Genomic DNA, 288,358 nt, shown 5'->3' with positions numbered 1-288,358 from the left:
TGGGAGTGGAAGGACAAGGCCAGGTAGAGTGCTAGCTCTTGCTGGGCCTCCTTTCTATTAGGAAAGAAACCAACTAGTCAATACATAATGTAATGACATGGAGCAATATGTGCTATGAAGAAATAGTAAACAGAGTTGGGGAGAGGAATCTTTTTTTAGATGAGATAGTTCTGGAATACTCACATGATGAGAAAGCATATGAATGCAGACCTGAAAGAAGCGGGGAGGTGAGTCCTGAGAGAATATCTAAGATGAGAATGACATTCTAGGGGCGCCCAGGTGGCTCAGTGGTTGGGCATCTGCCTTTGACTCCGGTCATGACCCCAGGGTCCTGGGATCGAGTTCCACATCGGCCTCCCTACAGAGTCTGCTTCTCCCTCTGTCTGTGTCTCTTATAAATAAATAAATGAAATCTTAAAAAAAAAAAGATAACATTCTTGCAGAAGAAATACCAAGTTCAAAGGCTGGAATGAGCATAATTTATTCAAGGAAGAGCAAGGAACCCAGTGTAGCTTGACTACTAGGAGAGGGCAAGTGGTAGGAAATAAGTTCAGAGATGTAGGCAGAGGCCAGGTCACAGAGGGATTTTTTTTTTAAGATTTATTTATTTATATTAGAGAGAGAGCACATGTGGAGGTGGGGGAAGGAGTAGAGTGTGAGAGAGAATTTCAAGCAGACTCCCCACTGAGCACAGAGCCAAACTCAGGGCTTGATCTCACAACCCTGAGATCATAACCTGAGCCAAAATCAAGAGTCACTCAACTGACTGAGCCACCCAAGCACCCCAGAGGGATTTTTAGGGCTACGGCATGGTCATAGCTTTGGGTTTCATTTTTAGTGAAATATAAACCCATCAGGATATAACTCTACATTTTAAAAGGATCACTCAGGCTGCTGAGTGGAAGAGAAATTGTGGGAGGTCAGAGGTGGAAGCGGAGACCCTACTAACAGTATTAAATAATGTTGGTAAAATTTATAAAGATGGTATTTAGGTTCTCAAAATAGATGGAAATCAGAATGTGATCTGATTTTCCTATTCTATTATGAACACTTACACCAACTGCTCTTAACAATCTCTCCCCAAAAAAATTGTTTTAAAGAAGTTAGATACCAATATTACCACTGGTATAACTTTTATTACCACATTTCAAAATCTTCCCTTTGCATGTAATAAGCGTTAAGTAAATGTTATTGGCAATCTAATAAATACAGAATGTTTATTCAGTAAATAATTCAGAAAAAGTATTGAGTAAAAGAAATCTTTTCTAAAACCAAAATGTAAGTCTTTTTTTCCTTAGCTCAACTAAAAAATATTTGAAGCATTTTCTGAGCTCAACTCATTTCTAAAAAGACACATTAATTTTCCTGGATTTCAATTTTTATTCTCCAGATTTCTGAGCCATCAGGCTACTTTCAGTGATGATCTACCCAATCACATAATATCTGGAAGAATTCTGATAAAACCAAATGTGAGAGAGTTCACGGAGACATCTGCCATCTTTGAAGATGGCACAGAAGAGGACCTCGATGTTATCATTTTTGCCACAGGATATGCTGCTTTCTCTTTCCCCTTTTTGGAAAATAATTCAACAGTTCTGGACAGCCACCGCTCCATGTTTAAATTTGTCTTTCCTCCTCAACTAGAGAAACCATCCCTAGCTTTCATCGGCATCCTCCAGCCAGTGGGAGCCACCATGCCCACATCAGAGCTCCAGAGTCGATGGGCTGTCCGCGTATTCAAGGGTATGAGCTGACCTTCTGTGTAGTTAGAGAAGGCCATCCAGATAGTGTGACTTCACAGACATTGTGAAGCTCTTCTGCTGCAAAATATGTCTGAAGTTAACCTTTACAGTATCCAAAATTGTGCTACTTGAGTATTTGTTACTTTAGGGTTTGATAGCTATTTAACCTGTAGGGTTCTGATATGAAAATGAAGATTAAATATCTAAATATCTAAGATGAGAATGACATTCTAGGGGCACCCAGGTGGCTCAGTGGTTGGGCATCTGCCTTTGACTCAGGTCATGATCCCAGAGTCCTGGAATCGAGTCCCACATCGGCCTCCCTACAGAGTCTGCTGCTCCCTCTGTCTGTGTCTCTCATGAATAAATAAGTGAAATCTTAAAAAGTAATAATAACATTCTTGCAGAAGAAACACCAAGTTCAAAGGCTGGAATGAGCACGATTTATTCAAGGAAGAGCAAGGAACCCAGAATAGCTAGACTACTAGGAGAGGGCAAGTGGTAGGAAATAAGTTTGGGGATGTAGGCAGGGGCCAGGTCACAGAGGGATTTCTTTTTTTAAGATTTATTTATTTATATTAGAGAGAGAGCACAAGTGGGGGTGGGGGAGCTATCATCAAGTGACAAGTTATTGGCAAAGAATTCTTTAGAGCACTTCAGGGCAGGATAGAGTATAGGAAGTAAGGGTAGTAAGAAGAAAGGTCTCAACCTGAAGCATAGATGGGAAATAATAACTATTCTACTTCCCAGTGTTGCTAGAATCATTCTAATGAGCCCAAATTAAAGGGAGCATTTTGCCTGTCTCTCATGTTCAAAATAAAAAGAAGACAGAGTCACAGAATTATGAATTGTAAATTATGTGAATTATGAGAACTATGACAGAATCACAGAGTAACCAGAGGAGCACGACAGCACAATTAAAAGAGCAGGAGCTTTGATAAACCCGGGATTAAAACCGAGCTCCTCCATGTACTGGCTGCATGATCTTGTCACATTCCCTGACCACCATAATTTTCTCACTTATAAAAATGAGAATATTTGGGGCACCTGGGTGGCTCAGTTGATGAGCTTCTGCCTTTGGCTCAGGGCATGATCCTGGAGTCCCGAGATCAAGTCCTACACTGGGCTCCCCGCAGGGAGCCTGCTTCTCCCTCTGCCTGTGTCTCTGCCTCTCTCTTTCTATCTCTCATGAATAAATAAGTAAAACCTTAAAAAATATATGAATATTTACATAAAATTTGCAGGGTGGTAAAAATGAAGTACCCTGACCTGTCTACCAATAAATTTGGATTGAATGAATGAAAATTAGTCATTGCCATTATAATTCTTTATTATTATTCTTTTATTATTATTATTATTCTTTATTATATCATTAATTCTAAGGTTGAGAATTAATTGATGAAAACAGATTTAAAACCTACCTTGGGATCCCTGGGTGGCGCAGCGGTTTGGCGCTTGCCTTTGGCCCAGGGCGCGATCCTGGAGACCCGGGATCGAATCCCACGTCGGGCTCCCGGTGCATGGAGCCTGCTTCTCCCTCTGCCTGTGTCTCTGCCTCTCTCTCTATCTCTCTGTGACTATCATAAATAAATAAAAATTAAAAAAAATATTAATTTAAAAAAAATAAAAATAAAAAAAAAATAAAATAAAACCTACCTTTATGGGAGTGCCTGGCTGGCTCCATCACTGGAGCAAACAACTCTTGGTCTCAGGGTTGTGAGTTCGAGGTTGGATAGAGTTTGCTTAAAAACGAAATCTTAAAAAAAAAAACCCTACCTTTATGAAATTATGTTAATCACATTATAATGATTCTGCTCATTTATTTGTTTCTCCTTTAAAAAGTTCCTGGAACATCAAGTCCCTCATCAGGCTCCCTGCGGGGAGCCTGCTTCTCCCTCTGCCTATGTCTCTGCCTCTCTCTCTGTGTCTCTCATGAATAAATAAATAAAATCTTTAAAGGTCAGCCAGAATGAATGGGTAATGGGACTACACACACACTATTTTGTATCTTGTCAGTTGAGTGTGACTCCTTTCAGTCCATCCTTTTTTGTGAGCTTTGAGGTCTGCTAGTCAAGATGCAAACTCATTAGAGGACATGCTTTTGCATCTGTAAGGCATGTGCACCTGATAAAACAATGAGTGGAGGGCATTCCAGAATAACTCCTGGATCTCTCCCCCACACTTGTGGGGGAACACTCATGGTGTTCTCTACCAAACTGACTCTACTCAGGGTATTCATTTCTTTTGGAACCTCATCATCTTTCTTTCCTAGGATTGAACAAATTACCTTCGGTGAGTGGCATGATGGATGACATAAGAAAGAAGAGAGAAAAAATTGAAAAAGAGTAAGAAACTTGCTTCTTAGTGAAAGTCAATTGAAAGTGTTTAGGTGGGTGGGATGCCAGGGCAGTTGAGCCTCTGCCTCAGGCTCAGGGCATGATCCTGGAGTCCACGGATGGAGTCCCGCATCGGGCTCTTGCAGGGAGCCTGCTTCTCCCTCTGCCTGTGTCTCTGCCTCTCTCTTTCTGTGTCTCTCATGAATAAATAAATAAAATCTGAAAGAAAAAAAGAAAGAAAAAAGAAAGAAGAAAGAAAGAAAGAAAGAAAGAAAGAAAGAAAGAAAGAAAGAAAGAAAGAAAGAAAGAGAAAAAAAGAAAAAGAAAGAAAGAAAGAAAAAGTGTTAGGTGGAATTGCTTGCCTATCAAGCATTCTTTATATTTTTCTTTTTTTTAATCTTTTTTTCTTTATATTTTTCTCATCATAGAACCTGAGTCTCTTTGCCTAGATGAGATCTCAAATTATCAACTTCTTCATTTCTTCTTAAGCATAATATAAATGTATGGAATATTTGTGGGAAGAATGGATACAGAATAATCCAACATAGAAACTTTAGAACTGTGTTTAAAATTCATGTAATGCTGGATAAGCATACAATTATAAATTTATGTCATAGCATAGCCTTAGAGGTGCAAAGTGTATAAAAATGTAAGATGAAATGAAGGGTTGTTCACTCTTCTAAGGAGCTGGAAAGATAAATCAATGTGAGAAATGAGTTGGCAAATCATTACAGAATCCAATTAAAATTCTGACATGAAGTCAGAGGCTCGGAGGTTGTACCAAATCTTCTTAATAGAAAATTATTCTCAACCTTTGGGGTTGGAAATGAATTTCTAAAAAACAAATACCTGTTGAGAATCCATCGTGTGAGAGTCACAGCTTGTTCTCTTTGATCAAGGGTTCATCCTAAAAGTACTCACTTATGCAGTAGCTGGTTTAAGAAGCTCAGCCAGGGATTGCATTTCAGCAATACCAAAAATCAAATTAATTAGGTCACACATACCTAAATAACTGGCCTGTACAATTCATATTTCCCACCAATTTACCAAAAGGAGATTATATTCCTGAATGATAATCAAATGCATGGCCAAAGTACAGAAGATTTCAGGAAAGAATATCATTAATATGACAAAAATCTCCTGAAACCCACCTATCACTATCCAAGACCTTTGGAAGGATTTGAGAGTGAAACACACAGTGTGTGACTGACTATTTTGTTAGAAACCACCAAGAAATTATCAATAGCCATTAATTCTTTTCCCCATGGATTATCCCTCATACAAGATCCACTGATGTTTAGAGGAAATTGTGCTTGGAGGCATGGGAGTTGTCATCGGACTTGAGGTTTTTAATTTTTTTTTTCCCTTCTGATTTCAGATTCCTGAATAATCCTCGTGACACACGCAGAGTGCAGTACGTGGATTACATGGATGAAATTGCCTCTGAGATAGGAGTGAAACCCAACCTGCTCTCGCTCTTCCTGTGGGATCCTAAACTGGCTAAGGAAATTTTCTTTGGACCATGCACACCTTACCAGTACCGCCTGCAGGGGCCAGGGAAGTGGGCTGGGGCCCGGAGAGCCATCCTGACCCAGAAAGAGCGGATCATCAAGCCACTGAGGACTCGTACCCTCAGCCGTGACCAGCCCCCATACTCTGTGCCATTTTGGCTTAAAAGTATCTGTGCTGTTCTTCTCTTTGTTCTCACTTTAATCATTATTAAAGGATAATCCTATGATCGTTAGTCCATTAGAGTCGAAGAGTGACACACACTAATTAAGAGACAGGCATGTGCAAGTGTTTATCCCTCAGTTCAGACTAGACCAGTACAATAAATTATCTGATAATTCCAAAAATTCTCATGCGTGAGTATCTTGGCCAAACTGGAGATTTTTCTTCAACAGAGATTTCAAATGAAGTGGCTTGTATGAAACTTTGCTTTGGAAGTGTAAAGTTAATTTCCATAATGTGACAGATGTTCTCCGTTATGCCAAGTTCTCCTAGGCCCTCCCTTTATAGTAAACACATGGTTTGTCAGCTGTTTGCAATTGGCAAATTCTTGATTTTGCATGGAAAGCACAGCCTAGGAAAAAGTATCTCTTCAAACAATCTTGAATAGCTAAGAAGGGACAAAGTCTTCATCAGAAACCTTCTCTTCTAGGGTCACCTATAGAACCATGGATGTGGAGGTAACAGAGTACTTGTGCATGGGTTATATCAGGTATTATGGAGGCTATTTTAGGATATGGAGAATGCCACGGAGGAAAAAAGAAAGAATAATAGAAGTCAGGAAATGTACATAATTTTGTGTTCTATTAAAACTATCGAAACATGAATTCTACAGTAAACATACAAAATTCTATAAAAACATGTAGGGGAATGTGAGAGGAAAAAGTAATATATATATATATATATATATATATATATATATATGGTGAAATGATTACCATAACCATGGTAATTAACATATCCATCATCACACATCAACACATTTATTTTTGAACTGAGAACACTAAAGATCTATCCTTTTAGCAAATTTCAATAGTATGAAATTCAATAAAATATTTAATAATTCAGTAATACAGTATTATTAACTAGAGTCACCATACTGTATATTAGATCTCCAGAACTTATTCATCTTATAACTGAATCTTTGTTCCTTTGACCAACAGCTCCCCATTTCCCCCCAACCATCAGCCCCTGGTAACCACTTTTCTATTCTGTTCTGATTCTGAGAGTTCAATGTTTCATAATTCCACATACAAGTGAGATAATGCAGTATTTGTCTTTCTGTGTCTGGTTTATTTCATTTAGCACAATATCCTCCAGTTTCACCCATTAGGTCACAAATGGCAGGATCTCCTTTTCTAAGGCTGAATAATATTCAATTATATGTATATACACACACCATATTTTCTTTATCCCTTCATCTTTATCCCTTCATGAGCACTTAGGGTGCTTCCCTATCCTGGCTTTGTGATGGGCACTGTGATAAACTTGGGAGTGCAGATACCTCTTCAAGATTCTGTTTTCATTTCCTTTGGATATGTAGCCACAAGTGGGATTGCTGGATCCTCTATATGGGAGCTCTATTTTTAATTTGGGGGGGGGAAACTCCATCCTGTTTCCTACAAAGGCCATACTGATTTATACTCCCACCAAGCGTGTAAATGGGCTTCCTTTTTTGATTCTTCTCTTTCGTATCCCATATCTAGTGGAACAGCAAATCTTATTACCTTCAAAGTAAATCCAGAATCACCACTTCTCATCACCACCACCACTGCCACCGTAATTCCTGCCACCATCTTTTGTTTGTATCATTATAACAGTCTCCTCACCATACTCCTTGCTTCACCCCTACTCTTTGTGGTTTATTCTCATTAGAGCAGCCAAATGATGTGTTTAAAACATAAAACAGATTACGACATAGCCAAAATTGCCAGTGACTTCCCTGTCACTCAGAGTAATGGCTAAATCCTAACAATCCTACCAGTCCTTTCATGACGTACTTCCCCACTGATCTCCCCACCACTGCTCTCTTTCCATGTTCATTCCTTAAACAGACCAATCCTACTCTCCCTCCATGGTCATTGCACTTGCTGTTTCTTTTCCTGGAACTCTTCTCCTCCTACATATCCAAAAAGCTCACTCCTTCACCTCCTTCAGGTCTTTGCTCAAATGTCATCTTTGTAAGTGAGACCTTTCTCTTTTTTTTGTGTATATCATATTCCATTAGGCAAAACTGTGAGCTTTTTTGTTTGCAGGTTTGCAAGGTTTGGTTCTTTTTTCTTTTTAATTTTTTAAAAATTTATTTATTTATTTTTAGAGAGAGGGAGAGCAGGGGGAGGGGCAGAGAGAGGAGAGAGAGAACCCCAAGCAGACTCTCTGCTGATAGAGCCCGATGCGGGGCTTGATCCCATGACCCTGAGATCATGACCTGAGCTGAAACCAAGAGTCAGATGCCCAACCAATAGTGCCACCAGACACCTCCTTTTCTTTTAAGATTGATTTATTTATTTTGGGGGGTGGGGAGGGTAGACAGAGGGAGAGAGTGAGAGAGAATCCCAAACAGACTCTCCATTAAAGGCAGCTAGGCAATTGATCCCAGGACCCTGAGATCATGACCAAAGCCAAACTCAAGAGCCAGCCACTTAACCACTGAGCCGTCCAGGTGCCTCGTGCCTCTGGTTCTTTTTTTTTTTTTTTTGAAGTGAGATCTTTCTTGACTACATAAAATAGCAATTCCCATCCTCCTTATCTTGCTTTAGTTTTCTCCCCATCATAATACATTTTAAGTGTTACTCTGTTACCTATTTCTCTATCTCCCTCTTCCACATAGCAGACTTTCCCTATTCTGTCAAACAGTTGCTGGCACAAACTAGGAGCTTAAAAAAGATTTGTTTAATACATAAACAAATGGATATTGTCCCTATTCTCAAAGAGCTCAAAATTTATTTTTTTTTTAAATTTTATTTATTTATTTATTTATGATAGTCACAGAGAGAGAGAGAGAGAGAGAGAGAGAGAGGCAGAGACACAGGCAGAAGGAGAAACAGGCTCCATGCACCGGGAGCCCGATGTGGGATTCGATCCCGGGTCTCCAGGATCGCGCCCTGGGCCAAAGGCAGGCGCCAAACCGCTGCGCCACCCAGGGATCCCCAAGAGCTCAAAATTTAATAGAAAAAGTAACCACCTGAACAGATGAATAACATTTGGACATTGATGCATCTTTCTGTAGCAAATATATGAACCAGTGCTGTGGGAATACAGAAGACAGAGCAAAGAACTCAGAGAAGGGAAAGAAGTGAGGAAGGAACCACAAAGACAGGGAAAATAGACTTGGATCTCGAAGGATGCCTAAGAGTTTATTTCTGGGAAAAGAGAAGGACATCAATTATGCAATGGAGGAGTGAGCCGCCTAGAATGCTAGCACAGGGTATGCAAGAGTGCATGACAGAAATGAGCCTAAAGAGGTGTTTTAGAGACAGAAATGGAGGAACTTCTGCCCCCCACACCTATCCCCACTCCCTTGGTTCATCTGGACCGGAACCAGAATTTCTCATGTCCCTACCCTGCATCCAGCTTCCACCACGCATCATGCTATCTCCTAAAGAGTTAGCGGAGTTAAACTTCTCAAAGGCAGGTCTAGACATCATTCCCAATTAAAACTAATTGTCACTCATCATTGGTTCTTTGAACCAAACTCAACTCTTTAGCTGACATATAAAGGTTATAAGTGAAGTGAAATTTTCCATTTTTTGTGTGTTTTATTTGTTTAGTTTGTTTTGTTTTTCTACCTCCTAAAATTTTCCATTTTGGGGTGTTTTGTTTGTTTGCTTTTCAACCTCCTCAAATATTCCATTTTTATTAAAGTTTTTTTTCATTTTATTAACCCAGAAATGCCATACTGGGATCCAAACTAACATCTGATACAAACGCTGTTTTAGTAGTTCTGGTCTGGCCTCCTTCTGATAAATGATCTCCTTCAACAGTGGTTCTCAAATTTCAGTGTGCACCAGATTCTTCTAGAGAGCTTGTGAGAATACAGATTACTGCATTCTGTCCCCAGAGATTATAATTTGGTAGTTCTAGCGTGAGGCCCAAGAACTGGCATCTCTAACGAATCCCAAGACAATGTTGCTGCTGCTATCTGGGGGCCACCATTTGAGAGCCATTGCCCTGTAACAGCTATAACCATGTGATTAACTCTGAAACCATTTAATATGTTCATGGGAAGTGAATTCTGCCAAGAATGTCAAAGTATGGTTTTTAGAAAAAATGACAGCTTCTGTTCATTCATCCTGAAGCAGTTGCATAGACAGATATAGAACGGCAGATACCAGACCCACGGGGACCCTTGGGAGAACCAGCCCAGTACCCTCTTTAAGTGACCCACAGACATGTTCTCTGTTTTAACCTCATCTGAAAGACCTAGGGAGAGATTCTTCTTGGTCACGGACAATCCTTTCTGAGGCCTGGTGCCAGTGGGCCCATGAGTGGCTACAAAACACCCTATTCTATCAGCCTCTACATATGGTAACACCTACCTCAGAGCTCACATCAATCAAGGCTCACAGCAAATACTTATACCTGAACGATCAAGTTCCACTAAACCCAAATACGCTGGAGGGGTTCAGTGCAAATGGAAATAACTTTTGAAATGTGTTTCTTGCACTATGCTTATCCTGGATCTTTGATGGTGTCAATTTCAAAGAAACAGTAATTGCATGTATACTATAATTTTTGACATCAGATAATACTTTGTACAAAATCCTTCAGAGGTCAGAAAGTTTTTAATATCCTTTCATTTCCAAGAAATGAAGCAGATATGTTAAGCTGTCTGGCCTGAGGCTGTACACTGAGTCACTGCCAGGTGTAGAGATTAAAAACCCTAGAACTCTAAGAGTTCCATATTGTGCCTGAATCAATACAGTTGCCCAGTCACTGTTCCCTCACTTTTCTTGAAGAAATTACTAAAAGAATTGAAGAGAATCAAGAGCTCAGAAATAAAGAAATCACGACATTAGACTGAAATTATTCTCTGAAACCATCTAAACATAGAAATGTTTCATAATGACTTCAGTTCAGAGTACAATACTGAACACAAATGTCAACACTGTTCTCTGGAAAAACAAGTTACATAATGACCATGGTTTTAAAAAAATAACACTGTTGGGGCTCCTGGCTGACTCAGATCAGGTGCCCCAGAGCACGCAACTCTTTTTCTCAGGGTCCTGAATACCTCAATACCTGAGCCCCACCTGAGGTATTGAGATTTCTTAAGTAAATAAATAAACTTAAGGGGCACCTGGGTGCTCAGTGGGTCGAGCATCTGACTCTTGGTTTCAGGGTCTTGGTCTCATGGTCCTGAGATAAGGGCCCTGAGCCCCCATGCTGGGCTCTGTGCTCAGTGTGAGGTCTGCTTGTCCTTCTCCCTCCTCCTCTGCTCCCCCTATCTTGCACACACACTTGAACTCTCCCTCTCCCTCAAATATATAATAAAAATCTAAATAAATAAATAAACTAAAAAATAATATAAAATAGGAATGGAAACCTGATCTAAAATCTCACATTTTGTTAAGACAAGTTGGGATGGAGATGAAGAGAGAGAGAGACTAAGCTTGTGCTAAGTTACCAGTCTTACTAAGGACTGCTCAAAATCTTTCCTTGTAACCACACTGCGGTGACTCTGAGATACCACTGGAGGTGGGGAATGTTTCTTCTTTAGCTTTCATGTCACCTTCTGGTAGTTTGCTGTTCTCTGTACCCCCTGGTAGTTTGCTTGTTCGGGTCTTCTCCTTGGCCATACCTGACACGGGCTTTAGGGACTCTGTCTTCCTTCCTGACTAAGCAGCTTTTCTTGTCCATTGTCTACACCCATAGATGGCTGGGAGTCCAACAGTCATTTTATCTCAAACTGTCCCAGTCTGTTTTCATTTAGGCAGATGGTTCTTTTGACAGCACAACTCTCTCAAACCTTTGCTTATCTCTTCAGTTCTTGCCAGCTGCAAGTACCAAGAGCCAGCTTGCTGTATTTCTTTGCCTCCCCGCACCCACACATACCCCTGCGTCCTCTGTCTCTCTTTTCTCTTTCCCCACCCCATCTTGAGTGGATTGCAAGCTCGTCTGCTCAATTGAAAGGATTTACTGAGCACCACTGCCAAGGCTGGATCTTGACACTTTAATCCACTCAGAGGTTTTAACAATGAGTGGGATGGCTCTCCCCTTAATTTGATGCCTCCCAAGACTGAGTTTTAATCAGCCTTTGTCACTCAAAGGTCTTCCCAGTTTTATAATTTATTTATTGGATTAAGCAGCAGTTGCCTTTTCCAATCCCCAACTTTTAATTTTTTTTTATTCCTCTTATTCTTGCTTGCTAACTGGCCAGTTCTTTTCTGTGCTTGTTTCTTTCTTATGGTACTGAACCAACTAAGAGCAATCAACACACATTCCTTTTTCTGCACTCCCCAATTCCAAGGTGGGGATTCTCCCCCACAACAATTCTCTGACACAATAAGCAATTCTCTGACACCAGGGGGCTGTCCTACAATTCAATGCAATTCTGACCCTATCTTATTAAGAGACAACATGAGATCCTCATGGGTGCAGTCACACAACCTTGCCCCTACTTCAGATGCCAATCACAAGTCCAGTTTGTCTGTGCTTCTGACTCTATAAATCAAAGATTCCAAGACCCTCTCCCTGGCTTTGACTAATTTGCTAGAGTGACTCACAGAACTCGGAAAACAGCTCCAACAGCCAGATGAAGAGATACTTAGGGAGAGTTCCTGAACAACAGAGCATCTGTCCTTGTGGAGTTTGGGGCCTGTTGCGCTGGCAAGTGGAGGGGTTCCGGTTTACAACCTGGAAGCTCTAGGAACATCATCCTTTGGATTTTTACAGAGGCTTTGTTACAAAGGCATGATTGATTAAATCATTGGCCATTGGTGGCTGATCCAACCTCCAGAACCTCTCTGGAAATTAGGGGGTGGAAATGAGAGTCCCAACCTTCTATGCACGGTTGGTTGCCTTAGCAACCAGCCCCATCCTTAAGAGCAGGCTAAGTCATTCCATTAACATAACAAAAGATACTTTATCACTCTCCTGTCTTGGAAAATGCCAAGGATTTGAGGAACTCTGTGCAGGGGATGGAAACCAAATATATATTTCTCATAAATCACAATATCACCATTCCTAACATTGTTTTCTAACCGTTTTCTCTAGGTTCTAAAGCAAGAGACAGCAAACTTTCCATAAAGGTTGGGATGGGCAATATTGTACCTCTGCAGGCCACACAGTCCTACAGCAAGTACTAAGCTCGGCTGCTCTAGCTCTAAGACAGCCAGACAGTAATGACATGGATGAGTATGGCTGTGTTCCAGGAAAACTTTATTTATGGGCACTGAAATTTGAATTGCATATAATTTGCACATATTGTGAAATGGTATTTTTCTTTTGACTTTTTTTCAATCGTATGAAAATGTAAAAACCATTCTTGGCTTGCGGGTTGTATGAAAACAGGGAACAGGCCAAATTTCAGCCTGTAGGCCACAGTTTGCTGACCCCTCTTTAGAATTCGAAGTTGCTTCATCACATGCATTCCAAGTCATCACAGGTGACCATTTAACCGAAAGTCTCGGCTCTAATTTGGATCATTAATGTTCTCCTTGAGTTTTGGCATGGCAGCATCATATTTCGAGGTATCAGTTTATCACTCAGGATGACAGATTTTGCTGTCATTCAAACAGTCCCCAAGTCTCATCAGCTCAGAATCACAAATGTTTATTTCAATGTATATTGTGGCAAGGTCAGCAGGAGGGTTCCACACATCATAGTCAATCAGGGGCCCAGGCTGGTAGAAGAAGGTCCATCTCTGCTCATCCCTGCTTCTAAAATTGTTGACACATGAAAGAGCGAACATGGTAAATTGGGCACTCATTATTCAATTACTTCCTAAAAGTGGCATGTGTCACCACCACTGGCATATTACTGGCCAAAGTCAGTCATGTGGGCACACCTGACTTTCAAGAAGAAAAGCACAATCCTATCACCATTAGGTAGAAGAGTTTCCCAGGAACTCTGAGAACTAGAACATGTTTGAACAGTCCTGATGACCTGGACACAGGAATAGGTTACAGAATACTTCCAAAAAAAAAAAGAATACTTCCAAAAACTTTCACCTGTAAAACCGAAAACAATAAATACAACTTTCTAAATACCAGAGGAGGAACAAGCAAAGAGAGCATCTATATAGTAAGGAAAAACATGGATACTTTAAAAAATGGAAGCCAAAAAACACAATGATGGAAATAAAGTCCAACTTCTCACTTTTGAAAATAAATGTAAATGGGTTAAACTCTCAAACTGGGATGCCCGGGTGGCTCAGCGGTTAAGCACCTGCCTTCAGCCCAGAGCATGGTCCTGGAGACCTGAGATTGAGTCCCACATCAGGCTTCCTGCATGGAGCCTGCGTCTCCCTCTGCCTGTGTCTCTGCCTCTCTCTCTCTCTCTCTCTCTCTCTCTGTGTCTCGCATGAATAAATAAATAAAATCTTTTTTAAAAAATAAATAAATAAATAAACTCTCAAACTGATTGAATAAGACAAAGTCTAACTACAGATGATAAAACAAATGACACAAAAGGTTAGACCAAGGAACAGAAAACTATGTCTCATAGGCCAAATCCAGCCCAGTCCACTTTCTATTTTTATAAATAAAGTTTTATTGGAACACAACCATGCCATCTGTTTATGTACTGTCCATGGTGGTTTTCTGTGGAATATTAACAACAGAAACCGTATGGCCCACAAAGCCTAAAATATTTACCTGCCTCTGCCTCTTTACAAAATAAAAAGTTGACTGACCTCTACATTAGGCAATGAAGGATAGACTAAGATATAGAATACAAATAGAAATAAATCAATTATTATAATATTAATAAAGTGGGATGAAATGTCAGCCTTCACTAAGTATATAGAAAATTCCTGAGTGTTAATGAAAAGGAAAATGAGCTCAGAGTAGAACAATTCACATTTTTTTCAATTTCTTTTTAAACTACATAATACTCTGCTTAAGGTAGAGGCTTATTTAATTTCCCAAATCATAATTCTTTCTTTATAATCATGAAGGTTAGATAATAGTTGTTCTTCCTATCTAAACCAATTATTCAATATCTAATTTGCCTCCTTTCAAAGACTGGTGTTTGAGTAAACCCCACAACACAATACTGTGGAAACAGTGTTTGATAATGCTGGAATGAATTTTGGTTGAACATATGAAAAATTTTAGGGAATTATGAATAGCATGCATTTACAACATACATAAGACCTTAACAACTTCATTAAACCAAAATGCTTTATATAAAATATTTCTTTAAATTATGTAAATGCAATTTTTCTCCATCTTTACACTATTCTTATATTGGATTAAACTTTTTAAACTACAATCTGAAAACATCATAGCTCACCTATCTGCAATATATGCTCCTCTCTTTTAATGGGTTGGAGGGCTCTATCCTAGTTTGAAGGGAATTCTCCACTAAAGTTAAAGTGAGCTTACATGCTCTGGAAGAAATCAGTTCCTCTAATACTTCTGGGTCATCGAAACAAAGAGCCCATGTATCCATTACACATATTTCAATCCACTGCTAAGTTTTTGAACATCTATGAAAGACGGTGTATACATCCATGAGTTCCCCCAGGTAATTAGTATCATGAAATGGTGTCTTAATGTTGACTATCCTTCCCCAACACTCTTGGACAATTTGTTTATTGGAAAAAAGCAAGACTGTGACACATCCCCACCCCCCTCCTATTTATTCCTCTCACAAAAATTTATTGAATGCCCACTGTATATATTAGCCAAGGTTCTCTGTTCAGAGAAACAGAACCAGTAGGACATAAGTAGAGAGACAAACAGATCTAAATAGATATCTATATATAAAGAAATACAGACAGAGAGAAATCTATTATAAAGGAATAGCTCATGTGATTGTGGAGGCTGGCAAGTCTGAAATTTTCAGGCAGAATGGAGACCCAAGAAAGAGAGAATGTGATAGTCTTGAGTCTAAAGACAGTCTAAAGGCAAAATTCCTTCCTTCCTGGGGGACTTTAGTCTGTCCTCTTAAGGTCTTCAACTGGTTAGATGAGGCCCACGGATAAAATAAAGAGCAATCTCCTACTCAAAGTCTACTGACTTAAATTCTAATCATATCTAAAAAAATACCTTCACAGAAACATCTGGACTGGTACTTGACCATGGGCACCACAGCCTAGACAAACTGATGCATAAAACTAACCATCATGCTTACTGCATGCCAGGCACTGAAGACAGAAGTGGGCAAGGCTGACAGACCTACGACCTTGAGTAGCACAAGAATACAGATTCACAGAGCAAAGCTGAATTAATACAAGATAGAGAGCAAACATATATGCAGACATGGAATGTGAAGAGAGCAGGACTTAGGAGATGCAGTAAGGAAAACTTGGCCTCAAGGTCACTGATGTGGGATGGGTGTGTTGCTGTTCGCTTGGGTTATTAAGAGTTGGCTTTCACACAGTGCATACACATATGGTAAAGTACATGCACGGAAAATGCTCAAAGAGTAGCCATTGTGTTCTTTCCACCTCTCCTGACTACATCTCCATTTTCTTCCATTTCCATCTTTTTGTAAGACTCACTGAGAAAATAGACCAAAATGCATACCTTTGTGGAAGTGCCATTCAACTTAGTTACCAAGACTTGGCCACCTGGCCAGCTTTTTTCTGGTGACAGGCCCAGCGAATTCCAACCATTGCCCTGAATTGCATGCTGTGCATTTTGCTTCACTAGAATCACATATGTGACTTTGCATGACTGTCAGTCCCTTTTACAGAGCATGTTAGCCTCATATGACTTGAAAGTGATCTTTGTAATTACATAATCACCTCAAACCTTCCCTGGATATATCATAATCCACTTATGATCCAGAAGGAAATACAAGTGTTATGTTAAACAATTGTTGAGCAACAGAGAATTACTCAAGAGTCAAGAGAGTTCTGAGAGGAACAAGAGTTTGTCTGAGTAATCTGATCATGTCAACACCCTGCAAGTCCCAGAGCTGAGAGGAGGTGATTCCACTGGCTGGGCTTAGCTATGTAAAGTCCCAGGCACTCCAACCTTTATGTCTTGTGTTGTCCCTCTGTGATCCTGTATTTTCTCTTTCCTCCAACTGTTAAGCTGAGTTCTCAGATTTATTTCATAAGACTTCACCTACTGTTCCTCTAGTCCCTCACCGTGGTAACTTTCTTCAGATTTCCTAACAACTTCTTCTGTTTCAGCTTTTCGCTCACCAGGGACTATATACGACTCACTTACACACAATAATTCAATGCAAAGAACACAAGCTCTTGCTCTTGATAAATATCTTTTAGGGACAGAACACTGATCCTTGGAGAAAAGGGGAAGAAATAGATATATTTTATATAGATTTTTTAAAGATTTTACTTACTTATCAGAGAGAGAGAGAGCACAAGCAGGGGCAGAAGCAGAGTCAGAGGGACAAGTAGACTCCCCACTGAGCAGGGAGCCCAATTCCCAGGACCCTGGAATCATGTCCTGAGCCAAAGGCAGATGCTTAACCAACTGAGCCACCCAGGTGCCCTTATGTTGATTTTTAAATAGAATATTGATTCTGTTCCATAAAATACGTTTGTAGGCAAACTCTTTAAATCACAAAATTATTTTACATCTTTAATTCTAAAAACTTTTCCTCCTCATATTACCATCATCTTAAAAATATTTAATTAATATGATGCCTTGGCACCTTTGTAAATTTAAACATTGTATATTATCATCCGGGTAATAAAGCAGTCAGTGGGAAAGTCAGCAGGGAGAAATATTGTTTAGAAGTCCCTGAAGAGACTCACATCACACTCCAGGTGACAATGGTATAGAGCCTAAGCTGCAGAACTCAATATACACAGGTGCTTCAAAACGTTATTAAGAGTTAAATACAACAGATCTTGAGGGCATCACAATTAATTAAGTGAAATAAGTCAGAGAAAGACAAATACCATATGATCTCACTCATATGTGGAATCTAAAAAAAACAAAAAAAACAAAAAAAAAACAAAAAAACAAAAAAGGAGCCCACAGATACAGAGAATGGATAGGTGGTAGTTTGGGGGGCGCGGGGGGTGATGGGCACAATGGGTGTAGGGGTTCAAAAAGTACAAACTTCTAGTTATCAAATAAATAAGTCCTGGGGATGTAATGTACAGCATGGTGACTGTAGTTAACAATACTGAACTGTATATTTGAAAATGGCTAGGAGAGGAGATCTTAAAAGTTTTCATCATAAGAAAAAGAATTCTGGGGGCAGCCCAGGTGGCTCAGTGGTTTAGCACCGCCTTCAGTCCAGGGTGTGATCCTGGAGACCTGAGATGGAGTCTCGCGTCGGGCTCCCTGCATGGAGCCTGCTTCTCCCTCCCTCCCTCCCTCTCTCTCTCTCTCTCTCTCTCTCTGTCTCTCATGAATAAATACATAAAATCTTTTTTTAAAAAAAGAAAAATAATTCTGTGCACTATGTGAGGTAATGGATTATTACTACAGTGATCATTTCACAATATATACAAATATCAAATCATTATGTTGTACTCCTGAAACTAATATAATGTTATATGTCAATTATACCTCATTTTTTAAAAAAGTTAAATCTAAAAAAATTGAAGTTACAATTGCTAGTTCTATCCAAGGACGATTCTAGTGAAAGACCCCTTTGGTGGATAGTTCCAGTATATTTTTTTCCTTGGCAAGATAAATAGCATTTATTTGTACTTCTAAATTAAGAAGACAAAAATTGAAAGATTGGGTGCCTGGGTGGCTCAGTAGGTTGTGTCTGCCTTCAGCATAGGTCATGATCTCAGGGTCCTGGCATCAAGTCCTGCATCAGCTCCCAGCTCAGCTAGGAGTCTGCTTCTTCCTCTTCTCCCCACCCCATCCCTCCCCCAATTCATGCTCTCTCCCTCTCTCTCAAATAAATAAATAAATAAATCTTTTTAAAAATTGAAAGATTCCTGGGCCAAAAGCACTGGGAGCATCAGATTTTATGCTTATTTCTCCCACAATACAATTATTCAAACATTGACATAGCTTCTGGATTTTTTTTTCTTTCTTGCACTTTTATTTTGTTCATTTGTTATTGTACCCTTGTTGGTGGTTAGCAGACTGCTCCACCTTATGACTGCTTAAAATATATTTGTTGAAAGCAGGAAACCACACATGTTGGAGAGGATGTGGAGCAAGGGGAACCCTCCTGCACTGTTGGTGGGAATGTGAACTGGTGCAGCCACTCTGGAAAACTGTGTGGAGGTTCCTCAAAGAGTTAAAAATAGACCTGCCCTATGACCCACAATTGCACTGCTGGGGATTTACCCCAAAGATACAGATGCAGTGAAACACCAGGACACCTGCACCCTGATGTTCATAGCAGCAATGTCCACAATAGCCAAACTGTGGAAGGAGCCTCGGTGTCCATCAAAAGATGAATGGATAAAGAAGCTGTGGTTTATGTATACAATGGAATATTACTCAGCCATTAAAAACAACAAATACCCACCATTTGCTTCGACGTGGATGGAACTGGAGAGTATGATGCTGAGTGAAATAAGTCAATCAGAGAAGGACAAACATTATATGGTCTCATTCATTTGGGGAATATAAAAAATAGTGAAAGGGAATAAAGGGGAAAGGAGAAAAAACATGTGGGAAATATCAGAAAGGGAGACAGAACATGAGAGACTCCTAACTCTGGGAAACGAACTAGGGGTGGTGGAAGGGAAGGTGGGTGGGGGGTGGGGGTGACAGGCACTGAGGGGAGCACTTGATGGGATGAGCACTGGGTGTTATTCTATATGTTGGCAAATTGAACACCAATAAAAAATAAATTTATAAAAATAATTAAAAAATAAAAGATATTTGTTGAATTCAAATTTAATACAGACATGGAATTTTCCAACTAGTTACTATAAGATAGGCTACTACCTACTGAGAAGGTTCTGCGTCGCAGGCACTACCCCAGAGAGATGGTTTGTGTACTCATAAGCGTAAGTAATAGGAATGATTGATGAAGATCCGATTACCTGAAAGGGGAATGGAATAGTACAACTTTTTATAGTTGGAAAATCTTTTGAAAAAGTAAGAAATTGTTTCCTCATTTATAATAGGGAAATTCCAGAAAAATCTAAAATGTACAATAATAAATTATATAGTGGAAATGTCTGCAGCCATTAAAATCCATTAATTCATTTAACAAATATTCTGAGAGCCTATGTACATGGAAATGTGTTCAGAAAATTGTTAGGTGATAAAGAAGTTTATTTTTTTAAAAGATTTCATTTATTGATTCACGAAAGACAGAGAGAGGCAGAGACACAGGCAGAGGGAGAAGTGGTCTCCCTGTGGGAAGCCCGATGCAGGACTCAATCTCTGGACTCCAGGATCATGCCCTGAGCCACGCTCAACCACTGAGCCACCCAGGTGTCCCAATAAATGAAGTTTATATACTATAAATAGTACATACAAATTTAGATATATATATATATTCTTATTTTTAGTAGATTTATGCAGAAGTAAAAGTAATGTATCATGATATCTACAATATTTTCAAAAGATTCAGCCAAAAGTATGCCTGTGTGTATGTGTACATGTGCATAACAGAGAAAGTGAAAGGGACAAAATATTAACAACCAGTGAAGCTAGGTGAAAGGTATACAAGTGTTCATTATACTATTCCTTCAGCTCTTTTTAAGTTTGAGAATTCAAAAAAAAATTACGGAAAAACATATTCTCTCCAGTGATTTATCTATGTGCCACAGTTGGGCCACAAATTTAACTTTTATTAATCAAACCAAAAAGGAAAATGTAGATAGGCAAATCATAGAGCTTATGAAATAAAACAGACAGATTGTTAAGAACAAAAAATATACTCAGTATTACGATGAGGCAGTTTTTATGGGGGAGTCCTTTCAATGAGGATACTGTGTTATAAAAACAATATCCTTCATGGCACCTTTAGGCTAACTGCAATAGGATCTCTATTCTCAGGAGCCCATTCATTGTGATCTGGTTCCTCATCTTTCACTAACGAGGTTTATTACCATGATGAGAGTCTATAATCACGTGTGAAATCAGGACAACTGTTACAATACCAAAGAAGGTAGAAGAAATGATAATTTATTGGTTAGAAAAAAAAATCCCAAATGAAAAAGTATAAGAACACTAAGTGAGATCCTACAACCTCTCCCTGGCTTCCAGCCCCTTAATAGTCTCTCAGGAGAAATGAACAAAAATGGAAGACTCTTCACTATTAAATGGGAATCTAAAGAATCTTGATGTAGAAACATGAGATCCTAAGGTGATTTCTCTAGGAAATCTACTAGTATCCCATCCTTAGTAACAGGAGAGATACAGTTTACCAACTAAATTCCATATAATATCTCAATTGCCCTTAAGGATTCCTAGGTGAAAAAAAAAAACAAAAACAAAAAAACGTTCTATTCATTCTTCCTAAACACTCAATTTATTAAGTCCATGGTTCCATGAAACTATGCTTGTCCTTTTGGCTAGAACGTTTCCATTGGAAATCTGTGAATCCAGGACAAGACCACAGGATTTCTATCACTGAGTCTCAACCTCACTGAGACAGTGGCAACCAAGATATTATGTTACCTCAAAATAATAGCAAGATATGAAGATGAGATGGAATGTCATGATCAATTCCTTATGAAGCATGAGAAGGCTATTTGCACCAAGCTGGACCATAGTACAAATACCTCACTAGTCAAGACCCTAACTTGTAAGCCCATTTAGGGGCAAGACTGTCACCTGTATCCTAGTATCCTAAGAATAGCTGTGACTAGGTCTGGGGCTTGTCTCCTACCTCCATCCTAAGTACGTTTATTGTCACACTACCATTTCTACGGAGCCCCCCTTTTTGCTTTTTCTTTAACCTTTCTAGTAAAAGCTCCTCTGCTTTTCCTTTTCACTTCCGTTCATTTTAGCCTAGGCAAAAATTCCAAAGAGTTAGTTTGATTCCTTATCCAACCAACCAACACATACACAAAACTTGCTAAGTCATGACTTAAGGAAATAGGGCAGAAATTACTTCAGAGTAGTAGAGCTGAAAAAAAAAAAAGAATAGTAGAGCTGTTTGGGGGTTTGTGTGTGTGTGTGACTTTAGTATGGTTAACCTCATACGAGAAAATTCAGCAGGGACTTAGCAGCCTAAGTCCTAGTCATTTCCACCTTACGTATATAATCAGTATATATTACATTTAGATAAGCTTATTAGATATATATTCAGTTATTAATGAGTATTTTTCAGAAGTCACACTTCCACATATCTGCAATTGGAAGTTCACATCACCCTAAACACCTTTTCTGAACTTCTCTATGAAAAAGAAAATAAAAACTTCTAAATAGTTTTAGAAAATATTCTAAAAACTCAAAATTATAACAGCTGCCCAAGATTAGCTTCTTTCTCTAATAAATATTAATGATTTTCATTTAACTTCTGAACAGAAATTTTGAGTGATTTGAGTTCATAGCAAATTTTGAGATGATTTGAGTTTATAGCAACCTTATAACTTTGTTAAAAAATAAAGAGAAAGAGGTTACGGTATAACGCTGTAAGTCTGAGGCAATTTTTTCCTGAATTAGTTAATTGTCTCAACATTCTCCCATTCAGTTGGCAGATTCTCTGGTAAATCTGTGACTACACCTACTCAAGCAGTAGCAGAATCTAAGTATATTTAAAATGTTTGATCTATTTAAGAGGCTCTCTTGGAGACTTCTGGAGATTGGGGCATTCCCCTCATTTCACATTTCTGTATATTTGTCATCTAATTCTCTGGAATTTTCAAATTGTTTATTTCTGCAAGAAGCAGTATAGTTTAGTTTCTAAGAAGTCATGTTCTGGTGCCAGAGACCCGAAGTTCAAATCCCAGCTTGGCCATTTCCTGGCTCTGTGACCTTAGCCATGTTATCTGCCCTCACCATGTTTGGTTTTCTCATCAGTATATTGAAGGTGATAATATCTCGGTCTAAATAAGCTAACACACTGAAGATGTTCAAAATGGTACCTGCCACATCATGAGTAATCAGAAGGGTACCTGTGTTACTAAGTGTTCACTGTTATTTCAGCCACACTTCTGTATACCCAATCCATTTGTGATCCTGATTCAGTATTGTTTAGTGTTTAAAAAAAAAATTTCATATGAAACCAAGTTTTGGTTCTCAAGCTCCGTGGGAGCATTCCACGTGTAATCTGAAACTGGCCCCTATGTTCGGAGGGCAGGGAGAGACCCAAGAAACATGCAGCCCCTCCAGGATGGTAGGTGGCAGTTTTAATAAGCAAGAGAATTTACATATGAGGCTAATCTTGGATGACCTCCTCACACCCACCCACCAAATCTTAAAAGTTTATAGAGAGGCCTTAACTGGGGTTAGTTGTGTATACTGGCCAGATACTCTCAACACCACATTGCTAACTCAAGGCTGTGTCCTTGGAGCAGCCTCTGGGAGTGGGCAAGGCAAAGGGCAGCCATGACCCAAGGACAGGGGAGAGGGTGAGGAGCCTCTGATTGCCCAGAACCAGCTCACAGGTCAGCTGGCGATCACAACCCCTCAATGACCTCTCCAACACCATGGTGATCTTCAAAGTTGGCAAGCTCATTTGTGTTTCCAATTAATATCACGTCAGAGTTCATTGAGAATCTCTACATTATTTCTTTTTCAAAAATGGAGTTGTACCATACATACTCTTTTGTGACATACCTATTCATTATTTCAGCGAGTCACCCATACTTGACACTTGTGCTGTTCCAGATTAATCCCCCATTATTGTTCTGACCTAGGTTCAACTCTTTCTTTTTGGGTGGTGTGAGGTCTTTTCTGAGCAGAAGTTTAGGGCTGGTTGATTTGTTCAGCTTCCAGTTCATTACCCAGTTTGGGGTCACCGTTCATTGATTTCAGTTCCACTTTGTTACCCTTTGTCCTACTTCCAACACCTGATTCTTTGATTGGCTGAATCTGTAAAGTACTTGGAAAACTATAAGTCCAATACTTTCTATTTTTGTTCTACTGGCAGAGGTTCATTTATGGGCACTACAGTTCTCAGGATACCTCCTCATTCCAGACACTTCACAATTCTTCTCCACCCCACCACCTCTAGTTCAAGTCCACTATTTTCTGAGAATTGCTGTTTATGAATTCATTCGAAAAAGAAGGCGAGGATATACTACTTTAGCTGCTTCGAAAAAGCACCACAAAGTTGTGGCTGGTAGACAGCTTCCAGGTATCTGAGTCTGAATGGCCAATGGGGAGTAAGGGCTGCGACCAAGTTCTGCATTGGGCTCCCCACAGGGATCTTGCTTCTCCCTCTGCCTGTGTCTCTGCCTCTCTCTGTGTGTCTCTCATGGAAAAATAAATAAAATCTTAAAGAAAAAAAATGCCATGGGTGAAGCAGGTCAAAGGTACAAACTTTTAGTCACAAGACAAATAAGTCCTGGGGATGTAATGACATGGTGACTACAGTTACTACTGTTGTATATTTGAAATTTGCTAAGAGGGTAAACCTTTAAAATTCTTACCACAAAAAGACTGTAACAATGTGTGGTGATGGATGTTAACAAGGCTTATTGGGATCATCTCGCAGCATATGCAAAAATCAAATCATCAAAATGCACACCTGAAAATACCATAATGTTATATGTCCATTATACTTCAGTTAAAAAAAGGAAAAAAAAAGGCAGAGGCCTCAGAACCCCTGGTTTGTGCAAACAACTTCCCCTGGTTTAAAGACATTGTCAATAAAAGATAATGCTTCTCACTCATAAATAAGAAGTATTTAAATGTAACTTTGACAAGATAAATTCCATTGTGCCATGTGGTTGGTCATCAGGATCCCTCGTGTTTTCATAATTTCTTTCTTTTGTGCACTTTTTTGATAATTTTATTCATCTAAAAAAGGAATGTTTTTATGTTTAAATAAGTTATAGCAAAAGTCTGTACAGTAGTTGATATATCCTAAGTAGCTTTCAGCTGCCCTGTCTCAATTCCCCAAAAACAGAAGCAGTGGGAGGCGTCTCCACCTACATAGTGGCTGAAAGCCTCACACTCCAAAGTCAAACTGATGGGTTCAAATCCCAGTACTTCCCCTTATTACATGTGAGATCCGGTGAGTTGCCTCAACCCACCGAGTTTCCATGTCCTCTTCTGTGACACATGGATGCCAGTCCCCACCCCACAGGGGAGTCAGGAGGATGAAATGAGTAAAGCATGTGTGACACATCTTAGCACAACACCTTGCATTAGGTGCTGTTAAGATTGCTATGCTCTTTCTGATGCATTCCTATTCTACCAAGGAGGTCAGAAATGGAAGTTAGATCTTGATTTTGACAAATACTGTGCACGAAGCAGAGACAGCAGGGCAACAGAAGCCCCTCAGCCTCATGTAATATGCCTGAAAGCTTATCCAAGCCAACGTGACAAATCCTCAAAGAAAATACTTTTAAACTTCCTTAAACTCTCCAAACCTGCACTCAGAGGAGTGACCACATAGTTTTCTGAAACCAAGTGCCTCCTGAATAGCGATAGTGCTTCAGCACCCTGAATATGCCTGTTAAAAATGTTAATTTAGTTGGGATGCCTGGGTGGCTTAGTGGTTGACGGTCTGCCTTTGGCTCAGGGTGTGATCCCAGAGTCCCAGGATCGAGTCCCACATAGGGCTCCCTGCATGGAGCCTGCTTCTCCCTCTGCCTGTGTCTCTGCCTCTCTCTGTGTCATGAATAAATAAATAAAATCTTAAAAAAAAAAGTTTGTTTCCTTGATGTTGTTCTTTTTAACTATTTTTAAAATTTTTTTAAAGATTTTATTTATTCATTTGACAGAGAGAGAGAGAGAGAACGAGCACAAGAAGGGGGAACAGCAGCCAGAGGGAGAGGGAGAAGCAGGCTCCCCACTAAGCAGGGAGCCCAATATAGGACTTGATCCCAGGACCCTGGGACCATGACCTGAGCCAAAGACAGATGCTCAGCTGACTGAAGCCACCCAAGTGCTGCTTCTCTGATGTTGTATGAAAGTAAAAAAACCAAAATTTTGTAAACTGACCAAAAATAGAATTTTTATTATGCATGAAGACATGGATCAAGGCCATATATGCCTTTTCCATTCCAAAGGCTTCTGGGCCTGGCAGCAGCAGCATGTGAGTCCTGGGACAGGCTACGGGATATTCTGCTACCCGTGGTTCCTCTAGACATTTTAGGCACTGTAGGGTGAAGAGGCTACCCCAGGCATTTGAAGACCCAGGGCTCCATATGGACTCTGGGATCTGTCTTTTCAGGATGAATAACCTATCAGACTCCATTAGGAAGCCCTAACCAAATATACAGTCAGAAGTATGTATTGCTGAGAATGGCTCAGTCCACTCCAGGGAGACCCCCTCATAATTAGTGGATTCTTTCATAGGGCATGAAATAACCTCTGAAATACCCTCTCCTTCTCCTCCGACACCCCCCAACAGGGAACTGTACCCAGTGGAAGCTCAACACACACTTCTGTCCAAGTATCTCCCATTGGGCAGGCCATGCCCAAGGAGAAGAAGTGAGTAAGAAGTCAGATTATAAGCTTAGTACTTTTGACATGTGGTTTTCCCAAAATCTTCGAAGGAGTTTGTTTCAAAATAATGATACGTATAAATATGAAACAATTTGAAACATGAACTAATTACAGTCTATATCATGTCCTTTAGGTGCCCAGAAACCTGAACATCCCTTCATGTTTGAGATAATGAAACAGGTACATGCAGTTGCCTGGCCTAAGGCACCACAGTTAGGAGGGATTAAGAACTAGGAACACCCCAAGTAGATCTTGTGATTTGAATCACAGCTGCACTCTCTGTTTCCAAGGACTTGAAGAAAATCCTTAGAAAATTGGTGACTCTAGGGATGCAGGAGGCAGGGACACCAGCTGCCTTGCACCATCTGCCACAAGGCAGCTTCACAGTCAAGCAACGACACCAGGGCATCACAGGCCCCCCGTTTCCCCAGCTGATTGGAATTTAAGTGGGTGGCTCATAGCTTAATACCCCAGCTGGATCTAATTCAAAGCGTGATTCGGTCCTTATATTCTCAGAAAATCCTTCCCTTAGTTGGTTAAGGCATTCTGTTTAATTAGCAGACAAAACCAGTTGAAGCCTGCACCTACTCTGCACCCCCAAGAAGCACTGTGCTAGCAGTGTTCTCCACTTATACAATTTCATTCCCCGTCTATTCATTCATCAGCACAACAAACATTTCTTGAGCTCCAGGCACTGTCCTAAGCATTAGGGATCCAACAAGGGACAAGAAAGCCAAAGTTCCTGCCCTCATGGAGCTATATAGCCTAGGGAGTCACAGATACTAAACAGATAGAAAAATATAATGCCAAGGAGGGAAAAGACCAGAAAGAAAAATAAAGTGAGGGAAAAGAATGCAAAGTGACCAGGGGTGGGGGGTGGTGAGGTGCTGCTTTTCAAATAGAATGATCAAGGAAGGTGACCCTCGAGGGAGAACCTTTCAGCAGAGACTTGAATGAGGGTAAGGAGCCAACTATGGTGAGCAACTTGGGTGTCTTCTGAATACGTGTAAACACCCAAACAATTTTGCACCAAAAATTGAAACATACCATACCTGCTTTCTTGTAAACTTCTATAATTTATTCCAGGAAACTGACAGTTGGGGGACTTTGGTTTGTTTCAACATATTGGAATTTATTAAAAAAAAATACTGATCAGAAATTAATTATCTATGAGATGGTAGATAAAGAATACTTTAGATAACTAAAAAGTCTAAAGGCTGGGAAATATGTTGATGGTACGTCCAAACATCACTGTCATGTGGACCGGTTTGCTCCTAGCCAGTTACTACACGTCATCCAGAAGACTCCTTTATAGCACCTGTGGGTTCCTCTGCTGTTGCTTCACACCCATAAGCACCACCATCACCTCCGTGATCGATTATCACCTGGAGACAGTATTACTCTATGAGCCAGTTCAATACACACGAAGTGATTCCAGGTCTACTCTTCTTAGCACTAGAAAAAGTATCTGAGTAGGACGCATCATATGGTTCCCCTCTTTTTTTTTTTTAAAGATTTTATTCATTTATTCTTGAGAGATAGAGAGGCAGAGACACAGGAGGAGGGAGAAGCAGGCTCCATGCAGGGAGCCTGACGTGGGACTCAATCCCGGGACTCCAGGATCACGCCCTGGGCCGAAGGCAGGTGCTCAACCGCTGAGCCACCCGGGCTGCCCTGGCTCCCCTCCTTAAACAGACACATCCCTCACTGAAGATAACACACACTGGAGCCTTCCTAACCCCAGGACGTTCTACTTCTACCCTCTGTCCTCAGGTGGGTCTATCCAGTGTTCCATCCACTCCCTGACACACCCTTTACTGCTCATCAAATCCCAGTCTCAAAAACTTGAGAAGGTGAACTAGACACATGGCACAAGAAGTACTGAATTCCCACGGGAACCTAATCCACACTACGACATAGTACAAGGGGCAGGGTATGAGCTGAAAGAAGAGTCGTGGGAGCCTGGCCACAGCATCCTTCCTTAATGAATCATGGCTTTTCAGGGAAGCCAGGGCTCTGCTGTACCAGGGTTGGAAAGCCTAAAATAAGACAGATACTTTCTGCTCATCTCTTTAAGTGGACCAACTCACTGGGCTGTCACCCCAACCTCTCCACTTGCCGTGTCAGTTCCCACCTATACTTATTCCTTGACCCTTACATATAGCCCCTGGCCCATATCCATGGTTGCCTCATGTGCCCACTTGCTTGGGTAACCTTCAAAATTCCCTTCCAGTTATTTTAGATGTTAGCTTTGTAGTAAAGTTTTATTCTGCTCACTCTCCCCAACCCCACCACCACCAAAAAAAAAAAAAAAAAAAAAAAGTGCAAAACTTTATTAAACACACCCATCTGATATCTTTTATCTTTTCTGAACTGGGACAGCCCCAGTTCAACTAAACATACAAACCTTTGCAAAGTTGAAAACAAATGTATAAATAATATAAACCAGAGTAATAAATATTTCCGTAGGTGTGCCGAATATGCATGGTCATCGTCAGGTAATTTGTATAAAAGCTTTCTCCCTTCTTTTCCCAGAATGGGGATGTCTGTGAAATGTGAAACTGAAGAATTTGTTCCAAATCGGAAAGAGAGCTGGAGAGAGAAAAACAGGGAGCAGCAGGTGGGTAGAAAAGACATCGTTGGAATCTTTCTGGAAACTTGTTTTTGTTTTTAAAGATTTTATTTATTTATTCATGAGACACAGAGAGAGAGAGAGAGAGAGGCAGAGACACAGGCAGAGGGAGAAGCAGGCTCCACGCAGGGAGCCTGACGTGGGACTCGACCCCAGGTCCCCAGGATCAGGCCACCCGGGCTGCCCTGGAAACTTGTTTTTATTGCTAAAACGAGCACACCGCTTCCACCTGGTGGCATAATTGTGAGTCACAGGGGCAGTTTTCCAAGGTAACCAAGTCCCTTTTGCAGCTGTATTTGCAAAATTAAGATTATGAAACTCGCCCTATTACGCCGTCTCGTGTGATCTTTCTTTTTTTTTATTTTTTTTTTATTTTTTTATCGGAGTTCAATTTGCCAACATATAGCATAACACCCAGTGCTCTCCAAGACAAACCTATAAAGCAGATGAGTAGCAGCAACGCCTATGGACAAAAATGGGGACAAGACAGGGTCGACCCAGAATTTTCTGAGACGACAGAATGTTATAAACTCATTCCCTGCATCAGAACTTCTGTTTCTTCCATCGTGTTAGGTTCAGTGCCCAGGCAGATCTCTCGAGAAGCCCGAATGAATACCCAGACTGATGGCAGGACCGAAGGGGTGAGCTGAAGCAAAGCAAATATCCATGTGGACACTTCCAGCAAAATGCTTGCTAGAGACACCGTGATTATGTGGACTTTGTATAAGCAAATAAGTCACGTAATTTCCAAGGAAAGCCAATTAATTTTTTATCAGCTATTCTTAGTTCCATTGTTGTGTGTGCATGAGAAAGAGAGAGAAAGAGAGAGAACAAACTGAAGTCAGGAGCTAGAGACTGATGAACTAGGACTGGAGCCCGGTCTCCCCACCCAGGGCCTGGCTGACTCAGCACCTGGTAATTCCAGGTGCCACCAGCCCAGAAGGGCAGTGCTGGATCCCATATGGGCCTTCCCCTTCTGGACTGGGAGGTAATCGTGTGGGAGGACTTCAGAGCCCTGTGCACCAAATCTGTAAAGCCAGAGGGTCAGGAGCATTCCCCCAGGTGGTTGCTGCTGTTAGTAAAGGACAGAGACCATGTCTTTTTTCCTCTTTTTTAGCCCTACCATCCAGAAAAGTAAGTAGCACATAGCATGTGCTATGAACATTTACTTGGTGAGTGAAAAAAAAAATTCCAACCATAAGGGTTTTAGAAGAAGCAGGATTATGATCACTAAACAGATGAAACAGGGTGAACCCCACTGAGTAAAGTTAAATTTGGGACACATCCTTTAAAATGCTCTCTCTGCCATGTATAATTAGTGAATACTGAATACCCCTTTGACAGGTAGGAAGGCTACACAGTTGCTCCAAAATAAGGCCATGATCTAGGTATTTTTATAAAGTGACAAGAATATTTCTTTTTTTTTTTTTTAAGAATATTTCTTTTCACTGCTGACAACTGTTTGCATTTTTCCCTTGTGAAGTTAACCTAATCTCGTACCTTGTCATTTTCTTTCTCCTGCAGAGGTAATCCTCTGTCTATAAATGTATACAATCATAATCCCATGAGCTTCACAAAGACAGCTCAACAGTTTTGACGGAGTAACATAATATTTAATAGCTCAAGGGGTAGCTGACAAAGAAGTAATTAAGAGAAACAGATTTCACAAGCAGATAGGACGTCTTTCTGTAGCACAGTTTGCTAACTACAAAGGTAGGACTTAAATCTAGAGATAAATATCCGAGATAATTAGTTCCTGGGCCCTTGCAAAAATAAGCTAAAAATAAATTTGAGCTTAAAACCTGAATGTAATTAACGTCAGTTAAATCTCAGTGGCCTTCTTTCTAGCTTTTTGTCATTTTAGAAAAGCTGGCATTAAAAGACAATCAGAAAATGCTAGGGTATGTTCAAGTTTAGAGCATGGAATTTTTTCAATATTTGTGATTATGGGTTTACAATATTCCAGACACCATCCTCAGCCCTGGGGCACGAAGATGAATGAGATAGATAATGGCCACAGCTCTCAAGACATTTACAATCTAGGGCAAATGAGCTTGTGATTCTATTTTTATAATAACGATTCAAAATTGAGGAACTCTGTATGAGCACAGATCTCTGGAAGTTTATTCCGTAGCACCTAGCAGGTCTCATTAAACCATTCCAGATGTCTATGCTCATTACTCTTGGCGAGAGCTGTGATAAACTAAATGTCTACTGGAACACTATTAATAATATGTACCTTTAATAATTAATAAAAAACCATCAAAAAGAAAATCAACATCTAATAGATGGCCAGTGTAAACACGATCAAAGCATTCATTAGTCCCGTATCAAATGATTAAAAGTTGATGTATTAGGAGCCAAACTACAAAATCCCCCTAAAATTTTCTGGAAGAGTTCACAAAATCTGTGGGACCTTTGAAGTCTAGCCACATTCCATCATGGGAGGATGATTTGAGAGAAAAGATTCATTTTTCTTAGCAGGACTCTTATATCTGTAGCCATTTAGGTGTCCACAGCAACATAAAAATGCCTCATTTATAGTTTCTTTACTAACTGTAAGGTCCCCCCTGCCTAATGTAAGTCTCCAGGTCATGTTAGTGGATTAGACTTGATTTTTAGGCCATTGCTGCTTTTTCCTTTCCTCTCAAAGCAAAAATACTCCCACAAAAGACCATGGACATAGAGTCTGTGATAATAGTACAGACATACGATCATGCTGGTGTTAGGACTTCAGTGAAGTAAAAGGCAACCTATTCCAAGCATTCATCTCAATACAGCAGGAGGCCAGCAGATCTGCTGCTGTGACAACTACAGGCAAAGCAAAATGGCTCAAAATGGCCAAAATGGCTCAAAATGGTGCATACTGTCCAAGCAGTTTCTACTCTTGCTTCTGGCCTTTCCTCTCTTGCCAAGTCCTGGCTCTCCCTATGGGAGGTAACTAACAGTGAGGTAATTGACAGTATAAAGGTTACAAAAAAAGGAAGGATTTCAAAGTCCAATTTCACTCTTGACTCTAGAAAAATGCAGGTTGAAAATATTTCAGAAACACATCAAGGTGGCCGCTAATGAAGATTGACAACTTCTTGGACGCCCCCCCCCCCCCCCCGCAAAAAAAAAGCAAAAACAAAAAGCATATAAAGTAAGAGGAAGGAAATAATTTTTTAAAATTTTATAACACAGGAAAAAGAAAACACAAGATGACAGAAGAAACAGAAATTATATAAATTAAGGAAAATGAATTAAACCATTACAGTAAAACCAAACCAAACAAAACAAAAACCCTCCCTATGTCGAGTTAAAATGTGAAATCAAACTCCAGTTGTTTAAAAGAATCCTATTTAAAACGAAGTGGCCCATATAGCAACTTCTTACTAGACACCAGAAGCCAGGGAAACAAAAGCAAAAATGAACTATTGGGACTTCATCAAGATAAAAAGCTTCCGCTCATGACCCTGAGTGGCTCAGTAGGTTAAGTGTCCTTCGGGTCAGATCATGATCCCAATGTCCCGGAGTCGAGCCCCACATTGGGCTCCTGCTCAGCGAAGAGCGTGTTTCTCCCTCTCCCTCTGCTGCTCCCCCTGCTTGTGCTCTCTATCAAATACATATAAATAAATAAATGAATAAATAAATAAATAAATAAATAAAATCTTAAAAAAGAGAGAGAGAGAGAGAGACCTGGTGGCTTAGTGGTTGAGAATCTGCCTTTGGCTCAGGTCATAATCCCAGGGTCCTGGGATCAAGCCCTGCATCAGGATCCCTGCAGGGAGCCTTCTCCTCTCTCTGCCTCTTTCTGTGTCTCTCATGAATAAATAAATAAAATATTCAAAAAAATAAAATTTAAAAATTTAAAAAGCTTCTACTCAGATAAGGAAACAATCAACAAAACTGAAAGGCAACCTACCGAATGGGAGGCGATATTTCCAAATGATGTACCCGATAGAGTTAGTATCTGAAATCTAAATAGAACATATCAAACTCAACACCCAAAAATCCCCAAATAATCCAGTTAAGGAATGGGCAGAAGACATGAATGGACATGTTCCCAAAGAAGACATCCAGATCACTAACAGACATATAAAAAAAAATGTTCAACATCACCCATCATCAGGGAAATACAATCAAAACCACAATGAGATACCACCTCATACCTGTCAGAATAGCTAAAATTAACATCAAAGGAAACAACCGGTGTTGGCGAGGATGCAGAGAAAGGTGGGAATGCAAGCTGATGCAGCCACTCTGGAAAACAGTATGAAGGTTCCTCAAAAAGTTAAAAATTGAACTATCTTACAATCCAGCAATTATACTACTATTTACCCAAAGGATACAAAAATACAGATTTGAGGGGGTACATGACCCCAATGTTTATAGCAGCATTGTCAACAGTAGCAAAACTATGGAAAGAGCCTGAATGTCCATCTACTGACGAATGAATAAAGAAGATGTGGTCTCTCTGTATATATAATGGAATATTACTCAGCCATCAAAAAGAATAAAATCTTGCCATTTGCAATGCTATGGATGGAACTAGAGTGTATTATGCTAAGTGAAATAAGTCAGAGTCATCAGTTGCCAACCACCAAAGTAATAATTGATTTAGGTAGGTGTTAAAGAAGGACATGCGGTAAGGGCGATATTGTTTCTTGATCTGGGTTTTGTTTTAATGGGTGTGTTTAATTATGAAAATGTAATGAGCTGATATATGTGTACTTTTTTTAAGACAAAAATTTCAGTAATGCCCTCACTAGCAAGGACATAGAACATGGACATCCTGAGTCTTGTTGGTACTAAGATAACATAGTATGACTTTAAATAAAGAATTGGGGCAAAATCTGTTCCAAAAATGTCCATCAATCCAGTAATCTATTCCTAGGGCATTACCTACAGAGACACGTGTATGAAATTGTTGCCTAAAAGGATAGTCATCTGGGCATTGTTTGTGAGAGTAAAAGCTTGGAAGCAGCTGTTGCTCTGCACCGCTGTCCCTTTAAATCTATCCTGTCAACTAGAACTTGAATGAAATCTCAGACAAATCTCAAAGTTTTTCTGGTCACTCTCAGCCCTTAACAAATAGATTCGCTCATCAGATTCACTCATAACATTTCCAGACCAACTGAATATCAAAGCGTTAATGAATCATCCAGTTTTAAGTCCCAAGTTGAGCTTCTCTCGGAAGTTGGCCTCATTAGTCCTAGGGTAATACAACTCCCTCACCTGTGAAAGAAGTGAAAGCAAGTGACAGAGCAAATGTGCAGTGTGTAGAGTATGTTAACATTTGTGAAAGAACAAAGGGAAAACATAAAATTATCTATGAATTGTCATTACCCAAAATATTGGTAATAGTAGTTGTCTCCAGAGAGGAGAACCAGGTGTCTTATATCTTTCTATACCTTCTAAACTGTCTACCATGTAAGTCCATTGCCTAGTCAAAAAACAAATGGGATAAAGAAAGAGATTCATACTATATTGTTGAGCAGAAATGACATAACATTACAATCCCATTTTTATAAACCACTTACATGTGGATTTTAAGCAAGAATTTGATTTTATTCTCCACTCTATGTATTTCTGTATTGTTTTAATTTTTCTTTTTTTTTTTTTAATTTATTTATTTATTTATTTATGATAGTCACAGAGATAGAGAGAGAGGCAGAGACACAGGCAGAGGGAGAAGCAGGCTCCATGCACCGGGAGCCTGATGTGGGATTCGATCCCGGGTGTCCAAGATCACGCCCTGGGCCAAAGGCAGGCGCCAAACCGCTGTGCCACCCAGGGATCCCTGTTTTAATTTTTCAATGAGCCCATGGTTTATCGATATAAAATATATTTCTGTTTATAAAGTATGTAAATAAGCACATTTTGAAGTTAAGGGAAGCTGTTTAGGGTCAGTTTTCTGCTCTACAGGGTGCATTTGGATTGACAAAATACGTAGTATAAGAACAAAGCCAGCTACAACTAAATATGTAGCCTGTTATTATGCACACAACGTACAGCTCCACTTAATCTGATTAACAAATCATTGTGTCATGTCACTTTTACTGAAGATGATTCATAGTGTTCTCAAACACTTTTAAAATCAGACATTTCTGTTTCTGGAATACAAGTTAATTAACCACTTAGAATGTTTTCCTCTGTTTCTCAGCTGCTCAGTAGGACCGCAACCTCTGATTGTTCACCAAACACAGTCTATACTGGTGAAAAGATCCCAGCCATGAGAAAATCACAATAAAAGCATAATCGTCAGGATCCAGACATTAGAATTAGAAGTCTAAGCATAGCTGCAATTGAAATGCCTATGAAATCTCATATTGTGTCATCCCGTCTAAAGCAAGGATAAGCAGGGCTGTGCTTAAGGAAACAAATAATAAGACAAAATTTTGTATGATTGCAGAATAAAAAAAAAATTTTAACTGTGGTATGCATTGTGTATAGTCAGAGGATTTAAGCCTGGTTGCCTCAGATAAATTCTTCTGAAGTCACTCCTACTTCACAAATCTACTGCAAGCGAAGATGTAGTTTGTCCATACTCAACAGGCTTCTAACTATTTCTATGGCACAGATAAAGGAAGTTTTCTTAAGTCCACAGTAGCTTTTCTTCTGAGATTCAAGGACACTGGCAAACACTAATTTCAGAATCAACCAATAATGATATACTCATTAAATAAATGCTATGCGTACAGGTAAGTTTACTGCTCTAAGGCTCTTTCAAGATGTTTAAAAATAGAGAACGCCTAAAACCATAGCCCTTGCAGTCTTCTGATCTAATGGGATAGATAAAAACATACTAAAAAAATTTTAGTCCAAATATAAAAGACACTTATTTAGGAGAAACTATATGAAATATGGATATCTGCAACTCTGAGCACCTTCTATTAAAGAAGAATTTGGGGGAGTGTGTTTTTTTAATTTTAGATTTTGATTTATTCATGAGGGACACAGAGAGAGAGAGGCAGAGACATAGGCAGAAGGAGAAGCAGGCTACCTGCAGGGAGCCTGATGTGGGACTCGATCCCGGACTCCAGGATCACAATCCGAGCTAAAGGCAGATGCTCAACCACTAAACCACCCAGGTGCCCCATGATAAAGAAGAATTTGGTATAAGAGAATCTATCCTGAGGTTTAGCTGAAGGAATTCAGATATTGAATGAGCAGAAAGACTTGCTCATAAGCAAAACCTGTAGTTATTATGTTTTAATTAAATGAGCATTTATTATGGTCTCAATTTGCTCATGGAATAATGGTGTCGTTATATAAAGATGATCATTTTCAAGACTCATGGCCTTTGGAGTGCCGAATAGAGAGTCTAAAACTTGAAAACAATCAAAACATCCTTAGGAAGGATAAATAAATAAATAAATAAATAAATAAATAAATAATAAATAAATAAATAATCTAGACAATGGAATATTATTCGGCACTAAAAAGAAATGATCTATCAAGCCATGAAAATGCATAGAGGAAACTTAAGTTCATATTAGTAAGTGAAAGAAGTTCATCTGAAAACCTTCTTATTATGTGATTCCAACTACATGACTTTCAGAAAAGATACAACTATGGAGACAGTAAAAACATCAGTGGTTGTCAGAGGTTAGTGAAGCAAAAGGGGTGAATAGGAGGAGCACAGAGGATTTTTAGGGCGATAAAACTATTCTGTGTGATACTGTAATGGTGGGGATCCTTATAAGTTTATCCAAACCCATAGAATGTAAAACAAAAGTGAATCTTAACTCCAACTGTGGCCTTTGAATAACGATGTGCTGATATAGGTGCATCAATTGTAAAAAAGTACCACTCTGGTTGAGGGGGTGGTAATGGGGGAGGCTGTGCATGTGTAGGGGCAGGAAGTATGTGGGAAATCTCTGTACCTTCTGCTCAATTTTTCTATGAACCTAAAAGTCCTCCAGAAAACTAAAGTGTATTTAAATAAAAATTTAAATATATGTAAATATATATCTGTTGACTAAAAGATGCCCTAGGATATGTAGCCATTCCAAAATGATAAAATTAGCATGTTTACAAGCCTGTTGTTTTTTAAATAAAAATTTATTATTTTAGAGAGAGAGAGCACAGTGGGGAGGGGCAGAGGGAGAGAAAGAATCCCAAGCAGACTCCCCCTGCCATGGAGCCGTAGGCTGGCTTGATCCAACAGCTCCCCCTCCTCCCAGATCATGACCCGACTAGAAATCAAGACTCTGTTGTTAATCTACTGAGCCATCCAGGCTCCCCTACAGGGTTGATTTTTCACCTTTTCCTGTTTCGCCACTTCTGTTCTCCTCAACAAGGGCCGGGATCTTTGCAGGAGCAGTTCTGCCTCTGAGATCCAAGTCACCAAACAGTGGTAGGGCCTGGATTACACAAGGATACTCTCCAGTAAGAGACATCGGGGAGCTGTGATTGCTGGACAAGCCCTGGACCCCATCAGGCAGCCAGTCCAAAGGCAGACCGACAGTTGCCAGTATTAAGGTGCTTTCGGGGGTGGGATCTCTGCCCAGGGGGCTGTGCAGGTGGTCTAGGCCAGCTGCCCTTTGCAGAGTGGCAGGGCAGGTACTGCACATGTGCCAACTGCTCACCTCTGGGGAGCCACACACCTGGAAGGTGGCAGGTTCCTGGAGAGGCCAGTCTCTGGAGCCAGCTGTCATGGATAGGAGGCATCTGCCTAATTCCAAGCTGTCACCTACACAAGTGTGCATATTCCCCCTGGAGGGAAGAGCTGGGGAAAACAGGGCTACCCTGCCAGGTGAGGCACAAGGATGGTTGGGACATCCTCCAATTAGAGACATCCGGGAGCCTTGATTGCTGGAGAACCCTGGAAACCCATTGGGCAGCCCGTCCAAATGGAGGCTGACTGTTGCCACATTAATCTGCCACTTCAGAAATATTTTCCCATCAGGGCGCCTGGGTGGCCCAGTCGGTTGAGTGTGGGACTCTTGATTTGCCTCAGGTAGTGATCTCAGCATCCTGGGATCAAGCCCCGCCTTGAACTCCACACACAGCTTGGAGTCTGCTTGAGATTCTCTCTCTCCCTCTCCCTCTGCCCTCCCCACCACCACGCACACACTCACTTGCTCTCTCGCTCTCTCATCCTCTCTCAAAGTAAATTAAAAATCGTCAAAGGAAAAAAAAAAGAAATGAAAGAAGGAAAGGAAGGAAGGAAGGAAGGAAGGAAAGAAAAGAAAGAATAGAAAAGAAAAGAAGAAAAGAAATGCAAAAGAAAAGAAAAAAGAAAAAAAGAAAAGAAAAGAAAAGAAAAGAAAAGAAAAGAAAAGAAAAGAAAAGAAAAGAAAAGAAAAGAAAAGAAAAGAAAGAAAAGAAAAGAAAAGAAAAGAAAAAAGATTTTCCCATCTTGGGCTCCCTCTGCCCTGAAGCCATACAAATGGTTGAGGGTCCTCTCAGAGCTCCTTGGGCTTGCAGAGCCCAGTTCAGCCCAAAGTCAGCAGATAAAGTGCAGATTGCTCATGCGTGCCTCAGGGTAGCCAGGGACACAGAACAGAGCAGATGTAGGGAGAGGTCAGGCCAAGGAACAGGCTATTTGGAGTACCTAGCATCTACTTAATTCCAAGCCTTATCTTACACAAATATGCCCATTTCCGCTGACAGCAGAGCTGGAGGACGCTGGACTGCCTTGCCAGGGTGGGGCCAAGCTGACCGGTTGGGGTCCTCTGATAAGAGACAGCAGGGAGCACTGGTTGCTGGAGAGGCCCCTGCTCCTGGGGGCCTGGTGGGAGAGAGAAATTTGTGTTTGGTGTCCCAGCACAGCTCTGGAGCAAGGGGTAAGAAGAGCCGTTCAGTGCCCTGGTTCTGGGCTAGGACCCAGTTTAAGAGCAGAGTCACAGTTGTGAGCTCTTGAGAATAAGCACACATTGGCAATATCCAAGCTCACACTATCCAAAGGCAGAGGGAGAAGCAGGCTTCAGGCAGGGAGGCAGGGACTCGATCCTGAGACTGCAGATTATGCCCTGGCCAGGGGCAGGTGCTCAACAGCTGAGCCACCCAAGCATCCCTTCGCAGCACTTTTAAAAGGGCATTGACTTTCACACCTTTGTAGCCTCAGTACTATATTATTTTGTAAGGGCATCCCAGGAGAATATCCAGGTGGTTAGCCCAGCCATGGCATCAGAGGCTTGGAGGGCCTGGCTGCCCAGGGTCTGCTGAAGGGGTGTATGCTGTGTATGTGCAAGCTAGATGCTAGGTAGTGGTTACCGGAGATTTGGAACGGTTCAGCATTTGTCCTAAGCAGCAGGATCAATGGCTCAGGCTCTTGGGAGACCCAAGACATGTAAATAATTCCAAGCCTTAACCTAACTAATGGTGCCTATTTCCCTTGAAGGCAGATATGAGGGGAACTTGCCAGGTTCTGAGGTTGAAAGTCTTGCCAGGGCTGAGGTTGGGGTTACCTTCCATTAGAGAGACACCTGGGAGCCCTGGCTGCCCAGAAGGCCTGTACTCCTAGCGTCCTGGTTCAGGAGGGGGAGCTATGCATGTAGGTCTTGGCAGTTGTCTGAGCAAGGGGGTAGGCCAGCCAGTCTGTGACCCGGTAGCTACCAGGACCTAGTTCAGAGGAGTAGAGACACTGTGGTTGGCTCTCAGGAAAATTGAGGCCTATCAGAATTCCGCTGTTCCTCACCAGCTGTTTGTTGGAGACTTCAGTGTTTACCAAATGGACCTGTCCATAGGCTACACGAATGTACTCACAATGTAGCAGCTGGTTCTCCCCAGAGTAAGTGATTTAAGAAGGAGACCAAAACAGTAGCCATTGTCTCTCTTATCTCAGAAGTATCACACCATGGCTTCTGACATATTCTATTGGTCACATAGATGTCCCTTGTTCAATGTGGGAAAGGCTACATAGGACGTGAGGACCAGAAGATGAAGGTTATTGGGACCATTTGTGAAGCCGGCCACACACAGCCTGGGTGTCCTGATAATTTAGCTATCTGGAACTTAAGGCCAAAAGGAATGCCGAGATTTTTGTCTCTTTGGTTGATAGCACCTGAAACAGTAACTGGTATGTGGAAGATGCCCAATTAATATTAAAAGAAGGAATTAACATTAAAGAAAATGTGTACTTATCTTGCAGCCACAGCCTGATAAGATCTGGGTATTGGTTTCCATTTGTTTTCCTTAGGATATTTAGCTCAAGATTTGATTGATTTGCATATGGTCACTGACCTTAAGGGTAGGCCACCTCCATTCTTTCAGAGGAGAAGAAAAACAGATTGAGAGTATAGTATTTGCTAGGTAAAATTCACTCCTGCTAATATCATCACACTTTGATTTGCCTGGTTCTCTAGAATCAACACTTAGTGGATATATTCCAGGGTACAGTTAATTTTTAAGAAAAGTAGAAAAATAGAAAAGCATCCATCATATGGTCTGTTTTGTAGCAACTTAGCAAATAAAGCAGGGACAGAGTTTTAGTGTGATCTGACACCTGAGGCACAAATGACCAATGCTTAACTGGTAGGCTTAGCCACTTTTTCCTGCTACATCAAAACCTCAGATTTACTTTATCTTGAAATCAGACTAATAGGGCCTGTCAGATAAAGAACTAAGATTGACTCCTTAATGGGGATAAACCACTCAGATTCCTTCAGCCCACAATTGTCATCAGTATTAATAATTATAACTGATATTAAGGTTCAAGTACCTAATTAGAACCATATGCCTTTCCTCAGTTTTCACATTTTATCCATAGAATGGTCATGGGGTGTGTCTGCCTACTTCACCTTAATCTTCCTCTCTTGAGAATCTTGCTCACTCAGAAGTAGATCCTATATTCATGTTGTTGCTACATGACTCCACTTCCCTGGTCACAACTGATCAGATGAGGGATGGTCACCTGAGCCAAAGGCCTGATCAAATTCTATGTCCTGTATGCTTGGAATTGGGACAGAGGGGCAGTGACTTGAACAGGTGAGTTATAAAATGTTATGGATTTGACACCAAAAGCAAAAACAACAAAAGCAAATGCAAACAAGTGGGACTACTTAAACCTGAAAAGCTTCTACCCAACAAAGGAAACTATCAACAAAATGAAAAGACAACCCCATGAATGTGAGAAAATATTTGCAAATCATGTATCTTATAAGGAGTTAATGTCCAAGATATATAAAGAATTCCTACAGCTCAATAGCCCTCCCAAAAAATCAAATTTTAAAAAGTGGAAAGAGGATCTGAATAGATATTTTTCCAAAGAAGACAAACAGATGGCCGACAGATATATGAAAAACCGCATAATATCACTAATCATCAGGGAAATGAAAATTGAAACCACAATGGGGTATTACCTCACTCCTGTTAGAGTGTCTAGTATCAGACAAGAAAGAGCAAGAGTTGGGGGGGATGTGGAGAAAAGGAAACATTTGTGCATTCTTGGTGGCAATGTACATTGGTGCAGCTACTATGGAAAACAGTATGGAGGTTCCTCAAAAATTGAAAAGTAGAACCACTACATGATTCAGCAATTCCATTTCTGGGCATTTATCCAAAGAAGATGAAAACACTAATCAAAAACATATACGCACCATGTTTATTGCAGCACTATTTACAATAGCCAAAACACGGAAGTACCCTCGATGCATGAATGGATAAAGGAAACAGGGTACACACAGAGACACACACATACACATATATATTTGCACAGTGAAATATTTTGTAGCCATGAAAAAAAGGAAATTTTGTTATTTGTAACAATATGGATGGGCCTTGAGGGCATTTTTATGCTAAGCGAAATATGTCAGATGAAGAAAGACAAATACCATATGATCCCACTTATATGTGAAATCTAAAAACTGACCAATAAAAACACACAGCAACAACAAAAATCCAAACTCGTAGATAGAGTGAACAGATTGGTGTTTGCCAGAGGTGGAGGATGATGAGGGGGGTGAAATGAGTGAAGGTGGTCAAAAGGTACCGACTTCCAGTTATAAAATAAATAAATCATGATGATGTAATGATGCAGTATGATAACTATGGTTAATAACATTGTATATTTGAAAGCTGCTAAAAGAGTAGATCTTAAAAGTTCTCATCACAAGAAAAAAATTTTTCTGTGTGGTGGATGTTAGTTAACTAGACTAATTGTAGTGATCATTTTATAATACAAGCAAATATTAATCATTAGATCGTACACCTAAGACTAATACAATATTATAGATCAGTTATATCTCAATAAAGATTACAAAATAAAAGAGCTAGGGCACCTCTGGGGCTCATTCGATTGGGTGTCCAACTCTTGGTTTCAGCTCAGGGTGGTGATCTCAGGGTCATGGGATTAGGGCCCTCGTTGGGCTCTGTGCTAAGCACAGAGTCTGCTGGAGATTATCTCCCTCTCCCTCTGCTCCTCCCACTGCTTTCATGTTCTCTCTCTCTCTGCAATAAATAAATAAAATCTTTTAAAAAATAAAAAATAGGGCAGCCCCGGTGGCTCAGCGGTTTAGCGCCGCCTGCAGCTCAGGGCGTGATCCTGGGGACCCAGGATCAAGTCCCACGTCTGGCTCCCTGCATAGAGCCTGCTTCTCTCTCTGCCTGTGTCTCTGTCTCTCTCTCTCTCCTCTCTGTGTATTCTCATGAATAAATAAATAAAATCTTTAAAAATAAAATAAAAAAATAAAAAATAAAAGAGCTATGGAGTGATCTTTCTTCCTCACAGGAAAGAAAGATGAGAAATGGAGAGAGTATTGCTCATGTATGTGTTTATTAGATTTTTTCTAGATGTACTGAAATTTATGCGCCCTTGGGGTGCATAAGATACCTCAATACCCCTCCAAAAAGTTCTCTTTTTTTGTCGCATAAGCTAGTCCAAATTGAATTTGCTGCCTGTATCAAATCTGCTTTATACATCAGAACATTGTGAAGTTGAGTCACTTGCACAGGGCCATCGGGTTACAAAGGGGCGACAGAGCTGAGATGAAATCAATACCATATCGATGCTTGAGTCTGTCATTTATCCCGTACTGCCGCTGGAAGAAAGTGTTTCCCCTTCTCAGCTGTCTTAGGAGGCTCACACCCCTTGAAGTTAATTGTGTCCATGTGATTTGCTGTGGTGGAAGAAACATATAATCAAAAGTGACATGTTTTATTCTTAGTGGAGACGCTGATTGCGAGTGCTTAACTGCCCACTCCACTTCTGCTTCAGCAGCCCTGAATGTATCATAGTCTGGAGGAATCGTAGTATCAGAGATGCAGGTACCACTGCGCCAGCACTCTGGGAAGCCACCTGAACTGACAGTGGACTTCTCATGAGAAGGAAACAAAGTGTTGTTGTTTCAAATCACTGAGGTCTTAGAGTTGTCCTATTATGCCACAAAACCTGTCTTATTCTCATATATTCAACCAACAATGCCTTATTCTCCAGGCCTTCTTCTAGATTTTATATCAGATCAATTCCAAGTTCCCCTTCTCTTAGAGCTATTATTTCAGCTGCATATTACTACATAGCAAACTACTCCAAAACAATAATGATTTATTATTTCTCGTGATTCTGTGGGTTGACTGGACTCAGCTGCCGGGTTCATCTGCTCCACGTAGGATAAAGAGGTCCTTTATGTGGCTGCATTTGGTGAGGAGCTTGGCTGGGACTGGAATGCACGAGAGTCTTTCATCCTTGGGAATTTCTTTCCATGTGGCCTTTCATTATTGAGAAGTCAAGCCCTTTACAAGGTGGAGTTCTTTTTCTTTTTAATATTTTATTTATTTATCTGAGAGAGAAAGAGAAAGAGAGAGCACAAGCAGGGATGAGGGCAGAGGGAGAAGCAGACTCACCGCTGAGCAGGGAGCCCAATGTGAGACTCCATCCCAGGACATTAGGATCATAACCTGAGCAGAAGGCAGATGCCTAACTGGCTGAGCCACCCAGGTGCCCACAAGGTGAAGTTTCTAAGATGACAGGTTTCCATCTGCAGGTGCTCATCAAGCCTCCACTTGCATCACCTTTGCTACTGTCTCATTGGCTGAAACAAGTCATGGGGCCAAGCCCAGGGTCAATGTAAATGGGACAGTACCATGGCATGAATTCCAGAAGGCATGGTTTTTTGGAGACTTTCAAGGTAACAGTCTATAACAGCCATTAAGGAAGCGTTAACATTGAATATTTACAGTTTTAAAAGTGTTTTCACATTTATATCATTTTGTTTAACAATAACCCTTGAGGAATAAATATATGCCACCCCTATTTTACAAAGAAGGGGACTAAGGCTCAGAAATCTGGACACCTAAAATCACACAACTAGTATAAGATAAAATTGAGACTTGACCTCAGGTCTTATTACTGCAAATCCTGTGTTTTTCTATTATATCCCAGCGACCTCTGGCCAGCACAATTTGTGATATCTAGCTATGATTTCCATGTGTGATCTTCCCAGGTTTTAAAATTTTGCTGACAAATAAACAAAATCATCTGTTTTTTCAAATACTTTTTCTAGAGCCTAGATTTTTTTTTTAATTGTGTGTGGGGAAAATGCACCCAATCCTCAAAGACTTTGATGTACAAAGTTACTAGCAATGTTTGCTTATTGTAAAGCAAGCCCCAACTAAACCAGGGTGGCTTTGGGGAAGCACACACCTTACATCAAACGCTGAAAGGGGACTTATTTAGACTTCACAATGTCCGAAGCATCTTCGGGAAGAGAGCTTCTTTTCTGTACCCTAGCCCCATGATGAAGAGTTTCAATCCAAAACTGCCAGATCCAAATTCCTTAAGGCATTTGCATTTCTGTGCAAACATCAATAATAAGAGTTCATAACTGACTAGCAAGACTTGCATCACTGCTGGGCGGAAGCGGGGGGCGGGAGTTGATTGGGGGGCTTATAAAATTGAGAACGCATCCATAATTCTCATTATTGCTTGCTGAATAAATCACAGATCAGCTCAGGAGCACTACCTGTGGTGCTTTGGTCATGGTCACCAATAGCAGTGGAACAGACATCTAGAGGAACTATAGTCCTGCTGGCCATTATGAGCTGAAATCTGCTGCCAGGCCCTCCCTGGAGAAGGCGCTCCACTGAGGAACACCCTCTACGATGTCCTGTTGTCTAGTTCCATACTCTTGGCCCCTAGCTTCCAGGTGACACCTTTCATTAGGAATCTTGGCTGGCTGGGCCTTTGATCCATCCCCTTCACTTTCCTTGTCACTTTCCTGGTATGGAGAGAAAGATAGCAAAGTTTAATTGTAAACTAAATACCTCTGAACTCCTCTTGCAGAGTCACCCCTGTGAGAAGCTTCTTTATCTAGGCAATCTCAGGCTTCATGTTCAACCAACTTCTATACCCCATCTGATGACATTCTGACTTTACACAGAAAAGGCAAATCAGAAGTGTCCTGGGGTGAAATTGTACATGATTACCTGGTGGGAAAATAACTTATATTGAAGTGGAAGCAACCAATCTTCCCACATCAGGGCTCTTGGTATCCTCCATCAGGATGTCACATACCTTACTTTGTGTCCTATAGTATTCATTTAACACATACTGATATTTGGGTTGATTAAGGCCAAAGAAGGTAGCAAATCTTCCACCGAGGAATTCACATGCTAAAGGAAAGAACAAGCACTTTTGGTAAGCTGAAGTAAAAAGTAAACCTTAGTGTCAGTTGAGGGGACAAGAGTTTAAACATGCCTGCAGGTGACCCATTACTACACTTACCTTCAAGGCTGAAAAAATATTGCAATTGCTCCAAACTCTCAAAAAGTTCTAGGACTTAAAAGGAATTGTTAAATCTTCTATCTTCACATGGGATTACTTCTAAACCGTCCCTTCCATATTGGTTATGTCAGGAGAGATTTTCAAAATACTTACTACCAGGTACAGCATTGGTCCTGGGCAATCAGAATAGATGCTTTGGTTGTAAAAGTTAGGGATAAAGGTTTAGCATTAATAGTGGTTTCCTGAAGTATCTCCTAGAAATGTTATCCTTTAAAACTATAGGATATCTGACACTCCACCCCCATCCCATAACACAATTTTCTGATCCCCATGACCACTTGTGCCTCTTGGTGTATTACTCATATAGCACATCAGAATGGTGCTCCCCATTTTTAATGGGTTTATCTTTTCAAAAATATCTAGCTCTTTAATCTGCTCATTTGCCACCATGCCTGGTAAATGGATATAAGAGAAGTTTCTAAAATATTAGAATAAATCTTAGGAAGTTTTCTTGTTCATGACCAACTAGAATTTTAAATTGGAAACATTACTTACAGCTTCATCTGGGGTTTAGCTCTCTCCAAAGTTTCTGTGTGGAGACCAGGGTGCTGAGTGCTGGCATATTTATGCTTCCACTACTAGCTGGAAGCCCCCACGCAGATGCACTTGAATGCTACAGTTCTGCTTGGAACCTGGAAGGCAGCTTGATTCCCCTTGCATCCTGACTTTGCCATCTTAAGTCAAAGCCCAACATGGAAAGCACTGCAGTACCTCTTCTTCTTCTCATTCTCATATTAACTGCTTTGGGTTTTGCTGCTTTCACCTGACCTAATCTCCTAAGGCTTTCTACCTCCAAAACATTTCACCTCTTTAATTAGTCTTGACCAAAATAAAGCACAGAGCTCTCTGGCAGATGTATTTTTTCTGTCAGTGTGTTATGGTTGAGGTAAGATTGGTATCTCACTGTATTCCCAAAGTAACTTCCAAATTCCTAACCCTCTACCCTAAAGTGAAAGCACTTGCTCTTTTAAGGCTCCTACCATCTGACTAAATCACCCCATCATCACTTTTTTACTGTAATTTAAAGGCCTTCATCCTCTCCTCCACCCCCAGTGACTTTCACAGTCAGTCCCCAAGCTGACCTTAGCCATACTTTCATAGCATCTGAAGGTATTGCCTCCATATGTCAGCATTATTGAGTCACCCCATCAGTAGTCCCTATGCTCCTTCTACCCTGGCAGTTGTGGCAACATATTGTAATTATAGGCATGCTTCCTAGCCTATAATATCCATTGAATATTGAGTCCCTTGAAAGCAAAGACTGTCATTTGTCTTTGTATCCCAGGGACCATCATGGTGCCAAACACATATTGACACTCAATAAATGTTTACTTAATGAATGAATGAAGATCAATTCCTCAGAGCTATAGCTATACTTCATAATTTCTCAAATTTTTAAAGTCATTTCTTCCCTGTTGTACATATAATCATGCAAGTTAGAAGAGAATCAGTAATTAGATGCCACCAATCGTGTTTTAAAGAAAATTGGTGTACATCGAGCAAAATAAAATTTAGTATTTCATGTGTTATAAATAGCCAACCACTTAGGCCATTCACTATGTCCCTGGGAAGCATCAATAAAGTTGTTGTTCATAATAGAGTGATTATGATGAAGGGACTTGGAACTGTATCACACAACAATAGTTAAAGAAAAAACTTGGAAGTTTATTCAGGTGAAGAGTCAAGGGGGGATGGTGAGAGGCTGTTATCTTCAAATATTTGAAACTCTGTCCTATGAAAGGGGAAATCTAGACTTGTTTTATATGGTCTTAAGAAATACAACTAAGATCAATAGGAACAACTTTAAAAGAACACAAAATGTAAGGTAGTGTTTACTAAAAAGAGTCAGAAAGAGCTGGAAAGGTCTGCCTGAAGGTATTAGGTTCTATGCCTTTGGGAATCTTCAAGCATAGATTGAGAAGGGACCAGGTCGTCCCCTTTCTCCAAGATGCTGTGGAGTAGATTAAACTATTGGAAGCCCCAACTAAGTCTGAGGGTCTGTAAGTCTATCTTTGAGTATTTTGGACAAAATAAATAAGTAAATAACCTTGGCAGTACTTACTAGAAAATGAGGTGCTTGCTATTTGCTCTGCCCAAAACCATAGGTAGGGCCCCCATGAAAGTGTAGACTGGAAAAAAAAAAAAAGAGAGAAAAAGAGAGAGAAATCAAGTTAGACTACTTGATAACAAGAGTGGTGATACAGAGTGTTTCATGTAGAGGTCTCAAAATGCTTTATATTTATATATTTATATTTATATTCCATTTTCTTTCTCAAATAGGAGAAATGTAAGGTTATAAAAATTATCAGTTGACTATAAATGGATCTAGAAAACAACCCAATGGGAACAAAGAATTGGCTTAAAATTATATTTTCTACAAACCTTGCCTGTCTTTACCGCTCATTCATTCACCCCCATGTTCACTAGTATCAATACTCTACGCTTACAGGATCAAGTGTTGACTTTGTTTCCTGTTCCTTTTTCTCTTCGTCTTCCTCCTCCTCTGTGCTATATTCTTCCATGACGTCTCCATCAACGAAATGGATAATTCTTTTGGGAGTAGTTCTTTTAGAAGATCCACTCTTCTCTAATTCTGACTTCTGGAAATTGTCTTTTTCCATAAGGAAATAAGACACGTAGTGAATTGGAAACAGGGCACTTTAGGGCAAGTTGCCCCAGGCAGCGTTTATAAAGCTGAGAGGTATCTAGTTATTTTCAATGGATGGTAAAGATAGACAATTCAGATGTAATCATAGCATGACCTCATCAGTTCTTCAAATCCAACAAGGACTGTTCATTTCTGCACCAAAATGAAAAAAAAATCATTTAGTAGTGAAAATGTGAACTTCAAATCTCCAAACAAAAATTTCAACACGGTTCCCTTACCCCTTATTAATGATAAAACCAACAAATTCTATTAGGAAGAGGCCATTAACCTGTGGAAATTTCCCAATTATTTCAATAAATAGTGAGGGGTAATATATGCAGTGACTAAGAGTGCAGACTTTACACAGAGAAGAAAAAAATTGTCAATATACTTAGTAAAGGACTTATTTTCAGAATATGTAAAGAACTATTACAATTCAATAAGTAAAAGACAAACAACTCAATTGAAATGTGAGCAAAGAAGTTGAATAGACACTTTATCAAAAATTTACAAGTGCCAACTAAACTTAGGAAAAGATGCTTAATATCATTAATCATGCAAATTGAAACAATAATGAGATATAACATACTCCCTAGGAGGCTAAAATTAAAAGGACTAATAATACCAAGTGTTGAGGAATAAATGGAGCAATTAGAACTCTCATAAGTTGGGGAACCCTGGGTGGCACAGCGGTTTAGCGCCTTCCTTTGGCCCAGGGCGTGATCCTGGAGACCCGAGATCGAATCCCACGTCGGGCTCCCGGTGCATGGAGCCTGCTTCTCCCTCTGCCTATGTCTCTGCCTCTCTCTCTCTCTGTGTGTGACTATCATAAATAAATAAAAATTTTAAAAAATTTTAAAAAACTCTCATAAGTTGGTAGTGGGGATGCAAAATGGTACACAGCCACTTTGGAAAACAGTGTGGCAGTTTCTTAAAAGTTAAACATATTCCTACCATATAATTTTGTGATTCCGTGCTCTTCCAGTTCTGGGACCCAACTCCAAGCTGTGGAGGGATTTCCCCCATCAACAAGCAATTCTTAAATTGTCAGGACACCAATTGGATGTCTTAAAAATCAGCTCAATTCTGGCACTACCCACCCACAGGTTGCATCATATCTCATAGGACTGTCCCTCTTCCCCTAACTCAGAGGCCAATCACAAGCCCAGGTTGTTATTTGTATTTTTGACCTACTGTCTATAAATCAGAGGTTCCCACATTCTCCTCCTTGAGTTAGATTAACTTGCTAGAGCAGTTCACAGAACTCAGGAAACCCGTTTACTCTAGATTACCAGTTTATTATAAAGGATATAATTTAGGAGGAGCCAGATAGAAGAAGTACACAGGGCAAGGTATGGGGAAAGGGTACAGAGCTTCCTGCCTTCCTTGAGCACAACACTCTCAACGAAGCTCCACATGTTCACCAACCTGGAAGCTCTCCCAGCCTGTTACTTATTGGGGTTTTTTTGTTTATTTGTTTTGTTTATTTATTTATTTATTTATTTATTTATTTATTTAGGTTTTTATGGAGGCTTCATTACTAAGGTATGATTGACTAAATCATTGGCCACTGGGCACTGACAATAAATTCAGCCTCAGCCAACTGAAAGTCCCAACCTTCTAATCACGTGTTGGTTCCCCCTGACAACCAGCCCTGGTCAAAAAGTCCTCATTAAAGTATCAAGAGACATTTTGTCTCTCTCCACACTTAGGAAATCTCAAGGGTTTAGAAGCCTTGTGTTAGAAGTGGGAAGACCACAATACATATTTATTATAAATCACAATATCACACATAACTTGATATTTACCTAAGAGAAATGAAAACGTATATCCCCCTGAAGATTTGGTTTTTTTTTAAATCTTTTTTTTTTTTTTTTTTTTTTTTTATGATAGAGAGAGAGAGAGAGAGGCAGAGACACAGGCAGAGGGAGAAGCAGGCTCCATGCACCGGGAGCCTGACGTGGGATTCAATCCCGGGTCTCCAGGATCGCGCCCTGGGCCAAAGGCAGGCGCCAAACCACTGCGCCACCCAGGGATCCCATCCCCCTGAAGATTTGTATGTGAATATTGATAGCAGCCTTATTTGTAAAAACTGAAAACAATCCAAATGTCCATCAATGAATAAACAAAACGTGATCCATCTATTCAATGGAATACTACTCCGTGATTAAAAGTATTGGATACTAATTTTGCAACACTGTGAATGGATCCCAAAAGCATTATGCTAAGGGAAAGAAGCCAGACACTGTGTATTAAATGATTACATTTAAATAGCATTTTAGAAAAGGCAAAATTATGGTTGTAGAAAAGAGATGAGTGGTTTGGTAGGGGAGGGAAGATGAGGGAAGAGACCATTACAAAGGGACAAAAGGGAAATTTTGGGGTGATAGAAATGTGTTAACAGATGTCATGATTGTAGCAGTGGTTATTCAACTATCTACATTTGTCAAATCAAATTCCACACTCAGTAGTGGTTCATATCTCAATAAAGCTGACAAGTTTTGGAGCTGGACTGCCTACACTTAATACCCTATTACTTATTATCTCTGTGCTTTGGTTTCCTTATCTATAAAATAAGGATAATACGATTGAGTGTGTGTTTGAATATAGTACCAACCTTATAAAATGAGAATTTGATGAATAAAGACACACCATGGAATTAGAAGAATTCTTAGCAAATAGCAAGTGTCTAGTAAAGCTAGCTATTTTTAAGTACCTATCACATAATAGTGTATATGTTAGGCACTATTTTAATGTGGTACACACTATTGTCTTAATTAGTACTTAATATATTTTAAGATGATATCAGCAAATATGGTAGATTGAGCCAATGTGAAAGACTTCTTTCTTGTTCCAAATACACAAAATTACGCAAACAAAAATATTAAATCAAGCAGTGCTAAGGCAGTAAGAGAGACTGGAAAGAAAGAAGCCTAGGTGTCAGCAAAAGAAGGGAAACTCAAAATCCTAAGGGTGAGCTAAAGCCAACGTGATTCCTGAGGGTTTCTGAGCTAGGTATAGTCGTGGGGGCTAAAGTTTTATATATTTTTAAAAGATTTTATTTGTTTATTCATGAGAGACGCAGAGAGAGAGGCAGAAACACAGGCAGAGGGAGAAGTAGGCTCCCCACAGGGAGCCTGATGCAGGACTTGATTCCTGACTCAGGATCACAACCTGAGCCAAAGGCAGATGCTTAACTGCTGAGCCACCCAGGCATCCCAAGGGAACGGGTGGGGGGGACTAGAGCTTTAATATGTGTGCAGAGAGGAGAGCCCAAATCACAGATCCTGTGAGTGTGAGGAGCCAACGTGAAACACCTGCATAAAGCTAAGATAATAAAGTACAATTTGATCTATAAAATATGGACTAGGGGCACCTAGGTGGCTTAGTGGTTGGGGGTCTGCCTTCGGCTCAGGGCATGATCCTGAGGTCCCGGGATGAGTCCCACATTGGGTTCCCTGCATGGAGCCTGCTTCTCCTTCTGCCTGTGTCTCTGCCTCTCTCTCTTTCATAAATAAATAAAATCTTTAAAAAAAATAAAATATGGACTAGAAAAACAGCCTATTGCTTTACAAAAGTGGCAAAGTAATTTGTCATCTTCTGGCAAAATGGGTAGAATGAGTCCTGTGAAAAATATTGGAAGGCCAGGCCAATACCAAATGCTGGCTGTAGCCAAATTCATAGTCCACCTGTGCTATGAGGACCCGAAGTGAGGCTGCAGGACCTAAAGGCAGCATAACCCACAGAACTTGTTGGAAACAAGCACAAAGTCACCCTGGAGGGCAACATCAGCCAGACAGGGTACACTGGATCACCACTAAAAACACTTGCTGAGGACGCATTATGAAAAACTTACAGATCACAGGAAGAAACCAACCATCTGGAGGAAGGGTAAGCAGACGAAAAAATTGGGAGAGTCCTCACCCAAGAGTTAGATAATAGAATGACACAAAGTTTGACAATGAATATGGCTCATATATTCAAAGAGATAAAGGAAGCAAAACATAATACCCAAGAGGAACAGGTTGATTTGGAACAGAACTGATCAGAAATTCTAGGAACGGAATATATAGTCAACCTGGGATGTAGACTCAACAGTGACAAAATCTCTCATAACACAGGATAAAGGGTTATATATTCCATTTACAGGAAAGAAAAGTTTGGAGATGAAGACTGGGTGAGAAAGTTCAATACAACTTGATTGGGGAGTTCAGAAGTAGATAGAATAGGGGACATAATGTTTGAGGAGATAATGGCTATGAATTTTCAATATTTGAAGAAAGACATAAATCCTCAAATATAGAAAACATGAAGAATACTACTAGGGGTAAATAATAATGAAATCAAACCTAGATCATGGGAATTACAGGAAAGCTTCAAGTTTACAATAGAGAAGGCAGATTGCTCACAAAGGAATGGCAACTAGACCAGTGGCCAACCTCCGATCAGCAACAATTGAGACCAGAAATACACATGTTTTATGTATATGTGAATATTCATACACGTATGTGTTGTAAGGACCAAGGGCAGGCTGCCCCAAGATGGGCCACTATGGCATATTGATTATTTTGATTAAAAGTTACCTAAGAGCCAGCCTGTGCAAAGGACGCCCAGAGCCGCCTCTGTCCCCCCAGCAAGCAGGAAATCTATGTGAAAGTTCCCCTCCTGGACCAGGAGGCAGAGAGACCTCCCCATCACCAGAGGTGGAAAATGCAGAGCCAAGAAGTCTGCACAAACAACCTTTGTTCCTTTTTACTGATTTATACTATCCCAGCCCAAATTCTGTTTAGAATTCCGTTCCTTACTAACTGAAGCTCCGCAAGTTTTGTTCGTCCATTCAACTCTTCACAGATTTATTGTCTCTCTGTCTACAAAGTATAAAAACTGCCTGCCTCGGTCATTTCCTTGGGTCTCAATTGCATTATTGGGTCTCTGTGTGCATGTAATAAACCTTTGGGGTTTTTTTTCCCCCTCCTGTTAATCTGTCTCATGTAAATGTAATTCTTAGTCCAACCGGAGGACCCTGGACATAGAAAAGAATTCTCTGTTCCCTTCAGTCTATGTGAATAAATCGCCAGATCTTATTGGTACAATGCGGAACTTATGTCCTTGTCTAAGGTGCTGAGAGTTGCACAAGGCCCGTCAAGGGTTAAATTTGTCTCTGCCGCAAGGTGACGGGATGGGGGAGGGCAGCACAGGGTCTTCTAAGGAGACTTGAGCAACACACAGGGTCTTCCCTGCCTGACTTAATGACTGTATCACAAAAAAGCCTCAGCAAGTGATAGAAAAGTTGTTACCATTTAGTGTCTGATGCCAAAGAGCAGCAAAAAGCAACCATTGTAATTTGGTGTTTAAGACCAAATTGTCAGCACCGTGAGAGATAAAGCATAACCTACAATAATCAAAAGGAAATAAAAACATGTTTAAAAAAGCAACTCACCTACCTTCATCCTTTTGCTTTTTTGTTGTTGTTGTTGCTTTTATTCGTTGTGTTTGGTTCTGAAAGTGCTGGAAGTTTTTCAGTAGATGATAAATCCATGAAACTCGGCCAAGGCCACACCGAGCCCTCAAATAAGCTGACGTGGAAGTGTTCTAGTGTTTGTGTCTTACGGGGTGGGGCATGTTTGAGTTGTGGGAAGGTCAGTTATACTGTGCATTCCACAAACCCGGTGGCGGTTAAAGTTGTCCAGATTAGAATCGTCTAAGGGTCTTTTAGGAAATTCTAAGGGCAGACCACTTACATCACAATCTCTATGGGTGGAATGTGAGCATCAGTTATGTTTGAAGCTGCCCAGGTGATCCCATCCCCAGGTTTGGGGACCAGCACCCCAAGGGAGTGGGAAGAGATTTAGTAATTTGGTGTACATGAAGCTAGTGCCAAGACATCTTGTGCATGTTTTTTCAAACCGGTTTTTTGCTTTTTACTTTCTGAGCCTTCCCCCCCAACCTTGCTCCGAGCTTAAAAAGCTTAAATATCAAAGTTTAAGAATAAAGCCTAACAGTCCCACTGTCATTTATTGCTCTTTACTCTCTGAAGACCATCTCCCAATTCATACATTCCCAAACCAAGTGACGTCCCCAACTGCCATCTACCTGGCTCACCTGTTGCCTGTATTGCAGATTAACGGTATCTGTTGGCTCTCTGAAGAAAATACTGGTTCTTCGTGACAATAGTGTTGGGAGTTAAAGAGGCCTTTGTATTTTTTAATTCAGGGGGGCTCAAGGAGAGGGAGGGAGGAGAGAGAAGGAGAGAGAGAAGACAAAGAGGAAGTGAGAGACCTAGCTTATAGTCGATTTGGTGAATGTGTTTCTGCCACCTAATGGATTTTTTAGGATGTGCTGTGCAAAAGTACCAGAGTGTGGAATCTACTCAATTTACAAAACTCTTGGGAGCATCACCAACTTCACACTCTGTAGGTAGACATGGATGTTTTGCCAGGGATCTTTCAGAAGGCCAAGTAGTCCCACAACATGCTCTTTACCTCCATTTAATTCTTATGAGCCCCTCTACTTTTTCTTTTTTTTTTTTTAAGATTTATTTATTTATGATAGACATAGAGAGAGAGAGAGAGAGAGAAAGAGAGGCAGAGGGAGGGAGAGGGAGGGAGAAGCAGGCTTCATGCTGGGAGCCGGACATGGGACTGATCCCGGGGCTCCAGGATCACTCCCTGGGCCAAAGGCAGGCACCAAACCGCTGAGCCACCCAGGGATCCCCCCCTCTACTTTTTCTTAAAACCCTCAAATCCAGTTTATCAAGGGCTGTGCCTAACTATATAATTAACAGACTATATAATCTCCCTAACCTTTCAGTATTAGAGTACCCCAAGGCTCAGTGATCCGATCTCTTCTGTTTTTATCTATTCATTGACAATCTTTTTTGGACCCTAATGGCTTCAAGTACTATCTACACACAGACGTATAACCAACAGTGTTATCTCCAGGTCAGACTTTCCCATGGACCTCAGATTCATAGATCCTCCTGTCTACTCTAGGTCACCTCTTGGTTGTCTAACAGACAGCTCAGTCCTGACATGCCTAAATCTTCACTCACACTTCCAGCGCACTCTCCTTCCTGCACACCCCACCTAGACACACATTGGAATCTCTTCCGCTGGCAGTCTTCCCATTTCAATAAATGGCAAGTCTATTCTTCCAGTTGTCCAGACCAGAAACCTTGGAGGCATTCCTGATTCTTTTCTTCTAATTACACCTCTCATTACATCCGTCAGGAAATGCTCCTGGATATTTCTGGACTCCTCCTACAGCCCCTCCACATTGGCCTGAGCCATCATCTCTCACCTGGATTGTTGCCCTGGATCCTAACATCCTAACTAGCCTTCCATGGTCTATATTCAGAAGGCAGCCAGGGTTGTTGAATCCTAAATCAGATCCTGTCACTCCTGTGCTGAAAACCCTCCAGGGGCGGCGGGAAGGGGGTGGGGAATCACATGGCACTCAAGGGAGAAGCCCGCGTCCTTATAATAGCCTTTGAGGCTGTAGCTCTGGCCCCCAATACTTTTCTGATCTCATGTTGTGCCTATCACTTCCACACACTGTTGTTCCCTGAGCACACACTCTCCCTGCTGGGACCTGGTGCCTGCAGGTCCCAGGACTAGCCTTTCCTCCCCTGGACTTTGTCCCCTCACTTCCTTCAGAGCTTCCATGCAGATGGTCTGCTCTGAGCTCTTGTCTCTGGAGGCCCCTTCCCGTTCCCTTCACCACCACCACCACCACTCAACAATCTACCTGTGTTTTCCCCTTCGCCCTCATCATTGAACATACTCTGTATTTTGTTTGTGTCCCTCTCTCCCTCCCCCCAGCCTGTCCTCTGGGCCAGAGTGGGAGGGGCTTTCCCTGTGTGCTTCCTGCAGTATCTCCTGCTCCTGCGTACCTGAGACGTGGCTGGAACTCAGTATTTGTTTAATAAATGAGATCACTGGAACAGGTGGGGGCAGGCATTATGTCAACGATTGGAAAAATAGAGAACAGACTTGTAACTGGCTTTATATCTGATGCTGAAATGGCTGCCTTTTTTTTATAAATATTTTTTTTAATTTCTTTATTTATTTATGATAGTCACAGAGAGAGAGAGAGAGGCAGAGACATAGGCAGAGGAAGAAGCAGGCTCCATGCACCGGGAGCCCGACGTGGGATTCGATCCCAGGTCTCCAGGATCGCGCCCTGGGCCAAAGGCAGGCGCCAAACGGCTGCGCCACCCAGGGATCCCAAATGGCTGCCTTTTGATATTTTTCTCCGTCTGTTTACACATTATTTCCTTAACTCCTTCGCTCAAACACAGCACTGTCATCCGTACCGACAAATTAAGGTACTAGCTCTACATCTCGGCATTTGACTTCAGGAAGACATCATACCTAAAATTTCCTGGAGTTCTTTCGGTTTTCATTAATCAAAACATGATTTCAAATGAACCAGGTTAGAATGAAGTGAAGCAGCAGCGCCGGGTAGGTCGGGCCCAGCTTCCAGAGTGGGGTCTAAAGGCCGAGCCTCTGGGAAGGCAGCAATGAGACACCAAAGCCCCACTTGGCAGAGAACCATGGACTCCAGGTGCCTGCAGCCCATTACCCCTGAGGAACATATGTATCCTGAATATATGTATCAGGAAACCACTGCTCCCCGTGGGAACTACGGACAGAATGTCACCTGGCAGGATCTTTGTATCTTTCAGTGTTGAGCCCTTTCCCCGCACCCAATCACTGTGGACAGAGCGACATTACTGACAGGCCTGCGCTACCAGGGCATTTCTCAACTTCTTCTACTTAGTGGTAGATGATGTAGGGAGGGACCAGCCGGAGCTCCAGCCACCTTAGGCTCTGCCCTGCTGAGAAGCTGAGTTGGCTGGGAGCAGTAGCTTGAGGCAAACTACTTGGGAAGCTCTAGAGAATAAAGCCCAAGGGGCACCTGGCCGGGGGGTAGGGGCAGTTCCAGCCGCACGTTGCAAGAAGAGATCACTTAAATAAAACTTAACAAAAAAACTTTTTTAGAGAATGAAACTCAAACTACCGGTGACATTTTCTCCGGGGAGCCCACTCAGAATGCCAATATGAACTCACACCTACCTCGAGCACATCAAAGGCTTTAGACGTAGTGAATTGCATTTAAGTGATAGCTCTGGCCTTTTGGATAAGTGAGCTTTTGTTCTATAATTCAGAGGAGACTCCCCTTAATTTAGTCCCTTTAGTTTACTACTAAAACGTTTCTAAAAACAAAAATGTAAGGTCACCTGGGTGGCTCCATTGGTTAAGTGTCTGCCTTTGGATCAGGTCATGATCCCAGTCCTTGAATGGAGCCTCAAGTCAATCCCCCCTTCTTGTGCTCTAATAATAAAAAAATTAAAAAATTAAAAAAAAAAAAACTTTAAAAATTAAATTTAGATGTAAATTCTAAGCAAATTACTCAAATATCAAGTCTTTAGACACAAAATTATGGTAACCCAAATGACATTGTAAGTTTCTTTTGTAAAGATTTTGAGAGAGAGCACAGCAAGGGGAGTGGCAGAGAGGGAGGGAGAAGCAGACTCTTTGTGAGCAGGGTGCAAAGGACCATGACCCAGGGCTCAATCCCAGGACCCTGGAATCACAACTTGGGACAATGGCGGACTGTGGTATTTTCTAAAGCTCACTCTGGAAAGTAAGATTGCTGAATGGGGTTTTATGTCTCAGTACATTTATGTAATACTGAAAATGCCACCGCAGGTGTCCAAAGTTGTGTACAGAGCACTGCACAGCCACGAGGACGGGCTCTCTGGCCGTTTCCCACAGGACACACCACTGCGTCACACTGGAGAATGCTACAAGTACGGTAGATACAGGCCAAATGAATCCTACACTTCAAGATTCAAAAGTGATAAGTACCAATAAACATAAATAGAAACCAAGTAGGTCGAGGAGTGTTGAACATTTAATGAACTCATGTGGTGTGAAACAACAGATACACGTGTCATTCTAAAACATTACTATGAAGAATTGGGGCTTTTGTGTTGTATTAACGGTTATTGGTTTAATAAATAGAAAAATATTTGTCAAAAAACAAAATCCTGATGAAATTGTAAGTAAAATTAAGATTTATTTTCATAAATAAAGATAATTCATTATACAAACACCACTTTTAGCAGAGTTATGTTAGCTGTCATTATCCAGTTCAAACGAAGTATGAAATGTATGCATAGTTAACACAAAGTTACATCCCTCTACAGCCTTCATGCAACTGCTTTACATTTGTTAACTTCCCAAAATTTCCAACACCATTTTAAAGAATATGGCAAATACTGGGGGATTCTAGTCACAAAGCGTCACTTATGCTGAGTCAACATACTATTACTTGCTCAGGGGCAAGTTGCCAATTACTGATTTAAAGTAATACCAGTATTTCCTTCATTTCACAGAAGCGCTGACCATATGACAAGGTTTCATTCCATATATGGTAGTACAAGTCACAAAAATGTCAATGTGAAACTTTAGTGAACTAGGTTAATAAGCACTAGTATCCAAGATAAATAGGTCCTATAGGCCAAGAGCAACAAGCTGGCATCAAGTATCGTTTAAAGTTTTGTCAGTAAATGGCATACAGCAAACCAATGATTTTGTAGTAGCACACAAAATATGGTGAAATTTAATTAAAATTTTTCTATACACAGCAAAACAAATTAAATGTCTGTCCAGTTATTATTCCACTTATACTATAATCCACAGCTTCAAATATTATACGTTATACAGTAAGGGGTAACTAGCATTTCCATACATTTTAAAAAAACCCTCACTGATTCTATGTATTTTCAAGAGTGAAAACTAGGATTTAAGTGATCATTTATTTGAACATAATATTGATTCAGGTAGGCATAATCTATTTTTTAAGTGTATTTTTTTTTTGTAATCTCTATAGACAACGTGGCACTTGAACTCATGACCCCAAGATCAAGAGTCATATGCTTCACCAAACTCAGCCAGCCAGGCGCCCCTATTTATTCATCATGAAATGTTTATTTCAACATTTTATGCAGATTTTACTTATTTGTCACAGGGCTGCTGTGTAGATTCAATGGTTTATCTACTTAAGTGTTCAGCAGAGGGCCTGGCACATAGTAAGCTCCCAATATACACTACTATTAAGTGAACCAATCTGTTAGGATTGGAAATGATAGAAAAATTAGATAACACTCAGAAGAATCATCAAAAGATAAACCTACAAGTGTGTGACTTTTGTTATAGTATTATGCATCCACTATTTCCCAAATGCATGTATATGCTAAACTAATCGTTTCAAATTGTACAGTTTTTAGATCATACTGTATGTCTGCTCTTATTTTGTTATGACCTTTGGCCTAAAGCAATACGATTAGGATAGGAGATGTATACATACCTATTAGAAAGCCATATATAAACAATGCAAGCTGAAGTCAGGTAACGAAGGCATTTTACCATAACTTCTGTTGCCAAAATGCAGTTACCAGTGTAACTCAGGACAACCTATCTCGTTTAGGTTTAAAGTTTCTTCTTCACATCATGCAGTATCTCACTTCTGCAAAAACATTTTCATCCTGTGTTAAAGGCTATCACAAAGTTCTGTCCTCTAAATGAAAAAACCCATTAGGAAAGGTAGCTGTAAAAATCACTATAGGTTTATTGAGACTGAAATAAAGTGCAGGGCTACCAGAAGAGGATTTTTTTTTTTTTTTTTAAGATTCATTTATTTATTTACGTTACCTCTATGTTCAACATGGCGCTTGAACTCAGAACCCCAGGATCAAGAGTCACATGCTCTCCCCCACTGAACCAGCCAGGCACTCCTAGAGTAAGTTCCTAAATGGCCTCAAAATACCTATGAACAGTGATACTGGAACAAATTATAGCTTCTTACATATGTAAGGAATTTGGTATGAAGATTTTCTGATCTTTAACTGTAAATGATTTTCCCACCAGAAAAGATAATGGACTCAAAACATAAGTCTGTGAGACAACATAATGGTGAGGTGGGAAAAACTGAAAAACCAACTCCTGTCATTCTTCTGGTGTCAAAAGATGATAAACTTTTGTGTGTGAAGACAGAAAAAGATACCTGAAACCACATGATTCTGGCCTGTAACACATTAACCAAAACTTATTTCTACCCAGAGTTCGGAGACAAAAACCAACAACCTAATATGCCCTTCAGAGGCACAATAAAATCCTTACATGTTGTCCTGATTAAAAAGGAGTCTGGAAACAAAGCATGAAACATCTCTACTATATTAAAAATGAAGAACAAATAAACTGAAGGCAGATTCCCTCTGAATGTACTAAATCATTCTACAGGCTTCAGACAAAACACTTCAAGAAATAGGAACTGAAGTTCCACGGTTTATCTCATCCACTAGTAGAGAAATTCAAAGTGCACATTTTATCAATGTACTTTAGGAGATGGAGCACCCTGTGTCCTTCTGAGGTTTGATATCTGGTTCTTTCACAGGTTTCACCGTTTCTTCTGGTTTGGGTTTGGTCTAGGGAGAAACAGAAATACAGTGTTAAGGGCATAAACTAAGATTTGGAAAACATACCTAGAAATTTGGAAAACAAAATACTCTATCTTTTCCACCTTAGACTTTTAAGAGATATTGTATTAAATTACACAACACTGAGATTAACAAAGCTGTTCCAGAAACTATGTTATCAATTCAAGACATAATCAGAAAGCAACATTTCAGTGAAGAGGAGACACTTGATGGGTAGGCAAACATCAAGCTAATGGTGCTCTTACACTGAGGAGGGAGAAACTAAGTGATCAATCTACGCATGCAGAAAATACCTCATGATAGTTAACAGGCTACCTCTTACAGCATTAATTTGGGGTATAAAAAAACAGTCATTTTAAGTAATAATGGTTTTAGAATGGGGAAGAAATTATATTTAAAAAATTATATTATGAAATTGTATTTAAAAATTTCAAGTAAGGGGCTATGGCTGCTAATTAATTCCCATTCCCTTTTTTTCACAGACCCCACCTCTTTTGGCAGTCAAGCCTCACATTTTCCACTTAATCTACTATTTGATTTCATATACCTAGATGTACTTAGATATAAAGTGAATAAAACCAGTCTTTTACTCTGTTGAAATTAGGTCAAATCTTCAAATACCCTGCGGTATGCTAACTCAAAAACAAAGTATTGCTATAGCAATATAAACATGGATAAACCATCTGTTTTAGACCTCTTCTCCCACACTCTTCTGAAAGGAAGCTCTGATATTAACTACAGAAAGGCAAGATAATGTGTTTGAAAACAACCTCAATTATGTAGAAAATCAGAAGATAATTAAGGCCTAGAGATCTTCTGAGAGTTCAACAACACACATTACACCACTGTTTAAACAAACATATATTTCTATGTAAGTAGAGAAAAATATCAAATTGTTAATTGTAAATTATTTTTGAACTTTAGTGAACAAATGGAAGAAAGCCAATCTCATACACTGTCATCCTTGGGTCTTTTGGTGAGATCAAATGCAGCCAGTGTGTCTGGTGTCCAGTGCGCACTTGTAGGAGGAAATTCAAAAGGTACTGGCTCTACGAGACCATAATTTGCTTTGAGTTCCAGCTGTGGGGCTTCTGTTGGAATTTTTTGAAAGTAACTGCAAAAAGCAATTTAAACAGCAATTCATTCATTCATCAACTACTTGAGCATCTACTATGTTCAAGGCCCTGTACAAGAGAAAAGACAACTTAATGATGAGTAAGACAGACAAGATTTTCCTGCCTCACGTAGTTTGCGTGAGTAGACGAAAAGTTGTTGACAACAACGCAACCTAACCAAAGCTATGACATGTCATGTGCTGCAAGAACACAAAAGTGATGCAATTAACCCCAAAGTTGGGGGGCGGGGTTGGTTCAGGAATGCCTTCCAAGAGAAGTGATAGAAGTTATACTAGGTATGTTTAAGTGAGTAAAAGAGCTCAGTGTGTCCAGTGCAGAATGTATGGGCAACAATGTAAAGATAAAAGGGGGACAAAACTGGGTAGCCCGGGTGGCCCAGCGGTTTAGCCCCGCCTTCGGCCCAGGTTGTGATCCTGGGGACCTGGGATTGAGTCCCATGTCGGGCTCCCTGCATGAAGTCTGCTTCTCCCTCTGCCTGTGTCTCTGCCTCTCTCTCTCTCTCTCGCTCTGTGTCTCTCATGAATAAATAAAATCTTAAAAAAGGGGGGGGGGAACACAACAAAATTGATTCTACCAACCTACACAGGTGGTGATCTACAGTTTGAACAATGCTGACTTAACAATGGAAAGCTGCTTCACAGGACTGCGCAAGACTGACAGAAAACCATCTCCCCGCTTTACAGGCAGCTGCAACCAGAGGGAGGTGAATATGCAAAGGCAGCGAAGCCATACATAACATACGGTGGAGAAACAGCAGGGAGGTGAAGCAAAGAGAAAATTAAGACACTATAAGTGAGCTATATGTTAGTAACTAAAGTTCAAATTTTAAAATCTGCTTTTATATATCATCAGAAGTAGAATAAAGTCAACACAAGGGAACTTTATCACCAACTGAAAGATAAAATTAGAGTTAAATGCAATCTGACATAAAGTCTTTGGGGGTAGAGACTAACAGAAAATGTGAGATCACTGACATAATAAATACTTAAACATTATAAGTATATATACTGTATTAATATTACTAAAATACCGAGCTGTACACACATAAATCCATTTTCTCTCTGACATTTCTCGAGGGTATTCTTCACAAGATTTCCAAGTTTCCTAAAGAATAAGTGTCCTGAAGGTTTGACCGTTGGCCCAGGTCCTTTGGTTTCTCCATATTCTTTGCACAATGCTTCTGCCTTTGCATAAACTGCATGTGAAAGGGATATAGAATCATTGGATTATAATTAATTACTGACTATACTAGAAAGGCTTTAAATCAGAGATCATAAGAACTTTTCTGCTCCTTACTTAGTATGACAGTATCAGTAATAGTGTTAAGGGGAAGGGGGTATTTTCTACAGGTTTTTTGGTTTTTAAACTTTGTTTCTCTCCAGTTCCCTTACACGGTCCCATTCTCTTTCATGAACTCAGCCAGAATCTCTTTTAACTGCTTATTTCCTTTTATGATAAAACATTTGTTTTTAAAAAGGGAGTTAATATTCTGGCAGGAATACTTACATTTTTCTGCTTCTTGGAGAGACCTGATTGCTTCACCACATTTATCACTAGCCAACAAAGTTTGACCATGATAACAGTAAGCCTGATAAAGAAACAAATTTTTATTCATTCTCTCCACAATTATGCTTTCTGCTATCATTGTTTTATATACGCATCAGATGAATTACTGCCTTTGTCCACTGTTGTAGGTATCAATGCTAGCCCTTACACTTCTTTACTAGAGTAAGCTTCCCCCAATTTCTGGAACTATAAAAGGTGGGATTATGTTAAGCTCTGAGCCAAACTAACTTTCTAACTACGGGCTGAGAGCAAAAAGTATTCTGAATAATGAAATCTTTCTACAATTTGGGCACAGCAGATAAAGGAAGGAAATCATGGTGCTAATGCAGAAGGACGGGGAGGGAGGATTCTAAGGTTAATGACTAAACAATTTTCAAAAGAAATCTTATCAGCCTGTAGTAGGACACATGCTCACTCTTTAAACGTCTGTCTCAGATGCAGGGATTGCACATGGTCCGACACTGTATGCTTGAAAACAGATTTTAAGGTATAAGAAATAAAAATATCTACCTGGATCCAAAAAAGGTGTTTGATTATGTCTCACGTGACATTCTAAGCAACAAACAAGTAAGTTTGTTTGGCGGGTGTAAGAGACTGGTAACTTCTCAAAGAGTGCTTAGTAATGGTTCTGCACAGATCCAGGGGACATATTGGGTGGAACGTCTAAAGATGAGAATCAGTAAATACCTTCTTCAACGTGTAAGATGAAAGGAGAGACTTCTCATTAAGTACATGGAAGTTTCCAGCCTAAAAGTGGGTTTCACTCAAATAGTAATTCCACTGCTATTCGCCCTTCTACAGTTCACATCATCTCTTTCCACCCACTTGGGCTCACAATGGCGGCACTGTCCCTGAACATTTACTGAGACATTACTGTCCGTTATTTGTAAAATGCCAATTAAGAGCCTGACAAGATGACAGACCTAGCACTCGAGGGCCTGGAAAGATAGTAATTTACATGGTTTTTCAGATTATAAATACTTACATAAGCTGTGTAGAAACACATTTTCAAGTGAAGATATTTTCTCCATTTAGCAGAATAAGCAGGCTCCAAACTGGATAAAGTATGATCTAAAGTTACATTTTAAAAAGCAAAATATAATTTCACCCTGATTCACTAGAAGACTTTTAGATCATGTGTTCAGATGCTAAAAGCAGAATGCCACTCAAGTCTAAAACTCAAGCATTTACACAATTTCTAAAAACTCTGATTTAAGTGATTTTCCCTTAACTATATTTAACTACATAATAAGACTGCCTAAACACCACAGCCCATCTTCTGATGGTTAATGTAACATGTTTAAAATAATGATAAAAATAGAACTTCAAGATAAACATAAAATACATACATTTTACTATCTGTTTTTTAACTTTATATAATATAGCAATGCACAGCGTAGTCACTCAAGTCAGAAACACAGACACTCTCCTTACCGGCCCCATCATGGCAACACTGAACCTTGCCTAAGACATACGTTCACATCCCGCCAACTTCTCTCTCATCTGTTTCCCTCCCGCTTCTCACTTCACAGTCTTTGTCAATACTTCCACCACGTCCTCCATAGACTATAATAACTTCTTCCTAAATGCTAAGTGGAGTCAGTCTACTAGTGCTTCACTAGGAAGCCCATTTCTCATTCTGCAATTAGAGGGACCTCCTTCCTTTCCTTCCTTCCTTTCTTTGAAAGATTTTATTTATTTATTCATGAGAGACACAGAAAGAGAGAGAGGCAGAGACACAGGCAGAGGGAGAAGCAGGCTCCATGCAGGGAACCTGGTGTGGGACTCAATCCCAGGTCTCCAGGATCACGCCCTGAGCTGAAGGCAGGCGCTCAACTGCTGAGCCACCCAGGTGTCCCAAGAGGGACTTTCCTTAAATTCAAATCCAGTCAAGTCAGATTTGCTTCATATATTTTAATGGGTTCAATTATCTACCAAACAAAAGCCAAACTTCTTAAATAGGCTTACAAACCAATTCAGGATCTCACACATGCATACTTTCCTAACATTTTCTATCACTCGCCCTGTGTTTCAGCTGAGGCGTCTGTTACAGGTCCCAGAATGTGCTAAATTCTTTCCTTTCTCTGTACGTACTACAGAATGTTCTACGCTTCCCATATGGTAAAGCGTCCTAGCAAACTTAGAACTTCTATTTGTGTTTGAGTAAGGCTCAAACGCTACTTTCCCCTAGAAAGCCTCCTCTAGAATGCCTAGATCCTTTAGGTTTTTATTTCACAGCTGTTAATAACATCTTATTTTATGCTATAATAATGTAGCTATGAGTTCCCAGACTGTGAATCTGTTCTACTGATCTTTGTATAGCCAGAAACTAAAACAGTAACCACCCTATAAATAGAAACAAATTCACATTTCCTAAATAAGTGAATGAAAAGAGGCACCCTATGGGTGGCTCAGCAGTTGAACACATGCCTTCAGCTGAGGGTGTGATCCTGGAGTCCCAGGATCGAATCCCATATCAGGCTCCCTGCATGGAGCCTGCTTCTCTCTCTCCCTGTGTCTCTGCCTCTCTCTGTGTGTGTGTCTCTCATGAATGAATAAATAAAATCTTAAAAAACAAAAGAGTGAATGAAAAGAATAATAGGCTAATGAGAAGACCTAAGTTCTAGTCCCAACTTCACGCCTCTAACAGTTAAATTACAGGTTAATTTTCTGGAGTTCAGTTTCTTTAATGACAGCATCTATAAGGTTATTATTAACACAAAACGAAAATTCAAAACTAAAACACCTGTATAGTTATTACATATAACTTAAGAAAGACTGCACTGTCCTTTCCATTAAAAATTATGCAGCATATTAACTGTGAACAGCTCTCATTCCTTCAAATAAAATAATAAAATAATGCAGATATTATTCCAGTTTTGCAAATGACGAAACAATCTGAGAACCTTTTTGTTTTGCTTGTTCCCTATTAGGCCAAGAGTTTAAACTGCAAATCTAAAGACTATAAATATGGGCCACCTGGGTAGCTCATTGGTTAAAAATCTGCCTTCGGCTCAGGTCATGATCCCAGAGTCTTGGGATCAAGACCTGCATTAGGCTCCCTGCTCAGCAGGGAGTCTGCTTCTCCCACTTACTCTCCCCCTCTGTGCTTGGTCTCTCCTCTCTCAATCTTTCTCAAATAAATAAATAAATCTTAAAAAAAAAAAAAAAAAAAGATGATAAATATAACGACAAATTTATAAACTCACCAGCTTTTTGATAGAAGTTGGCAGTTTCATATGCCAGGGCAGCAATAAGCCCAGGAGCATGTTTCAGTTCAATGGCTCGAGCAATTGTTACTATAACCAAAGCACAACAAACTGAATGTATACTTAAGTCCACTTGCATTCACACTAAATTAGTTATTGTAGCAAGACAGCCCAGCAATCTATTTGGAATTTTAATAGTTTGTTAAGAATTTTAACATGAAGAGTAAGTTACAGAAAATGCAAACATAAACAGAACACACTGAACTTGCTGGTTCTGATACCGTTTCTTTAAATCACTAGCCAATTACTAGCTAATCACAAAAACTTACTACTACAAGATAGCATGTCAGAGGAAAACAAACACTCCCAGGGCACTGGGACCTGAAATAAAGAAAAGCCAAAAGCCTACAAACTTTCTTTACTGGTTTTACTTGAGTCTCCATTTATTTCCGGTCATGGAAAGGTGAAGATTGAAAAGCAGGCCAAACAGTGCAAGAGGAAAACCAACGAGTAAGGCAGAGAGGAAAAGAGGAGTTACAGAATTAATCTGATGTTGTCAGAAATGGCATGACCTCAAAATCCTTTTTAAAAGAGCCATTAAATTGCAAGGCCTTTTATTTTCCTGCTAAGTATCCATGAAGGTGAATGCTGAAGGTGTGACTTGTTCCTCACTACAAATTTCTCAAATGTGAGACTCAAATACAGCTAATTCTGATTTAAAAAAAAAAAAAATAGATGCCAACAGATTCCTCCAAAAAAAATAATAAAATCTTACAATATGTAGGATACCTTCTTGAGCTTCAGCCTGACACTGGACAACATAAGCTTCTAGAAGTCGTGCCTCTAAGTCCCTCCCCTTTTCTGCAGGTGTAATAAGCTTTGGGATCTGACTTTCCTGAGAGAAAAAAAAAAAAAGCCACATTTTACTTTAACCCAGTAGTTAAAGATGAACAAAATGGAAGTTATGAGACATACAATTTGGGGATTTAACAGAAATTCAGGGGGTGCCTGGCTGGCTCAGTTGGTAGAGCATGTGACTCTTGATCTCAGGGTTGTGAGTTCAAGCCCCATGTTGGGTGCAGAGAGGACTTAAAAATAAAATCTTGGGGTGCCTGGCTAGCACCCCAGTTGGTTAAGTATGATTAACCCAGTTGGTTAAGTATACGATTCTTGGTTTTAGTGCTGGCTGTGATTTCAGGATCCTGACACCAAGCCCCCCACATGGGGCTCTGTGCTCAGTGTGGAGTCTGCTTGGGTTTCTCTTTCCCTTTCCCTCTTCCTCTCCTCTCCCCTCCCCTCCCATTTTCTCTCTCTCTAGAATAAATAAATACATCTTAAAAAAAAAAAAGGATAAAAGAAAAATAAAAAATAATGAAATCTTATAAAGTCTTTAAGAAAAAAAAATTCTAAAAGAAAAACTCAGGGCACCAAAATTGTGAAAAAGGAGCAATTATTAAGCTTGTAGATTAAAAGCTCCCACATACTAAAATTTTTAAAGCTTCTCATATGCATCTGCAGAACTCGAGTCAAAATAGATAGCTTAGATACACAAGTTCTATTTTCATCTCAGAAAATGTTTAACTGAAAAAGTAACCAAACTTCTCTTTTGCATGACACCAGAATTATTCACTCATATTAATAACCATACAGTAGAAAGAGGTCTACAATGCTATAGGTAACTCAGGATCATAGGTTTTTAATCACTGTAAAAGCATCTTATTTTATCATGAGACAACCCACCATTGGCCTCTAGAAGGTGTTTCGTAAATAGTGGTTTAATTAGGATGAGGTGGGGGTCATCTTGATCACTAAATATATCAGTCTTTCTCCTAATCTCTATCACATCTTCAGATTCAATATAACCAGTGGGTACTGACTGCCCCTCTAGTGTTTTTACTGAGATACAGAGAATGCACTCAGAAGTTATTTTGCAAAATCATGATTGATCCTGGCAACTGCTACAAGACCACAATGAGAAATGGTAAAGAGAGTAAATTTTTGCTCTTTGTTTTCTTCTATCTTTACTGAAGAGACACAAAAATAACCAGTGAATTATGACTTTCTAATCGTAAAATTCACTGATGATTTCCTAAAATGAAGATACTTGATATTCTAATTAGCTGCCATCATCAACAAGGTATTTAACAAAACACATAGTAGGTTCTTTTTACGTAGTGAAGTTAATTTCTTCCTCCATCCCCCAAAGAAAGAAAAATTATTCAAGAACTAAAGCAATACAGATATATTTTATTATTATTTTACCTTTAAATGTTTAAAAATCCCCGCTGCAATTTTTAGGCTTCGATGGACTTCTTTTGCTTCATCTTCTGTTATGCTTAAAGATAGTGGTTACATTAGTTAGATGATGAATCCTGTTTCTTGTACTAAAACCAACTACTACTATATTTTCACAAAACCAAATTAGTCATTTGGTTTTTCTCCCTTTTAAAAAATCTAATTTGACACTTAAAAAAGTAACAAACACACATGAAAAATATCCAAAGATACTACAAATGAAAAAAAGAAAAACCTGTCTATATGTTTTTTTTTTTTAATTTTTTAAAATTTATTTATGATAGTCACAGAGAGAGAGAGAGAGGCAGAGACATAGGCAGAGAAGCAGGCCCCATGCACCGGGAGCCCGATGTGGGATTCGATCCCGGGTCTCCAGGATCCCGCCCTGGGCCAAAGGCAGGCGCCAAACCGCTGCGCCACCCAGGGACCCCCTGTCTATAGGTTTTGGACAAAGGCTTCTTGTTGTTCTCTCCAGATAATCTTCTGTGCATTAAGCAAGCACAAAATATTCCACACTTAATGCATGTACACGCTTAAAAAAAATACATACACAATATTCATTATTCTATTCTTGTTTTAGTCATCTAATTACTTTAAAAATAACTTTACATTTGCACATATAATTCAACTTTATTTTACTTGTAAGATTTATTTTTAAGTAATCTCTAACCCACTGTGGGGTTCAAACTTACAACCCTGTGATCAAGAGTTGTATGCTCTATTGACTGAGCCCACTAGGTGCCCTGACAATTCAATTTTTTAACTTTATTTTTAAAAGATTTTATTTTTATTTATTCATGAGAGGCACAAACAGAGAGGCAAAGACACAGGTAGCAAGAGAAGTGGGTTCCCTGCAAGGAGCCTGGTGCAGGACTCGATCCCGGACCCCAGGATCACGCCCTGAGCTAAAGGCGGATGCTCAACCACTGAGCCACCCAGGTGTCGCTTATTTATTTTTAAAGATTTTATTTTTGAGTAATCTCTACCCCCAATCTCTACCCCAGTGGTGCTCGAACTCAAAACCCCAAGATCAAGAGTTGCATGCTCCACAGACTAAGCCAGCCCCTCAACTTTATGTTTAAACGGCTGCATTATATGCAAGTTCAGATGCATCGTAGTTGGTAGTCTCCATGTTTATATCGTTAACATCAACTTTTACTATTATAAAAATTGCATCTTATTTTATTTCACAGTTCTTTTAATCCTTCAAAACATTATTCACATCTTTGTATTTCTTTTTGAGTTGTCTATGTCCTTCGCTTATTTTCAACTGATTTGGTCTTTTTCTTTCCTTTTCCATTATAAAAACAATTTGTCACATACATGCAATTTTTTTAACCATCTGTCATTTGTTTCTTAATTTTGCTTATGGTACTTTTATGCAAATATTTTATTTTTTCCTTTTATTGGTTTGGGGTTTTATTTGGATAGACCTTCCTCATGACAATATTAGTATTTTTTCCCTTTTAACACTGGGCTCCATAATTGATACTTAAAACACTAACATTACGACATACTTTTTATCAAGTCTAGACTTTTTAATAATGAATCTCTATGCATTTGAAAAATAACACATATGTATATAGCCCTCCCCTTTAAACTTACTTTTCTTTTCCAGCCAGTCTTGAAGCATATTTGGTATACCATAAAGCTACATTAAATCCCATGGAAATTAATTCAAAAACAGCATCCTGCTGGGCACTAGAATTATAAACACAGGTGTCATTAACTTGTCAGTTATGTCAATTACTGTGACATTGCTATATGAAGACCACTGTATATCCACTCAGAATTATAAAAGAGCTATATGCTAATTATAAAAATGAAGAAAATAATCGAGTTGGTTTTTTTTTTAGATTTATTTATTCATGACAGGCACAGAGAAGGGGGGGGGGGGGAGGCAGAGACACAGAGGGAGAAGCAGGCTCCCTATGGAGAGCCTGATGTGGCACTCAATCCCAGGACCCTGGGATCACACCCTGAGCCGAAGGCAGATACTCAACCACTGAGCCACCCAGGTGTCCCCCTGAACAAACTCCTCAAAGCAGTTTTACCCCACTGAAAAAAATTTTATGCATAGTTTAAAAGCTCCTTTTTAGCATTCAGAACTTTCAAATGAATTACATCTGGCGATGTCAGGCACATCATAATTTATAAGCTTACTTTAACTACTTTCTTCTTTTAAACTACTGTTTACTTTTACTTTAAAGAATTATTTATTTATTTATTCAGAAAAGATACAAAGAAAGAGGTAGAGACATAGGCAAAGGGAGAAGCAGGATCCTGATGTGGGACTTGAACCCAGGACTCTGGGATCATGCCCTGAGCCAAAAGCAGATGCTCAACCACTGAGCCACCCAGGCATCCCTAAGTTTACCTTTAAATCATATAAATTACCAAAACTATCATGTTAAGTCTCAAGAATAACTCTCTCTCTTTAGGTTTCATTTATTTCAGTCTGCCTTGCTCCCAAACACTCCATTTCTATTGTACACATCTTAGTAGTCAGAATATAGTCAAAAAAACATTTTTCAGAATAGATATATTCACAATACATTTTCTACTGAGTAAGTAGCAATCAAAGATAAAGTAGCTTAAAAATCTCAGATATAGAGAATATTGGATATGACTCCTGAAGGCCTTCATCACCTAATTCTTCACTGTCTCATAAAACTGTGTTGCAAAATGCTGTGTCACAAGTAATCAAAATTTGGGATGGTGTGCAAAAGGGTCGAATGCATGTAATGCCAAAACTTTAGAATCTGCCAAAATTTTGTGATGTAATAACGACAGAGGTTTGACTCTAAAAAACGTTTTTAAGAAAAACATTCCTTAATTTTAGATAAAGTACAAAGGGGTCACAAAAAGAAAAACATAAGTGAGGACTCAGAAAACCTTAGCATCCCAGAATCAAATCTGGAAAGAATCCACAGTCCCCAACAAGGAAGGAAACTAACAATTTACTAAAACCTATTATATATCTGGCATTATTTGAGTCACTTAACATAAATTTGCCTGTTTTGCTCCTCACAAAAGTCCTGTATCTGTAACCCCAACTGAGTTGAAGAAGCAGGTGTTCACATAGTAGGAGACCTGAGATTGCAACCGTATACGTAGGGATTCAAAGTCCACTGGACTCCTTCCACTGCAATGCCTGCCCTGGGTCTCTCGGCAATCTTCACTTCCTTCCCTTCTGACTTTATACAATTTTCTACAGCAAATTGAGATCAAGATACATGGTCATTTAAGTAACACAATGGTGTTTTTTGTAAAAAAAAAAAAAAAAAAGAAAAAAAGCTCAATAGAAATTTAGCATGACTACAATGTTTTCTGTTATAACTAAACCTCTTGTGATTAGTTTCAAGTGAGTGATGAGAAAGTTTTGAGAGGAAATTTTTTGAAAACAGCGAAACAGTGAAGAGAAATTCGGGAGAAAACAAAACTATGACTCAAAAGAGTATGGAGCTGGGGTAGAGCCAGGGACAAAAGAGAAAGAAAGAGACTGACCAAAGACATCTGAACTATCCATCAGAAAAGAAAACTAGATGAAAAGCAAAATTCTGTTCTCCTGGAAGGCAGGCAAGGACTAAAAGATAGAGTTGGGTTCCAAATTCTCAAACCTTTCTTTGTGTGTTATTAATAAAGCCAAGACTGATCAAGTCTGGTTGACATTTATATTGATTATCCCAAAAACAGATTTGGCCCAGGAGAAATAAATTGTATTTTTACTTAATAGAATGTATTAGTAGTTTAGGTCAAATATTTTTAACCAATTTCCTGATAAGGTAAAATGCTAATCAGATATATGTTCTATTTCTTCAGATACAGAGGCTATGGGTTAACCACTGGCTAAACAGTTACAAACGGCTTTCGTCTACTACTGTTAGCTTGCTTACCTTGGAACCTGTCCTTGTAATGTATCAGTCCACTTGAAATTTTGAATATATCGTAACTTGCTCTCTTGGGTAGATTCATCCAATGAATTTATGAAACCTATAAAAAGGTACGGCATTTCAGTTTTAGAAGAAATATACCAAGTATTCTGTTTAGAAATTTTTTCAGATAATGACTTTTCCAGACACATAAAGAAAACTACCTAGACCCTCCCTCCCTTTCTAAGGTAACGTAACGTGAAATATGTACACGGTTAATTTTCAAAAAATTAGAAGGACCAATACCACCCTGACATTCTCATGTCTCTGAAACTCAAGTATACCAAAGAATACAGCCTAGAAGACTAAACTATCCAAATTTGTAAAGTCTAAGAATTAAATGTGAATTTCTACAGAGTTGTCTTTTTAAAACTCTGAAGTTCCCATAAATAACTAACCTTGTAAAAGTGAAAAATAGGAATCTGCTGCATTCTTCATCATTTCTGGATTACAGGTCAAATCAGTGAAGAGTTCGAGCAGTCGTGCTCTAGATGATCTCAAGTCACTTATATTAGACAGAAAGAAGTAGTAAAATTAAGTAAACTGCATTATGATGTAAAAGTGGCTTAGAAGTTTCTACTGTAAAAGCTTTAAAATAATACACATGCACACACTTCCTCTAAGGTATTATTACTGAGAGTACATGGGAGTGAATTTAAATAGAATAGACAACTGAAGGTAAGTGAAATTTCTAGTAACATTGTTTTAAAAATTGTACTAAAATAAACTAAGTCTAATATAAGGGGCAAATCATGGATACGATTATGTAATAAAAATACACAGCAAGTTATAATTTTTAAAAAACCAAACAAACATTTAAGATGGGAGAAAAGAATCAAGAACAAGTAAATTAAACAGACCAGTTCAGAATAAAAGTTTCTTGAAAAATGGAAATTTAACATGTTTATGCAGTTTAAGCATCTCCTTAAAAATCTCAAAACTTGACATTATATCAATATACTTTATTAAGTAGAAAACTCTATTTTTGAATTGCATTCTATAATCCAACATACACATCAAGAGTGTGTGAGAACACATGGCCACTAGTCATTTTAAAGCTGCTCTCTTATCCCCATTTCCCTTTACGAAAGTAAACAATAAATGTTGCAGATCCACCAATTCCTTCTTAAAATTAGTCTCTTCTCTCTTTATTCCACTAATACTAAATTTTCCAGGCTCTCTTCTTACCTCTAAAAGTTCCTTTCACATGTTTTCTGTGTCCCCTTTCTATTCCTACCTTCAAAAATGTTTAGTCTTTGGCTTTCCCCTCTTCTCTTTTGAGGTCTCAATTTTACATCCAATCTGAGATCTACATCATCAACACTAACTGGTTTGGCTTCCAGTTCCACATATAATTTCAGAAGGCAACTTGTTTAACAAGGGTTCAGAAATCATACTGCAAGGACAATGACTGAAGAGAAGACACTTGCGTGTAAATGACTAAGGAAAGACTACACTTAAGTTGTTAGTTGGAGAGCCTGGGGACTGTATACCCAGAACTTAGGAGGTACCTAAGACAAAACAACACATACTCAAAGTTCTTTTTTGAATGAAATGGTAACATTTCAAATATTTTAAGATTTACACGGGCTATAATGTAGCAGTATGTTTAAAAGAAAGTGCAGACTTAAACTGAAGTGGTCTGAATGGACTGTTTACTCGCTGGTACAAGTTCCAGGAAGACTTATTCCAAGGAAGTACATACACCAACAATTACACACAGATGACCAGAAATAGGGCCACCTCATGAATTTGTCATTGTTATTTAACTAGAAGCCAGGCAAGAGTAATTCCTGGACTGGCGGGGGGGGGGGGGGGGAGTTGAATTCTTAAGGCCTATTCTAGATTCAGAGTTTAATAGCTATTTCTGGGTAGGCACTCAAATCATCTGCAACCCAACTGTGTAAAGTTATATCTACTTTAAAATTACAGAATATCAGAAAAGATATTCTGAAATACCTTAGAAATACCTATTTTAGGCTGTTCATTTTATAGATAAGTAGGCCCAAAGAAGTTAAGGGACCTGCCCGGTGCTACAGATAAAACAATTAAGTGGGACCAACCTCTACCTCAGATCAGGGGTTGGCAAATGACAACCCGTAACTTGTTTTTTACAGCCCACAGCTTATTTTGTAAAAATGCACAAAGAAAAATACACAACAGCAACTGTATTTAGCCCCACGAAGCCTAAAATGTTTACTACTCAGCTCTTCACAGAAAAAGTCTGATAACCTCTGATCAAAATAAATACGCCAGTTTTCCTATCATTTGTTCTAATTACTTCTTTCCACAAAAAGCAGCAACACTCTCAATTTACCATTACTGGTCCCATCATGGTTCTGTATTTCATATAGACTGAATCCTTTTCCACTTCCCAGAGCAAATTAGACACTCTGACCAGTTGACTCCTCCATGAAATATCTCCTGCATAATCTGTTTCAAGCTGCTCTACTCACTACCCCTAGAATAAAAGTTTTTCCTGACAGAAATGATTTTCTCCTGTCCATTCTTAACAGCCTAAATCAAGTATCAGCAATCCTTTTCTGTAAAGAGCCTGGAAAGTAAATATTTTAGGTTTTGTGGTTCATAAAGTCTCTCCTGAAACTACCCCACTCTGCTATAGGAGAGGAAAGCAGCCAAAGGCAGCCACACACAATATATAAATAAATGTAGTGAGGTAATGTGGCTGTGCTCCAATAAAACTTTATTTACAAAAATAGGCAGTCGGCCAAACCTTGATGACAGTTTGCCAACTCCTGAACTGAGCCACACAATTTATTTAAACTCCACCTCAAGTCCTTTCTCCTATATGAACACTGTAAAGCCTATTTCAGGTTATTGGGATCTCTCCCTGCTCAGAACTCCATGAAATTACTATCTGGCTAATCAACTATCCATACATATACAGCTGTGTGTGAAGTCTCTTGTACAGTTGTAATATATGGCTTAACTCTTTTATTAAGATTGTTATAGCCTCTCTGGGACTCACCAATCTAAAATTAAGGACTGCAGCCCAGACGACTGCCAAAGTTTAAATAATCTAGGATTTCACTCTTCACAAGTCATTTGTAAGTTTATAAGGAATCTAAGGGTGGGGTAATGTATTACATACTTCTATATTGCCCATGACACCTAACAAAGTACCTTGTATCCAAAAGTGGCTCCATCAGTATCTGAGATTGACTAAAACTAACCTGCAAATTTTTGAAGCGGCAGGACCAGCAGCTACACCATAGTAGTTAAAAGCAACGGGAGCTGTGGCTTTTAATGGGTTCCTATGAAACCAATGTGTCATTTTCTCCAGGTGTCTCCTATAAACGTAAAAGGAAATGCATAAAAAAGAAAAAACATTAAAAGTTTACCAAACATATACACATACAATAAAAACATATATATGCATACATGACATACACAGGTACAGATAATCCTTATTTAGACTGCTAAGGTTACCTGAAATAGGTTTTAAATTAACTATTATTTCCAACGCAAGATTGCCGATGCCAATTCACTGGTTACAGCCCATATTTCTACAATAAATATACTTCCCGCAGAATAGCTAATAGAAATCGGAACTTCCATGAATAAAAAAAACACAATACTTGATCAATAACTTCTATAAAACCCAAAATACTTGAAAAACTACCTAAGTGAAATGCCGACTTAAAAAGAATAGTCCTAAAGACTATTCCTCCTCCTGGTGGTTAAGTGTCCGACTTTTGGTTTCAGCTCAGATCATCATCTTGGAGTGGTGAGATCCAGCAACGAGATGGGCTCCAGATGGGCTCCACACTGAGCCTTGAGCCTGCTCAGGACTCTCTCTCTCTCCATCCCTGTGCCCCTCCCCCTGTAAACTGTCTCTCAAGGTAATAAATCTTAAACATAAATAAATAAATTCCACTCCTTAGGGCAGCCTGAATGGCTCAGTGGTTTAGCACCTGCCTTGGGCCCAGGGTGTGGTCCTGGAGACCCAGGATCAGTCCCACCATGGGCTCCCAGCATGGAGCCTGCTTCTTCCTCTGCCTGTGTCTCTGCCTCTCTCTGTGTGCCTCTCATGAATAAATAAATAAAATCTTAAAAAAAAAAAAAGTTCCACTCCTTTTTTGGAGGAATAAAAAAAAAAAAAAAAAGCATGTCACTTGCCTCCAAGTCCTTGGGTAGATAATGCAAACACAGGAAGGTCTAGCTGAACATGTAAATGTGGCCAGTAGATTCCGGGAAGTCAGAGACAAGAAATCCTGGTAAGGTTTAATTTACTTAAAGGTATCATACAATGTTGTTGATGGACGTTTCTTGGGGGGGACACAACTGTAGGCTGCAAGGTGTACGAAATACCTCCTCGAGCACCTCCCTGAGAATATTTATTTGGGAGAGCACCAGAGGACCAATGCATTGTACACTCAACGAAAAACTGAGCGAGTTCACTTATGGCTCAAGACATTTAACGAGTTCTTTTAAGAATATTTACGATCTTCAGGGCAGCCCGGGCGGCTACGCGGTTCAGCGCCGCCTTCGGCCCAGGGCGTGACCCTGGAGAACCGGGATCGAGTCCCACGTCGGGCTCCCTGCGGGGAGCCTGCTTCTCCCTCTGCCTGTGTCTCTCATGAATAAATAAGTAAAATCTCAAAAAAAAGTAGGAATATTTACAATCTTCTAAACATCCGTGTAAACCAGCATTAGAAGTTAAATCAATACAGCTCTTTGTACGTGCACATAAACCAAGCCTTCCGGGGAGAACGGCACACCAGACTCTTGATTTCGTGACCGCAAACTCCCTACAAACACCCTTTCCAGGCGGATTTCCACTTCCTGGACGCAGCTGTGTGGATGTTTACTCCAGGAACCAAGAGGGCTTAAGAGCCGTACTCTCCGCCCCGGCCCCACCTTGCCCCTTCCGAGACCTGCCATTCCCGTTTCCAGGAATTTCGCAGGGTGGGGACGACAGCGACACAGCCTCCCGCAGGGGCAAGGGTACCCGCGGGGCCACCTCCCGGCCTCCGATGACCGACGGGCTGAAGAGGACCCCCGCTCGCGAGGCGCTGGCCCCCCAGGAACCTACCTGAGCGCCACCCCCGAGCTCCGAGCGCCCACTTCCGGTTTATCCCCCGCCTCTTCCGGCCGAGCCCCGACCCCCGGGGGCGGCGCGCGGCGACACTGCGCAGGCGCCAAGCCTCGGAGCCCCTGCTCCCACCAGGCATTTTCGTGGAAAGCCGATAGGTTCCACCCGGGAGAGGCGGGCCGCCGACGGCGGAACCAACCCCCCCCACACTTAGCTTTAGTATCCCCGCTGCCAGCGGAGACGCGGGGCACGGGGATTCGGCGAACCTAACTGTTCATACGGTCGACTCGCGGCGCCGTCGTGCGTTTTCTTTCAAGGCATTAAAAGCAGACCTTTTTTTTTGGACCACTCTCCGGGAGTCTATGGAGACTGCACAGGGGGGGGCGGGCCCTGCCGCTTGGGGCTCTAGGGATAACGCCGGGGGGGCGGGGGTGTTCCTGGGAAACGCCCATTCTCATGACAAACTTACCGGATTTCTCGGGAGTCGGTGCGTCCGTCTTCCGGAGGGAAGAAAGGCAGGGTCCGAGTCGGCGGACGAGAAAGGGAGGCCGAGCCCGAGCCCGAGCGGCCTGCGCCGAGCCGCGGTCACGTGGCCCGGGCCGCCATGACAGCTACCGAGGCGGTAGTGCACGCCGCGGAGGGGCGGGGGCGCCCCGGGGTCGCGCCGTCCCTGCGCCCCGGCCCGGCTCCTCTTCCGCACTCTTCTCTGCGAGCTGCAGCGTCTCCTCCGGAGAGGAAGAGCGGCACGCGGCGCGGCCCCGCGAGCCGGAGAAGGACGCCTCGGTAGCGATGGCGGCCCTCGCGCGAGCGGGGCGGGGCGTCGGGGGCGGGGCCTCGGCGGGGCGGGCGCTTCGGAGCCGCAAAGTTTGGCTGCGGCTGCGAATGGGCTTGGGCGGCTCCTCGGCGGGTGGCGGCGGTGGCCGGAGCGGTGCGTCCTGGCCCTGCTGATGTCGGGGCCGGGCCCTGGGAGGATGGCGCCCTAGAGCCCGGGCTCGCGGGGACGGGGCGGGCGCCGGCCATGTCGGAGGTGACCCGCAGTCTGCTGCAGCGCTGGGGCGCCAGTTTCAGGAGGGGCGCCGACTTCGACTCCTGGGGCCAGCTGGTGGAGGCGATAGACGAGTATCAGATGTGAGTGAGCGGGCGGGAGCGGGCCGGCCGGGGTCGCTTCCCGGGGCGGGGCCCCCGCGGGCGCGGCCGAGCTGCCCTGCGGCCGGCGGGCGCTGCCCGGGCTTCGCGCCTCCCCCGCCGCCTTCCCCGCCGCGGGGCCGGGTCCATTCAACAGGTAGCCCCTCCCTCCCGCCCTCGCAGGCCGCCCCTCGGGGGCCTGTGCCCCGGGATCCGCCCGGAGGGATGCTGGCGCGCTCCCCGCCCACGCTCCGCGGATGCGTGGCCCCCGCTCGGGCCGGTGCCTCGCTGCTCCCGGGCGCGGGGTTGGGGGGGGCCCACCGGCCGGCGCTGGGGTTCCCGCCTCCCCCCCCCCCCCCGCGGGCGCCCCTTCTCCGCCCCCCTCGTCCGGCCGAGCCGCGTCGTCGCAGCCCACCTCGACTCCCTTTCGGTTTCTGGGACTGTATTTGCTCGGCCGTGTGTGTGGGTCCACCCACCCCCTCGCTCGGTTGCTTTGGGTGGAGTCGGCGCAGGATGTGAACGGAGGAGAGCGGGCGGAATCCGCAGACCGCGCGCGGAGCCCCTGCTCCCGCGTCGGAGGTCCGGCCGCGGGGGACCCTCTGGGTACCAGTTTCTTTGATCTTTGACCCGAGGTCCGATTGCTTGCAGCCTTGCTGGCTACACCCCGCCACCCCACCCCTCCCGGAAAAAAAACAAAACAAAACTCAATGCTTACTTTCTCGCACCTTTTGCTGCAAATAACTGCAAATAACTGCCTGCTGAAATGCAGTCGGGGGCAAGCTGCTGCTGCGGTTAAATTGCTTCTTGGTTAAAAGCGAGTTCTTGTTTGCGGTGTGACGGAGGTCTGCATCCTCTTGAGTGATACCTCCCCCCCACCTCCCCCTGCTCCAGTGTCTTCTGGAAATAATATGCGATGGAGACTTGGAACCTTTAAATTGGTTTTCCTTTCTCTACCGTAGCTACTTGTTTCCGTTTGACCAGTAAAATCACTTAAGCGTGCAGGTGTTTTGTTCCCCACGGTGCTGCTGACTTGTCGTTTCAGAGATGACTTTCTGAAGTCATCCCGCCCCCCCCCCCCCAAAGGCCGAGCTCTGGGCCACATGCTGCCAGGTGTAGTAACAAGTCCTAGCGTTGGTCTTGCATCTTCACGGGATCTCACTCGCTCCTGCAACTGCTTAGTGAGAAAATGAGTCTCATTTTGCAAAATGAGGAAACTGAAGCTCAGGTTAAACGGATTAACGGGGGCGGAGGGGGGGGTGGTCCTAAAACTACAGGACCTGAAATCCGGGATTTTTTTTTTTACTCCAAATCCTGACTGCCCCCTTAGTGCTTAAGACACTTTTTTTTTTTTAAGATTTTATTTATTTATTAGAGAGAGAGGCAGAGGGAGAAGCAGGCTCCAGGCAGGGAGCCCCACATGGGACTCGATCCCAGGTCTCCAGCATCATGCCCTGGGCTGAAGGGGCTAAACCGCTGAGCCACCGGGGCTGCCCTTAAGACGCTTGATTTAAGGTGCTTGGGTAAGTGAATTGGACAAATGAGGTTTCCTTCATTACCAGGGAACTGCCTTAACCATCCCTTAGCCAGCTAGTGAGCACCTGTGTATGCTCATTCCGCACGTGAACTAGAATCGCATACCCCGAAATGTAAAGCTGCCTTCACTTGCGATGCGGTGGGACCTAGCAGCTGTTGGCAGTCCGCAGCACACTTCACAATGGAAAGTGAAGAATACCGTGTCCAATTGAAATTACAAAGGAAAATTGAGTGTGCAAGCTGTTTAGCTGGAATTTCTAGAAACATCTCAATGAGAGTAATAGCCACATGCAAATCTATTGTTGGACCACAGTACTAACCTTTGAACTTCACCATTCAGAGTGGTTCTCAGATTTTAAAAAACGCCAGTGTCAAATCTGAGGAGTAAGAATTGGCTTTAAATTTTGTAAACACGTAGGCTACATATAAAGCGAGGTTGGATTTAAAATTAACATATTCAAAAGTGAAGGCAAATCGTCTTTTTAATTTCAGTTATCTGTTTGGGAAGAAAGGCTGCAGAAAAGAAGGCCATTTGGGGGCAATTAAGGCATGTAGAAAAGAATGGACAGTAGTGACTGAATGTTGAGAGTGAGGGAGGAAGAAGTCTAAGATAATTGGCGTTTCTAATGGGGTAGGCAGCAGGACTTTATAGTCCTCCAACAGCAAATTTATGGGAGAAGGGATGTCGGGGAGGAAATAAGCATGTTTATACCATCACAGTGTAAGAATACTATAGCTTAAACAATGTCACCATTCAACACGTGAGAGCAGGGAATATAAAGATGATCAATATTTGATTCCCACCCTCAAAGCCCTGAGTCTAATGGAGGATTTTAAAGTTTTGCTTTAAAGGTTTTGCTGTTACGGAAGTATGAAGAGAGTATGTGCTACCACACACTACATGCTGTTTCCAGGAGCGTGCTTCTCCCTTAGGGCTTTTGTACTTTTTCTGGAAGATTCTTCTCTCACTATCTGCTTGGCTCACTTGGTCACCTCCTTCAGGTCTTTGTACATACAATATCTTCTCAGTCCTCTGGCTACCCTACTTAAAAATGCGAAACCTGTTACCCACTCCCACTCCCTGTACCTCAGTCTTGCACATTCTGGTCACCCCTCCCCAATCCTGCTTAATTTTCTTTCATAATATTTATCATCATTTAAAATACAATATATGTTATGTATTCATTTGGCTTATTGTGTCTCCCCACTTGAATGTAAACTCTGAGAGGGCAGAGTTGGAGGTGTTGTCTTGTTCTTTACTTAGTGTCCTAGTGATGCTAGACTGTTGTTATGTAATTGTTTCTTTAGATTTTATATATCCTTTTGAATGAGTATGGATTCAGAAGTATGCTGTGGGAGCATTGAGTCGAAATTAAGTGCTGTTGGAAGATTTAAATGAATATGTCGAAACTAGAATTGCTAGCCAAAGTATATGTGGTCAGTTGAAAACAATTCCATGAAAAAAAAATTAATAAAAAAAAAAAGAAAATTCGGGCAGCCCCAGTGGCTCAGCGGTTTAGCACCGCCTTCAGCCCAGGGCGTGATCCTGGAGACCTGGGATCGAGTCCCGCGTCCAGCTTCCTGCATGGAGCCTGCTTCTCCCTCTGCCTGTGTCTGCCTTTCTCTCTCTGTCTCTCTCATGAATAAATAAATAAAATCTTAAAAAAAAAAAAATTTCCATGAAGCAGGCCAGCTCTTTCAGCAACCTGGGGATACATGACCCCTAACTTATGGTAAAATGGTATGGACTCTTTTGCTCTGAATCAGATATTTCACAGGATCAGTGGTGAGGTATTAATCTAGCACATGGATGCTCAATAAATATTTGTTAAATGAATGAGTGGGTTTGAAGACTGAATAATATTTACCCTTAATCATCTTTCCTATGCCTTCATCAGTGCTACTCAAAGTGGGTCCACAGATGGGTGCTGGTCTGCAATAAGATAAAGGAATCGAGATCTAAGATTTAGAAACTTAGCAATTTGACATCTCCATGAGAGTTTTTATTGAATTTATACAAGTGTTATCTTGGAACAGATTGGGGAAAGGACTAGTTAGTTCTTCACTATGGATAGTTTGAGGAGCACTAATTTCTGTTATCTATTGTGTGGGGTTTCTTTTTAAGATTTTATTTATTCATGAAAGATAGAGGGAGAGACATAGGCAGACTGAGAAGCAGGCTCCCTGCAGGGAGCCCCATCATGCCCTGAGCCAAAGGCAGCCACTCAACCACTGAGCCACCCAGGTGCCCCTGTTGTAGGGTTTCTTTCAATCACTTGTTTATGTCTCTAAAGTATATTTTAAACTCCCTCTTGAGAATAGTGCTGTTTGACCTATAGGCGTCCTTGGAAGAGAAGATTATTCTCTAGAGAAGAATATTTGAGAGGTTTCTCACCTTTCCTAATGTCATCTCTTTGAGCTACTCATCTGCTATCCAAAGCGTGTGGATTTTCCCTCAGTGGATAAAATCATGTCCTGCTTTGTCTTAAAATGGTGCACTTAGGGATTTAGAATTTTTTTTTTTTACCTAGGTCTTTAAAAAAGTTTTTTTTTAAACAGTAAAACTTACATACCATAGAATTCACCCATTTTACAGATACAATTCAATGAATTTTTAGTAAATTTACTAAGTCGTATAACCATCACTAAAATGAAATTTTATAACCTTTCCATTACCCTGCAAAGATCCTTTGTGCCCATTTGCAATCACTCCATATTCCTGCTCCAGCCCCAGGCAGCCACTAATCTAAATTCTGTCTTTAAAGTTGTCTTTTCTGGATATTTCATGTAAATTGAATCATATAAGATGTGATCTTTTGTATGTGACTTCTTTGATTTAGGATGTGTTTGAGGTTCATCCATGTTGAACATTATATGAATACCTTGTTCCTTTTGTCTGCTGAACAGCATTATGTTGTATGAATATACCACATTTATATATCCACTAGTTAAGGGACGTTTGAGTTTCTACTTTTTTTTACTATTATCAGAAATGCTGTTGTGAATATTCAATGTAAGTTTTTGCGTGCATATATATTTTCATTCTTTTTGAGTGGATATCAAAGAGTGGAATTTATAGTTAAATATGGTAACTGCGTATTTTTTTCTAATGTGTACTTTTTGAAGGAAACTGCAGTATTATCCAGACTGGCTGTTCAAGTTTACATTTCTGTCTCAGTAGTGTATCAGAGTTACAGATTCTCCACCTTCATGTATTTGTCATTGTCTTTTCTATTATAGCCATTCTAGTAGGTGTATTGTGTACGTCACTGTGGCTTTAATTTGCCTTTCTCTTATGACTAATGCTGAGCAGCTTTTCTTAGGATGTTTATTTTTCCCTCTGTAAATCTGGTTTGGGAAATGTCTTCAAGTCTTTTGCCCATTTTTTTTTTGATCAAGTTGTTTGTCTTTTACCTGTTGAGTTTATAAGGGTTCTTTATATATTCTGGATACAGGTCCTTTTAAAAAAAAAAAAAGATTTTATTTATTCATGAGAGACACAGAGAGAGAAGCAGGCTCCATGCAGGGAGCCTGATGTGAGACTTGATCCCCGGACTCCAGGATCACGCCCTGCGCCGAAGGCAGGTGCTCAACCGCTGAGCCACCCAGGTGTCCCTGGATACAGGTCCTTTATCAGATAATATGATTTGCAAACATTTCCTTCCAGTCTGTTGCCTAATTTTTAAAAGCAGGATTCTGTTTGAATTTAACATCCTTGTCTGCCGACTTTCAGCAGTTGAGCAGGAGTTTAGAACTACCCCCTTTTCTTCTGACAGTGACCCTGCTTAGGTTAAGAGTCACTATTAACATATAGTGTGTAGAAGTATTCAAATAAAGATACTGTGCCACATTCTAACTTCCCTGAGTTTTAGGATGTGTAGTTGACATGGTTAAACGTAGACTGTAATTTCTGAAAGAGAGCTTCATATACGTGGTAGGCCAACAAGAGTTAGAAACCAAGTACAGAGCAAGGACAAGAATAATGGCTATGTCTGTTTCTATTTGTACTTTATCCTGTATCGAGTCCACAAAGAGTGGGTCTCTAAATTACATCATAGGAAAATATGGGGTTTCTACCTTTGAGGTAAAATAAACAAAGGGATGGAAACAGTTTAAGTAGTATGGTGAAGTGATTACTGGCAAATGTCAACGATTTCATGTAGGAGTTTACTTACTTTATGATGAGGATGCAAACCTTTCATAGATCGGATAGAGGCCATCAAATATAATGAACTTTACACCTGATCTTTAAAGATGTGATTGCATAGAATAGAACTCTTATCTAAGACTTTTTTATTTTTTGAAACTCTGTCTTTTGCAGTGGGCTTGGTAGGAATTCTGACACTACCCTTTGCATTCTTACTTCCATTCTCCACCCAGAATAGCATAGTATGGTTGAGAATTACAGTTTTAAATTCTTTTGCCAGTTATAAGATGTTTCACCAAAGAATTGAGATAAAAATCATGTAACAAATTTCTCATTGTAAAGTTGTACAATCTGGTGGTTCTAGTATATTCACAGTATTAGGCAGCCATCACCACCGTGTCATTTTGGAACATTTCCATCGACATCCATCTCCATACCTAATATCAGTCATTGTCAATTCCTTCCTTACCTCAGTCCCCCAACCACAAATTTGCGGTTTCTATTGATTTATCCATTCTGGACATTTTGTGTTAATGGAATCTTGTGATTTACTTATTTTTTATTTTTTTGCACCTGGCTTGTTTCATTTAGCATAATGTTTTTGAGGTTCATCCATGTTGTAGCATGTATCAATCTTTATTCCTCTTTACGGCCAAATTCTCTTTCATTGGGATGCACCACATTTTGTTTATCCATTCTGCAGTTGATGGACATTATGGATGTTTCCATTTGGGGCTAGTATGCATAAGACTGCGGCTGTGAACATTCGTGTACAGGTTTTTGTGTGAGCATGTTTTCAGTTCTTGGACTATACCTAGAATTTTGAAATTGCTGGGTTATATGTATGGTAACTCTATGTTTAACTTTTGAGGAACTGCCAAACTTTTTTCCACAGCGACTGCATCATTTTACATTCCTACCACACTGTATGAAGGTTCCAAATTTTCCATATCCTTGCCAAGACCATTATTTTTTCTCTTTCTCTTTTTAGAAATTATACCCATCCTAGTGGGTGTGAAGTCATATCTCATTTTGGTTTTGATTTATATTTCTCTAATGACTAACACTATGATATTCATGTGCTTCTTGACCATTTTTATATCTGCTTTGGAAAAATATTCAAGGGGCACCTGTGTGACTCCAAGTGACCGACTCATGGTTTCAGCTCAGGTCATGATCTCAGGGTTGTGAGGTGGAGCCTTAAGTCAGGCACCGCGCTCAATAGGGAGTCTGTTCCCCTCCCTTTTGTCTCTCCCCCCCATTTGTGCTTGCTCACTCTCACCTGCTTTTTCTAAAACAAGTCTTTAAAAAAAAGTTCAATTTTTTTCCCATTTTTAAATTGAGTTATTTGTCCTTTTATTGTTTAGTTGTAAGAGTCAATTTTTTAGTTTTTGTTGTCTCAGAAGGAACTTGATCCTTACTGTTGAGTTTGGGCTAGTAACACAGATCCATCCTTGAAAACTCACCCAAGGCCCAGCTGCTATTTTTAAGAATGATAATTGGGCAAACAATGATTTTCATGTCTGGTTGGCGGAGAATTTTCTTTATTTTTCATGAAAAATATTTTGAAAAGCATAATTTAATAGACTTACCATTTTGTAATGGCTGTTATTTTGGATTAATCTTATCAGCAAATTATGATTGGCTGATACTATTACTGGTGCTTATTAGAAGTGTTTAAGCAAAGTCTGGACAACTGCTTATTGGCTTGTTAAAAGAAGAAATTCATGCATACTAAAGAAAGTTGGATTAGTTGCCATTTGAGATTCTTTCCAGCTCTGAGATTCTGTTTTTACTGCCTAGAGCTGAAATTTGTCCCAGTGAAATGGTATAAAAAGTAATATATCTCATTTTCATTGTTGTTGTTTAAAGAGTTTGATTCTAAAGATAATGTAGATTTATACTTTAAAAATACAGCAAAGTATTGTACTTCATTTTTTTTTTTAAGATTTTATTTATTTGAGAGAGAGAGCAAGAATGAGTGGGCGAGTGGGAGGAGGGGCAGAGGGAGAAGCTGACTCTGCTTGGAGCAGAGAGCCCAACACAGACTGGATCCCAGGTCTCTGGGATCATTACCTGAGCCGCACGAAGGCAGATGCTTAACCAACTGAGCCACCCAGGCACCCATCATTATCTATTTTTTAAAAGATTTAAATTATTTCACCTTGTTGCACTTGAGATAGTTTGCCTTCCTTCAATTCTAAAGGATATATTTTTTTCTTCTTGCAGATTAGCAAGACATCTACAAAAAGAGGCCCAAGCTCAACACAATAATTCTGAATTCACAGAAGAACAAAAGGTATAAAATCTCTACATATATCAGATTTCAAATGAAAAAGATTCTTTCAAATCCATTAACCAAAAACAACAGAAACTGTTATACTTAAGTACAAAGAATGACACTGATTATACTTTGGGGAACATAAAGTGATCACTGAGAGATAACATGATTTACCACTTAGTGACTTTCTCACTTGATGAATTTCTCAACTCAGCCATTTAGACCTTAACTTTAGTGGAGATGGTCTACACGTTTGGAAGAGGAGTAGATTCCAGACTGAAGTTTGTGAGTAATTATGTCCAACTTCAATACTTATTTAACTCTGAATTTTCTTAACTCCTTCCTCCTCTCAAAGTAAAAAACAAAAAACAAAACAAAACCCAAAAGCCATCACTGAAAAAAAATAATAGTAAAATAATGATTAAAAAAAATAGTTCAAGTGAAGAATTTGGCATCAGAATCCATCAGCAAAATAAATGCGTATGGTTGCAAAATGTCTCAATGGGACTCTTTCTCCTTGAATTAAAATTTTAATGTGTCAAGTCAGTCTGGACCTTTAGAGATTATAAAAAGTGGAATACTTTAAGAAGCTTTGCTTTCAAATAGAAGAAAGAAGTCCCATTTTTTCCTGGCTCAGTATCTAGTGTTAAGTCAAGTTTTAATTTTGTAGATAATGAAAAAATATTACTGTGTCAGTTTTTCCCTCACCTCTTAAGACATAGTGAAAAAGTGACTTTATTAATCCTTTTTCTGTACAAGGGGTGGGAGTGGTTTTTTACACATGTTTTAAGTAAGCCTGAACAAATTTATTTTACTCCTTTTGTGTGTATTCATTTGACTCTTATATACTTATATTTAGTATCTACATCATCTAATATACTTTTTTTTTTGTATTTTATTTTTTCCTTCCTTGTGACTGTATGCAGTAGATTAAAGAAATTTAGGATCCTAGTCCAGGAAAATAATTACCACAGAGAAAATGATTGGTTTGCTTGAGGAAAGGAACAGAGACTATATGCTTTATCACCTCTTACTTTAATCACCTGTTTGACTCGCTTTACTCACATGCTTTGTCACCAGCATCTATTCAATGATTAGACTAACGAGAAAAAATAAACTTTTTCTTAATTTTCTTTAACTTTCTAAGGCTGAAGCTAATGTTCGATAATGCTCTTTATTCCTTAATTTTTATAGCTGTTCCGTAGTAGCCATCGACACTGCCTTCTTTTCAGTTTACATAGACCCACAGGTCTTATACTCCATAAGGGCTGGGAGACAGCATGACCTACAGGAAAAGCCTAAAATCTGGAGTCAGAAGACTTGATCTTGAATCTGGGCTCTGTCCCCAGCCCTAATTTCCTTATGCATGAAATGAGGGATTAGATAACCCTAAATGATCTTAAAAGATACCCCTACATCTTCTAATGATATCTGCCTTTGCAAGAACCTTTTCCTTTCCTGGAGACCTGATTTCTGAGGATTTGTTATTTATAATTTAACTGCCTAGGGGGCACTTATGGCTGCCCCTTGTGACTACAGAGAGTTTGTGGCTGCCTAGTCCTTGGTCTTGGAGAAGGACCCCCAAATCATTCTGTACTACATTGGGAACATAAGGCAAGTTGTATGCATTTACAAATTTAATTTTCATTAAAAATACAGGTGAAACATTTACAGTGTGCCAAAAAACTCATACTGACATATAGACCTTATTTTTTAATGTCACATAAGGAAAAAGTTAGAGGCTCCAAGTAAACGATTAGGAAACAGATTTCCCAGCTGTGATCTCGGGGAACACTGGCTCTGAAAAATTAATAGATGTTCTTTGAACAGAGAGAGTATGTGGACTTGTCAGGGCTTTTAATATACTAATGTGTAAGTTGAATTTTTTAAAGACTTTGGGTAATGGAGTGTTTCTTGAATTTGTTTGCTTTTGGAAGCCTCACCTCCTCCCTTTATAGAACACTTCATTGGGTCTAGTGTTCCCAAGAACATGTTATGGAGGATTTTGAAATCAACTGTTAGATCTGCAAAATTAATTGAATGCCAGTCCTGGTATATAAGCCAAAGGAGAAGAAACTTAATTGTGTTTTCCTCAAAAGAGGAAAATGTAGAATATACCATATATTATTCTAAGCAAAGCTCTTTATATTTTCTATTTTGAATTTTATTTTTTATGCTTTTACTAGTCTCTGGTTTTGTAGCAGTGATAAATCTTAGAATTATGCTAACCATAGTTTATGGGACTTTGAAAAATTTTTTAAAAACCATTATTTCTTTGTGGAGCTTTTTATTGTCTCACAATAAGCTTTGAAAAATAGATGATGAATAAATGCTTTGTTGGGTCTCAGGTTACTGATATTTATCCATATATAATTATTTTAAGATCAAAGAAATCCTAAGTTTTGGGTAAATAATATATTATGCATCTTCATAATATTTTAAATCTAAAGAGCAGAACTACCGATTTCTCTAAACTTTATTAATTGGTGATTTTTAAAATTCTTCATATGGATTTGCTATTTACAATATTCTCAAAGATTTCTGGTGGAAAATGAGAAAGTTTATGATTCTTATTTGATCCTCCCTCATGATTAGTTGACTTAGCTTTCATTTCAGTCCTCAATAGTTTTGTCATTATAACAACTGAGTTTAGTAGCCAAAGAATAGCTGCCAAAAGCTTTCATTCCATTACATTCCCTACTTTGGTGTCGTAGATTTTCTCATGTAAGTTTCTGGACAGACTAGAACATCCTGTCTCATGATGCTTAGAAAGTTTTTCCCTGTTTTGAATCAAATTTGGTAGTAATGAGAGTTCCAGCACTATGTGCTTGTTTTATATTTTATAGATTTTTTCCCTTTTCACTGCCTCCCCTCTTCCCCATTTTCTCCCACCCTGGCCTCCCCCCAGCCAGAGAGTATATGACTGGCTGTTTAAATAAAAAAATTAAGTCTGGGTTGAGACTGTACTACTTTATGTGTACTTTTTAAACTTCTTTTTCCTCATGTAAATTGCGTATGTTTTAGGAAAATTAACTTGGCTCTATTTTTATTCCATCTTTTGCTGCTCTTTTTATTAATTTCTCTTCCAATGACAAAATAGCCAATATTCTGAAAATGACATTTTCCATTTCTATACCATATGAGGCATGAGCAGTTAATTTGAATGAGGCGCAAATAATTTAAATCTTTTAAAATTAAACTTCTCCACCTGCAGTGCTTAATCTTAATTTACATTAGTTAATAGTACTTATACTCAGACACAAGTGACCTTGTGCTGCTTCATAATTTTTCCTAACCATTTTGTTCTGAGAAAGGTGACACAATTTCAGTAGTAAGCCCTTGATTTTGACAGCAATAAATGCTACATGTTTTAAAAGTCATTGCTGCAGCTGAAAATGATAATATTTCGCTCCCTTTTTAATACTGATGTTGGGTGTGGTTCCTTAAAGTAGTTATGAATAATGCCTATTGGTATTTTGCCATAGTGCAGTAGATTCTGTATAAAAAGCTGTTGTTTCTACTTAACTTGCAGAAATGCTTAAATTTAAAATAAGTTATTAGTGGAATTGTACTTGTTGAACTTTTACCTTGAGTGTTAACAGCTCCAAATCAAATGGCTTTTATAGTAAATGAAAGAAAAGGAGTTAACTAATATTTCTAAAGACTTACTCATTGATACATCTCACGTAATATGAAATCTTTTTTAAAAAGCATTTTTAAAAGAATGTAAAGGTGTAACCAAATGGTATTAAAAAATTATATTGCTTTATTGTATGTATTACTATTTTATGTATAGAAGACATTGATACCTAGGGCAAGTTGTTTAACCTCTTTTCAGTTTTCACATTGATAAAATGATTGTAATTCAGGGTTACAGTGAGATTTACATGAATTAATGCTTGTTCTTAGGAGAGCCTAAGTACTCAAAAACTGTTTAGCCGTTACTATGTTTTTTATATATGTTTATTTATATGTATAAATAATGTGTATAAGACTGATATGTGTAAATAAATATATGTACAAAATATAAATATATCATATAAATTTTACTTGTATATATTTAAATCACTTAGTTTTGCCAGAGTTGAGTGGTATGTTTGAACAACAAACATTTTATGTAGAAAAAACTATTGCTGGTTACTATGCAATAGCTATTTGGGAGAGTAAGTATATATGAGTTATCTCGAGTCCTTTTGCAGTTAATATACTTAAATGTAATCTTTAAATATAAAATTTCAGAGTAAAATTGGGTATTTTCTATACTGTGATGTTGAGATTAAAATGAATTTTTAAAGATTGTGAAGGTAATTAAAGAGTATTACTTGTTCCTCGGTGAAGGGTCCCGTCTTGCTCAGGAGTGGCTTTACCAGCTGTTGATTGTTGATCAGATAATTGCCTAGTTCCTGCCAGCCTGAGTGCCAAGGGTTGGGACAGTACTTGCTACACCTCTTTGTTCCTCATTTATCTTATAAAGAAAGTGACCGAAGAGAAAATCCAATTTACTAAACTTTTGCGAATGATCAGTACATGTCATTTTTTCCCCTAAGAATATTTTGTGGTCAAGGCATTGCAAAAAATATATAAAAACATAAGAAATGCCTTTTTGGGAAGAACTTAAAAATGTTGATGGGCATAATTCAGCTGCCTGCTCTTACAGATATTTCTTTGTGGGTCTCCTCTTCATTTCCACCCTAGTTGTTCTTTTTTTTCTGCTTCACGTTTACCTGGACAGCTAGAGTAACCTGGCCGCTTTTGCCTTTAGTCTTTTCCCCTTTCTGCCCCTGCTTATGGAGACTATTGTCCTTAGTTTTCTTAAAGGGCAGATCTGATTGTCATTCTTCTGTTCAAAAACCTCTGTGGAGGGGCACCTACATGGCTCAGGTGGATAAAGGTCTGTCTAAGCGTCTGCCTTGGCCTCAGGTCATGATCTCAGGGTCTGGGATTGAGCCCTGCCTTGGCTCCCCACTCAGCAGGAAGTCTATTTCTCCCTCGGCAGCCTCCCCCCACTTGTGTTCTCTCTCTCTCTGTCAAATAAACAGCTTTAAAAAGAAAAAAAAGCCTCTGTGTAATTTGTTGCCAAAGTAATAACGGATTGTTCAGCCAGTCATAGAAGATCCCATTTAGAAAGACCACTGTTGCCCCCAGCGTGTGCATGTACGCGCGTGCGTGCACACACATACACACACACACACTCTCTCTCTCTCTCCACTTTTCAAACCTATGTTCCCTCTGCTTTCAGTTTGAGACTTTAGACAATGAACCTTGACAGTTTCCTAAACTCTTCAGTTTTTTTAAAATTATTTTTTAAATTATTTTTTTATTTATTTATGATAGTCACAGAGAGAGAGAGAGAGGCAGAGACATAGGCAGAGGGAGAAGCAGGCTCCATGCACCGGGAGCCCAATGTGGGACTCGATCATGGGTCTCCAGGATCACGCCCTGGGCCAAAGGCAGGCGCCAAACCGCTGTACCACCCAGGGATCCCTAAACTCTTCAGTTTTACAAATCCTCCCAGTCACTGGGGCTTGATTTCTAACATTCTTGTACTGTTTCTTCACAACTTACATAATGGCTCACTTTGCTGAAACTTCTACGAATCAAGTGTCTCTTCTTTATATTATAGTGATTTTGTAGTGTCTCCTCTCACATAATAGAACTTGAGCTTGTTAAAAGCAAGGACTGCACCATCATTTATATCCATCATAACTCCTCTAAAACAGATCTGACTCTAAGATTGGCCACAATTCATCACAGCTATTGATTTTGCTGAGTATTACCTCTGTCTTTGATTAGACAGGTCAAGATTGGACTTCCATCAAAATTAAATGATACCATTATGCTAACTTTCAGATATTTTTATTTTAAATCTTTTAGCGAATTTCAGAATTAATGGAGAAGAAGAGAAGGCAAAGCTTAGGAAATAAATCTAAAGCTGTCACCGAAGCAAACTTGATTATAAAAAATGGTCATGGTACAGTTAGGTCGGGAGAGAATATAGACTCACCTTCTCTGCCTTATCCCAGCCCTTTGCCACCTGTTTCTCTTCTCTAAAATTTGCAAGATGCTACAAAGAAGTAAAATACAACTTTTAAAAAAATTACAGATCCTTTATCAATAAATGAACTCCATGGTTTTGAATATATTCGGTACTTAAAGCTTTTTCTTTTTCCTACAGAAAACCATAGGCAAAATTGCAACATGCTTGGAATTACGAAGTGCAGCTTTGCAGGTAAACGCGGTTTTCTTCCTGCTTTCTAGTATAAGAAAAAATTATTATGAACTATTCTAATAAACCTTGGGTATTAATGCTGAAAGCAGCATTGTCTCAGAAGATATTTCTAGCAATAAGAATTCCTGGGTTAAACTCCTATTAAAAGATTTAGTTCATATTTAATAAACTGTAGAGAGAAAAGATCTAACTTCAGTTTTTTGTTATTGTTAGATTGGATGTTCTAAAATATAAAAACAAAAGCCAGTTTAAGACTTTTCATTTTCTACTTTGAAAGCAAGAAGTGGATTTATTTATTTTGGCTACTTTTTGAATATTTAGTTTTTGCCACAAAAGGCACAGGGTGTAGTGAAATCCTTGTAATAAAAAGATGTAATATGCATATTTTAAATTCAGTCCACACAGTCTCAAGAAGAATTTAAACTGGAGGACCTGAAGAAGCTAGAACCAAGTAAGTTTTATTTTATATTTTTAGTGGCACTCCTTTAGAAAAATAATCTATTGTACATATTAAGATTTTCTAGTATAGATGTTTATTCATTTCTGTTACTCTCTAGTCCTATGTGATTTCTTTGTGCTTTTATAATTCCTATGATATTTCTAGTAATTATTGTCTACCATTATAGAATATGAAAAATTATTTGATTCCAGGTTGTGCCTCATTCATGTGTTTTAGCCTTTGTTTTGTTTTAATCACTTTAATAAGACTATAATTACTTTGGTAAGGATTTACAGTAGAGTTCACTGGAGAGTATAAAGTTACGGTCATTAAGGCTCGATTATACTACACGTCCTTTAAAACTACAGTCTAGCTGTTTGCAATACTCTACAAAAGATTTCCTTGTCCCTATTTTCCTGTCCCTTCTTGAAAGCTTTTTTGAAGTAAACAATTGCTTCAAATGTGTTGGTAGTTAGAATGTGCCAGATAAATTTTTCTTATTGGTTCACACGAATGTTCTCTTAGAAGTGTTTGCAGTGCAGGCAAAGGCAAAAGTACGGAGTATCACCACAGTCCACTTTAGAACAGAAGGAAACCCTGTCCTGGTTTAGCACACACCTGCTTCCCCAACTCCTCAATTCCCGGCCCTAGGCAACCATTAATCTACTTTCTGTCTTGTGAATTTGCCTGTTCTGGGCATTTGTATAAATGGAATCATACCATATACGGTCTTTTGTGACTGATTATGTATAAGATTATTTTAAGAAAAGCACATTGATGTCTTTTAAAAATGATTACAACCACAGTGAGGATGTCTGTATTGTGTAACGGTTTTAAAGATTTTATTTTTTTATTTTATTTTATTTTATTTTTAACAATAAGAACAATTAAGATTTTGGCTTTCTATTTAGTAAGTTTCTCGTTAGTTTTTGTTTCTCAGTTTGTTTCCAAATATAATTTTAAAATGTTACAGATTTCTCCTATTGCCTTATAGGATCTTCCATTGGTATTAATGGTTACCATTTTTTAGAGTAGCAGTGGACAAAACACTCCAATAAGTCCAGCCAGCTACAGTTTGCTGACACTTGCCTTTGACCTTATAGCTTGGAAATGGCAGAACTGGGTTTTGACCAGGGTTCTGAGTGACCCCAAAGCCTATGTTCTTTCCACCATATTCTGTTCTCATATTTATAATGGTGCAATATTGACATCAATCCTAAATATGGGTTTCCCGTTCAAGCTCCTGAGAGATTATTAACCCCTTTATTAGTGGCAGATTGGGTTAAAATATGCATTAGTCTTCTATTTCTTTTTTGTTTGTTTGTTTTCTTAAGATTGGGGTGAGAGTAGAAAGGAAAGATAGTATTGGGATTTATTTTGCTATGTTTTGAATTTATATAGTGCTTTTCATTTGGACTTTTGCCTTCTTGGTACTTAATTATATTTTTAGGTGATTTTAATTTGCTATTGCCTCTTAAAAGAATGTGAATGTGTATATTATATCTCAGGATATGCTCTGTAATTTTGCATTTATCACAGCTAGGCACTTGTTAGGAGTTATTTTATCAGCATTAAACATTTTCTACAAATTGGTATTTGAGTATATTTCAAATTAAATCAAGCTAGTTTCTGCCTCTGCTAAGACTGTAAGGAAAGGAAAATTAATATGTGGGACTTGGTTTATTGTGTTAATGTATTTTTCCTTCAAGGTTTAAAAAAAAAAGTCTTAATAATCCTGTCAGATTAGTCCTACAACTAAGATTTTGAAAGTATTATTTATTTCATTTTCTTATGCTAATCCTTGATAGTATATTATCAAGATACACTTCTTACTGAAACTTCTCTCTCCCCTCCCCCTGCCCTGCACCACTCTGTAAAATTCCTTCGATTGATCAATCCTTCAAGGCCCCAATGAAATCCCACCTTTTCTCTGAAAGCTTTCTCTGCTCTCCCATCCCTAATTAAACTCTACCTCCTGTCCTATTTATATCCATGTTTGTAGTCTGCCCTGTATGATGCTCACTTAAAGTCATCTTGCTCCTAAAGGAGGTTGTCAATAATCTTTGCATTTTCTCCACAGAGGCCAATTCATTGCTCTGCATATCATATGAACTTGGCAAATTTTTAAATTGAAAAGGGTTGAATGTCTTCAGAGAATCATCTCCTATAATTTAAAAAATAACCTTTCAGATGGGAAGAAACTTGTTCATTTTGTCCACCAGAAAAATGAAACAAATCAGCCACAAAAGCAGAACATACTTTGTTGACTTTGTGTCTGTCATTTTTAGAGTGACGTTCAGGAGGGTGGCAGGCCATGCTCTGTGAGAGTGGGCTGGGAGTGCTGAATTTTTCCTGCAGAGATGTACCATCAGATGTCAGCCACAGGGTGGGCCTCTGTGTGTACATTGTACTGATTGAGCCTAGTGGTCCCCAAACCATGATGGACTCTGTGCTCATGACAATACCTTGCCAGAAGTTATAAACTGCCCCTCCTTTTCAAATCTTCCTAAAATAATTAGCACTACTATCAGTGGAAGAAAAATCCTATGTGAAATTTAAGTAGAACCCTATTGTCAAAGGACATTAGAATCTCTGTTACTCCATAGTTGGTGAGAATAGAAACCTATCCTGCAGTTACAGAAAATAAGAAAGGACCTGTTAATTAATATAAATTAAATATGTGATATGCTCTATTCTTATAAATAGAAACTAATGACAGGCTGCTATGCCAAAACACACCTTTCCTTTCAAAGCATTGGTACCTGAGAAAAGAAATACTGTTTCATTCTCACATTACAGTAAAAACATATGGTATTCTTAATAACTGATAGAGTATTTGACTTTTTTAATTGATTTTTCATACTTGTAAAGATTTTTCCCCCTTTTACTATCAAAATATCATTTCAGTGCTTTCGTTTCTGATATGAATGCTACATGGGCTTCTTCTTGTCTCCCACTCCCCTGTTCTTAGGATCTAGCACAATACTGGATAAATGATTAATTGGTATTTGAGTTGAATTAATAGTTTATTCACAAGTTTAAAAAAGATGTTTTTATGATTTTAAAAATAATCCTTCTAGGCTTGATAATTTCTTTTTTTTTTTTTTTTAAGATATTTATTCATGATAGACAGAGAGAGGCAGAGACACAGGCAGAGGGAGAAGCAGGCTTCATGCCCGGAGCCTGATGCGGGATTCGATCCTGGGACTCCAGGATCACGCCTTGGGCCAAAGGCAGGCGCCAAACCGCTGAGCCACCCAGGGATCCCTTTTTTTTTATAATTTCTTTTTTTTTTTTTTTTTTTTTTTAAGATTTCCTTCTTAGACGTGAAATACTAGGGTTCTAGTTAGTCAAATAGGGAAAACTCTCGAGAGAATAAATTACCATATATTAATATGAGCTTATACTTCTATGGAACTTTAAATTTCCCATGCAATTTCATATAAATTTAATTCTCTCCACAGGAAGGAAGTGGTATTCGCATTTTAGAATTGGGGAAACTGAGATTCAGAGTAGGTGATGAATGACGTGACAATAGATGTAATTATAAGGCTAAGATCTGATTTCATATCTTGTGCCACTCCCCCTTTGCTTATCAAACTTCAGTTATGTAGTCTGTTTTATTCCTTGAACAAGCCAAACTAGTACTTGCCTCAGAGCCTTTCTTTTTTTTTTTTTTTCTCAGAGCCTTTCTTGTTGCTATAAAGATTTTATTTTCAAGTAATCTGTCCACTCAGTGTGCCTCAAGCTCACAACCCCAAGATCAAGAGTCCCGTGCTCCACCGACTGAGCCAGCCAGGCACCCCTCTACCCTGTTTTTTAATACTTGGAAAGCCCTTGTTCCAATGCTACTTATGGATGTTTCCTCTCATTCCAGGTTATGGCTCACTTGTCTTCTAACAAGTTAGTTTTGAAAGGCCTACCCTGTCCACCTTAGCTGAAGTTGTCCCTCTACTCCACTTAAACCCACTCATCCTGATCCTGTCCTTTGTCACACTAACCACAGTCTAACGCTTCCTGGTTAATCTGTTGGGTTTATTTACTGTCCACTTTTCCTGACTCGAATCTAAGATCCATACATGAGAGCAAGAACCCTCTGTCTTGATGACTGGAACATTGTGAGCGCTCAGTGCACATTTGTTGAGAGAAAGAGAAAGGAAAGATGAGGGTAAGAGCCGGAGGGAGAGAGAGACTAAGAATGAATAAGAAGCGAGACGCAAGTCTCAGACCTTTCTCCCTGAAGGACTCAGTAAGAGTGCATGTATGAGAAGTCTGAAAAACACATCTGACTCCTGTAGGAATAAGTCATAAAATTTCAACCTGTGCTCTGGGATTTCCTACTTGGGGATGACAACATATACACCTGTTTTCTCTGTAAATGACAGCACTCCAAAATTAGGCTGAGGAAGTTGAGTACAAAATAATAGGAACTTTTTTGATTGCTCAGTTAATGCCATTACTTTACCTTCATGTAACTGCAGTTAGTTACTAGAAACCCATAATGCCAGATAAGAGGCACTGAATTATATATGTTTAGTAACCCTGTGAAGTATCCATATTTATAGTAGCTCTCTAAATGTAGGCACAGTTACAGGACATCTCTCTAAGTTTATATGCCAAAATGTAATCATGGACCATACCGTGATACAGACGGTGGTGGGTGCCATGTTATCTGAAGACTTCTCGAGGGTAAATCCCTCTTTGTGAATTTGTCTATGTATGTATATAATAAACTATCATAAATGGCATATAGAAATTATAACCAATTTTAACCAATTTTGCCAGTTTTATGGAGTTGGAGGGAAATCTAATCAGGACATAGTCCAAAATAAGTTCATATACCTCTAATTGGTTATCTTTGATACCAGTCTTTTAATTGAAGTACTCCAGGGAGGAGATCTTTTCTTTCTTTGCTGCCCTGTGTCTCACCTAGGACTTGTACATCTGTTTTGGAGTTTATTTTCCATAAGGCTCTGAGACTCTGGAACTTAATCTCCTTGGAGATCTGACGAAGTCCTGGTGCCTAGAGTATACTTACGGGTATTTTCATTTTGCTAAGATCTTCAATGGACAAATGTATTGTGGCTCTGACTGATGATAAGATTGGGAATTTTTTTAAAGTATTAATATGCATAGTAAAATTGATGAAAAATCAGTATTTCTAATAAAATTTTTAATTTTGATTCATGGAAGAATTTATGTATCTTTCTCTCCATTTTTATTCTAGTCCTAAAGAATATTCTTACATATAATAAAGAGTTCCCATTTGATGTTCAACCTGTCCCTTTAAGGTAAAATAAACATGCCCCAATATTTGTCTTCTTATTTATTATTTTGTACCTAGTTTTCAGATATTTCTGCATTTTTTATGTCAGTATTAGTATTTTTAATATATCAACATTTTTATGTCTACATTTTTTGTATTCATGTCTTTTGACTCTGATGCCTCTCACAGGGTAGTTTTGTAGCTCACTGTTTTTTTTCTGCCATTTTGCATGTAGAAGAATTTTAGCGCCCGGTGAAGAAGAGCATTTGGAATTTGAAGAAGATGAAGAAGAGGGTGGTGCTGGAGCAGGGTCTCCTGATTCCTTTCCTGCTAGAGTTCCTGGTGAGTATCACTTATTAAAAATAGGTATAACTTGGTGTGCCTCGATGGCTCAATTGGTTAAGTATCTGCCTTTGGCTGAGGTCATGATCTCAGGGTCCTGGGATAGAGTCCCACATTGGGAATCAGCTTCTCCCACTCGCTTTGCCTGCCACTCCCTCTGCTTGTGTGCGCACGCACGCTCTCTCTCTCTCTCTGTCAAATAAATAAATGAAATATTTTAATAAAATAAAAATAGGTAAAACTTAATCTAAGTTTAGGGTGTTTAGAATTTATTTTGGTATTTCTACTGGGAAGTAAAACCTCCCTAGAGCCCCTGCTAATCTTAAGCAAATTTTCATAGCCATGTTATTGGCTGGAGCTATTTTATAAAAAGAGTCTGAAAGTATCTTACTGTTTTGGGGTGCACAGGGCCACCCTGAAGTTCAGTGATTTGCTAGGAGGACTCATGGATTCAGCATATAGTTGTATTCACAGCTATGATTTCTTGCCGTGAGTAAAGACAAGAACAAAGTCAGCAAAGGGAAAAGGTGTGCAAGTGAATGAAGTCTGGAAGAAACAAGACACAAGCTTTTTTTTTTTTTTTTTTTTTTTTTTTTTTAAGATTTTATTTAAATCCATGGTAGTGGGATCCCTGGGTGGCGCAGCGGTTTGGCGCCTGCCTTTGGCCCAGGGTGCGATCCTGGAGACCCGGGATCGAATCCCACGTCGGGCTCCTGGTGCATGGAGCCTGCTTCTCCCTCTGCTTGTGTCTCTGCCTCTCTCTCTCTGTGACTATCATAAATAAATTTAAAAATTTAAAAAGAATAAATAAATAAATAAATCCATGGTAGTTAACATAGAATGAATTATTAGTTTCAGATGTAGAATTGAGTGATTCATCAGTTGCATATGACACCCAGTGCTCATAACATTAGATGCCCTGCTTAATGTCCACCACCCAGTAACCCCATGAGGTGCAAGCTTCTGAGCGTCCTCTCCTAGTGGAATCATGTAGGTTGTACTACATGTAAAGTGCTGTATCTGAGGGAAGCTCTTAAGAGACTTAGTGCCCAGAGTTGTTCATAGGGGCTGATCACATAGGCACCCTGTGCTTAGCACTGGCCAGAATTCCAGACTTCCAGCATGAAAGCAGTTATTCAGTGTAAACCATATTGTTTGCACAGTTTACAGATAGTGACCATTCTTATTGGGGCGGGAGATGGTGGGAATGTGCCTGAAATCCAAGGTCCCAAACTCCAGCCCAGGGGTGGCCTTGCCAGCAGGCCTTCTGAGAGTAACAGTCTCAGGCCTGCCACAACAGCTCTTTTCTGTACATTATTGTAAGCACTTCTTTGGTTAATCAAATGTAGTCATTAAAACTAGATCCAAGGGGAGTGGGTACTAAGCAAATGGTTTTTTTCCCCATCTTGTTTTAGGAAAGGAAATAATGTTTGGCAAGCCTTTTTTATTAGCAGAAGGTCTCAACGAGGATCTTCCATTTCTGTAAATGACCTGAGCAGGCACCCTGGATGAGTTTCTTGCCTCTCCGAATCACTGGCTCCCCCTGTCCTGTTCTTATACAGTGCATAGTTTGCATGTCTGGCAAACTAATTCACTTAGGAATGATAGCAATATGCTATAAGATTATCATGCATTTTGAAATAGACCCTGGAAGCGTTACAGTAGCACTAAATATAATTTGTGTGTCATTCAGGTAACTTGCTAATAAAAATAGAGTAATATTCCAGGGTTCTTAATACTTCCTGGGGAGGAGGCATCATGGAGCAGGAACAGCATAGATACTTGGGCTGGAGTCTCGGCTCTGACAATTACTAGTTGAAGGACTTTGCTCTTATTTCCTAAGTTAGTCTGAAGCTCAATTTCTTTCTTTATAAAATGGGAGAATAACAGTGCCTAACTCGTAAGGTTACTGTGAAGACGAAACGTGGCACTGTGGCTAAAGCTGAGTGCTGTCTGCATCCCATGATGAATGTGGCATGACACCTGTTGTTCTGACTGTTCCCCCCTCTTCAGCGGAAGGTAGCAGGACCTGTGCTGGCGGGGTGGCAGGGGGGTTACTGGGCAAGTTATAGGGAGGGAATAGCTAGTGTGAATGTTTCCTTGGTACAAAGGCATTATTTCCAATCTGCTTCACTATGAAGAGTGGTGTATTTTTCTTACTTTTGTCTTATACATGGGAAATTTCAAGTTTGCTGAGCTGCCGAGAGAAATTACTTAGCTGTTTTATTGACTGAATAATTCCCTTTTCAAAACATATTGTAATTGATGTAGCTTCCAGTGCTATAAATTTCAGTCTGATTTGGTGGTTTGCTCACTTGCTATATTTCTAGAGCAAATAAGATCCTTAAAGTGGATGATGTAAACCGTGACACAGAATAAGGTCTTTGTGGGTTTGAGGTTGCTGAGTTGAAAAGAAACTTGTACCATAAATTAAATCCATTTGCCATGTAGGATTAAGTCCGAATTACATAGATTTTTGTATTCTATATAGCAGTGTGATATTTTGATTTTTTTATTTATGATAGTCACACACAGAGAGAGAGAGAGAGGGGGGCAGAGACATAGGCAGAGGGAGAAGCAGCAGGCTCCATGCACCGGGAGCCCAATGTGGGATTCGATCCTGGATCTCCAGGATTGCACCCTGGGCCAAAGGCAGGCACCAAACCGCTGCGCCACCCAGGGATCCCGCAGTGTGATATTTTGTTTCAGAAAGATTACTGATATTTTGATACAGAAAGATTACTGAACCCTTCTCTTCACTGAATTTCTTTTTCCTAAAAGTAAGAAAGAACACATGTAGTTTAACTGTATTTAATAGTACATGAATGTTATTAAAAAGTAATTTGTAGGGGTGCCTGGGTGGCTCAGTCGGTTAAGTATCTGCCTTAAGCTCAGGTCATGATCTCAGGTCCTGGGATCGAGCCCCACGTCGGGTTACCTGCTCAGCAGGGAGTCTGCTGCTCCCTCTCCCTCTGCTCCCTCATTCATGCTCTCCCTCACTCTCCCTCAAATAAATAAATAACATTTTTTTAAAAAAATAGTTTGTAAAAAAAAAATAAAAACTAGTTTGTAAAGTTATACTTAATGAAATCATTATTGAAATAAGAAGATGACATTTAACATTTAATTGTAAAGCAGGAAAAAAATGCTTTTCCTTATTACCCTGAGGGAATTCAATAGGATTTCCATGATGCCTAGGCAGTGTCTGCATTTTGGTGGCAAAAGTTTCTGAGAATTGTGACTTTTTATTTGTCACCACCTTTGTTCTTCTATAATTTATTGAGTTGTAAGTTTATTGTGACTTTTTAAATTTAAAGGCAGATTTACTGAAGTATCATTTACATGTATAAAATTAACACTTTTTAATATGTAGTTGTGTCAGTTTTGACAAATACATAGTTATGTAAACGCTACCACTGTTAGGCTGATGAAGACTGTGGTATTGTATGTGATATGATATGACTCAGAGTAGTTTTTTCCCATTCAAAATTTAAAATGACTTTTAGCCAACCTTTCTTGAGAAAAAGAAAAATTAAAAAAAATCTTAGCTTTCTTGATGCTTTCTCTTTTTAAAAATTAAAAAAACTCCTAAGGCAAACATAATAAATTTCTGTTAAATAACTGTCTTTAGCCAAAATGAGATTTAATTTGTCTAATGGTAGGCTTGAGGGATACGTCAGTGGCTCAGTCAGTTAAGTGTCTGACTTGGGCTCAGATTGTGATCTTGGGGTCCTGGGATCGAGCCCTGCTCAGCAGGGAGTCTGCTTCCCCTCTCCCTCTCATTCTTTTCTCTCTCTCTCTCTGTCTCTTTCAAATAATTAGAATCCTAAAAATAAAAAATAAAGATAGGCCTGGTAGATTTTATTTTAAATAAAGGATATAAATTTTACAACTTATTTACGTCCAGAAAATTTACTGACAGTGTTGAATAGTACAGCTACTAAAATCATAAGCCAAAGCAATATGAATTTAAAAATAGCCCAAGACACAATTTTTTAAGATTTTAAAAAACGGCACCTGGGTGGCTCAGTGGTTGAGTGTCTGCCTTTGGCTCAGGGCATCATCCCCAGGGTCCTAGGATTGAGTCCTGAATCGGGCTCTCCCAGGGAGAGCCTGCTTCTCCCTCTGCCTATATCTCTGCCTCTCTGTATGGCTCTCATGAATAAATAAAATCTTAAAAAAAAAAAAAAGATTTTAAAAAACATTTTCTAATTGAGTGACATGTTCAAGCTCAAATATAGGCTTAGCTGTTTCAAAATTATTATACAAGTGTGATGATTTATCTCTATATAGGCTTAAATATGTGTATATATCTTTATTTTTGAAACTAAAAATAATGAAATTTATCTCTTTAATGTGGAAATAGTTTTAATATTTACTCGGGAAAAACAATCTTTAATAAAAGGAGAATCTACCATTGACTTTGAAAGTTAGATAAGCAGTCCCTTTTGGGGGTTGGGGAGAACAAGTGCTTGCATGGTGGGGATGGGGAAGTGGGTAGGGAGAGAGAGAATCTCAGTCAGACTCCCTGCTGAGTGAGGAGCCCAAGGCAAGGCTTGATCCCACAACCCTGAGATCATGACCTGAGCCAAAATCGTACTTGTAAAAATTGGAGCTTTCCTTTTCAGATCAAGAACAAGGCAAAAGTAAGAGTGCCGACTCTTACCTGTTTTTATTAACATTGTCTGGAAGTCCTAGCCAGTACACTAGGACAAGAAAAATAAAAGATAAAAATCAGAAGAAAATTCTCCTTTTACCTGTAGATGTAATGAGTATATAGTACCTATAAAAGAAACAGATGAGTAGTAATTAGGATTAATAAGAGAGTTTAGCATGAGCATGCACGTTTCTTTGAAAGAACCAATTCTTAAGTATAGATTTTTTAAATCTATAAACAAGCAGTAATTGCTTAGAAAATATTATAACATTTATTATAGTATCATAGAATATCAAATACCTAGTAATAATAACAAAAGAAGTTTAAGACCTTTGTGAAGAAAATAATAAAACTATCAAGAAATTAAGTCTTTAATACATGAAAAGGTGTATTTCAGTTAATGGATTGGAAGAAGCAATTTGTAAAAGATGTGACTATTTCTAAAGTTGATCTGAACTTCACTGCTATTCCAGTAGACTTTTTTAGAAGAACTTGACAGCTGTTTTTATAATTTACATGGAAATGCAACGGGCCAAAAGTAGTTCACTTTCAGAAAGTAATCTCAAGAGGGGAGAATTTGTTTTACCAAATGTCAAGATTTGACAAAATTACAGTGATTAAGACACCTTGTAGTGATACAAGGATAGGAAACAGTCCCGTGAGACAGAACGGAAAGCCCAGAATAGCCCACACTTGATATATGATCAGAGTGCACTGCAGATCAATAGGAGAAGTGATGGTTTGGCTTTTTTTTTTAAAAGATTTTATTTATTTGAGAGAGAGAGAGAGAGGGAGGAAAAGAGGGTGATCAGGAGCCAGGGGGAAGGGCAGAGGGAGAAGCAAACTTCCCACCCAATGGGGCTTTGGCTTGCGATTCTCTCTCCTTCCCCTCTACCCCTCCCACTTGTGTGCGAACTCTTTCTCTAAAATAATAAATCTTTTTAAAGAAATAAGTAGTGCTGGGACAATTGGGTATGCCATGTTGGATAGAATGAGATTGGCTCCTACTATACACCAAGGACAAGTGAATTCAAAGCGGGTTGTGGAATTAAATGCAAATGGAAAAATATAAGGTTCTTACAAGATAAGAAAACATCTCATGGTCTTGGAATAGGACACAGAAAGTGGTGACTGTATGGAATTCAGGGATTAAGAAACTAACATTGAGACTTTATCATAATCAGAAGATGCCACTAACAGAGAAGAGCTTAACATGTAAAACTAAACTTTGGTGTTAGACGCCCAGAACGCACTAGAATATGTATACAGGAATATTTACAGCAGCATTGTTCAGACAATTCTAAAAACTTAGAGAAGCTCACAATGGTAGGGAATGCTCTTGTGTGGTTCTGGGTGATTTTTCCGTCTTAAAAAATTTAATAGATATGTACAAGAGGTTTCAGATACACAGTTGCTGTTCTTGTGTATGCCATTCTCAGCAAGATTAATTTTCCAGAGAAAGATCAGACAATAGGATGCAGAAAGGGTGGGAAGTTATAATTATTTAATTAAATATGTAAACATCAAATTAAGTTATTCCATTAATAACTAAAAGATTTGTTGACTGAATCTGGTATTAAGTTTCTCAAACTTCAGGATAATAGAACAAAAGTCTAAAAAAGCTCTTTGTCAGGACACGTGGGTGACCCAGGGGCTGAGCGTCCGCTTTCAGTCCAGGGTGTGATTCTGGAGACCCAGGATCAAGTCCCATGTCGGGCTCCCTGCATGGAGCCTGCTCCTCCCTCTGCCTGTGTCTCTGCCTCTCTCTCTATGTCTCTCATGAATAAATAAATAAAATCTTTAAAGTAAAATAAAATGTTTCAAAAAATAAAAATGAAAAGCTCCTTGCCTTTATTCTTCCACTTTCTATAGAGATACGAAATATACCTTCTGCCATAGGAGTAAGTATGAAGTATAGGGACAGGAGTACGTAAAGTATGCAGGAATTGGGGCTGCCCGGAGTGCGTCGAATCTATAACAGATTTGGAAGTATTTGTCCAAAAGAATCGCATTGAAGGTTTGGGAGTTCGGGGAACTAGAACCATGCCTGGCTAGTTGCTGAGTCCGTTATGAGCAAGGCTGAATCTTCTCTGCGTTGTCCCAGTACTTGCTGTGCGGGCGCGGGCAGAGCTCACTGTTCTTGTTCTTCTCTCGCCAGGCACTTTACTACCCAGGCTGCCGGCAGAACCAGGGATGACGTCGCTCACTATCAGAATTGAGAAAATCGGTCTGAAGGATGCGGGGCAGTGCATCGATCCCTATATTACAGTTAGTGTAAAGGGTAAATAACTCGTCTACGTTTTCCCTTCTGGCAAATTGTGTGACGTTGTTTCTCACCTGGGACATTGGCGGGTATGGGGTGGGTCTTTGCCTCTGTGACAGTTTATTTGCATTCATCCTACAGTGAGGTAAAATCCCTGGGCGGCCGTCACCATTCCTTCACTGAATATTTCTGAATGATTTTCTAAAAATACTTCATTATTTATAACTTACATGCACATTTGCTTTTGAGGATTTTTTGGTACATTTCCATATTCTTAAAATCCCATCCAGGGTGCTGACTAGACATACACACAGTCTTTAACGCCAGATACTTCCTTCCTGCCACCTTCTCAGGGTGTGTGCTTTTCTCTGCAAAGCCCCATGCTTTCCTCTTCCCGCAGACCTCCCCTTCGGGGCCCTCTGATTCCCGCTGTGGCGCCCTGGACACGGGGCCCCTGCAGGGGTGCATGAGAGCTGGGCCTCTGGTGGAGATGGGGGAAGAGGACAGCCACATCCATAAACCTCATTATCCTGAGCCTAATGCTGGGGAGATTACATAAGCAATGTATTTCCTATGAAGTAAGCAAGGTTGTCCTCAGGATTTGTTTTCTACTGTCCAGTGTGGCATACCATTTATTCCTTGAAAACAACTTTTTGAGTCTTTGGTTTAAAACAGAATCTGCACTGATAAGATTCTTTGGTTGGTGTCAGGCATTTATACGGCACCTTACTGGCAAAGCGCCTGGCGGTCTTTTAAAAATACTTATTAAGTGATTGACAGTGAGGTTGTCATACTCAGAAATTACTGCACCATCAGTCTTCATCTACAGTTTATCCGCACTTTGAGGCAAACCAAAGAAACAGATAAGGACTGAAATTAAACTTTTATCAATCATAGAAACAAATTCAGGCCCCTGGGTTCAGTAGTACCGAATAAAAGAGAAATGAATTCAGATGCAGAGAATTCTAACATAGAGACCCCATGGCCCACAGCAGTTATCGGATAGGCAGTCTGTAAAGGCCTCACTTGGGACTCACTTAGGACTGGACACTGTAAAACAGAATGTAACAAACGATGGATGTGATAGATACTGTGTTACCTTTGCACCCACACTGAACTGAAATGTGTTTTTGTGTAAGTATTTTTAGGGACTGAAATAATGGAATGTACCAAATTGTTTTAAGTTCTCTAAGATAGGAGTCTGTTGAGTAATATATAAACACTCGATCACTAAATAAGTCCATGTTGAATTTGATTAAACTGGAAGATTTCTGGCTGCAGGAAAGTAAAACCATACACCCTACATAGTGTACCATCTGGCGATTATAAATCAGGTTATTTTCTAGCAGATAGAATGTAGGTATTATGTCTAAAATTTACTCCTTTAGAGAAAGGTTTCATTGGCAGCTTTCACGTCCATTGCTTTGGCTCTGACTGAAGTACAGCAGGACGATTCTGATAATGATCAATGAAAGGCCTTTCCATGCCATGCACTTGATCAAGGTTGGAAACGGGTAGGGGCCGCGCTGTGGAATAGTATTCATGTTCCAAATTTTTATTGCAGACAACAGTGTAGTGGCGTAAGGAAGACAAAAGTTCTTTTCCCCTCTTAACTATAAGGATCACGCTTTTTGTTGTCCTTCAAGCTTTCTTTTGCCCCCATACATGGCCGTGCTGCCTCCCCTGGCCCTGAGGCCTCTCCCCTACGCCCCATCCACTATTTCTGTGCCACAAACCTCTGGAAACCAGAAGCTCCCTGGGTAGGTGCTCACAGCAAAAGGAGTGTCTGCTGAGACTCCTCTGTGGTTCATTTGCAGTGTTGGAGTTTATATATTTAAAACTCTTCCTTTCCTCTCTAGATCTGAATGGCATAGATTTAACTCCTGTGCAAGATACTCCTGTGGCTTCAAGAAAAGAAGATACGTACGTTCATTTTAATGTGGACATTGAGCTCCAGAAGCATGTTGAAAAATTAACCAAAGGTTGGTTTGTGACGGTAAACATTGGCTTCTTGTGGCCTGGGTTCTCCTCGTGTGTGTGTGTGTATGTGTGCGCACGTGTGTGCACATGTGTGTGTGCGCCCAGTAACCTCGTATGATGGGCAGAAGCAACTGTCACGTAGTGTTTATTGACTTGAATGAAATACCAATTTTTTTTAATGTGGGAATTAGGAACTGTATGACCTGGTTGTGTAATAAATAATAGTTATGTAATAAATGTTCTTTGATTATAACATTTCATCATCTTGAACAAAACAGAACGAAGCTCGCCTCTTACTGAAGAGTGAAGGGAGGCAGAGGCTCCCTAAGGTGCTCTGGTGGTTAAATCTACAAGAATTGAAAGAACCGGTTTTCCAAGCTGATTTTATTGGGCAGGAAGATACCATAATTTGTACTTGATTGGCAGAAGGATGGGAAAGGACAAAAGCACATTTATGAAAAGGTGAAGTTATGTTTCCAGGTTAGCCAGTTCCTGGGACTAACGCTTCTCCCTGCCGTGTGCCCGGGCAGTGCCGGCATTCTAGGACAGGACTGCAGAATCCCTCCATCACCTGGGATTCAGGTGCACTTGTTGACTTGTCATGCTTTTGCAAGAAGCCTGCACGGGACGCAGAAGTGCCTTTTGAACAGTTGCCACATTCTCTAAAATATTCGACATTTTACTTCTCAGATCTGGCGCCGGGGCCCTGCCACTGAAAGACTTGTCTCTCGGGGCTTCTCTTGGCGCAGTGGCTGCAAGTGTGAGCAACAGCAGGCAACATAGGCAGAGAGAGAAGCAGGCCCCCTGCAGGCAGCCCGATGCGGGACTCGATCCCGGGAAGTCAGACGCTCAACCGCTGAGCCACCCAGGCGTCCCAAATAAAATCTTTTAAAAAAGAAATTAATTGTTCTTGGCTACATTGATGAGGCAACTTACTCTGTTTTAAGCTTCTTTCTGTTGGGAGAGCTTATCTGTTGGGCTTTGGGGAGATAAAAACATCTGAATTTTTCATTGCAGCTTGCTCATTGAGGGAGGAGTGGGATAGGAGTAGGCTTGCTCTTTAGGCCTTTGTCTTCCAGAATGCTGTCTGCACACAAACGCGTAATTCCAAGAAAACCAAAACAGTGCTCTGATCACTATAAAAGGCTTTAGGAAACAGGTAACAGTTTAAAAAAAACCAAACCAGCACATGATGTATGTTCTTTGAACTCCAGAACACCCACAAACATTGAACTTTGGAGCTTTTGTTTCAGAGGGAAGAAGAGTGCTTTAAGCTTGGATATTTTGACGAACTCTTATACCTCTGCTACTTACTGAGCGTCTGCGGGCAGCGTTCGTGCTTCACAAGCACCCTCTGTATTCCTCGTGTGGTGTTGAAGGGGTCCCACCTGTGTGTGAACTTATATGCGTTCTTGAGCCCACCCAGCTTCAGGACGCATTGCTGTGCTTTGTAGGATTGGAGGCTGTGGAGAAATGTCAATGCGTTCAGTTGAGGAGTTTTAGGTGAAACCACAGTCGTGTGGTCAGAGAGACTGACAGAGGTTACTTGGTAAAATTATGCTACTCACTCGGATGCTTCTGGTGATGGCAGAAAATGATGGGCACGCTGAAAATACACCGTCTGTGGCTGATGTGGTTTGTTTTAATTCCGTAGGTGCAGCTATCTTCTTTGAATTCAAACACTACAAGCCTAAAAAAAGGTTCACCAGCACCAAGTGCTTTGCTTTCATGGAGATGGATGAAATTAAAGCCGGGCCGATTGTAATAGAACTGTAAGTGACGCGCACGCGGGCTTCGTGCCAGTTGAGTGGTGACTCGTTCTTAGCGTGTGACTGTAGAATAGGTCCTTTGTCCACTCTGGTAAACCATGACTTTTCTGCTGTGGTTACAGATACAAGAAACCCACTGACTTTAAAAGAAAGAAATTGCAGTTATTGACCAAGAAACCACTTTATCTTCATCTACATCAGACTTTGCACAAGGAATGACCCCGACATGAGTCACCTGGAACGTCTGTGAATCCTCCCACTCAGTAGCGGCCATCCCAGCTCCGCGGAGCACACTCGCCTCCAGCAGGCGGGGGGCAGGCCGCACGGGCGCCAACAGGCCGGAGCGAGCCCGCCCCACTCACAGCCCGGCACGCCACTGACACAGACGACTCCTTTGGATGCGGGCTTGTAGTTTTGAAACGTGTTTTAACTTTTATAGTGTTTGTGCAATTCATAGTCTCTTTTCCTAACTTACAACTGTTCCTGCCCTGCTTCCTGGAACAACACTGCTGTGGGTAGGACGTGCTCGTCTTCAAAATTAATACAGCAATAAGAATGTGCTAGAGTTTACACGTCCGTTCACTTCTGCTCCAGTATGCTTTTTTGGTTTTTTGAGTGAATGCCAAACTTTGAGCTGATGGGGGGAGGATTGTATGAGACTGTGTTGAGAGGAGGAATTAGATCGCGTAGGCTCCCGGGGCAGGTCAGCCCGGAGACGTACGCGGTTCCTCGGAGGTGGCCTAAATTCACCCTGCTCTCATGGTTTTCCTGTTTAGAAATCGTGTGCCTTGGCCAGATCAGTATCCCAGATGGGAGTGTTCCCAGGTCGTAGCTGTGATTTTTCCAGATGACCAGATTGTTTTTCTGAAAGAGCACATTTGTAGTCCTGTTGATTAGCTGTTCTTCCCATCACATTATTTGTTCTGGTAGTGATTCTAGGGGTAACGATGGAACATGTCAGAGTAATTACAGATTTCTAGATGGCTTTGTAACGCCCTCTAAGTCACGTCATCTAAGCTGAGTCAGATGCTAATGAGATAGTGCAGGGTTAACTGCTGTTTTCCTGACAACTGATTGTGAAACCTTAAAGCCTGCATACCTCTTAGGTGGTGAGTATGCAAAAGCTGGAGCTCCTCTAGTTGTTTCTATATAGGTAGATAGGATTGCCATTTATTTCCTCTGTAGATATATTGACTTTCATCCATATGGGAATATGCAGGTCATTAGCTTATTATAATTTGACTATTTACATTACTTTTGACTTAATAGGGCATAAATAAAACTTTCAGAGGACACATGAGGTGGATGGATATGTGATCCGCAGAACATTAGGATGGGGGGGGGGGGGTTGATGCAGACCCACACGTTCAACATTCCCCGTGTTAACGACCACTGCTGGTAGGAAGGCAATGCAGCGTCAGTACTTGGCCTGTTCCTAAATTAGTGTAATAACCCAAGTCCTACTGCTGGATGTGTGCTTTTTAAAGTAAGTAGCCACAGTGAAGTGTTCTGGTCCTTATACTTCAAGAAAGCTGGTCTTTACTTCCGGTTGTCTGTCTGTTCTGTTAGAGATGGATGTTAAAAACTTGGAGCCTGAAAGAATTCACAACCAAATTGAGTCTTGTCTGTCTTAATTAGATTAATTCCAAAAATGATTCAGTCCACAATAGCTCAAGGGGATGAAGAATTTGCCTTAATAAATTACCTTGTTTGTTCACTCAACCCTTAGACTGAGTTGTCAGCCCCCGACTGTCAGCTTCTCAAGGGGCAAGAACCACATTTTCTTCAAGTCCTGTACATGTTCTAAGGTGCTTGGCAGCGCTCTGTACCCTGTGGAGTACTCAGTACCTTCTGTCGGATGTTGCTGACAAGACCTAAAAAAATAATCCCTTAAAGTACCTACTATTAAAATGTAGCAAAACTGATCTGTTGTTGGTCTTTCTCTTCTCATAGACCGTAAGACATGTATGTCAGTGATAATTTGTACGAAGCCGCATCTGCTGTCGTCGACATGTATGGACTACAGTGCCTTTCAGCAGTAGTGAAGCTCGAATGGGATTAGCGTAGCTTTAATTCAGCCCTGAATGGGATGACAAGTGGTTATCTTGAAGCAGTAGACACAATACCGGATACTGTGCTCCCCACAAATTATTTTTTTGTTTTCCAACGGAAAAAAAGCAGCTATTGGACAAGAACTGTAGTAGAAATGCTCTCAGGCTGAAACACTGCTGCTTCATAAAAGATGGTTTTAGCAACCAAGCCCAGACCCCCGATTAGCTGGAGGCCCTGTGAAAGAGCTGTGACGGGAGGGCGCCCCGGGGCCAAAGGAGGCACGGAGAAGCGGCCTCAGGAGAAGCGGCCTCAGGTGACCCTGCTCAGGTGAGCAACACTGGATTTGTTCTACAGCTTACAGACTTTCAGGAACAAGGAGAAACATGACAAACACACACACACACACAAATTCAGAGGCACAGAAGACTAGCTTTGGTTTTAAAATAGAGCTAATTTAACTTTCCTACTTGGTTATTTTTGTTATCAGGTCTATCTATTCATTACTATATAAAATTAGCAATTATACTAACCTCATCATTATTTTGTCCTGAGACTTACCTACTGAAAAATTGTATTTGTGGATTTAACCTTATTTTACATGGTTGAAAATAACCTCTATTAACTATGGAGTGTTCCCTTCAGTTTCCTCTGTTCTTGATATTAAATGGGAAGACCTATGAATTCTCTTCCTGAAGAACTATTTATGTTTTTCTTATGAGTTTTGAAGAGTTGTCTTCTTTCAATGCTCCTTTCCAAAGTGGTATCTTTTAGTAGTTTAGTGTAAAAAAAGACCTTTGTTTCACAGTGAAGCTTTTGCTTTTTATTTTCTAGGGTATTAGAACATTAGATGTTGTAACGGTGACAAGTCATGGTCTAGGTTTCAGCAGTATCATGACACAGAACTTTGGAGAAGGGGACAGTATGCTCTAAGTGGTGAATACTACCAGCCTTTCAGAAATCTGATTAAATCTTAAACATTGTTTTAAAAAAACAGGTCATAATGGGTATAAGGGATGCTTTAAATATGTAATATCAGGCTCAGATTTACTGATTTTTAAATAGAAATGCCAGCATTCAGATACTAATTTTGGAGTAGCACAGACGAGCCTTAGAGAATCCTAAATTGTTCTTTCTTACAGTATTACACTCTTCTGATCTTTTTTGCCTGCTTTTACCTTAAAATACAGAGGCAAGGTATGGGAGAAATAATAGACTACTTTTGGAAAAAGGAATTTCCTGCTTATGGTCACAACATAACATTCTTAGTTTTCTGTTATGCACCCTTCCTTCAAGAATGGTAAAAGCAGTAAGAGCAACAGAAAACCCAAACAGCTCCTGCTACTAATAGAAGCTCATAGCCAGGAAACCATTCTCAGTGGGCAGCTGAAGTCCCCAGAACGCACCTGGGCAGGACAAGGACATGGCTGTGGTGTTCCCAGGTGACTTTAGGCTGACCCTCCTAAGCGTTGAGCAGCAGGGAGCCTGACTTGACGTGGTTTCGGAGGGGCACCAGTCTCATGAGAAAACAGTCCAATGAAGCAACAGACACTCGGGAAATACTAATAACCAAATTTTTATGAACTATTACTACAAAGAACTTCAGCAAGAAGGGAGAGAAAATTTAGTGATCTTTTAGTAAACATTTTTAGCGTAACAGTCTTTGCGACCAGTATTTTAAAAAACCAAGCTAATAAACACCATTGCTCTGTGTTCAACTGGTGTACACTAAAAATAGGACAGTAAATGGAAATACATGTTCTAGCATTTCCACAGGAAATGTTTATATTTTTCATGACATTCTAAATCATTTAGCAGTTACATACGCTACATTAAAACACAGGTATTCTTTATTGCACATTTCAAAGTTGTAAGGAGGCTCTAGCTTATGAGGTGGTTTTTATTCAGGGGGGAAATGATATTTTTCAATTGTTTGGCTCAAAAATGCACACTGCCAGGGCAGCTTAGTTCTAAAAACAAACCTTTTAAAATAAACTTTTGGATTTTGAAGCCAATGAAATCCTTTACTGTAACGAATAGTGCACAGTCCACTTTCTCAGACTACATGTTAGAGGTCAGAGTCACGGGCTCTGTTTTAAAGCCTGTGAACAGTCCTGGCTACTGCCCTGGGAGGCAGGTGGAGGCTCGTCTCTAGAGCCAGAAGGCAGTAAGTCTCTTGCAGCAGGTGGAGGTGGATAATCCTGGGGACCATGGGCAGGGGGTGGTAGTCGGGTACCGGGTATAAAGTACTCTCTTGGGCCAAGAGAGCCTAAAGGTCTAAAAGGTGCATGTCCCGGTAAAAATTCTCGAGGATCAAGAGACAGGTCCCGTTTTCCAGGTGGAATGCCTGGTGCGTATTCTCTTAAGCCTAGTGGTGGACGTAAAGCAGGACCTGGAAAAATAAAAATACATATGAACACAGGTAAATGTAGAGGACTCTAGGTAGGTTAGTCTTAAATTTCTCCTGATGTCAGAGAAGAGGTAAATTTTGTGCTGATGGCCAGCCGGCCAGGAAGCCACACAGGCAGGACTTAAAACACGGCTCTAGCGAGCTTGTGTTTCCTGTTACACAGGTCTGCCATCTTTCTCTCACAAGGGATTGGTTTAGTACTTGAAAGTACCCCTGGTTATAGCAAGATGATGGATTTCACACTGGTGAAACTTCCAGTGTCCACTGCTGTGGCAACAATCCATGCAGTAGCTCCCCATGGACCTAACATGCCATCCAAATCCAGGTGCCTGCCCTATTGGGGAAAGACCGTCTAGCTCCCCCTAATCAAGCTCAGCGACATTTATCTGGCATTAAACTCGACCTTCCCTAGAGCTAACACTTCCTTATTTGTTCCCAAAGCAAGGAGTGAAACTTTAATCCGTTCCCTCCTCTCTACTCTGACCCATTGCTTATACTTCCGTCACGGTGATTACACACTTCATGTTTCCTACTACGTGCATCTGTTCTAGAGGACTCTGTAAGCTCTCAAGTTGGGAGAATTAGTTCTAGCCATTTGCAGAATATTTCTATTAATAGCTCTCGTCTACAAGAGAGATCTGCCCATCTCAGTACGGGGGAATTAGGCAGCACCCCATGTGTCCTAAAAACTTGAGAAATCAAGTTAAAAATGTACTCTACTTGCTTTGCACTTTCATTACCTAGGCCTGTAAAAGCCATTATTATAAAGTTTCAAAAAGGAACAGAGAACTGCAGTGGATGAATTGCACTCTACAAGTCAATTACTACTATTCAATCATCATACCAAATGGTGGAGGAAGCGGCCGAGGCCCAAAAGGCCCGCAAAGTTGAGGGGGTGGTCCGTAGCGAATGGGTGGTGGTAGAGGGCCACCCACGGGGGAGCCCATGAGGGGCACCCCTGGGAAAGGAGGCGGCCCTTTTGCAGCCATAGGAACCTGCAGAACAGAAGCAGTTACAGTTCTGAGAGACTGGTATGACTCACACAAGCACCAACACCAGTAAAAGCTGAAACACAACAAAGCAGATGTCAGGCACCTGTCCAAAGAACAGAACCGGTGCAAAAAAACTTGAGCCCTCCCGTCTGTTCCCACTGGCAGCTTAAAGGAATGGCAGGGAAGTGAATGGTTCACCGGAATCCCCTTACTGCTGGAATATGCAGGGGGAAGAGAAAGCAAGAGGATAGTTGAAGGACATTAACAGAAATGACTCCTAATAAACCCTACCACAGACACCCACGTCCTTCCCACTGCCACACGGTACATTACTGCCACGCTGAGCACGGACAGGACACAACAATGAAAAATCCACTCTCTACACATGTAATGGTACCCACTACTCAATTTCCTTTCATGAATTCTAATCCTCCGATCTCTCAATCTCTAAGCAGGAGCATCCTATTTTCAATGAGGACACAGAGACAGAGTATCAGATAATCTGCTGAAGGTCACACAGCATGTAAGAAGCCACACTGCAATTCTGTATCAGGTCTGCCTCTAAGCCTGCCCGCCTGCCTCTTCCTAACGTCCACTCCAAAGGGGTCCCGGATCCACGCTGCCTTTGGATAAAAACTCAAGAAATGCATGTTCCTAGAGTCCTGTGGTGAAACTTGGAAGCATTTTCCAAAAGAAGCAAGGTTACATATGCAGAGGCAGGCACACCTCCAATATTTACCTTCTGCACCAGTAATGCCATGCTTTACAGTAAGAGACTTTCACATGGGAAACAGGGTTAGAAATTCTAAATAATCAGAACACACACTGCGATTTCAGCCCAGAGAAGCCCTGGGAGCCATGAGGACTGGCGCAGCTCTAGTAGAGAACACATTTATGTGGAGACCACCAAAGGCCACTGCTGGGAAAAGAGGCCACAGGTAAGGAGAGATGTTCAGCGCTCAGCACTTCACTTCCAGCCTGCCTTCCTCCATTACCCATCTGTACTCTCAGGTTATCAAAACAGGCTGCTTGCTATACAACTGGAGATACTCTTAACTGGTGCACTTGCAAACACCTAAGTGGTGAATTAAGTTGTTCAGGACTGTTTTACGTTGCCTCAGAACCCGGAACACCGAAGCACACACTATGTAGTTAGGGTGATGACTTTCCACGTCCTTTAGTAACAAACATGTTGCAAACGGGTTAACAGCCTAACCAAGTCAGGAAGGAGGAGGAAAAAAACCCAACCAACTAGTCAGATTTCAGCAACCCAGCAACACTTCCAAGTCCAAGACCACAGTAAGATCAGCATTAACATGCAATTTAAAGCAAAGCGGGTTAGTGTCATGCTCTTCAGATCCTTTCCAGAAATATACCCAAGTAACAGCTCAGCTCAGTCCTCAACCTCTAAGTACTTACTACTACCGACTGCTCAGCCACAGGTAAACTGCTGGGAACCGAAGGGCCTTCAGGGTCTTGGGGAACAGTTTGCTTTTTAAAAAAATAAATGAGATAGTATAGATATAACAGACACACAAACAGCAAAAGGATGATGCAGAGAGGGGGTTATAGCAAAAGTTCAAGGTTCCCTGAAATACTTAATTCCAATTCAAAGTGACTGCAGGATTTACCTTGCCTTCATCTGTCACCTTGGTAGGGGAAGAGCTTCTTGAGCTGCTGTTCATCGTGGGAGCTGCACCAGATCCCAGATCTGCTGAAGGCCAGAGAACGGATTTAGACTTAATCCTGATGTATATTCCCTTTGAGGAAGAATAAGGGCTCTTCCGCCCACTTCCTCCATGACTTTACACTCTAACACACTCGGATCACTTACCAGAGGCAGAGGGTTTCCCAGATGCCTCAGATGACCAACGAGGACGAGGTAGAGGCCCGTCCACTGACCCTTGAGAAAGAAAGAAAGAACAGAGCCCTTGTATGGATTTATCAGAAGAAACCAACCAACTGTGGACAGGTCAGGGTTCAGCTCTACCTAGAAAGCGACATTAAAAACAGGTCTCCTCATACATGATGGGAAATCCCGACGTAGGCACAGACTTAAAGAATTGAAAGCTGTTGGATTGAAAGAACAGCAATAAAACCTGCACGTTAATAGCAGCAGCTGGCGCTTCAAGTTACAGGCTTGGAACAGTCGTACAGGTTGATGTGCTCAGTCTGTGATCGGACTTCCGTATCTTACCAAGTATTGCATGTGTGGTTACGATTAGAAACAGACATCACCGTGTATTAATAAGAAATGGATGTATGCTGTATTAAGTATATAGGATTGAAGCTACTTTTACAACATCCAAGAGAGGAACTCTATAGAAATGCAAAGATAAAGACTTATACTTTACAGTAATAAAGTAAGAAACAATAATTATATATTCTTACTTATAAAAATATTTTTATGTATCTATAATACTTATATTAATGTTAATAACAATAAACACGTTCTGTTCTAAAGCAGATCTTACAGCAGACTATACATCACAACAAATTAAAACACTTTTTTCTCTATAAGGGACAGACCCAAATTCTAAAATCCTATCTTCATTAGAATTCTCAAATTGAAGTGGAGGAACCTCTAGAAACAACTTGCTGCCAAGTAAAATGTGGATGCTCACCAAATTCACCTCTAGGCATCTCTCTTCGATTTAGCGTAGCAGAGAGCGGTCTTGCAGGCAGGTCAGCCGTGGGAGGCGGGGAGCACTCCCCCCCACTCACAGGGGATGGACCAAAAGAGCCGTTCTGGCTCAAAGGACCTGAAGATGATAGCAAACATTACTGCTTAGAGGCAACTTTTCATTAGGAAATTCTGGGATGACTTCTAGGGCATCAGGACGAGAATGTAGTGCATATATACTTGCACCACAGCCTCGGATGCTGTCCCTGAGAGCGCGGCCCACCTCTCCACGGAGGGTTCTGGGCGCTGGGTCGGCCCGGCCTCGGCTTCACAATCACAGGCTCCTCTTGCAGCATTGCCATCTTCTGGGTTAATTCCAGTAACCTGAATACAGAAAAAGAACGGACTTAAATGTGAAATACAGCATCAGTTCCTTATTAGATACCCAGCAGCACTGCCTTTGGAATCCTGAGAAGGCGCTGAGAAAGTGGAATTCCAGATCTCATACTTGTGTCTCAAGTTGGCAGCTTCCCTCTTCTCCTCGGCTATAGCTCTTTCCGCAGCACGAGCTTTGAGCTATTGGGGAAAAAACAGATCTGAATCAGTTGTGGCGGACTACACACACAAGGAAAGAAAGGAAAAAAAAAATCTTACCCAGTTATCATGAGCTTTCTTCTCATGAGTCGCAATCTGAAAAAGACAATACATGGAAAACCATGTGGGGACTCCTCACGGCAGCTGCTACAATCATCTCTATCAGACAAGAAGAATCCTGCCGCTGTAGGGCAGGGCAGGGTGAGGCAAGGCAATTACCTGGTTTTTAAACGAGCGCTCTGTCTTCTGCAACTCATCCTCCATCTCTTCGATTCTACGCCTAAAAATCACACGTGCTTTTATCAATTAAAGTGCAATTAAAGAAAAATCTGAATGTCTCACCATATCCCCCTCCCTGTAACACCTGCATTCCCGCAGACTCCATCCACACGTAGAAACATACTTACAAGGTTACAGTCAGTATAACATGATCAAAACTAAGACTGTGCCTAATTTCCTTATTATCTAATGCCTGGAGTCTGAGCTGACACACTGTAATTTTCTTGACTGCTTTTCAATGTCCTCCAGCAATCCTGCTATGACTATCTTCCTCCACAAAGCTTTTTCTTCCTATAATTACAGCCACAGAAAAGTTCCCAGAGCTGTGACTACTGTGTCTACCAAGTGGCACAACCACTGTAATGATTTCAGAAACATCACTATAGCAAGGCGGCTTCCTGAAAGAATTCCTCCAACACGCAGAATCACGTGGAATTGCTGGCACAAACCAAGTTCCCTGACAGTCTTGCCAGTACTGGGGAGAAGGCAATGGTTGTTAAAGTTTTTTCCTTTGTTAACTTAAAATTCATTTTTTCTCATAGGAATTAAACTGTATTCACATCCTGTGACCATTTACTTATGTTCTGTTGTTCTGTTCTACACAACATAACCTGCTTTTGAAAGACACCAACAGAGGTTCCCTGTCCCAGACACCACCCTCGAAGCTGAACTCACTTGTACGTTTTTACTTCCTCCGCAGCCAGAAGGGCCTTCTCGTCTGCAGCTGACAGCCGCTGCTCTCTCTCCTGCCGCTCATACTCTTCCTGACTCAGTTTCCTAAGACAAAATCAGGTGTCAGTCAGACGTGTTTCTGTCTTCTCAGCAGTCTGTCCAAATGCCTCTGGTCACACATTGCCTCCCCTCCCCGCTAAAACGCACAGACATACAAAGTCAGAAAAGAATCCAAACTTGACATTCTGGGATAAAAATCAACCTCTGGGCTGTCAGGGAATCACCCGCACTTTATAACTTCTCATGATTGTTTACTTGCTAGTAAAAAGTTTAGCAAATGTCAAACACACTCTATACGTATGGGAAAGTTCCTAGTGCTTTATACGCTGAAAGGTCATTTAACTTGACTGTGGAAGGCCATGGCCGATCAACCTCACACAATTAAGCTTCTCAAAGCAAGGGATAATTACTTCTCTTATTTCTCACCACAGAAAAACCTATAATAACTTCCATTATTTCTACCAAGAAAGGACAGCTTCTTAACCCAAGATGGGTACCGAGATAAGAAAGTGAGCCAAACAAAGGCGGCGCCTTTTAAAATGTGCCTTCTAGTTCTAACCTGTGCAATTAATCACAGAACATTCCTGCACTTCAGATATGGAACGCCTACTACCCATTTCAATGGAATTGTGATTTGAGAAAGAGAAAAATCAGAAAAAGCAACATCTAGTGAATGAAACAGAAAAAGAATCTCAGCTGTTCCATAATCAATCTTGCCTACTGAAAACTGGTTTTAATCCAATTAACCTTCAAGCTCAAGATGTCCATGTACTATAAAATAGATTGCAATGACGGCAGCATTTAAGAGTTTAAAAACGTTATTTTCTTATTACCCTTGTACATCTTTGCTAGAAGTCGAATTCAGAAGACATTTGAAATTTAAACTTCTGAGAAGCAAAATAAGAAGAGCTATATAGTTAAAAGGTTTTATAACAAGAAAGAGAAAAAGGTTTATGTATTCTTTTATAATGGCCCATTCAACACTCAGCAAAGTATTTTAAAAATGGCTATAATATACTGGTACACTGAACAAAACTATATAAAGAATGTGCTTGAAGGCATCAGAAAGCTAAGATACTAGCTAACAAGTTTAATATATGAGGCCAAGATCCAGAGAAAAAAAAAAGCAATCTCAGAATTACGAGAAAGCCTGGCATCGGAAGCCACCTTTTCCCCAGGTTCATTCCATGCACAGAAGACAATGAAGATATAAGGAGACTGAGCAACAGTCTTTCAACAGATCTGGGTTTAAAGAAAAATGAAGTGGAGTTCAAGGTTGCCAATGAGGGGACCCCCCGCCCCCGCAACTAAAAGTCTGAGGCTGTGGATTTGGACTAAAAAGAGTTGTGCAAAGAGGCAACACGGTGTCCTTTGAAGGGACGAGGCCATTTTTTAAATGACCTGAATTGCTGATTGGATTAAAGCAAGGAACTCATGCTACAAATAAACTTACGGAAATCTTTTCCGTAGGCAAGTAACAGCATCCTGGACCTTTAGTTTCCTCTATAATTATTATAGACAATTTGGCCACTCAGTGAGAACTAACCAGGCATACTTGTAATCAAAAGCTAAGAAACAAGAGGGACTGACCTCTTACACATTACTGCATTACACAGACTTTAAAATAATTATGGTTTGGGATCCCTGGGTGGCGCAGCAGTTTGGCGCCTGCCTTTGGCCCAGGGCGCGATCCTGGAGACCTGGGACTGAATCCCACATCGGGCTCCCAGTGCATGGAGCCTGCTTCTCCCTCTGCCTATGTCTCTGCCTCTCTCTCTCTCTCTGTGTGACTATCATAAATAAACAAAAATTTAAAAAAATAAAAAATAAAAATAAAAATAAAAAAATAAAAAGTTAAAAAATAATAATTATGGTTTTATATTCAAATAATTCAAATATTCAAATTTATATTTAATATATTCAAATATTCAAATATTATATTCAAATAATTCAAATAAAATAATTATGGTTTTATATTCAAAGAAGTGAAAGTCAAAATTATAAATATTGGCAGAACTATAAAACTGAAACATAGTAATTGAAATTAAGAACTCAGTGAATAGAGGCACCTGGGTGGCTCAGTTAAGCATCTGACTTATGATTTCAGCTCAGGTCCTGATCTCAGGGTTCTGGGATCGGGATCGAGCCCTGCATCAGGCTCCTGGCTCAGCAGAGGGTCTGCTGGGGATTTTCTCCTCCCTGCTAGCCCCCTACCCCCCATGCATCCCTCGCCCCTGTTCATGTACGCAAGTGTGCACTCTCTCTCAAATAAATCTTCAAAAAAAACCAAAAACCCAATGAATGGTTTTAGCAGCCAATTTGACAAAATGAAGTGAAGAGAGTTTAGTACACAAGGTAGACAGGTCAGAAAAAACACCATCCAGAATGTAGCAAATCAAGTAAAAATGTAAGAAACATAGATGAAAAAAAAAAAGTTTAAATAGAATCTTACAAGATAGAATGAAACAGAATCAATAAACAAAGGTCCCCCAAATTAAGAAGTGTCAATGACCTCAAGCAGCATAAATGCAAATGAGATAGGGGAGGGCAGAGAAGCAAAAAATGCAACCCCAACTTCCCACTCCACACCTGCACACCTCCCCATAACACTGCTGCAGCAGCAAAAAGCATGACGGAAGGCTGCAAGCTGCAAGGGCAGTGATGAGAAACTGAGTAGGATGAGATGACAGACACTGGACTCCTCAAAGGAACTATCAAACCAGAAAATAACTGGTTATTTTCAAAGTAATGATATTAAGTAACTGCAACCATCTTACAGCCATCCTGTAACAATCCTTAAAAAGATATCTTCATACAAAGATAAACTGATCAAATCTGTAACTAAAGGATGTCCTTCTGGAGAATAAAAGGGACCCCCAAGGAAAGACTACAGATGGGGGAGGGAATGAAGGGCTACAGGAACTATGCACGTGTGTGTCAGCAGAACTGGCCAGAAAGTGCTGGAGGCGTACAGAGAACTAAGGTATGTTACTCAGACAGCATCTACACCCCACTCAGGAGCTCAAGCCCTGAAAGAGGCAAATCTGTTCATGTATGTCATACTTCAACTAGTTCAGGACACATGTTGTGGTCTTTAGGGTAACTACACGAAGACAGAGCAAGCTTTAACTATCAAGCTTAAAAAGAGGAAAAGCAGAATTATTAAAAATACTCAAACAATCCAAAGACAGAGGGAAGGAAGGAACAGAGAACACAGAACAAGCCATCAATCAGAAAGCAAATAGTAACAGGTAGATTTATTTTACTTTTTACAATTTTTTTTTTTTTTTTAAATTATCTGTACATCCAACGTGGGGCCCAAACTCACAGCCCTGAGATCAGGAGTCACATGCTTTACCAAGTGAGGCAGCCAGGTACCCCAGTAACAAGTAGAATTAAACCTAAATACAGATTTAGAAGCCATATTATAGAAGAAAATGCACACTCACCCAGTCTCTACAGGCAAAATGCACTCACCCAGTCTCTATAGCTACCTACCTATTTATGGTACAAGGCATTCCAGAAAAGATTTTAAGGAACATAAACCTTTCAGTAGGCAGAAACTGCCAGGTGGAAAAACTGTAAAAAGACATTTTACTGCAGAGAAAGCAGCACACAAGGCTCAGAGTGGCATGAAGAACTGTGTTTGGTGTGGCTGCAGGTCAGAAAACTGGTATCGGAAGCTGCCTGCAGGAAATGCATCTGAAGAGGCATCTCCAAACAACTAAGGGGAAGTGTCCTACCTGCCTGTGCAAGAGTCTGGAATTGATCCAGAAGAGAACGGAGCACTCTTGATAGATTTTAAGCCCAGGAGGCCATTGCAGAGACTTGCATTTTAAATAAGTTCACTCTAGGCTGAGAGGGAACTGATGACAGCCTGGAAGAGGGGGTATGAGAAAGGCAAAGTGGAGAGAGGTGACCAGTCACGGACTAGCAGGAAAGAGGATATGGGTCCAAATTAACACAGGCTTTGGGGATGGAGAGCAGGGTACAAACCAGACAAGGGGACTCAGCGCATGCTGGATGAACTGAATGAAACAGTGCCATGATGACTATCATAAGAATTACCATTCAGGAAATGAAGATTACTACTGGTGGCAAAGAAATGCTCTTTAAAAAAAGAAAAAGAAAAAAGTAATGGGGTCGGGGAGCCTGGGTGGCTCAGTTGGTTAAGTATTTGCCTTTGGCTCAGGTCATGATCTCAGGGTCCTGGGATTGAGCCCTATATCAGGCTCTCTGCTCAGAAAGGAGTCTGTTTCTCCCTCTCACTCTCCCTTTGTGCTTTCTCTCTCTCAAATAAATAAAATCTTTAAAGAATAAAAAAATTCAAAAAATTTTAATAAAGTTATGAAATTAGAAATATTTCTCTGAAATAGGCCAAGTATTTATAACTGGCCTGAATGAAATCTGGAAAATCTAAACTGACTGCATGGTGAGCAAAGGATCAGAGAAAACATTAGTGGTATGCTTTCGATGTTTCGTGGCATCACGTAATAGCCTGAGCACTTAAAAAAGATTAACTTTTGCTCAGCAGGATAAGCCTCCTCAAAGGCTGAGGTAGATATATGCCAGAGTAAAGAACAAGACCAATCATGAACAGCCACTGCCACTGCCAACCTATTTGCAGAGAATTCAGATATTTTGGTGGAGGAAAAAAACTTAGAACTATAAAAGTGCATCTTTAAAAACATACATCTAACTTCAAATTTGAGATGTAGATTTCAGAAAATTAATACCTAAATATACTAAACAGGCATGTCTATATTTAAAACTCCAAATACCCTCACCACGATTACAGTATGTAACATTTAATCTGAGAATCTAACTAAAAGTCCAAAATTTAGGATATCTCCAAATTACTGAATATTCCGTTTGGAGTATTTATTCTATTAAACATCATGTCCTACAAATCACTCCAATTCTGAAAAGCTGGATCAAGGAGTATTAGAACACATAGGATGGATCAAGAAGGAAAGTGAAGTATGCCATGGAGCCACGAAACGAAGTGGATCCTCAAGGAGCACACCGCGGTGGTAATCATTCACACCAGTAAACCACTACTTGCCAAACAAAGTACAGGCAACAATTTCTGACAACTGATTCCAATGGAAAGAAAAATGCAAATTATGGGAAACAAGAAAGGAAGAAAGACAAACTTCTACAAATTGCAGACAGAAAAAACCCTACAAATAATCTTTTAAAAAGACAAAATTCTGTCCAACAGTTCACACATTCACTTACACGGCAAGACTGCTAATGACGAAGCATGAACATCTTACTTTTGCAGAGCCATTTCCTTCTGTTGATAGAGTTCGTTCAGAATCTCCACTTTTTGCCTCAGGGTTTTGCATTCGTCCTCCAGGCCGGCTTTGGCAGACTGCAGTGAATCGCGGTCATCTTCTAATTTCTTTATTTGGTCTGTAAAGGATAAAACAGTTGAGCAGTGTGTGCTAGTCTGCAAGGGGTAAGAATCAGCACTTTCTTTTCAGGAAGCAGCCTACCTTCCAGGTTGCATTTAGTAGACATTGAGGCTCTAAGCTTAATCTGCAGAAGTTTTAGATCCTCTTCAACTACCGATATTGCAGTTTGTGTCTAAAAATTCCGAAAGAGAGAACTATCCTTACAAAGGAGGCACGATGAGCATTCACAGGCACTTAGGGTACTCCACAAAAAACATCATACCCGAGAAATGTCCATCATCTGCTTAATCTGATTTTTCATTTTCTCACTCCGGTCACCTAAAATAGAAGACTTTAATTGCATTTTCCTCCTTTGCTTTTTAACTCTATTTTCTTGATTTCCTCCAAACTAAACAATTGCCATGTTCAAACATTCAAAGGAAAAACAAATCAACCAGGAAAAGTAATTAGGCTCCGTGACTTTTCAGAGAATTGCAAACTTAGATTCAAAAAGTGAATTCCCAGTTTATATAAGAAAAATGCCATCTGTGCCATTCTCAAACAAGAAAGGATGTGTGAACTAAGGCTCTTTCTTCTCCCTCAGATCTACATCCCCCTGGTCAGGTATCTCATATAGAAAGACTTAATCTTCTGCTCATCCCTTAAATCTGCTACCAGGTATGGCTGAAAATGCCCACTGTGCAAGGAATGTCTAATATGGAACAGTGTCCAGAAACAGGTCCCTTATCAGTAAATCAAATTTACTACCCTTTAGCTACCCTTTAGCTCCACTCTCACGGCCCTAGTGTATGGCCCCCAGCACTTCAGTCCTCTTGAAATTGGTTGTAGGCTCTATAACTAACTGCAGAGCTACAGAGATGATGACAACCAAATTCAACTGTCATCCCCACAGCACTGAGGGAGAAATAAATTTCTTCTACTGAACCGTGTTTACACTTAGAGGTATAAGTCACAACTATGCCAGTCCCAGCTCCAGTACATACACACACAAGCAGTCCTCAGTGGGATGGAAAAGCAGAGTCCACATTCATTGCACACCCACTGCTATGTCACAGCCCTGCAACCCACCTCTGTCCAGTGCATACAGATAGACACCTACAGCTCTAACACTTAAGAGGAAGTTAGTCAGGGGCACCTGGGTGGCTCAGTCATTTTAAGTGCCCAGCTCCTGACTTCAGTTCAGGTCATAATCTCGGGGCCTTGAGATCAAGCCCTGCCTCGGGCTCCTTGCTCAATGGGGAGTCTGCCCCTCCCCCTGCTCGTTCTATCTCTCTCTCTCTCTCTCTCTCTCTAAAATAAATAGATTTTTTTTTAAAAAAAAAAAAGGGAAGTTAGCCCAAAGAAGAGCATCAGTGTACTTAAAGACAGGAACACAAAAAGAGGTCCAACCTCCCTGAAACTGAACTTACCTCCTACTTCTCCATTTGCTAACTCATCTAACTCACTTCCTCCTTTACTCTGATCCTCAGATTCAGATTCACAATCTAACCGATTCAACTGGGTAATGCAATTAGTCAAGGCCTAGAAAAGATGCAAAAGGGTATTAGAAAGAGCTTTTCAAGCAGATTTCAGGAGAATTAAGTATGTACTCAAGCGAATGAACTTACATTAATATTATCATCTTTGTGAGTAAGAGCTACTTCCAAATTTTTCTGAGATGTCTCATATGATTTGATTTGCTCACTGAGCTCAGCATGTGATTTGCTCCAATCTTTTATTTCTTGCTGCAACTAAAAAAACACATGAATTTCCAAAGGCTAAGACTTTTGCACTGGACACATCAGGGCCAAGTGAATAAGACAGGGAAACAGGGAGTCATGCTACACTTTGACCTGTCATTATGGACTGAAGCCTTGGTGAAGGGACAGGGGAAGAGTGGCCCCAATCCTAAGAACTGCAGTAAGAATACAACAACTCTCAAGGAAGTCCATCCAGTTTACTGTATCCTTCAGAAAATTGCAGCCAATTCAAATAATTCACTTCAATAGGGACAAAGGAGCACATCTCACTATCTCCCATGTCCACACTGCAGGTCATGTAACCTTCCTTTGGTTGGTGAAGCAGTAATTACTCAAAGGAGGGTTATAAATACCAAATTCTTTGGTCAAAAGCAAATCATCTTACTGAAACTATTCAAATGAATAATTGGTTGGTATTTGATAAGACAAAGACTACATTACACTCTGATAGTTATAAGAAATTACAGAAAAGAACTTAAAATTCAGAACAGATGGAGAATATATACATGCACTCAATTTTGGGAGTTTAAAACTTTGCACATCTAAGAATAGAATTCTGCATACATATTTCATTTCCTTAAAAACAGATCTGAGAAAAGATACTCAAGAAGTAATGATACTCAGGTCCCCTAATTCACACAATCTAAGACGTTAACTTTTCTTTACCTGTTCCTTCTTCTTCTTAAGCCTAGCATTTTCTTCTTGAACTCGATGGCATTCAGACTTCACCTTCTCTTCACTAAGTTTAGCTTCATTAAGGGCAATTTGAACCTAATGCAAAACACTCCTATTAGTGAATAAATTCTAAAGGAAGGGTATTACACCTTCCCAACTAGAAACATACAGTTTTCATTTATTGCATATTCTAGCACAGATCAAATGTTTGCTCTTCAACAAAACTATTAAACCTATGAACATCTTGCAGAAATTACAGGCAGCTTTACCTCTGAAAATTCTGAGGCATTCACTGAAATAACATCCTTCAGCTTCTCTATAGATTTCTTGTTTTCCAGTATCTGCCATTTGGAAGAAGAACACAAAAAAATGTATGAGGATTTTAGTAGAAACAGTGGGATATGTTGTGCTAAAAAGACGAAACATTATCCCAGAGCCATCCTCTACATATCAGGTAAAAGCAGATGATTCAGTTTTAGCCGAGGAGAAAAGTCAAGAATATAAAGAGATAAGGAAAGAAGAAAATAATTGGAGCTCTGTTACATGCTATCCACAGCCTTTCTGGCCATGAGATAATGTGGTAGGTAGGTGACCAGACAAAAAGGTGAAAGAAAAAAAGAAAAAAAAGAAAGAAGAAAAGAAAAATCTTTCAAGTAATCTAGTTCAAATCATGTTTTCTCCTATTGGTATAGAAAAAAAATCCCCAAAGTGACTTTAAAAATTCTCTTGCCTGAAATTAAGAATGGTGGGACTTGAGGCAGAATAGAAAAATCTGTCTTACAGAAGAATTCCAAATAATCTGTGAAGGTACTGCCTCCTCAAGGAGGCGGAGCATACTCTTCACTCTTAGAAGAGAGGGCTGGGCATAGTTACTTCCTTCCAAAGAGAACAGTACACCCAAGAGTGGGAACAGGTAAATTCAGAGTGGAGAAACCTGGCAAGTACATGGTCAGCCGAGTGTACAAGCTTAACTGCGTGTGCGATATATGGCCAACATTAATATCACTGCCACTTTCCTACAGTTCTAAAACTATTTTTAAAAGGAACCATGTAGGGGGTGCCTGGGTGGCTCAGTCAGTTAAGCATCCGCCCTCAGCTCGGGTCGTGATCTCAGAGTTCTGGGATCGAGCCCAAAGTCAGGCTTCCTGCTCAGGGGACAGTCTGCTTCTCCCTCTCCCTCTGTGTTCTCTGTCATGTAAGCAAATAAAATCTTTTTAAAAAATCAAAAGAGGGGAATTCCTGGGTGGCTCAGCGATTCAGCACCTGCCTTTGACCCAGGGTGTGATCCTGGAGTCCCCGGATCGAGTCCCGCCCCGGGGCTCCCGGCATGGAGCCTGCTTCTCCCCCTGTGTCTCTGCCCACCCCCCATGTCTATCATGAGTAAATAAATAAAGCCTTAAAAAAAACTTTTTTTTAAATAAAAGGAATCATGCAAAACCAAACGAAGTACAGTTTCTTAGTTGCTCTCCATGTTTCAGGGGGCAGAGCCAAGCAGTATGGAAATTATCCAAGCCTGAGGACAAAAATACTTCCTAGGATCATGAAAATAACAGCTTGTGGTACTAGCATTTAAGATTCCATAAAGAAGGATGGATGTAGATTCATTTTCCCTGACTCCCAATCTTCCGTTGGTTATGGCACGGGAAAATGCAGAGTTCAATCCACCCCATCTACAGAACAGTTTGAAAGCCAAGTTACAGTTAATGCTTTGCAGCAAAACTCTTACCAAGTCCTGATTCTTGGCATTCTGTTCTCTCTCAGATTCTAACATAACACGCAGATTTTTAGCTGTATCGTCCAGAATTTCATTTGTTTCTTCAAGTTTCTTGATTTTATCCTATTAAAAAAAAATTAAGATCAATAATAATTACTCATATTTTTCTTTTGTTTTTAGAAAGTAATTTTAAAAAGAGAGGATTTTTACCTTAAATTTAATTGCTTCATCAGACAGAATTATATTTTGTTTCTTGGTTTCTTGAACATGTTTTTTTGATTCCTTAATCTATATAAAATAAGACACACAGAATTTAGAAATATAAACCACAGGGCTATCAGAACTTATCTCTGAGTGGTAACCCATTAGAGAAGAAACCCGTACTTTACGCATATGATGATTATTTCAGATTTGGATGCTTTGTAGGAAATAATGAAATTTTAAAATACCGTAACAACAAACCCATAGAACAGGAGGAAATAATTCAAGCTAGAATCATGAGGGGAAAATACTGAAAGAATAATATAAGAATAGTTACTTAGAGTTAACTATAATATATTAAGAACATAACATACCTTCTGTTCATAATTTGACAATTTTTGTACAAGTTCTGCATTTTCTTTCATGATATTCTTCAACTTCTCAGAAATTTGCTGTTCAGTGACTAAAAGGGAGGGGAAATCCATAAGATTATGAGGACTAAATAAAACTAAATTACCCAATGTATTAGCAGTACGTTACCTAACACTATGAGGAAAAAAGAACTTATCGTAACCATTACGCCTTTAAAAAAGCAACCTGTAGTTAATACCAACAATGGTGTAAAAATACTACTAAAATTCAAGAAAAATATATAAAGACCCTTCTTTCAATGAGATTCCAATTTACACTTATCTCAAAGATAGGCTACAGGTTACAAAATATTTTAGCTTGATATCCTTCCCTTCATGGAGTACCTTTCTTCTTAGAAAATGTGACCATTTCAAAAATATGTCAATTGCAAAAAGAAAAAGACAAAAAGACAAGCACATTGGTTTACATCTCTATTCCTCAAATTATCTACTTAAATAAATAGATACCATATTGATTAAACCACTAGCACAGAAAAAAAAAACAAAACAAAACAACAAAAAAAAAAAACACTAGCACAGGAACTCTGTTCACATGTAATAAATGTCCACTAAATCAACAAAGCTAATCTGCCCCAAATCAAACTGGTCATCTTCTTCCTACTCCCACAATTTGTTCGGTCTCCTCTCCTAGCTCACTGGTAGCATCACCATCTACTCTGTCATCCAAGCTAGCAACCGAAGGTTAATAAAACCACTCGGGAATAACTCAAGCAGACATCAGAAGTCACTGTATCTATTTCTAGCTTATATGAAACTCGTATCAAGCACCAAAACTGAGGAAAAAGTACAAACAACAAAATAAGCCTAAATATTTACCTTGATAGACTCTACTCTTTACCTAGAAAAAAATAAATTTGATGTCAAAACGTTTTGTTAACAGAAATATTACATTATATTATAGAAATATTATATATGACAGTTAAATTGTAAGTAAGCAAATGAAAATTTAATAAGTTTGGTTCATCATAACAATCCACAGGATTAAAAAAAAAAAAGAAAAGGTTAAAAAGCATTTCAAATGTAACTGGTAGGGATTACCTTATAGTTTCTGATAGATAAAAGCTCTAAAGTAACTCATTTTCTAACTAAAGATATGTTTATCCATTAAATGAGTACCAATTTTATTAAAGCATTTAACTTTGATAATGGAATCGGTTATTTTCATATTAAATATACTAATGTTTCTTTTACCAGATCACTGGACAACCCCCAAATAGCCAGAATGAGGTCAGGAAACCATGGCTATTCAAAGATACTTTCAGGAAACAAAATTAAAGGCATAATCTTTGTCCCAAGGTATGTCTCTTTCTCTCACCAGAAAACTTCTTTGAAATCCTATTAAAAGTTGCCAATTGGCTAAACTTAGAGATCTAATAATTATACTGAATCATCTGATTATCCCAAGCCCCTAAACACAGTGATCACAAACCTGAAAGGGAAAGAAGACTGCTAGAGAGAAATGCACAAGCAACAAGAGAAACAACAACTAACCACCAAATCATCTCTAAAGATAGCACTCAATTATAGGATCACAAAATCTAAGTGGTATTCGATTTTTTTTAAATTGTTACTAAATGTCTCTGTAACCCAGAATTTATTTCCACTTTCAAAAGTTGTAAGTGGTAATGAGATACTCAAATCAGTCCATAAATCATCCACGTATCTCGTTATTACAGTATCTAACACCCCTTTAATAATGTTATAGGAAAATGCACTCAGAGTTCCAATACAAAAAGAAATGACTGTTTCTCTAATGTCACAGCCTTGCTAATGAGACAGTAAGCTTCTTTTGCCCTCCTTTCACCCAAATCAATAGGCAGGAGGAGGTAGGAAGAAGCAAAGAGCAGGCAAACGAGAGCAGGGATAGCAGGAACCAAGGTTCCAAAGCCAAATTCTGAGATTTAGGACATAAAGCCCTCATCATTCTGTGAAAATGTAAGCAGGTTTTAGGATTTTTAAGATGGGAGAAACAAGAGTGGGAAATAAAAACGTTTTCATCTTTCCCCTTTCATTCATCCTTTCTATGCTCCCTTTCTCCTTTTATCACATGAAAAGTCCAATGAGGTTAGAGGACCCTTCCCAGGAATCCAGGCAAATGATGCTCCTTTTTAAGTGATTTTACCATCACTCGTGCAAGGAGAGAAAGCTTATGAACAATGATATGTCTGATAAAAGTAAGACATCAGAAAAAAGAAATAATCAATCTTAGGAAGACATGCATCCAATGCTCTCGCTACTTTACAGCTAAGCCACAACTGAAACTGAAAGCTTTTCATCTGCAAAGCTCATTTACACAAAATGACTTTTTTCTCCAGTTATGTTAGACAACTATCTACAATACGTTAGACAACTATCTACAATACAACACACAATACACTCACAAGAATGAGTATGTATGGGTGTACATATATAGACAAGCACAAAAGACAAATTCTGCACAGACCCTCAAGGAATAAAAATTTTAATAGTATGTCTTTGCAAACTACGTAATCTGTATTTCCAAATAAAAATATTTTATATGCCAAACTGCACATGGTCAAATTAAAAATCTGTGTAAAAATTTTTTTACATATAAAAAAATACTGCAAAATTACCTAGTGTCCTAAATACCACTATTTTTTACTATTTTTGGTCTTGTGGCATTTTTTTCTATTTGTACATTTTTATATATTTATGTACAGAATATACAGTTTACCTACACTTAGCAGTCTTCATTTCTGCCTTTTTCCATTTGACATTAAATTGTGAGCATTTTCTGGGCCCCAATATCTTTGAAATACATAAATAGTTATCTAGTATCCCATTATATGGATGTACAATAATTTATCAATCCCCTTGCTATGGATCATTTAGTTTGTACCAAGTTTTCATTCTAAAAGTGTTCCACTGAACACCTTTATATAAGATTTTTAGTGCACAACTGGTTATCTCTTCAAGACCAATTAACTAAACATGATATTATACTATAATAAAATGATATAATAATGTTCAGGCTTCTGATACATATTACTTAATTGCTTTTCAAGATGATTGTAGGAGTTCCCAATTCTACTAGGAACATATATGTGTACCCAAGAAGGTATATATAAACTTAATCTTAAAATTTTGACTTAAGATTTATAAATTGAAGTTTTCCCCTTAAGATTATGCACATTGTCTTGTTTGCATAAGTTTTTACCAACAAAGATTAGACTGAATTATTTCATAAGGTTATGGGAAATGCAGAGATTATAAGCATTTGTGTTCATGTTACTAACTGAAAAAGAAACAAAAGTGATTATAATAGATCTGTTGTCTTGATGAGTGAAGGTTTAAGTTTAATTTACTCACAACAAGGACAGTTTTCCAGAAGAAGACCGCAAATGAACCAATTCCCAAGAAGGCAGTGAGAAGTACAGGCTTCCATGGCAAGCCATAAAAATCAGGCCCAGGCTGAACGTCATCAGGCAACGTAGCAACTAACTGAAAGAGAAATAGGAGAAATAACAAGAAGCCATGAAGGAATTAACAAGAGAACAAAGAATCATCCACAGAAATTCTAAATCAAGCTTCACCAGGTAACTACCCCCTCAAAAATCTTCAGGAGCTTCCACTGCTTCAATAAAGATGGGATACTGGCAACCTCATATTTCTTGTTTGGCTTGAAGTGCGTTATAAATATTATGGGTCTAAAGGTCTTTAAGTTCGGGATCCCCGGGGGGGGGGGGGGGGGGGCTCAGCAGTTTGGCGCCTGCCTTTGGCCCAGGGCGTGATCCTGGAGATCCGGGATTGAGTCCCACATCAGGCTCTGCGCAGGGAGCCTGCTTCTCCCTCTGCCTGTGTCTCTGCCTCTCTCCCTCTGTGTCTCTCATGAATAAACAAATAAAATCTTAAAAAAAAGAAAAAAAGAAAAAAAAGGTCTTTAAGTTGAAATATATGCAAACAACTTATGCATATATTTCCAGTTTCCAACAGGTCCTATCACATCACGCTCTCTAGGACATGCCTAGATCTCTTTGGATCATACTTTCCTCTTAGTTGATGTTTATGACTTAAAAGCCACATAAGGGGACCCTGGGTGGCTCAGTGGTTGAGCGTCTGCCTCTGGCTCAGGGAGTGATGCTGGAGTCTCAGGATCGAGTCCCACATCGGGCTCCCTGCATGGAGCCTGCTTCTCCCTCTGCCTGTGTCTCTGCCTCTGTGGGTCTCTCATGAATAAATAAAGGCTTAAAAAAAAAAAGCCACATAAAACACAAAACCGAACACCCTATAGAGGAATCGACTTTCGTGGCCATACATAAAACCAAAATGATGGGCAACCCGGGTGGCTCAGCGGTTTAGCGCCTTTCAGCCCAGGGCGTCATCCTGGAGACCCGGGATCGAGTCCCACATCGGGCTACCGGCAGGGAGCCTGCTTCTCCCTCTGCCTGTGTCTCTGCCTCTCTCTCTCTCTCTCTCTCTCTCTCATGAATAAATAAAAATCTTAAAAAAAAAACAAACCAAAATGATGATAATGAACAACCCAAATAATGTGCTTTTCCTTAGTCTTTTTCGACTGTCACATGAAAACAAACGCTGAATAATAACCTCAGACACAGCTCCCGAGAACTGGGCCAGACTGCTCTGAATGTGACCGCCTTCCACCTAACACAGGGCTTTTATTTTAAATGCTTCCTCGACTGGGGTCGCCCTGAACACCTGCCTGATTGTACAGTTTCTCCGCCCTCCACGAGCACACAAGTGACTATCATACCGCGCCCCCCGACACACACACACACACACACACACACACACACACACACACACAATGACACTCATACCAGAAAATAACACAGTGCCTGGTACACTCTGAGAAACCAATGGCGAACGAACCAGCGCCGAAGCCTTCCTACAATCCCCTCCCCCCTCCCGCCTCCCTCGACAGCACCGCAACGTCCTGCCGCCCCGGGCCTGCCCGACTCCCGGGCTCCCGCGCCCCGCCAGCGCGCCCACCGCTCCCACCCTCGCCCGCCAGGGCTGGGGCCCCTCCCCGGGAAAGGGGGCCGTCACCTCCAGCAGCTTGGCTATGAGGGCCGCGTAGAGCACCGACAGGGGTCCCAGGAGCTCCGAGTCCCCCGGGGAGGGGGTGACAGAAGGCACAGTGGCGGGAACGGAGTCCATTGTGGTGGGGGCCGCTGCGCGGAGGCGACGCTCCCCGGTGGAACAGCACCGGAGCCCTCCGCCCACCCCCCCCTTCTTTTCACCGTTTCCTCCTCCGGGAAAGAGCCGGCCGAGGAGGCGGACGCTGGGAGTGAACTTCGCCTTCCCCCGCCGCTGGCCCTTTCCGCCCTACGCCTCCTGCAAAAGACGTCATCAGACACCGCCCGTCGGAGGACGTACGCGTGCGTGCGGGGGCGGGGCCGCGGGGGGCGGGGCCAGGGCGGCGGACGGCCGCGGCGAGCCAGGCGGGGAAGAGCTAGGAGACCTGCGCGGGAGAAACCCCGGGAGGCGCGCGGACCGAGGCTTACCTGCCGCGGGAGCTGGGGGACGCCGCGCCACGGAAAGGGCCCCGGAGTGCGACGAGGAAGGGGAAGACGGGCTGAGGCTAGGAAGACGCCCCGCCCCCCCCCGCCGGGCCGGCCCTGGGTCCCTGCGAGCGGGGACCCCAGCCGCCGGTCCTGCAGCCCACGCGGAGGGCAGCCTCGCCCGCCCTAACAAGGTCCACCCCACCCCGTCCCCCGGGCTGGCCGCGGTGCCCAGGGCGAGGCCGGCCTTCCCCGGGACCTCTGCCCCACCACACCCCCACCCCCACCCCCACCCCCACCCCATCTTTTTCCCTGTCCACTCCACTGGCTCACGCTGTCTCACCGGCCGGCGCCCCAGAAATTAAGGCTTCTTGGAAGGAGCCTTGTCCCCACCACACCAAACCCCAGGGCCCCGGATTTTACAGTCACGTGACTTGTGGAACCAGGACCGGCCTGTGCATAGACACGTTCTAAAAGTGGAAGAAACGGGGGACGTTTAACGTGGACGAAAACTTGATGTTTGCAAATCCTTAAAAGGTATGTGTTCCGGTATTTAAAGTCAGTTCAGAAGAACACACAAGATCTGGAAAATTCTCAAAAAAAAAAAAAAAAAAGGAGCAATGGGAGGGGGTGGGAGAGGAGGTGTGGCAAGGAGGCTCTGCAATGAAAACCTTAGGGTGTGCTGGCCCAAGAATATAGATTATGGAACAGAACTGAAAATCCAAAAAACAGACCCAACTGCATTGAGCACTTGGGATACAATACAAGTCAGTTGGGGAAAAAGACACTTTTCCATTAAGTGATGTTAGTAACAATTAACGTTTTAGTTAGTTAACATTTACTGTTAGTTATAACTAGCATATGTTAGTAGTTATAAGTAACTAAATGTTATAACTAAATGTTAGTTATAACATTTAGTTACAAAAAAACATTTAGTTACTACATGTTAGTAGTCACAACTGACTAAACGTTAGTTATTATTAACATTTTAGGTAACATTTTTTTTCATAAGGATAAATTGCAAATGAATCAGAAACCTGAACGTAAAAAAAATGAGCACAAGTACTAGGAGAGACACGGGTGAATTTCTCGATGTATTACGAGTGAGCAAAACCTTCCTAGGTCTCAAAATCCAAGAGAAGAGATTTGCAAACAACTGCTTAAAAAATGTCTAGCCCCTGCACACAGAAAAAAAAAAAAAAAGCAAAATGTCAAAAAGTTTGACAGTGACGAGAGAAAAAAACATGTGTAACGTTAGAGACAAAGGGATAATATCCCTAAAATATAAAGAACTGTGCAAGTAAACAGGGAAGAAAACAGCCAGCAAACCGATAGAAAAATGGGCTGAAAAAAATAAATAAAAGAATCAACAGCTCTCAGGAAAAGATATAGGAATAGCTCACAAACATATGGAAACATGCTCTGCCTCACTCATAATAAAAGGAATACAAACTAAACCTAAGCTGAGATACCATTTCTCACTTACACTGGCAAGATCTAAACGTCTGACACCATACTCTGTTGGTGAGAGGATGTAGGGAAAACAAGTATTCTCATACTCTGCTCATCATTATGTATCTCATACAAAATGACAAACCTCTATGAATGATAACTTCGCAACATCTCCCCAAATTACTCCTGTATTTACCTTCTGAGGCAACAATCCCACTTCTAAAGATCTCAAAGATAATGTGGACACAACAAATGTTGAAAAGATACATGAACGAAACTGTTATTCCAGTATTATTTATAATCACAAAAGATGGCAAACCACCCAAACGTCCATCAAAAGAAGAGCTGCTGAATACACTAAGGTATATTGTGAAAACAGAAAAAAAATATATATATATATGTGTGTGTGTGTGTATATATATATATATATATATATATATATATATATACTGCTAGGGTATGGCTTCCAGAATTTTTTTTTTAAAAAAAAGGGGAGAGAAAAGTGTAGACTACTACTTCTACAAAAGAAAGTAGCGAGAGACAAATATATTTTCTACGGCTCTAGGATAAAATTCACATGCAATAAACCACATATTCAAAGTGCACAATCTGGTCTAAGTTTTGACCTACGAATACATCTGTGAGAATGTCATCACATTCAAACAACATATCCTTCACCTCCACAAGTCTCCTCATCCCCTTGGGAATCCCACCTCCCACCACTTGCTGACCAGGCCCATCCCCACCCCAAGGAGAACTGCTATCCTAATAGTTTGCATTTCCTAGTTTTATATGTGGAATACGTGATACACCACATATTCTACTTCTCTGGCTCATCTCACTCAGCATAACTTGAGATTTACCCCTGTTGCTACATACATCAACAGGTTATTCCTTCTTGTTGCTGAGTAGCCTGTCAGTATTTGGATTTAGCACAATTTGCTTATTCAGCTGTTGGGCATTTGAGGTGTTTGGGGTTTTTTTTTTCCCCAGCTTTTAGCTTTTATAAATAGGCTATGAATATTGATATGCAAGTAGATGGATGTAGATGCAGGATTTATTTTCTCAAGAGTACATGCTTAGCAGAGGGATGGTTGGATCATTTGACAATTACCTTTTTAAGAAACTGACAAGTGGTTTTCCAAGGTGGTGTACCATTTTACAGCCCCATCAACAGTATATATTTCCAGCTTCTCCACATCTCTAACATTTGGTATTTTAATTTAAATCATTCCTTTTAGCTTTAGTCATTCTAAGAAGTATGTATGATAACTTGTGATGGTTTAAATATGCTTTTCCCAGAAAAGTAATGATGTTGAACATTTTTTCATGTGCTTATTTCCTATGCACACATCTCATTTGGTGAAGTGTTACTTACTGGGTTACTTCTTATTAGTGACCTTGGAGAGTTCTTTATATATTCTGGATATAAGTCTTTGTTCACATATATGCTTTCCAGTGATTCTCTAATCTGTGGCTTGTCTTTTCATTCACTTTAACAGTGTATTTTGAAAAGCTGAAGTTTTTATTTTGATGAAATCCAAATTATCCAATTTTCCTGAGTGAATCCTGCTTTTGGTGTGAAATCTAAGAAATATTTGCTTAACTTTTTTTTCTGTAAGTCTTATAGTTTTAGGCTTTACATTCAGTTCAGTGAAGCATTTTGAGTTAATTTATGTGTACGATTAAGGTATGGATCAATTTCTTGCACAGGGGTATTTCCAATAGTTCCAGTCCTGTTGGTTTAACACACTTCTCTTTCTCCACTTTGTGTTTCTACCTTTGTCAGAAGTCCACTTCCAGGTATGGATGGATCTATTTCTGGATTGTCTGTTCTGTTCCAGTGATCTTTTTGTCCACTGCCTACACTGACACCATGCCCTCCTAATTACCATAGCTTTATCCTAAGTCTTGAAATCAGGTTACGTTTGTGTGTTCAAGGTCCCTGGAATTTTCTATATGAATTGTACAATCAGCTTCTCATTTTCTACCAAAAATCCTGCTGAGATTTTGATTGGGATTATGTTGACTCTGGGGAGCAAAATGGGAGCTTAATACTTTACATACTGTTTGTCATAGTGACAAATTTTTTTTTTAATATTTTATTTATTTATTCATGAGAGACACAGAGAGAGCATGAGGCAGAGACATAGGCAGAGGGAGAAGCAGGCTCCACGCAAAGAGCCTGATGCGGGACTCGATCCTAAGACCCCAGGATCATGCCCTGAGCCAAGGGCAGAGGCTCAACCGCTGAGCCACCCAGGCGTCCCTAGTCTTCTGCCTCTTGAACAAGGCATCTCTCCATGTATTTAGGTCTTCGATTTCTTTCAGCAGTATTTTATAGTTTTCAATTATAAGTCTCACAGTTTTGCCAGATTTATCCTTAAGTAGTTCATATTTTTTTATGCTATTGCACAGATTTTAATTTAATTTAATTTTTTAAAGGTTTTATTTATTTATTCATGATAGAGAGAGAGAGAGAGAGGCAGGGAAACAGGCAGAGGGAGAAGCAGGCTCCATGCAGGGAGCCCAGTGTGGGACTCAATTCAGGGACCACGGGATCACGCCCTGGGCCGAAGGTAGATGCCCAACCGCTAAGCCACCCAGGCATCCCTACAGTCGCTTTTAGATGTTAATCTTTATCTGGAAACCGTACTAAACTGTAGCTTTATTGTAGATTCCACCTGATTTTATTTAGAGATATTGAGTGTCTGCAGATAAAGACAGTTTTACTCCTTCCTTCCCAATCTGTATGCTTTTTCTTTCTCTTGACTCAGTGCACTGGCCATTTCTTACTTATACTTACTTATACTTACTTTATAGTGCCCCACTATAATGTTTATAGATGGGATGAGAGAGGACATCCCTGTTTTTGTTTCTGGTATTAAGAGGTAAACATTCAATTATTCACCACTAAGTACAATGTTAGTAAGTTTGTCATAGAGGCTACTTTAAGCCCCTTCTATTCCTAGTTTGCTATCACTTCTTTTAATATCGGTAATCAACAATGCATTTTTTCCAAATGATTTTTCCTTCTATTGAGCTGAAGATGTGGATTTTATTTTTAAAACTTGTTAATATGGGACTTACATTGACTGACTTTCTAATGTTAAATGAACCTTGTATTCTTGGGATAAACCATACTTGGTCATTATGTATTTATTACCCGTTTTATATATTGTTAGGCTTGATTTGCTAAAATGTCCGTGGTTTTCTTTTCTTGTTATATCTTTGAATTGGGAAGTATTTTCTTATCTTCAATTCTCTAGAAGAGTTTGTATAGAATTATTAATTCTTCCTAACAAGTTTAATTGAATTCACCAATGAAATCATCTGGGCCTGGAGTTTTCTTTGTAGAAAGGTTTTTAACAACAAATTCAATTTCTTGGGGATCCCTGGGTGGCTCAGCAGTTTGGCACCTGCCTTTGGCCCAGGGCGCGGTCCTGGAGTCCCGGGATCAAGCCCCATGTCGGGCTCCCGGCATGGGGCCTGCTTCTCCCTCTGCCTGTGTCTCTGCCTCTCTCTCTCTCTCTCTCTCTATCATAAATAAATAAATAAATCTTTAAAATAACTAAATAAAATAAATTCAATTTCTTTAATAATCACAAGACTGTTATCTGTCTCTTGAGTAGGCTTTTGCAATTTGTGTCTCAGATGGAATTTATTCATCCCATCCAGACTGTCAAATTACGTGACATCGGGCAGCCCAGGTGGCTGAGCGGTTTGGCACTGCCTTCAGCCCAGGACGTGATCCTGGAGACTCAGGATCAAGTCCCGCGTCGGGCTCCCTGCATGGGGCCTGCTTCTCCCTCTGTGTCTCTGCCTCTCTCTCTCTCTCTCTCTCTCATGAATAATAAAATCTTTTAAAAATATTGACATCAATTATTCATAATATCCTGTTTATTGCTTTCATTTCTGTAGAATCTGTAGTGATGCCCCTGTCTGATCAGACATTGGTAATTTGTATCTTCTCTTTTATTTCCCTGATCACTCTGGCTAGAGGTTAGTCAATTTTATTAATCTCACAGAACCAGCTTTCGTTTTCATTGAATTTCCTTTTTTGTTTTGTTTCAGTAAGTCATGCTGTTTATTTTTCTTCTGCTTCTTGGGAATTAATCTAGTGTCTAGTGTCTATTTTCTAGTGTCTCATTGTAGAAACTGAGGTCACTAACTGGAGACATTTCTTCTTTTCTAATATAGATAGTGCTATAAACTTCCAAGTAGTGCTTTACTGCTACTGTTCAAACTTGACATGCTATTTTCATTTTCATTCAGTTCAAAATACCAATTTTCCTTTTTATGTCTTTTTTTTAAAGATTTTATTTATTCATCAGAGAGAGAGAGAGAGAGAGAGATGGGCAGAGACACAGGCAGAGGGAGAACCAGGCTCCATGCAGGGAGCCCGATGTGGGGCTCGATCCCGGGTCTCCAGGATCACGCCCTGGGCCAAAGACAGGCGCTAAATTGCTGAGCTACCCAGGGATCGATCCCCTTTTTATGTCTTTGACCTATAAATTATTCAGAAGTATGTCAGCTGGTTCCCAAATACATGGGGATATTCAGGAGATCTTTCTGTTACTGATTGCTAATTTTACCAGCCAGATAACAAACTTTCTATGATTTTTTTGATTTTTTTTTTTTTTTTTTTACATTTGCCCTATGGCCCAGTATGTGACTTATCTTGGTAGAAGCTCCAAGTGCACTCAAATGCATATATTCTGCTCTTCTAGGGTATTCTATAAATGTCAATCAGGTCAAGATGGTTGACAATGTTGCTCATATCTTTTAGAACCTTATTCACATTCCATCTCTTCTATCAATTATTGAGTGAAGAATATTGAAATCTCCAATTATTATTATATACTTATATCTGTTTTTTCCATTTAGTTGTATCAGTTTTTGTTTCATGTATTTCCAAAGCCTATTATTAGAAGCACCAATATTTAGGATTGTTAAGTTTGCTTGACTGACTACTTTATCCTAGAAAATAACTTTCTGTATCTCTGGTAATATACTTTTTCAATCTTTTTAGTTTTAACCTTTTTATGTCTTTTTTATTTAAAGTGTGGTTCTTGAAGGCATCTATTTAGGTCTTGCTTCTTCTTTACCCAATCCAACAATCTGTTTTTTCGTTGGGTATTTAGACAAGTTCTATTTAATGTGATTACTAATACGGTTAAGTTTAAGCCTAGGCAATCTTTTTTTCTATTTATCCCATCTGTTCTCTGTTCCCTTTTTACTTTTATTCTCCCTTTGTTTTGATCAACCAAGTCTTCTTAATGATTCTGATTTATCTCCTCTGTTGGCTTATTAGCTCTTTATTTTGTTGTTTTAGTGGTTGGTTTAGGGTTTATAGTATACATCTTTTAACTTATCACAGTCTACCTTAAGTAGTACATGTGTATAAGAAGTTTATAAGAGTTATTACCGGGATGCCTGGGTGGCTCAGTGGTTTCGTGCCTGCCTTCGGCCTGGGTGTGATCCTGGGGTCCTGGGATCAAGTCCCACGTCAGGCTCCCTACATGGGATCTGCTTCTCCCTCTGCCTGTGTCTCTGCCCCTCTCTCTCCCTCTCTCTCCCTCTCTCTCTCTCTCAGGAATAAATAAATAAAATCTTAAAAAAAAAAAGTTATTACCATTTCTCCATCTCCTGATCTTCATATTTTTGTTGTCATATATTTTACTTTTATCTATTTTTGAAACCCCATGCTACAGAAAGTTAAATTTTAAAGATATTTAAGTAAGATAATGGTTTTATATATTTACTTATATGGTTATCACTTCTGGCATCCTTCACTACTTTCTGTAGCTCAACTATTCCCATCTGTCACTTTTCTTATGCCTAAAAGGCTTCCTTTAACATTTCTTATGGCACAGGTATGCTGATGAATTCATTCCAGCTCTTATACAATGGGGAAAAAAATCTTCATTTAATCTTTCGTTTATTAAATTATTTTGCTGGGCATGATATTGTGGGTCAACAATATTGTTCTTCAAGTACATTTAAAGATATTATTCTGGGCAGCCCGGGTGGCTCAGCTGTTTAGCACCTGCCTTTAGCCCAGGGTGTGATCCTGGAGACCCGGGATCAAGTCCCACATTGGGCTCCCTGCATGGAGCCTGCTTCTCCCTCTGACTGTATCTCTGCCTCTCTTGTCTCCCATGAATAAATAAATAAAATCTTTAAAAAAAAATTATTCTACTGTATTTTCCCATGCCTTCTGACAAGAAATCTTGCCATCAACCTTATCTTAACCCCTAAGTAAAATGTCTTTTTTTCTCTGCTTTCAAGATTGCTCTTTAACATGTATTTTGAGCAATTTGATTATGATATACCTTGGTGTAGTTTTCTTCATGCTTCATATGTTTGGGTTTCATTGACCTTGAATATGTGATCTACAGTTTTCATAAATTTTAGAAATTTTCAACCATAATGTCTTTAAATATTTGTCTGAACACCTCTTCTGTCCTGTCTGCCAGTGATTCCAGTTATATTTATTAGGCTGCTTGAAAGTATCCCACAGCTCACAGGTGATGTGATCATTTTTCTTGAGTCTTTTTTTCCCTATGTATTTTATTTTGGATAGCTTCTATTGCCATGTCTTCAAGTTCACTAATCTTTTCATCTACAATGTCTAGTCCAGCATTATTCCCACTCAGTATATTTATTATTTCTGGCCCTATAGTTTTCATATCTAGAGGTTTGATTTGGGTCTTTTTTTGGAAATCTTTCACGTCTCCACTTAACTTTTTAACATCCAAAATACAGTAATATAACTATGTTAATACCTTTGCCTAATTCTAACATCTCTGGTAGTTCTTGACTGGTTTTGATAGGTTGATTTTTCTCATGTTTATATTTTTGTGCCTCTTTGCATGCCTGATAACCTTTGACTGCATGTCATACATTATGAACAAATATGATGGTTAATTTTATGTGTCAACTTGACTAGTTAATGGAGTACCCAAATTAAACCTTATCTTTGGGTATGTCTGTGAGGGTGTTTCCAGGTGAGATTAGCATTTCAAACAATAGCCTCTATAAAGTAGATTGCCCTTCTTGGATATGAGAAGGCAACATCCAATCCATTGAGGGCCTGAACAGAGCAAACTGCAAAAGGAATTCACCCCTTCCTGCCTGATTCTTTGAGCTGGGACTTCATTCTTCTTCCACACTTGATATTTCTGGTTCTCAGGCCTTCAGACCATCAGCTCCCCTCTAGTCTCAGCCTGAATTACACCAGTGGCTTTCCTGGGTCTCCAGGTTGCAGACAGCAGACTATGGAATTTCTCAGCCTCCAATTGTGCATATGTCAATTCCTTATAATAAACTTCTTCTAGCTATCTATCTGTGTGGGGGGGGCGGGGGGGTCCCGTATTTGTTTTGTTTCTCTAGAGAACCTTGACTAATATATGCCTTGGCATTGTTCTGTTTGTTCAGGTAAATTACTAGGAAATATTTTTATTCTTTTTGCATCTTGCTTTTAAGGCTTATTAGGCAAGACCTTTCTGAGTACTTTATCCAAATCTCCTAGAATTATAAGGTACTGTTCCTGACCTTGTGTCAGGAACTGCTCCCTCTAATCAGTTGGATGGTTTCTCTGACTTTCAGTAATTTTGTCAAATACATATGCTGATGAATTCTCAAAGGGGACCGTTCACAGATTCCAAAGCTCACTCTCTGTGTAGAGCTCTTCTCTTGGTACTTAGTCCGGGAACTCTAGCTGCCTTGCTGGACTCTCAGCTCCATCTCCTCAATTCACAGTTCCTCACTTCTATGCTACAACCAAGGAAGTCTTTCAGTGCAATAAGCAGGAATAACTGCAGGGCTCATAGCACTTGTTCCCTATCTTTCAGGAATTACTGTCCTTTGTTACCTAATGTCTAGTGTCTTGAAAACTGTTTCTTTTGTCTGGGTTTGCTTTTTTTTTTTCTTTCTTTTCAGTTGTTTCAATAAGTAAGGTAAATAAAGCCAGAATCTTGGCAGAAAGCAGAAATCATTTGCTTATTTTCAATTAGATAATGAAATGAATTTTTTAAATTACCCATAGAAGAGGGTAACAGGTTTGATGGAACTGGGACAAAACCTAGACCAAGATCTCTGAAAAGATCTTGTTTTATAAATTGGCATTGTAACTTGTAAATATGTTAGCTACTTATAAAACAACAAAACAAAATATTTAAAAGTAATCCCTAAAAAGTGAAAGCAAAAATGAAACCGTTAACCTGCGTATCAAATTGATGGCAGGACAACAGAAAGGAACTCTTTTAAGCATGTACTAGTGGGATATAACTTAAAAACAAAAATAACTACAAAGCATCCTGGAAACATTTCAATAAGAATTGTGGAGAGCAGTTTGATATTGATGGTTTTTAAATTGTTTGAATATTTTCCTCGCTTTTTCCTCTGAAAAGGCCTAGAAATGATGGCCAACTCAAAAGCAATAAGCAATCTTAGTACCCAGATTACAGTCTCTAAATACCATTTCCCATTAAAAGGCATTAGGGCCTCCCTAGGGAAATAACTCTTTCATGATCTGGGCAAAAAATGTAGAAGATGAGCTTAGAACAGTTTGCCACAGTAGAAAGCAAAGAAGGTATCAATGACCACTGGGTGGTGTCACAAAGGCCCAGAAGCCAAGCTGAAGTGGCTCCCTGGCCAAAAATGGGGAGAAATTGAGCACTGATATAAATAAGAAACATAGCTGATTAAAACACACCAAATATTTTTAAATTAATGATGTCATAATGGTTAGAAAGAAGAAACACATAAAAAAAATCCCTTTGGCATCTTTTGATAAAGCTGGGAAGACAACTCATTATTTTGGAAACTACTTAAAGAATCAAATATTTATATTGCCTGAACTATGCACACCAAAACTCAGTGTAAAGAATTCTTGATTATAAGCTTCTTTTTGTAGAAATAACCCAGCCTTTAAATGAAGCAGGAACAATATAGTCAGTATATCAGCATTTTGCAGTTTATAAGTACATTAACAAATTTAGTCAATGTCACCAATGACTAGTAACATCAAAACCAGAGGGACAGGGCATCTGGGTGACTCAGTCAGTTAAGCATCTGACTCTTGATTTCAGCTCAGGGTTGTGAGATTGAGCCCTTTGCTGTTTTCTGCAACTCAGGGTGGTGGAGTCTGCCTGAGATTCTCTCCTCTCACTGCCCCTCCTGCTTGTATGGACTGTCTCCCTTTTAATAAATTAATTAATTAATTAAAAAAATAGAGGGACATCTTGATGTTAGATGCTTCCTGCTGAAAGTGCACATCTCCTGTTAGGTATCCTTGCCAATCAATATTGAACCTGAATCTGACTACTAATTCCCAGTAAATATAAAGAGCCAGAGAAACATGATCAGTTATAGTGGGGGACGTGGTTAGCAACATGCAGACCATGATAATCCCTAGAAGCCAAACAAACCTGTTTCTTCAATGAATACATTCCAACAACAATAAACAAAAGGATAAACCTGTAGAGTAAATTATGTACTTGCCCTCTTACTGAAAAAACTAGAAAATCAGGTAGAGAACAACAGGCAGCACACAACTGTGACCCCTGAGAAAAGGGAAACAAACAAGGTAGGCCTGGAGGTCAACCAGCTTTCTACTGGGAGGCACTTTCTAGGCCTCAGTACAAGGAGGGAGAAACCATGTGGAGTCCACTAACCTCACTGAGGAGGCAGAGGTACCTGAGACAGACAGGGAAAAACATCTAAAAGATGGGAGCTACAAAGAAAGTGAGTTTCAGAAATCTCCAAGGGGGTTTCCTTCAATCTTTAATGAATCCGAAGCAGCATCTGTATAGGGTAAGATTGATTAGGTAGGATTTGAGAATGGCAAAAAGTATAGATGAAAAGAACAAGTGCCTGGAGGTTGGAAGCTGAATGATTCTCAGAGTTAACATGGGCCTGGGAGGCAAATAGTGTTCCAGCCAGTTAGAGTGACCTGACCTTGTTGAAGGCACAAGGCATTCAGTAGAGTACAGAAGAATCACACCTTAGGAGCAGAGCTATACTAGCTCTAGAATAAAGACTACTATATACACATCCTTAACAAATCTTAAAAAGAAGATTAGAAAGTATCAAGCAAACTCCCAACACTTTTTAAAGGAAGCCACTAAAAATTAGGCACTCAACAACGTAAAATTCACAGTGCCTAGGATCCAGAACAACAACAAATCACCAGATATGTAAAAAAAAAGCAGGAAAAGAGGTCTCAGGAGGAAGAGAGCAATCATCAATCTATAAAAATAGACCAAGAAGTTCCAACAGAGAGGACAGAATTAATTTGCTTAAAAGAACTTTAAAGAATTATTTTCAAGTATATTAAGAATTAAGAAAACAAAACTATGACCATACTGACAGAAGGTGGAAGATATAAAATAGAATCAAATATAACTTTCAAAGCTGAAAAATAAAATATCAGAAATGAAAAATTCACTTGATGGGCTTAACCACATATTAGATACTACTAAAGACCAAAGGACACTGAAGACCGTAATGGGAATATCTAAATGGAAGCAAAGACATGAGAGACCAAAAAACAACTAAAAGAAAGGGCCTCAGTGACCTGTGGAGCTATAAAAAGGGGTCTCAACATATGCGTAGATTACAAAAGTAATGTTTTAATTAACCTGACTTTTTAAAAAGGTGTATTAATTCACAGATGACATGATCATCTGTCTACAGAGACTCCTATGAAATCTACAAAAAAAAAATCCTAGAATAAATTTAAAAAGGTATTAAGATACAAGGTCAATATACAAAAACCAACTGTATTTCTTTTTTTTAAATATTTTTTTGATTTTTATTTATTTATGATAGTCACACAGAGAGAGAGAGAGAGGCAGAGACACAGACAGAGGGAGAAGCAGGCTCCATGCACCGGGAGCCCGACGTGGGATTCGATCCCGGGTCTCCAGGACCGCGCCCTGGGCCAAAGGCAGGCGCCAAACCGCTGCGCCACCCAGGGATCCCCCAACTGTATTTCTATATATCAACACAAAACAACTCTAAATGAGGGATCCCTGGGTGGCGCAGCGGTTTGGCGCCTGCCTTTGGCCCAGGGCGCGGTCCTGGAGACCCGGGATCGAATCCCACGTCGGGCTCCCGGTGCATGGAGCCTGCTTCTCCCTCTGTCTGTGTCTCTGCTTCTCTCTCTATCTCTCTGTGACTATCATAAATAAATAAAATTTAAAAAAAAAAAAAAAAAAAAAACAACTCTAAATGAGATGTAAGACACCATTTACAACATCAAAAAGCATGAAATATACAGGTATAGATAAACAATATGCATGAAACTATGCAAGTTTCTCAGCAGTGTATATTGTAGATCACTTACAGATCTTTTTTAGATCTAAATGTGGAGATGAACTTAGTTCTTGGATTAGAAGCCTTAATATTTGTTGATATCAATTTTTCCTAAACTCATCTATAGATTCAACATAGTAACAAAATATCAGTGAGTTTTTTTTTTTAAAGATTTTATTTTATTTATTCATAGAGACAGAGAGTGAGGCAGAGAGAGAAGCAGGCACCACAAAGAGAGCCTGACGTGGGACTCGATCCCGGGTCTCCAGGATCACGCCTTTGGCTGCAGGCGGCGCTAAACCGCCGCGCCACTGAGGCTGCCCATCAGCGAGTTTTTAATAGAAGTTGCTATTGGTTCTAAAATTTATATGGAAATGCAAAGAAACTGAAATAGCCAAAACAATTTTACCAAAGAACTACCTGATTCCAATGCCTACTATAAAGCTATACTAACCAGAAAAGTGTGTTATTATCATAGAATAGAAATATAAGTCAGGGGAACAGAAGAGAGTCCAGAGAGACCCACGATATGGTCAGCTGATTTCAACTCAAGGTGTTATGGTAATCTCAAGGGAAAAGAAATGCTACAGGAGCAACTAGATATCCCAGAAGAAAAAAAATGAAACATGATGCCATTCACAAAAATTAACTTAGCATGGAACAGAGACCTAAGCAAAATATAAAACTTCTAGAAGAAAACATAAGAAAATATTTGCATCGTTGGAATGGCCTGATTCCTTAAGCAGGAGGAAACAAAATGCCCTAACCAGGGCAGCCCCAGTGGCGCAGCGGTTTAGCGCCGCCTACAGCCCAGGGCGTGATCCTGGAGACCCTGGATCGAGTCCCACATCAGGCTCTCTGTATGGTGCCTGCTTCTCCCTCTGCCTGTGTCTCTGCCTCTCTCTCTCTGTCTCTATGAATAAATAAATAAAATCTTAAAAAAAAAAAAAGCCCTAACCATAAAAGTAAAAATAAAATGATGTTCATCAAAATTAAAAATTTGCTCTTCAAAAGCAATGTTAAGAAATTGAAAGGCCAGCCCAAGACTGGAAAAAGCTATGCATAATATATATCTGACAAAGGAGTCATCTCCAAAATATATGAGGAACTCTTAGACCTTAATATTTAGAAGGAAAAGAATCCAACTGAAGAAAGGGCAAGGGGCACCTGGGTGGCTCAGTCAGTTAAGCATCTGCCTTTCACTCAGGTTGTGATCTCAGGGTCCTGGGACTGAGCCCTCTGTCAGGCTCGAGTCTGCTTTTCCTTCTGCCTCTGCACCTCCCCACCTTGTGCTTGCTCCCTCTCTCAAACAAATAAATAAAACTTGAAAAGGGGGAAGCAAAAGAGGGGTGCCCAGCTGCCTCAGTCAGAAGAGTACACAACTCTTGATTTTGGAGTTGTGAGTTCATGCCCCACGTTGGGTGTAGAGATTACTTAAACTTTTTTAAAAAGAACAAAAGAAAATAAATACAAAAATTTTACAAGGGCAAAAGATTTCAAAAGCTATTTTACAAATAAAACACAAAACATATGGCCACACGAAAAGGTGCTCATCATAAATCAGTAAGAAATACAATTAAAACCACAAAGACGTGCTTACTAGAATGGCCTCAATTAATGACTGATAATACCAACTGTTAGCAAGTATGCAACCAACTGTAAGTCTCATTGCTAGTGGAAGTATAAACTGGGACACTTTTGAGAACTGTTTGGTAGCTTCTTTTAAGATAAACTGACCATACACAGCTGGGCAGTTTCACTCCTAGGTATGAGTCCATTTTATAATTATAATTCTACAACAGGAAAACCTAATCTACAGTGAAAAGAAGTGTTGCCAGGAGGAGGTGGTGAGGGAGATACACTGGAGAGGTACATGAGGAACTTGTTTGAATGAAGGAAATGTGCCATATCTTGGTTATGATTGTTTTTACATGAGTGAATACATTTGTTAAAGCTCATTGAGCTGTACTCTTAAAATGGGTACCCTTTGTTGTACAAAATTTATATCTGATTAAAGTTAATTTAAGAGGGTCACCTGGGTGGCTCAGTGGTTGAGCGTCTGCCTTCAGCTCAGGGCCTGATCCCAGGGTCGGGATCGAGTCCCACATCCGGCTTCCTACAGGGAGCCTGCTTCTCCCTCTGCCTGTGTCTCTGCCTCTCTCTCTGTCTCTCTCATGAATAAATAAAATATTTTTTTAATTAAAAAATAAAGAATAAAAATAAAAATAAAGAATAAAAATTAAGTTGATTTAAGTTGATTTAAGACATAGCAACCTACTACAACATCTGGACCTCAACAAGATCCTGATTTGAACAAGAACAATTTTTAAAAAGCAGGGGAGGGGATTTCGAATGTGCCCAATATCGGGTGATATTAAAGAATCACTGTTAAACCCAGTAATAGACCCACGGGTTCATTTTACAATTATCTCTGCTTTTTGGATGTTTGAAATTTTCCATGATAAAACACTTAAAAAATTAAAGTATAACTTCAAATATTTAAAAGGTTACTATGTAGAAAAACAATTCAATTCTAGGAGAAGGAGTCATGTGGAGGAAAATCTGGAGTCAATTAAGAGAATGAACTCACCAAGAAAGCATCGTGTGGCTTTGTAAAGTTAGGATGCTCACGCTAGGACCTGCTGCTACCCAGATCCTATAACTACCTGCTAGGTTGCAGGAGAGGAAATTACTGCAATTTGTGAAGCTGGACAAGCTGCCCTCAAAGGTCCCCTCTTGCTCTACGATTCCATTAGCTGTGGATTCATGAAACTGATGTCTGGTTCAGTTTTCCCAAACAAGTCAGCACCCCATTCCTACCCAGCCCTACCAAATAATTATCTATACTACTTAATACTTCACAAAAACTATTTCAGATATTTCCCATTTTCCCTAATTTTCATATATATTTGATATGCCCTTTTCTTAAACCTTTCCAAAATCAGAACCATGCTTTGTACCTCTTAGAATCTTTTATTGCTAACACAATACGCTGTACATACTGGGCCATCAAAATGCTTTCTTAACATCACCTTTCAAGTCAGTGTTGCTTTATAACACTTTTCCCTCCCCATCCCATCTGTGTCTTCTCCCACACCATCTCCCATGCAGAGACCCTGTCCTCTACCACACCTGTGTCCCACAACCCAGGCCTAGAACAGAGCTCTGTACAAATCCACAAAAAAAAAAAAAAAAAAAAAAAGAATAAAGAATTCCTCCCACATCTGGAGCCTGTTAAATTTCTGAAGTGGCAAGGACTCATTCTGATGATCAAATCTGAATTCTGAGACTACCTTAATCACTGAAGATGTCATTATTCTAACTGCACAGGTCATATATACCTTTACCTGTGTGGCTGTAAACCACAACCATGGGGAAAACTGAAAAATCTTTTCCATCCTGGCAGCCTTTCTCCTGAATTCCCCAGGTATTCAGTGTCTTTATACTGCTCTCTGACCATCCAAGTGAGAAGTACTCACAGGGTGGATCCTATAAAATGTCAGGCCCTATACTAGACACTTTATTACCAACTCATTTAATTTTTGCAACAACTGGATAGGTATTATCTGCATTTGGAAAATGTATGACAGCTACACAAAGTTAAGTAATTTGCCCAAGCTTCTAAATGATGAATCCAAGATTTGAAACCAGATCATCCTGGCTCAAAATTCATGCAGTTTTACAGAACAGAAAAACAACAAACAAACAAAAACCCCTCTTTCCCACACAAGTCTTGAAGTCACAGAACCTAGTGGAAAAATATTTTTGCGGGGGAGGATACTTCCTCTACAGGTCCAAGGACAACCTGGCCTCCCAATTTGTGAAAGCTTGCTCATTCCCACAATTTACCAAGAAAAATGTCCAATTTCAACAAATACCACAAGGGGGAGCTAAGTCCTAAAAAGCTTCCAGATTAATGTCTCATTTGGATCCTAACTCCCTTAAGAAAGATAAATCTGAATAGATACTCTGTCCTAAGTGATTCTTTCTAAGAAACAAATCTAACCACATCCTTTTCCTGCTTAAAACCTTCCAAGGATCCCCACCCAAAACAGTGCCACACTACCTGTCATGATACACAACTTCCTTTATGGCTGGCCTGTCTTCCTCCAAAGACCACCTCCTCTGACTGCTCAACACCGCGGCTTCCTCAACCTTCCCCAAAAGGCCTTTTTTTTTTTTTTTTTTTTTTTGGTAATAGCTTCCAACTCTCTAACCATGTTATTTCTTTGGTCTAACTGCATACCACCTCTGTCTCCCTCTCCCCAGCCCTTCTATTCAGCAACACCCTACACATCAAACTCCCATTTGTCCTTTAATTCCTGCAGAAACGTCTCAGCTAACTTCTGACCTTCTTTACCCATCCTCCCACCATGATGAATCAATTTATCCAAAACATCATTCTACCATCAGGTAAACATCATCCTCCTACCATGATGAATCAATTTACCCAAAACATCATTCTACCATACTTCTGCCGATATCACAACTCCAGTCAAAGTCTTTATATACCTGCTAGACTGAAAGGTCCCTAACGGGAAGAGCCACGTGTGTATATACCCAGCACTGACACACCGGAGATCCTCTCCAAGGGCTGCACTGTGCTAAGAACCCATCAAATTATACCCTTGTGGTTTGTTTCAGATGCTAACATCAAAGGATCAGCAGAAATTTTTATAAAGACATTTTAAGTTCTTTACCTCATGCTCAAGATCAACTCAAAAACCATAATCAGCATTCTATCTAATAAAACTATGTTGAACTTACCGTCTTAGTTAAATAAAATATGAATGAATATATTAAAATAATTGCATTTTCCAAAGGTGTGACGCTTGCGGGCTCTTCAGCATTGGTTTCTAGTTGCTTTTTTGCATCATCAGCATCAACAGGACTGCTTTCTGTTGTAATTATCCCTAAAATTGAGGGTGAAAATACTTTATCTTATGTAATGAAATTTTCTCACGAGAGAAACTTGTTTCTCTTCATTTAAAATATTTGAGTGCCCACTGAGTATTAGTCAGTGGTTTCTCTTAAAGACTTATAAATGGTTTAGGGGTACCTCGCTGGCTCAGTCGGTAGAGCATGCAACTCTTGATCTCGGGGCCATAAGTTCAAGCCCCACACTGGGGGTAGAGATTACTTAAAAAATATTTACTAGAAATTTGTAAGAAGACATATAGTTTCTAGAAGTCTTAAAGAGTTAGATAACATAATTACTCTCTTAAAAAATTATAAAGAGAAGGGGCACCTGGGTGGCTCATTTAGTTAAGAATCTGCCTTCAAAAAAAAAAAAATCTGCCTTCGGCTTGGGTCATGATCTCAGGGTCCTGATATTGGGCCCTGCATCTGGCTCCCTGCTCAGCGGGGAGGAGTTTGCTTCTCCCTCTCCCTCTGCTCCTCCCCTGACCCCGGCTCTACTCTCTCAAATAAATAAAATCTTAAAAAAAAAAAAAAAAGAATTATAAATAGAACAAAATTCAGAATGCCAATTAAAGCCATCATAGCCTTCCATTATGAATTGAACATATCTCCAACACAATCTAACCCTCACTAAATTCCTCTATCATGTCCCTGGCAATGCAACTGAAAGCTTTTCTTTCTTTCTTTCTTTCTTTGTTTCTTTCTTTCCTTCTTTCTTTCTTTCTTTCCTTTCTTTTTCTTTATCTCCTTCCTTCCTTCTTTCTTTCATTTATTTTACTCATGAGAGAAAGGCAGAGACAAAGGGAGAGGGAGAAGCAGGTTCCCCACTGGGAGCCCAATGCTGGACTCCATCCTGAGATTCTGGGACTCTGGGACCACACCCTGAACCGAAGGCAAATGCTCAACCACTGAGCCACCCGGGCATCCCAGCAGCTGCTATCTAAACAATATTTAGTCATGGGAATTGAGAAAAGCAGAATTTTATGTTTTTTCGACATAAACACAACTGCGCTTAACGTTCATTTAGTGCTGGTGAAGCATCATGTTTGAATCTTCAGGCAAACGAGCAGAAAAGTGTCAGTTTGCAGACCTGCAGGTGGGATGCACCAATGTTTAGCATAGTGTCTGGCATATATCAGGCATTCAGAGATTGCTTACCGACGGGAAAACAGCTACACCAAAGAGAATACAGTAAATGCCCGGACACACTGACAGGAACGGCTTGGGGGGCGGGGGTGCCTGGCCTGGAGCTCTGCAAAAAAGGGAGGATTCCAACTTGGAATCCTGCCTTAAAGGATTTCACCTGGGGAAGTGATGAGGAAGGGATTTCAGTTTGAATTACCTGAGTCTGGGGCATGTCTGATAAACCGCTAGGAGTTCAACAAATGATTAGTGATGGGTTGAGTAGGGGCCTCTTGTGTCTTCCAACCAGGAGATTCCATTCACTATTGATCTATGAATCTGACCTCTGGGGAAGTATTCCCAGTCAGGTCAGCATCTCTGTATCTGAGATACTTGGGAAGATAAGCCTGTAAAGGTAGTTGATGTCATTTTGTGACAGACCATAAAGGACAGAGCAAAAAATATCTGTCCTTAATTCTGCAAGCTGAACTTTTCCTAGCCCTGAAAGTTTCTGAGCAAGAGAATAACAAGACTTCATGGTATAGGACTCATTTTCAACAAGTAGAACCTTTTGACTTAAAGGAGTTTAGAACTAGAGGAAATTATACATGAATGCAATATTCTCTGGACTATGAGAGACCTCTGATGTCATTTCTTCTCAAATTTGCAGTATTCCTCCCCATGCTGTGGCTTCTCCCCCACTCTGAAGAGAGACAGAGGGTCCACCCATGCTACCAGGTCTTAGAATACCACAGGGTAACGCTATACCCATGGTTAAGGACCACAACCAAGCACGGTATGAAATCATGCCACCACGATGGGTACGCGAAATAACACAATTAGTTCTTCTTCATTAGAAACCTGTTGAGGGGCACCTGGGTGGCTCAGGGAGTGAACCAGGGGTCCCAGAATCGAGTCCCACATTGGGCTTCCCGCAGAAAGCCTGCTTCTCCCTCTGCCTTTGTCTCTCTGTGTCTCTCGTGAATAAATGAAAATAAATTTAGAAACCTGTTGCTACCATTATTGGGGTTGTATTTTTGTTTTAAACGTTTTCCTCAATTCAGGTGCAAGGAGTTGCTCTCCATGGACTGTTTGCTTAGCTCTGTGATGAAGTTCTGTTCACCCATGTCAGGCCACACAGGACCAGCACACACTGCAAAGTTCTGTACTGTTCCCAATGGTATGAAGACACTGAGGCATAAATATCCCCTTCACTGTTTTTTTTTTTTTTCCCTTCACTGTTTTTAGTATATGTGCTGCCGAAGCGAGCACCCCTTCACTGTTTTTAAAAAGGGTTTTGCCAGCCTAGGTAGCAACAAAAGAGCTAAGCCACCCTGTATTCTGGGGGCAGGCTGGGGTGGAGAGGACTAAGGAGTGGGGAGAAAACCCAGAATTTGTGTTCACACTGTGGTTCTTAAACTTTCAATGGATCAGAATTTCCTGGAGGTCTTGTTAAACACAGCCTGCTGGTCTCCTCCCCCAGAGTTTCTGATGCCTCTGGTCTCGTTGAAAACTGTTTCAGAACATAAGGCTTTTTAAGAATATTATTTTAGATTAAAATTATTCACATAAGTACTGATGGCCAGACATTGGTTTTTGGTTAGTCTCTGGCCTTTTTCCTACTGCTGTCCTCTATCCGTCTTAATGCCTGCTTTTCTTTCCATTCTGGGCTTTCTTGTTTTTTAAACTCACTCATGCCTATATTATTCTCCTTTCTGATTTCCTGCCTTTAAAAACAAGTGTCCAGGGGTACCTGGCAAGCTCAGTCCATAGAAAATATGACTCTTGATCTTGGGGTCATGAGTTTGAGCCCCACTCTGGGTACCAAGATTACTTAAACTAAAAAAAAAAAAAAAAAAGTCCTAGAAGCTCCTCTTTATGACATATTTCTACCCTGTAGAGAAAAATCTGCAAGCTTTACCTGGGTCTCCGTCTTTCTCAGTATTTGGCTGCTGTGACACTTCTGAGGCACCCATGTCACCAACCACAGGTTGATCCAACTGGCTGGGCTCTTTGAGAATCTGTATTTGAAAGTCTTCTGTGTGATCTTGTGGGAAATTGTCTTCTGTGTGATCTTGTGGGAAACTGTCTTCTGTGTGATCTTGTGGGAAACTGTCTTCTATGTGGTCTTGTGGGAAATTATCTTCGGTGTGACCTTGTGGGAAATTATCTTCAAGGTGTGGCTGCATCCCTACAAGGAAGAAGAATGCACTGGATGGCAAAGCCTGAGGACACTGCCCGCTCCGCCCTTCCCATTGGGCAGCTCTCCCTCACCATCCATCACCCGCCCCCACCAGGCACTTCACTACTGCCCTCCCACACGCTGGTCTCCCAGGGAGCACAAATGAGCAGGAAAATGCGGGTTCCAGCTGCTTTTGTCTCACTCCACAGATGGCCAAAATTTATAAAGAAACCCTTATTCCAAGTATTCTATAAACACATTTATAGTAGGGTCTTCAATAACCCAACTTTCCTTGACCAACCAATACATGCTCACAAAGATAAATGTACAGAAGAGAATCTCCATTAAGTGCAGAAACATGAAACACCTACTCTACACAGAAAGAACACAAACTCTTTCCTATGCAAGCATGAGTTATTTCAGAGCTGGCACAGAGAAGGGCATTACGTACAAAAGCAGTTTGCTGAAGTACCTTCCAAATATTTTAAGAGTGTGTCTAATCATCAAAAAGAGCAAACCCATTTCCCTCCCCAACAGGCTCAGAGCGGAGCCCCATGCAACCCACAGCAAAGATGAATTTTTTTTAAGATTTTATTTATTTATTCATTAGAGAGGGAGAGAGGCGCAGAAACATAGGCAAAAGGAGAAGCAGGCTCCATGCAGAGAGCCCGACGTGGGACTCGATACCGGATCTCCAGGATCACGCCCTGGGCTGAAGGCAGCGCTAAACCGCTGAGCCACCGGGCTGCCCAAAGACAAATTTCTTTAAAGCTTCATACTTTACCCTGAAAATTATTTAGAGTTTGGCATTCTAATGCAAAATAGATCTGCTCTGATTACATGCAAAAATGTTTCCCTCCCCAAATTCTCAGGAAAAATTAGCCCTCTGTGAAGATGCATTTATTCTGTGACTTTATGTCCCCCTGGTACTCTACTATATGCTTCGATTCAAATACCTCAGTCTGAAAAGCATGGGGACACAGACTAAGGTGTTATGACAGGCACGCCTGGGTGGCTCAGCGGATTTAGCGTCTGACTCTTGGTTTCAGCTCACATCACTATCTCAGGGTCGTGAATCAAGCCCAAAGTCCGGCTCCATGCTCAGCAAAGAGTCTCCTTGACAGTCTCTCCCTCTGCCCTACCCCTTGCTCTCTTTCTCTAAAATAGTCTTTTTTGAAAATAAATAAATAGGGGATCCCTGGGTGGCTCAGTGGTTTAGCGCCGCCTTCAGCCCAGGGCATGATCCTGGAGTCCCAGGATTGAGTCCCACATCGGGCTCCCTGCATGGAGCTTGCTTCTCCCTCTGCCTGTGTCTCCACCTCTCTCTGTGTGTGTCTCCCATGAATAAATAAAATCCTTAAAAAAAAAAATGAATGAATAAAAAAATTAACATTATACCAACTAATACAAAGAGCAGTGACTTTGTGCTTAAGAAACTATGTTCAAAAGAGCCCATTCAGAGGCTCCTGGTTATGGAAGGAGTAGGTTACAGGGCTGAATGCTACAGCACAGGGAATATAGTCAGTGATGGTGTCACAGTTCTTGTACGGTGACAGGTGGGAGCTACACTTGCCCAGAGCATAGCAGGCAGTACAGACTTGCACGATCACTATGTTGCACACCTGAAATTAATGTAACATTGTGTTTCAACTACACTTCAATTAAAAAAATTTACTCCGGGTACCTGCCTGGCTCAGATAGTAGAACATGCAGCTCCTGACCTTAGTGTCATGAGTTCAAGCTTCAAGCTGGGCAAAAAGCTTACTTGGAAGGAGGGAAGGAAAGGAAGGAAGGAAAAAAGGAAAGAAGGAAACCTACTAAGATTAAAAAAAAAGAATCCCTTTCATAATTTTACATGAAGCTTGTACTTTGTTACATTTGGGGGAAAAAAATTTTAAGTGTTAAAAAACAAAACAAAAACCCAAAGACAGGTTTACTTGGAGCATGATTTTCTTGTCTACAGCCTTCTCTTTATCTGCTTGTCAAGTTTCCTTTTGAAAATACTACCAGCCTCAACTGTCCTAAGGGGTAAACGAGGTGAGAAATTCTCACCCACATTCCAGCCTGAGAGAAGGCAGGAAGGGACACATGCATGTCACAGTGCTATTGTCCCTTACCTTTGGGCACCCCATCCACTGTGGACAGAGCTTCACAAATAAGGCAGGAGGCACATCAGCAGCCACCGCCCCACCTGCTTCTCAAGCGCACCCCCACAAGGCCACAGGCAGGCACCTTACCTTCCATTGTGCCACTCCAGCCTTCCTGGGGGGGCTGTCCCGTGGCCAGCGGGGCAGTCTCCTCCATGGTGGAGTGTCTGTACCTGACAAAATAGATCAGGTCTTGAATATCGTCTAGTACGGCTGCCTCCTCAAATATGTTACTTTCCATCATTCCCAGATCTCTGTTTTCAGCCACACGAGTATCAAGCATTTTCTCTGCTGTGCTCAGAATCTGTGACTCAGATGCACGGAAGACCTTATCTAGGACTTTCTCCACGTTATAAGGCAGGCTCTCCTGCTGCGCCAACTTCAGCTTTAATGACATTTCGTGGAACATGGCTTCCAGCTCGTGGACATCAAAGTACTTCTGGAACCTCTGCAGAGACTGTTGTTCTTTAAAGAAGCTGCCAATTATGGGCAAGTCCTTCACGTGGTCGCTATGCACTGGCCTCACCGCCGTGGGTGGCGTCCCGCGCGGCGGGCCACCTTCCTGCTCCTCGGGGGCAGGCCCCTGGCTCTGTGTGTCCGCGGGTCTCTCAAAGTCCTGGTCCTCTTCAGAGAGTTCTTCTACCCCAGGCTTCTGTGCGGATTTCTCAGAGCTGTCTTCTTTAAAATAATCAGAGTCTTGATTCTGAAACATTTCACCTAACCCCGGAGTCCGATTTTTCTTGTCAGGAGAGTCACTTCCTCCAGATGGTGTCTGTGCTTTCGCACCTGCAAGAGGGCTTTCTGTTTCCACCACCCCTCTACCTGCTTCCCTGCCCCTGCCCCCTGGCTCTACCTCTTTGCCAAAAGTTTCACCTTTTCTTTCTATTTCCAAAATAGTACTAGCTTCTTCTTTGTTTCCTTCCATTTCTGCATCAGCATTAACCGCACCTAAAGGAGCTCTTGCAGGGGCCTGCAGGTTAACGTCTAACCACCTGCCCTGAATCCCGGGGCTTTTTTCTTTAGCCTGTTTTGCGCTGAGAGCATTTTCATCTTCCAGGAGTTCTTCAGGGCTGTGATCGTCTTCTGCCTCTGGTTTCTCAGTATGGACACCTGGCACTTCCGGGCTACCTGGCCGGCCTGTGGGCTCCACTTCCTGGGAGCCCGCCTTGGGCTGTTGAGGAGCTAACTCTTCAGCTGAGGAGTCCTCTCTGACCTCCTCCTCGGCAAGCCTCCCCTTCTCGTCCATCTGCTTACTATGTGCAGCAGCCACTTCTCCTCCTTGCGGCCAGGAAAGATTTCTTCCCCAAATGGGACCCTCTTCTTTCAGTTCTCCTGGCAAACCAACTCCATCCAGAGGGGAGGGCCTAGGTTGATTGTGAGTTTTAAGAAGCCGTTCCTCTTTAAATTCCTCCTTTGGATGCTCCACTGACGGTGTGTGTGGTTTCGATCCTGCTAAAGCGTGGACGTCTTCCACACGGTCCCTGGAGGCATTATGCTGACCACCCCCGGAGGGTGCTGCGATACCCACAGACTCCTGGTCAGGCTTTTCTTCGTTCACTTGACCCCCTATGGCATGAGGGAGGGGTTCACGCTCCGAGCCCCCTTCTGAAATCTGCTCTCCGGGCTTTTCTTCACGGAGCATTCCTTTTGAAATATGAATAGCCGCTCCTTTTAGGTCATCTTCTTTGTTATCAAAGGCTGATTCCAACATTTCTTTACCCTTCCCAGTAGCTGGCAAAGAGCCGGGGTCACCACTATGAGTAGAACCATGCGCGGTCATGCCTTCCTGCTTCTCCTCCTCCGGCCCCATCTCGGCCTGTGCCAGGCCTGGCTTGGGTACCTCGGCTCCCCTCCCTTTTCCTGCAATGTGAATTTCCAGGTCTTCGTCGTTATCTGTTTTAGTACCTACATCGTTAGCTGTAGGCAAAAGACCATCTTCTGCCTTCTTAGGGTCAATGTAATCCGCTGCTGACCGTGGTTTCCTCCATTTGCTCTCTGGGATGAACGCATCATCACCTTCCTTGCCTTCCTCTGATTCAGAACTCCCCAAATCCATACTTGTTACACTGTCATCTTCTGTGAAGAAGACAGTATCCTCCCAGGTTGTTAATATATCTTTATCATAGTTTTTGATGCCAGGGGGCTGAGGTGCCTCAACCTTATCCTCTTCATTTGAACTCTGCTCTCTCTCTGCTGAGTATTTCTCAACTCCGGACTTCACTGGAGTTTTCACATCTTCTCCACCATGTGCGAAGGTCAGTAACGGCAGCTCATCAAAGTTGTCTTCATTCTCCTCTTCGTCCTTGCCAACTATGTGATACTCGGCGTCCAATTCCTCATCAAAATCATCTTCTAATGAAGTAACAAGTCTGGTTGTCTCATCATCAGATACAAGTGCATCAGCAGTGGAGCCAAATTTGGTTTTTAAGTCCAGGGTCATTTCTTTTTTCAAAAGTTTATAAGCATCAATCGTCTGCTGTTCATTCGAGACCTGAGAACCATTGCTGGTTTTGTTGTTTTCACTTTCTGGCACTTTTAGTTTATCTTGTAGCATTTCCTCAAAAGGTTCAAATGAAGATGGATCTCCCTGAGCATGATCTGCTGGACTGTTTACATGCGGGTGGTTCTTCTGAGCCCCAGTTCTTTCCTTGAGTTCCTTAGTGTTTTCTGAGGCTACACTTTCACTCTCCTCTGAGTTAACTTCTACTGGTTCTAGTTCGAGGTCGCTTTCCTCCAATACTTCAGGAGGGGTGTCCTCCTCATGCTGAGTTTCTTCTATGGCTTTCTCAGATTCTTCAGTTGCAGAATTGTGTAATTCCAAAAATCCTAAAAGTTCTTCTACATTATAATTATCAAAATCATCTCTTCCCCCATCAAAACAAACAAAATCTGTCTCCTGTAAGAGAAAGAAAAATGTTAGCATGTCACTAAGTATCATAAGAGCAACTCTTACCCATGCTAGTGACAGAGACAATCTCAGATTGGCTCTGGAGCGACTTCTGTGCCTCCCTTGAGTGACAACTCTTCTTGGGTGGTGAAGGGATATAGTACCTAGAATCCACTTTCCCTGGTTGCCTGCGTCCATGGATAAGGGCTCCTACCTGAGTACTATTCCCAGTTTCCCTTCGCTGTCTCTTTCCCATGGGAAACAGGATTCACACAGCTGGTGAATTTGCTCTGTACCATCCCTGTTTTCTGTTTGGGACCTGCTGGAGGGCACACATATCCACTCCCCTCTGCACTGCTAGTTTTACAGGGACAATCCCCTTGGGGTGGCCCCGTTAGCTAGCTCTGTCTATGGCTGGGCAAGTCTATCTTATTCTAGACTACAAAGTTAGAAAGCCTAGTATTTCTACAACTTGAGCCACTTTCACTGAAAAGCTTTATCAATAAATAATAGTGACAATTTGGTCTCCATGTGCCTGACTCCTGGATCTCTCAAATTTGTTCTGAGCACAAGTGGAAAAAAACAGCGTATCATTTATTGGGTACCCCAACTCCCCAATATCCATATCTGATGTTCTGGGAATTCATCTCATAATAATATGTGCTGGAGAAGCTGGAAGACCACCCAGCTTCCCTATCGCTGTGACCTCCAGGCTACACTTCTGTTTACCCAGCTGGAGACATGCAGAATCACTTTGCTGTCAAGATCTAAGTCTATACAGATTTCTTTTGGCTTATATTTTCTTTAGATTGGGAAAGATACATCAGCTTAGGAAGTATCCTATTAAAACACAGGTACAGGGATGCCTGGGTGGCTCAGCAGTTGAGCATCTGCCTTCAGCTCAGGGTGTGTCCCAGGATCTGGGATCGAGTCCCACATTGGGCTCCCTTTGAGGAGCCTGCTTCTTCCTCTGCCTATCTCTGTGTCTCTTATAAATAAATAAATGCATCTTTAAAAATAATAATAAAAAAATAAAACACAGGTACATGGGAAATAAAAATTAATGGCACAAGGAAGAGTTTGAAACCACACCCCCACCCCACTTAATTATTTCAAGTACAACTTGAAAACAAGATTCAGGGGGTAGCCCAGGTGGCTCAGTGGTTTAGCGCCTGCCTTCAGCCCAGGGCGTGATCCTGGAGACCTGGGATCGAGTCCCACATTGGGCTCCCTGCATGGAGCCTGCTTCTCTCTCTGCCTGTGTCTCTGCCTCTCATTCTCTCTCTCTTATGAATAAATAAATAAAAATCATTATAAAAAAAAGAAAGAAAACAAGATTCAGTAAGAAATATGCTCTACTCTAAATCAGGGTTCTAGGTGTCATTAAGATCTGCTTTCAGGACTATCCATAAGCCTGTATTTCTCCTTTCCTCCAATAAAAAGCAAATTGACATAAAAGGGGTCATAAACAAAGGAAGTTAGAAAGCTAACAAAGATTATTCTCTTCTCCTAACTCAACTTTCACAAAAAGTCCGAGGAGCCCTGACAAGTGCAGTAGGGATGGATGATTTCTTCTTTGCATCACATGTGTTTCCAAGCCAGTTTCTTATTACTGAAGGGAAGCCTGCAATGGGAGGTGCAGTGGGAAGGCGACTCCCAAACTACTGAGGTCACTGTGACCAATGAACTGCCATCTCATACCTCTATCCTGGGGAGTCTCTTCATTAGGAATGAGGCCAGACAAGTGATGAGGCTGATTTTATGACCCTTGAGATTATCAAGAAATGTTAAAGAGCAGTTCTGCCTCTAAGACTCCATATGTCCGGTGAGTCTCATCTAAGAATGGCTCTAGGCCAGCAGTTCATATGTTCTCCAGCACCGCAAAGAACTGCTCAAAGATTTCTGAATGAAAGTGTGCATCAATTACTATACATTTCAAAACTCCAGAAAATAATCAGCAAGACCAAGGGTCCCAGAACACAAAACCCTTGTCATCACAGAGCTGTCAGTGTACTCAGATGAATACGTTACAGGATGTGCAGATCTGAAAGCAGACCTCCTCCAAACCTCTAAGATTTCCTATTCCAAACCTAGAACTTAACCACAATGCCTGAAATCACCAAAGGAGTCAGTAGTAAGAAAACCACTATAAATTGGCATTTGTGGCCTAATACATAATTTAGCGTTTAATTTCACCTGATTTCTCTACACTTAAAATGTCTAAGAGCTATTCAATGAGTGGCTTTCTGATTGAGATACTGTCTTCTCCTTTTGCTTCTAAAAAGATTTATATCTTGGGGAGCCTGGGTGGCTCAGTCGCTTAAGCCTCCTGCTCCTGATTTCGGCTTTGGTCATGATCTCAGGGTCATGAAATAGAGCCCTGTCTTGGGCTCCGCGCTCAGTGCGGAGTCTGCTTGAGTTCTCTCTTCTCCCTCTGTCCCTCCCCCTGCTTGCACTTGTGCGTTCTCTCTCTTTTGCGCTCTCTCTAAAATAAATAAGAATTTTTAAAAATCTTAATAAAAAGAAATAACTACCTCTGAAACTTAATAACTGAATAAGACATTGAATTCTTTAATTTTTTTCTCATATAAAGCACGAAAGAAAAACCCTATATAAGAGTATACATATTAGACAACTACCAAATAATGATTTAGTCTCCTATAAATTCTTTTCAAACTTTTCTTTCTTTTTGTTTCTATTTTTAAAGGTAATGTGATTCTAAATTAAAACTTGATACACAAATGTGAACTTGGTTTTTTTCTGGCCAAAACACACTTTCAAAAATCATTAACTGACTATAACTGATGAATTTGAAAGAGAATTTAAAATTGAGAACCAAAAATAAATTAAAAAATTCCATAACTTACATCTGTTGGAACCTGTAGCTCCTCTTTAGTATATTCATGGACTACTTGTATTAAATCCTTAGGAAAATATCCAAAAATACGCCCAACCTATATGAAAGAATATGTAAAAATAAGCAATCAAAATTCTGTATAAGAAATACAAACAGACATCTTAGCAATGAGAGAAAATACACAAATAGGTAAGGTAGCTATAAACACGAGAGATAGAAAGTTGCTATTGTGATTACAAAGATAATTATTCCAACAAAAATTAAGTACAGAATATTTTAAGGCCAACTTTTCTAAAACCACTGAGGTTTCCTTTCAACATGCAACTTATTTCTAAACACAGAGCACATAAAATTAGATTTCTGAAGTAGATAAAAGACCTACATAAGAGAGAGTTATTATATATCTTGTGGTTAAAACTATGAAAATCAGGTGTACTCTGCTGGTTCAGTCAGAAGAACATGCGACTCTTGATCCCAGGGTCATAATTTCAAGCCCCACACTAGGTATAAAGATTACTTAAAAATAAAAATCTTTGAAAAAAAAAACTATGCAAATCAAAGCTGATTAGAAACACAATTGCAAATACCCTCCATCAAGACTTTACCTGCACATTTCATAGCTTTGCTCATCAACTGGAACTTAGAAGTCTTTCTTAAACCAATAAACAGCCGTGAAAATTAAGGAAAAAGAATACAAAATTCCTAAAATATTTGATCACCATGACAAAAAGCAAATATTTATTGACAGACTAGGCTGTAGCAGCTTTTTCAAAAACTAGATTTTCCAGTATTTCAGGGAGAAAATAAAATTCATATTAATGTATATATTAAGCTTTAGTTTGCTACAAAGTAAACCTCTAGAGAAAATAACCCCATTTACCAACAGCACTAACAGCTAAAATATGTAAAGTGTGTCCTCTTGAGACACATACACTGTCTTCTCTTGGCTACGCCTGAAACTGAAAGCAGATCTCTCTAGGCAGATCCAATGTACCGAAAGAGAAAAAGGCTATCTTATCATCAACTACTAAAATATCCTCATTAGGAGCACTGTTGTTATATCTGGCAAATATGTGAAAGCCTGTCTTAGAGCTAGAATACAGTCCTGAAGATTAGAGAAGACAGAGCAATTAAAAACTGCTATGCCAGAAGTTAAAATCTACAACTCTAAGAAACCAAAAAGGATTGCATATAACAAAAACTAAAAACCAGAAACAAGAATCATTTTGAAGGCTAAGGGAAGAGAGTTTTTAATTTCCTAAAGTATAAGTTTCATTAAATAAGAAGAGAAAATGAGGGAAAAATATACTTTTTTTTTCCTTTTGCGGAAAATTTTATTAAAAGAAAATCTGGAAAAGGGAGAGAAATCAGAAATACACGGTAAAAGGAAATACATTTATCTTTGTGTAATCTCTATCCACTAAGACTATAGGTCATACAAACTCCATTATTTGGGGGGCACCTGGCTAGCTCAGTCAGTAGACTGTGTGACTCTTCATCTCAGGGTTGTGGGTTTGAGCCCCATGTTGGGTGTAGAGATTATTAAAAATAATAAAATCTTTTTTTAAAAAAAATACCCTCCATATTTTTACACTGGGGGATACTCTGTGTCTTTGGATCTGACAAAAAGGGGTTGCAGAATCATGGACCCTCAGGACCGGAAGTAAGCTTTTTATCTAATTTTGCTTCCATATATCATCCCTGCCAAGGAACTGCTGATTGTATTGGGCAGGGGGCGGGGGGGGAGAGAAGAATATCTGTTCAAGAGAATGATTTCTGTATAAGCTACTATCGGGACAAATGTAAATAAGCGCCACAGCCCTGAAAGGAAATATTCAAAAGGAAGATAGGTAAGACATGGGCTCTTCTGTTACAGGGCTCATGACTTCATAGGAGCAAAGTCGGTACACAAACCAACTGCAATACAAAGCAGTCAAGGGGATGCCACGTGAGCAATGCAAACAAAGCGCCACCTGAACAATCATCAAACAGCCAAGATCCCTCTGCTGGGTTGCTGAGAACAGTGCTTCCCTCAGAAGGGAGCATGAGAAGTGACTATGGCCACAGGAAAATGCAAGTTGAGCTCACTTGCCCCAATGCTCCAACTTAACCACCTCACTGTATATAAACCATGCAGCCTAGGAACGTGGAAAAAACTTCCCAAGAGTAAAGTTTATCAAGAAACCTCATGTGGTCGATTTGAAGGAAACAGAACAGATCCTTCTTTTTATATAGTGATTCAATCAGGATTCTGCCCAAATTATAAGGGGTGAACCTGACTAGGTAGTTGGTCTTTCAAGCTTCCTCCCTAAGAATCTGGAACGCCAACAAAATGGATTTATCTTTCCCTGAGTAGGTTTCTCGAGCCTTATTTTCTGTTGTTTGGTATTCTATTGAAAGTAAAAGTTTTCACAGTGGAGACTGGGTATTTCTCAAAGTTTGAACAATCCAAAGGACATCAAGAACTCTTCCAACTTTCAGTAAATAAACAGTATGCACATCACACTTTTTAGCAAATAAAGGACAAGAACTCATAAGCCTCTCTCCATCAGGTCACTCCTAGGGAATCTCCTCATTAAAAAATCAAAAGCATGAGCATTATTTACAATAGCCAAAGGAGCTCAGTTGGTTGGCTCAGATGGTTGAGCAACCAACTCTTGATTTTGACTCAAGTCATGATTTCAGGATAGTGGGATCCATCCCCGGATAGGGCTCCACGCTCACCATAGTCTGCTTATCCCTCCGCCTGCAAGTGCACATGCTCTCGCTTGCTCACTCTCTCTCTCTCTCAATATCGGTCTGAATGAAGAAGTAAAACCTGGGGCAGCCTGGGTGGCTCAGCAGTTTAGCACCTCCTTCAGCCCGTGATTCTGGAGACTGGGGATCGAGTCCCACGCCGGGCTCCCTGCATGGAGCCTGCTTCTCCATCTGCCTATTTTTCTACCCCTCTATCTCTCTGTTTCTCATGAATAAATAAATAAAATCTTAAAAAAAATAAACAATATTTGTTTAAAAAAAAAGTAAAACCTTACAATACCCAAGACTTGGAAGCAACCCAAGTGTCCACCAATAGATGACTGGATAAAGATATGGTACACATACACTGACTGACACACACACACACACACACACACAAACACTGGATATTACTTGGTCATAAAAAAATGAATGAAATCTTGCCATTTGTAACATGGATGGACCTAGAGAGTATAATGCTAAGAAAGATAAGTCACTCAGAGAAAGATAAATGCCATATGATTTCACTCATTTAAGAAATGAGAAATTTAAGAAAAACAAAAAGAAAGACAAAAAAAACTAGACATTTAAATACAGGGAGCAAACTAGTGGGTGCCACAGGAGAGGTGTGTGGAAGAATGGGTGAAACAGGTGAAGGGAATTAAGAGTACTCTTATGGTGATGAGCACAAAGTAACATATAGATTGTGAAGTTACTACATTGTACACCTGAAACTAACATAACACCGTAAGTTAATTATAGTTACATAATTATACAAAAAAAAATCTTAAAAATCAGAGCATGGGGGGTGGGCTGGGTAGCTCAGTTGGGATGAGCATCTGTCTGCCTTTGGCTCAGGTCATGATCCTAGGGTCCTGGAATCAAGCCCCGCATGAGGCTCCTTGCTCAGCCGGGAGTCTGCTTCTCCATCTCCCTCTGTCTGCAGCTGCCCCTGCTTATGCTCTCTCTTTCTCTCTCTGTCAAATAAATAAATAAAATCTTTAAAAAATAAAAAATCAAAACTGAAAGAGAGCAGCTCGGGGAGTCTCCAGGAGCAAGGGCCTGAGAGCAGGAAAAGGATGACCCAGAAGTTACAACCCAAACAAGGAAACAAAAAAACACACAGTGAAAAGGACATTTTGCTTTTTTAACAGACTAATACCAGTACCCATGATTAGGTAACTGTTTGCAGAGCTGCCAACCTTTCACAAATATTAATAGTTTAGAAAAAAATACATATACAGCGAACTTTACACGTGAACACTTGAAACGTTGTCCTGCACAAAGCTGAGAGGAGGACCTCGAATGCTGACCAGCCCTTCTGTTGTGAAGCAACAAAGTTCAGAATTTTTAGGTTTTGCCACTACCACCTTTCCTATGTATGGGGCATCCGCGGCTGGTAAGGCCTGAACTTAATACTGAGAAGAATCAACCACGAGCCATTCTGTTTTGTTTAAGGAACCGAGCAGAGCCTCTACCTGGTGCCAGGCCTGATGCCTTCTGGGGACACAGGAAGATGTCGCCATCAAAGAACCCAGGAAAACAGTTCATTCCACCTACAGCGCTAAACAAGCCAATACAAATAAGAAGATAAAGTGTGTCAAATTTGTACTTACACTTCCGGCCCAAACTTCAGGCAGTCTCCCTGCCAGTTTATAGTAGACATACACAGCATCACCTTTTTTAAAACTCACGAAACGACAATCTGGGCCTATAAAATCTTCTAGAGCCTCACCTCGGTACATTAACACTGCAGGTAAAGAAGGAGGGGGGAGAAAAACAGGTATCAGGATTCTACTTTCACAGTCCATATTGATTTATTGGGAAAGAGGAGGGTTTCCTCTACTCTATAAACAACAACCAAGTTTCTCCAGTACTCTCTGGAATCAATCGCTTTCAATTCATATGCTCCAAGTATCTAAAACCTTTAGAGCTTTATCATTATATATCGTTCCCTACAAGTAGACAGGGGAGATGGCCACTTTGCCTGTTTTTCTCTATGGATAAACCAAAAGCAATGAGTCCACCGCTACACGTAGCTGGAGCTGGTCTCAGGAGAAACTCTTGGTTCTCTCTCTAACCTTCTTGTCCGCAATCTCTGCTGTTCCATAATCATAAAAAGCTTCGCGGTGCAATTGGATAAATTCAAGAGCAGATGCTGGCTGGCTTAAGCATGGCCGCATGAAGAGGCAACAGGGAACTGGGGAGAGCACCCAGGAACCCCCAAGGGGTCAATTAACTTCAACTAACACTAAAAGGCACTATCTTTAAGTGGCTATAACTGCTACCATGCAGCAGTAAACACTGTCAACTTCATTTGAGGCCACGCTGTGGCCTTCTTCCCTGTATAGTTATCTGGATAAATTAACGGGAAAGGACATCACATCCTATTAGTGATTAATAGTGATAATCACATATGATTATCCAATCATATGACAGGGTAATGTGAAATTATTATGAAAGCAGATAATGTTCACTGTCCCCAACATTATGAAGGTTTCAAAACGAAGGAAAGATACCCTTTTTTTATGTTTATACACAAAATCACACGTGGGCATCATGTGTTGCAGGGACAAGCAAAACTAGGAGAATTGTTCAGTAGTTACCTTCAGCCTTAAAATGCAGGACTTATATCACACTTGATCTAGAAACTAGGGGAAGCAGCATTTCTCTGTTGGCCAAACACACAGTTTATGATATAACATGAAACGGATAATAGATACAATTAAATGAGAGAAAATAAGGGTGACATTGAAAGTACATTTCTTCTTAAAGCCAGTCAGCCATAAATACATTAAAATGTATTTCAGGTACATATTTGAGGGATGAACAGATAGACTGGCGGGCAGTTTTTTGGATTTTTGAAGCTAAAATCAGATGATTTTAATACATGTCAGCATCCTAATTCAGATGTAATTGGGGAAAAGGCCAGGTTGATGATGATGGACAATTTAAGACCCGGGATGCTATCAGAACTGGAAATGGCAATGCTGCTTTTGTTTCCCCCTTAGAAGAGATCACTGAAAAACTGTAACAATAAATTAGATGACAACATTACCCACACTGTTGGAACAACTCTCTGAAAAGCACACAAGGACAGCTCCCACCCACACACATACCCCTCACTGGATACTTTATGCAAAAGCACAGTCCCAGGCCCTGCTGGGCTGCCGCCTGTCGGGTCTGGGTTTTATCTGTTTGGACACCTCTCCCTCCCCGACTCCTGTGACCAGCAAGGGCCTTCTCAGGACCATGTCTCGGTACCGGGACTGGGGAAGCATCAACGATGGGATTCTCCAGGTTAACTGGTCTTGAGGAACCCAAGGAGGGGAGCGCTTGAAGGCAAAGAAGAGCAAACATGTCGTCTCGACCCTGCCTGCTAAAAATCCGGATTTGCTCAGGGCAACCCGAAGGGGAAAAAGCGTGGAAGACGCTGCACTTTGGTAGTGTCTTCGCCCTAGGTTACCTCTAGGAAAGGCTTCACACGGCTCGGAGGCCTCCTCGCTTCCCGAGCACGGCGTGTTGCCGGGATACAGACTCCTCCAACTATGAAATCTGTTCTCGAATAGCACCAATTTGAATATGAATAAGCTAAACTCCATGGGCTGAAGGGCCTCTCCGGCAGGAGCAGGCTGCGAGGGTACAGCTGACGACTCAGGAACGAGGTGCACGGTCCCTCCAGACCCTCCGCGGAGCCCTAGGGCGATCCGGCCCCGCGGGCACAGGCGCAGGGAGCCCAACCACCGAGGCGCGAAGGCCAAGGCGGCGGCGCTCAGGAGCCCCCGAGTGCCTCTGGCGGTCGCTCCCCGGATCTCCCCGCGGGACTCCGGGGCCGGCCGTCCTGCTCACGGCCCTCGGTCCATCCCCCACCGCAGGCTGGGGCCGGGGCGCGACTCCGCTTCCTGCGCAGAGCGGAGGGGCTCTCGGCCTCCGGGGAGAGCCTCCGCTTTGGGCCTCCCTGAGGGCCTCCCCGCCCGGCCTCGCAGGGAGCCTTCCCGGCACGGACGGGACGGGAGCGAGGCGGGACCTCGGGCGCCCGGCTCCCCCGCACCCAGGCTCCGACCCCGTCCAAAGGCGCTGCGAGCCCCCAACCGAGGGAGGCAGGCGGGCAGAGGGGGCAGCGCCCGCGCCCTCCCCGAGCCCCCGCGGCCCGCACGCTCGCCCCGACCGCCCCGACCGCCCCGCCCGGTCCCCGGCGGAGCCCAGCGCGCCGCGCACCCCAACTGCCCCGTCTCCCCTCGGGGCCGGGCTGGGAGCCGCCGCCGCGAGCCGCCGCGGGGGAGACCCGGGCCGCCGCCGCCCCCAGCCCCACCCCCACCCCCGCCCCCGCCGGGCCAGCGGAGGGGGGAACCCGGCAACAAGTGGAGGCAGCCCCCGCCCCCCGCGGCGCCCACCCCGCCCGGCCGGCCCGCGCCCCGGCGCCCGCGGGGCTCCCGGCCCCCCCCCGCCGCTCACTGCTGCACTCCTCGTCCGCGCACACTTTGTGCTCCGCGAAGCGCCGGCCCGCGTCCGCCCGCGGCTGGCCCCGCACCCGCCACGGCGGCCCGAGCAGCAGCAGCCAGAGGAGCAGCCCCGGCGCCGCAGCCATGTTGTGGTCACCGCGGGGAGCCGGCGGCGCCGAGGCGGAGGCGGAGGCGGAGACGGAGGCGGAGGAGGAGGCGAGGCCCGGCGGGCGCGGCGGGCGGGGCGGGGGCGGGGCGGGGGCGGGGCGGCGCAGAGGGCGGCGCAGAGGGCGCGGCGGGCCCCGCAGACACGTCAGCACGGCCTCGGCGGCGGGCCGGGGGCTCCGGGGAGGGGAGGGGAGGGCAGGGGAGGGCAGGGGAGGGGCGGGGAGAGGGGAGGGGGGAGGCGGAGGGACGGGGGCGCGCTCCCACCCGCGCCCCGACCCGCGCCCCCGCGCGCCCCCGCGTGCCCTCCGTACCCGCGCCCCCGCGCGCCCTTCGTACCCGTCCCCGCTCTCAGACCCGCAGCCCCGCGCGCCCTCGGACCCAAGCCCCCTGCTCCACCCGCGCCCTCCGTACCCGCGCCCCCTCCGACCCGCGGCCCCGCGCGCCCCCGGTTCCCGCGCCCCCTGCTCCACCCGCGCCCCCGTGCGCCCTCCGTACCCGCGCCCCCGCCCTCGGACCCGCGCCCCCTCCGACCCCCGCCCCCTCGCCCCCTCCGACCCGCGGCCCCGCGCGCCCTCGGACCCAAGCCCCCCTCCTCCGACCCGCGCGCCCTCGCCCTCGGGCTGCGACCCGCGGTCCCCCCGCGCGCTCCGGTCTCCTCTCCCTCGCCCCGTCCCCTAGTCACCGGCCCTCCGCACCGCAGCACTCATCCCTCACCCCTCCCTGCGACCTTGGAGTCCCCCCTCCTTCGGCCCAACACGAGGTGCTTTTCTGGCACCTTCTCGCAGCTCTCATTTCTGGTCCAGCCCGAACCAGCCTAGCCCCCTTCCCGCCCTCATATCCATTTTTGGTTTGGTGCGTCCTTTTCCAAACTACCAAATCCCACCCACGAGTGGCCACTGTTGGCCTCTGGTTTGCGGCTCCCCCTCCTTCAGGCTCCCAGGGGTTCCTTCGGGGACCCCATCCATGATCCCCCCCTCATTAGGAAAGCGCATGAGTGGAATGATGGGTTGGTGATGGAAGTTAGAGCCGGTGACCGGCTTGGTCTTTTTTTGAGCCTTAGAAGGGGTAGGGGTTGGCAATGTCTACCAGTGTTGAGATCTTCAGATCATTGAGTCTTTATCCCTAAGGGAAGGAGCGGTTTAATTCAACAAAAACGTGTTGAGCTTCCATGTATGCATGCCAGATCCTAGGGTAGTGTGGTGAAGGATGTAGGTAAAAAGACAAGGTATCAGGCCTTTGTCTAAAATCCACAATTTAGTAGAAGCTAACATAAAACCGGCTCAAGAATAAGTAGCAGGTTGGGAAAAGCTAACTAATTGCAGCTAACTCTTTCTGAGTTCTTGCTTTGAGTAAATGGGGGCATTCGCACTTCCGGTGAGAGATGAAGCTCAGCTTCAAACCCAGGGAAATCCTCCCTTTTAATCACAACTCTGTAAAGCCTCCATCGAGCAACACGTAATTTTTGTACTTTCTTTCTGACTAGGGGAAGCAAAATCTTGTGTAAGTTACGGTATAACTGAATTATCTATATGTGCAAAGAAAGAAAGAAACCAGGGAAGACAGAAAGAAGCCACAAGCCCACAGGTCAGCCCAGAGACGAGTGGCTACAATGTTCTAGCCCTGGCTGGAGCACTTTGTGTCTGAGACCAGGGGCTTCTCACTGCAGTGCTCTCTGCTGAGGTTATCACCAACCCCATCGGTTGGTTTTCCAAACTAGTCGGAGTCTTTAAAAATGAGAGGAAAGAATGTGGCCCATCCATGCAATCCATAATGTTGAATAAAGAAAAAGATAAGATGTTCATGTAGATGTTCACAGTTGTGTGTAGGGGCCATGAGACTTCCTGTTGGTCTAGTGGAGTCCCCATGCTCTCTGGAGAGAATGTACAATGGATAGGGCCACCGGCCATCTAAATATAGTGCCCTTAGAGGTTCATTTCCTTTCTACTCTGTTTGTTTGCTTTAGAATCATGAGTGTGTCTACAGGCATCTTCAACGTTACGTGTTAAAACCCAAAGTCTTTATATTTTCTCCATCAAACCCTGTTCCTTTCAGTCTTCCTTATCTCAACAAATGCCATTTCAATTCCTGTCTTCCAAACGCTCAAGTCAAAACCTTAATTCCTCCCAACTCTTTCTCTCACACCAAATCCAATCCATCAGACAGTCCTAGGCTTTCTTTAAAAGCTTTATTGGCATGTAATTGGCATATAATAAACTGCACACACTTAAAGTGTACACCTTGATAAGGTTTGACATACATATATTGCCATGAGACCATCACTATAATCAAGATAATTAACTATATCCATCACTGATAAAAAGAAAAAAGAGTCCTCTCATGCTCCTTTGTAATCCTTCCCTTCCCTTCCCTGCCTGTCTCCAAACAACCTTCTGTTGCTATAGGTTGATTTGTAACTTCTGGAATTTGATGTAAGTGGAATCATACAGTATGTCTTCTTTTTTTGTCTGACTTTTTCCACTCTGCGAAAGCACCGGAAATACATCCAGAATCTGACTGCTCTCACCGTCTCCGTTGTTAACACTGGATGGCCAAGCCACCATCATCTCTCGCCTAAAAGGTCACGATAGCCTTACTGTTGCGCCTTTGCCTCCCTAAGGTCTACTGTGTCAACAGCGGCCAGATAGATCATTTCATGATATAAATTTGGTCATGTCTCTCCTCTGCTCAAAACCTTCCTATGACTTTCCACTTCCAAGTAAAATGCAATGATTTATGATGGAATACACTGTCTTATTTGATTGGACCTTGATCATCCCTTTTACCCCCACTTCTCAACATTTTCTTCTTGCCCTACTAGTTCTCCTCAAACTCACCAAGCTCCATTCTTACAGTAGAGCATTTGCAGTTGCAATTCTTCATCAACCTGGAACAGCTCCCCCAAACAGTCCACCTGACTACTAACTAGTTCCCTCAATTCATCAAGTGTCTGTAGACACCATTTCTTGTTAGAGAAGGCTTTCTTTACCACTCTACATAAAATAGAGCTCCTTCCATGTATATCTGTTCATCATCCAGCTTTGTTTTTCTTTAGAGTACTTCCACCAGCCTTACATTTGTTTATCTATTTGACCAAATATAAGTTCCAGGGGAGCAAGGAATTTGTTTTGTTCACCACTATAATATATATGCCTAGAAAAATGTCTGGAATATATGAGATACTCAACAAATGATTTGTGAGATGAACCCATGATAACTTGCATATTATAAATATATTACATCATTAACCTACACAGAGCCTCCATATGTAAATAGTACCAAGAGGAAATATGCCGTAAAAAAGCATTTTGTTTCTTTCCCTCAGCAGCATCCTCAACACCTGGAACAGAACCTGGACTACATTGATTGTTGATTGAGGGCATATTTGTTATGGAGGGAGTGAATGAAAAAATTGCAGTGTATATTTTCCCTATGTATTACCAGAATAGATAAAGCAGATAAAGGAAATTCTATTTTTTCTTATTTCTGTTTAGAGTAGAATTAATGACAATTCATTGGTGGAAAAGACAAGATTCCAAAATGATCTAATTCAATATTGCTTGACTAATATTTACTTTGACTAATATTCAGATATGCTTTTATATGAAGGAAGAAAGCTCTCAGTTTCTGAAGAACTGGCTGCTTAATTTGTTGATTTTCTGGGGTTTTCATTCATCTGCATCTATTAATTATTATTATTACTATTGCCTTAAAAAGATATTAACAAATTCAATAAACAGAAAAATCTCAGCTGACCACAATAAGGTGTTGTTTATATAGACATATAATTATAGTGGATGAATCAGCATTCATTTTTAATAGCATTTAAGGATATGGCCCTGATGTTTAACATAAATTCTAATCCCAAGTGTGTTATTTCTTAACACCTCAAATGGAATTTTCACTAGGTAAAGGTTAGTGAGAATTTTAAAAATTAATGTGTCTAGGGACGCGTGGGTGGCTCAGTGGTTGAGCATCTGCCTTCGGCTCAGGGCATGATCCCAGTTCAAGGATCAAGTTCCACATCAGGCTCCCTGTGAGGAGCCTGTTTTTCCTTCTGCCTATGTCTCTGCCTCTCTGTGTATGTCTCATAAATAAGTAAATAAAACCTTAAAAAAATTAATGTGTCTAGTTGGGGGGGCGCATAAAAAATTAAACTTGGGGGGCAGCCCCGGTGGCTCAGCAGTTTAGCGCCACCTTCAGGCATGGGTGTGATCCTGGAGACCCGGGATCCAGTCCCACGTCAGGCTCCCAGCATGGAGCCTGCTTCTCCCTCTGCCTGTGTCTCTGCCTCTCTCTCTCTCTCTCTGTCTCTAATGAATAAATAGATAGAGTCTTTAAAAAAAAAAAATTAGACTTGGAGGGTTCCTGACCTTAAAGAATTTGCAGTCTGCCAAGAAGACAAGACAAATACGTTTGAAACAAATAGGAGACAGAAAAATAACATATATTATTATAAGCTTCCCCTTGTGCCTGCCCAGGAACTTCTAGAAGGCCTAATACTGAAGTTATCAGAAAGAATACAGTCTATTGCCAATAATGAAACCAACTCAGAGCTCAGAGAATAGTGTAAAATAATTATTGAGGACTATGGCTTCCAGGCGAGATGGAGAATAGGGGCCAGATTTACCCTTCCATGTTAAACATCTGAAAAAATTGGGCAAAATATATGAATAACTTTTAGAGATTGGACAACAAGCCATACAGGGCAATAATCCCTAAGAAAAGTGTAACAAATGGGAGTGCTACAATTCCCTCACCTTACTCTCTGGATGAAGTTTCCAGGCCACAGTCAGAGAAGGGACACTCAAACAGGTGATCTCCTTGAGTGGAGGAGACAGATTTTAAAGTTTGGGGAGGTCATAGCAGCTGGAATTTGCAGGGAAGAGTACAGGAGAGAAGAGAGCTACATGGAAAAGACAAGTGCAGGAAAATGCCTGGGTGGCTCAGTGGTTTAGCGCCTGCCTTTGGCCCAGGGTGTGATCCTGGAGTCCCAGGATTGAGTCCCTCATTAGGCTCCCTGCATGGAGCCTGCTTCTCCCTCTGCCTGTGTCTCTGCTCTCTCTCTTTCTCTGTGTCTATCATGAATAAATAAAATGTTTTTTAAAAAAAGAAAGAAAGACAACTGCACAGACAGAGCGCCAAAGATCTGTAGAGGGTTCCGTCAAGTCTCCAACTGAACAATGATAAACATCTTTACGTGTGTAAAGAACTACCTGAGGCCAGGTAAAGAACCACCAGAGAGGGCAGGAAGAACAATTGTTGGAGTAAAGGATAGATTATGCTGCCATCAGCTGGAATGGAAAATCTGAATAAACAGAGCATCAGGTAGATTGCTTAGTAAAGGGGAGAATGTCATCCAAAGATTGAAAGCTACTCTAAGAAAACTTTAAAAAAGCCTTGAAAATATAAAAAATGTGGGGGCCCGGGTGGCTTAGTTGGTTAAGCATCTGACTCTTGGTTTCAGATAGGGCTGTAATCTGTGGGTAGTGAGATCAAGCCCTGCATCAGGCTCTGTGTTCAGCAGGGAGTCTGCTTCTTTCCCTATCCCGCTCATGAGTGCACACACTCTCTTTCTCAAATAAATAAAGCTTTAAAAAGAAAATGTTTCCAAGTAAATTCAAGAATAAAGCTGAAGAATATTTAAAAGAATACAAAACATCCAACACCCAACAAGGTAAAGTAACAATGTCTGGGATCCAAGAAAAAATTATAAGGCATGCAAAGAAGCAGGATAATATCCATGTTGAAAAAAAAATCAACGAACAGAAACTTTCACAAATGACACAGATGAGAGAATTATTATACAAGGACATTAACACAATTCTATTCTGTATATTAGAGATGCTATAGAAAAGCATAAGCATGCAAAGTAGAAACATAGAGGATATAAAAGTGATCGAAATTAAACTTAGGTGAACAAAAAAATGGTTGAGATGAAAAATACAATGGATGGGATTAAGAACAGATTAGACACTGCAGAAGAAAACATTACTGAACTTGAAGACATGGCAGTATAAACTCTCCAATAAGAAATGGAGAGAAAAGAGACGGAAAGAAATGACTAGGGCATCAGTGTGCATGCTTTAGTTCAGACATGTGTAAATAGGGGCCCTGAAGGAGGTGGGAGACAGAAAATATGTTTGAAGAAGTAATAAAAGTGTTCCAAATGTGCTGAAAACTCACAGATCAAGGAGTTCTAAAAACCTCAAGCACAAGAAACATGAAGAAAACACCAAGTCATATTAAATTGCTTAAAATCATTTAGAGAAAAAAAATAAAATAAAATAAAATCATTTAGAGAAAGCAGGCACACTGTGTACAAAGAAGCAATGATAAAGTGACAGGAGGTATCTCATTGGAAAAATGGAGGCAAAAAAGTCAGTCATTTGACATATTTAAAGTGCTAGTGGAAAAATGACACTCGAGTTGTTTATCAAGTGAAAATATTTTTTCTTTCTTTTTTTATTATTTATTTACTCATGAGAGATACAGAGATATGGACAGAGACATAAACAGAGGGAGAAGCAGGCTCCTAATGGGGAGCCTGATGTGGAACTCAATCGCAGGACTCCAGGATCAGAACCCGAGCCAAAGGCAGATGCTCAACCACTGAGCCACCCAGGTGCTCCTGAAAATATTTTTCAATGGTGATACTGGGATATCTGGATATCCACATGCTAAAGAATGAAATTTAACCCTACCTTACACCACAAACAGAAATTCAAAATAGATCACAGACCTAAATGTAAGAGCTAAAACTAAGTCTTAGAAGAAAACATAGGGAGAAATCTTGGAGTAGGCAATGATTTCTCAGATATGACATGAAAAGTGCAGCAATCAAAGAAAAAATAGATAAATTAGACTTTATCAAACTCAAGACTTCTGTGCTTTGAAGGATATTTTCAAACAAGTGAAAAGAACCACACAGAAGGGAGAAAAATATCTGCTATTCATATGTCTGATAGGTGATATGCACCTAGAATATATAAAGGACTCTTAAAATTCAATAATAAAAAGACACATAATATAATTTAAAAAATAAAAAACCAAGGCAAAGAATTTGAATAGACATTACTCCAGAGAAAATATGCAATGGCCAGGAGTGTAAAAGATGCAGCCACCTTGGAAAAAAACCTGGCAATTTCTCAAGAGGTCAAACATAGAGCTAACATATAACCAACTAATCCCACTCCTAGGAAAACAAACAATAGAAATAAAAACACATATCCAAACAAATATGAATAACAAATATTCATAGTATCATTACTGATAATAGCAAAAATGGTAAACAACGCAAATGTCCATCAAGTTAATAAATGAATAAAATGTGATATATCAATACAACAGCAATAAAAAAGGAATGAAATATTGATACATGGTAAAACAGAAATGTCCCTTAAAAACATTGTGCAAAAAAAAAAAAAAAAAAAAAACACCCAGAAAACAAAAAACAAAAAACATTGTGCTAAATGAAAAAGCTAGCTACAAAAGACCATATATTATATAGCTCCATTTACATGAGATGCCTAAAATATTTATTTATTTATTTATTATTTTTTTTTATTATTTATTTATGATAGTCATACAGAGAGAGAGAGAGAGAGAGGCAGAGACATAGGCAGAGGGAGAAGCAGGCTCCATGCACCGGGAGCCCGATGTGGGATTCGATCGCGGGTCTCCAGGATCGCGCCCTGGGCCAAAGGCAGGCGCCAAACCGCTGTGCCACCCAGGGATCCCGCCTAAAATATTTAAATCTAGAGACAGAAAGTAGATTATTGGTTGGCTAGGCTTGAAGAGATAGGAGTATTGGGAGGAAACAGATAAAGAGTACAGGATTTCTCTCTGGGGGTGATAAAAATGTTCCAGAATTGATTGCAGTAATGCAGAAATCTGAGAACATATGAAAAACCATTGAATCATACACTTTAAATGGATGAACTGTTTAGTTATGTGAATTATATGTCAGTAACACTATTAAAAAAAAAAAGAAGATTCCAATCACAAAAAGCAAACTTCTAAATATGGAAAACAAAGCAAAAAGATGATTGAATATATTTTCAGACACACAAAATCTAAAAGAATTCATTTTCACTGTATTTATACTGCAAGAAATAGTGAAGCTCTTTAGGCAGAGAGAAATTACTGGATGGAAACTGAATCTATCAAAAGAAAAATATAAGAAATGTGTATATGTGGGAAAATATGGAATATATATCTATTTAAAGTACATAAAAGCAAATAATGTAAAATAGTTTTTTTCTTATTTAAAAAATCTCTTTAGGGATCCCTGGGTGGCGCAGCGGTTTGGCGCCTGCCTTTGGCCCAGGGCGCGATCCTGGAGACCCGGGATCGAGTCCCACGTCAGGCTCCCGGTGCATGGAACCTGCTTCTCCCTCTGCCTATGTCTCTGCCTCTCTCTCTCTCTCTCTCTCTCTCTCTCTGTGTGACTATCATAAAAAAAATAATAATAAAATCTTTTAAAAAAAACTCTTTAAAAATAATCAACTAAAGCAAAATTAAATACATATTGTGAGGTTCATAACATATGTGCAATTAAAATGACTTCTCAGATATGACATCAAAAGCACAGCAACCAAAGAAAAAATAGACAAATTAGACTTTATCAAACTCAAAACTTCTGTGCTTCAAAGGATATTGTCAAACGAGTGAAAAGATAACCACACAGAAGGGAGAAAAAAATATCTGCTATTCATGTCTGATAGGGGATTTGTACCTAGAATAAAGAACTCTTAAAATTCAATAATAAAAAGACACATAATCTTTCATGGAATTGTAGTCATACAATTGACTACAATTGCATGAAAGTAGAAGAGGAGAAATGGAAGTATCCTGTTGTAAAGACCTAAGGCTACAAGGGAAGTGATAAAATATCACACGAAGGTATACTATAATAAGCTAAAGGTGTGTATAAGCTAAAGGAGCTATAGCAATACAAACAATAACAAAATCCCAGAGAGAGAGCTAGTAAGTCAACAGAGGCGATAACACATAATTAATCAAAAGGGAGACAGAAAAAGAGTAAAGGGGGAACATAAAACAGAAGATACAAACAGGAAGAAAAATGGAAGACCACAGATTTAAACCTAATCATATCACTAATCAAAAGGGAGACAGAAAAAGAGTAAAGGGGGAACATAAAACAGAAGATACAAACAGGAAGAAAAATGGAAGACCACAGATTTAAACCTAATCATATCACTAATCAGATGAAATGTAAATGGTCTAAAAATTCCTTTAAAAGGCATAGATTTTCAGATTCAATTTTGAAAAGGCAAAACTCAGGGTGCCTGGGTGGCTCAGCTGGTTAAGCATCTGACTCTTGAGTTTGGTCTGGGTCATGATCTCAGGATCATGAGATTAAGCCTCCCATTTGGCTCCATGCTCAGCAGGGAGTCTGAGATTCTCTCCCTCCCTCTCCTTCTGCCCCTCCCCTACTGTCTCTCTCTCTCTCAAAAATAAATCTTTTTTAAAAAATAAAAAACAAAAAAAATAAAAAAAAATTAAAAAGCAAAGTTCAACTATATGCTTCCAATGAGAAAACACAAATAAAAAATATAAACCAACCTAATACTAATCAAAAGAAAGCTAGAATAGCCATATTAATATCAGACAAGGTAGGGATGCCTGGGTAGCTCAATGGTTGGCTCAGGGTGTGATCCCAGGCCCGGGGATTGAGTCCCACATTGGAAACCTGCTTCTTCTTCTATGTCTCTGCTTCTCTTTCTCTGTCTCTGTGTCTCATGAATAAATAAATAAAATCTTTTTTTAAAAAATCAGACAAGATAGATTTCTTTTTTTTAAGTTTTTATTATAATTCCAGTTGGTTAACATACATTGTTATATTAATTTCAGGTGTACGGTATAGTGATTCAATAATTTCATACATCACCTGGTGCTCATCACAAGCACATTTCTTAGTCCCCATCACCTTTTAACCCATCCTCCCCAAACCATCAGTTTGTTCTCTATAATTAAGAATCTGTTTCTTGATCTTACTATATCTCTCCCCCTTTTAAGTAGGCAGTTCTCATTTTCCCCTTTGCTCATTTGTTTTGTTTCCAGAGAAAATAGATTTCACAGCAAAGAATGTTTATCAAGAGTAAAGGGAAACATTTCATAATTTAAAGAAATCAATTCATCATGAGAATATAACAATTTTAAATGTTTATACACCTAATAGGAAAGCTTCAAAATACAGGAAGCAAAAACAGAACTTATGAACATACTGCACAAATTCACAATTATAGTTGAAGACTTCAATATCCCTTTCTCAATAATTGATAGAACAAGTAGACAGAAAGTCAATAAGATGATAGAAGACTTAAACACCATCAGTTGACTTAATTGATGTCTCTAGAACACTCCACCCAACAACAGCAAAATATACATTTTTTTGGACTATGGAACATTTACCATGATCATGGACCATGAAACAATACATTTAAAATTTTTCCAGGGATCTCTGGGTGGCGCAGCGGTTTGGCGCCTGCCTTTGGCCCAGGGCGCGATCCTGGACGACCCGGGATCGAATCCCACGTCAGGCTCCCGGTGCATGGAGCCTGCTTCTCCCTCTGCCTGTGTCTCTGCCTCTCTCTCTCTGACTATCATGAATAAATAAATAAAATCTTTAAAAAAAAAAAAAATAAAATAAAATAAAATAAAATTTTTCCAAACAGGTGAAGTATGTTTTCTGACCACATGAAATTAAATTAGAAATCAATAACAAGGATGCCTGGGTGGCTCAGTGGTTGAGCATCTGCCTTCGGCTCAGGTCATGATCCCAGGGTACTGGGATCTAGTGGCACATCAGGCTCCTCACGGGGAGCCTGCTTCTCCCTCTATGTCTCTGTGTCTCTCATGAATAAATCAATAAAACCTTAAAAAAAAAAAGGTCAATAACAAAAAAACATCTGGAATATCTCCAAATTTTGGAAATTAAGTAACAAACGTTTATTTTTTTAAGGATTTTACTTATGGATCACCTGAGTAGCTCAGTGGTTGAGTGTCTGCCTTCAGTTCAGGGCATGATCCTGGCCGGGGTCCTGGGATCAAGTCCCACATCAAGCTCCTCATGGGGAGCCTGTTTCTCCCTCTGCCTATGTCTCTGCCTCTATCTGTGTGTCTCTCCATGAATTAATAAATAAAATCTGTAAGAAAAAGATTTTATTTATTTATTATTTGAGAAAGAAAGAGACCAAGCGGGGGGGGGGGGGGGGTCCAAGCAGACTCTGCACTGAGTGTAAAGCCCAATATGAGGATCAATCCCATGACCCCAAGATTATGACCTGAGCCAAAATCAATATTCAGACACTTAACTGAGCCACTCAGGCACCCCTAAGTAACAAACTTTTAAATAACCCATGAGCTAAAGAAGAAATCAAATAGGAAAATAGGAAGTATTTCACAGTGAATGAAAGTGAAAACACAACATATCAAAATTTGTGGGATACTATGAAAGTACTTTAGAGGGAAACTTAAACCTAAATGTCTATATTAGAAAGCCAGAAACGTTTCTAAATCAACCACTTCAGTTTCTACCTTAAGAAACTAAAAAAAGGAGAGCAAATTAAAACCCAAGCATAAGGGGCGCCTGAGTGCTTCAGTCGGTTGAGCATATGCCTTCAGCTCAGGTCGTGATCCCAGGGTCCTGGGATCAAGCCCCACATCGGGCTCCCTGCTCATTTGGAGCCTGCTCCTCCCTCTCCCTCTGCTGCTCCCCTTGTTTGTGGTCTCTGTCAATACAATAAAATAAAATCTTAAGAAAAAAAAAAAACAAGCAGAAGGAAGGAAATAATAAATATCAGGAATCAAAAAAATAGAAAACAAAAAGAAAATAGAGAAAATCAATGAAGCCAAAAGTTTATTCTCTGAATTTCAATATTAACTGATGAACCTCTATTCAGAGCGAGTAGGAAGAAAAAAAAGAGAGATGACACTAATTATCAATATCAGAAATGAGAGAAGACAGGCATTAGAAGAATATGAAGGGAATATTATGAATAACTTTATGCCAATAAATGATACAACTAGGATGAAATGGACAAAGTCCATTAACCTAGACCCTTACCACATAACATACACAAAAATTGATTGGTAATACATTATAGGCCTAAATGTAGGAACTAAAGCTATAAGACTTCTGGAAGAAAACATAGTTCTTCTATGTTTCTATGTTTCCTATGATCCTGATATTGGGCTTGACAAATTTCTAAATACACAAAAAAACATAAACTCTAAAAGAAAATCAATAAATTGGGACTTCATCAAAACAAAAACTTTTGCTCTCACTCCTATATTCACTGTTAAGAAAACAGAAAGGTAAGCCGCAGAGTAGGAGAAAGTTTTGCAAAACATGTACCCAAAAGAAAGAAACCTAGAAAATCTAAATAAGTCTTACAACTTACAAATGAGAAGATAACCCAATTTCAAAAAAGTAGATGAAAGATTTAAATAGACACTTCACCTTAGAAGATACACACATGGAAAACATGTATATGAAAAGATATTCAACATCATTAGTCATTAGGAAAAAAGCAAATCAAAACCACAATCAGTATCATTGGATATCCACTAGAATGTCTAAAGAAGGCTAATCATGCAAGTGTTGACAAGGATGAGGACAGAAGGATTTCTCATGACACTGCTGGCTATAATTGCAGTTGGGCAGTTTCTTTAAAAATTGAACCACATCTACCATATGAACCCAGTTTTTCCACTCCTGGGTATTTACTCAAGAGAAGCAAAAGTTATTTCTTCACTAGGACTTTTCACAAATGTTCTTATTAGCTTCACCTGTAATAGTAAAAACAAACAAATCAACCAAAACCCAGGTGTCCATTGAGAGATACATAGGTATTAAATTTTGGAATATTGTTCAGCAATAAGGAGTTCCTGGGGTTCCTGGCTGGCTCAGTCGATTAAGCAGGTGACTCTTGATTTGAGCTTAGGTCATGATCTCAGGGTCCTAGCATCCAGCCCAGCATCTGGCTCTGTGCTCAGTGCTCTGTGCTCAGTGAGGAGTCGGCTTGGAATTCTCCCTTGCGCTCTGTCCCCCACCCCACCCCCCACTTCACACATGGGTGCTCTCACTCTCTCTCGAAATAAATAAAACCTTTTTAAAAATAATAAAGGAGCTATTGGTACTAGTAATGGCACGGAAATTCTGAGTAAATAAACCAGACTAAAAAATACATACTTATAATTCTATTTATATAACATTCTGGAAAATTCGAACTAATCTATAATGACAATTGTTGCTTGGTAACAGGACAGGGAGGCAAGGAACACAAAGAAAGTTGAGGATGATGGTTATGTTCCTTCCCTTTTGGTGATGGTCTCAGGTATGTAAGCATATGTCAGAACTCATAAAACTGTATCATTTAAATGAATAGAATTCATTTATTTATTTATTTATTTATTAGAATAATAAATAGAATTTATTTATTTAGTTTGAAACAGCATTTACAACTCAAGAAAGTTGTCAAAAAATTATATGGGGAAAAGTAATTTGCAATAATTGACAGAAAGAGATAAAATATGGTTATCCTTAAAGGTAACTGAAGAGTTATAAGCCAGGTAAATCCTAGTAAACGTCTTTGTTAAACATGAAAACACTATGATTGGTTACAATATAGAGTCAGAAGAGCAAGAAACACATTTTTGTTTTACTCCATCCGGTCAGCCTGCACGGTATCATTTCCTGCTGGGCACCCTGAGATCTTCTCTCTAGCCAGATTTCTGACTTCTTTTATGTCTAACATCATCCTTTGTGGCCAGTGTCTAAGAGATAGGTCCACTTGTTATACCTGTGCTAAAGGAGGCCCAATCTTGGCTCCTACCCTCTAGAGTGCAGGAGGACTCTGGATTCTATTATCTTCTTCAGAGTGGAAACTCCTAAAAGATAAACAAATCTCTCTTGTTAATGCCAACCACTTCTCTCTGTAACTTGGCGGGGGGGGGGGGGGGGGGGGGGGGGCGGGGGAGGACACACGCAGACACAGAACCCAGCTACACAATAAGTGCTAAAATGAAAATACATTTTCACATTCAACACGGGTACAAATTCTAAGCACTAAAGAATTAGAAGATAGTAAATGATAATGGTAGGATTTGAGTTAGGGCTTGGTGAGTAGATAGGAGTCAGATTGTAAAAGGAAAAGGAAAGGGCAGGGACACCTGGGTGGCTCAGTGGTTGAGCATCTGCCTTTGGCTCAGGGCGTGACCCTAGGGTCCTGGGATCAAGTTTAGCATCAGGCTCCCCACAGGGAGCCTGCTTCTCCCTCTGCCTGTGTCTCTGCCTCTCTCTCTGTCTCTCATAAATACATAAAATCTTAACCAAAAAAAAAAAAAAAAAAAAGGAAAACAAAAGAAAGGAAAGGGCAGGTGAAGAAAGTGACATAAGAGAAAAGAGAGCAGAATGTTCAAAGGACAATAAGGGGATCTAATCTTACCACAGTGAAATGATTCTAGTGAAGAGTAGTGGGAGATAAATTCAGGAGCTAGAGTAAGTCAGGTTATATAAGCCCTTGAAAATCAAGTACAAGAATTTAGACTTAATAGAGTAAGAAACAGAAAGCTATCAGATTTTAAGTAAAGTGATCATATAACTGAAGTGGAATTTAAGCAAATATACAGTTCCAAAAGCCAAGGAGGATGGAGTTCTGTGTTGGGCATGGACAGCAGGGTTAAATTCTTCTTGACAATCAAAAAGCCATGTCAAGGTCATGTCAAAGGGTATGTTGTATGGGAAGTGAGTCATATACAAGGCTCTATATCTATCAGCATGCACTATTTGTCTAGTCCTGACAAATATTATCCCAATTTCTATTGTACAAAGAAAGAAACTCAAACATCTGAAATTGCCACTGGTATACAGACTGATATATAAGTTCCTGTTTCCGGTTATTCCTAATTTACCTTGGCACTATATTCACAGAAGTCAAATATTTGAGCTTTGAAATAAATGTGTAACAGATTCTAAGGTGAGGTGGGTAGAACTCAATATTCACAGTGTAGACTGTTCGGCTTTATCCATTTACAGTTTTCAGATATGAATTACTTCCTTGCTAAGAAAACAGCAGAGGCAAGGAAAGTAATCAAAAGCACTAACCTAGGTACCAGAGGTCCAATTGTGTGACCCTAGGCAAGCCATTGATTTTTCTGAGTCTTAGATTCTTCATCTATGAAATTGGGGCAAATGTTAAAACCAGAGAGTTCCTTTAAGAAGCAAATGATATATTAAAAGGTTACCCATTCATGTTGTTTAAATAATTAAACAGCAATGTATCTGGCTCTTAGCCAACAGAGATGGTTAATGGTACAAAAGTCTCAGTAAGTTAATGACTGTCACAAAGGAGACCTTTTTGTTTTTTAAAAGATTTTATTGATTTATTTGAGAGAGAGGGAGAGCACGCGCCAGCACACAGACAAGCAGGGGAGGGGGTGATGGGGGAGGGTGCAGAGAGAGGGGGGAGGAGAAGGGGAAGGCGTAGAGGGCGAGGGAGAAGCAAACTTCCTGTTGAGCAGGGAGCCCAACATAGGGCTCGATCCCAGGACCCCAGGATCATGACCTGAGTGAAAGCAGTCGTTTAACCGACTAAGCCACCCAGGCGCCCCAAAGGGACACCTTTTTTTTTGACAACTACCTTCCCTAAAAACTTCCCTTTTAGTATAAATCAGCAGAGCAGGTAACATCTTCCTAAGCTTTGCCTGGTAGGTTCAAAGCGACTCCTGGAGGTAACCTTAAAAATTAAGAAGAAAATATATTCCTCAGGATAACATACGATCACAACAGATCACACAAGACAAAGCAAATTTCCTGAATCTTCGGTATTTTAAATAATACGTGTAGTATAGAATTAAGAACAGGAACATAAATACCATTATGAAGACTATTCAAGTGTGAAAACCGATCAATGGTATACGGAAAGAGTAAGAGTTCCCTGCACATATGAAAGCTCATTCCATTGAAATCTACATGAGATGTGAAAGGTATGGAATACATAAGAGGATGAATGAATGATATTAAACCAGAATGATAAGGGCACCTGGATGACTCAGTGGTTGAGCGTCTGCCTCTGGCTCAGGTTGTGATCCGGGGGTCCTGGGATCAAGCCCCACATTGGGCTCCCTGCTTGGGGGAGAACCTGCTTCTCCCTCTCCCTCTGCTGCTCCCGCTGCTGTGGTCTCTCTGTCTCTCTGTGTCAATACATAATATCTTAAAAAAAAAAAAAACTGAAGGCACAATAGACATTTTTAGGTAAATGAAAACAGAAAATTCAACACTAATAGACCTGTAATCATAAGCAATGCTAAAAAAAATTCTTCAGGATTAAAGATGATGACATACTTTATGGAAACTAAGAGATCTAATGTTTTAATTTTCTTTACTGTGCAATACATTTAGTGTTTTTTTTAAAAAAAAGATTTAGTTTATTTAATCATGAAAGACACAGAGAGAGGGAGAGAGAGAGGCAGAGGCACAGCCAGAGGGAGAGGCAGGCTCCATGCAGGGAGCCCGACGTGGGACTTAATCCTGGGTCTCCAGGATCACGCCCTGGGCTAAAGGCGATGTTAAACCACTGAGCCACTGGGGCTGCCCTATTTAGTGGTTTAAGATTACAGTCATTTATTATTTCTCCCTATTCTGTGCCTTATCTAGACTTACCTAACTGGTTGGTTCTTCAGATTTGGGTGTTATTGACCTAGGTCACTCATGTGGCTGCACTAAGATGGGAAGTTGGTTAGGGCTGAAACTTCCAAATTGGTTTCATTCACATGTCTGGTGACTCAGATGTGGTTCCTGCCATGGCCGGGATGGGCCTTTTTCATTCCAAGTATTTTTTGATATTTAGTAATCTAGCCCAAACTTACTTAGTTGCTGGCTATATTTCTAAAAGATAAAAGCACAAAATGCAAGGCTTCTTAAGGTCTGTGTCTAGAACTGGCATGACATCACTTTTGGCACATTTTATTCACCAAAGCAAGTCAAAAGACCCACCCAGATTCAAGGGATGGAGAAATAGACTCTACCTCTTTTTTTCCCTTTTTTCTTTTTTTAAAAGATTTTATTTATTTATTCTTGAGAGACACAGAGTGAGGGAGGCAGAGACAAAGGCAGAGAGAGAAGCAGACTCCATGCAGGGAGCCCAACGTAGGACTCGATCCTGAGACTCCAGGATCAAGGCCGGGGCCAAAGGCAGGTGTTAAACTGCTGAGCCACCCAGGGATCCCTATATTTAAATATTTATTTATTTGAATGAGAGTGAGTGCGGGGGGGGGGGGGGGGCAGAGGGAGAGGGAGAAAGAGTCCTAATCCCCCAATGTAGGGCTCAGTCTCATGATACTGAGATCATAACCTGAGCTGAAACCAGTCTGATGCTTAACCAACAGGACCATTCAGGCACCCCTGGACTCTCTTGATGAGAGAAGCAACATGTACATTCAGGCAGGAATAGGAAGAATTTCTGACAGCTATTTGAAAAAAATCTATTAGAAGGAATGATAGTGCTAAAAATAGTAAACAGGTAAATATAAAAGGCAATATATAGGGATGCCTGGGTGGCTCAGCAGTTGAGCATCTGCCTTTGGCTCAGGGCATGATCCTGGAGTCCAGGGATCGAGTCCCACATCATGTTCCCTGCATGAAGCCTACTTCTCCCTCTGCCTATGTTTCTGCTTCCCTCTCTCTGTGTCTCACATGAATAAATAAATAAAATCTTTTTTTAAAAAAAGGCAATATATTGGGGGATCCCTGGGTGGCTTAGTGGTTTGGTGTCTGCCTTTGGCCCAGGGCATGATCCTGGAGTCCCGGGATCAAGTCCTGCATCGGGCTCCCTGAGTGGAGCCTGCTTCTCCCTCTGCCTGTGTCTCTGCCTCTCTCTCTCTCTCTCTCTCTCTGTCTCTCATGAATTAAAAAAAAAAAAGGCAATATATATGTTTCTTCTCTTAATTTCTTTAAAGTACATTATGACCATTTAAAGCAAAAATGACAATGAATGTAGATGTAGCACATAAGACAATAAAGCACAAAGGACTTAGGAGTGGTGGTAAATAAAGCCATACAAGGTAAGGCTCTTTTATTTTATGTGAAGTATCACAATTTTAACTCTAAGTAGATATTAGTAGATATAACTTAAATTATCAAATTTAAGAATGCATATCATAATTCCTTACAACTTTGCTAAAACAATAATGCAAAAAAGGCATAGTTAAAAGCCAATAGAGGAATTCAAATGGAATACTAAAGCATTTGATTAATCCAAAGAAATGACAATAAGTGAAGAACAGAAGAGAGGAACACAAAACTAATGAGACAAACTGGAAAAAAATATCAAAGTGATAAACTTAAATTCGACAATATAAATTATTACAATTAACACAAAAGGATAAAGCACATCAATTAAAAGACAGAGATTGTCAGATTAAATTAAAAACAGGAAGATCCAAATAAGTACTGTCTATAAGGGAATCACATTAAAAAAAACATATATAGGTTGACCACATAAAGATGGAAAAATATAAAACCTACAAACAGTAAGCTAAGAAAGCTGCAATGACTGTATTAATATAAGAGAAATTTCATTCCAAGATAAGAAGGGTTATCAGAGGGCAGCCCCGGTGGCGCAGCAGTTTAGTTTAGTGCTGCCTTCAGCCCAGGGTGTGATCCTGGAGACCCAGGATCGAGTCCCACATCAGGCTCCTTGCATGGAGCCTGCTTCTCCCTCTGCCTGTGTCTCTGCCTGTGTCTCTCTCTGTGTGTGTCTCTCATGAATAAATAAATAAAGTCTTTTTTTTTTAAAGAAGGGTTATCAGAGACAAAGGATTTTTCATAATGATAAAATGGTTATAGCATCAGAAAGACATAAGAGCTATCAGTTTAATGTGATCAATAAAACTTCCAAATATGTAAAGGAAAACCTGATAAAACTAAAGAAGAAACGGATCCACAGAGTGTATGCATTTTTAACTCCCCTATCTCAGAAATTAATAGCAGCACTGTATGTGAAGTCAGTGATAGAAGATTTGAACAAAACTATCACCTACCTCAACCTCATTGACACTGATGCTCAACAACAGCAGGGCACATTGCTTTTTCACTGCCCATGGAACGTTTACCAAGATAGATCATATTTGGGGGGATAAAATAAGTCTCAACAATTCTTATAATATTGACATCTGACAAAGTTTGTTTCTGATCACATCATAAATAAATTGGTAATCTCTAACTAGACTGATGGAGAAAAGAAAGATGGAAAATACAAATGGCCAATACCAGTATTTTAGATATCTATTGCCATATAACTATTCCATAATTTAGTAGCTTCAAACAACAATTTTATTGCTCATATTTTGGAAGCCAGGAATTTGTAGAGTTCAGTGGGAATAGCTCACCTCTCCTTCATGTTGTCAAGTAGACTCACTCAAGCAGTTGTATTCAGCAGTAGACTGATCTGGGTCACAAGGTCCGTGAAAGTTTGCCTCAGATGTATGGAGTTAAGATGTAGACTGTGGGCTTCATGTGGCCTCTCTCTATGTGGTGTTTTACCCGTTAGGAACTTTTTTCTTCATGTGGCCTTTCCTGTACAATTGCTTGAACTTCTTTATGAGGGGTTTGGGGCATCAAATGGGCAAAAAAATGGAGCCATGCCTTTGAGAATACAGTTGTTTGTTTTTTTCCTCAATTCTGATCCTGGGGTGGGATCTTCATCCATGTACTTTATAGAGAGTTTATAGTTAGATAGTATCTTCCTCTATATTATTATGTAAGCTGCCTTTGTTTTATCTTTTCATTTTTGCTACACTTTTTTTATCTCGTCCATATTATCAGCTGTGATCTAGTATAGACTGTTTATGATGTCTTTCCTTTTTTTTTCCAGTTTTAACAAAGAATTTATTTGCTGATCCCCCAAAAGCAAGAATCAGAAAAAAGACTCACCCCCTCACTGCAAGAATAGTTCTATAAAAAAGTTTCCATCATCATCTCCTTTCTCTCGAAGGTGTGCCCTTGCTTATGTCCATCACTGCAGAGCAGACCAACATATGGAAATACTTTGTATGAAAGGCACATGGCACTGTCATATTGCTCACACCTTCTGGTACACCTCCCTGGCAGGCAAGTGGAGCCTTTTCTATAGCCTCCTTCTTTTGGTAGAAATTTACTGAAAGATTTTCTTTATAGCACAGTATTTAAAGATCCTTCCCCCTATTCATCTCACTTATCTATTGAAAAAGTATAGAACCGAAAGGTTTTTTGCCCCTGCTGTGACCCAAACACTGAAGAGTGAAGAACATCTTAAATACTCATCACAGAGGAATCTGTACCCCAAGTTCTGGATTTGATTAGAACAGCTAAAAAAATGGATAGTCATTCTACAATGGAACAAAGCAGGCTTTTCCAACCATACTACCTCAATGATCCCAAATCTTGTAAAGATCCAAGATCAGAGCCTCTCGTACAGGCTAGTCTCTCCGAGGAGTCGGTGCTGGAGCTGTTGGCGTAGCTCAGTGAGCCAGGGGATCCCAGCTGCCAGTCATGTTCTCCTGCAACTGTTCCATCAAAACATCCTGGGGTGATCACAGCTAAGGCCTTTAGGTTGCTCTACTACTGGCTTATTAAATGAAAATGGCACTAACAATTTCTTGGGATCCTTTACTCTGTGCCTTCATCAGCATTCAACTCTGTTCATATGATGTCTTTCCAACTGTTTGGTTGTCTAAAGCTTGTTCTTTATTAGACTGCGGGAAATAAAATGGAGTGTTTGTGGCAATCACTGAAGGGTTTGTGGAAACAATATTTTCTAAATAAGTTTGCAGCTTTTCAAAGATGTTATTTTTAAAGATTTTATTATTTATTTGAGAGAGAGAAAGAGAAAGCACAAAGAGGAGGAGAGCAGAGGGAGAAGCAGGCTCCCAGCCCAGCAGGAAGCCTGATGTGGGGCTCAATCCCAGGATCCTGGAATCGTGACCTGAGTGGAAGGCAAATACTTAACTGAGCCACCTGGGCTGCCCTTAAAAAAATGTTACTATTATATTAAGTTGTTCTTCAGCATAACACAATTGTAAAGACATCTTTATGCTTCTTAGAATATATTTTCTTCTAGACTGGAGTCTAGAAACCTTCTGTATGCTTCATTTTGTTTTACATTTGCATTTTTGTCACCTTTTTTTTAAAAAAAAAATCTTGTTTACACTATTGGATGAGTTGTTTTCATTTTACTGTCTTCACCTACCACATCTTTTTTGTTTTTTTAAAGATTTTATTTATTTATTCATGAGAGATAGAAAGAGAAAGAGGCAGAGACACAGGCAGAGGGAGAAGCAGGCTCCATGCAGGGAGCCCGATGTGGGACTCGATCCGGGGACCCCGGGGTCACACCCTGGGCCGAAGGCTGTGCTAAACCGCTGAGCCACCGGGGCTGCCCTGGGCTGCCCTGATCGTCTCACTTTTGACGCCTCTCTGCCTCTCTCCCATATGTTCATCAACATTCTTCAGGAAAAATTATCCCAGACGTGTCCCCAGAGCCATCTCTGCCGAGAGGGCAAAAAGACATTCTTGCCCAAAATTTGGGGACATATATAAATTCAAAGTTAAAACTTTAATCAAAGAGAAAAACAAGATTTCGAGGAAGGCGTTAAGAGGTTATGCAGATTAGGGGCGGCCTGGGAGGCTCAGCGGTTCGGGTCCCCCCCCCCTTGGGCCTAGGGCGTGACCCCGGGGTCCCGGGATCGAGTCCCGCGTCGGGCTCCCTGCGTGGAGCCTGCTTCTCCCTCTGCCTCTCTGTGTCTCTCATGAATAAACAAAATCTTTAAAAAAAAAAAAAAAAAGAGGTTCTGCAGGTTTATCTCGGTCAGGACCCCGTCCCCCCCCCCCCCCCCCCCCACGCCTCCTAACCCTTAAGCCGAGCAAAACTCTAAAGGCCCCGGTTCCGTGAATTACTCGGTGCGGTGCAATTCCGCTCCTCTGACTGCTCACCTCATCCATCATCGCGTCGTCCCGGTCTCCAGGGGCACTTAGAGTCCCGCATTCCCCCACCGGGACCCACTAGAGGGTTAATGACAGGACCCACCCCGAGGGAGGGCAGCGGCCCGCAGCCACTTCCGGGGTCGAGCCGCCGAAGGCGACGCCTCCGCCGCGGGAGGAGGGGTTAGGGGCGGGGCCGCGTCTGCGCACCGCCTGAGAGCGCAGGTGTGCGAGGGGGCGGCTTTGCGCATGCTCGCAGCGAGGCGTCTCTAACTCCGCTTCCGGTGGCGGTTAGCGCTCACTGGGCCCCAGTCGCCGGGCTGCGTTAGAGCCGTGGAGAAGTTTGGGCGTCGGGCAGGTGAGTGCCGCTGCTTTTGTCCGTCTGTCCTCGCCGCCGTGCGGAGTAGCACCCGAAGGGCTGCGCTAGGATTCACCCGTGTTCGGCTGATGTTTTTTTTTTTCTTGATTTTCTTTTTTTTCTCAATAAAGGTTCTGAGTTCTCGAGTTTCTTTTTTTTCTCAATAAAGGTTCTGAAACCTTTATTGCTGAGAACGAGGCGGAAGGGGTGGAGAAGCTATGATGGTTACCGTGGCAACTGCGGGGGGCACCCACTTAGTTTTTGAGAATTTGGGAAGGGAGAGCTTTTTCTGTAAGGGCTCGTTAAAATACACGTGTTTCGGGTGTTATTTCAAACCCATGCTCCTAAACCACAGAATTTGATTTTTTAAAAAAGATTTTATTTATTTTTTTCACGAGAGACAGAGAGAGTGAAAGAGGCAGAGACACAGGCAGAGGGAGAAGCAGGCTCCATGCAGGGAGCCCGATGGGGGACTCCACCTGGGACCCCAGGTCACGACCTTTGCAGAAGGCAGACGCTCAACCGCTGAGCCACCCAGGTGACCCTCAGTCCTGTCTTCCTACCCCCTCCTCTACATGGTCCCAAGACTATTCATGCCAAGTAGTTTGATGCCAAGTTTGATGTCCTAGAATATTGTCCTCACTTTTCTTATGTTGGCTTAACTTAATTAAGCCCCTCAGTTTTTTTTTCAATATGAACATGGAAGAAAATAACCGTAGTTTCCTCCGGATTTTTATAGGAATTAACGAGATAATTTAAAAGCTTGGTGGTATAGATAGACACCAATACATATTAACCATTACTACTGTTATTGTGGTTGTGTGGTTTTATTATTATGTATCATTTTGCTGTTTCTTCCTCTAAGCTTGAGCTGTTATTTTTATGTGTCTATTTATTAAGGTGCACTATCTTATCTATCTTTGTTCTTGTAACTTAGTAAAGATTAAAAAGTTTTTTTGAATGGATCATTTTTTTTGGCTGTTGCTGGCATAATTTTACTCCTTTCTTTAAAGGAGCTACCTGGGGGTGCCTGGGTGACTCAGTCTGTTAAGCATCTGCCTTCAGCTCAGATCCCAGGGTCCTGGGATCCAGTCCCGAGTGAGGCTCCCTGCTCAGTTGGGGGAGGGGGGTCTGCTTCTCCCTCTGCCTCTTCCCCCTGCTTGTGCGCTGGCTCTCTCTCTTTCTCTCTCCCTCCCTCCCAATCCCACCCCCCTTGCTCTCTCTCAAATAAATGAAATCTTTTTTTTTTTTAAAGGAGTGACCTAGTAGATAATTAATTTTGCTGATTGAGTGTTATTTATTAGATAAAAAGATGGCATTTTTTTCTGTTTAAGAATTCTGTGAAATAAGATATACAGAAAGGAACTGATAATCTCAATTTGGAGGAGGTATGAGTGATTTCAGTGAAGAATTGGTAAGGTCCAAGACAGAGGACGAGCAAGAGGAATCATGCATGTTCTCTGGTACAGGAATGTCCTTTCCTTGGCTCCAGAAGCATATAGAGACTGTGGGTAAGTAAAATCACATACAGCCATTTTAATTGTAATGCAGGGAGATGATAAAACTCTGGATACAAAGTGAATAACCAAACTGGTTTACTCAGTTTTCAGGATGGGACTATATAAGGGTTTTTGAGGCTGTAAGAAAAAAAAAAAAAAAGATCCTTTTTTCTATTTATCCTTTGAACTAATAGCAAATAGTAGGTAGGTACACTTTTTGTTTGTTTTCTCTAGCAATACTTACTAGGAACTGAGCAGATATGTGTAAGTCCAGAATTTACATATGTAGAAATGTTTCATAAGTTATGGATAGCCTGTTAAACCCAAAATACTTTATGTCTGCAATGAGAAAATAATTTCAGGTAATATTGACATTGTAGAGATTTAAAAAAAAAATAGCCATAATAGGAAAACAGAATTGCCTAGCAATTGCTTATTTTTTATTCTAGTAGATATCTTTTGGGGTTTTGAAGGGTATGCCCCCTAGAATAAAAACTTCAAAGACAGAGGCCAATCTGGATTAAAACTGAATGTTGAGTACCTTAGAATAGTACTTGGCTCAAAATAGTGCTCAAAAAATATTTGTTGACTGAAACATTTCCAGGTTTTTTCAGGGGCATTAGAGATAGGTTGATGGCACTTGTTCTTTATTGTACCTCATTCTGTGTCAAAATTTCTTTTCCTAGGCAATTATTTTTGAAAATGTGTTGGCAACAAATAGGATAATCTTTTGCTCATAAAGAATGAAGTGAGAGATATTAGTAGGGTAACTAGGCTAATTTGGAAGACAGAAGGAGAATTTTCCAAGGATGTAAGGACACTAGTCTAAAGTCCAGTTTCCATTCTGAGTAGTGAAAACTTGAGGGGTAGATGGGAGCTTGGCCTGAGGTCAGTCCTCCTTTATGTGAATAAATGAGGTTTTAAGGGAGAGGTGTTTTGTCATTTTCCCAGACTACCTCCCTGGTGTTGCTATTAGTCCTGGGCAGCTTGTGTGTAGATCTTGCTAAATGTAGCTTCTTATTCAGAGAGCTGGGAGGGGCATATTATTCTGCATTTCTGATAAGATCCCCAGGGATGGTAAGGCTTTTGTTTGTAGGAGCACACTGAATAGTAAGCATCAAGATCGCCAGGTGATCTGTGTGTATTTTTTTTTTTTAAGATTTTATTTATTTATTCATGAGAGACAGAGAGAGGCAGAGACCTAGGCAGAGGGAGCAGCAGGCTCCATGCAGGGAGCCTGATGCGGGACTCGATCTGGGGACTCCAGGATCACGCCCTAGGCTGAAGGCAGGCGCTAAACCACTGAGCCAGGCAAGGATCCCAGATCTGTGTGTATTTTTTTTTTTCCTCTGTGTGTATTTTTAAAAAGTTTGAGAAGCACTATTGTAGAGCAGTAGTCTTCAAATCTGTTTTGCTCCCATATCCTCTTTTTTAAAAAATCACGTATTGCTTTGCACGGTTTTGAGATACCATCTAAAAATTGTAAGTTTAAAAAAGAAAAACAAAAAAATAATAAAAATTGTAAGTTTAATAGTTGCAAAAGATATAATTTCCACTATAGGTTATCATTTTTAAATGAAATTCATTTACTACTTTTACAAATATATCCAGTGAAATCTAAAGAACATAGGAATGTGATATGCCTTTCATCATCCATTTAAAAATATTTATGACAAAGATTTTAAGTGATGGAGATTTTATACTGTTTATTTTCCTTTCATATTTTTATCTTTGCAATAAAGCTATGTATCTACTTTTAATTATTGTTAATATCTGATAAGGCTTAAAGTATTAAAATTTTGTCTGGGGTGAGACATCGTAATTAATAGTTGTACACAGCTGATGAAAACATAAGTATTAAAAGTTGTGTTAAAATTTGATTAAAAGTAAATTTTTATTGCTTCTTTATTTTAATAAACAAGGTTGGGATGCCCGGGTGGCTCAGCAGTTAAGCATCTGCCTTCCGCCCAGGGCGTGATCCTAGAATTTCAGTATCGAGTCCCACATTGGGCTCCCTGCATGGAAGCTGCTTCTCCCTCTGCCTGTATCTCTGCCTCTGTCTCTCCATGCCACTCATGAATAAATAAATAAATTCTTTAAACAAATAAAAATTTAAAAAATAAGGTTATCATTTTTTTCCAATTATTTTAAATATCTGTGAAGGAATATATGTATTTCCAGAGTGAGAAAAGATTTAGCTCTGGTTCTATTTTGTTTTCATTGATACATTTCTGAGAACTCTTAGTTACATAAGTAGGTAGACGGCACCAGATAGAGTTTAATCATAGCAGTGTATAAGGTTTTTGAATTTTTGAAGAACTCATGATGAAATTGTGTAGGGATCTATTATAAAGAATTATTCGGCCCTTCCACACTTAAAAAAAAAAAAAGATTTATTATTTTAGAGAGAAAGAGCGAGAGAGAGCGAGCGCCCGGAGAGCAAGCCAGGGAGAGCCTGAGGAGAGAGGGAGAGGGTGAGAGAGTCCCCAGCTGAGGGCAGAGTCTGCTGCTAGGTTTGATCCTAAGACCCTTAGATCATGACCTGAGCCAAAATCAGGAGTGCAATGCTCAGCTGACTGTGTGCTCGACTATGCCACCCAGGTGTCCCCCACACTTTTGATAGCAAAGACTTGGAAACTACCCGACTTGCAAAAGGGTGTGTTGTAGTCATTCACTTTCTCAATATTTACCCTTATATTCTCACCTTAAGGTAATATATAATGATTTCAGTTGTGCATCCTTGACTGTAGAACAATTCTCTAGGAGATTAATTTTAGGAAAGAGTATGAGGAAAGTGAAGATCTGCAAGTTGATTTCTCTCAAACTATCTTTGCACAGTGCCTCTATGTGTCTGTGTATTCCCAGGGGTCAGGGTACCCTTGATGGAAGACCACTAGCCTGTAGGGGTCCTATGGTGGTGTGGAAAGAGAAGAGGAGGTGGCAGTGTGCAACCAGTCACTCCTAAAACAGGGTTGTAACTAAGTCCAGATATTCTTAACATGAAGATTGTCCATACTTTAGAGATATAAATGCTAATGTCTATAACTGTTAAATCCCATTTGTATTTAATATCATTGAGTTACTGGGAACTTGAAAAATAAAAACTCACCTTTTGGAGTTTTTAGAACGCTGCTAGGTAGTAAAGACCATGCTTGTCTAGGATAACCTAATGATTTTTACCCATTCAAAATATTTGGGTCTTGCTTTTGGGGCCCTCTTTGGGAGATATTATGCAGATTGTTGAGTGCAAAGATAAAAGGATGATTGAGTCAGATTTGGAGCCTCTGGTACTCTGGTAGCCCAAAAATATCAGATTAGGTATCTCCAAATTAGACATTTTTTTTTTCATTTGCTAAGACTAGTCAAAATAGTGTGGAAGAGTTTGTTTCAAGTAAAGCTTGCTTTGATATTAGGGATGGACTGTTAAGTTATAACTGCTGTTCCACTTGATAAAACTTGTGCTTATCAGAAGTAAGTTTTTTAAACTTGAATTGGAATCACTGTGGTTAAAGACTTTTCTCTTTAATCTGTAGCAACTGGAGGGAAAAAGGAGAAGGATTTTGCTCAGACAACAAGTGCTTGTTTGAGTTTTATTCAAGAAGCTCTGCTGAAGCACCAGTGGCAGCAAGCTGCAGAATACATGCACAGTTATTTTCAGATCTTGGAAGATTCAGATAGCTACAAGAGGCAGGCCGCACCTGAGGTAAGTGAAGTGTGAGTCTGCTGGAGGAGATCACAGATACTTGAGTTTCTGCCTAAGCTGGTCCCTGAATGGCATTTGCAGGATCTCAAATTGATTTTTCTAAAAGGTATTAAAAGTAGTTTTGGGTGGAGAGTTTGTATTGGAACATTGTTTCTCACACTTCTTTTACTTATCAGGATTTTTTTTTTTTAAGATTTTATTTATTTATTCATGAGAGGCATAGAAAGAGAGGTAGAGACAAAGGCAGAGGGAGAAGCAGACTCCATGCAGGGAGCCCGATGTGGGACTCGATCCGGGGGACTCCAGGATCACACCCTGGGCCAAAGGCAGGCACTAAACCGCTGAGCCACCCAGGTGTCCCTACTTATTAGGATTTTTTTTTTTTTTTTTAGATTTTATTTATTTATTCATGAGAGACACATAGAAAGGGAGGCAGAGGGAGAAGCAGACTCCATGCAGGGAGCCCGATGCAGGACCTGATCCTGGGACTACAGAATCATGCCCTGGGCCAAAGGCAGGCACCAAACCACTGAGCCACCCAGGATCCCCTACATATTAAGATTTTAAAGGAAACTCAAAAGTGTGAACTCTGAACTCTCAGATTCCCCACTATTCATATCTTCCAATAATTCTTCTCTCCTTGTATCATTTCCCCCCCCTCTGTAGAATGTTTCCTATCCCCATACAAACATATTATTTCTTCCATCTTAAAATCATCTCTTGACCCCCACTTCCTCCACAGGTGTGCCCAATTATCCCATTTCCACTTTCAGCAAAACCCCTTAAAAGACTATGAATACTTGTTCTAAGCCCTCTCCAGTTAGGCTCCCCTGATCACCAGCATCACCACTTCTTCCAAATTACTTTGTCAAGGTCAACAGTGCCCAGTTCTCAGTGCTCATAGAACTTGCTCCGTCAGCAGTATTTAAGACTGTAGATCACTCCCTCTTGTGTGATAAACTTATCCAGCTTCCAGTACACTACAGCATCTCTCTCAGTTTTCTCTCACCTCACTGGCTTTCCTCAGCCTCATTCTGCGAATGCTCTTTGTCTCTCGGCCTTTTGACTCAATCTTTAGTCTTCTTCTTTATCTGAACTCACCTCTGATGATCTCATTCAGTTTCATGTCCTTAAATTTAGTCTATATGGTGGACAATTCCCAATTGTATATCTGTGGCCCTGACATCTCTTCATGTCCATGTTCCCATATCCCAGCATTCATATCCCACATCACCACTTGGATAGTGAACAATCCTGTCACACTAACATAAAATAGGTCTTCTGATCTTCACCATCAAACCTAATTTTCCTCATCTCAGGTGATGGTTATTTTATGTATCTAATCACTGGGGCCAGATTCTTTTTATTGTTTTGTTTTTGTTGTTGTTTGTTTTTTTTTGGAGGGGAGGGGGCAGATTCTTAAGTTCTCTTTCTTTTATGCCCCCTTATCCAAACCATGAAAAAGTCCTGTTGGCTCTACTTTCAAAATTCAGTCTGAGGGGTGCCTGGGTGGCTCATTCAGTTAAGTGTTTGACATCAGCTCAGGTCACGAGCCCAGGGTCCTGGGCTTGAGTGCACACGTTGGGCTCCCCGCTTGGTGGGATGTCTGCTTCTCCCTCCCTCTGCCCCTTCCCTACCTCATGCGTGCTCACTCACTTGCTTCTCATTCTCTCTCAAATAATAAAATCTTTAAAAAAAAAATTCAGTCCGAATACCTCTCACCCCTGCATTGCTGCATGCTGATCCAAGCCACTGTCCCCTCACTTAGATGACTGCTTGCCATCCTGTGCCCCCCCCAGTTTCTTTTCAACATAGTGACCAGGGTGATCCTTTTTAAAAAAAGGTTTTATGATTAACACATACAGTTCACACATTTAAATTGTACAATTCAGTATTTTTTCATATATTCACAGAGATGTGCAGCCATTACCACAATCTGAATTTCAAACATTTTTGCTCCCTCCCGCCCCCAAACAACCAACCCTATGCCCACTTGTCACTCACTATTCCTCCCTTCGTTACCCCATTCCCCAGACAACCACTAATCTACTTGCGATTCTGGATATTCCATGTAAGTGAATTTTATAATATACAACCTTTGTACATGACTTTTTTCCTCCAGACATAATGCTTTCAAGTTTAGCTTCATTGCAATATGTATTAGTATTTCATTCCTTTCATTTTCTTTTGTAATTTATTTTAGAACTAGAGAGTCCATGTGTGTTGGGGTGGGGGGAGGAGAAAAGAGAGAGACGCTTACTTCATTCTGAGCAGAGTCCAATGCCGGACTCGATCTCATGAGAGATCATGGTCTGAGTCAAAATCAAGAGTTGGATGCTCAACTGACTGAGCCACCCAGATGCCCCAGTATTTCATTCCTTTTTATTGCAAAGTAATATTCCATCACATTTTATGTATCGCTTCATCAGTTGTTAGACATCTGAGTTGTTTGCACTTTTTGGTTATGATTAATGCTGCTATGAACATTCACATGCACACTTTTGTTAGGGATGCTGGTTGAAATTTCTCTTGGGTATGTACCTGGGAGTGGAGTTCTGGGTCATACAGTAACTGTGTTTAACCTCTTGAGGAACTACCAGATGGTTTTCCAAAGTGGCTGCACCATTTTACATCTGCTCTCTACCCCCCAGCAATCTGTGAGGGTTCCAATTTCTCCACAGGCTTGCCAGCTTTTGTTACTGTGTCTTCCTGATAAAAGCTGAGCTAGTGGTTGGGGAGTGGTATCTCATTGTGGTTTTGATTTGTATTTCCCCAGTGGCTAATGATGCAGCATGATCCTTTTAAAACACAAGCCAGATCATGTCACTTCTGTTCTGGAAACTGTAATGACTTCCCATTTCACTCAGAGAAAAGCCAAAGTCCTTATGACTGCCAGCAAGTTCTGTATGGTCTGCTCACTCCCTCTCCCCCTTTGACCTCTCTGACCTCATTTCCTGTTACTCAGATATTTGTTTTATTTTTTCCTCCAAATTCACTAGCTCCTTGTTCTTGCTTGAACAGGCTGTCTGTACTTTTGCCTGATTGCCTTTGCCTTAGCTGTTCCTTTACTCGGAAGGGTCTTTCTTCAGATACCACTATTGGTTATCCATCAAGTCTCATTTTCAGCAAGGCCTCCAGTGACTGTTTAAAATTGCAGCTCCATACCACCTCTCTTCACTTTCCAGCAGTCACTCCTGATTCCTTTTGCCTGCTCCATTCTTTTCCCACAGTACTTGCAATTTAATTATTCTATTTCTTGGTTATTGTCTCTCTACAATAGAATGTAAATTTCATGAGAGGAGGGATCTAGAACAGGGCCTAGAATATACTTATAAATTTCTTCAGTAATACACAGTTTACCCATAAATAACTTCACATGAATATCTCAAGTAGCTTTGACTAGTACAGTAAGCATTGCATCAATTAGATAATTTGGTGGGGCCAAATAAAATCTGAGAGAAAAAAATTAATTATTGGTTACAAATTTAGTTTATGGACAAAGCTAATGTGCATCTTGTAAACACTGGGCAAGTTTATAGGTTAGGTTCTTTTTGTTCAAAATTGTATTATAAAATGAAGTATTTGAATCCTTGGTTTTCAGACACTTGTCTGCCTCTTTTTTTTTTTAAAGATTTTATTCATTTTGAGAGAGAGGAGAGAGAGCGAATATGAGACAGGGAGAGGGAGAAGCAGACTCCTTGCTGAGCATCATGAATTCCCCCCCCCACCCCCCACCCCACCAAAGTGGGGCTTGATTCCAGGACTTTGAGATCATGACCTGAGCCAAAGTCAGCCACTTAACTGAGCCACCCAGGTGCCCCATCTGCCTCTTTTTGAATTAGCTAGGGCTTTTGTTGAAAATATAGATTCTTGTGCTCCACTTTATACTGAATCAGAATATTTATATTTAACAAGTGTCCTAGGTAATTCTTATACATAACTAGGTTTAAAAACAGCTGTGGTAGAAAATCTACAAATTTTCTTTAAGTTCTTTCTTTAAGCTCTATAGTTTGGTTATTCTACAAAGGAAATCTTAACCTCTTTTTTTTTTCTGAGTTGGGAAGGTAAGTATTATGATTATACCAAACAACTATTATGTCTGTTCACAGAAAGAATTGATTTAAAATTCTCTTAAATTTACTTTTAAGGTCAATAATGGAATACTTTAAATTGGGGCAAAAGAAATAGACTTTCGCCCCCATGAAAAAGTTCTATCAAAGTTCTGGTGCTCTGGGGAGAAAACATACTTTATTAAAATTTGGCTGTAGCCAATGACAAATTTTAAGTTATAGTTCTAAATATAGGTTAAATATAGTCAGTAGTTACAGAGCTTAATGATGTCTCAGGAAACATCTAGTCTGTTGCTCTCATTTTGTGGATAATAAAGATGAGACAAAGAGCAGTGAAGAACCAAGTTTTCTGACCTTAATATTCTTGCCCCATACTAATTAAAAATTCTGTCTTCAATAGACTACCTTGTTTAGACTACTACCTTTAAAGTGGCACTAGTATAGCCATCTGGTATTTTAATTTAGTTGGAAAAAAACTTTCTTGCGTAAGATAAAGTATTTAGTTTTACTGGGTGAAATGAAAAACAATAAAATGTTGACAGGAGTGTTATCTGGGAAAATGAATTATAGGTTGTAAACAACAAAAATAGCATTCTTAGAAATTTGTTAAGGTACGGATTTTACATTTTTATTAGTAACTTCTGTTTTGATAGATTATTTGGAAGCTTGGAAGTGAAATTCTGTTTTATCATCCCAAAAGCAACATGGAGACGTTCAATACCTTTGCTGACAGGATGAAGAATATTGGTGTCATGAATTACTTAAAGGTGAGAATGCAGGCTTTGTGAATTTACATTTGCAATGTTCATTTTTTTAAAAATAGTTTGAGGGATAGGTAGGTAATAATGTAAAAGGCATGGAAATGGGTGAGACACCTGGATAAATAAAGGAGGCTGAAAGGAAGTCACTTTTTAAAAGCCATTTGCATCTCAATTTCCTGCTGCCTACCTTGTTCTCTGAGAGAAAATACCTTCTCTTTGTATATCTCTGGCTGCCAAAACCAGTCCTTGAGAGATGGCACTTGTGTTTCATTATGGCGCTGGGCCAAATTCTAACATCTCTGCTTACGTCATTTTATTTCTCTAGGAATTTATGCCTTTGCAAAAAGGAAAGAGCTAAAACAAATTGGGAATTTGAATTTGGAAAATATATATTGTGTGAGCTGAGGGTGTATAGTGTGATGACTTGATCCATGTGTATATTGTGAAATGTTTACCACATAAGGTTAACACGTCCTTCACCTCATGTATACCACTTTATTGTTGCTATGGTGAGACCATTCAAGCTCTACTGTTACAGCAACTTTCAAGTATATAATCCATTGTTACTGATTATGGTTACCATTCCATACATTAGATCTCTGGAACTTACTCATCTTTAACTATAAGTTTGTACCTTTTGACCTACATCTCCCATTTTCTCCACCCCTTAACCACCATTCCTCTCTCTCTCAGTCTGATGTTTTTAAATTCCACATGTAGGTGGTGAGATCATACAGTATTTGTGTTTTTCTGACTTATTTCACTGATCGTAATGCTCAGAGGTTCCATTCATGTTAACCAAAATGGCAGGATTGCCTTCTTTTTTTTTTAAATTACTGGATAATATTCCATTGTGTTTATGTAGACCTATATGACATTTTATGGACCCCAAGTTTGTTTCCATGTCTTGGCTATTGTGAATAATTTTGCAGTGAACATGAGAGTGTAGAAATCTCTTCAAGATACTGGTTTCATTTCCTTTGGATATAGACCCAGAAGTAGAATTGCTAAATCATATGTAGTTCTACTTTTAGTTTTTTTGAGAAGCCTGTATATTGTTTTCCTTGGTGGCTGTATTTACATTCTCACCAACAGGGTATAGGAGTTATATTTTCTCCACATCTTAGCCAGCATTTGGTACCTCTTGTTTTGATAATAGTGATATCTGATAAATGTGAGCTGGTATCTCATTCTGTTTTTGATTTGCATTTCCCTGATGGCTGGTGATGTTGAACAGCTTTCTATGTACTTGGCCAATTGTGTTTCTTTGGAGAAATGTCTTAGGTTCTCTGCCCACTTTTTAAATTGGATATTTAAAAATATATATTTTTAAATTTTTAAAATTTAAGTGATCTCCACATCCAACACAGGGCTCAAACTCAACAACTCTGAGATCAAGAGTCTCATGCTCCACTGGCTGAGGCAGCCAGGTGCCCCTGGGTTTTTTTTGCTGTAGAATTGTATGAATTCCTTATTTGTTTTGGATATTAACTGCATATCAGATATATAACTTGCAGATATTTTCTCCCGTATCATAGACCACCTTTTCATTTTGTTGATTATTTCTCTTGCTGTACAGAAGCCTTTTTAGGCTAATATAGCTTCATTTGTTGACTTTTGCTTTTGTTGCTTGTGCTTTTGGTGTCACATCCAAAAAAAAAAAAATCATTGCCAACACCTATGTTCAGGACCTTTTTTCCTGTGTTTTCTTCTTGGAGTTTTATGATTTCATGTCTTAACATTTAAGTCTTTAATTCATTTTGAGTTAGTTTTTGTGAATAGTATAAGATAGAGGACCAGTTTCATTATTTTGAGAATATCTCATTTTCCCAGCACCTTTTATTGAAGAGACTTCTTTTCTCCCTTGAGTATTCTTGGCTTCCTTGTCAAATATTAGTCGACCATAGATGTGGGGTTTTACTTCTGGGCTTTTATTTCAGGCTTTATTTGTTGGCCTGTGTGTCTGTTTTTATGTGAACGACATACTGCTTTAATTACTATAGCTTTATGATATAGTTTGAATCAGGAAGTGTGATGCCTCCAGCTTCCTCGTTCTTTCTCAGGATTGCTTTGGCTATTTGGGGTCTTTTGTGGTTCCATACACATTTTAGGATTGTTTTTTTCTGCTTTTGTGAAAAATGCCACTGGACTTTTGACAGGATTATATTGACTTTATAGATGGCTTTGCATAGTTTGAATATTTTAGCAATATTAACTCTAATCCTTTCATAAAAATGTGTTAATATTCCTAAGGTGTAGGTGGAACTTCCTCTCCACATTTTTTTTTTATTAGAGTTTCATCCAAAAGCATCGAGATGTTTCCACAGTGTTAGATATCTCCCTCTTTATGGTATATGTTTGACTAAAAAGAGCACTTTTTCAATAAGGTTTTAAATGCTTTACCTTTTTCCCCCCAATGTCTCTACATAAAGTTATTGAAACATAGCCATACCCATTCATTTCATTGTCATAGCTGCTTTTAGCATGACAGATGACAGAGTTGAGTAGTTTGTGACAGAGGCCATATGGCCTGCAAAACCTAAATATTGCTCAGTGGTTCTTTTTTTGTTTTGTTTTTATTTTTCCTATTTTCCTATTTTTTTATTGCGGTAAAATACATATAACGTAAAATACTTTATTTTAACCAGTATAAGCGTACAATTCAGTGGCACTAATAACATTCACAGTGTCATGTGACCATCACCAGCATTTCCAAAACTTTTTCATCATCCAAATGTAAACTTTGTACCCATTAAGCAATTACTCCCTGTTTTCTCTTCCCAACCCCTGGTAACCTCTAATAATCTGTTCTCTGTTCTATGAATTTACCTATTCTCAGTATTTTACGTAAGTGGAATCACATAGTATTAGTTCTTTTGTGTTTAGCTTCTTTTGCTTAACATAGTATTTTCAAGATTTATTTTGTGGTGTGTATTACAACTTTTTATGGCTTTTTTATGACTCATTAGCATTCTGTTGTCTGTACCTATCACATTTTGCTTATCCATCTGTGGTTGGGTTGTTTCAACCTTTTGGCTATTGTGAATAGTGCCAGAGTGAACATTGGTATACAAGTATCTGTTTGAGAGGGACGCTGGGTGACTCAGTGGTTGAGCACCTGCCTTCAGCCCAGGGCGTGATCCTGGAGTCCTGGAATCGAGTCCTGCATCAGGCTCCCTGCATGGAGCCTGCTTCTCCCTCTCCCTATGTCTCTGCCTCTCTTTCTCTGTGTCTCTCATAAATAAATAAATAAAATATAAAACAAAACAATGCAAAAACAAAAGACAAGTATCTGTTTGAGTTCCTATCTTGAATTCCTTTAAGTATGTACATACCCTAGGAGTCGAGCTGCTGGGTCATGTTTTATACAAAAATGTATAGAAAGATGTATATAAGTAAATATAAAATATACAAAGATTAACTCTACGTTTAACTTTATGCCATCTTACATTCTCAGTGCTTGCTTATTTTGAAGAAAGGTTTCCCCCAGATTAGGATTCTTATTAGAAAAAAATTTCCCAAATTTCCACTTATGTGTCCAATGCTCTCTTATGATCTTATTCTCTAGTAGCCCAGGTATACTATAAGTGGAATTCAAATGGAAGCGGCTTAAGGTTCTGCTTAAGGAAGAAATTTCCAACTGAGCAGTTGGAAAAAGGAATGGCCTGTCTTAATTGTATGGTCCCTTCTCTTCTTTCAAGAACAAACTGGGTAGCCATTTGACTGGGGAGGGAGGGTCTAATCTTAACTATATTATTGGTTGGGTTCTTTGAAGCCCAAGGAATCTATTCAATTGAAGTGAAGAAATCTGAAAGGAACTTTACTTCACACTTTAGGGTCTGAGGGTGATAATTAGGATAGGCAATGAAGCATTTCTTGTTAAGAGTGTAAAAAAAAAAAAAACACTTACTGCTGTTTTCCAGACATATTCCTTGCCGTAGAGGGAGACAGGCACGTACATGGAATAAATTGTGGGTACCAGAGTAGAAACGCCAGATGCAGTGAGAAGGCAAAAGAGGGGAATGGTCAGCTCTCTAGAATCAGGAGAGTGCTGTGAGCAAATGAGTGATGCTTCAGATGAGGCTGAAAAAGCAAGTGGGTGTTAACTTGGACCTATTAGGAAAGAGGGTGGGCAGACATGGCAGGCATTGATGAGAGTTTGATAGCCCTCTATCCAGTGCTTTTGTTACTTTAAAAGTCAATTGAGTAGAAGCCAGGAGAAGTCAGCTGGACCCTCTGTGCCATCCCTGTGGAACTTAAGATTTTATCCTGTAGGCAATGGGAGCCATTGAGGAGTTTTATATAAATGAGATTTCTTTGGCAACCACGTGGAAGGTGGATTATAGGGGAGACAGGGTTGAAGAAACCAGTTGAGAAATTGTTGCAGTAGTTTGTGATAAAGGCCTTGAACTCTGACTTTACTCACATGATTAGCTGTACTTCCATTATTCCCCTTCTAAGTGTCCTCCCGACCTTTGTGTATTTATTCTTACTGCTTTTGTATCAGGCATTTACTTTTCCATCTGAACCAATGCCATTCTTCAGTACTCCTTCCTAAGATGTTTTCTCTAAGCTTATGTGACATGTATAAAATAAGTCATTGATCACCTGCTATGGGCCAAAGTAGGTACTAGGTAGTGTGCAAATATTATCTCATTTAGTCCTCATAACAGCCTTCTGAAGGGTTAATAATTGTTCCCTATAACCCATAAGACAAAAGGCAAGTAACATACTCAGGTTTATTAACTTTAGGTAGTATCTGAGCCAGGATTGTCTGTCACCAGATCACACTGTCTTCTGTAAATTTATATAATTTAGCTTATTTACATAATGTTATTTCATGTATCTTTTCTCTTTGCTAAATTGACATTTTTGATGACAGTGTTGTTATATCATCTTTGCCTTACCAAGGTCTTAGCCTAGCATATATATTCACTGAGTTTTGGGGTAATGAATATCTAATGACCTATTTGGGCTTTTTATTATTATTGTTTCAGATCTCCTTACAACATGTGTTATACCTTCTGCATCATGGAATGTTTGAAGATGCAAATAGAAATCTCAGTCATGCGGAGACATGGAGATATGGTGAAAAGTCAGCTTCCCAGGAAGTGTTAATCAATCTTATTCAGGCCTATAAAGGGCTTTTGCAGTATTATACTTGGTCTAAAAACAAGATGGAATTGTCTAGGCTTGGTGAGTGAAGAGGAATGTGCTTCTTGTGTCGATGAGACTGAATCACAGGGACAGTTAGGATTTTTTTTTTAATTGATTAACATATAGTGTATCATCCAGTTACCCCATCCCTCCACCTCCCTCCCACAGCCCTCAGTTTGTTTTCTAGAGTTAAGAGTCTCTTATGGTTTGTCTCCCTCTCTGATTTCATATTGTTTTATTTTTCTCTCCCTTCCCCTATAATCTTCTGGTTTGTTTCTTAAATTCCACATATGAGTGAGATCATGTAATTATCTTTCTGATTGATTTATTTCACTTAGCATAATTCTCTCTAGTTCCATCCATGGTGTTGCAAATGCAAGATTTCTTTTTTTCTTTTCTTTTCTTTTTTTTTTTTTTTGATGGCTGAGTAGCATTCTATTGTATATATATACCACATCTTCTTTATCCATTCATCTGTCAATGTATATTTGGGCTATTTCCATAGTTTGGCTTTTGTGGACATTACTGCTATAAACATTGGGGTGTAGGTGCCCCTTCGGATCATTACATTGGTATCTTTGGGGTAAATACCTAGTAGTGCAATTGCTGGATCATAGAGTAGCTCTATTTTCAATTTTTTGAGGAATCTCCATACTGTTTTCCAGAGTGGCTATACCAGTTACATTCCCACCAGCAGTGTTAAGAGGGTTCCCCTTTCTCCAAATCCTCACCAACATCTGTTGTTTTTCCTGACTTGTTAATTTTAGCCATTGTGTGGTAGTATCTCATTGTGGTTTAGATTTGCATTTCCCTGATGCTGAGTGATGTTGAACATATTTTCATGTGTGTTGGCCATTTGTATGTCTTCTTTGGAGAAATGCCTGTTCATGTCTTTTGCTCATTTCTTGATTGGATTATTTATTCTTTGGACGTTGAGTTTGGTAAGTTCTTTATAGATTTTGGATACTAGCCCTTTATTTGATAAGACATTTGCAAATATCTTCTCCCATTCTGTCAGTTGTCTTTTGGTTTTGTTGACTGTTTCCTTTGCTGTGCAAAAAAGCCTTTTATCTAGATGAAGTTCCAATAGTTCATTTTTGCCTTTGTTTCCCTTGCCTTTGGAGAGAGATACCTAGTAAGCAGTTGCTGCGGCTAAGGTCACAGAGGTTGCTGCCTGTGTTCTCCTTTAGGATTTTGATGGATTCCTGTCTCTACATTTAGCTAAGTCTTTCATCCATTTTGAGTCTATTTTTATGTATATTGTAAGAAAATGGTCCAGTTTCATTCTTCTGCCTGTGGCTGTCCAATTTTCCCAATGCCATTTATTGAAGAGTATCTTTTTTCCATTGGATATTTTTTCCTGCTTCATTGAAGAATAGTTGACCATAGAGTGGAGGGTCCATTTCTGGATTCTCTATTCTGTTCCATTGATCTATATGTCTGTTTCTTGTGCCAGTACCATACTGTCTTGATGGTTACAACTTTATGATAGAGCTTGAAGTCTGGAATTTTTATGCCACCAGCTTTGGTTTTCCTTTTCAACACTCCTTTGGCTATTCGTGATGTTTTCTGGTTCCTTACAAATTTTAGGATTATTCCAGCTCTGAAAAAAATTGATGATATTTTGATAGGGATTGCATTGAATGTATAGATTGCTCTAGGTAGCATAGGCATTTTAACAGTATTAGTTCTTAAAAAAGAAACAGTATTAGTTCTTCCAATTTTTTAAAAGATTTTATTTATTTATTCATGAGAGACAGAGAGAGAGAGAGAGAGAGGCAGAGACACAGGCAGAGGGAGAAGCAGGCTCCATGCAGGGAGCCCGTCGTGGGACTTGATCCCGGGTCCCCAGGATCAAGCCCTGGACTGAAGGTGGCAGTAAACCGCTGAGCCATCCAGGTTACCATGTTCTTCCAATCTATAAGCATGGAACATTTTTGCATTTCTTTGTATTTGCCTCAGTTTCTTTCATGAGTGTTCTGTGTAGTTTTTGGAGTATAGATCCTTTGCCTTTTTGATTAGGTTTATTCCTAGATGTCTTATGGTTTTTGGTGCCATTGTAAATGGGATTGTCTCTTTAATTTCTCTTTCTTCTATCTCATTGTTAGTGTACAGAAATACAACTGATTTCTGTGCATTGATTTTATATCCTGACACTTTGCTGAATTCCTGTATGGGTTCTAGCAATTTTGAGGTGGAGTCTTGTGGGTTTTCCACACTGAGATCATGTCATCTTCAGAGAGTGACGTGAGAGACATTAGAGTTTGACTTCTTCTTTGCCAGTTCAGATGCCTTTTGTTGTCTGATTGCTAAAGCTAGGACTTCCAGTACTATGTTGAACAATAGTGGTGATAATGGACAAGGGACAGTCAGGATCTTAAGGAATAACCACACTCCCCCACTTTCAAGCCCAATTCTTTCCAGGTACTGTAGAGAACAGACATTTCTATTGATGTAAATTTTTTAAAAATATTTATTTATTTATTTATGAGAGAGAGAGAGAGAGGCAGAGACATAGGCAGAGGGAGAAGCAGGCTCCTCGCAGGGACCCCAATGTAGGACTTGATCCAGATTCCGGGATCACGCCCTGAGCTGAAGGCAGATGCACAACCGCTGAGCCACCCAGGCGTCCCTGATGTAAAATTCTTTTTTTTTTTTTTTAAAGGTTTTTTTTATTTATTTACTTATTTATGATAGTCACAGAGAGAGAGAGGCAGAGACACAAGCAGAGGAAGAAGCAGGCTCCATGCACCGGGAGCCCGATGTGGGATTCGATCCCGGGCCTCCAGGATCGCGCCCTGGGCCAAAGGCAGGCACCAAACCGCCGCGCCACCCAGGGATCCCTGATGTAAAATTCTTGATCATCCTTTGTAGTATTTCTGTTTTTATCAAACTTTTCAGACATAAATTAGATAATTCATAAATTAAGTCCATCTTAGATTTATTGCTTTTTAAATTATTTCTAAGAAAGGTTGCAAATTTGTTTCATTAGATATTGCATATAAGAAGTATTTCTTCCCGTACGTTTAGAATGGAGTTTAGTTTATGTTTTTTTTATGATGTTTATTTATTTGCTTGTCATCCTTGTACAGAGGCCATGCTAATCTCTGTATCATTCCAATTTTAGTACATGTGCTGCCGAAGTGAGCACAAGATGTTTATTTATTTATTTTTAAGTAATCTCTGCACTCACTGTGGTGCTCGAACCCATGACCCTGAGATCAAGAGTCTCATGCTCTTCTGACTGAGCCAGCCAGGTGCCCCTGCTTTATAATGTTATTCATCAGAATAACATGCTTAGAGAATAGGATAAGGTAAAATTATTTTATTTCTATACAAAGGTCATAACAGTTTTCTTGATTGACCACACCAAGATTGGCTGTGTGTCCTTATTTCTCAAACAGAGTTCCTTTTTTCTTACTTCCCATGGTGGTGGTATCCTCTTCTAGCCACAGATTTGTATTTGATTCTCTGCATTTTCCTTGTTTTGTATAGTTTTTCTCCATTGCATCTCTAGAACTAATCCTTTTCATTTTCTCATCCTCCATCCAAATCTCAGTCCCTATATATATTGGGTCATAAGTATGAGCGTGATTCCATATTAACCTTATGTTTGATAAGTAGTATTTCCTCTGTCTTCTGGGTATGTAGCTTTACTAATCTTGAAATTCCTTTCCCTCTTTCTGAGTAGGATCTCTCCCAGGACACTTCATATCATAAGATATGCTATCTTATGATAAGCTTGCCTCCTCATCTAGAATGCCATCTGCCCTGCAGGACTCACTAGACCTGTGATTTCCATGCCACAAACCTCATATGTCAGCTGCATGTTCAACCCATATTGTTCAGCTCTTTCTCTCTTTTCAATTGTCCAAGTTTTTTCATGTCTATTTTATGTTGTATTTCTTCTAGATTAATTGGTCTTCTGAGGTCACAGATCTCTCATGTCTTCTGTTAACATTCTGTTAACCTTTCCATAATGCTTGGTGTAATATTTCTTTTAAAAAGGGCTTGTTGATATATTTTTTTTGGCTTGTTGATATTAATTGATTGGATGAGTTTTAAAATCAATATTTACCTTTTTCTTACACCTGGTTGGGTAGAACTCAAGCAAACATTGATGACTAAAGCAGTTGGAACATGGCATTTGTACTGTCTCTTCCATGGGCAGATGATTCGGTACCTTTCTGCAGCTGACACTTTGTTCTGTAACAAGAGATAAAGATGGAGTAATGTGTGGAGCCCTTTAGATGATCTTTAACCTTGAATGTCTGTTTAATAAGAGAAAAAGGTTAGGACTAGTTCTGTATAACCAGACTCATGAGAATATGACACATGAATGTATGCTCAGTGTTGGCTTGGGATTTTTCTCATGGCTATGGCCTGTCCTGCTTGGGTTTCATGCACTTGGTGACTGGAAATCCCCCTTCCATGGTAAATTCACACTCAACTTATTCTGACTCAGGGGTCTGCTTTTTTTTTTTTTTTTTTTTTTTTTTTACATCTCTTTCTTTATAGTTCCTTACCTACTTTCCCTTTATGATTTCATTTCCAAATGCATATTTATATTTATTAGTTGAGCCTCTGGGAAGAGAACACCAGTGCCTTTCATGGGAGGGGAGAGCTGGGTTTTTTTGACCAAAAAGTGGCCAAAAATAAAAAGATTTTGTTTCTATCAGCTGTCTCTCTCTTTTTTTTTAATTTATTTATTCATGAGAGACACAGAGACAGAGAGGCAGAGACACAGGCAGAAGGAGAAGCAGGCTGCATGCAGGGAGCCCTACATGGGACTCCAGGATCACACCCTGGGCTGAAGGCGGTGCTAAACCGCTGAGCCACCTGGGCTGCTCTATTAGCTGTCTCTTTTGAAGGACTAACTTTCCTTCTAAACCTTTAAGAGTGTGAAACATAACACGCAAAAAGTATATAAAACAAATGTGTGATAAGATGAATAATTTAAAACAAATATCAGCGTAGCTACCAGCTAGATTCATCCTTGAAGATCCCCGTGTGTGCACTTCCTCCCGTTCTGTCCTCTGGGGGGCGGGGAGCGGGGAAAGTTTGTGAAGAATTAGTTTTATTCTTTAAATATTTAATATTATAAATTATTCTTTAAAAGTCTCTGTTAGAATTTACTAGCAAAGCCATTGGAGCCTGAACTTTTCTTGTGGATAGTTTGTTGATTGCTTTTACCGTCAGCAAAGCCCTCAGTACTGAATAACTTTGAAAAATCTTTTATCTTTGGACAGATAAAGAGGATTATGCTTACAACACAGCATTCCAGAATATGCTCAACCACAGCGGGAAGATGTCTGTAAACCTTTGTACATTGATTCAAACTCCTGGAGTTTGGGACCCTTTTGTGAAGAGTTATGTGGAGGCAAGTAGGCTTCGTATAAAGTTTTCTTAGTTTCATTTTGTTGTAAACCGTATCTTTATTGATCAAAAGGCAACTAAACGGAGAAAATTGTTTTTTTTTTTAATTTTCTATTTTTAAAAGATTTATTTATTTATTCGTGAGAGACTTACAGAGAGAGGCAGAGACACAGGCAGGATCCCCACAGGGAGCCCGATGTGGGACTCGAACCCGGGACCCTGGGATCGTGCCCTGGGCCAAAAGCGAACGTTCAGCTGCTGAACCACCCAGGCATCCCGAGAAAATTGTTTTTAAAAAAGAGAGAGGGGCACCTGGCTGGCTCAGTCAGTGGAGAATACAACTCTTAATCTCTGGGTTGTGAGTTTAAGCCCCATGTTGGGTATAGAGATTGCCTAAATTAAAATCTTTAAATAAATAAACAAAAATGTTTTAAAAATTAAAAAAAGAAACTATGTCTCTTTTTGGTCTGAATAATTTTTATTTTACTAATATACTGTAAATGTTACTGTTTTTTTTTCCTTCGCCACTGGGTAATGTGTCATGGTCAAATAGTTATAAATAGCAATATAGTTTATAAATATTCATCCTATATAATTCTTAATAAACTTAGAAGAAAAGCAGGGAGATATTTTATGATTTGGTGGAATAGAGAAGACCAGGGGCCAAAAATCTGAAAATAGGTCATAATTTGTGGGATGAAGACTAATGGCTTTTAAGAAGTTTAGAGTGCACTGCCGTGTCATCCCCGAGTTTGTGTGAAAGGACAGGGAGCCTTGGCAGGGACACTAGGCATAAACCTTCAAAATAATTGTCTTTCTGGAAGTTTCATGAATGCTACCATGATATTTATGTTGTCAAAAGATAATCTCTGAAACCACATGCCAGTGAATCGGAATTCCCACATATGGATGGGAACGAAAGGAGAGGGGTTCTAGTTCCCATGCACTCCGTTTGTGGCTGCAGTTTTGTCGGGCCTGAGGTCAGTTGCTTCATGTGGTCTTTTTCGGTTGCTAGTGTGCCCTGCTTGGAGGACGTTATTTCTTATAGGAATAGTTCCTAGGTTGAAGTTGCTGCATTTTTCAGTAACAAAAATGTGGTAAGGAAGAAATGGAAACCCATGTAGGCCTTTGTTGTAAGTAATCTGTGTTCCACAGAAGTTGTAACATATTCTGGTGAAAGCAAAAACTGGCATGACTGTTGTTCCCTTTATAGTAAGTACTGTTTGTCATTTTAATGAATCTTTGTACCCCTCAAGAAAGTTGGGTGTTATCTTTCATACAGTTGTTTTCAAGAATTTAGCCAAGACCTTATGACTTATTTTATATAGATGCTGGAATTCTATGGAGATCGAGATAAAGCCCGAGAGGTACTCACCAATTATGCCTATGATGAAAAGTTCCCATCAAATCCAAATGCTCATATCTACTTATACAACTTTCTAAAGAGAGAGAAGGCACCGAGAGAGAAACTGATAAGTGTGCTTAAGGTATAAAACGTTCATTTCAAAGTTTGAACAGGGTTGGGGATCTACTTTAAAATATCCTTAGGGCTGCTTGGCTGGATCAGTTGGTGGAGCATGAAACACTTGATCTCAGGATCATGAATTTGAGCCCCGTGTTAGGTGGGGTAGAGATTACTAAAGAAAAAAAGTAAAATTTGAAACATCCTTACGTCATTCCAACTTTCAAATTCTAGCATTCATAGAAAATGACTGTGTGTGTGCCCTGAGGTGGACAGAGCAGGCTGTGGGCTCTGGGTGGCCCTCCACTGTCATTCTCTACCACTCTGTCCAAGTGAGCCTGAGAGCAAAGGGTCAGAATTTTGGAAACCCTTTGCCACCCTTGTGGGAAAGTTCTGCTTTGATATTTTTTGAAAATCAGCTTTATTGAAATTTAATTTACATATAGTAAGACTTATTTTAAGTATACACTTGAATGCATTAAAAATTTTTTTTTAATTTTTATTTATTTATTTAGAGAAGGAATGGGGGGGTAGGGAGAGAAAGAATCTCTCCCTGTGTGAAGCCTGATGTAGGGCTGAATCTCACAACTCTGAGACCACAACCTAGGCTGAAATCAGGAGTCAGATACCTAGGCGACTGTGCCACCCCTGGGGCCCCAGGAAAAAAAAAAATTTTTTTTAAGAGTTTATATATTTATTCATGAGAGACACAGGGAGACAGAAAGAGACACAGGCAGCGGGAAAAGCAGGCTCCATGCAGGGAGCCCGATGTGGGTCTCGATCCCGGGTCTCCAGGATCACGCCCTGGGCTGAAGGCAGCACTAAACCGCTGAGCCACCTGGGCTACCCAAAAAATTCTTATCTAACAGTCTTCTTTTAAAAAGTCCATTAGCTGGGGCGCCTGGCTGGCTCAGTTGGTGGAGTATGTGACTCTTGATTTTAGGATTGTGAATTTGAGCCAGACACTGGGTATAGAGATTACTTAAAAATAAAGCCTTAAAAAAAGATTCCATTAGCTCTAACATATACTTATGTATTTATAAAGTTGATGTTATCAAAACTTCATATGTGGAAACTATAGATTTTAAAGTTTTCAACAGGATTTATTTCACTGCATAATATTTTTAAAGTTGGTATTTTAATGGCCAAGACTTCTTTTACCCATTTTGCAACAAAATATTGAGTATAGTTATTAACAAAATAAAAAGCAAGTTGGTGACTTCCTAAATTTAGATTGTAAATCACTAATGGTATTTTTGAAAATATTTTAATAAAAAATGTAACAGGGGGAACCCTGGGTGGCGCAGTGGTTTAGCGCCTGCCTTTGGCCCAGGGCGCGATCCTGGAGACCCGGGATCGAATCCCACGTCGGGCTCCCGGTGCATGGAGCCTGCTTCTCCCTCTACCTGTGTCTCTGCCTCTCTCTCTCTCTCTGTGTGTGTGACTATCATAAATAAATAAAAATTAAAAAAAAGAAAAAAAAAAGATTTAAAAAAAAAAAAAATGTAACAGGGGCCCTGCTGGTTCAGTCAGTAGAGCCTGTGACTCTTGATTTCAGGGTCGTGGGTGTGAGCCGTACATTGGTTGTAGAGATTACGTAAAAATAATATCTTTAAAAAAATGTAACAGAAAATAACTATATTGAATACTTAATTAGGTTCAAGATAAAATGGATTTAGGGAACTTCTGTTTTCTTTTTTTCTCTTTCTTTTGTATATTTTTTCATTGGAATTCAATTTGCCAACATACAGTATAACACCCAGTGCTCATCTCTGTTTTCCTATTTTAAAATGCAGTGTTTGAAATTAAGAACTCAGTAGATGGGTTTGATAGCTGATTGAACATAGCAGAAGGGCGTAAATGAACTGTATAAAAAATATCAGGCCAAAGCCCAGAAAGCAGAAAGGATAAAAGGGTGTGCAGAGAACTCGGTTAAGCTTCCAGGGAGAGGAGAGAGAACGGAGCAAAAGCAGATACACAGAACCAATATTTGAATAGCTAAAGGCTAAGAATTCTCCAAAACTAACTAAAGACTATTATGGTTCTGATAATGTTCTAGTTTTTGATCTGGGTGCTGATTATATGAGTGTGTATAACTTTGTAAGAGTGTGTTGAATGGCACACACAATTTATTTACTGCAGAATTCTATAAATCATAAGACAAATATGATTTCATAGGAACTGAGGTTTAAAAATACTCTTTGATATTGGTATATTGATTGTGATTGATCTTCACTTAAAAGAGTAATTAAAATTAATAAAATTTACGTTTCATTTTGTAGGAAATAATTTCACTCTAAGGTCAAAGGAGCCCAGCAAGCAGACAGAAAAAATTGATTTCTAATGTGAAATATATTGAAATGAAAAATATGATTTTACTTTAAATCATGTTTTATGTATTCATAAAAATAGTCTTTCTTGGGTTGCCTGGGTGGCCCAGTTGGTTTAACATCTGCCTTCAGCTCAGGTCATGATCTCAGGGTCCTGGGAATCGTGCCCTGTATTGGGCTCTCTGCTTAGCAGGGAGTCTGCTTCTCCCTTTCCACTGCTTCCTCCCCCTGCTCATGCTCTGTCTCTCTCTCTCAAATAAATAAGTAAATAAAGAAAAATGAAATAAAGTATGTGTATAGTATTTCTTATTCTTAGAAGAATAAGAATTTTTTTTTAAAGATTTTATTTATTAATGAGAGACAGAGAGAGAGAAAGAGAAGCAGAGACATAGGCAGAGGGAGAAGCAGTTCCATGCAGGGAGCCTGATGTGGGACTTGATCCCGGGACCCCAGGTCACGCCCCGGGCCAAAGGCAGGTGCTAAACTGCTGAGCCACCCAAGGATCCCCCATAAGAAGGTTTTAAAAACCTTTAATTTCTCCCTATTGTGTAAAATGATAAATGGTAGAATGGTAAAAATATTTTCTTGAACACTCTTACTGTGCTGTGTTCCTGAACACAATCTTCCAAAGTAGCCACCCCTGCTTTTTTGGGCTTTTTTTTTTTTTTTTTTTTAAGATTTTATTTATTTATTCATGAGAGACACAGAGAGAGAGAGAGGTAGAGACACAGGCAGGGGGAGAAACAGGCTCCATGCAGGGAGCCCAACGTGGGACTTGATTCCGGGACTCCAGGATCATGCCCTGGGCCGAGGGCAGGTGCCAAACTGCTGAGCTACCCAGGGATCCCTTTTTTGGGCTTTTTAATTTATATAAATAATCTGTGACATTTTGTGATCAATAAATATTTATTGTCTTTTCTCTGTGATTTTGATTCTTTCTTTCCTTTTTTTTTGCCCTCTATCTAGGCTTCTTCAAATAAATTAAGTTTTTAATGTGGTAGACAATATAAAAATGTATAAGGAATAAATAAAAAGTTCCTGTCTACTTCTCCTACCCTCCCCCTGACTATCTTGTTATTAACAGGGATTTTCTTCTTTTAAAGATTTTACTTATTTGAGAGCGAAAGTGAGAGATCACAGAGGGAGAGGTAAACTCCTCACTGAACAGGGAGCCCAACATGGGGCTCGATACCACTACACTGGGATCATGACCTGAGCCCAAGGTAGATGCTTAACCGACTTAAGCCACCCAGGCACCCCTAGAACACCTTTCTGTACCCAGGTTAAAGGTGGACAAAAGCAAGATATCTTTTTAAATCCTTGATTGATTTACTGAGGGTTTATTAGATAGTAAGAACTATATTGGAAAGTAAAATGAAATTTGAGAAATGCTTTTATAACGTATCAAAATTATGATAATTTTTTTCTTTTAGATTTTGTATCAGATTGTACCATCTCATAAACTGATGTTAGAATTTCATAGGTTACTGAGAAAATCAGGTAAATAGTTTTTGTTTTATATCTCTTTGTGTAGACAAGCTATAGACTAGCAGACTGTGTCCAGTGGGGCAAATCCACCCATCACCTGTTTTATAAATCAAGTTCTATTGAAGCATTTTTGTGTTGTCTATGGCTGCTTTTGCATGACAACAGCAGAGTTGTGTAGTTGTGACAAAGACCATATGGCTCACAGAGCTGAAATATTTACTGGCTTCAATTTATATAATTCACCTTGTTTGAATCTCTATTGCATTTCAGTTCAATATAAAAAAAGAACATACTTGTTCATAGAAGGAAGTCAGCTTAAGTCCAATGGTACTCGGGCTACGTCAGTCCGTCTCCTGTTATAAGAGAACATATATGAAATGCCCAAACAGGGCCGGTTCCTTAAATAATGTCCTCCCTCAGCAGAATATAGTAGAATGGTTTAGAAATCAGACCCACCACTCTAACTTTCATTAGCAGGGACTAAATTACTGAATTTTCAGATTTATCACAGCAAAATAGGAGCATAATGAATTATTTTAAACTGTTAACCAAACTAGAAGGCTTACAACTCAGTAATATTTTATCAACTGAATATGTATTTTTAGCCTTGTGTACTTCAATACCTCGTGTAAACTCTTTAATTGTTCTGCCCATTGCAGAAAAAGAAGACCACCGTAAACTGGCATTGGAGGTATTATTTGGAGTCTTAGATTTTGCTGGATGCACGAAAAATATAACTGCTTGGAAATATTTGGCAAAATATCTGAGACAGACTTTAATGGAGTAAGTAAAAGACACAGTATTTATTCCTGGATCAGTGTCAATAAAATTTCCCAGTATTTTAGCTAATATTTCTCAGTGTTTAAGTTCTTTGCTTATGTTTTTTGATTTCTTGAACTGTGTCTTCAGCTGTTCTGAGTATATCAGAAGCAAGAAAATACAGTCCCAAGTAAAACATGCAAAAATTCTATTAAGATATTTTATGCTGTCAAAATAAGTACTGTACCTTACCGCTGAAGTACTAGGGAATATGTATGTTTTCAAGTTGGAAATAGTGGCAAAAACCGGTCATTCCCAGTCTTCGCTAGACTCTTTGTAAAGCTCTTGGTGACCTGTGTGTCATCATCTTACAAGACCACATAGGAAGCAGCTTTTCTCCCAGCTGTTTTTCAGTAATTTTTAGTGAGGCTTTGAGGGCCCCAAAGATCTTTGTAGGTTATTCATTCAGCGAATATTTGTTAAGTCCATTGTGAGCTAGATACCTAAAACTATAGCTGTGATCATAATATTATTAGTGTCACATTGCAAGTGAAAGCAGGAGTGGTCCTTGACATTTTTACTTTGAGAGAAGAGAGATCACAAAATTAAGTTTCATTTATCATATCCATCTTAGTTGGTTAGAAGCTTCCTCGTAGTGGGAACTTGGGTCAGGCTTCAGATCTGACTTGATCTTGGAGACGGAAGAATGCTGCTGATAAAATGTTTTTTGGTGTGGTAACTGTAAACCGCCTTCCACATCTACAGCAGCGTAAAAGCCCCAGCTAGCTGCAAGATTCGTGAAGGCAGAGAAATGTACTATTCAGTTTTTTTAACCTCTGGAAGTTCTGCCACAGGGTCAACATGGGTATTAATAAATATTTGCTCAATTAAATTATTGACAAACACATAGTGTTGTCTGGGTTCAACTGTCAAACCTGTGTGTTAACAATTTGTGTAATAATGGCATCTTAATTTGAGTGGTAGAATTCTTTGTAGCATATAAAGTAAGGTTTTAAAGTAACTTTTAAGTTACTTAATAATCATAATAGTTAATATTTATTGAACAGTTACTATGTACAGACAACATGCAAAAAGCTTTACATGAGACCCCTATACTCTTGGACCAGTTTTTTTTTTTTTTTTAAGATTTTATTTATTTATTCATAGACAAAGAGAGAGGCAGAGACACAAGCAGAGAGAGAAGCAGGCTCCATGCAGGGAGCCCAGTGCGGGACTTGATCCCGGGACTCCAGGATCACGCCCTGGACCAAAGGCAGGTGCTAACCTGCTGAGCCACCCAGGGATCCCCTCTTGGGCCAGTTTAGTAACAATGCTGTGAGATGGGTACTGTTAATAGCTCTATGGAAATTGAGGCTCAGAGACGTTAAGCAGCTTGCTCAGGAGCACATAGGTAGTAAATGGAAGATCTGAGATTTGAATCCAGGATCTTGAGTTCAGACTGTGTGCTGTTAACCACTATGTGTATCCAACTGGCTATTTAATTAAATGGATAGCAGAAATCAAAGAGAACTAAAAAGAATTTGCTTTCATGCATGTGCCATACCATGGATAGCGGCACTCAGAAATTACTTTGAGAACATCTTCCTTGTCATCTTTCCAAAAACTCTTTTTTTTTTTTTTTTTTTGACTGGGGAAAATAAACTGTTTTCTTTTGAGGGTGTGGACAAATGTCTAGTCTCAGAATTTCTGAACTGCTTCCTGGTGCCGGTGGCCTTAGTGACTTTGAGCACATTGAAGCACACAGTCTTGCTCAAGGGTCGGCACTCCCCCACTGTGACCATGTCACCGATCTGGACGTCCCTAAAGTAGGGGGACAAGTACACGGACTTGTTCTTGTGGTATTTCTCTAAGTGGTGGTACTTTTGGATGTAGTGGACATAGTCTCAGCAGATGATGCTGGCCCTCTGCATCTTCATCTTGGTCACCCACCACCCCAGACAGAATCTGTGCTCGGACAGAGATATTACCAGGAAAGGGGCATTTCTTGTAAGTATAGGTGCCCTCTGTGGCCTCCTTCGGCATCTTGAAGCCCAGACTGATGTTTTGTAATATTTTAGGAGCTTCTCCTTGCCAGTTTCTCCAAGCAGGACTCTTCTCATTTTGAAAAATGGTTGACTGCTTTTGGTAGGCCCGCTCAGTCTGTCCGCCATCTTCTCAGCTGCCTGAAAAAAGGACTCCACAGACTCTTAGGTTCAGATTCTGGCAGTATACGTCCCCCTCCATCATTGACCTTCCCTTTTGATATTTTTCTTTTCTAGGAATCACCTTGCTTGGGTTCAAGAAGAATGGAACTCCAGGAAAAACTGGTGGCCAGGCTTTCACTTCAGCTTCTTTTGGGCAAAAACCAATTGGAAAGAGGATAAAGCCTTGGCTTGTGAGAAAGCTTTGGTAGCTGGAATATTGTTAGGAAAAGGTACCAGGTTTTGTTTTCTTCTTATCTAGACACAGCTTTTGGATGATTTTGAAATTACAAATCGTGACCATTCATTCATGCCACAGCCCAAGGACATTAGAGGCTAGAGACATAACTGGCAAATGGGAAAATGAATCTTGAGTTTGGCCAGGTGATCTGCTTGTCAGGACTGTCCGTAGGCTAGAAACAGTGGTTTTGTCTTGTTGATTGTGGTGGTTGGTTTGTATGCTGTAACTTGAGTATCCTCAGCAGCCAATCAAGGTGGAGGATGCAGACTGTTTTCCCAACAACGATATAGAAAGTTTCCTGACATTGTCTACCTTATAGTATTAGAAATAGAAAAATACCCTTTACCGGACTTCATTGTTTTATAATCACTCTCTATAATATATACTTATCTGTTCCTATTGGATGAAACATTTCTTCCTGTAAAAAAAGTATACTTCCTATTAATTTATTTAAAAATCCTCTTTTTTTAAAAAAAAGATTTTATTTATTCATGAGAGACACAGAGAGAGGCAGAGACAGGCAGAGGGAGACACAGAGAGAGGCAGAGACAGGCAGAGGGAGAAGCAGGTTCCCTGTGGGGAGTCTGACACAAGAGTCGATCCCAGGACCCCAGGATCACGACCTGAGCTGAAGGCAGATGCTCAACCACTGAGCCACCCACGTGCCCCTTAAAAATCCTCTTAAAGGGAAATTGATCTTTTCTTTGTGGATTATTTTGGCTGTTAAGACTCTGATTGTGCCACTGCTATATGAGGACAAAGATGGGACCACTGCTGGGTCTGCTCAGAGATGAACTGAACATCTCTGTGTCCATGAGTAAGGAGTCTGTTGCTAGTGAATTCAGAGTATCCTAAACAGATTCTTCAGTGTGGTTTTAAATATGGGTGCTATTATTGTGGAATTAGTATTCTTAAGTGAGTGTTTCAGGTGGTTACTAAGGTTAATAAAATGCTAGCCTCTAAGAGGGACGATTTTTTTTTTTTAATTTTTATTTATTTATGATAGTCACAGAGAGAGAGTGAGAGGCAGAGACATAGGCAGAGGGAGAAGCAGGCTCCATGCACCGGGAGCCTGATGTGGGATTCGATCCCGGGTCTCCGGGATCGCGCCCTGGGCCAAAGGCAGGCGCCAAACCGCTGCGCCACCCAGGGATCCCTAAGAGGGACGATTAAATATGAAAGCAGTTGTAACATTTTTCAACCCACACCAAGGAATAGAAATAGAATTCAGATGGTGATTTCTCACTTAGTAGCAGGGTAGAGGCATCTAACAGATATCTAAAGGTGTTTGTATTTGAGCAGAGTCTGAAGGCCTGGGCTGATCTTCTGGTTCTGTCACCTTTCCCTGTCACTTAGGTCAAACAGTTAACCTTTGGGAGCCTTCTCTGGGAGTGGGGTTTGTTAACACCTGTCCATGTTGCTTACAGGATTCTTGTAAGCATCAAGTGAGCATCGCATCAAAGTGCTTTATAGATTCAAAACTGGTCTATGAATATCAGGCATAATCATGCCTGAAAGTGGGTATATCTCTTCTTTGGGGCCGTAGTGTTGGTTGAGTCAGTCCGTTCAGGAGTTGAGCTGGGTTTTGTCTGGGCTCTGGTTACCCTCTTTAAATCACAGGATTCAAATTCTGGTCATGGCCTGCCTTTGCTTCATGCTAACAGTAGGGCATGGTACCTGCCTTTCTTCTCATGCTCTTCTAAGGCAAGCCAGTCCCTCCCCTCATGACTTCATGAGGTCTAGTGGCTCATGATGAGGTAGGAGTTCGTAGTTACTTGGCTTTTTCTCTGTGTTAGGTGGGAGCGAAGTTCTTTCCATCTTTCTGTATTCTAGATAGAAGCAGAGGTCTGGGTACAAAGCATTTTATTTATGCTAAAGTAGTAGAGATGTGTTTAGAAATACAGGTTATAATATTAACACCACAGGCACCACTGCTTCCTAGCTAATGAAATTTTAGTGACTCTGGCACACTGTTTTCAGGGATAATAAAAATGGTTAGTAGGTACAGTATATGTCCTAGCAATTTCCCAGAGAAGATGGATTTATACATGCTGAGATTATGATAAAATTAGTTTTTCTTATGTAATTTATGGTCTTGCTCATTTATCAAATATAAAAAAAATCGCTTGTAATACCCAGTTTATATTTTTTTAACAGAAATTTGATTCATGTCTGAAATATTTAACCAGTGATCCGCTTAGCGTTGTTAGATTATGAAAAGCAGGTAGAACTTCTGATGAGCACTAGGCGCCCTGGTCAGAGCTGCACGCTCACCACCCAGCTGCTCTGCTAGGTGCTAGAATGACTTGATAGGTTCTGCTCTCTTCTGACCTGTGAGTTGTTTATTCTGTTCCTTCACATCGAGGTTTCCTTATAGAGAACTTTCTTACTGTTACAGATGCCTCTTTGGCTGTGTGACGAGCTAACATTGAAAGAGAAGCTGCAGTTGTTTGCTTTTGGGGGAGGGCTCATATAATATATGAATGTGTGTATAATACTCATATCACCAGGGCTTGGGAGGCAGGTGGAAAACCAGCGGAGGTATATGCTCTAATCATGATGGATCAGAAACATTTTCATATATAGGAAGCGTACATTTCACTGGAACAGCTCTTAGAGTGTGTTTAGGACATGTTGGTATACATAATACAGACCCCCCATTTTCATGATCATTGGTATGCCAGAGTTGAAGCAAAATTTTTAAAGTGTAGAAATATACTTGAAGAATTGAAAAGTAGTAAAACTTACCATTTATTTTGCTTTGTTTTGTTTTTTAGGTTGCAGGTATTTTCGATATATTTCCAAGCAAGATGATCAAGTCATAAAGAAAAAAATTAAGCGGATAAAGAAATCAGTGAAAAAATACAGTATTGCAAATCCCGGACTGTGATCTTGAATATTAGTTATCTCAGATGATAGCCACAGAATAGTAACTCTGGGTGTAATTATTGAATGCATTTATTTACTTGATGTTTCTAGGAGGTCATTTATATGGCTACAAAAAAGTTATTTTTATATTTTTCTATATTTTATTATAATTGTACCTAAAGAAACAGTCTCACCGCCTTTGTCCTTTGTAAATACATTTTTCTTTTTTTTGTACTGTGAAATATATTTATTAAAGAATAACTCCCACGTAAGAAATATATTTGTTTAATCAGAGAATACAGTTACAGAGCAGTTACTGCCATTTCCAGATAATTTGCTTCTCTTATGTAATAAAACATAACTTGTAGAATTAAGTGAATCTGTATTCTTTTTTGAGATTCTGAATGATCCGTGTTAGGCTTACCTTCATAAAGAATACATTGAGGGGTGTCAGGGAGGCTCCGTTGGTTGAGTGCCCAGCTTTTGATTTTGGTTCCGCCCAGGTCATAATCTCAGGGTCGTGACATGGAGCCCCTCAGCAGGCTCAGTGCTCAGCAGGGGAGTCTGCTTCTCTCCCTCTCCCTCTCCCTCTGCCCCCTCCCCCATTTGCAGGTGCGTGCAAGTGTGCACGCTCTTTCTCCAATAGATAAATCTTTAAAAATGTATATTTATTGGTCATGAGTCCTGTCAAGGAATTTTGGGAACAGAGCAGGAATTAAAGGACTCCTCTTTCTTATTTGATATTAAGACATGGCAGTTTGGGGCCAAGTGACCTTCTGCCAGAGAGCTACCTTTTGACTCTAGAAGACTCATTTGGGTCAGAGACAGTAGAGGGGTGGCCTAACTTCAAAGGGCTCTAGTTTGTTGTTGTTTTGCTGGGCACAGCAATAATCTAAGACATGCCTTGAATCCTGTGTCCCTCACCTTTCTTTTGGAACCTGGGATGTGGCAGTAGGCAGCTGGGCAGTGGAGGAGATTGTGCCAGTGAAATAGTGTCCCCAGGTCACCCAGTCAGCCCAGTGAGAAAGCATGCTGCAAAAGCCAGGAACGGCCTTCCTGGAATAGAAGCCGGAGCTTTATAGTATGTTGTGGTAACTAGTAGAGCAAGTGCTTCTTCCAGACTGTCTCAGCTCTTACACCTTTATGGTGCAGTTAACTTGTATATGAGTTCCAGGAAGGCCCACTAAGCCTTAGAGCAACTCCTGTATGTAGATGACAAACCACCCATTTTCCCTGTTGCTTATGTTCTCTCTAATTAGAAACCATCTGCAAGAAAATTGAGGGACAAGTGATCCTTTGTCAATAATTTGATTTAGTATTTTGTACATAGTGAGATGACTATCGACAAATAACCACTCATCCTTATAGTATACATATGAAACCGGTAGGTGCCCTGCAGACTAACGTAAGCCAGGTTCAGCTACCACATGAGTAGGGCCAGCTTTACTGCTGGGAGTTGGTGAGTGGATTATGTAAGTTCTGTAGAAGACCAGACTGGGAATGAAATCCCCAGACAATGTGGACAAAATCTCAAACCACAGGCTGAGTTTGTCAGGGCATCTGCTCCCTGAAACCTTTAGTCAAAAGCTATTAAATAGGACTTATGAGTTCTCATGATCTCTGGCAAATGGAGGTGGGAATGAAAGAGAAATGAGTAGATATGATTCTTGGTGTCTACAGAAAGCTTAGTTTCCTAGAATTTTTATATCAAATGGTCATATTGCATTAGGCAGTAAGAACAGTGTAAATCGGCTGTGAAATTTGTTTGAGGTCCACTAAAGTCAGTTTCATGAATAATAATGGCTGAAGCTGATCAAGTACCTTGGGCTTTACATTTCATCTTAGTATCACACAATCCTGTGAATTAGCCCTATTTTATCTAGAAAGAAAGTGGGGGTCTCACAGATTAAGTGACTTGACCCCAGTCACAGCTGGTAGGTGTTCGCACCAGGACCTCAGCCTGATGTGGGTTCAAAAGATCACACTGTCTCCATCCTATCTGTACTTTCTCCTCACTTCATGTTTATAACCTGCAGAGCACTGAGCTAGGGAGCAAGGAAAACAATGGGGGGGGGGGGGGGGGGCGCGTTCATAACCCAGAGCCGGTCAGCTCAAGCAAAACCTGTCCTCCCTGCTAGGCTTGGTAGGTTCCCTCTCTGTATCCTCATTGGTCCCTCCCTATAGAGCCTCTTATTAAATTACTACATTGTTACCTTGACTTTGTACATTTGTCTTTTTTAATAGTATATTATCTGGGCTTGATAATCTATTGTCAGCCCCTACCTATTTACCAATTTCTAGCTCATTAAATAATGAGTAGAACTAAATGAAAATTCATGAAACATACTGACCTAGTCTGCCTGTGTCATAGGGAGTGGTATCTTGGGGTGCTTGTGCCAAGTGGGAGGCCTCGGGAGACTGTTAGGCTTGAATTCTGGGTTTATCAATAGGTAGTTCTGTGACTTCTTGGGCAGGTTACTGAGCTTTCATAGTTCGTTTACTTGCAGGTGAGAGAGAGTAGAATTTATCTCATTGGATTGCTTTGAATAATGAAAGATATAATGAATGCCTAGGAGTAATTCATACTTAACAAATCTTAAGTGACCATCCATCATGATTGGTCTTTAAACACTAAATAACAGGAACTAAATAAAGATAATTGAAAATCTTGTTTTCTCCTAGAAACCTCTGAAATATAGAAATTGTGTAATAGTTGAGTTAATACTTCCCATGAAAACATACCCATCTTTCAGTCTGTGTACTATCTAGCCATTAACCATGGACTGGGGGGCAAGATGGCGGAGGAGTAGGGTCTCCAGGTCACTTGTCCTCAACAAATTACCTAGAAAACCATCCAATCATCCTGAAAATCTACGAATTCGGCCTGAGATTTAAAGAGAGACCAGCTGGAACGCTACAGTGAGAAGAGTTCGCGCTTCTATCAAGGTAGGAAGACGGGGAAAAAGAAATAAAGGAACAAAAGGCCTCCAAGGGGGAGGGGCCCGGAGGAGCCGGGCTGAGGCCGGGGCGAGTGTCCCCAGGACAGGAGAGCCCCGTCCCGGAGGAGCAGGAGCTGCACCGACCTTCCCCGCGGAAAGGCCTCCCGGGGAATTGGAGCAGGATCCCCAGAAAGGCGGGGACGCCCTCGGGCTCCCGGGGACAGTAACAGAGGAACTGCGCCCCGGAGAGTGCACCGAGCTCCCTAAGGGCTGCAGCGCTCGGCGGGACCCGGAGCAGCTCGGAGGGGCTCGGGCGGCGGCTCCGCGGAGGGGGCTGCGGGGCGGGAGCGCGAATCCAACAGCGCAGGCCCCGGAGCACAGGGCGCCGGGACACAGCCCAGGATCCGGCCTCCCCCGGGACAGGCAGAGGCCGGGAGGGCCCAGGACAGCGAGGACGCTCCTGCCTGGAACTGAGCAGATCAGCGGCCCCGCCCGGGAGCCCCCAGGCCCTGCAGACGGAGAGCCCCGGAGCTACTGCGGGGGCCGAATCCAGGGTCCCAGAGCTGCCCCCGCCACTGTGGCTTCCTCCCGGGGCCTCACGGGGTGAACAACCCCCACTGAGCCTGCACCAGGCAGGGGCAGAGCAGCTCCCCCAAGTGCTAACACCTGAGAGTCAGCACAGCAGGCCCCTCCCCCAGAAGACCAGCAACACGGACCAGTTCCAAGGGAAGTCAAGGGACTTAAAGTACACAGAATCGGAAGATACTCCCCGTGGTTTTTGCTTTTGGTTTTTTTTGTTTTTGTTTTTGTTTTTGTTTTTGTTTTTTTTTTTGTTTGTTTTGTTTTGTGCTTTTTTTTTTCTTTCTTTCTTCTTGATTTCTGATTGCTTACCCCGCCCCACCCCCCCTTTTTTTTTCTTTTATCTCCTTTCTTTTTCTTTCTTTTTCTTCTCTTTTTCCCCCTTTTTTTTCCTCTTTCTCTTTTTTCTTTTTCTCTTTTCTTTCCTTCTCTCTCTTTTTCTCCTTTTCCCAATACAACTTGTTTTTGGCCACTCTGCACTGAGCAAAATGACTAGAAGGAAAACCTCACCTCAAAAAAAAGAATCAGAAACAGCCCACTCTCCCACAGAGTTACAAAATATGGATTACAATTCAATGTCAGAAAGCCAATTCAGAAGCACTATTTTACAGCTACTGGTGGCTCTAGAAAAAACCATAAAGGACTCAAGAGACTTCATGACTGCAGAATTTAGATCCAATCAGACAGAAATTAAAAATCAATTAAATGAGATGCAATCCAAGCTAGAAGTCCTAACAACGAGGGTTAACGAGGTGGAAGAACGAGTGAGTGACATAGAAGACAAGTTGATGGCAAAGAGGGAAACTGAGGAAAAAAGAGACAAGCAATTAAAAGACCATGAGGATAGATTAAGGGAAATAAATGACAGCCTGAGGAAGAAAAACCTACGTTTAATTGGGGTTCCTGAGGGCGCCGAAAGGGACAGAGGGCCAGAATATGTATTTGAACAAATCATAGCAGAAAACTTTCCGAATCTGGGAAGGGAAACAGGCATTCAGATCCAGGAAATAGAGAGATCCCCCCCTAAAATCAACAAAAACCGTTCAACACCTCGACATTTAATAGTGAAGCTTGCAAATTCCAAAGATAAGGAGAAAATCCTTAAAGCAGCAAGAGAAAAAAAGTCCCTGACTTTTATGGGGAGGAATATTAGGGTAACAGCAGACCTCTCCACAGAGACCTGGCAGGCCAGAAAGGGCTGGCAGGATATATTCAGGGTCCTAAATGAAAAGAACATGCAACCAAGAATACTTTATCCAGCAAGGCTTTCATTCAAAGTGGAAGGAGAGATAAAGAGCTTCCAAGACAGCAACTGAAAGAATATGTAACCTCCAAACCAGCTCTGCAAGAAATTTTAAGGGAGACTCTTAAAATTCCCCTTTAAGAAGAAGTTCAGTGGAACAATCCACAAAAACAAGGACTGAATAGATATGATGACACTAAACTCATATCTATCAGTAGTAACTCTGAACGTGAACGGGCTTAATGACCCCATCAAAAGGCGCAGGGTTTCAGACTGGATAAAAAAGCAGGACCCATCTATTTGCTGTCTACAAGAGACTCATTTTAGACAGAAGGACACCTACAACCTGAAAATAAGAGGTTGGAGAACCATTTACCATTCAAATGGTCCTCAAAAGAAAGCAGGGGTTGCCATCCTTATATCAGATAAATTAAAATTTACCCCAAAGACTATAGTGAGAGATGAAGAGGGACACTATCTCATACTCAAAGGATCTATCCAACAAGAGGACTTAACAATCCTCAATATATATGCCCCGAATGTGGGAGCTGCCAAATATTTAAACCAATTAATAACCAAACTGAAGAAATACCTTGATAATAATACACTTATACTTGGTGACTTCAATCTAGCTCTTTCTACCCTGGATAGGTCTTCTAAGCACAACATCTCCAAAGAAACGAAAGCTTTAAATGATACACTGGACCAGATGGATTTCACAGATATCTACAGAACTTTACATCCAAGCTCAACTGAATACACATTCTTCTCAAGTGCACATGGAACTTTCTCCAGAATAGACCACATACTGGGTCACAAATCGGGTCTGAACCGATACCAAAAGATCGGGATAGTCCCCTGTATATTCTCAGACCATAATGCCTTGAAATTAGAACTTAATCACGACAAGAAGTATGGAAGGACCACAAACACGTGGAGGTTAAGGACCATCCTGCTAAAAGATGAAAAGGTCAACCAGGAAATTAAGGAAGAATTAAAAAGATTCATGGAAACTAATGAGAATGAAGATACAACCGTTCAAAATCTTTGGGATGCAGCAAAAGCAGTCCTGAGGGGGAAATACATCGCAATACAAGCATCCATTCAAAAACTGGAAAGATCTCAAATTCAAAAGCTCACCTTACACATAAAGGAACTAGAGAAAAAGCAACAAATAGACCCCACCCCCAGCAGAAGAAGACAGTTAATTAAAATTCGAGCAGAACTCAATGATATCGAGACCAAAAGAACTGTGGAACAGATCAACAGAACCAGGAGTTGGTTCTTTGAAAGAATTAATAAGATAGATAAACCATTAGCCAACCTTATTAAAAAGAAGAGAGAGAAGACTCAAATTAATAAAATCATGAATGAGAAAGGAGAGATCACTACCAACACCAAGGAAATACAAACGATTTTAAAAACATATTATGAACAGCTGTACGCCAATAAATTAGGAAATCTAGAAGAAATGGACGCATTCCTGGAAAGCCACAAACTACCAAAACTGGAACAGGAAGAAATAGAAAACCTGAACAGGCCAATAACCAGGGAGGAAATTGAAGCAGTCATCAAAAACCTCCCAAGACACAAGAGTCCAGGGCCAGATGGCTTCCCAGGGGAATTCTATCAAACGTTTAAAGAAGAAATCATACCTATTCTACTAAAGCTGTTTGGAAAGATAGAAAGAGATGGAGTACTTCCAAATTCGTTCTACGAGGCCAGCATCACCTTAATTCCGAAACCAGACAAAGACCCCACCAAAAAGGAGAATTACAGACCAATATCCCTGATGAACATGGATGCAAAAATTCTCAACAAGATACTAGCCAATAGGATCCAACAACACATTAAGAAAATTATTCACCATGACCAAGTAGGATTTATCCCTGGGACACAAGGCTGGTTCAACACGCGTAAAACCATCAATGTGATTCATCATATCAGCAAGAGAAAAACCAAGAACCATATGATCCTCTCATTAGATGCAGAGAAAGCATTTGACAAAATACAGCATCCATTCCTGATCAAAACTCTTCAGAATGTTGGGATAGAGGGAACTTTCCTCGACATCTTAAAAGCCATCTACGAAAAGCCCACAGCAAATATTATTCTCAATGGGGAAGCACTGGGAGCCTTTCCCCTAAGATCAGGAACAAGACAGGGATGTCCACTCTCACCACTGCTGTTCAACATAGTTCTGGAAGTCCTTGCCTCAGCAATCCGACAACAAAAAGACATTAAAGGCATTCAAATTGGCAAAGAAGAAGTCAAACTCTCCCTCTTCGCCGATGACATGATACTCTACATAGAAAACCCAAAAGCCTCCACCCCAAGATTGCTAGAACTCATACAGCAATTTGGTAGCGTGGCAGGATACAAAATCAATGCCCAGAAATCAATGGCATTTCTATACACTAACAATGAGACTGAAGAAAGAGAAATTAAGGACTCAATCCCATTTACAATTGCACCCAAAAGCATAAGATACCTAGGAATAAACCTAACCAAAGAGGTAAAAGATCTATACCCTAAAAACTATAGAACACTTCTGAAAGAAATTGAGGAAGACACAAAGAGATGGAAAAATATTCCATGCTCATGGATTGGCAGAATTAATATTGTAAAAATGTCAATGTTACCCAGGGCAATTTACACGTTTAATGCAATCCCTATCAAAATACCATGGACTTTCTTCAGAGAGTTAGAACAAATTATTTTAAGATTTGTGTGGAATCAGAAAAGACCCCGTATAGCCAGGGGAATTTTAAAAAAGAAAACCATAGCTGGGGGCATCACAATGCCAGATTTCAGGTTGTACTACAAAGCTGTGGTCATCAAGACAGTGTGGTACTGGCACAAAAACAGACACATAGATCAATGGAACAGAATAGAGAACCCAGAAATGGACCCTGAAATGTATGGTCATCTAATATTCGATAAAGGAGGAAAGACTATCCATTGAAAGAAAGACAGTCTCTTCAATAAATGGTGCTGGGAAAATTGGACATCCACATGCAGAAGAATGAAACTGGACCACTCTCTTTCACCATACACAAAGATAAACTCAAAATGGATGAGAGATCTAAATGTGAGACAAGAGTCCATCAAAATCCTAGAGGAGAACACAGGCAACACCCTTTTTGAACTTGGCCACAGTAATTTCTTGCAAGATACATCCACAAAGGCAAAAGAAACAAAAGCAAAAATGAACTATTGGGACTTCATCAAGATAAGAAGCTTTTGCACAGCAAAGGACACAGTCAACAAAACTAAAAGACAACCTACAGAATGGGAGAAGATATTTGCAAATGACATATCAGATAAAGGGCTAGTTTCCAAAATCTATAAAGAACTTATTAAACTCAACACCAAAGAAACAAACAATCCAATCATGAAATGGGCAAAAGACATGAAGAGAAATCTCACAGAGGAAGACATGGACATGGCCAACAAGCACATGAGAAAATGCTCTGCATCACTTGCCATCAGGGAAATACAAATCAAAACCACAATGAGATACCACCTCACACCAGTGAGAATGGGGAAAATTAACAAGGCAGGAAACAACAAATGTTGGAGAGGATGCGGAGAAAAGGGAACCCTCTTACACTGTTGGTGGGAATGTGAACTGGTACAGCCACTCTGGAAAACTGTGTGGAGGTTCCTCAAAGAGTTAAAAATAGACCTGCCCTACGACCCAGCAATTGCACTGTTGGGGATTTACCCCAAAGATTCAGATGCAACGAAACGTCGGGACACCTGCACCCCGATGTTTCTAGCAGCAATGGCCACAATAGCCAAACTGTGGAAGGAGCCTCGGTGTCCATCGAAAGATGAATGGATAAAGAAGATGTGGTTTATGTATACAATGGAATATTACTCAGCAATTAGAAACGACAAATACCCACCATTTGCTTCAACGTGGATGGAACTGGAGGGTATTATGCTGAGTGAAATAAGTCAGTCGGAGAAGGACAAACAGTGTATGTTCTCATTCATTTGGGGAATATGAATAATAGTGAAAGGGAATATAAAGGAAGGGAGAAGAAATGTTGGGAAATATCAGGAAGGGAGACAGAACATAAAGACTCCTAACTCGGGGAAACGAACTAGGGGTGGTGGAGGGGGAGGAGGGCAGGTGTTGGAGGGGAATGGGTGACGGGCACTGAGGTGGACACTTGACGGGATGAGCACTGGGTGTTTTTCTGTATGTTGGTAAATTGAACACCAATAAAATTAATTAAAAAAAAAAAAAAAAAAAACCATGGACTGGAGGGCTTCACACATATTTGAGATTACTCAGTCTGCATAGTTCTCTCCTCACTCAGCTGCCCCAAACTCTGATCTTGGGCTCACCAGCTTCATGGGATTGCCATGCTGTGCTTGGACTCCACCTCCATGCACTGCTCATGAGAAGTTGTCCTGAGATAGGGAAGTTAGGCTATTGTAGAACTTATTTTAAGAGATTCACTTCAGGGACGCCTGGGTGACTCAGCGGTTCGGTGCCTGCCTTCAGCCCAGGATGTGATCCTGGAGTCCTGGGATCGGGATTGAGTCCCACATCGGGCTCCCTACAGGGAGCTTGCTTCTCCCTCTGCCTATGTCTGCTTCTCTGTGTCTCTCATGATAAATAAATAAAACCTTAAAAAAAAAAAGAGAGATTCATTCCAGTAATCCCTGTCTTGTGTTGTCTGTCCACTACCTTAAAAACAGTTGTCCCATATATTCTATCTAGATTAAATGATATGTAAACTAACTAAATTAAAATTAGGATTTTTTGCCTATCAAATGTTACCTTTAAGAAAATTAAATACAGTCTATTAAAAGAAGTATCTGTGGGGCACCTGGCTGGCTCAGTCAGTAGAGCATGTGATTCTTAATTTCTGGGTTGTAAGTTTGAGCTCCACTTTGGGTATAGAGATTGGTTTAAAAAAAAAAAAAGTATTTGCAACATGTAAACTGACAAAAGAATAAGATAAATTCAAAATAGAAAGAAATGGGCAAAGCCCATGAACAAGTATTTCACAGAGGAGGGCAAACGTGGACCATAAGCACTTAATTCAGGGAAATGCAAATCAAGAGTGTAGTGGACTGCCAGTTCAGACCCATTCAACTAGCAAAAAGTAAGATACTAAGGTTCAGGAGGATGTGGGTCCACAGGGTCTCTTGTACATGGTTGGTGAGACATAAAATATTGTAGTCACTAACCTATCTCTAGTTCTCTTAAGATGTTTGAAAATACGGATCTCAATTTTCTTTATCTGAGGAATGATTTGCTGCTGCAGTATTGAAACTGAAGAATCGATGCTAGAAGAAAAAGTGCTGTTGGAGGACGGAATCGGCAAGCATGTTGTGAGCCAGTGCTTACTTGTTTCTAGAACGCTGTTGTCCTCTGAAGTAGAGTGTACTTACCCACGTTTAGTTTTTTTTTTTTTTAACATTTTATTTATTCATGAGAGACACAGAGAGAGAGTCAGAGACACAGGCAGAGGGAGAGGCAGGGTCCCCACGCATAGCCTGATGCGGGACTTGATCCCAGGACTCCAGGATCACACCCTGGGTCTAAGGCAGTCACTCAACCGCTGAGCCACCCACGCGTCCCCTTACCCATGTTTAGTACGTTTAGTGTGTTGATGTCAGAAATCAATAAAAAGGGGAAATTGTGGGGGAAAAATTGTTTTAGGGAACACTTTCTTTACCATTTACTAATACTCTCCCTGAGCATTCACTTGAGAAATGCTTGTACATGTATGCCAAGGGACAGTCGCACTGTTCATAATAGAAAAACTAGAAAAAAACCCACAAATGTCCATTGGTGTGTGACTGGATAAATTGTGGTAGAATCATGTAAAGAAAAATGAATAAACCATAGATTTATACACCAACATAGCTGGGTCTCAGTAACATACCAAGTGAAAGAAGTGAGTCCCAACTTACTACTTTGTGACTACGTAGAGATCAGACTTCATAAAGTTCAAACTAATGACTAAAATGTTTGTTAATGCATACCAATTGTGATGAAACTGCATATAAAAAAACAAGAGAAGAGTGAACACAAGTAGTTACCTCTGAATGGGAGAAGTAGAGCCGTAGGATGGCAGAGAAACACAGTAAGGACGTGAATTACTGTTAGTGGTCTAGTTTCTTAATTAAGCAGCAAGCTCTTCATGGACTAATGTTGACAGTGAATTATGAGCCAGGGATTGTGATTTATCCCATCCTGTGCACTTCAGGTCACTTTATTTTATTTTATTTTATTTTATTTTATTTTATTTTATTTTATTTTATTTTATTTATTATTATTATTTTTTAAGATTTTCTTTATTCATGAGAGAGACAAGAGAGGCAGAGACACAGCAGAAGCAGAGGGAGAAGCAGGCTCCATGCAGGTAGCCCAATGTGGGACTCGATCCTGGGTCTCCAGGATCATGCCCTGGGCTGAAGGCAGACGCTTAACACTGAGCCACCCGGGCGTCCCTACTTCAGGTCACTTTAAACAATAAAAAGGACTATACAATATATGATTCCATTTATAGGAAATGTCCAGAATAAGCAAGTCTACAGAAATGGAGAAAGTAGATTAGTGGTTGCCTAGGATGGAGGGAGGGGGGTAGGCGGAAAGAAGAGGTGGGAGTGATACCAAAGGGTACAGGGCTTCTTTTGAGGTGATGAAAAATATCCCCAATTTGGGGTGATGGTTGCACAATTCACTCTTGAATATACTAAAAAGCATACACAAAACGAGTCAGTTGTATGTTGTCTGAATTTTATCAATGACACTTAGCAAAAAGAACCAACCAAAAAAAAAATAATCAGCAAGCTTTATGGAGTCAGAAAGGTCTGGATTCAAACAAAGCACCTCAGCTAATTTAGCCTCAGGTTTATGCTGTAATGAGGTTATCTGAGGAAAGACAAAGAATATTTAGCATCTGGCTTGGTGTATTGTTTTTCTCTCAGTAAGTGGTAATATTTATTATGAACAAAAAAAGGTAAAGAAACTAAGAAATGAATACAAAACCAGATCATTCTTTAATGAAGGGGTAAGTGTGGCCTCTCTGGATTGAGTTATTTATCCATGGATGTATCCATGCCTTGTGCATCCAAAAAAGCACAAGGGCTTTTTCTGCTGGATTTAATTAGAATATATTTTAAATATTTCAAAAATAAGCAGACCGTTGATGGATGTGACCTACAAATCCTAGAGCTAGCATCTCCTAATAAATTCATTTTTAAAAATTCATCTATTTGGGGTGCCTGGCTGGCTCAGTTGGTAGAGCACTTGACTCTGTATCTCAAGGTTGTGAGTTTGAGTTCCATGTTGGGCTCCAAGGTTGGAGCTCAAGTGATTTCAGATACCCAGTCTGGTCCTAGCTTGTAGCTCCAGACTTCTAAGTTCATCTAACAGCCAAAACTTGTTTCCTGTTCTCCACTTGTACCTCATGTGAACACCCTGGGCAACCCTTATTAGGATTTTCTTAGCCACTCCAGCCTGATGTCATCTTTCCCTTCGAGGGATTTCTAGTGGCAAGTTTGTTCCTTATTGTTACCCTAATATCATCTGCCTAGTATTATTTGGATTCTTATTTTTAACCTTTCTTCTCAGAGCACGAACTCCTTGAAAAAGTGTATTTTGTACATCTGTTTTCTGTTAAACATTCCTCTTTCAGCATAATGCTTTGGGCATGATAATAACATATCCATGGTAAAATTAGTAACTGCATAATTATTATATAATCACATGTATTGGGGATCCCTGGGTGGCTCAGCGGTTTGGTGCCTGCCTTTGGCCCAGGGCATAATCCTAGAGTCCCGGGATCCAGTCCTGTGTCGGGCTCCTTGCATGGAGCCTGCTTCTCCCTCTGTCTGCGTCTCTGTCTCTCTCTCTCTCTCTCTCCCTCTCCATCTCTCATGAATTAAAAAAAAAAAATTCTTAAAAAAAATCACATGTATTATGTAATTATATCTAAAATATTATGTAGTCCCACCTGAAATGTTGCATCTCTTAATAGTCAGAAATTTATGCCATCACTGTGTCTCTGATGGGACCTGCTTGCTGATGTTTTCCTGCTAATTTTGAAATCCCTTTTTGCCTAAAACAATAAGATCTGATTTGAATTTACATGTCCTGGGTGGATAGAGATTATTATGTCTAATATTTTGTTTTGTTTTTTTAGTGCTATGCTGTAATTTTTTTTTTTTAGGATTGGGTTTTTTTTTTGTTTTTAAATTTTATTTATTTATTTTAGAGAGAGAGTGCTTGTTCGAGCATGAGTTGAGAGAGGGGCAGCGGAGAGAGGAAGACAGCCAGATTCCCTGGGGAGCCGGGAGCCTGAGCCCCTGAGCCAGAGACAAGAGCCAGACAAGGGGCTCAATCCCACAACCCGTGAGATCATGACCTGAGCTGAAACCAAGAGTCGGGCGCTCAACCGACTGAGGCAACCAGGCACCCCTGTGCTGTATAATTCTTTTTTTTTTTTTTTTAAGATTTTATTTATTCATGAGAAACCCAAAGAGAGAGAAAGAGAGAGAGAGAGAGGCAGAGACGCAGGCAGAGGGAGAAGCAGGCTCCATGCAGGGAGCCCGATGTGGGACTCGATCCCGGGTCCCCAGGATCATGCCCTGGGCTGAAGGCAGACGCTCACCCTCTGAGCCCCCCGGGGCGTCCCTAATTCTTTAAACACAATCATTAAGAATTATTTTCCAAGAAGGGAGCATTCCTTTTGAACTCATTTTTTGTGGCAAAGGGAAAACAGATAAATGTCAATAAAAGATCTAAAAGAGGGGCGCCTGAGTGGCTCAGTCAGTCGGTGAAGCATCTGCCTTCAGCTCAGGTCATAATCTTGGGGTCCTGGGATCCAGCCCTGCGTCTGGCTCCCCGCTCAGTGGGGAGTCTGCTCCTCCCACTGCCCCTCCCCCGGCTCATGTTTTCCCTCTCTCAAATAAAATCTTAAAAAAAAAAGATCTAAAAATATTTTCAGGTCCCACATGGAAGGAGAGAATGCAGTCATTCTTACGCCTCACAGGACCTTTCTGAGAAGGCCGTGGAACGTCAATCTGCAGGCTGTTTGTGACTCCTCCCGCCCAAGGCTTCTAGAGTGATGACATTATCTAACCTTTCAGCAAACAATCCCATGGAATCAGGAGAGTCACCAGTGACTCATGGGTGCTATATTACATTTAAAAAAGCAATATTCAAGTAGGGATGATATTGAGCAGTACAAATAGGAGAGCAGGGATGTGTTGTCGATTATTCTTAACGACTAAATCCTCCAGACTTTTCCCTTAGTTATAAAAATGTTGTTTGTATTTTAACAGCCATTTGGGGCCTTTGTAATCCACAGCATTGTGACGACCCACTTGACTAGATTGAGGCTGTTGTGCTCTCTCAGTCTGGAAAGGCTATTTGGGATGGTGAGCAGGAGCCCACCTAGGCCAAGAAGAATCTTTGATTTCATCTGCATTTCAAAGGGCAACTCCCCTTCCCCACTCCAGGAGATCTCAGGGTGGAATAGAACCATGGAAAGTACCAGAAGTGAACTCAGGTACCTGATGCTTCTGCAGGCTTATGCCCAGCTTCATGCCTCCGTCTGGGTTTGGGCTTGTGTGAGTTTGGAACTCCATGTCCTTCCTCTACTCATTAAAGAAATATATATATATATATGTATTTTTTTTAATTTATTTTTTGAAACAGCATGAGCAAGGGAAGGGGCAGGAGAGGGAGAGACTCTCAAGCAGACTCCACACCCAGCATCAAGGGTTATGACCCTGAGATCCTGACCTGAGCCGAAATCAAGAGTTGGACACAAGTGACTAAGTCACCCAGGCGCCCCTCATTTAAGAAATATTTATCAAAGGACCATGTGTAAAGTGAAACACATTCTTAAATGCTAATGTTGAAACACCTATTAAGTGAGGAGGTGCCCCGGGGGGCAAGTATAGATTTGGCAAAAAGAAAGAGCCCAGAGGTTCCGTGCTTTCTGATGGCACTGTCCCCAGTGGCCTGCGCTGACTCCTTGCGTGTCCACCAGGCCAGGCTCCCTCCTTTCTTCTTGCTCCTGGTGTAGACACCAGATTCACAGGATGTCTTCTCTTCCCACCACTGCAAGAATGGAACTTTCCGGATCACAGAGACCAGACAGTCCCCCTGCCTCCCCTGCATCTTTCCTGGTCCACACCTTTCATCACTACAGGAGCTCTGGGATCCTTGCCCTTTCACACTGGATTGGGCAGCTCAGGCCTGCGAAGAAAGTGTAAACAAAGTGTGAATTTCCTCCCCCCTCCCCCCCCAGAACGGCAGGAATTCTTTGCAGTTTTAATAAATCACAGCACGTCTGCCAGGGACTCCATCCACTGTACCTTTTCCTAAGCAGCCAGGCACCCCGAAAACTCGGCAGTGGGGGTTCAGGACTTGCACCAGCTTCCTGTTCAGACGGGATTAGCCGGGTTGGTTACCTTCCCCAGTTATCAGGCCGCTCAGCTACCCAGACAGCAGAAGGGACACAGCTCAGAAACCACTTCAGGGAACTTGGTGGGGGTGGGGGCAGAGGGAAGGAAGAAAACACCCTGGGGCTGGGGCTGGGGCTGGGCCTGGGCCTGGGGCTGGGGCGGGTGGGGAGTAGGGAAGGGAGCTAGAGCACCACCGGGAGCCAACCTGAGCACACGGCCACCTGCGGCTTCCCAGCCCCAAGACCCAGATGCGGAGGAGGTGCGTTCCTGGGGGGGCCCTGAGTGGCTGGGCCCCCAGGCTCCTTGCCTCTAATGCCGTCTCCCACCTCTGCCTCACATTCTTGCTGGGCCAGCTGGGCTTGCTGCTGGGACACCCCCAGTGCCTGGATTATGGGCCCCCCTTCCAGCCCGCGCTGCACCTCGAGTTTTGCTCCGACTACAAGTCCTTCGGTTGCTGTGACCAGCGCAAGGACCGCCGCCTCGCCGCCCGCTACAAGGACATCATGGATTACTTAGACCTCAAGGGCCACGAGCTGTGCGGCCGCTACGTTAAGGACATCCTGTGCCAGGTGGGCCTGGGTGTAGCCCTGCAGCAGCGAGGGAGCCCGCCTAGCAAAGTGCGGGTGCCGGGCTGGGTGGGGTGGGTCCCTTCAGAAGCTCACCTGGCAGCTGCCTCCCCTGGAGCTCTGGACGGACACACGGAGGCGGGGGGCGGGGGTGCTGGGTTTGCTTTCTGCTGGGAGACCCAAAGGTGGCCTCCATCCCTGGGCTCTGCTGGCCCTTGTGCTTTCCCAGGGAGAAGGTGGAGACGGGTGTCCGTGGGGCTCCCAGAGCTTGTTGGCCAGGTCCCCCTGGGGCACCGGGTGCACCTGTGGTGGCTTACAGAGGGCTTGGGGGCAGAGGTGGCACCTGCTGGGGCCCGGTCCTCGTCTGGCTCCTCTGTGCTGGGGGCTCCGCAGGGGGAGGATGGTGGTGGTGGGGTTGGGGCCCCCCCAGCATCTGGAGCTGGGGCTTTGGAGCTTCAGGCCGCCGGTGGCAATGACTCACAGGGGTTGTGCTTCTCTTGGCTCTCCAAGGGCCCAAATCCACCTCCCTGGCAGGTGTCACCCCCCGACCCCCCATCACCGACTCTGGGACAGCGGCCCAGGGCCCAGGGGAGAGAGTCGCATTGGGGAGCCGATCAAAGAGGCTGTCACGGGTGGGGGTGCTCGAATGAGGTGTTGGGGACCACCACCACCACTGCTCATGACCCGGAGCGCAGCGGCCCTTCGCAGGGAACATCGCAGATCCCAACCCCGTCGCCGGCCACCTGGGTGGCATCACCGGGCTGTACTCCCCCACCGCCGGCGCCATCCTCCTCTGTCATCTGGAGAATTAACTCTGGGATGACACTTAGGGCAGACGCTGGGCTCTCAGGAACAACACTAAGACTGTGAATTTCCGAGACACCCCCCTGGTAAAAGTGTCTCCACCCTTCCTCCCCCCTCCCTCCCACTTTGCCTACTGGGTGAAGGTTCCAAAAGCCGAATTCAGCAGCTCTCCTGTTTTAGGGATTTGAGGAATCAGAATAACCTAGACGAGTCTGTTTATTAGAAGCTCCTTCCCTTTCTTTCCACATGCTCCCCTCTTTCCAACAGCAGGGAGTTTGCTCTGCAAGCTGCTGAGGCCAAGGTTGGCATAAGAGTGAGCAGGGAAGTCCTGCACATCTGAGAAATGCTGCTGCCCCTTTGTGGTGGGGAGAACTGGGGGGGCGGGGGGTGTCAGGGATGGTCCTGCCCCTGCGGCCCCTGGGAGGGGTATCAGTGATGAGAAGGGGCTTCGCGGGCCCTGGGCTCCATCCGAGGCCCACAAGCGTGCCCCTTAAACTGGCCTTTCTTACTTAGTCCCGGTTGCTTGTCTTTCATGACTACTGGGAGTTGGTTGTCTGCCCACAATATTCTATTCTCCTCCTAAAAAACGCTGTAGTTCAGGGAGCCCTGAGCCACAGGTCTTGTGTGTTTGTGTCAAGAGCAGTGGTGTGACCCCGTAGCCACAGCTGAGATTTGTCTAACTCCCAGCATGGTGCTTTGTGTAGATGAAGAACTTATTTTATTTTATTATTTATTTTATTATTTATTTTATTTTATTTTATTTTATTTTATTTTATTTTATTTTATTATTTTATTTTATTTTATTATTTTTATTTTTTTAGCACTTACATATTTTTAATTAGTAAGTGAAGAAATGACTAGATGCCTAATTTCTGGAAGTGACAGATCACATGTCCAGTTGGTAATTTTACTACTACTGGTAAACAATTTCAAACATACGGAAAAGCACAGAAAATTAACTAATTAAATGCACCATGTATCCAACACCCAGATTCAGCAAATGTGGAACTTTTGCCACGTGGCTTCAGATTTGGATATAGACATAAAATCTTACAGATGCAGCATTTATCGGTGGGGTAATCAGTATTCTTTTAAAAAAGTCATCGCTTACTAAAATTTTAAGTGTTGGGTGGCTTAGTGGTTTAGTGCCGCCTTCAGGCCAGGGTGTGATCCTGGAGACCCGGGATCCAGTCCCGCATGGGCTCCCTGCATGGAGCCTGCTTCTCCCTGTGCCTGTGTCTCTGCTTCTCTGTGTGTGTGTCTCGTGAATAATAAAATCTTTTAAAAAAAAATTTAAGTATCAAGAACTAAGTTAAAATGCTAGAGAAGGTATTGTGAACATGAAAGATTTCTCAACCCTTTTTGCCTTCCAGGAGCACTAACTGGCTAGAAAATTTGGAGCGTTGAGATGCCTGGGTTTTGGCCCAGCGCGTGATCCTGGAGTCCTGGGATCTAGTCCCACATTGGGCTCCCTGCAGGGAGCCTGCTTCTCCCTCTGCCTGTGTCTCTGCCTCTCTCTGTGTGTCTCTCATGAATAACTAAATAAAATCTTAAAAAAAAAAAGAAAAGAAAATTTGGGGCATTGGTCATAGTCACTCCAGAATTCTGATTCTTTCCTTTAATTATCCTTTTTAAAGATTTTATTAGAAATCTTTAAAAAATCTAAATCTAAATCTAAAGAAGCAGCCTCCATACAGGGAGCCTGATGCGGGACTTGATCCCAGGACCCCAGGATCACACCCTGAGCAGAAGGCAGACTCCCAACCGCTGAGCCACCCAAGGGTCCCTCTGATTCTTTCCTAGACCACTTTTCCTTCCCCTTGCTCAAAGCTTGGGCCCAGCCCCCCTGCGGCCGGTCTGACCACCCAACAAGCCTCCTTTCCTTTTCCAGGAGTGCTCGCCCTATGCAGCTCATCTCTACGACGCCAAGAACCCTCAGACGCCCCTCCGGAACCTTCCTGGCCTCTGCTCTGACTACTGCTCTGCCTTCCATTCTAACTGCCACTCTGCCATTTCCCTACTGACCAATGACCATCGCCCCCGGAGGCCACAGGAAGTGGATGGCGCCCATTTCTGCCACCTCCTGAACCTTCCTGACGAGGACTACTGCTTCCCCAACGTCCTGAGGAATGACCATCTCAACCGCAACCTGGGTGTGGTGGCCCAGGACCAGCAGGGCTGCCTGCAGCTCTGCTTGGCCGAGGTGGCCAATGGGCTGAAGAACCCGGTCTCCATGGTCCACGCAGGGGACGGCACCCATCGCTTCTTCGTGGCCGAGCAGCTGGGGGTGGTGTGGGTCTATCTGCCTGACGGGAGTCGCCTGGAACAACCCTTCTTGGACCTCAGGAGTATCGTGTTGACTACCCCCTGGGTAGGGGACGAGAGAGGCTTCTTGGGGTTGGCTTTTCATCCCAAATTCCACCACAACCGCAAGTTCTATATTTATTACTCGTGTCTGGGCAAGAATAAGATAGAAAAGATCCGGATTAGTGAGATGAAGGTTTCTCGGGCTGATCCCAACAGAGCTGACCCCAAATCAGAAAGGTAAGACATGCCTGTAAGAACAGGCACCTCTGTACCCTGCTTCAAGACAATACCAGCCTGTCCTCCAAGATGATAAAGAGAAACATTTCTGGTTTTAGAGCCACTGGCTTATAATATTGACCAAGGAGTCATTGTTGATTAATAAGGACAGACAAATTAGATTTTTGAGTGGGGGGTCTTCATGGGGTATAGCCATCATCACCTTACAGTTACCTAATCAGAGCCATGCTTACTTGTTTTTATAGAATGTAAGCGATGGCCAGCAGCCATAAGGGTTTGAGAAATGATTATAGATAATACCAATATATTAAACATAATAGCAGCCTCTGTTTATTGTGTGGCCTTTGGATTCCAGGCCCTTTGCCTTGAACATGGGTATTATCCTCACAGGAGCCTGTGGCACAAGGCCATAGAGCTATGGATGCTGAGTCCGATAAGGACTTAATTCTGTCAAACTCCAAGCTCATGGTCTTTCTACTCCACCATTCTGCCCTTTTTCCTTCTTGTCCTTTCTGCCTCTCTTTTCCCAAATAGCCAAGTTGGGGGATTGAAAAGAACATGGAGAATTGATTAACCCCTGCTGGGTTGCTCAAAAGAAGGGATTAAGAATTCTGGTAGAGCCAGGAGTAAGGCCCAGCCCCAGAAAAGGGTGATTGTTAGTCTGGCTGTGTCTACAGCTCATGGAATCATGATATGAAAGAAAAATGAAGGCGACATCCTGGGAAACAAGGAGTGTCATAGAGCTCCAACATTTGTGACCTTGGAAACTCCGAAGCAGGACTGGCTTGGACCAGTCCTTTCTGGGTGTCTCAAGAGGATGCAGTTTTAGCTTGTATCAAAGCCCAAAGCATGGTTTCTTTTCCTTCCAGAGTCATCCTAGAGATAGAAGAACCAGCCTCAAATCATAATGGTGGACAACTTCTTTTTGGTGTGGATGGCTACCTGTACATCTTCACTGGGGATGGAGAACGGGCTGGGAATCCCTTTGGCAAGTTTGGAAATGCTCAGAACAAGTAAGCTGGATGGATCTAGGTCCCTGTCCCTTTAGGGGTGAGCCCTGGTACATTTTTGCTGAGATGAAGTCTTCAGAAGGTCAAACCCAAATCACTTGCTGCAAGATGTAACCCCCTTTGTTGAAGCAAGTGGGAGGAACGTTTTGGTTTTCGGTCCTATACATTTCAGGCACAGTGTATTTGGTAAGTAATACTTTGGATGCTCAGTAAACCCTCAGAACACTATGTAGAGATGAATTTAGAGTTGGATATATATTAGCAGAATATTATTTACCACACCAAGGTCTTACCCATTTCATTTTTTTTAAAGATTTTACTTATTTATTTTAAAGATTTTTTTTATTTATTCATGAGAAATACAGAGAGAGAGAGAGAGAGGCAGAGACACAGGCAGAGGGAGAAGAGGGCTCCATGCAGGGAGCCCGATGTGGGACTCAATCCCAAATCTCCAAGATCACACCCTGGGCTGAAGGCGGCGCCAAACCGCTGAGCCACCCGGGCTGCCCTATTACCCATTTCAATACAGCTCAGCAGTGTTATTGAGCACTGTGCTCCTGGCACTGTGCTGGGTCCTGGAGATGTGAGAAGGTATTTTAATAAGCAATATGTACTGAATGCTCACTGTATGTCAGTTCTGAATACCTTGTGTGTATTTAAGAATGTGATTGTATTTATTTATTTATTTATTTATTTATTTATTTGGGAGGGAGGGAGGGAGAGAGAGAGAGAGAGAGAGAGAGAGAAAGCAGCAGGGGTAGAGGGAGAGAGAAATTCCAGCACAACTCCATGCTGAGCGTAGAGCTTGGTGTGGGGCTCAATCTCAACCAGAGATGAAACCAAGGCTCAGATGCTTAACTGAGAGCCACCCAGGTGCCCCGAGAATGTAATTCTAACATCTCACAAGGGCATCATTTGTTCATTGATGTATCCCCAACACCTGAAATAGAGCCTAGCCTGGGAGTCCCTTCAGAAATACTTATGGAAGGGATGACTCCTATGAAGTGTAGGTATTATGATAGTCATTTTGCTGACAAAAGAATAGAGGCACAGAGGAGTAAAGTAGCTTGTCCAAGGCCACACAGCAAACAAATGGCAGAACCAAAATTCAAACTCAAGCTGGTGTGGGAGGACGCCCAGTGAAGGCTGTGCCAACCTTCATAAAGGTCATGTGATCCTTCTGCCCTTTGCACCAGCAAGCACTTGAATCCCATTATCCCTGGTAATAAAATATTGAAGTTCTAATAATCAAGAGCTAATGGGTGCCCAGGCGGCTCAGTGGATTAAGTGGGCGACTCTTGATTTTGGCTCAGATGGGGAGTCTGCTTGTCTCTCTCCCTCTGCCATCCTCTCAATAAATCTTTATATTTATGTATTTATTTTAAAGACTTTATTTATTCATGAGAGACACACACAGAGAGAGGCAGAGACACAGGCAGAGGGAGAAGCAGGCTCCCTGTGGGGAGCCCGATGTGGGACTCGATCCTGGGACTCCAGGATCATGCCCTGAGCCAAAGGTAGACGCTCAACCACTGAGCCACCCAGATGCCCCAATAAATGAATCTTAAAAAAAAAATAATCAAGAGCTAACATTTGTCAAATGCCAACGGTCGGGAATTGCCTCACCGGCTGCGTGCAGAGTAACTCATTTACCCCTCACACCACAACCACACTTCGAGGTAGTGTTTCTCTCCTCTGTTTTACAAATGAGGAAACTGAGGCCCAGAGATCACAGTTACTGGCAGAGCCTCGCCAAAAGCCCTGTTCTTTCTGTTTTTTGTGACCACAGTGCTGTAAGAGGAAGAATCAACCTTTTAAAAATTCATAGTATTCGTGCCCACTTTAGCAGCACATATACTAAAATTGGAACACTACAGAGAAGATGAGCATGGCATCTGCAAAGATGATGTGCAAATTCATGAAGTGTTCCAAATTTCCCCCAAAAAAATTCTCAGTATTAAACCAAATCTGAGAGAAACCCTCCCATCGAAAACATTTTAAAAATTGAAGCTGCATCTTGCTTGCTCAGGGTCACATGGGCCAGGATCACATCAAACTTTTGTCTACCAGTTTTCTTTGAGCCCAAACTGGGTGAGCCTTAACTTTTTGCCTAAATCTATACACTTATCCATCCATCTCTCTATCTATCTATCTATCTATCTATCTATCTATCTATCTATCTACCTAGTATAGACATGACTTCATGTATATATCTTGTGTACATATGTGTGTGTATATATGTATACACACACATACACATATATATATATACACATAAATATCATGTGTGTATAAAATCATGTCTCCCCATGTGATTCCTGGAGGTTGTTTGGCATTGACTATCAGTAGGCCCTCCTGGGCGGTCTCTGGACTGGTACCATTTTATTTTCTCTTATATTTTCTTTTTTTAAAGATTTTATTTATTTATTCATGAGAGACACAGAGAAGCAGAGTATCATCTAACAGACTGGAACTGATTGAGAATCAATATCAATATTGAGATCAATATCTCAATCATATGAGAACAATATGCCTCACTTTGTATACAGTGAGGCACGCCACCCCTCTGCTCACATTCTATACTCAACAGTTTTTACTAAGACAAATGATAAACTAAAAGGAAAAGTAAAACGTATGGGGTCCACTTCCACTGATGGAAGAGGGAGAAGCAGGCTCCCTACTGGGCCTGAGGCGGGACTCGATCCCAGGACCCAGGGATCACGACCTGAGGGGAAGGCTGACGCTCAACCACTGAGCCATCCAGACCACCCCTATCTTATATTTTATTATTTTAATTAGTTTTAAATTTTGAATACTTAACACAAAATCTACCCTCTTAAAAAAGACTTAGGTATTAAAAAAAAATCGTAAGTACAATATTGTCAATTATAGGGACAAGGTACCCCAGATCTCTAGAACTTATTCCTCTTGTAAACAAATGTCCAACAGGCATATGAAAAGATACTCAGTGTCACTAATCATCAGGGAAGTGCAGATCAAAACCACGATGGGATAGACAGCAGGTGTTGCTGAAGATGGGGAGAGCTTTGTGTGCTGTGGGTGGGAATGCAACTAGTGCAGCGGCTATGGGAAACGGTGGAGATGCTTCAAAAACATGACAAATAAAACTAGCCGATGATGCAGCAATCCCATTTTGGGGTATTCATCCTGCACCTGTTGCCCGGGCTCCTTTCTTTCAGAAGTTCCCTGCTGGGGAAAGTGTTGAGGATCGATGTGAACAGCGCCGGCTCAGAGGGCAAGAGGTACCGAGTGCCCCCTGACAATCCATTTGTGGCTGAGCCAGGGGCCCACCCTGCTGTTTATGCCTATGGGGTCAGAAACATGTGGCGCTGCGCCGTGGACCGAGGGGACCCCGTCACACGCCAGGGCCGTGGCCGCCTGTTCTGTGGGGACGTGGGACAAAATATGTTCGAAGAAGTTGACATCATTGTGAAAGGTGGGAACTATGGTTGGAGGGCAAAGGAAGGATTTGAATGTTACAACCGAAAGCTTTGTCACAATGCGTCTCTGGGTAAGTAAGACGGTCTCTGGGTGATTTCTTGAAGGAGTCGTGGGGGTTGGAGGTGGAGGTGGGAGATACAACCTGAGAGTGTTGTGCCCTGCAGGTGGTCCAGGTGTCTTGGCTCATGGCCTGTGGGATCGGACTTCTCAGCTTGGCCCTCCAGCCACTGGCACCAGAAATGCTTGAGTGATGCCTGTTGACCTGATGCATTTAAATCTTGGGTGTATTCAGGGACTGGGATTGACCTAGGGATCTATAGTTCAAATAAATTACCCACATGATCTTTAGGCATGCTATTTTGAGAACCACTAGCAGAGGAAGATTGGTGGTTGTGTGTTAAATTATTCCCAGTTGGAACAGCCCACTGAAATGACATTCCCATGTAGAGTCAGGTGGTATAGTCCATGCACAACCCCTCAACGTCAGTAATCAAGGTGTGCTTTTCAGTTGTGCTTTATCACCAGTGTGTTTCGGTCCTCTAAGTTACAAAGGCGTCCTCGAGACCCTCAAAAGGTTTTCAGATCCTTAAACGTGAGTATCTGCTGTGTCAGCCTAGGGGATAAACATAGGTGTGTGGATTCTGAGGTCACTGCCTCACAGGTGGGGGAATTTTCGGCTTCTTCTCCGCTTGCAGAGACCAGTCAAATGGGAAGCTCATGAATACTGTGGCTGGTCTGTTGGGAAAAATAAATGTGATTCTCTTGGTTGCTTGCCCTACTGAAGACAAAGAGATAAAACATTCTCCACTCAATCAGGCAAACTACATTTGAAAGTCCCCATCTTCCTCCCTGAAGCTCTCACTTTTTTTTTTTTTAATGAGACAGAGAAAGTGCACGTGCCTGCATGAGCAGGATGGGGGAGTGGGGCAGTGGGAGAGGGACAGAGACAATCCCAAGTAGGCTTCATGCTCAGCATGGAGTGTGACAGGGGGCTCCAGCTCACAACCCGGAGATCATGACCTGAGCTGAAATCAGGAGTTGGACGCTTAACCAACTGAACCACCCAGACACCTGCAGGCCTCAGGTGTGACCCTCTCTTTGTTCCTGGACAGATGACATTCTCCCAATCTATGCTTATGGCCATACAGTGGGGAAGTCAGTCACTGGAGGATATGTCTACCGTGGGTGTGAATCCCCAAATCTCAATGGCCTCTACATCTTTGGGGACTTCGTGAGTGGGTAAGAGGATTGATGTCTCCTTTAATTTTTCTTCTATTTTAACCTTTTTATTGAGATATAGATTACATGTGGTGAGATGGAATCTCTAAGAGCACAGTTGGATAAAGTTTTACAATATATACTTGTAACAATGTCAAGATGCGGAACATTGCCATTACTCTAGAATACCATCCTGTCCTTTCTCACACTCACAGGCACAAGCCAGAGACAACCACTCCCATCACACATTAATTCTGCTTCTAGAACTTAATGTAAATGGAATCATGTATATGTATTCTTTTCTTGTACATGTATGGCTTCTTTCACTCAATAATGTCTGAAATTCATCACTGTTGTCACATGTGTCAGTAGTTTTTCTCTTTTATTGCTTTGTAATATTCAATTGCATGGATATACCACAAATTACTCATGTATTCTCCTGGTTTGACTGTTTCCAGTTTTACTATATATTTATATTTATTATACGTTTGTTATACATATTTAAATGTCTGTGTGTGTGTATTGAGCTTGTAACCAGCTACCTTGCCAAACTCTTATTAGCTTGTGTGTGTGTGTGTAAATTCTACTGGATTTTCTATGCACAAGATCATTTTACCTGTGAATATAGATACTTTCATTTTTTTCTTTTCCTGAATTGCAATGTCTTTATTGTAATTCTCTTGACTTATTGCTTCATCTTAAACTTCAGTACAATGTCGGATAGAAGCCTTTCATTTTCACCAGTTAGTATGATGTCAGTTGTGGGTGTTTGTACATGCCCTCTATCAGGTGAGGAAATTTTCCTTCCATTCCTAGTTTACTGAGAGTTTATATTAAGTAAGGATGTCAAGTTTAGTCAAATGCATCTTTGCATCTAGTGAGAGAATCCTGTGGTTTTCTCATTTTTCGTTTTTAAGAAATTTTTTTCTTCATTTTTTAAAAAGATTTTTTATTTATTTACTCATGAGAGACACACAGAGAGAGGCAGAGACATAGGAAGAGGGAGAAGCAGTCTCTTTGTGAGGAGCCCGATGTGGGACTTGATCCTAAGACCCTGGGATTATTCCCTGAGCCAAAGGCAGGTGCTCAACCACTGAGCCACCCAGGCAGTTTGCCAATTTATAATATAACACCCAGTGCTCAACTTCATTTTAATATAGTGAATTACATTGATTTTTTAAAAAATCACTGATGTAGTCTTGCATTTCTGGAATAAATACCACTTGGTCATGATGTATTCTCCTTCTAATATATTGTTGGATTTGATTTAGTAACATGTCGTTTGAAAATTTTGCATTTGTGTTCATAAAAGGGATTTCTTTCTTGGAATAACTTTGCAAGATTTCGGCATCGGGGTAAGGCAGGCTTTAATAGACTGAGTTGGGGAAGGTGTTCTCCTTTTGACTTGTCTGGAAGAGTTTGTGTAAAATAGTTATTATTTCTTCCTCATATGTTTCTTCCAAGTGAAGTCATTCAGGCCTAAGTTTTCTTGTAGACAACATATATATAGTTGGGTCTTGTTTTTTGATCCACGCTGGTGATCTTTGTTATTTGTTTATTATTTTTTCTTAAAATAGAAAGATTTTATTTATTCATTTATTTGAGAGAGAGAGAGCAAGGGAAGGAGCAGAGCGAGAAGGAGAAGCAGACTCTACACTGAGTGTGGACCGACGTGGGCCTCAATCTCAGACCTTGAGATCACAACCTTAGACAAAATCAAGAGTCAGAGGAGAGGCTTAACCAACTGAGGCACCCAAGCTCCCCTTTTATTTCTTCTGTCTTCTTTTTTTAAAAAAATATTTTATTTGTTTATTTATCAGAGACACACAGCGAGAGAGGCAGAGACACAGGCAGAGGGAGAAGCAGGCTCCATGCGGGGAGCCCAATGTGGGACTCGATCCTGGAACTCCAGGATCATGCCCTGAGCCAAAGGCAGACACTCAACTGCTGAGCCAGTCAGGCATCCCTTCTTCTGTCTTCTAATTGGTGCATTTAGACCATTAACATTCAAAGTGTTATGGACATAGTGGGATTAATATCTACTGTATTTATTACTGCTGCTTATTTGTTGCCCTTGTTCTTTATTCTGTTTTTGACTTCCACTCTTTTTCTGTCTCTTGTGGATTTAACTGAGCATTCTATAGAATTCCATTTTCTCCCCTGTCTTAACACCTCAGTTATACTTTATTTTTTTCCTTTTTCAGTGGTTGCCTAGAGTTTTCAATATACATTTACAACTAATCCGTATCCACATTCAAATAACATACTACTTTAGGATGGAAACTGAGGTCACTGAGTTGAGACTGTCAACTTTCTTTACCTTTTTTTTTCTTTAAAGATTTATTTATTTATTTGAGAGAGAGAGAGAGAGAGAGAACACAAGCAGGAGGAGAGGGGCAGAGAGAGAGGGAGAGGGAGAAGCAGACTCCCTACTGAGCAGTGAGCCTGATGTGGGTCTCAATCCCAGGACCATGGGATCATGACCTGAGCCCAAGGTAGACACTTAACCAACTGAGTCACCCAGATGTGCCAGGAAGATAATCTGTTAAGCAGACTCCATGTTAAACATGAAGCCGGACACAGGGCTTGATCCCATGACCTTGATCCCAGGACAATGACCTGAGCTGAAAGCAACAGAGACCCAACCAAGCCACCCAGGTCCCTGGAGACTGTCATCTTTTCTAATACATGTGTCTAGTGCTATGAATTTCCCCTCAAATCCTGCTTTAACAGTATCCCATAAATTTTGATAAATCATGTTTTCATTTTCATTCAGTTAAAAATATTTTCTAATTTCCCTTTGACTTATCTTCTCCCAAGTTATTTTGGAGTGGGTTATGTAGTTTCCAAATATCTGAAGTTTTCCTGGATCTTTGTGCTATTGATTTGTGATTTAGTTTGATTGTGGTCACAAACAGACTGTATTTGATTTGGGAGATTACCCTGGATTATCTAGGTGGGTCCTAAATGTATTCACAAATATCACTGGAAGAAGGAGGTAGAGGGAAACTTGCAGAAGAGATGGAAGTCAGTGTAACAACAGAAGCAGTGTGATGAGCCCATGAGTCAAGACATGGGGACAGACAGCCTTTGGAAGCTGGAAAAGGCAAGGAAATTGATTCTCGTCCAGAGACTCTGAAGGGGGCACAGCCCTGCCAACATCTTGATTTTGACCCAGTGGAACCAATTTCAGGATTTTGGCCTCCAAAACTGTAAGAGAGTAAGTGTGAGTGTTTTCAGCCACCAAGCTGTGGTGATGTATTACAGTGGTGATAAGAAACAGAGTTACCCTTCTCAATACTCCTCATTGCCTTGTGCACATTTCCTTCCTGGGGTGTCCTTTTTTTAATGCTTGAAGAATTTCCTTCAACATTGTTTGCAGAATGGATTCATTGGTGATCAATTCTGCTTTTGCTGTCTTTTTTATCCCTTCCTTTATGAAAATATTTCTGCAAAATATAGAAGTCTGTGTTGATGTACTCTTTCTTTATTTCTTTAAAATGTTGTCCATAGGCACCTGGGTGGCTCAGTTGGTTAAGTGTCTGCCTTCAGCTCAGGTGATGATCTTGGGGTCTTGGGATGAGTCCCGCATTGAGCTCCCTGCTCAGTGGGGAGTCTGCTCCTCCCTCTCCCTCTGCCCTTCCTCTGCTCTTGCTCTCACATGGTCTTTCAAGTAAATAAATAAATAAATAAATAAGTAAAATCTTAAAAAAAAAATCTTCTCCATTATCTTCTTCTTTGCCTTAATTCCAGTGAGAGATCTACTGTCATCCTTATATTCTTCCTCCATGTTTAACATGTCTTTTCTCAGGCAGCTTTTGAGGTTTTAACATTGGTTTTGCGCAATTTCATTTTGGTATATATTGGTGTAGTTTTCTTCATATTTCTTGTGCTTGATTTGGTTGCACTTATTGGATTTGTGAATTCTAGTGTATGTCAAATAAAGAAAAATTTTGACTATAATTTTTTCAAATATTTTTTGTTTCTCCACCCTCTTTTTTTCGTCTCATTTGGATACTTTTTTTTTTTTTAAAGATTCTATTTATCCATTCATGAGAGACACAGGCAGAGGGAGAAACAGGCTCCCTGCAGGGAGCCCCATGCAGGACTGGATCCCAGGACCCCGGGATCACAACCTGAGCCGAAGGCAGACACCCAACCCCTGAGCTACCCAGGCATCCCTTATTTGGATACTTAAATTATGTGTATATTAGGCTGCTTAAACTTTTCCCACAGCTCATTGATGATCTATTCATGTTTAAATTTTATGTCTCTGTATTTAAATTTGGGTAGCTCCTATTGCTATGTCTTCAGTTCACAAATCTTTTCTTCTGCAGCTTCTAATGTGTCATTCATTTCATCCAGTGTTTGTTTTTAAATCTTAAGCACTGTATTTTTCATCTCTAGAAACCTGATTGGGGTCTTCTGTATATTTCCCATTCTCTACTTAGCTTTTTGAACATATGGAATCAGAGTAAAAATCACTATTTAATGTTCTCTGCCGAAGTTAACATCTGTGTCAATTCTTTTACAGTTTTGATTGATTTTTCTCTTTATTATGGCTTGTATTTACCTCTTTCATTACTGCCTAACAATTTTTTAGTGGATGCCAGACATTGTAAATTTAACGTTGTGGGTGTTGAATGTTTTTGTATCTCTAAATATCCTTGAGCTTTGTTTTGAGACATAGTTTTAAAAAAATTTACTTATTTATTCATGAGAGACACAGAGAGAGAGGCAGAGGCATAGGCAGAGGGAGAAGCAGGCTCCCTGTGGGGAACCTGATGCGGGACTCGATCCCAGGACCTGGAATCACGCCCTGAGCTGAAGGCAGATGCTCAACCACTGAGCCATGCAGGCATCCTATGTTCTGGGACATAGTTAAGTTACTTCGAAATAATTTGATCCTTTCAAGTATTGCTGTTAATATTTGTTATGGAGGATCAGTGTGGTGCTTATTCTAGAACTATCTATTCCTCAATATTGAGGCAAGAGTTTGCTAGAAACTCTTCCCAATGCTCTCTGAGTTATACTTAAACTATGCCTGATCCTGAGGAAGTCCCAGGTTCTTTCTTTCTAATTCTTTCCCCTGTTTTAGGTAGTTTCCTCACATGTATATGCTATGAAGTATAGTGATGGATACTCAAGCGAGATACTTTGCAGATCTTTGGGGCCTGTTCTTCCCATTATCTGTGCTGCAGGTTCTTCCTGCTTAGTCTTCCTGGACTCTCATCTCTGTCTTTTCACCTTGAGGAGTCTGCTGGCTCTGCCTGTGTTTTTCCTCCTCATTCTGGAAACTTTATTAAGGCAGCAAGCTGGGACGATTTTAGGGCTTACCTTGTTTGTTTCCCATCTCTTAGGGATTGTAGTCCTTTGTTTTCTGATTTCCAATGTCTTTTAAAAATTGTCATTCTCTTTTGTCTAGGCTTTTGACTGTTTAGGGTGTGAGGGTAAGTCTGGCTCCTGTTACCCCATCTTTGTTAGAAAGGGTGGTAATATTTTCATACTGCAATTCTTGGTTCCAGAAATGGGTAAAACTAGTAATTGGTCAGTTCCTTTGTCATCACTTGTTAGATCTTTGGGGTTTAATTGTTGTTTAGGTTTTCCCCACAACTCTCATCCACAGTTCCACCTCCTTACATGTCACTTGGTTGATATTCAGTGATTCCTAGTCGAAGCATACACACCAGAATCACTGGGATTGAACATCTCTGTTTCTATAAAATGTTTCAGGTGATGCCCTAATTTACCCCTCTTCCTTTTCTTTTTGTTCTAAAAACCTGCTTTCAGGTCAGACAGATGATGGAGGGAGATGAAGCATCTACCTGCTACTAGGCATAATAACAAAAATAGCTTCTAGTTTTTGAGCCCTTACTATGTGCCAGACACACTGGGCAGCTATTTGTGTATATTATCTTACATAACCTTTGCAACTTTTGTCCGCGGTAAATTCATTTTACAGATGTGGGAAGTGAGGCTTAGCCAGTTGAGCGATTAGTGAAGGTCACAAACTAATAGAAATTAGATTAGTTGGGCAGCCTGGGTGGCTCAGCAGTTTAGCACCTGCCTTTGGCCCAGGGCGTGATCCCGGAGTCTCGGGATCAAGTCCCATGTCGGGCTCCCTGCATGGAGCCTGCTCCTCCCTCTGCCTGTGTCTCTGCCTCTCTCTCTCTCTCTCTCTCCCTCTCTCTCTTTCTCTCATGAATAAATAAATAAAATCTTTTTAAAAAATTAGATTAGTGTTTTGAGGGGATCTCTGGGTGGCTCAGCAGTTTAGGGCCTGCTTTTGGCCCAGGGTGTGATCCTGCATGGAGCCTGCTTCTCCCTCTGCCTGTGTCTCTGCCTCTCTCTCTCTCTCTCTGTGTCTCTCATGAATAAATAAATAAAATCTGTAAAAAAAAAAAAAAAAGATCAGTTTTTTGTAGTGATGCAACCTTCACAGGGCACTGGACTCCTCCTGTAATAGAAGAGGAGCTTCTCTATCTGGGGCCAGCGGGTGACTGAGGTAACTCTGAAGCAGCTTTCTGATTCCTGGGAGAGACTAGGTGTTGATCTCCTAGGGAAGACTCAGTTCTAGTACTCAGATTCTCTGTTTCCAGGAGGAAAAATATCCTGCACAGTGAAAATATGGATTCCTATAATAAGTGTTTTGTTTTTCATCTAGTCGACTTATGGCTTTGCAGGAAGATAGAGAAACCAAGAAATGGAAGAAACAGGACATTTGTCTGGGCAACACTGAGTTCTGTGCCTTCCCAGGGCTTATCAGCACATACAGCAAATATATCATATCTTTTGCGGAAGATGAAGCAGGTAAGAAATATACAGGGTTATTCTGTTTCTGCTTATGGGAACTTAAATCATCACAGGCATTGTTAACTAAACATTTGTCATAATTATTATTACTATTATTATTGTTATTTAAATAGCAACTACACTTGTATTTTCACTATCATTTAGTGAACCTTTTTTTTGAGAGAGAGAGAGAGAATGTGTGATGGGGGGAGGAGCAGAGGGAGAGGAGAGAATTTTTTTTAAGATTTTATTTATTTGTTTATAAGGGACACACAGAGAGAGGCAGAGACATAGGCAGAGGGAGAAGCAGGCTCCCCCAGGGACCCTGATGTGGGACTTGATCCCAGGACCCCAGGGTCTGAGCTAAATCAAAGGCAGATGCTCAGCCACTGAGCCACCCAGGTGCCCTAAAAGAGAGAATCTTAAGCAGACTCCACACTCAGTGCAGAGCCAGATGCAGGACTTGATCTCATGACCCTGAGATCATGACCTGAGCCGAAATCAAAAGTTAGACGCCTAACCTACTAAGCCATCTGGGTGCCCTATAGTCAACTTTTTTAATATACTGGATACTGTTCTAAGCACTTTACATTTTTCTTTATGTTATTTAGTACTTACAACACCCCCATGATGTAATTATTATGCTTATTTCACCAGTGAGGCAACAGATCAAATATCCCTACTTCTTGGTTGAGGCCCATTCCTCACTCTATGGGGCAAATCAGGCTTTATATTCTGGTCTTTCGTTCAGTCTTTTGACCATGAAGGAGATCTGTGTCCTGATTTTATCTAATCTGCAATCACAGGAACATGGACAGGGCCAGTGGTGGGGCCGACCTGGTGACACTGATGTTTATCTTACTGGTGCTGCCTGGGAGGAAGCACCTCTGGTGATCCTCCCTTTCCTGACCCTGCCAGGAGTCTGGGAGGCCAGTGCTATGAGTGAGCCAAGGAGAATTTCTTTCCTGAGAGATCTGGGAAATGGGTCGACAGCCAGCTAGGAGGCTATTCACTAGACAGATGAGGTATTTGTTAAGGGCATCGGCAGAGCAAAGCCTGTGTGTACGTATGAGAGACAGACAGCCTCAGCTCTTCCAAATTTCCTCAAATTCTGTAATCAGAAAATGGATTTTTAATTTGAGCTTATTACATAAGTTATATTGCATTCTGAAAGATAAAATTTTATTTTGGGAGGAGGATAGGGCCTATGATCTTTTTAGTATTTGGCACTGCATCCTAGCCATGCTTGGAGTCTCAGAAGAGAATAAAATGCTCTCTCAGGGTCCCTTCCAGACCTGGGCTTCTCTGTGAGTGTAAACCAGAGCCCTGAAGGTTTCCTCAGTACTGGGTTTCTTTCCACGCTGAGTCATGGGGTGCCTGTGCCAGACCTTGACTTGAGCAAGACATAAGGAGATCCAGTCGGCTGCTGGACCTTTTCCTAGCTTATAGTTTGGGATGAATATTTTAGAGGAGCAGAGGATATTTTAGAGAATTCAAGCATTCTTAATAGAGAAAAGTCTAAGTAAATGAGTTCCAAATTGGAAGTCCAAACATACAAAAAAGGAGAGAAACCACAGGCTGGCAGGGTGATGCTCAGTGGAAAGTGGATGATGTGAAAGTGGATGGATGCTGGGGTCTCTGCCCTGGTGGAACCCCTCAAGCCTGGTGCCCCAGGGAGGCTGGAGTCCTTGAAGGCTGGAGCTTGCTCTCCCTGGAGGCTGGAGCCCTGGAGCCTGGAGCCCCGGAGGCGGCTCTGCCCTGGGATCCTGGGCTGCTGTGTTCTGTGGCTTTTCCTTTTCAGAGGCCTCAGAACCCCTGGCTTTGGTGGTTTGGTTTGCTGTGACTGTAGGCTTCTCGCAGGAGAAAACAGGCAGCTTTTAAGTATCAGTCAGTACATCTGGCAAACAAAACTAAGTGTCCTTGGCTGAATTTTATCGAGTGGACTTGCCAGGGTGTTCCCAAGCCAGACTTTGCCCGATGGTCCTAAAGCCAGGAAGGCTGTTTTTAAGGCAAGTTATTTTCTTCCAGAGTTGCTTGCTGTTGTGTGTTTGTGCAGAGTGATTCAGACTTTTTGCTCATGTCATAGCCTTTGCCACTTAGGGACATATTTTTAGATCTGAGCATTTTATTCTTTTGTTATCAGCCACCAGCCATAGGCCCGTCCTTTTTGGTTGAACCCCCAGTACTGCTGCGGTGTATTTCCAGGTTTTTCTAGCTGACAGCTGGTGCAAATAAGTGACTGCAGAAGGAGGGGTGGGTACGGGGCTGCTCATTGCTGGCTGGGTCCCTTTGGGTTGGATTTCTGCATGTCAGTCACATTCTCAAGAGGGCTGGCTTTCAAAGTATTACTGCTTGCAGTAAATTTGCATCACACACATTTCGTTTTACATGGCATATTACAGTGTTTTGGGGTGGTCTTTTTTGATCCTAAAATATATTTTTAAAATTTTTGGTTGAACTTTACAAATGAAATTTGCTTCCAGCATTGTTTTCCCTTAAAAATACAATGAGAAGTCTGTGGCATGTTTAGGACATACTTCTTACATAAACTGGTGTTGTTGGTGCAGGGAATATGCCACAATGGGGGGTTTTCAATTAAAGCAGGAATTCTCTGTATGGCTCAGAGGGGCTTCTGTATGATGGCACTGTGTATATGCAGACACTTGGTAAGCCCCTCATTTATCTAATGGACAGTGCCCGGGTTTCCAATCAGAGGAGGCAAACTGGCTTTAGGGTCGGGTGTGTCCTAATGCCTCAGACCTCGTATAGGGCAGGATGATGATATAGTTCATGAATACACAAAATCCAGAATTTATTAGGCAGCTGTGCACAGGGTGCTCTGCGAAGCCCGTAAGCCTTGCATTCAGAACGAGACAAATGTTGGTCACTGTCCTCCACAAATTCAAGGAAGAAAGTTGTGGAAATAACTCAGAGAGGCCTGAAGTTCTAGGTTTTTCCAATTAGCCATTTGGTAGACATTAACTTCCATGAAATTGAGAGAGAGCCTATAGCAAATGAGTTCCATTCAGTGCATTGGCACAAATGTAATGGTGTAGAGATAAGAAGGTAAGAGTAACGGCTGATTATCACTTTCTAGTATTTTTTTTTAAGATTTATTTTTTTATTTGAGAGGTGTGGGGAGGAGCAGAGGGAGAGGGAGAGAGAAAATCCTTGAGTAGACCCCCACTGAGTGTGGAGCCTGATGTGGGGCTCGGTTTCATGACCCTGGGATCACGACCTGAGCTGAAACCAAGAGTCGGATACTTGACTGACTGAGCCCCCCAGACGCCCCATCACCTTCTAGTGTAATCCCTAATAATCATGTGACGTATTTTGCAAATGAATTAATCCACAACATCAGGGTTACCCAGGTTGAAAGTTTGCCCGAGACAACGCAGCCAGCAGCTGGTGTTGTCAGAATTCAGTCAGACGGCTCCAACTCCAGAGTTGGGCTCGTCCACCCTATCCCATCCTGTCCCTCACAGGTAACCGGTAGAAGAGGTGGAATGAGGTAGTGACCGTGGGCAGAGTGTGTTCAGACAGGGGTGAATGGGAGGAGCAGGAGACATGGGTAGAGGTGATTTCTGGAGGTGTGGAGAAAGCCAGCAGGAAGCCTGAAGAGTGGGAGGATAAAGGGAAACCAGGGCCCCAGGGACCAAGGAAGGAAGGTGCAGATGGAGAGAAAAGCGAGGCACAGGGCCAGTAGGGAGAGGCCCCTGTGGCCTGAAGAAAGGGCAATAGAAAGTGTCGCTGTCTTGACCTACAGTGATCTCAGGGTTTTTCAGAGAATCCTTATCAGTAGTAAGGAGATGGGGAAGGAAGTGGAGATTCGTTAAGGTGATGTTTCTGAGAGCAAAGCGATGATAAAGGGGGAGCCAGTTTAGTTCGGTGAACGTAAGCACAAATGGGCCTCTATGGGGTGCACTCTGAGGTAGCCTTTGGGGGTCCAGACAAGGGTTTCCTCCGTAGGGGGTTCACGGCCCAGTGAAAGCCTCGCTGTCGGGATTCCGGGTTTCCCTTCCTGGGGCTCTAACCCCGTGTCGACAGCTTTCTCTGTGCATCAGCTCTGTGCCTCGACCGTGTTCTTGATCGCCTGTTCCTGTTTCCTAGGGGAGCTCTATTTCCTGGCCACGTCTTACCCCAGTGCCTATGCACCGTATGGATCGATTTACAAATTTGTTGACCCATCCAGGTGAGCTTTGGTCTCATTTTCTTCTTAGGCGCATCTATATCAGCCCTGATCTTCATGGCAGATCATAAGAACAGCCCTGGCTCCCTAGGAGTTACCAGAAATGATCAACCAAAGCAAATCTCTGCTTTCGATAAAAAGCAGATTGGGCGAATGAATGTGTAGGACAGTGTTCTAGGAAGTATGAAATATTTGGGATACAGTCTCTTTGTGGTGGGAAATGAGGACTGTGAGCTTTTTTTAGGATGACTAGCCTAGACCTTTGGCTCCTGTTTTTTTTTTTTTGGTTTTTTTTTAACATGCTTCTGGAAACTTCTGTCTGGGATCATCTAACAATGGGTGTATGGTTGTGACCACCTAAGTAAGGACTGTGGCCCTATCCCCTGGGTTTGGTTGCGGTCTTCAGGTCCTAGGCAGACATCTTTTTAATTTATTTTTTAAAATTAAAAAAATGTTTAAATTATTATTTTTTTTCTGCAGGAGCCAGCTTTTTTTCTTTCTTTTTAAAAATATTTATTTATTTATTTATTTATTTATTTATTTATTTATTTATTTATTTTGCAGGAACCAGCTTTGAAGGGCTCCTTGTGGCCAAATCTGGGACAACTTATTTATTTATTTAAGCATTTTTAAATTTAAATTCAATTAATTAACATATAGTGTATGTATTAGTTTCAGAGGTAGAGGTCAGTGATTCATCAGTCTTATATGATACCCAGTGCTCATTACATCCTGTGCCCCCCTTAATGCCTGTCACCTGGTTATCCCATCCCCCTCCAGCCACATTGTTTGTTTCCTAGAGTTAAGAGTCTCTTATGGTTTGTCTGATTTCATCTTGCTTTATTTTTCTCTCCCTTCCTCTATGATCTTCTGGTTTGTTTCTTAAATTCTACATCTGAGTGAGATCATATAATTTTTTTCTCTGATTGACTTATTTCACTTAGCATAATGCCCTCCAGTTCCATCCACATCATTGCAAGTGGCAAGATTCCATCTTTTTTGATGGCCGAGTAGTATTCCATTGTGTATATAGACCACATCTTCTTCATCCACTCATCTGTCAATGGACATCTGAGCTCTTTCCATAGTGTGGCTATTGACATTGCTGCTATGGACACTGGGGTATAGGTGCCCCCTTGGGTCACTACATTTGTATCCTTGGGGTCAGTTCTTAGCTGTGTAATTGCTGGATCATAAGATAGCCCTAGTTTCAACTTCTTGAGGAACCTCCCTACTGTTTTCCAGAGAGGCTGCACCAACTTGCATTCCCACCAGCAGCGTAAGAGGGTCTAGGCAAATTGGTTTTTATGGGTTTCTTGGTGTTTCCACCTGACCCTTTTTGGAATTCAGTGGCAATAGTTATTCGCTTGGTAGATTCCATTCGGTTTACTTCTGCTCTTTTGCCAACCTCTGTCAGAGGCTAACCGACTGCCCAGACTGAGGCTACAGTACAGCTTCCCATCTGGGAAGGTGTCGAGTGTGTGGTTGGGACCCTCCTGAGAGGGTGATGCAGCGTGTCCCTCTTGAGAGCCTGTGGCTGTGCATGGATTTATCTCAGGATTTTTCCCCAAAGCAAGAAAGTCTGCCCCACGATTCAGCTTGAAGACAGGCCCGCAGAAGAAAACTTCCTTGTGAGGCTACCTGACTCCTGTCTTGGGTGATGTTCAGAAGACGTGTGACAAATGGGCTGCACGTGGGTCAGGGCTCAGGGCTCAGGGCTCAGGAGCCAGGCCCAGCTCAGCACCGTTTGGAAGCTGAGTTTCAGTGTTCTCGAGAGTTCCTGGAAGAAGCTCAGTGCCTGAGGCGGTGCCTGGGGTGCTCTCCTAATGGCATGAGCAGAGTTCCTAAGGGACGAAGCAGGTACTGGGCTGGCTTCACTACGGGCTCCGCATATTTCCTGTGTTTAGGGGGAGCAAACCCAGCACCCAGTTAAAGCACCTCAGGCAGCAGATAATGGCTGGGCTGGGGGCAGTGCTGTCTTTTCCACTCCAAAGTTTCCTGTGTGAATCACTTTGCCTTTCCTTTGACAGTTTCCTGATTTGGCTAGGGGACAGTCTAGCTCCCTTCTATCATCAGAGCAGCCATAAAACAAGTGTAAAGCCTCTCCACATGGAAGACATTCCTCCTCGCTCACCTTTCTCTCAGGATGACAGTTACTGAGTTGTCACTGTGTGCCAGGCACTGTGCTGGTGCAGGGGGGGCTCTCTCTCCCAGGGAGACAGGCTCACACCGTCACTCTACAGGGAAGGTAACTGAGCCTGGCCACATTAAGTTACTTGCCTGAGGGACAGCTAGCAAGAGGGGGCCTGGGATGGGGACACTGTTCCCTTTGTGGGTCAAAGTCCTTTCAGCAGCTCTCATTCACTTGGGCTATAATCATGTTGAGCTGTACAGACGTTCTGAGCTTCTCCAGTAGTGAATCCAGATTTTTTTTTTTTTAAAGATTTTTATTTATGAGAGAGAGAGAGAGAGAGAGAAGCAGGCTCCATGCCGGGAGCCCGACATGGGACTCGATCCCCGGTCTCCAGGATCAGGCCCTGAGCTGAAGGTGGCGCTAAGCCGCTGAGCGACCTGGGCTGCCCTTCTTTTCTTTTTTTAAGATTTTATTTATTTATTCATGAGAGACACAGAGAGAGAGGCAGAGACACAGGCAGAGAGAGAAGCAGGCTCCATGCAGGGAGCCCAATGAGGGACTCGATCCCAGGACCCCAGGATCACACCCCCAGCCGAAGGCAGATGCTTTACCACTGAGCCACCCAGGTGCCCTGGGTCCAGATTCTGCTCTGCTTACTTATTCAGCCTATCTTGTGCTGAATGCACCTGTGCCAGCTTTCTGAGGAACAAATGATTTATTTCTGTGTGATTTTTTTACCCCTTCCTTTCATCATTTCTTCCTGCCCTTCCTTGAGAGCCCAGGTTTGGTTTGAAACTTGACTTTGCTACCAACTAGCTGTGTGGCCTTGCATCTGTTTCTTAATCTTTGTGTGTCTCCGTTTCCCGTCTGTAAAATGGGGATCATGATGGCACCTATCTCATAGATTTGTTGTGAGGTTTCAGTGAGTTGGATTTATGAAGCATTAGTGCAGCGCCTGAGCACTCAGTGTCCGTTATATAAATAAAATTACTTTTTTTTCCCACCTGGATTGAGGATGATAGCAAGGAGAGACTGAGCTGGAGCAAGGACAGCAGAAGAGGAGGCAGTGGGACTGACTGGAAAGTTCTATCTCTGCTCTGAATAGTGAGTGCTACTAGGAGTAGTCTCCAGGGTCCGTGTTATTTCAGAAGATGCACCTAGGGAATAGCAGTTATGAAATTCTTATTCAGTAGGCAGAGAGGCTGGCAATCCTTCAGGGGCTGTGCCGTGAGTTCTTTTTTTTTTTTTTTAAGATTTTATTTATTTATTCATGAGAGACACAGAGAGCAGAGAGAGATGCAGAGACACAGGCAGAGGGAGAAGCAGGCTCCCTGGGACTTGATCCAGGATCCCGGGATCACGCCCTGAGCCAAAGGTAGACGCTCAGCCACTGAGCCACCTAGGTGCCCCTGTGCCATGAGTTCTCGATGGAATTCTCTTTATAGAGAATCACCAACCACCATCACCACCATTATCACCATTGTTGTCATCTCTGGGGCACTCGTTATGCGTTGGGCACTGTTCCAAGTGTCATTTTTTAAATCTCCGTAAAGAATAATTTTAGAAGTGACTTAATCACTTATAGTAGGCCAAGTACACAGTTCTTATTTTTTTTAAAATAAATTTATTTTTTATTGGTGTTCAATTTACCAACATACAGAACAACACCCAGTGCTCATCCTGTCAAGTGCCCCCCTCAGTGCCCGTCACCCATTCATCCCCACCCCCGCCCTCCTCCCCTTCCACCACCCCTAGTTCATTTCCCAGAGTTAGGAGTCTTTATGTTCTGTCTCCCTTTCTGATATTTCCCACACATTTCTTCTCCCTTCCCTTATATTCCCTTTCACTATTGTTTATATTCCCCAAATGAATGAGAACATACACTGTTTGTCCTTCTCCGATTGACTTACTTCACTCAGCATAATACCCTCCAGTTCCATCCATGTTGAAGCAAATGGTGGGTATTTGTCGTTTCTAATGGCTGAGGAATATTCCATTGTATACATAAACCACATCTTCTTTATCCATTCATCTTTCGATGGACACCGAGGCTCCTTCCACAGTTTGGCTATTGTGGACATTGCTGCTAGAAACATCGGGGTGCAGGTGTCCCGGCGTTTCATTGCATCTGAATCTTTGGGGTAAATCCCCAGCAGTGCAATTGCTGGGTCGTAGGGCAGGTCTATTTTTAACTCTTTGAGGAACCTCCACACAGTTTTCCAGAGTGGCTGCACCAGTTCACATTCCCACCAACAGTGTAAGAGGGTTCCCTTTTCTCCACATCCTCTCCAACATTTGTGGTTTCCTGCCTTGTTAATGTTCCTCATTCTCACTGGTGTGAGGTGGGATCTCATTGTGGTTTTGATTTGTATTTCCCTGATGGCAAGTGATGCAGAGCATTTTCTCATGTGCATGTTGGCCATGTCTATGTCTTCCTCTGTGAGATTTCTCTTCATGTCTTTTGCCCATTTCATGATTGGATTGTTTGTTTCTTTGGTGTTGAGTTTAATAAGTTCTTTATAGATCTTGGAAACTAGCCCTTTATCTGATACGTCATTTGCAAATATCTTCTCCCATTTTGTAGGTTGTCTTTTAGTTTTGTTGACTGTATCCTTTGCTGTGCAAAAGCTTCTTATCTCGATGAAGTCCCAATAGTTCATTTTTGCTTTTGTTTCTTTTGCCTTCGTGGATGTATCTTGCAAGAGGTTACTGTGGCCAAGTTCAAAAAGGGTGTTGCCTGTGTTCTCCTCTAGGATTTTGATGGAATCTTCTCACATTAAGATCTTTCATCCATTTTGAGTTTATCTTTGTGTATGGTGAAAGAGAGTGGTCTAGTTTCATTCTTCTGCATGTGGATGTCCAATTTTCCCAGCACCATTTATTGAAGAGACTTTCTTCCAATGGATAGTCTTTCCTCCTTTATCGAATATTAGTTGACCATAAAGTTCAGGGTCCACTTCTGGGTTCTCTATTCTGTTCCATTAGTTCTTATTTTTATTTTATTTTTAAGATTTATTCATTTATTTAAGAGAGAGCAAGAGAGAGTGTGTGCATGGGGGGGGAGGGGAAGAGGGAGAGAGAGAGAGAGAGATCCTTGAGCAGACTCCCCACTGAGCACGGAGCCCCACATGGGGCCTGATCCCAGGACCCTGAGATCATGACCTGAGCTGAAATCAAGAGTTGGCCGGCCACTCACCCGACTGAGCCAGCCAGGCACCCCACACAGCTCTTATTTATTCCTTCTAGGATGGGTACTATTACTTTTTCTGTTTTATAGATGTGGAAATTGATGCCTAGCAAGGTTACTTACCCCAGAGTTTGAACCCAGTTCTGTTACTGTGCCGGTGCCCCTGACCTGCTCACTACGCTGTGTCCCCAGAGCCTGCAGTGTCCCTGTTCTTTCTCCCTCTCTGAGCTCATCACTTATTTCATCCTCCATCTGTCCCATCCCCATGGATAAAAGAGAGCTGAAGCCAGTTCTTGCCGATGTGTGTCTTGTGGTGATCTTTTTTTCCTGTCCTGTCTTCAGAATCTTGTGTCCTCCTCTTTTCTGTTTTTAGGCGCGCGCCCCCAGGCAAGTGCATGTACAGGCCTATGCCAGTGAGAACCAAGAGCAAGAGGATCCAGTTCCGGCCACTCGCCAGTGAGTCCGTCTCTGTCTCAGGCTCAGGCCTCAGAGCCCTCGGCAGAAGCACTCCAGTCCTCCCCGGGTGGGAGATCTGTTTCCCACCCCAGCAGGTGCTCTGGATGAGGACCGTAACAGTGGCTCAGTCTATACCACAGTCCACACACTGGACAGTGCACACTACCGCAGAGACCTGCTGTCCTCTGTCCATTCATCTCTTCCTCACTGGACACTGTTCCTTTAGCACTGATTTTGCAGCCGTCACTGTGCTAATCCCTGGGGCTAACAGCTGTGAACCTGGCTTGTAGCTCAGAGTCAAATGTAGCACAGGCAAATGAAACATATATATAGCACTGAGGTTCTGGTAGAGAAGGGTGTCCTGGGGAACGAGGGGCCCTTCGAGTGAGCAGAGGCAGGGTGGGGATTCAGGAAAGGCTTAGAGAGGAGCAAGACTATCTTAAGGGAACTATTCCAGAGCCATGGATCCCTGGAGTGACCCTTTAATCTATTTAGATCAAGGCTGGTCATGGGGCTTGAGCTCACAACCCTGAGATCAAGAGTCACATACTCTACCACTGAGCCAGCCGGGCACCCCTGAAAAGAATTTATGTATATATATTTTAAAGATTTTATTTACTTATTCATGAGAGACACAGAGAGAGAGAGAGAGAGAGGCAGAGACACAGGCAGAGGTAGAAGCAGGTTCCATGCAGGGAGCCCGACGTGGGACTCGATCCCGGGACTCCAGGATCACGCCCCAGGCCGAAGGCAGGTGCTCAACCGTTGAGCCACCCAGGGACCCCAAGAATTTATATTAAAGAGCCCTCATGTAGTTGTAGGTATCCGGTGGTGCTTCCTTTAGAGTTTCTTTTCCAGGATTTCTGTTTCTCACTAAATAAACATTTGTTTCCCAGAGACAGTGTTGGACCTGCTAAAGGAGCAGTTGGAGAAAGCTGCTAGAAAATTATCCAATGCAACTTCAGCCTCCAGCCCAGACCGGGCCTCACCCAGGAAAGGCCCCTCCAAGAAGCTGGCTTCTCCTACAAGCAGCAGGAAGATGTTTCAAAGGCCTGGTACAAAGAAGAGAGCCCGAGCAAGGTCCCTAGGCCCCCAGGGCAAGAGGAAGAGAGTCTGAAACCCCGCCAGGGCAGGGGCAGGCAGTCAGCACAGCCCAGGCGAGCTGGCAGGAGTCTCCCTTGGCCTTTTCTGTCCCGGTGGCTGACCTGGGGATGTGCCAGCGGAGAACCACCTCTCCTTGTGCAGGCTGCCTTAGCAGTATGTGAGCTGGAGGTGGAGGTGGAGGTGGGGGCAGGTGGAGGGAACTGCACCCTGGGCCAGTGTGGTCGTCCTCTGCACGGGAATCTTGCTCTCTGAATGGACGGATGCTCTTTATCTGCTTCTGCCGGGAGACCAGATCCCACATTGCCGATGCACCTGGCTAACCTTGTGCGGTGGTCTGGAAGTCCCACTGCGCATCTCTGCTGTTTTATAAATCCCTACAACCTAATGTAATAAATCAGTACTTGCTCAATCAGGTCATGTATCCTTTGATCTCTTGGATGTTTGTCTGGCATTAAGAAATCTGGTGTGCTTCATCATTTGGCCTATGAACCCCGTCTCCCTCTCTGGCCTCCATCCCAGGTCTAGGAGGAGGCCCGTAGAGACGTGTTTCCAAGGAAAGTGTCTCTAAAGTGGTCCCCTCCTTTCCCCAGGCTGCCACTCACTGGCCGGCTCAGGGCGGGCTCCCGTCTGTAACTCCAGCGCCCACTAATTTGCCCTGGCAAATAGCATCGTGGACGTAATGACATTCTGAGTCCCTATGATGTGCCAAGATTATATACATTATCTGAAACCTCAAAACCTTGCTGTTTATGTGTTGCCATGTAATGCTTTTGAAGAGGAGGAAAGTGAGGGGTCGTGAGCATAAGCTATTCGTCCTAGACCACAGCAGGAAGGGAACAGGGAATTGTTCAGCTGAACTTGAGCCAACCCCCCTGTCACTATCTTGTGCACCTGCCCCCCAGCAGGGCCCTCAGTGAGGGTCTCTGTGGCCTTTAACCAGGTATTTGAGGAATAAAAGAGCTAAGAGAGGAAATGTTCCCCATCTTTAGGAAGTTCTCCAAATCCTGCAAATCATCCAGAACAGTGTAGGCAATTTGGTTTTCTAAGAAGAACAAAAACACAAAATGCCAGGGTTGTGGAGGACGTTCCGAGGTCACGTAATCACTGCTTTCCCCACAGTTGGATGTACCCTGCGCAGATTCTTTTAGACTTCCAGAGAGGCAGATTCCATTTTTTTTTCTTTAGCAATCTTTATTTGCAGGCTAACCTAACCTAATCTAAATACACGAGGCCTCTTTTTCATTCTTTTTCTCTTGTCCTGCGTTTATGAAAGATGGAAAAAAACACTGGTCATCATTTTCTCAAGATCACTTCTAGATAGTTTTTGTTTTGTTTTGTTTTGTTTTTAGCTTTTTCCTTTGCCCTTTCTCATAGCTTTTGTTTTTCTTTACTTTTGCCTACCTTTGTAACTCGTATGAACACTCTAGGATAGACGTGAACTTTGGGATCTAACCAGCCCTGATATTTTACACTGTTAGCGTCTTCTCAGATGAAGACACCACCATAAACATGGGAGGAATTCTAACCTGGATTGTTTTGTTGAAAGATGGCTAAACATCCTGAGTCCGTTCGGTTGGTTAGACCCAACTCTTGAACAAATATTTGAACTCACTTGTCATGTTTTTTCTGTACACTTTTCCTTCAAAGACGTGGCAAAAATAGGGTGGGGCCTGGAAGTGTTTTAAGTTCTCAGAGGAAGGTGCTCAGAATTCATGTGTCCTTCAGGTTCTAGGCCGTCTGAACACAGGTTTTGAGTAGGAGGGTGTCGGGTCTAGAGAAGAGAACTGGACGGGTATCCCTGAAATGCCAGGAAACCGGGGGACAGGAAGCACAATTCCTCTCTGCCAAAGCGGTTTTCTTTTCTGGAAGATGGCTGGCAATGCCCGTGGGCTGTCTAGTACTATGAGAGAACAATCACTTAGGTCGCAGCCTGAGTGTTCTTGGCTTCCATGGAGGCTAAGGTGTTGAGAAGTTCAGAAAAAGGCACACAGGCTTGTGTTTGCTCTTTTCAGAGACTGGTTGGAGGGAGGGGAAGGGGGAGGAAGTGTGAGGAGTGGTTATGCTGGAGGGAGAGGGGACGGGGATGCTTCAAAGGCATCTTTTTCCTGCTATGTTATTACTAATAGTATGGTATTTGAGGATCTGCAATGGTTTTGCAAAAAGGCATTCAGTGTCAGTGAAGCGCTGACCCTTCTGTGATCATTATGGATCTTGTTTTTGCACCAGTGGGGCCTATTTCCTCGGGCACCCTGAGCATTTCACCTCCACAGCATTCCTAACAGCAGCTATTCTGATTACAGAAGGGCCAACAACCAGCAAAAGTGTGAGTGTTTTTCCAGACCTAGAATCTTGCAAGCCAAGACAGAAAGTCTTAACAATTGCATCATTCCCAAAGCTACCTCAACTGAGGAAATACATTCTCTTAAGACAAATACCGTATGATTCCACTCATCTGTGGAATCTACAAGACAAATGAATAAACAAAAAGCAGAATCAGGGGATCCCTGGGTGGCTCAGCGGTTGTGACCCTGGAGTCCTGGGATTGAGTCCTACATTGGGCTCCCTGCATGCAGCCTGCTTCGCCCCTCTGCCTGTGTCTCTGCCTCTCTCTCTGTGTCTCTTATGAATAAGTAAGTAAGTAAGTAAGTAAGTAAGTAAATAAATAAATAAAAATCTTAAAAAAAGAAAAAAGCAGAATCAGACCTATAAATACACAGAACAAAGTGATGATGCTGCAGGAGAGGAGGAGAAGGAGGAGAAGAGGGAGCCTGGGCAAAATGGGTGAGGATGAGTGGGAGGTGCAGGTTTCCAGTTACCAAGTAAATCAGGGCAATAAAAGCATAGGGAATAAAGCATAGGGAATAAAGTCAATGATACTGTAATAGTGTTGTATGGTGACAGATGGGAGCTACACTGGCGCTGAGCACAGCACTGAGAAGTTAAATCACTATGTTGTACACCTGAATGTAACATTGCCAACGAAACTCAAGAAAAAAAAAGAAAGAAGAAAGAAAGAAAGAAAGAAAGAAAGAGAGAAAGAAAGAAAGAAAAGAAATACATTCTCTTGCTCCTGTGGGGTTCAAGATTAGGCCGGGAAGATATTTCATATTAACCGATGCCATACTTCCTGCTTCCCAAACCCGGGACTGGCTCTGGGAAACCCGCACACCAGGGAGGCTAGGCTGCCCACCCTTTACCTGATGATCAGGGAGCCCTGGTTAAGAATTACCTTGAACTCAAGGTCACAGGCTCTCTAAAGCTGCACCGTCCAACAGAACTAGGGAAGCTGCATGCACACAGGAGCCTCAGATGTGATGGAAAGTGTTCCAGTAGCCACATCAAAAAAAAAAAAAAAAAAAAAAGTAAGATTAATGTAATTATGTATTTTATTTAATCCAGCCCAGCTACAATATTACTTCGACACGTGATCAATTAAGAACTAGAACGCGAGAGTGCAGCGCTCTATCCGTGCTGCGCCTCCGGCTCCCGCGCCGAGCCCCACTGCAGGCCGTCGGGCCGCGGAGGCCTCGCGCTCCTTTGCAGACAGTCCGCGCTCGGCCCCTCCGCCCCGGGCCCGAAGTACGGGGGCGGGCGGCCTGGACTGGGGAGACCCGCGCGCTCCGGCATTCAGGGAGGCCGGGGGCAGGGCAGGGCAGGGCCGGCAAGCTCCGGCTTCCCAGCGGCCCGCGGCTGTTTACTTGCGGAAGCCGCTGCCCCGCCCGGTGCGGAGGGACACGGACCCGGGAGCTCGGCCCGGCGCGGGGCGCGGCTGCCACGTGGCGGTCACCGCGCGCTCCCGCCCCGGCCACGCTGGCCGCGCTCGGGACCCGGCGGGGCGGGGCGCGGGTGGGAGCCGGCGCGGCAGCGCCACCCGCCGGCCTCGAGGCGTCACTGCAGGCGCAGCGCCGGCCCCGCCCCCCGCCGGCGCTCCAGGCCCACCCGCCCTGCCCAGCCCCCGCCGGCAGCGCCCCCGTCGGTCGCGCGGCGTCACCGCAGGTGCAGCGTCGGCCCCGCCCCCGGCCCCCGCCCCCGGCCCCCTCCCCCGCCCCCACCGGCCACGCGGCATCACTGCAGGCGCAGCGTCGGCCCCGCCCCTGCCCCGCCTCCGAGGCCCGCTCGGGCATCACTGCAGGCCCCGCCCCTGCCCCGCCTCCGCGGCTCCCTCGGGCATCACTGCAGGCGCAGCGTCGGCCCCGCCCCGGCCTCGCCCCCGCTGGCCGCTCGGGCATCACTGCAGACGCAGGCCCCGCCCCCGCCCCCTCCCCCGCCGGCCACGCGACATCATTGCAGGCGCAAGGTAGGCCCCGCCTCGGCCCCGCCTCCGCGGCCCGCTCGGGCATCATTGCAGGCGCACCCCGGCCCCGCCCCCGGCCCCGCCTCCGCGGCCCGCTCGGGCATCATTGCAGGCGCACCCCGGCCCCGCCCCCGGCCCGCCCCCGAGGCCCGCTCGGGCATCATTGCAGGCGCACCCCGGCCCCGCCCCCGGCCCGCCCCCGGCCCGCCCCCGAGGGCTGCTCGGAGTCACTGCGGGCGCAGGCCCCGCCCCCGCCCCGCCCCCGAGGCCCGCTCGGGCATCACTGCAGGCGCACCCCCGGCCCCCGCCCCGCCCCCACCTTGCCCCCGCCCCGCCCCCGGCCCGCCCCCGAGGCCCGCTCGGGCATCACTGCAGGCGCACCCCGGCCCCCGCCCCGCCCCCACCTTGCCCCCGCCCCGCCCCCGGCCCGCCTCCGGCCCGCCCCCGAGGCCCGCTCGGGCATCACTGCTGGCGCACCCCATCCCCGCCCCCGCCCCGCCCCCACCTTGCCCCCGCCCCCACCTTGCCCCCGCCCCGCCCCCGGCCCGCCCCCGGCCCGCCCCCGAGGCCCGCTCGGGCATCACTGCTGGCGCACCCCATCCCCGCCCCCGCCCCGCCCCCACCTTGCCTCCGCCCCGTCCCCGCCCCGCCCCCGAGGCCCGCTCGGGCATCATTGCAGGCGCACCCCGCCCCGCCCCCGCCCCCGCCCCGCCCCCGCCCCGCCCCCGCCCCCGCCCCGGGTGCCCGCCGCGGACGCCCTCCCGCGTCCCCCCAGCCTCTCGGGATGCGGGGCTGGGGCTCGGCTTGCAGGGAATTGGAAACGAGCCCCTGGAGCCTCGCGTCTCCTCTGCCGGGGCCCGGGCGGCAGGTCCCGGTGGCACCGGGGTCGCCGAGGGCGGCTTTTTTGTCTTTTTCCTGATGTTTGTTGTAGGTCCAGGATTTTCTCTTCCGGGTCACCTCTAACGCCCTCGAAGGACGCCCATCATTTGCATTTCAGGAGGAGTCAATTGTTAATCCTGCCCGAAGTAACGTTTTCGGAAATGGCTTTTCCATTTTGGAGCTTCTGTTCCGAGAAGGGGAGGGTTTATTTAAAAAAAAAAAAAAAAAAAAGCAGGCGCGAACAAAAGGCCCCAGCGAGGATCGAACTCGCGACCCCTGGTTTACAAGACCAGTGCTCTAACCACTGAGCTATGGAGCCCGCTCGTTACCTGGGCTGCTCCCGTTCAGGGACTTTGGAAGCAATATTGCGTTAGCTGGCAGCCTGTGCAAACCGCTGACCTCATGCATCCATTATCAGTGATGATCGGAAAGACTATGAATTGCTAGAGAAAAGTGCCTACAGTATGACAAGCATTAAAAAAAAAAAAATCCCAATGTCAAAGTCCTATGTCTAGGATTACAAAACACTAAGTTATGCCACTGACAAGGGCTGGCAGGGAACACGCAAAAATTGAATTGTGTTCCGGTCCTACTCTGGGTGGTTCTTTTACGTGTGAAAAAAGCCTGGGAGCCGTTGTTTATATGACACATTGTATCAAGTTTAGTACTTCCAGGGAAGTTATGGGGACTGTCTTTGCTTCTCATAAATTAGATAAGCTAATGATTATGGATGAATTAATGGGTTTAACAGTATTTATGGAGTTCTGGCACACCCCTGGAGTTTGGAGATAGGGTGGATGACTAAAGCTGCGTCCCTGCTCTTTCTTTAATGACTGGGATCATAAAACTATGCCTCATTCTTTTTTGCTTATTAAAGAACTGTTTGCCCAAAGAATGAAGTTATGGTTACAGCATCACCCATTCCTGCAGGAAGGAGAGAATGGAGGCCGTGCGGCCCAGTGCTCTGCGGGCCTCTCTCCTACAAGTGTCTGCTCACCTGCACTTGTTCAACAAAACCCTTCCTGACCTTCTGTTTGAAACTGCACCATGGTCCTTATCCTGTCCCTTTTACCCCGTACTACTTTCCCATTAGGTAATGTGCTTTATTGAGGCCTAAGGGTTTTGTTTTATAACCAGAATAGTGTGTAGCACATAGTAGGTGCTCAATAAATGCTGAATGACTGACATCTATGTTAATTTTGTAAGCTAGGAGAAATCAGGAAAGTGCTTGGGGAGAAGGCTTCTCATCTCAATTCCACTTGCACCGCCTCTGCATCCAAGCTGGAATTTGGCTAACACTCTTTGCATTGCCACACGGTTCTGGAGGCTACGAGTCCGATTCAAGATGTGGGTGTGGGCAGGGTAGTTTCCTTTGGAGGGCTCTGAGGGAAGGACCCATCTCAGCCTTTCTTCTTGGCACTTATAGACGGCTGGCTTCTCTCTGTGTTTCTTAACATTCTCTCCCCTCCGTGCGTGTCAGTTCTGTGTTCAAATTCCCCCACTTTAGGGGGAATCCCTGGGTGGCTCAGCGGTTTTGTGCCTGCCTTTGGCCCAGGGCGCAATACTGGAGTCCTGGGATCGAGTCCCGCGTCGGGCTCCTGGCATGGAGCCTGCTTCTCCCTCTCCTCTGCCCTGTGTCTCTGCCCCTCTCTCTATCATAAATAAAAATAAATTAAAAAATATTCCCCCACTTTGTAAGGACAACAGTCAGATTAGATTATGGCCCCCATCGCTTTAACTTGATCACCTCTGTGAAGACTCTGTCTTCGCATTGGTCACATCCTGAGGCACTGGGGTTAGGGCTGTCACTTGAGAATTTTGAAGGGACCCAATTAATCAGTAACAAATGCAGGCAGGCATTCAGTTAAGGAAGGAGCAAAGCCGCCTTCATTCCCTGACTGCCTCTGTTAGCAGAACTCACCAGCAACCTTCACTTGCCTCCCCCTCTCTTTCCCCAGACAAATGATAAATCCCCAGCAGCCCCCCACCAGAAGGAGGGATGTGATAGAAAAATGGAACCTCTCCTTCTCTCATCTCTAACTTGTGAACTGTAGGATAAAGCCTACAAAGATGAAAGGACAAGGTGAAGAAAAGCTAGGCAGGGTGGACATCCATAAAGACTTCAGTCTGCTTTTGTGTAGCACGGCCTTAGAAGAAAAAGTCTGGGAGGGCTTTACATTGAATCCTAGGACCGCTGCTTCTTCTCCCTATCCCCTGCTCCCTCCTGTCGGGGTTTATCGACCACTTAACCATGCATCCACCACCTTCGAAATGGAGGTGATCATTTTGGTTCTATCTCACAGCAGTCCGGGAAATTCAACACAATAATAAACTTGAGAGTGCTGGGAAATTGTGAAGTGCCAGAAGCAAACATGATAGGAAGGGGAGGCATCCTAGGGTCCGGTTTAGGTGGAGGGAGAGGATGAGATGGAAACAGAAGTCTCAGCAGCATCCCTTTGCTGTTCTATTTCTTTTTGCTTGAAGGTGACAGTTTCCTTTGCTCACCCCGGCCCTCATTTTCTCCACAGGAGTCTGCTGTAGCCCTGGGGCTGGAGGAAGCAGGACAGACAGCAACCCCCCCCCCACCCCCCCCCCACCCCCCCCCACCCCCCCACCCCCCCCCCCCCCGGCTTGGGGCAGGGGCTCCCACCCTCTCTCACTCTCTCCTTGGACTCACTGTCCTGTGTCTTCTCCTCCTGGAAGCAGGCCATGTTCTGTCTCCAAAGTCAAACTCAATGTCAGAGGGTGTGAGGGTGCAAGGGCCAGGAAGGACTTCCAAGCTCATCTAGCCGGGCTTCATTTTGAAGACAGGGAAGCATTGGCCCAGCAGTGGAAGGGGCTTGCCACATGGTGCAGTGCAATGGTCACAGAAGGCACATCGCAGTTGGGTTGGGACTTTCCATGGTTTTTGTTTCCTACTCAAAGGTTGGCCAAAGAAAGTTAAAAAACAAAACAAAACAAACGAAGCACAAACACACGTATAATCTAGCCAGCCAACCCACCACCCAAAACAGAGGGCAAAGGGGCTTTCTAAATTCATCCAAGAAAACAATAGGCTCTTTAGTGCAGAACCTGGAGATGGGGGTGAGGTGGTGGTGGTGGTGGTGGGTCAGGACGGAGAAGAAGGGAAGGAGGTAGAGGGTCCTTCCTCTGTCTGGTCCCTCCCTACACCCACCCACAACCCAGCTAGAGGTGGAGGGTAGAGGATAGGACCCCTGTGGCCAGCAGAAACCCAGAGGGAAGGAGGACCAGAGCTAAAGAAGGAGAGGGGGCAGGAAGCAAAATGTTCTTCTTGTTGCTTTATAAACCCAACACAGGGATCCCTGGGTGGCGCAGTGGTTTGGCGCCTGCCTTTGGCCCAGGGCACGATCCTGGAGACCTGGGATCGAGTCCCACGTCGGTGCATGGAGCCTGCTTCTCTCTCTCTCTCTCTCTGCCTCTCTCTCTCTCTCTCTCTCTGACTATCATTAAAAAAAAAAAAACAAAAAAAACCCAAAATACCCAACACAGATTTACATGAAGCCGGCCACCTGGTCCAGTGTCTGAACTCTTCCACCCCACTCCCCACCAAGCCCCTTTCTCACTGTTGGATTGGGGAGGCCAGAAGCAACTCAGGGCACAGACAGGGGGGCTTTAGAACTTGGGGTGCTGGGGTCAGGGACTCTGGTTCCAGCTGACCCTCTCCTCCCAATTGCCAGGCAGGAGGGGCTGTAGCATCCTCTAGAATAACTCAGGGCATAACCCTTCTCACCATCCCAGATGGGAAAGTCTTAGGGTAGACAGCTCAGAAAGTGGGTGGGCAGCTCAATGGTGAATGCCAGACTTAGGTGGGCCTAATGGAATGCACTCACTTATTAAAATCATTGTACCCAAATTCATCTCCTGGATATTGATCCTATCCCACACCAAATAGCCCTCTCTTGGGTAGGTTTTTAGTAAGATTGCTGGGTTTTTGGGTGGAATCCATGAAAGGACTACAATTTTGTATCCGGAGATAATGTGCACCAGTCGTGCAGGGATGGCATTGGGTGGGAGTGCTCAGCCACTTGGCAGTTGGACAGGGGCGACCGGTGGTGTTTAGGTTGTTCTGAAAGGGAGGAGTCGGGAGGGGTGAAGACTGAAGAGAAGGATGGAGAAAATGCACCCCCAGCCCCACCACCTTGATATCTGGCTTGCAGAACCAATTTACTAGCTCAAAGTCCTGTTTGGTGGGCTCCCCCAGCCTTGCGTGTCCTCACTTCCAGATCCAAAGCAGGAAGCCGGCGGGCAGGGGAAAGATCTCGGGCCTTTGAGGTCTAGTAGACCTGAGTTTGAATCTGGGGACCTGTGGAAACACCTGGTCACTGCAGGGGGTGACCGGCCACCCCTGGATGGACCTGGTTGCCAGCCTAGCTCTGCGCCCTGCTGGAGGCACCAGGGTTTCGGTGCTTCCAAGGCTCCAGGTCTTCACCGGTGCGGCGGAGCCAACAGGTGGATGCGGCTGCGAGGGAGGCGGTCAGCCCGGTGGACTGGCCTCCCTGCCAGGTGCTGCCCACCTGGACGTGCGCGGCCCGGTCTGCTTTCCCGCCTTCCCTCCGGATGCAGCAGCGGGGCTGTCCCTGGCCCCAGACCAAGCCATCCCTCCACATTCTGTCCTCATCGGGATCCCGGCCATCCCCTCTCTGCCCTTCATCCTGGGGACATCCAGCCTCTTTCTGTCCCCTGGACCCTTCCCATCAGGTTTTAGCACACTCTAGTATCTCCCACAGAAAGCATCACATGAAAGAGAAGGGAATACGAGGCCTCCACTCCAGTGAGTTGCCTGCCCTGGTTCCCTCCCTCAGCTGCCACTCACTCAGCTGGGCCTCTGCTCCCCACCCACCCTGGCTCTACGTGGGTAAAACCTTGGTGAATTGGCTGCACTTGACCCCACTGACCACTTTCTCCTCCTTGAAGACTGTCTTCTGTGTCCCTTATGGCCCACTTCCCAGGAAGCTGCTTCTCAGCCCTCCTCTCCCTGGGGCAGGGGTAGGTGTGCAGGCAGGGGCCAACCTGCCTGCCTTGAGCTGTGCTGCTTCTCCTGCCAGTTTGTGAGCCAAGGCAGATGTGGTCTCTGCCCTTGCAGAGCCCCAGGGGGCCAGAGGGGGGAAGCCACTGTCATTTGGAGAACTGTTGGTATCATGGGGTCCATGGCTGGCTGGGAAACAGGAACAGTGGATATAGACAGCCCGGTCTCCTCACATGTAAAACCAAATGATGATGATGACGATGATGATGATGATGATGATGATGATGATGATGATGATGGTAAAATGTGAACAACAATAATGTGAACAACAATAGCCTCTCATGGGGGTACTTGAGAAGAATAAATGAAGTGATGTGTGTACACTTGATCTTAGCCAAAAGGCCGAGAAGCGATTGTGATGTGTGTAAATGCTTTACCCAGGACCTGGCATCCGGGGAGTGCTTCACGATGCACACTGCTTGTACTCCTAGTTGTACCTGGAAGTACTGTGTGAAGCCCCCCTGTCATAAGAGGGTCTCTCACAGAAGGCTGGGTGGCAGTAGGCAGAGGAGGGGATACAGAGCATGGGGCTCACGGGGCCCAAGAGCCCCTTCTCTGCAGCCAAAGCTCCTCTGAGGCACCCGCTGAGTGAGACGTTATCACTCTCCTTTGGGAGCTGACACAGGAGTGGGTGAGTCATGTCCAGAAAGGGGAGCTTCTCTCACCTCTTGAAAGACCATGGATTAGAATGAACGTTATTAAGGTCAGACAGGGCAAGGGCTCAACGAAGCCAGGAAGAGGATCGTCTTTCAGATGACGCAGCTGTCTTTCCCCTGCTCCCTGCACTCCTTTGGAGGAGTTTCCGGCCCCTGGCCAGTGGGGTGGGGGGGCCCTACTTGCCTACTTCCAGAATGGTACTAGAAATGGTTAATTCTGGGGCCAGATGGCAGTTGAGACCCTGAGGGCCTCTCAGAAAACTGTTCAAAGCTTTTGGGGCAGTCTTATGAGACCAAGAAGCTCTCTTATGTCCCATGATCCTGGTGGGAAGGGGGAGAAAAAGCCATCCAGCCTAAGGGGAGTTGGTCCTGAAGGCAGAAACACAGACCAGGAGAGTCTTAGAGTCCATCCAGCCCCATGGGTCTCAATTCTGGCTGCACATTGGTTATCTTGGGGCTTGAGAAATGTCATTGCCCAAGCCCCGGAAATTCTGGCTTATTGGTTTGGGGTGAGGCCTAGGCATTCCTCTTTGAAATGTCCCCACATTATAAAGGAAGGGAGAAGAAATGTTGGGAAATATCAGGAAGGGAGACAGAACATAAAGACTCCTAACTCGGGGAAACGAACTAGGGGTGGTGGAAGAGGGGAGGAGGGCGGGTGTTGGAGGGGAATGGGTGACGGGCACTGAGGTGGACACTTGACGGGATGAGCACTGGGTGTTTTTCTGTATGTTGGTAAATTGAACACCAATAAAAATTAATTTAAAAAAAAAAGAAAAAAAAAAGAAATGTCCCCACGTGATTTCCATGTGCAGCCACGGCTGAGAGCCTGATCTAACCAGTCCTTTTTATCTTGTAGATGAAGATAAAGGGATTTTGAGAGCTTAAGAAATTGACCCCAAATGAGGACTGTACAGTCAGTTATTGGCTCCAGGGTCTGAACTCAGACCAGGGCTCTCACCATTATCCTATAGCAACATCTCCTCAGCATTAACACTTAGGGTTGGTGTTCTTACAGAGAATAGCCATGATGTTTATGTCTTTAAAGATAAATCTGGACGTAGTATCTGAACAGTGTGAGCATACTTTACAAGGACCGTTGAGAACTAAGACTGTTCTGGAAACATCTGTGATCTAGGGTCCAAGATCTGAAGACGGTGATTAGCTCAGGTTGTGGAGTGACCAAAGGTTGGTTTTAAATGGTAACTCTTCCACTATGAGCTGTGTGACCTTGGACACGTTATTTAACCTCTCTGAGCTTCTGTTTTTTTTTTTTTTTTTAAATCTAACATGAATATTTCCTTAGAGAGTCAACACAGCTTGGTTTCTTGAATGCAAAGAATTAAATAGAATATTGTCATCAGGCTCTTAACATACAGTTTGTGCCTTTTAAGTGGGAGCAGTCATAGGAGTTGTTATTAGTATTATTTTTATAATACGGTGTATTTGCCTTCTAGAATAGCAGTTCTCAAGCAGGGAGATTTTGTACCCCCGGGGAGCATTTGGCCATGTTGAGAGATATTTTGGTTGACATAATGGGTGGGGAGAGAGATGCAACTGGCGTCTAGTGGGTGTTGGTCAGAGATGCTACTAAACATTTACAGCATGCAGGACAGGTTCCCCTCCCTCCTTGGCCACCCCGAAAGAGTTATCCCACCTTAGTGGTACCAAGGATTAAAAACAACCCTGTTCAAGGTATCTGAAAAGACTTGGGATTTAAAAATTTTTTTTTAATTGGAGTTCAATTTGCCAGCATATAGCATAACACCGAGTGCTCATCCCTTCAAGTGCCCCCCTCAGTGCCCGTCACCCAGTCACCGCAACCCCCACCCACCTCCCCTTCCACTACCCCTTGTTCATTTCCCAGAGTTAGGTGTCTCTCATGTTTTACGACTTGGGGTTTTGAAGGCCAGAGCTGTTGGGTGGTATTAGGATGACAATTTTTGGTTCTTGCGCTGATGATGAAGCAGGGGGAACGGTGAGTCTAGGGGACAGTGAGCAGCTCCATCTCTGCTTTCATCCTCCACGGGGAGGGGGGGGGAGATAGATTTTCTACCTCCTGGCGTATGGGTTCCTGCGGCAACCTGCAGGCAGTAGTAACACTGGTGTTTATACCCCCTGAGAGGTGCTGTGAGGATAATCCCCAAACCTAGAGCTTGGGGACGCTGGTATGAACGGCGTCAGTAGCGCCAAGACGATTGCATCAGGTCCCACGGGAGGGCTGTCTTGCCCCATGGTTGTGCTCTGGGCACCTGGGCCTTGCATTGGGTCTCCTGTCTCATGAGCTCATCATTTATAAATGACAAGCCACCCAAATTGGAAAGTATGACACCAAGCTGGCAAGTGGGAGCCTTACTCAGCTTTCTCGCCGGAGCCTTGTGTCTTAACTTATTTATCTTCAAAATAAGATAAGTGCAACCCTGCCAGGCTAGCTGTGTTCTGCGAGGAGAGGAGAAGGCCTGTAAAAAGGCTCCCGAGTGGCCCCGAGCGGTCAAGGTTACCGCGGGGAGGGACGTGGGCTGCAGGGGGCGCGCGCGGGCACTAGGTGGCGCTACGTCCTCGCGGCGGAGGGCAGCCCTGCCCGGGACCCAAGGCCCCCGGGGCTGCAAGACACCCCGGAGTGAAAAATAGAGTACCAGGCAAGACTTAGTTCTTAAAATAAGTCAGCAGCCCAGTGAAGCAAATACTGCCATGGCAGGTACATTTTCTTGCTTGAACTGATGGAAAAGGGCATGAACTGCCTACAGGCATCTGGCTACTGCTATCAAACAATAAAAAATAAAAAATAAATTAAAAAATAAAAAGATGCAATTAAATGAAACCATGCAGCAGGCCCGGCCTCTGAAGAGGAGCAGAACCAGCTGGGCTGGGCCATACATAGGTCTGGGATCTGGCTCCGGGGTTCCTCCCCGATGACTGTCGTGCAAATGTGCAGGTGCCACGTGGAGACCCTTCTCATGGCCTGGCTGGCTCTGCCCGGAGGAGGCCCCGGGCATCAGTGTCCGCAGGTGGGATGGGAGCAGGCTCGTTGCCCCTGTTGGAAGGTAAGCCAAGTGAGGATCGCAGGAGGGAGGCGGTGCATGGGAGCGAGGATGGGGAGGCACTGAGTGTTGTTGTGGTGTCGGGCCATCAAGCTGCTCAGGGGACCCAGTGCAGTCTAGTCTCCGCAGGGCTCTCCAACTCCCCTGTGGGTGGGGGTCGGACTCACTGGGTTGGACCAAGTTCACAATCTTCTTGACCTGTCCACCTTCTTGTCACCCTCCCCGTGGAGTCTCAGGGAGGCCGTGCTTTCTGAAGGGCCCCAGTGACAGGACGGAGAGGGTGGCTCTGGGCCCAATAGTCCTGCGTTCCAGCTCCGCCGCCACCACCAACTGGCCCTTTGACCTTGGATATGTCATTTCACTCAAGCCTTGGTGCTGTCATGTGTAAAGGGTGGATAAAATGGCCAGGAAGCTCACAAGAACCACTCCAAAGGAGCTCGCAGCAGTGGGAAACGGAGACGATTTGCAGATAAAGGGGCCAAACAGCCCCGAGTGGCATCGTGGGAGGAAGTGTGACACCCAGAGGAGGGGCCTCCAATGGACACGGGCAAATGCCGTTTTCAACACTTTAAGCTCTTTTTCATCTTTGCTTGTGGCTGCCTAGCCTTGGTTCCTACCCATGCTCAGTAAATTGTTGCAGTTCTTCTGTTTCTTGGCCTCTAATGATGGAACAGTAGCTGTTACTGTGGGAGAAGCGAGCCTAGAGCACGAGCACTTTAGGAATACTCATCCCCTCAGTTTAATGTGTGCAAGCACCTGTGAGGCAAGTATTCTCACACGCAGGGGACATGTGAGTCACTGTGGACAGCCCTCTGGCAGGTGGGCAAGAGGGCCTGGAGGCTGACTCAGGTCTGCCACGACTCAGCTGCCACATATGAGAAGCACAGGTTCTGCCTTTTTCCTCAGATTATAGAATGTCTCAAAGCTGCCCTGGAAAGAATATGCCATGAGCTCCTGTTTGATCATGAACAATACTTCAAAGGACATACAGACGCACACCCGCCCTCCTTCACGTAGGTGCAGAGCTTTGTTTCTATCCCCAGTTGCACACCTTCATTGTGTTATAAACACCCATGGACTCAACTGGGTGTCCTGCAGGGTGACTCTCCTCATGGCCAGCTAAGACATTTGCCAGCATGTGAGGGGGACGTGAGCCTGCTGGTCCAGGTCCAACCAAGGGAGCTCCTGTCTGCTCCTTTTTGATTTAGAACAGGCCAGACTCCTAACCCTGGGATACTAAACCAGGGCTGTCTGGGCCAGTGATGCTTCAGGGTTGAACACTCACCTTCCTGCAGTGACAAAGTGGTAGAGGATCTTAGCACCCTTCTGAGGTCAAAGCTTTGGGTTGGAAGTGGTTCTTCAGATAATCTTGACTTCTAATTGGTTAGTATCTCACTGTCACGCAAAGCTCATTTCAGGCCCCATTATTTTTATTTTTATTTTTATTTTTATTTTTATTTTTATTTTTATTTTTTTAATATAAATTTATTTTTTATTGGTGTTCAATTTGCCAACATATAGAATAACACCCAGTGTTCATCCCATCAAGTTCAGGCCCCTTTAGAGTCAAGAATCACCTTGTCTTTCACATTTTGTCTAAAAGTCGAGCCTCTTGGACCTGATATTTGAGCTTTGCCACCTTTGCCTGTGCCCTAACTGATAACACATTTGCCACCAAATGTGTCATCAGTTTCAAGGAGGGTGCCTTGGGAAAGGGAACTAACATTTATTGAGGGCACACTGTGTTTCAGGTACTTATTAGGTGCTTTATATGCATTTATTTATGTAATTGGCCTGATTTAGAGATGTCTTCAGCAATTAGCCCTAATTTAGAGATGTCTTTAAGGATGACCTTGTCTCTAATTAGGCAGCTTGCAAATGTACTTGGGTTTAAAGCACAGATCTGAGCTTTTTCCCAGTGCATTGAAGTGTATGCCTTAATCAACACATATTTAAGCATCTTTTCTGCAAGAAGTACTGTCCTGGGTAACCTTGAGCAATACAAGGACATGTAGGCCACGGTTCCTGCCCTTGGGGAATTACCACACAGTGTGGGAGGAAGATTTACACGGACAGGAGTTAATGAGTAATATCAAGTATCACAAATGCCCAGTAGGAACAGATGAAATGTTCACTTGAGGGAGAGACACCTGGGTGGTCAGTGGAGGTTCATGAAGAAGGTGGGCAATGAGTTAATTCTTGAAATAGGCATAAGATTTGGCTGGAGCCAGATTGGGCAGATTACAAATGGAGTTCACAGGATGTGCCCCAAAGACCCAGAGTCAAGTGGTCTCAGTGCTATTGATTCTTTTGGTGGAGAGATGGTTGACCCGAGCAAGGTGGGGACCCTTCTTCCCACAGTCTTGTTTAGAGCTTGGTTTCCACATCCCCAGAATGGCTCGGGCGGGGGGGCGGTTCCCTAGAGAGGGACAATCAACTGGATGACCTCAGTGACCCCAACTTGGTCTCCCAAATCCAGGAGGACTGGTAGGATTTTCAAGTCTCTCCCTCAAACCACAACACGGTCATGTTATTGCCTGCAACTCCCTGTCCCTGGGGGGACAGAGGATCTAGTCTATGGACGTCCGTGCTTTCTTTCTCCCAATTGTCCCTGTGGCCGTGAGCCTCTTATCCTTCAAATCCCCGGGCAGCAGAGTGAGAAGGACACAGATAAGCAGCCTTATCACTTACTTGCTGTTTCACCTTGGCCGAGTTGTATACACTGTAGTCTCCTCATCTGTAAAATCCAAATTAATACTAGTTTCTGCTTTTAAGGGTTACCCTGAAGTTTAAGTTGGATCACACGTAAAACCATTTTATACAATCCTGGTCACCTTAGCTCAGTTAGCTCTTGGCTGCTCTGATGAAATGTTTGTTGTTTGAAACAAGTCCTCACAAGATGGCCTCAGTATCTGAATTATTCTCTTCCCATTGACTTATTGAGAACTGGTTGACCATCTTTGCTTGTAGACTTTCCAATTTCTTTATTCAAATGACAAACCGAGAGCCTTACAACATCACTGGGTGTCCAGTGATGAACGATCCTTGTGAGTGTGCCCTTAGGTGCACACCATGGGCTGGGCTGGTGGGCTGTTCCCAGGTGCTCTACAGAGGGGTGGGGAGCAGAAGCTCTTTCCATGTGGTGGCCAGTGACTTCCAGGATGACCTCAGAGCTGGTGAACTGGTGGTTTCTGGGAGTCTTCACCTGCGGCTGCCTTCTCTCTGCCGTGGACTTACCTCTCCGTCTTCTCGGTGCCCAAACATCAGCCACCCACCCATACACCTTCTGTTTGTGAAGGTGCCCCAAGAGACCTAATAAGAACACAACAGCCCATTCCTGGGTGCGGCTTCCTCCTTTGGGCTGCGGTTTGGGAATGTTCTCTACGGACAAATCCTTCCTGCTTTGAGTGCCATATATCAGGGCTCAGCTCTGGCTACATGTTAGAACCACCTGGGACCTTTGAAAAGCTGCCGATGTGCTGGAGCCCACCCTGGACCACAGGATCAGTGTTGGGGTGGGGCCTGGGCATCCGTGTATATTTGACTTTTCCCAGGTGTTTCTAGCAGCATCAAGATTGAAACAAGTTCTTGTCAAAACTTTAGAGGAAAGAATCTCCTTAGACTTTGGCTTTCAGCAGGCAGTTTGTTGGTGATCGTTGGTGGGATTGTCTCAAAACGATTTCCCAGTTTTTTCCCTTAAACTTCCCCCTGAGGATTTGAAGTGTTTGGTTCAGAAGACCTTATTCTCAGATACAGCTTCTGGCATTTTGTTGCAAATGAACTTGCTTTTTATTTTTTGATGAGTTCTGAAAGCTCTGCAGAGATGTAAGAAGTACTTGCCTGTAAAATGGGACCAAAGTAAAATACGATTTCTCACCCATAAGATGGGAACATAACAAGAGAAAAAATGAATGGGGTTAATTAATGTGGAAATAAAAATTTATTAAGTACTTATGTGCCGTGTATTTTGCTTAGTGTGTGTGTGTGTTTATGTACACACACATATATACAAGATGAATAGGATTTGTTACTACATTGAAGGAAAAAAGTCCACCTGCAGGGAATTCACAAGCAGGCCAGTGGTAAACACTGCCGGCTTGGAGTTTGTGTGGCCTCTGCAGCCAGCCTGTCTGGTCTGGTTTTGATTTCTGGCTCTTAAACTTTTGAAAAGGCATCTGACCTTCATGTACCTTAATTTTTTCATCTGTAAAATGGGGACAAGACTCAGGGCTTGTCAACTGGGTTGTTGTGAGGATAAGGTATGTAACATATATAGACTATGTAGACTAATGCCTGGTAAAGAGGAAGCCCTAGGTGCAGGAGAGTAATTACCCTTGGGGGGTGACAACACGAGCCAGGACCACATCTCCCATTTTCAACGATATTCAAAGACTTGGAAATGGCAGCGCAACGATGAATGAGGCGGGCGCCCTGCATTTCAGATGTAGGGAGGTTGGTGGTATCTTTCTTTTTTCTTTCTTTCTTTCTTTCTTTCTTTCTTTCTTTCTTTCTTTCTTTCTTTCTTTCTTTCTTTCTTTCGATTTTATTTGTTTGTTCATGAGAGACACACAGAGAGAGGCAGAGACAAGGCAGAGGGAGGAGCAGGCTCCCTGCGGGGACCCTGGGATCACGACCTGAGTTGAAGGCAGACGTTCAACCACTGAGCCACCCAGGTGCCCCTTGGGGGTACATTTCTTTCACCATCCCTAGCCTACCTGTGATTTAGATGCTGTGAGAACCTCCTTGGGTATGTTTTTAACCTCTGTGAGTCTCGATGTTTTCATCTCTTAAATGGGAGACTCTCTTTCATCAAGCTGGCGTGAGGATAAGACCTCCACACGGGGCTCCTCCACCTAAGTGCTCAACAGACGGGTCTTTATTCTGCAGCGAGGAGCGTGTGCCTCCCTGGGGCCAGGCCCTGCCCTCCACGTGGGGGTGTTACTAAGTGTGGAGGAAGGCCGCTGGAGGCAGCTGGGGTGGGGGTGGAGGGTGGGGAGATGAGGCTTTTGACATTGAAACTGGGTAACATTAATCCTTATTTTCAAAGCTCTTTTCTCCAGTTCATCTACCGCTCCCCAGTTGATACGATTGTACTTTGCGTGTGACTTGGCGGGATTAAGTGTGCCACTGGATTCAGGGGACAGTGGTGAAGGTGAGCCGTCTGACATTCTCATCTGCACGACGGGATAAACTGTCCTTGAATCTAATCCACACTCTAAAGTGTAAAGCTATTAGGCAGGTCTCTAGGCAGAGCTTTATTGGACCGGAGTGTCTAGAGTGGCTCTCCATACCTGATAGATAGTCGGGAAAGACTGAGCGTGCATATTAATTCCCTTTTTCTGCAAAACGAAACCCACATTGGCACGGTCCCAGCTTCTTTTAGGACAACACAGGATCTATGGCTGATGTGCGGAAGCGATCGGGATCGCACAGTGCACTTTTCAGGCTCACCGATGGCCTTGGGGACCCCGTGCCCTCCTCCCAGGGCTGTTTGCTCTCCGGCTGAACTGCTCTAACTGGCTGTTTCTAACTCTGCCCTCTGAGGGCCCTGGGAGTCCTCAGCCTGCTTCCTCTATGGGGCTCTGCAAAGTTGAGAGGATGGCTGACGATCTCTCTGCAGCTACGAATGGGCTCAAAAATCTCTATAAAGAGTAAATTGGATGTAAAGCATAAAATCAGAGAAGATCCTAAACACCATGCTTAACCATTCGCCCCTCTCTTTTCTTTAGCTTTTGGCTCCAATTCCTTCCTGAGACATAAGCACTGGGGGACGTCAGCAGAGATGTGAGCAGTGTAGGCTGAGGCAGTGGGTACCACGTCTCGGAAAAAGTCAGTGTTGGAATGAACAGTCATTTTCTGCAGCAGTTTAGGGGAAGAAGGCCTCGTTTGGATTCTCTGTTTTTGGTGATGGCTTCTCTGAAGGGAAATGGTGGCCATTTATAGACTCCAGAGGAAGGGGGCATCTGTGCCCCAGATGTGACATT

The 288,358-nt window shown here is 41.7% G+C and overlaps 7 protein-coding genes, 2 long non-coding RNA genes, 4 other non-coding genes and 1 pseudogene across 37 annotated transcripts in view; 7 read left to right on the top strand and 7 right to left on the bottom strand.

Moving 5' to 3' along the window:
- Positions 1–5,870, top strand: part of LOC112914568 (flavin-containing monooxygenase 5-like) — a 14,946-nt gene extending 9,076 nt beyond the window's left edge. Inside the window, exons 6-8 of the mRNA XM_025991670.2 lie at positions 1,391–1,743; positions 4,015–4,087; positions 5,457–5,870. Of these exons, the coding sequence (XP_025847455.1) occupies positions 1,391–1,743; positions 4,015–4,087; positions 5,457–5,808 (778 nt within the window). The 3' untranslated portion in view covers positions 5,809–5,870. The remainder of the gene's footprint in view (positions 1–1,390; positions 1,744–4,014; positions 4,088–5,456) is intronic.
- Positions 5,871–41,378: 35,508 nt separating this feature from the next.
- FAM177B (family with sequence similarity 177 member B) lies at positions 41,379–53,796 on the bottom strand. 4 transcript variants are annotated; one of them, XR_012001802.1, is made up of 7 exons: positions 53,664–53,796; positions 48,020–48,372; positions 47,635–47,701; positions 45,303–45,400; positions 44,752–45,006; positions 44,433–44,582; positions 41,379–43,569 (listed from the first exon to the last, which is right to left on the bottom strand). XR_012001802.1 is itself a non-coding variant. In XM_025991280.2 (5 exons), the coding sequence occupies exons 2-5, from the start codon at positions 48,191–48,193 to the stop codon at positions 44,824–44,826; spliced, it is 522 nt and encodes a 173-aa protein (XP_025847065.2). In that variant the 5' UTR covers positions 48,194–48,372; positions 53,664–53,796; the 3' UTR covers positions 41,379–44,823. The 4 variants fall into 4 exon arrangements, 2 of the variants coding, with proteins under 2 accessions (XP_025847065.2, XP_072615670.1); XR_012001803.1 differs by lacking the exon at positions 44,433–44,582; XM_025991280.2 differs by having other exon boundaries at positions 41,379–45,006.
- A 4,481-nt stretch (positions 53,797–58,277) lies between these two features.
- On the bottom strand, positions 58,278–78,746 carry BROX (BRO1 domain and CAAX motif containing). 5 transcript variants are annotated; one of them, XM_025991282.2, is made up of 14 exons: positions 78,388–78,718; positions 77,003–77,097; positions 76,057–76,173; positions 73,261–73,367; positions 72,827–72,923; positions 70,536–70,631; positions 68,898–68,970; positions 67,425–67,530; positions 66,636–66,725; positions 64,412–64,497; positions 63,367–63,448; positions 62,905–63,055; positions 61,679–61,838; positions 58,278–60,712 (listed from the first exon to the last, which is right to left on the bottom strand). In XM_025991282.2, the coding sequence occupies exons 3-14, from the start codon at positions 76,155–76,157 to the stop codon at positions 60,626–60,628; spliced, it is 1,236 nt and encodes a 411-aa protein (XP_025847067.2). In that variant the 5' UTR covers positions 76,158–76,173; positions 77,003–77,097; positions 78,388–78,718; the 3' UTR covers positions 58,278–60,625. The 5 variants fall into 5 exon arrangements, with proteins under 5 accessions (XP_025847067.2, XP_025847068.2, XP_025847069.2 ...); XM_025991283.2 differs by lacking the exon at positions 78,388–78,718 and adding an exon at positions 77,919–77,971; XM_025991284.2 differs by lacking the exon at positions 78,388–78,718 and adding an exon at positions 77,761–77,927.
- Positions 67,642–67,714, top strand: TRNAK-CUU (transfer RNA lysine (anticodon CUU)). Its single transcript has one exon. It is a non-coding gene; the product is annotated as a tRNA-Lys (tRNA).
- A 22-nt stretch (positions 78,747–78,768) lies between the features above and the next one.
- AIDA (axin interactor, dorsalization associated) lies at positions 78,769–111,874 on the top strand. Its single transcript, XM_025991292.2, has 10 exons — positions 78,769–79,046; positions 86,953–87,022; positions 93,180–93,233; positions 93,630–93,684; positions 98,900–98,963; positions 99,174–99,280; positions 106,096–106,218; positions 108,060–108,182; positions 109,835–109,952; positions 110,072–111,874. The coding sequence occupies exons 1-10, from the start codon at positions 78,937–78,939 to the stop codon at positions 110,166–110,168; spliced, it is 921 nt and encodes a 306-aa protein (XP_025847077.1). The 5' UTR covers positions 78,769–78,936; the 3' UTR covers positions 110,169–111,874.
- On the bottom strand, positions 108,550–109,881 carry LOC140599081 (uncharacterized). Its single transcript, XR_012001808.1, has 2 exons — positions 109,749–109,881; positions 108,550–109,643 (listed from the first exon to the last, which is right to left on the bottom strand). It is a non-coding gene; the product is annotated as an uncharacterized lncRNA (long non-coding RNA).
- Positions 111,875–113,558: 1,684 nt separating the features above from the next.
- MIA3 (MIA SH3 domain ER export factor 3) lies at positions 113,559–193,685 on the bottom strand. Of its 15 annotated transcripts, none has more exons than XM_072759575.1 (29): positions 193,521–193,670; positions 168,533–168,666; positions 164,191–164,277; positions 158,527–161,332; positions 156,029–156,298; positions 152,833–152,978; positions 133,139–133,270; positions 130,625–130,646; positions 129,752–129,840; positions 129,387–129,464; positions 129,189–129,299; positions 127,732–127,803; positions 127,454–127,558; positions 126,656–126,778; positions 126,458–126,569; positions 125,311–125,366; positions 125,130–125,220; positions 124,908–125,046; positions 119,572–119,673; positions 118,837–118,897; positions 118,678–118,713; positions 118,532–118,599; positions 118,307–118,407; positions 118,025–118,162; positions 117,235–117,303; positions 117,032–117,114; positions 116,820–116,891; positions 115,253–115,403; positions 113,559–114,390 (listed from the first exon to the last, which is right to left on the bottom strand). In XM_072759575.1, exons 2-29 carry the CDS (start codon positions 168,659–168,661, stop codon positions 114,080–114,082), a joined length of 5,760 nt encoding a protein of 1,919 aa, XP_072615676.1. In that variant the 5' UTR covers positions 168,662–168,666; positions 193,521–193,670; the 3' UTR covers positions 113,559–114,079. The 15 variants fall into 15 exon arrangements, with proteins under 15 accessions (XP_072615676.1, XP_072615673.1, XP_072615683.1 ...); XM_072759572.1 differs by lacking the exon at positions 193,521–193,670 and adding an exon at positions 171,372–171,609 and having other exon boundaries at positions 117,032–117,111; XM_072759582.1 differs by lacking the exon at positions 193,521–193,670 and adding an exon at positions 171,395–171,588.
- A 4-nt stretch (positions 193,686–193,689) lies between these two features.
- Positions 193,690–226,155, top strand: TAF1A (TATA-box binding protein associated factor, RNA polymerase I subunit A). 4 transcript variants are annotated; one of them, XM_025991293.2, is made up of 11 exons: positions 193,690–193,866; positions 195,201–195,377; positions 198,899–199,068; positions 203,792–203,905; positions 208,897–209,095; positions 214,306–214,436; positions 215,761–215,919; positions 219,658–219,724; positions 220,372–220,495; positions 222,751–222,905; positions 225,691–226,155. In XM_025991293.2, the coding sequence occupies exons 2-11, from the start codon at positions 195,257–195,259 to the stop codon at positions 225,801–225,803; spliced, it is 1,353 nt and encodes a 450-aa protein (XP_025847078.2). In that variant the 5' UTR covers positions 193,690–193,866; positions 195,201–195,256; the 3' UTR covers positions 225,804–226,155. The 4 variants fall into 4 exon arrangements, with proteins under 4 accessions (XP_025847078.2, XP_072615685.1, XP_025847080.2 ...); XM_072759584.1 differs by having other exon boundaries at positions 193,819–193,866; positions 203,839–203,905; XM_025991295.2 differs by lacking the exon at positions 193,690–193,866 and adding an exon at positions 194,271–194,404 and having other exon boundaries at positions 203,839–203,905.
- LOC112914618 (U6 spliceosomal RNA) lies at positions 212,104–212,207 on the bottom strand. Its single transcript, XR_003233894.2, has one exon. It is a non-coding gene; the product is annotated as a U6 spliceosomal RNA (small nuclear RNA).
- On the bottom strand, positions 221,091–222,715 carry LOC112914562 (small ribosomal subunit protein uS17-like; annotated as a pseudogene).
- Positions 226,156–241,175: 15,020 nt separating the features above from the next.
- Positions 241,176–268,846, top strand: HHIPL2 (HHIP like 2). The gene is given in 10 exon segments (XM_025991671.2): positions 241,176–241,560; positions 244,253–244,905; positions 245,775–245,918; positions 249,116–249,447; positions 250,490–250,616; positions 257,260–257,405; positions 261,498–261,579; positions 267,271–267,353; positions 268,250–268,459; positions 268,462–268,846. Coding segments are annotated over 10 exon segments (2,346 nt in total). The 5' UTR covers positions 241,176–241,239; the 3' UTR covers positions 268,710–268,846.
- On the top strand, positions 247,749–247,853 carry LOC112914615 (U6 spliceosomal RNA). The gene has a single exon (XR_003233891.1). It is a non-coding gene; the product is annotated as a U6 spliceosomal RNA (small nuclear RNA).
- A 3,830-nt stretch (positions 268,847–272,676) lies between the features above and the next one.
- Positions 272,677–274,815, top strand: LOC140598938 (uncharacterized). Its single transcript, XR_012001461.1, has 2 exons — positions 272,677–272,754; positions 273,683–274,815. It is a non-coding gene; the product is annotated as an uncharacterized lncRNA (long non-coding RNA).
- Positions 273,877–273,949, bottom strand: TRNAT-UGU (transfer RNA threonine (anticodon UGU)). Its single transcript has one exon. It is a non-coding gene; the product is annotated as a tRNA-Thr (tRNA).
- Positions 274,816–288,358: the final 13,543 nt, after the last annotated feature.

This window comes from Vulpes vulpes, chromosome 5, assembly GCF_048418805.1.
Source record: "Vulpes vulpes isolate BD-2025 chromosome 5, VulVul3, whole genome shotgun sequence".
Taxonomy (NCBI): domain Eukaryota; kingdom Metazoa; phylum Chordata; class Mammalia; order Carnivora; family Canidae; genus Vulpes; species Vulpes vulpes.
Note: the sequence above shows the minus strand (reverse complement) of the source record. Positions and strands in the feature narration are given on the sequence as shown.

Coding starts and splice junctions, on each gene's coding strand:
- AIDA (XM_025991292.2), top strand. CDS start 78,937: ATGTCGGAGGTGACCCGCAGTCTGCTGCAGCGCTGGGGCGCCAGTTTC. Junction 93,685..98,899: donor CCTGAAGAAGCTAGAACCAA/GTAAGTTTTATT, acceptor TTTTTATTCTAG/TCCTAAAGAATATTCTTACA. Junction 108,183..109,834: donor TGTTGAAAAATTAACCAAAG/GTTGGTTTGTGA, acceptor TTAATTCCGTAG/GTGCAGCTATCTTCTTTGAA.
- FAM177B (XM_025991280.2), bottom strand. CDS start 48,193: ATGGAAAAAGACAATTTCCAGAAGTCAGAATTAGAGAAGAGTGGATCT. Junction 47,702..48,019: donor CAAAGTCAACACTTGATCCT/GTAAGCGTAGAG, acceptor TTTTTTTTCCAG/TCTACACTTTCATGGGGGCC. Junction 45,401..47,634: donor AGCAAGCACCTCATTTTCTA/GTAAGTACTGCC, acceptor TCTTTCCTTTAG/CATGTGAATTCCTCGGTGGA.
- BROX (XM_025991281.2), bottom strand. CDS start 76,157: ATGACACATTGGTTTCATAGGAACCCATTAAAAGCCACAGCTCCCGTT. Junction 72,924..73,260: donor CTATTTTTCACTTTTACAAG/GTTAGTTATTTA, acceptor ACCTTTTTATAG/GTTTCATAAATTCATTGGAT. Junction 60,713..61,678: donor AAAGACCCAAGGATGACAGT/GTATGAGATTGG, acceptor GTTTCTCCCTAG/ACCAAACCCAAACCAGAAGA.
- MIA3 (XM_072759581.1), bottom strand. CDS start 171,504: ATGGCTGCGGCGCCGGGGCTGCTCCTCTGGCTGCTGCTGCTCGGGCCG. Junction 156,299..158,526: donor CTGGAGTGGCACAATGGAAG/GTAAGGTGCCTG, acceptor TCTTCCTTGTAG/GGATGCAGCCACACCTTGAA. Junction 130,647..133,138: donor TCTGGAAAACTGTCCTTGTT/GTGAGTAAATTA, acceptor ATTTTTTTCTAG/GTAAAGAGTAGAGTCTATCA.
- TAF1A (XM_025991293.2), top strand. CDS start 195,257: ATGAGTGATTTCAGTGAAGAATTGGTAAGGTCCAAGACAGAGGACGAG. Junction 209,096..214,305: donor GATGGAATTGTCTAGGCTTG/GTGAGTGAAGAG, acceptor ATCTTTGGACAG/ATAAAGAGGATTATGCTTAC. Junction 215,920..219,657: donor AACTGATAAGTGTGCTTAAG/GTATAAAACGTT, acceptor TTTTTCTTTTAG/ATTTTGTATCAGATTGTACC.